The 259,563-nt window shown below is 43.7% G+C and overlaps 1 protein-coding gene, 1 long non-coding RNA gene and 1 other non-coding gene across 6 annotated transcripts; 1 reads left to right on the top strand and 2 right to left on the bottom strand.

Annotated features, from left to right (window-relative positions):
• Window positions 1-36,741: 36,741 nt before the first annotated feature.
• On the bottom strand, window positions 36,742-251,823 carry SAMD4A (sterile alpha motif domain containing 4A). Of its 4 annotated transcripts, none has more exons than XM_030319145.1 (13): window positions 251,742-251,823; window positions 249,880-250,499; window positions 125,216-125,734; window positions 90,902-91,165; window positions 79,390-79,499; window positions 77,107-77,193; window positions 69,044-69,377; window positions 66,440-66,525; window positions 61,109-61,227; window positions 56,383-56,584; window positions 54,919-55,045; window positions 46,708-46,791; window positions 36,742-41,163 (listed from the first exon to the last, which is right to left on the bottom strand). In XM_030319145.1, exons 2-13 carry the CDS (start codon window positions 250,073-250,075, stop codon window positions 41,135-41,137), a joined length of 2,157 nt encoding a protein of 718 aa, XP_030175005.1. In that variant the 5' UTR covers window positions 250,076-250,499; window positions 251,742-251,823; the 3' UTR covers window positions 36,742-41,134. The 4 variants fall into 4 exon arrangements, with proteins under 4 accessions (XP_030175005.1, XP_030175006.1, XP_030175009.1 ...); XM_030319146.2 differs by lacking the exon at window positions 251,742-251,823 and adding an exon at window positions 250,639-250,802; XM_030319149.1 differs by lacking the exon at window positions 90,902-91,165.
• LOC115516476 lies at window positions 43,116-64,046 on the top strand. The gene is made up of 3 exons (XR_003969559.1): window positions 43,116-45,009; window positions 62,942-62,945; window positions 64,036-64,046. It is a non-coding gene; the product is annotated as an uncharacterized LOC115516476 (long non-coding RNA).
• Window positions 160,178-160,285, bottom strand: LOC115517350. The gene has a single exon (XR_003969813.1). It is a non-coding gene; the product is annotated as a U6 spliceosomal RNA (small nuclear RNA).
• Window positions 251,824-259,563: the final 7,740 nt, after the last annotated feature.

Raw genomic sequence — 259,563 nt, 5'->3', positions numbered from 1 at the left:
TACCAGGGATATTTTATGAAATGCTTTCCTATTATTGTAAATTGAAAACCCTCTTTCCTCCATGGAGGCTGTTTGTACTTTTAATGGTAAAATGTGTCGCTCTAAAGTGGTGAGTGGTTTCTGTAACTATCAGAATGTGAGATCCATTAAGATTATTATTTGTAGTGTTCTTAGGTCAACATTAGATGCTTTTTTGGAAACTTTTTTAAGCAAAAATTTCAGCCAAAAAATGTGTCCACTTTACAGAAGTTTGACCACTTTAGCAATGAAAAGTGCTTCTCATGAGCTGAGTGTTTAAAGCAGAGGCTCTTAAAATTTTTTCTCCCCACTTGTCACCATTTTTGAATAGCAAATGCATTCATTTGCATACAATTCAAAAACACAGTGAAAAGTCTGTCCCCAACCACCCAGTTCCCCTCCCCCAAATGACTGGTTTTTACTACCTTCTTACTTATAATTCCAAAAATATTTAAGGTGTATGTAAGCAAGTTAATACACACAGAGAATTATTCCTATACTACATTTAATATATATTAGTTTGCTTATTTGAATCAGAATTGCCTGGGGAACTGTTAGATAATACATGTGTCTCTACCCTATGAAGACTTACTTGGTATTTGTATTTTGAAAAAAAAAAAAACTGCCCTTGGTTATTTTGGTGGGTTCCTCTGGTTGAGAACCACTAGTCTAAGATAGATCTGTTCAGAGCCATGGGACACATCAGGAAGCCACTGGGCCCAAGTCCAGGTGATTTGGACAGAAAAGCAGCTGCATGGATCCTTCTGCGAGCTGTGAGCAATCGGTTCCACCATCCACAGTTAAGGGCATCTGCAACCACTCAGCTGATAAGTCTAAAGGTAAATTGCCCCTTAAAAAGGACTGTCTCCAGATTAATATAATTAGCGCTGCAATTACCCGTGTATAAATAACTTAATTCTCTGGTCTGATTTTTCTAAATATATCTTACTTTTTCCCCCTGATTTTTTTAGTTGATCATCATAGAAAACTTAGAAAATATAGGAAGGTATAAAGAAAAGGACTAGTTACCTATAATTACACAGTCCAGGGATAACTACTCTTAACATTTATTTTAAAGTTGTAAAAATAATATATATACACTCCTGGATTATTTAGAACAAATTTGTCCAGACATCATTTCATTTCATCTGTATTTACTTCAATATGTAACACCAATGAATAAAGGGCAAGGAAGGACTTAAAACACACACGCATTACTACACCCAACAAAAATCTACAATGATTACTTAATATCATACCCATTCTGCATTGACCTTTTCTCAGATTGTCTCAAATTTCTTTTTAGTGTTCATTATTAACACTTTGATATATACTCTGCCAGTCTTTGCCTCTTCGTTATCCCCATATAACTGTCTAATTCTTTAGATACTGTAAAGTACACATAGCCTTTCCCTCTCTTGGTATCTTACAACTTTGTTTAAATGGTTATGTGACATTCCATGATGGAAATATCATCATGTATTGCTCAAATTTATAATGAAGAACTTATAGATTGTTTCCAGTTTTTTATTATTATAAATAATGCTATAGTAAACATTTCTATTTCCCAAGAATAAGGTTCTAGATATGGATTTACTAGAACAAAAAGTCACTCCCCCTTTTTCCCTCTTCCCCTCTCTTAACAAAAATGGATGACCTCACTTGAACTAGTCATGACACCTCCCAACCTCTACATATATAGTTATCCCTTTATATATAACTGTCTCCTAGTAAATAGTACACAGATTAATTTCTTCTTTTACCTAGGGGCACCTTTGCACTTCATTTATCTTGGCAGATTCATATTTTTATTTTTTTATTAAAAATTTTTTAATGTTGGGGCGCCTGGGTGGCGCAGTCGGTTAAGCGTCCGACTTCAGCCAGGTCACGATCTCGCGGTCCGTGAGTTCGAGCCCCGCGTCAGGCTCTGGGCTGATGGCTCGGAGCCTGGAGCCTGTTTCCGATTCTGTGTCTCCCTCTCTCTCTGCCCCTCCCCCGTTCATGCTCTGTCTCTCTCTGTCCCAAAAATAAATAAACGTTGAAAAAAAAAATTTAAAAAAAAATTTTTTAATGTTTATTTGTTTTTGAGAGAGGGAGATAGAATGTGAGTAGGGTGAGGGGAAGAGAGAGAGGGAGACACAGAATCTGAAGCAGTCTCTAGGCTCCAAGCTGTCAGCATAGAGCCTAATGCGGGGCCCAAACCCACGAGCCATGAGATCATGACCTGAGCCAAAGTTGGATGCCCAACTGACTGAGCCACCCAGGTGCCCCAGATTCACATTTTTAAACAGAATATTTTCTTGAGACAGTTGTAGGTCTACATGCTATTGTGAAAAACATTGCACAGAGATCCCTTATATACTTTGCAATGGTTTCCCTCAATGCTAAATTGAACAAAACTATCATACAATATCATAACCAGGATACTGACATTGATACAATTCACTAATCGTATTCAGATTTTCCCAGTTTTGCTTGTACTTGTGTGTGTGTGTGTGTGTGTGTGTGTATTTGTATTAAGTTTTAATAATGAACATTTGGTTTGGTACCCACTTCCACAGGGTCAAGATAAGTAAACAGTTCTAACAGCACAAGGGTCCATTGTATTGTTTTATTATAATCTCACATCCCACATCTTCACATTAAAAAAAAAAAAAAACTCTTGAGATCTGAGTTCTGCATTTCAGTATGCTTGTGATCTTTAGTCCTTTCTAATGACAGTATACGAAACCACAGTTCATCTTGTTAAAATAATAATAAAAACACTAGGACATTGTAAAGAAAGACCTTGGATTATGTATGGCTTTACTGAAACTAGCTAATAAATAGCTGAGAATGATTTGTGATTAGTACATCAATTGTTTGTAAATGAAAGGGTGTGTTTTGAGGTTATTGGAAAACTGTTCTCAGGAGGAAATTTAAGCGCGTGTGCGCGCGCGCGCACACAAACACACACACACACACACACACACACACACACACACACACACACACAAAGACTTTTGGTAAATATTCCAGATTGCTTCCAGACAAAGTATTACCAACATTGAGTATCATTTTACAAATGTAATATATTCCTAAGTGAACAATATTTTCATTGTTCTACCTTTGTGTTAAAGTCGTAATACATTTATTATCAAATTGGGTCTCAAAGATTATGGCCAATGTTCTCCTAGAGGATATGGGACAGACGTTTCTTTAATTTCTCTGGTTGTCCAATACTTCAAAATGTTATTTTCAGCAAAAATCAAATCACTAAACTGCCAAATGCAATAAGCATTCAGACTTCTATCTTTAACAAAGCTGGTACTAACTACTCTGCTCATGTGGTTGAGGCAATCATATTTTGTTTAATGTGGCTTTCTGTCTAAAGACAGACTGGAAGACTTTTGCTAAAATTATTTCTAAAAGGGATTTGATCTAAGTCAAAAGATACTTACCTTTTCTAAGTACAGTTGAATGAAAATAATTTTATTTTCTTTGAGAGGAGATAATCTCTGAGAGGAGGGGCCCTCTCAGTTTCTTTCTGAGAAATGATCATATTCTTTCTCCTTGTTACTGGTCAGGGTACTCCAAATCATCATGGCACGCACCATGGCCTGATGTCTCCTTTTGTTGGGTCAGAATTACTGGTCTATAGTGAATCAGTGTGGAGCTACCTTTATTATAACCCACTGTTTCTGCAAAAGTAAGAGCATTGCTGAACTTGGAATTGAGGAGATTATAAACAACACTACATGGATGAATTTGAAATTGAAGGGATATAGAGAATAGGGATGGGGGGTAGATGATATAAACAGGTGGCATTAGAAGGGACTGTACTCAGGCAAATATAACATGGGGAGGTGCTGGGGTTAGAAATGCAATCTATGATAAATCATTCCCTAATTAGCCTAGAGAAGTGAGTATACACGATGCATAGAAAATGCAATTTAATTGTAACCATGTAGTCCTGAACAATATAGATCTAGAAATCATATTGAGTATAAGCAAAAAAGATCAAATTCTGAAAGATCCTCTATATGTCATTGGAAACAAATATTTATATATATATATATATATATATATATATATATATATATATTTTTTTTTTTTTTTTTTTTTTTTTTACCCCAACAATTCTACCCCAACAATTTTGAGAATTTATCCTTTACATGTATTTGTGTATGTGTCAAAGTGTTGTTTGTGTACAAGGTTTATTCATTTCAGCATTGTTTGTAACAAGAAAGTTCTTGCTTATAAGTCAGCTCTCAACCCAAAGTATGTGAAGTGATCATTTGAGGTTTGGATTGTGATTTTTAGAGTCCTTCCACCTGGAGGTGGATTAGATTTTTGATCCCTGTCCACCTTAATGTCTTGGTCTCACACTGAAGAAAGTTCTGGGATTAGGCAGGTAACTCAGGTGGTTCTTGTTGAGAACCTTTAAAGTCGTAAGTTAACATCGCATTCTAGGAAAGTAGCTCATGGACCAGGAGTCCTGGTCTCTTTGATTTACTTTCAGTTTTAGAGGCTGGAACAGGGAAGTCTGGGGGCAGTGGTTCTTCAATAACATGTTCTGTAAGCAGATGAAGTGAGCAATGCAGACTTGTCCTCCTTACTCTTCTTACTCTTTTCCTTTAGGATTGAAAGCAAAGGGCCAAAACTCTTATGTAAAAGCCACATGAGGTATTGTGACATGGAAGGGGAGTGCAGACCTGAGTGCCTGTAATTCTGAACAGACTGTTTATTTTTTAAGCAACATCTGTGTTTCATAATCTGTTTTATAGATATGTAATTGCTCTGATAATTTGCAGTGTACTGAGTTTGGGGAAGATCATTATTGGAGACCTAGAATTTCTGACAGTATTGGGACACAGAGTTCCCCCTCTTAGCTTTTAAAAACATGGAAGAAAACAAAAATATGGATGTGAGAAACGTAACCATGGAATGCTACTTGTCTCTGTGGTGAGAAATATTTACACAGTCATAAAGTAAACACTGATTACTGAGTTAACTAAAAGTTGTAAGATAACCTCTATCTTCATTTGTGACGACACAGTTTAGATAACATCTAACTTGAACAATCAAGAAAGAGCAATTAAGCACATTTTTTAGTTAAGTTACTACAAGGAGATACAGGTGAACCATCTTTTAAGACGTTGTTTGTAAATGGGGAGGTGGGGTCGACTCTTGCTTAAATTGTAAACCTGTCGCTTTTTGACTTTTTAAAAAATCGTGTACCTGTACTTCTTTTGTTCAAAGTTGAAAATATATATCTTTAAAATATATATATACATCTTTATCTACATATATGGAGCCAAGAGAAAAAAGGTAAGTATAGGGTCTGTAACGACTATTTGAAATATCTTTGAACGTTACAGCTGAAGTAAGTTTTGGGGGAAAAAAGGATAAAGATAAAGTATGTGAATTCTTGGATGAAATAAAGAAATCATTGCTTTCATCTGAATTTTTGCATCTTTATTTCTCTGTAATTCTCAGTCCTTTTGGTACGCTAGATCAGGGATTGCAAAACTTTTTCTGCAAAGTGACTGATAGGAAATATTTTAGACTTGGCAGATCATGGTGGTTTCTGTTGCAACTGCTGAACTTTGCCATTGTAGTGTGAAAGCTGCCATAAGGCAATATGTAAATGAATAGATATGGCTGTGTTCCAATTCATTTTTTTATTTTTTATTTTTAGAGAGAAAGAGAAAGAGAGCATGTGCACGTGCAAGCCGGGGAGGGGCAGAGGGAGAGGGAGAGAGACAATCTCAAGCAAACTCCACACTCAGTGCAGAGCCCCACGCGGGGCTCCATCTTAAGACCGTGAGACCATGACCTTAGCCGAAATTCAGAGTTGGATGCTTAACCAACTGAGCCATCCAGGAGCCCTGGCTATGTTCCAATTTAACTATATTTATGGACACTGAAAACTGAATCTCATATAATTTTTATGTGTAATAAAACCTTCTTTTTTTTGTTTTAATCATTAAAAAATATAAAAATCAGGGGCTCCTAGGTGGCTCAGTCAGTTGAGTGTCTAACTTCAGCTCAGGTCATGATCTTGGGGTTCATGGGTTCGAGTCCTGTGTTAGCACAGAGCCTGGAGCCTGCTTCGGATTCTGTGTCTCTCTATATCTCTGTCCCTCCCCTACTCATGCTCTTTACTCTCTCTCAAAAATAAATAAACATTTAAAAAAGTTTTTAAATATAAAAAACATTTGTACCTCGTAGACTTTACAAAAGCAGGTGTGGGCAGGATTTGGCTAGCAGGCTAGAATTTGCAGACCCCGGCTCTAGATCTAACACATTTGTGTGGTTCTCTCCCATGAACAGCAAGGAGCTGCAACCATATGGGCTGCAAAGAGGAATTTAACCTGAAGTAGGTGAGTGTCAGTTTCCTAGCATTTACAACTATGGAAATGATCCCATAGAAGGCTTTAAAATCCTCTTGGCCTCCTTTTCTCCTCTCCCTCTTCCCTATTCTCATTTATTTTTACTGTTTAGATTATAGAAACATCCCTGTGAATGAAGCTATATTTCAGTGAGTACTTCATTGCTGGAAATTTCACTACCAGAGATAGAAATAATACAGGAAGGAGGCCATGGTATGGAAGCCTGGATTCTTTGTTCCAGGAGAGCTGGTTTGGGGCACCCTAGCTCCAGAAGCTTCTGAGGGGTTGGGTATCAAGGAGGCTTCATGGATATCAGGCCCTATCTCCGCTCATGGGTTACCAGACCAGGTGGTTCCTGGGAGCAAGGTCCTGTGTGCCCTGACAAGGCTGCCCTGGAGACAGCACCACAGCCCCCTTCCTTGTCACCTACAGTTGGTATTGATGAGGGAGACCCAGATCTTCTCATACATGACTGTTCCCTTTGGTTTAACCGTGTTGTGTATTGGAGTGCAAAGATGAGTAAGACTGCCCTGTCCTTAAGTCTAGTGAGAGATAATATGGAGAAATATGGGAAACACTTGGATAAAAAGCACTAATATATGTAGAGCCCACAATGGACAGGGGAGTAATGGAGAAAGAAGGTCAAAGAGGTGGACAGGGGCTAGGCCACAGAAGACCCTGCCTATATGCTTTGCCCAGGGCCTGATCCTGAAGCTCTGGAAAGCTAGTGGAAGGATTTTAAGCAGAGAAGTGTGGTTTGTAATCAGAGTTGGAGGACAGACAGCTTAGGGGGCCTCTGCATTAATTTAGGGGGGATAATGAAGCCCAATCTAGATCAGTGGCAGTGGAGTCTGAGAAAAGCAGACAGCAGAAGAATTTAAGAGGTAGAACCTGAACAGTTTGTTTGCAAATGACTGAAGACAATTAATGTGGGACAGTCCCCAGTTTTGGGGCTTGGGTGTCTGAGAATTACAGTAGTACTGATCACTGAGATTATAATAAGAGAAATGGGCATTTGGGGGTATTCGGGGTAGGGGAAGGGTGGGCAGTAGAGCCTTCATCATCATTGAGATCCCTGTGGGACACCCAAGTGCTGATGTCTAGAAATGAAAGTTTAAGAGTGAGGTCTGAGCGGGAGGCAGAGAGGTGAAAGTCAACTGCAGACCAGTGGCTGCTCAAGTTGTACCTGGAGCTGAGTCAGCCAAGAGAGAGCACAGTGAGGACACTGGAGAGATGTGAACTTTCCCAAAGACCATCCATAGTTAGACTCAGAGAACCATGAGAGATGGGTGTGCTCAATGTCCAGATGGGTTTTCCAGAAAGAGAGAATGTGAGGAAATCAAGGTAGATGTATGTAAAAGGTGAATGTATCTATGAGGATGTTTATCCTAGAATTGTTCATATTTAAAAGTTGAAATAACTTAAATATCCAGCAACAAGGACTAAATCATGGCATGACCATGTGATAGAATACCATGCAGCTGTTAAAATATAAAAAATTTATGTATAAAAAAACCCACTGATGACAGATACATCAAAATGAATAATAGAAAATACTATTTTAGTATTCATATATTATTTATTCAGTACTCACTTAAGTTTTCCTATTTGCCTTCTCTCTTTTCCAGATTGAACACAATAAACTTATATTACATTGGTAGGTAGGCAAACCCATCAGGGTAAGCAGGACAACACTGGAGAAGTGCCCATTGGATTCAGTATGTGGAAATCACTGCCAAAGCTGCCTGCGGAGTGAATGGGAAGAGAGGAAGTAGAAACTGCAAGTTTAGACTTAATTTTTTTTTTCTTTTTTCTGAGAGAGAGAGCATGGCATGTGAGTGAGTGGGGAAAGGGCAGAGGGAGAGAGAGAATCTTAAGCAGGCTCCATGCACCAGCATGGAACCCAACAAAGGGTTCCGTATCATGACTGTGTGATCATGACCTGACCAAAATTAAGAGTTGGCCGTTTAACTGACTGAGTCACCCAGGTGCCCCATAGATTTTTCTTTGAGGATGGCCATAAAGGGAAAGTGAGACAAAGGGAGTCATGTCTACTGTGGATGAGGAGCTGAGGGAATTATTTTCTCAGGTAGGGAGTCTTATTATTATTATTTTTTAAATTTACATCCAAGTTAGTTAGCATATGGTACAACAATAATTTCAGGGGTAGATTCCTTAGTGCCCCTTACCCATTTAGCCTATCCCCCCTTCCACAACCCCTCCAGTAACCTTCTATTTGTTCTCCATATTTTTGAGTCTCTTATGTTTTGTCCCCCTCCCTGTTTTTATATTCTTTTTGTTTCCCTTCCCTTGTGTTCATCTGTTCTGTGTCTTAAAGTCCCCATATGACTGAAGTCATATGATATTTGTCTTTCTCTGACTGACTAATTTTGCTTAGTATAACACCCTCTAGTTCCATCCACATAGTTGCAAATGACAAGATTTCATTCTTTTTGATTGCCGAGTAATATCCCATTGTATATACATATACCACATTTTCTTTATCCATTCATCCATGGATGTACATTTGGGCTCTTTCCATACTTGGCTATTGATAGTGCTGCTATAAACATTGGGGTGCATGTGCCTCTTTGAAATAGCATATCAGGTGGGGAGTCTTGATCGAACCCCCATGTTAAAGAAAAGAATCAGTCTCTCAGGAGAGGTTGCAGGCTACAGGTCTGAAGGGGATTGTTGACGGGGCAGGGAAGGAGAAGAGAAGAAGGAAGAGGGGGCTAGAGCTTATTTATTTTAGGTATGACCTGTGGGCAAGATATAGGAAAGAGGATAGAAAGAATGCAGACAAAATCAATGATGTGTGGGTGTGGAGCGGGGACCAAGGATGTGCATTCTTGAGTGAGATGGCTTCCTGTCTGAGATCTGTGTTTAAATACTGTGGTGGGGGGTGGGGTAGGGCAGGGGCAGGGGTTGGGATACATGAAACAAGATCAGTGAGTCGTTGACAAATGGTGAAGCTGGGTAATGAATAGAAGTTCACTATATGATTCTGCATACTTTTGTAAAATTGCCAAGATTAAATTCAAAAGGGCCCTATCCTTACTTGAAGATAGCAGCTGAGTCTGACCTGCATTCTCCTACCTGAGATTGTTAACCCAACTGCTTCCTACTCCAATATCCCAAACAGTAGAGGCTTCCTGCCTGCCCTGTTTCTTATCCCAGCCCCTCTGGGGATGGGGCCCTGGGCAAGTCCATGCTGGATGGCAGTTTCTGCAGCAAGGATTCAGTGGCCAGACTAGTAACCTGGAAAAAAAACACAGAATCTTGAATGCAGAACCCCCAAGTAATCCTGGGTCAATAGCATCAAAACATGCAATAAAAAGTAAGTTGGCCTGTGTATCCTCCAATCCCCCCTGGATATTGTGTGGTCCAAAGGTTCTGTGGGCCAAGGGGTCTCTGCATTTGAATTAATGGTGGAACAATAATTGGGGAGAGAATTATCACGTTGTGGTTTGCTCAGGGGTCCCATTCCCAGCCCCAGGAGCGGGGCATCACTCTGAAAGGCTTTCATCTTATCATGTGATTATGGTACCCAGAATAAAAACTTTAGGCCTTTTTTCTTAAGATGGTGCTTTTAAAATTTTTGGCATATAATGGAAGTGCAGTAAATGCTAGGTCATCATCATCATCATCGTTCCTCGAATAGAACTTTCAAATATCATGTTTTAGGAGCTGATATGTTCTCAGAGTTTATTCCCTTCAAGTCACTCATTTTGTAGATAAAGACACTAGCTCAAGTGACTTGTCCCAGGTCATACAGCTGTTAGTGGCAGGGTAGATGACAAACCTTTCTTCTTGAACATCCCATAGTGAGGATCTAAATCTGCTTGTAACCCTTTCAAAGCCTGGGCCCAAGCGGAGGGTAATGTGGTAAAAGAAATACTGTCCAGGAGCCAAAGGCAACCCCAAAGCAGCTGAAGTCCATTGCTTAGCCTTCTTCAAAACTGTCAAGAGGATTCCTTTCCATAAACCACAGAAAAAAAATGACAAAACCTCTTGCCTTCATCTACAATATCCATCATGCCTTCAGCAGCCCCAGAACAATCCCCTCCATAATTCAAACTCTTCCCCAACATTGCTCTCTCCCTCCCACTACCTGTTCCTCCAAAAGAAAGGATACTCCCTCTTTGGGAGGGGGGAGGCACAAGGGAAGTCACCTGACAATTGCAGGCTTGATTTTGGCAGGCTGGCAGAGGAGGCAAGGCTGTGGACAACCCCCATGATAATATCCTCAGAAAGGTAGCTGGGGGTGACAAGGTAGTGATGACAGGCAGGCCATGTATGCCAGAAGTGAGACCTTTTTAACACACATTCAAGGAAATACATTGAATTGAGAGTTCTGAGACAGCAAAGAAAAGATGTGGAGAGAGCAAGACTATGGGAAACAGAGAAAGGGGTCAAGTAGAAATGCCTTTTCCATGTGCCAAGTCCATCTTCTCCCCACATGGCTTAGACGCCATGGGCATCTGGGTGCCCTGGGTGATGCCTCTGTACAGCCTTCTAGATCCTCTCCCAACAGCCTTAGTGTCAGAACTGCCAGAGATGAAGCTCTTCTATCCATGCATGTGTATGTCTTGGCTTCTTGGCTATGCTTCCTTCCCAAGTAAGCTTCAGATCTGGGGAGGGTCATCTGGCATCCTGGCTTACGCTCTTTGTTGAGCTGGGGTGTTTGGTGGCCAAGGAAGGATACATATCCAGGTCATCACCTGTGGCTAATCAGGATGGGCCCTTCCCTAGAAGGAGGTGCATCTGGATCTTGTGGAGGGTTGACTATGCCATGATGGGTGCAGGAGAGCCCTGAGGTCCATGGCGAGGGGACCTGAGCCAATCATTGCAGCTCTGTCCAGACTTTCCAGAGGATCTGAATCGAGAGGGAACCACAGGCCTATATTACTCTCTTTCTGTTTATGTGAAAGAAATATTAAGGACTGAACCATATCTACCTTCCTAGGATATATGGGCTTTCAAATAAATAGAGAAATAAAAATAAGGCCAACAAATTCTGTAGATAAATGGGCAAAACACTTTTATGCAGTCTTATCATTAATTAAAATGAATCACCCTCACCCAAAGCCTGCCATGTCTCATCAAGACTAATTACAGAATTCATCACTGCCATGAGTGAGTTTTCCTTCCATCCAGCAAGATGCTCACAATCACAAGTTACTATTCCTCATAGCAGGTGGGCAAGAGCAATGACTATCTCTTTGAGTTTTCAGCCAGCAATCAATATGGCATCTTACTGAGCTCATATTGTTAAGGAGTGGCCATGGTGGAGGTGGTGGAGTTGATAACAGCTAGTGGGGAGGCCTTCTGTGCCTGAGGTGCATACAGACTAAAGAGAAGATGAGGCTAAGTCATGTGTGGCCATCAGAGAATGGAGAAGTCTATCCTAAGGGCCTGTTGTATGGACTGTTCATTTCTTCATTCATTCAACAGACACTTAATGAATTTTGGGTATGTGCCAGGCATGGTTGTAGACACCAGGAATAGAGCAGAGAAGAAAACACATCCCTTATTTTTGTGGAGGGTGCATTCTATGGGAGTGGAGACAGCACAAAGCGATAACATATGGCATGCAGTAATGATAAAATGTTGAGGCAGAGGAATGGACAGATTACTATTTAGGATAAGTGGTCCAGGAAGATCTTTTTTTTTTTAAGTGTTTATTTATTTTTGAGAGAGAGAGAAAGAGCACACGAGCAGGAAGGGGCGGGGGGGGGGGGGAGAATCCCAAGCAGGCTCTGCACTGTCAGCACAGAGCCCAACGCGGGGCTCTATTCCACGAATTGTGAGATTATGACCTGAGCTGAAACCAAGAGTTGGCCAGTTAACCGACTGAGCCACTTAGGTGCCCCCAGGAAGATCTTTCTAATTGGCTGGCAATTGAACAGAGCAGAGAGAAGGTGAGAGCCAAGAGGATACCTAGGGGGAGAGACCCTGAGGGAGCAGTGAGCACCCAGGGCCCAGGTGGGAGTGCATGAAGGAGGAAGCAGTGTGTCTGCTGGGCAGGGAGTGCAGGAGAGTGGGGGCCAGTGGGTTTGGGTCTGAAGGGCTATGTGGGTCATTTAAGTCATTGGCTTTTACTGAGCCATTGTGGGGTGTTGAGAAAGGGCAGGATCTGACTTAGGTTTTACAGGAGCAGCTAGGTTAGTCTGGTAAGAATGGAGTAGGTGGGAAAAGCTGGGTGTAGCCAGTGGCTCATGATGTCCAGGGAAGACAGCTGAGAGTGGCTTGAACCAGGGTGGTCATGGTAGGTTTTGAGAAGTGGAGGGATTATGGATGCATTTTCAAGTAGAGCTGACAAGACCTGCTGACAGATTGCATGTGGGGTGTGGGAGAAGGGAAGGAGGCAAGGATGACTCTAAGACCCAGCACAAGCAACTGGAAGAATGGAGTTACCACTGAGGCTCTAGAAAGGATACAGCCAAAGTGACGGTGACCAAAGGGCTGAGACACCAGTGGCTCATGGAAGCAAAGATAAAAATTGGAGTGTATTTATGGGTGAATATGTCTACTTGTTGTAATGAGGAAGAGGTTGCAAATTGGTAGGCCCTGGGCTGAATCTGGCTGGTGGACATGTGTGGTTTGGTTCTCACAGTTACTTAATAAGTAACTCAAGTCAATTAGTTGATATTTAGAACCAATGGGATTTTATATAAAAATATGGATTTCCTGCTTCTTTTAGAAAAGTGGAAGTTCTGGCAATCCAGGTGAGGGCTGGTTGGCCCTGGATGACATCTAGCCCCTTTGGCAGGGTGCCCCCCCCCCCATTCTCTATTATTTTATAGCTGCTTGCTACCCTCTCTCAATCCCGGTCTCCTTATTTGAAAATAGGAATAACAGTAGTACTTACCTCCTGGGGTTATTAGGAAAATTAACAGACATAACTCATGTAAAGCAACTAGAATACATGGTTATCAACTAAGTATTCAGAAACGCTTGCTTTATTGTTGTTGGTGTTATTATCTGTCTGGTCTTGCAGGGCTGTGAGTTTGCAGCTCTTGCCAGGAGGATTTCAGAAAGCTGGAGGATGATTCTAACAGGGGTTGAGAGGTGAGTGAAGCTTCCCTTAATAAATAATGGCACCAAACCAGAAAGCAGGAGGGAAGGAGGCACAGCTCCGAGACACTTAGAAAATTGTGTCCGCCTGAGCGCTATCAGCCCCACAGATCAGGGTTCATTTCTCTTCTTCCGCAGAGCTCGGCATAGTGGCCTGGATCACCCAGTGACTCATCTAATAGCCCAGTGAGTTTGCCCAGCTTGCAGCATCACAAATTACATTTGCAGCCTCCTTATCAGGCAAGCTAGGAAATTAAACCTAAACGGCTATGGTGTTGCTAAGTAATATGGCTGCATACACAGACACCCGAGGCTGAGACCATCACAGCCCCATTCAAGCATCATTTCCCACTGTGGCTAATAAGGTTTGAGACCTTCAGAGAAACTGTTATTTTTTTAAGGTCAGAAAATGAGGTTACTTGGTTATAAGCAAAAGAGAGAATTTCCCTTCTAGATGCTATGTGTGTGCATGTGTGTGCGTATGTGTGTGTGTATGAGTGTACGTGTGTTTGTATATGGGTCTCTGTTGGAAATCTATAGTCTTGTGGCTAGTGAAAGTGAGGGGCAGGAAGCCAGCTTGCCTTCCTGAACCCCTCTGCCCTGGGCCATCTTTGTCCATTTTAGGGTTTGGCTCCTCATGGACCCACCAAGTGTAAAGCTTGAGGGCATAAATCCAGGGAATGAGGCAGTAGTTCCGTGGCCCCCTTAGTTCACACGGGTAAGGATTTAGCATGTGTATCATCACCCCAGTGTGGCTCTTCTGTAACTTAGTATCTCTGCTGGGTGGTGAAGTGTGGTCAGGGGGTTGAGGCATCTGGAGCGCATGAGCCCTCTACAAGCTCCCTCTCTAAAAGGAGTCCCTCCATCTTCTCTGATCTGGGCTCCCGGGAAGGGGTGAGAGAGCGAATTCCTATTTAATTAGTATCTTCAATCACATTGTCTTCACAATGCTGCGGATTATTTTTCAAGACTCATTCAGGTTGTGTGAGCCTCACATATTTCTGGTTGGTGAGAAGGGGGTAGAGCTTATAGGCCACTGGAAGGAGATGCCTGCTGTCCAGTGGGTGTGTTTGACCTGTGCGGGTCTGAGGTAAGATCTGAGTTCCATCCTCTGGTAGCTCTTGATAATCTGATCTAGCCAGTCCTGATCCTCACTAAGCAGAAGAAGGTGGAGAATTTCTTCTGGCATTTGTTGTGTGGTATGAGACATGGCTGTGCCCAGATGGGACAAAGACTTTCAGATAAGAGATGTCTCCAAACCAAACTTTCCATATTCCCTTCTTTCCATTTTTTTGATGGGCATGGACCCATTTCCCTGGGAAAGAGCTGTGCTCTGTTAGAATGAGACTAATCTGTGGGACTACCCCAGCTGGCCATTGATCTGACTGGGACATCCCTGTCCACCTCCACGTGAGTGATATGTGACCTCACCTTTATATATCACTCAGGAAACACTTGAACAAGCAGGGGTCATATTTCAGTCCAGTCTTTGGTTTTAACAAATAGTCAGGTGTAGATAATGATATTTAATCATTAAACCACCAACATATCTCATTTTGTAGTGCTTTGCAAACCTTGTGTGGCTGTGAGCTGTGATTTGTTTTCATGTGAATGTGACATGGTGCTTGGGTCTTATTGGTTAATTTTCATATGTCTTTATTTTTGCCAAATGTTTTCACTACTAATTTGTTGCATAGTAAGTTAAATCAAGAGCTGTATGATTTGTGTCCCCTTTAACACTATTTCTATTTGAAGGCCATATTTAAACAGTGCCCCTTTCTCTGGAGGGCTGTCACTTGGTCCAGTAGATGTGTTTCTTTGGATCGTTCTTTTATGACTTGTATTGGTCCTGCTGCCAGAAAGACTTCCAGAGAGTGAGCTGGCCCCATGCTGAGTGCCTCTATAGCTCTGCTTACCTTCCTCTGGATGACCAGTGAGTTGCTAAGCACATGTGTCTGCATGGCTATGTACTTGCCCATTTCTGAGGCCTTCAACTCTATCTGAATTCTCTGAGCTGGTATACAGTCTGGATTAGGTTTTCCAGGGGAAGGGAGACCACTGCCTCCACTGGCAGGTTCCTAGCACAGGACAAGAACAACCTCAGGACATCCTGATTCTCCAAGGACCTCAGAAGGCACCACTCCCACCTAGGATAGCGGCACGTTGGTGCAGCAGCCTTGTGTTTTGGGGACAGTCCCACCTCATTCAGAATTGCTTCTATCTCCACCACTGTTGAAACATCCTGGCTAAGTCTGGGGTCCCCACTTTTTCTTCCTTTCCTTCAAAGTGAAGACTGCTCAGCACCTTAGAGATGATGATGCACCTTTAAAGTGATAGCCTTTTACAAAATTCTGATGATAGGGGTGCCTGAGTGGCTTAGTCAGTTGAGTGTCCGACTCTTGATTTCAGCTCAGGTCATGATCCTGGGGACGTGGAATCGAGCCCCATGTCAGGCTCTGCACTGAGCATGGAGACTGCTTAAGATTCTCTTTCTTAGTAGGAAACATGGTGCTTTTTGCTACATTTGGTTAAGAGTGAATGAATATGCATCTCCTGTCTATCCACAATTTCATGTGCTCCTGCTGACTGATTTATCAAGGCAGTTGGTCAGGGGTGAAATACCAAAGGCCCTCCAAGTCTCAGTTTAGCAAGGAATGTAATATTAAAAACTTTTATGAGGAATTCTTTCTAAATCCTTTGAAACCTAATTCCTAATTCCACCTTTATAGATTTTATATATTAATTTTTCTGATTTCAATAAATTGTTAGCTATCTTCAAATTTTTAATAAACTTATGTATCTTTTTTTTAAAAAGTGCTTGTGCACTCTCTAAAATAAAAAAAATTATAAAATTCTGATGGTTTATTGCAGATTCACGGTGGAAAATGCTGAAAATACAGAACAGCACATCAAAAAAATTAAAAACCACTCATAACCCATCATTAACCCACAGAATACCACTACTAACCTTCTGAAACATCTAGTTCAGGATTTTGTCTATTCACGTACATATATACACACATTTACATATGTATATAATGTATATATTTCAAAATGGGATCATAATATTTTGCTACCTGCTTTTCTCAGTAACACTGTATTGGCATTCCCATGCCATTAAAGTATTCTACATCATCATTTTGATTGCCTGTCATTTTTTATATGGACACATTCTGGTTTATTCAGCCTGTTCCCTATTATGGGATATTTAGGTTGATTCCAGTCCTTTTTTGTCGTTATAATCATTGACGTAAGGGACATCCTTGAGGTATGTCAAAGGTTAGCACATTTTTAAAAGACTTTGATATTGCCAAACTATTTTCCAGAAAGGGTATATATATTACTGACCAGCTGTGTATAGATGCCTTTTATTGCAATTTAAAACATATTTGCCAATTTAATAGGTGAAAAATGAGCTTCTCCTTGTTAATTTTAATATCGTGGAATGTGCGAGGTTAAACATTCTCCTTGCCATTAATTGGCTGGTGGGGATATTTTGTGCTCCCCTGCTTCTAGATGATGGAGTTTAAAACTGTTGTTAGTTACCACTTAGGAAGATAAAATTGGGGCATGCTGCCAGGGAGCTGAGGGTAGTTAAAGTGGTCGCTATTAGACTTCAGAGCCTAAAACCAATCTTCCTAAGTGTGATTTCAATCATCCCTGAGTGGGCCTTCTAATCTGAGGGTATCTTCTCCTCCAGGCCTCCTGTAGGTCAGAACCTGACAGAGCATGATGTGGAACACAAGAGGCATGGGGAGGCGTCTTGATATAGACAGGGTGCGTGGCTCACTAATGGATTGATATCCTATACCTCCAGTCATTCCCCTTGTTCTTCCCCTCATTCATGCAGATAATCACATATTGAATATCTTTCATTTTGCTTTATGGTGTCTATTTCCTTATATGATGGAGTAACTCGAGTGTTTGGTGTCATTGTTGTTATTTTGTGTCTGCCCAGGAGGTAGTTGAGAACCAGCTGTGTATGAATACCAGGCTTCTACTGTTTCTAGGTATGCAAACTCACAGGGCTAGGTGAGGAGAGAGGTCACAGCAGGGGACCCGGATTTGGGAGGCGCATTAAAGGCACAGGGTACACTCTGGATCAGATCTGTTATCTGTAATATGCAACATGTTGAGAGGACCAGCAATCCTGGGGTGGCATGGCTGGGCTTTGAGGACATATTGATGTGCCATGCTCCTTTCATGATACAAAAATGACTTTCATGCAATTCATTCTTGTGTGAAGGTCCAGGGTGGATCTAGAAGACAAAATCATGAGGTATTTTGCCAGTTTCAATAACCAAGTTTTTGGGGAGAAAACGAATGGCTGGGGTGGGGGGGGGGTGGTGAAAGCCTGGAAGGTGGTGAAATCTGAGGGGATGCTGGCTTCCCTCCAGCTGAAGCAGGCTCTTGTGAAGGCTGGGCTAGAATGGCCCGTCCATCATCGCAAACTGGCGGGTGTTCCCAGAAGAGCCGCTGAGGTGTGAGAGAAACTGCCTTGTTACCAGGAATGTGGGAAAGAGTGGAGGTTTTATGTATAATTTCCTTTTCTCAGAATCCAAAATAGTCATAAATAAGCCCAAAGAGGCAACAGGCAGGAGAATGAAACATGAATGCCTATCATTTCTGAGGAGCTAGAAACTGAGAAGAATTCAAATAGATCTTTCACTGTGGATTTGGACTCCGAAGTAACTTGGCCAAAGCTAAATGTAGTCAGTTTACAAAAAGGGCTCTGCAAGGTGACATAATGCCACAGAGATGAAGATTTTCACAGTGGAAAAAACAGGTTTGGCACAGGCAAGCTCTAAACTCTTTGGAGATCATAATCCTGTACTCTCCACAGATCCTTGAGAGTTAAAGGCTAAGACTGTTAGAACATCACGACAGGGTTTTACATCAGTCCTCCTTGCTGTGAAAGGACTTGGGTCTTTTGGTGTTGAATGCACAGAGGAGAGGATTTGGGAGGGCTGGTGGCACAACAGTTGGCTGCCTTGAAGAGAACTGCCTCTTGGAAGAATCTAGAGGCATTTGGTTGAACTTAGTGGTGTGCCAGCATTTATTATTAATCACACTGAAACTGATTTTTCTTTGTCTTGTATTTTCTTGCAAATCTGACTTGATCTTCATAATGTAAGATATTTTCCAGAGGTTTATTGAATTTCAATTTTTTAGTCAGGATTTGAACAACTGCTGAGGCTCATGGGAGGGGCAGTTTTATAACATACATGGAGAGGAAGAAGGAATGTGTGTTTTATAAGCCGAGGTAGCATGTGTTTAAGGGGTCAGGCATGGACCCTCAGGCCTGATAGGGGCGCTGTGGAACAATGGTGGGCAGAGTAAAAATCATAGTCATGCCACAGTATAGTAGTCCTCCTTATCTGTGGTTATGCTTCCTGTGATTTCAGGTACCCACTGGTCAACCAAGGTCTGGAAGCAGATTGTCAGAAGGTCACTAGTAGCCTAACACTACGTCACAACACCTGCGTCATTCACCTTATTTCATCTCTTCATGGAAGCATTTTATCATCTCATGTCATCACAAGAGGAGGAAGAAGGGTGAGTACAGTGCTCCTTTCGCAGTACAAAAATGGACTTTCATGCAATTCATTTCAGTCAGAAGTTCCAGGGATGGATTTGGAAGACAAAAATCATAAGATATTCTGAGAGAGGTCACATTCATGTAACTTTTATTGCAGTCTATTGTTATAATTCTATTTTGTTATTAGTTGTTGTGACTCTTCCTATGTGACTCTTACTATGCCTAACTTATAAATTAAATTTTATCATAGGTGTGTATGTACAAGAAAAAAAAACATAGTATCTATAGGGATTGGTACTATATGTGCTTCTAGTCATTCCCTGGGGGGCCTTGGAACATGTCCCCCATGGATAAGAGGGGGGACCACTATAGGTGCCATTGGACGCTTAGCTCCCACTCCACTTGGAGATGTCAAGGCCTTGTTTTCTGTCCCAGGGTCTGTGTGTAACTGGGATGGGAGACCCTTTTACTTGAGAGCTATTATCTTTGCTGCATGATTAGACTCTCCTGACCTTAGTTCTCACTTGTAAAATGAGGTAATAATAGTATCCATCTCAAGGAATTGTGTGATTAACTGAGTTAATACCTTTAAAAAAGAAAGAGCACTTAGAGCACAGAGTGAACAAGCCATGCATGTTAACTATTATGATGACGGTAGTAGTAATGACCATCCCTATTGGACATCACAGATGGAGGCAGCCTAGGGTGGTTACATGATGTCGCTGTCTCCTGGCAAGGATCCAATGAATCCCCGCTTTACACCTCCATGGCTTTGCTGAGGACATGGTGAAGAGTGTGAGGACTGTTGTTCTATCTACTTCTGGAAGGGGCTGATGGAGAAATAACCAGGCCTGTGAGTTTATACAACAGTGGGTCAAAGTGTAAAACTTGACCTTGAGAATTTCATTAATCTCTTCAATTATATTGAAGGCAGCAGAGAAGTCACTTCTCACACGGGTCCCCAAGAATTAAAAGAGTGAATGCTGTCCTCTAACTCTTGGCCTTGCCACTTATCAGCTGTGTCAACTTGGGCCAGTTACTTAACCTCTCTGAACTGCAGTTTCTTCATTTGTAAAATGGGAAGACTATAGCATTGTTGGAATTACTGAATCAGATGATATCTGTAGAGTTAATAGCAAATTAAGTTCTTGGATCCAGGTGACAGCTCAATAGAAGCCTGTTATCATGCCTATTATTATTTTTATTATAAATGCTTATAATTACAAGCTACCTTTACAGTTTTCAATTTACAACGCAGGGAACAGGTTACTTTCACAGCAGGGCTTGTCCTGTGACGATCTTCTCCATCACCTTAAAAGATGTTCACATTCATAGGAATTCCCTCACCTGGGCTGGGCCTGACCCTCAGAACTCCGTGGTTGTCTATGTGAAGATGGGCATTATCCATGGGAAGATTTCCATGCAAAAGCGTCCTGGTTGCACAAGGGTTGGGTCCAAGTCATCCTGCCTCTGCGAGTGTCTACAGCCCCAGGGAATGGGTCATGGCTCCTACTGGATGATTAGGACTTTTGAGGACTTTTGAGGTGTCCAGACTCAAACCCTACTCACCATTGACTCTTTCCACTGGGCAAATTCCTAGGAGTAGACTGGCAGGATTACATGGTGTTCGTTTAACTTTTTTTTTTTTTTTTAAGAGAGAGAGAAAGTGCACGAGCTGGGAAGAAGGGCAGAGGGAGGGAGAGAGAGAATCTCAATCCTACATGGGGCTCAATCCTATGACCCTGGGATTATAACCTGAGCCAAAATCAAAACTCAACAGACTGAGCCACCCAGGCACCCCTGTTTAATGTTAAAAAAAACTGCCAACTGTTGTCCAACATGGTTGTACCACTTTATATCCCCTCCAGTTCTAACTGTATCATCTCTCCAGCCTCATTTTCCATTCTTCCCCTTACAGCAAAGTCAGTGCTTTCCAAACTTCAAGAAAAAAATCTATCTATCTATCTATCTATCTATCTATCTATCTATTTTAACTTTAACATTTGTTTGTTTCACAGAAAGAGATAGGGGGAGAGACAGCATGAGCAGGGGAGGGGCAGAGAGAGAGGGAGACACAGAATCTGAAGCAGGCTCAAACTCATGACCTGAGCTGAAGTCAGATGCTCAACCAACTGAGCCACCCAGGCACTCCATATATATATCTTTTTTTTTTTTTTAAGAAGCAGAACTTTAAAAATAACGAAGGCCATACCTAGACACCCAGTAAATAAAGCAGAGGGAGATAGATGTTTTGGCTGAAGGGTTGGGGGAGGTGCATGGACCCTGAAGCTGTGAGGCACCTCTGCCCACCCTGGGGCTGAAGGCAACACAGAGTGAAGACCCCTTCTAGGTCACAAGCATGAGTTAAGTTCAGTTGGATTTAACTTTCAGTTGAATTCTGGGCCTGTCAGAGAAGCCATGATATTGTCCTGGCTTGGGCTGCCAACATCTCTGCTAGCCATGCTAAAAGCCTTCCGTGGGGGTCATCCAAGCTGGCGGCAGAGGGCGAGCCCTTAAGAGGAGGGCCAAACGCAGCAGGCTTGCTATGGGGATGATGTTTCTTACGGGACGGAAAAGATTTTCAGGATATGAATGCTACTTTTCCACCACCGCGGTGTGTCAGTCAAACTTACTCCGTCTGCAGGACAAATATCAGAAGCTGTGGGACTCCAGATACCAGGGACAAAGGAACAAATTGGGAACATTGTGCACAAAAAAGATTTTAATAAAGATTGAACTGGCTCCTCGAGTAGATTCTGCCACTCTTCTTATTGTGATCTTGACAGTGATGCAGGGCGGGAATGAAAAGGCTGAGCCTGAGGCGATTCATATTCCTGGCACTGATAGGTGAGTGTAGCCTAAATGGTGGCTGACAACAGAGGTGCCTTTGCAAGGGTGCTCGAGGGACACCCTCTCTTCCCGCCAAGATCTCCCCTCTCTGCCCTCACCACCCAGCCCTACCTGGCTCAGGGCTCCAATGTTGAGGCCTCAGTGTGCATGGGGAGCTTGACGAAAGCAGATACCTGGGCTCTTAACCTTCACTCAGCACCCCTTGGGTAGGGACCTGAGGAGCTGTGTTTTCACCAAGCCCTCCACATGTGTCTTCTTCCTCCACCTTTCACCTTTTATTGTGGAAATGTTGAAACATGTACAAAAGTAGTTAGAATAATATCACAACCCCCTGAGTATTTACAGCCCAGCTCCAACAGGTACCAATATGGACAATCTTGTGTCATCTCTAACCGTTCCCTTCTTTTCTTCTTGTATTAATTTTGAGTCAAATCCCAGACATCACATTATTTCATCCATAGACAGATCAGTATGTATGGCTAAGAGATCAGGGCTTTTTTTTTTTTTTAAAGACATATCCACAGTATCAAATCTCACCCAACAAATGAGCAGTAATTTCTGGGTGTTACTTATGCAAAGTCAAGTGAAAGGACCACAGTCCTAAGTGCTCTTGTCCAATTGGAAAGTCACCTTCTCAGCTAGCAGGAGCCACCCTGACACGTGCTGGTGGAGGATGTGCATTTTTTTTTTTTAATATTAGTTATCTTTAACTTTTATTTATTTATTTATTTATTTATTTATTTATTTTAACGTTTATTTATTTTTGAGACAGAGAGAGACAGAGCATGAACGGGGAAGGGTCAGAGAGAGGGAGACACAGAATCCGAAACAGGCTCCAGGCTCTGAGCTGTCAGCACAGAGCCCGACGCGGGGCTCAAACTCATGGACCACGAGATCATGACCTGAGCCGAAGTCGGCCGCTTAACCGACTGAGCCACCCAGGCGCCCCAGATGTGCATTTTTTTTTAAAGTTTATTTATTCTGAGAGAGAGAGAGAGAATGCAGGAAGGGCAGAGAGAGAGGGAATGAGAGAATTCCAAGCAGACTCTGCACTGTCAATGTGGATCCCCATGTGGGGCTCAAACTCATGAACTGTGAGGTCACAATGTGATCTGAATCCAAGAGTTAGTAGCTTAACCGACTGAACCACCCAGGTGCCCCCCGGGATGTGCCTTTTTAAAGCTGGCAGGAGCGCTACTTCTGGAAATCTACACTTACAAGAGAAAAATAGCACGAAGTCACACTGATTACTTGCACTGCAAAAGTGTCCCTGACTCTCGGGCCTAGGAATCTGCAAGTCTTGTAGTAGAAGCCTTCTATTTATTTTTCAGACAAATTCTGTATTTTATTTTATTTATTTATTTTTAATTTTTTTTAACGTTTATTTATTTTTGAGACAGGGAGAGACAGCATGAATGGGGGAGGGTCAGAGAGAGAGGGAGACACAGACACTGAAACAGGCTCCAGGCTCTGAGCTGTCAGCACAGAGCCTGATGCGGGGCTTGAACTCATGGACCGCGAGATCATGACCTGAGCCAAAGTCGGATGCTTAACCGACTGAGCCACCCAGGCACCCCCGACAAATTCTGTATTTTAAACTAAAAGCAGAAGGACAGCTGTTGAGTTTCCTAGGGATAGTCAGTCTCTGGGGCTACTAGTATGACATCACTCTGCGGGTTCTCTGAAATGACCCTAGTTTTCAAACGTCTGGTTAGGAAACCTGGGCTTGATTCCTATATGGCTCTCCAGTTTATGTGTTGTGTAGTTTTCTTATGTGCATTATAAAGATGATGGCCTTTGCCCCAGTGAGCTCACAGGGGTGTTTGCCTGACAGTAGATACCGTGCCTGGTATACGTACCTGCTGGAGTCCAGGGAGGGTGTGATGATGCTGGTCATGTGCTCTCCTACCTGGTTGTGCTCACTGCCCCTCCGCCCCCGGAGCCCACCCACAGCTTTGCAGGCCCACCTTCACTCCTGGATCTCTAGTCACAGTTTCTGTCAGGAGCTCAGCAGGAGCCAACTGCACTTCCCTGACGCCCAGAGTCCCCAAAGCTGGTGGGCGGAGCAGGCCCTGTTGGGACACCTGCCTTACTTGCTCCCCTTCAGGAGCCCTCTACACTGCATGGTGTGAATCTCCCTGGCCGACTGTCTTGTCTCTTCCTGGTAAGAGCACAATTGCCCATACATGAAGACCTCAGACGTAAGAGACTGGTTTGGCCTTGGCTAACCAGGTGTCCCTCGATTCCAGGGAGGGGCAGGGAACAAGGAAAGGGAGCTTTGCCAGTGGAGGAGGCTGCATGAGGAGACAGCGAGATGCCAGGGTCTTCTCTTGCTGTCTCTCCTCAGAGGCAAATAGTGTTCAGTCGTAAGCAACCAGGAAGATGAGTTCACCCATGTGGAACCCAGTGCAGTGAGGCCAAAGGCTCAAAGTCCCCTGATAACAGTTTATTCCTCTCAGCAGAGGCCCGGTTGTGTCTGGAGAGTGGTCAAAGGAGTAGCTGTGGACAGAAGTCGCTTCTCTGCCTGCTTTTAGATGCCTGGAGAGGCCAAGGTGTATCTCCCAAAGGGCCTAGTCTGTCCAGAAGTGACTGTTTATTGACTGGCTGGACATTCTATTCCTAGAGGCAAACAGACCCCCCCACCCCCCACGAAACCTGGTGTTTCTGAGGAGGTTCACAACAGCCTACTGGCACAGCTCAAGCAAAGGTATCTAGTATCCACCTGGTGAATCCTAGGCATGACTTTGGGGGTTGTCAAAGAGGAGGCAGGCCATGGGGGAGAAGGCCTTGGCTTTGGAACTAGTAGGTCCCAGATTCCATTTCGTGCCAGTGGAGTGGGGGGCGGGGTGTCAGTTGGTATAACCATAGCAGAGGAGAGTTTGATGATGTCACTCAAGATCACAAATGCATGTATCCTTTGACCCAGAAATTCTGCTTGAGCAAACATATGTCAAGGAGGCTCACTGCAGTGTGTTAGTAATAGCAAGAGCTTGGCAACATCTAAATGCTCATTGGTAGTGGACAAGTTAAATAACCTGTGGTTCTTCCATACCATAGACTTTTAAAAAAGAATGAGGCAGCTCTATACATTTACTGCTACAGAATGATTTTCAGAGATATTATTGAGTGAAAAAAAGGTAAAGTCCAGAATAACGTATAGTATGCTACCTTTTGTGTTTTGTAAAGAAGATTCCTTTTATATGCATAGAACATGTATGGACAAATAGCCAGAAACTGAAAACCCAGTTTATCCCTGGGGCAGTGACCTGGGAGGGGGAGCAGTAGTGGGAAGGAAATGTATTTTTTTACTATAAATGCCTTTGTAAAATCTGAGTTCTGTACTATTTGTGTATGTATGTATTTATTTATTTTTTTAACATTTATTTATTTTTGAGACAGAGAGAGACAGAGCATGAACGGGGGAGGGGCAGAGAGAGAGGGAGACACAGAATCGGAAGCAGGCTCCAGGCTCTGAGCCATCAGCCCAGAGCCCGACGCGGGGCTCGAACTCACAGACCGTGAGATTGTGACCTGAGCTGAAGTTGGACGCTTAACTGACTGAGCCACCCAGGCGCCCCTGTATGTATTTAAAATGAAGTACATTTGAATAAAATTTCTGACATTTATAGGCTGTGTGACTTTGGGCAAGTCACTTACTTCCCTAAGCCTCATGTGTAGAATCGGGTAAGATTTCTATTACAGCATTGCAATAATGATGGTAATGGAGAGGAAGTGCCTTGTGCAGGATGTGCTGGTGAAGGGGATTCAGCCAGTGGAGCTTCCGTGTTTGTTTATGATTATATTTTAAGTTGTTACCATCTGGATACCAGGGTGGGGAGAACAATCCTGGGCTGGGAGAGACGGTGGTTTGGAAAACCGTGGACACCTCAAGGGCAAGGATGGCCTCTTCATCCCCTCCATGCCTGGGCCACGCAAACTTGGGCTGTTTGGGTGGTGCTGTTGTCCCTGGCTGCCTTCTCTGAGCAAATGTATGAGTAGTTGAGAATGCTCTATCCGCTAGAGGGCGTCGGCTACTGGGTTGCTTCTCTTATCTCTGGAATTTCTTCTTGGGCTGCCAGAATGTGAGAGGAGATTTGCCAGGGAAAATGTTTAAGGTGACCTTTTCCTCCGTACAGTGACCATGAATACATTGCTTATTGGTTCTTGTTAGGCCTGGGGGATTCCTAATCACCAAAGGTGCTGTAGGAACCGGCATAACCCTGGGGATAGGTGTGTGTGTGTGTGTGTGTGTGTGTGTGTGTGTGTGCGCCTGTGTGTATGCATGGGCTTGCATGGTATACATGTGTGCACACACGTACATGAGTGTGTGTGGGTGTTCGTGTGTGTGCACGAGGCTGTGTGGTGTGTGTTTGCATGCATGAGCATGCATGGTATACATATATATGTGTGAGTGCAGGGCCCTGGGTTGTGAGTTCTGGGTCAGTTAGCCTCTGACTGAGGGGTGCTCTGCCCCGAAATGGACTGAGCTGCTCCAGGCTTCCAAGCAGTCAGGCTATAGGACCCATACCTTACATTTGGAGAATGCTTTATATTCTTAGATCCCTCCATCTACCCTGGATCACTGCTTCTCACTGGACCTGTTCATCCATCATTTCTTGCCTCCCTGTACCTTTATGAATAACCTTTCCCCCAGATAGGAGGAGGAAGGGATCACCAAGAGAATTCCATGTCCCAGGTAAATCATGCTCCAAATGCTCTTCTCTGGAGGATAATGTGCCCCAGCTTCTGCTGGTGCTGGCTGGGGCACCTAATAGACTGTGTCTGTGCCCTCTGCCTCCACCTCTCCACTCACAGCAGATCCAGAGGGGCTAGAGGACATTTTATTTCAGTAGTCTCTCGGTGACACATCATGGGAGCTCACAGCTCCTGACTCTTAGACCAAATCTCCAAGACTAAGCAACAGCTGTGGATTCCAAGGGGGATGAAGAAATGGTCTGTCCCCAGGATGCCTAGCTTTTGTAGGTGCTTCTAGGCCAGGGAGCATGCTGGGAATGGCCCCAAGTTCTGACTTTGTAGCTTATGACTCTGGCCGTTGACTAAAGAGGTGTGGACTGGATGGCACTTAGGGTTTGTAGTAATGATGACAATAATATCAGCCACTAACACTCAAGAAGATACCCTATGTGTTTGACACTGCTCTAGGTGCTTTGCAAACATCAACTCATTTAATCTTCTGAATACAGAGGATTCAATACCTCCTCAGCTATTTAATACCCCATTGGGTATTACCCCCATTTCACAGATAGGGAAACGGAGGCACAGAGATGTGATATGATTTACCTAAGGACACACAGCTGGTAAGTGGCATAGCTAGGAACTGAACTCAGGAAATCAAGCTCCAAAACTCTAGTGATTCAAAGCTGGTCTATTCAGGTTCACAGAGCTTCTTCGAGGCACCCAGATGGTGAGAAATCTCATTTTAAAGATTAAGAAAGCTCTTGGGGTGCCTGGGTGGCTCACTTGGTTAAACATCCAACTCTGGCTCAGGTCACGATTTCATGGTTTGTGAGTTCAAGCCCCGCATTGGGCTCTGTGCTGACAGCTTGGAGCCTAGAGCCTGCTTCAGATTCTGTGTCTCCTTCTCTCTCTGCTCCTCCTCCACTTGAGCTCTCTCTCTCAAATAAACATTAACAAAAAATTTTTTTTAAAACACATTAAAGGTGAAGGAAGCTAGATTCCAAAATGGATACAACGCTTGCAGTTTCATAGGCTCTTCTCCACAGTCCTAGTCAAGGAATACCCCATTCAGAATAAACCTGAAAAGCAAGGCGCCTTGAATACGTGTCTGAATTGGGGTTGGGGCGTATGTTGGGAGCCGAAGAACCTTTCCTGCCAAGGAGCCAGGGTCCCATGGGCAGTCTCTCTAAAGGTACATCTGAGAGCGTGGGAAGCTGCCGTGGCCTTCCGCACCTCCTCCAGCAGGAGAGGCCGAGCCATTCTTCCTTCCCGGGCCTCCTCCTCTGGCTGAAGGGAGGGGTTCGGTTGAAGCTTCTTCACTCCCAGCATAGCTAGTGGAGGAGGGTGGGAAGCCACTGCAGGCACTTTGGTGGCTCTACTGGCGGTTCCTTTTCATTTAATTTTATTTTTTGAGTCAGTCCCTCAAACTACCAGGTTTGCCGGCTTCCTGCTGGCTCTCCACTGAACCCAGCCTTTGAATGGGGGACCGAGTCCGAACAGCCTCAGACGTGCCCTGAAGGTGAGAACCGCTGCTCATAAAAGCACCTTTCATAGCATTAAATTCCTCTGCTTCGGAGTCTTTGAACCTGGAGTGATCCACAGGTTGCAGCCCAGCTGGAGATGTGTGATAAAAGAAATTGGCCTGCTCAGAGTCCAGTGGGAGCTGTCAGAGGAGGAGAGTTTGACAATGTGAAGCTGGGCCTGGTTCTGAGACCCCGGTAATTCCACAGCATGAGTGGACAGGAGGTCACCCATGCATTCAGGACACTGCCTAGTCCGGTGACACCACTTCAAGCTCCTCCAGACTTTGAGGGCCTGAAGAGAGGCAGTGAACCCAGATCAAATGATCAGAGTGTGTGTATGTAACGGACCCACATTCCCCGACAGTGGGGATGGATGACTGACTAGACAGGGACCCCAGAACCTGATCCATCTGGGCCCAGGGTAGGACTACACTTTCCAGATCCGTTGAAGTCAAACGTGGCCATGTGAGTTTCTTTGCCTGGTAAGGAGTGAGCTGGTGGAAGCCACGTCCTTCTTTTCCACTGCCGGGGCAAACATCAGTGCTTGGGTCGGGGGCCAGTTGTGCCAGCCTGGGTTCTAGCATGTGCTACATGGAGCAGAGGCCCCAGCTGACCTGTGATGGTAGTGCAGCCCAGCGAGAAGTCAGTCTTTGTGGTTTTAAGCCACTGAAATTTTTTGGGGATGTCTGTTAATGCAGCATAATCTAACTAATACTGACATTCATGGATAACCAGATTGATGAACTCTGACTGTGGATCACTTAGCTAGTGTGGTATGCATCCCAAGCAACAAAATTTGTTAACCTAATTAAAGTGCACATAATTTCTGAAACTGTCTTTGTGGTAGGCACTGCAAGCACCTTGCAAGTCAGTGGGGAGGGAATTTGGGAAGTGGCTCTGAGCCTGCTGGTACTCTACCACTGATTCTGCCTGGCTTAGAGACTTCCAGTAGGTAGGACACCCAAGGACTGTGATGGGTCAGGTGCTTATTTTTAGTTCTTTTTTTAATGTTGATTTATTTATTTTTGAGAGAGAGAGAGAGAGAGAGGACAAGGAGGGGAAGGAAGGAGAGAGAATTCCAGGCAGGCTCCATGCTGTCAGCACAGAGCCCAGTGTAGGGCTGGAACTCATGAACCGTGAGATCATGACCTGAGCCAAAATCAAGAGTCAGATGCTTAACAGACTGAGCCACCCAGGAGCCCCTTATTTTTAGTTCTGTAATGAGTCAATGGAAACAGCTATCTTTTACCCTTATCTATTAAAGCTGCAGAAGTGTATCATAGGCCTCTTGAGTAAAAGAGGAGATGTAGGTCCCCTTAATGTGAGGTTCTCACATTTGCTATACATTAGAATAACCTGGGAATTTGAAAGCCCCATGCCCAGGTCAGGCCCCAGACCAACCCAGTCAGAGTATCTGAGGGGAGGCCAGCATCAGCAGCTGCCAAAGCTCTCCATGTGATCAATATGCAGCCAGGCCGAAAACCACAGTCATGGGGGCCCCTCTTCTTTCACTAGGGACCATATTTTCACCAATGTCTTGAGATGGTCATTTTGCAGAATTCTATTGCCTACATATAACCTGTGTCTCAGGCTGCAACAGACGTTGGAAAGAAAAGGCCTGGAGACTCACTGCAGTCTCCTTAGTGTGAGGGCTTATAGCTCAAAGGGGGCTCCTGGAACCAAAGATGGCCAGCTATGGTCCCTCCTAGGAGGGTTTGGGGGTACACAGACCTGGATTTGAGCTCCTACCCCACCCTTCCCTGTAACAGCTCTGTGATCTGCAACAACTTGCTTGACATCTCTGAGCCTCAGTTTTCCCACCTGCAAAGTGGGGATAATCTAATGTCAGCCTTATTGGCTTAGCACAATAGTCTCTGAATAACTACTAGCTATTTATTATTTCTCCCAGGTGACTTGTCTTGAATGATGAGGCAGGTGATGTAATTTAACAAATTCTGTCTGCTGCCTTTGTCCCAGTCCATGCCTTCCCTGGTAAATGGGACCCCAACTCCCCAGCTGCCTAAGTCAGAAACTTGGGAGGCATTCCAGGCTGTTCAGTCTCTCGCTTAATCCCCACATCCAGCCCATCATTAACCATGATGCCTCTACCCCCTAAGAATCTCATAGATCTGTCCAGTTCTCCCTATTCCTACCGCCACCGCCTTTCACCCCCCACCTTGTGGGCTGTCTGCACTAATGCAGTAGCCCCTGGTGAGTCTCCCCAGCTCCCCTACTTTGATGCTGCTCTAATCCACTTCCCAAAATACAGTCAGAGATATCTTTCTAGAATGTAAATTTCCTACCAGATATTAAAGCAAATTTTAAAGTTGTCATAATTAAACCAGTGGGGATGCTGGTGCATAAATAGACAAACATATCAATGGAAAGAAAAATAGAAAGCCCAGAAATAGACCTGAATATATACAGGAAGTTTATATATTTGAAAAGCGGCATTTCAAATCAGTGGAGGAAAGATAGATTATTCAATAAATAGCATAGGCACAACTGGGTAGTCATCTTTCCATAGAAATAAAAGTGAATCCGTACCTCATACTTCATACAAGGAGTGGTTAAAAGATATAAATGTAAAAAATTAATTGGTAAAGATACTAGAGGAAAACACAGTATATCTCCAAGTGGAGAGGGCATTTTAGAATATGACTTAAAATCAGAAGCCAAGGGGCGCCTGGGTGGCGCAGTCGGTTAAGCGTCCGACTTCAGCCAGGTCACGATCTCGCGGTCCGTGAGTTCGAGCCCCGCGTCAGGCTCTGGGCTGATGGCTCGGAGCCTGGAGCCTGTTTCCGATTCTGTGTCTCCCTCTCTCTCTGCCCCTCCCCCGTTCATGCTCTGTCTCTCTCTGTCCCAAAAATAAATAAACGTTGAAAAAAAAAAAATCAGAAGCCAAAAAGGAAAAGATCAAGAGATTCAACTTAAATTAAAAAAATTCTCTATGGCAACAGTTACCATAGGCAAAATCAAAAAACAAATTGGGAAAAATATTTGTAACTCATATCACAGAACAAAGGTTATTTTCCACAATATGTGAAGAGCTTCTACAAATTAATTAGAAAAAGACCAACAACCCAATGGTGAAGTGGGCAAATATATGGAGAGTTGAAAGGGAAATGCAAATGACTATTAAGCTTATAAAAATAAGGCACCTGGGTGGCTCAGTCAGTTAAGCATCCGACTTTGGCTCAGGTCATGATCTCACGGTTCACGTGCTCGAGCCCCGCATTGGGCTCTGTGCTGACAGCTCAGAGCTTGGAGCCTGCTTTGGATTCTATGTCTCCTTCTGTCTCTGCCCCTTCCCTGCTCACACTGTCTCTATCTCTCAAAGATAAATAAACATTAAAATATATATATATATATATATGCCCAACCTCACTTGAATAAGATACATGTAAATGAAAAGGACACTGATATTAGTTTTCACTTATTAGATTGAAAATAAAAAAATTTTGATGATACAGGAATTGCTGAGAGTGTAGGGGAAAAAGCATCATCAAAAAGCTATTTCGGAAAAAGTAGCAAGATGACAATGACACCTGTGATGGATAGTTTCATTTGTCAAAGCAGAAAGGCTATAGTACCCAGTTTTTTAATCCAACATGAATTTGGGTGTTGCAGTGAAGGTATTTTGTAGATGTGGTTAATATCTACAATCAACTAACATTAAGTAAAGGAGATTCGTCTTGATGATGTAAGTGGGCCTCATCCAATCAGTTGAAGGTCTCAAGAGCAAATACTGAGGTTTCTGGCAGAAGGAGAAATTCTGCCTCAAGACTGAAGATTCAGTTCCTTTCTGAGTCTCCAGGCCACTGGTCTGCCCTACAGAATCCAGACTTGCCAGCCCTCACGATCAATTCCTTAAAATAAATCTCTCTCTCTTCTATAATCTCCTACTCCTTCTGTTCCTCTAGAGAATCCTGACTGATATAATATCCTTTAATTCAGCAACCCCGCTTTCCCACTTGTGGAACGCTTGCACACATGTGAAATGACCCATGCACCATTTATTTCACTGTAGCATTGTTTGTAACAGAAAGAGTGAAGGAACCCGAGTGTCCATCAGTAACGGGATGGTTAAGAAGTCATGTTAATCCGCAGAGTGAAGCACTGTGTATGAGGCAATGATGTAGAACGGTTTCTGAAACTGATTTAAGAGAAAAAAAAGAAAAATACCACACAATGTTGACCAGCGTGCAGGGTATGCTCTTTCGTGTGTAGAAAGGGGGGAAATATTCCAGTGTTTGTAAACAAAGTATCTTTTGGTGGGCACATAAGAAATTACCACTGAATGTCTCCAGGGCAGGGAACTAGTGGCCAGGGCATGGGACAGGAGGGAGACATTCCACCTAGGCCCTTTTGTTTCACAAAACAAAGCCTCTCATGTCTGATCATATCACTCCCCAGCAAGGGTAGCTATGTCCTTAAGGCAGAGTTACATTTTTTTTTTTTTTTAACCAGGGTTTATTAGGTTTTACGGCCCTACCTCTGCCTTCATCCCATCTCTGACCCTAACCCCTGTGGTTTCCCATTCTCTGCATTTTCCGTACCAGTCCCATATTTCCTTATTTCAGTTCCTAAACTCATATGCTGTCCCTTGGGAGAGCAAATTGGGAATGCCCCCGAGGCTCTTTCCACAAGTTCCTGGTTTTTGGTCCTTCTGTATCGTTCCCTTTCTTCCTAGGGATGGGTGGCATGGCTAGTGTTTGATGTCCCTCTGCTGTGAGCTTGGCTTCCCCAGGGAACCCAACAATGAACACAGAGCTCTGCCCACTGGCTTCCTCTGGGCTCTGGGTGGTCACGTCCCACCCAGGAGGATTACGGCAGTCCTTATTCTCTTTCTTGCCCTCTTGGGGACCCCTGGTCCATGAGATTATATCATTCAGGCTAAGAGACTGATACGGACAGGGACCCCGCCCCCCCACCCCCCAGATGGCCTGTTGAGGCATCTCAGTTTTTCTCATGTGGACACAGGGAAGAGGCCTCACTGTAATTGAACTTTACCTACCTGTTCCAGAAGGAACTAGGCACTTGTGTCTTTCAAGGCATCCTCTGTCTTCAGACATCCAGCTGGTCAGCACCCAGCCCTCAGGAAGTCCTGTTGTAGGAGGAAGACAGCAAACCTGGGGCCAGCCCCTTAAATCATTTCAGTGGGGGATGAGTTAGACATGACACTTTGGAAGCACACCTGGCTAAATGCAGTGAACTTCGGGTGAACAAGGGCTTGGATTCTGTGTCTTAGGACAGGACAGTGGAGTAGGTTAGTAGATGAAGCAATCTGGACCTCAGAGCACAGGGATGGGATAAGACATGCAGGGTGTATGCTCTCTGTCCAGGGTTTGGATGTATACATTTGGTGATGGATGGGGGAAATGATGTGTCATGTATAGATTTTATTTCTCTCATTTGCAGTTTGCTGACTTTGCACATATTCCATCTTGGATGAGTAACAGGGTCATAGGTCAATGCTGAAAGGGACTCAGTCTGGTACAAGTACAGGAAATCTATGAATAGCTTTTTCCCAGTGAACAGAGCTGGGGTGTGTATAATGGAAAGCATTATGGTTGGACTGGACAGATTCGACAGATCAGATGGACAGATCCTGATTGGACAGATTCGACTTCGGGGTTTTGTAGTTTCATCTGACTTCACTCTGGAGCTTGTTAGAATTTTATGGCATGGAAAACTGGAACTGTCTCCTAAGGATGTTGGCACAAACAGGGGCACCTAGTCCTGGGTGTGGCCCCCCACAGGAGGATTAAACGGGAACCTCTCTGCCGTCTTGGGATCCAACAGCTCTGATGGGACCATTTCACTCACCAAAGCTCTGATTTTGTTTCTCCTGGATAGGACTTAAAAAAAAAAAAAAAAAGAACTTCAAAAAACTGTGGAACACACTATTTAAAAACATGCATTCTGAGTCAAGCGTAAACACAAAGCTGTCTTTTTATAAAGTCTGAGCTTTATAAGGTTGCCAAAATGCTTCTCCGTCAGTTTTAAAAATTGAAGTAGAAACCACTTAAGAGTGAAAAATATTCCATGGAGGAAATTCTCAGACACTGACTTCCCAAGTTTACATCACAGAGAGGTCCATATCTGTGTGCAAGAGCCCCATGGGCAAAGCTGGTCAGATGGAGACGTTGGGCCAGGTTGTTACATGGGAGGATACTGTGAAAGACCATTCACTCCAGCGGAGCTCCTTAGCAACATTTGTAAGGTCGTTCTTAAGTTTGCCAAAGATCTCCAATTCCCTAGGCACCCGCATTTCCTACTTCATGTACCTGTATCCTAAATGTGTAGATAGATGCACACACACAGAGGAGCCACCCTCCATTCTCAATCCATCTGTGCCAGAAACTGAGCGTGGGAAGTGAGAAGACACATCTCAGGGATGCTCTGGAAATAGTGCTCTCTTGCTTGACCCATTTCCAGAGACTTCAGGTTCAGGCTCTCACCTCCCATAACCAGTCCCATTACCTTCTGGATTTTCCTCTTCCTTTCCTTCCAACACATCCCCTTTCTCAAATATTTTGTTTTCAGCTCTTAGAAATGACTAGGGAACAAAGTCCTTGTGTTCTTCAGCCCACTTCCAGGCTTTCCTCGGACCTGATAGGCACTTCTCTACTGTATTGTGGGCATTGTTGACCTGGGTGAGGGGAGATGTTGGCATTAGGAATTCCATCATCTCATCCTGAGGGCAATATCCCAGACTGATTTTGCAGACTGACCCTAGAGCTTAGGGAGCCAGAACAGGGCTACTTTTTATAGCAATTTGACAGAATAATTTCGTGGAGTCTAGTACGAGACAGGGCTTGTGATTAAAAAACTTTCTTATTGTATTTTACAAAAGAATTGGGCTATGTGGATTAGAAGTAAATAGCCACCACTACAACTGTAATTCACAGATGGTTTGAGACACAGTGAGCTAGGGCATGCTAGAGCTACTGTTGACAATCCAGAAGCTGAAGTGCTCAGGGAAGAGGTGGTTTTCGGTTATGGATTGTGAGGTATGGATGGAAAATAGAACTGTTTGTGGAAGACTGTGGAGGGATATCTGTCAGGTGTGCTGGAGTGATGTGCTAGCATTGCCCACTGGAAAAGGGGAAATAGATGAAGTACAAGCTGCCATAGTGTGCTTCTCTGTGGGCCAGGTGCACGCTGACCACTCCACATCTTTATAGAGAAGGGTTAGGTTCTAGTTATGGGCAAGATTTTTGCTGTCCTTAAGCCCCCCTCTCAACATCGTCTTGGGCTGATAGGGAGTCAGGGCCATGGATGAATATAGAAACTGTTCCAGGGACCAAGCCAAGGTGCTTTCATAGGAGTTTGGATTCTCCTTGTATTACCCCCTTGGCACCTTCCTCATTAGCATAGAGAGCATGAATTGATGGTGCCCATCTGTGCTCCTTCTGGAGTCCTCTCACAAGCCCATTGCAGCCTCTTCCCAGCCAGTATGCTATAGAGGTGTTACACATCCCCCTTTAATAATGGAATTAAGGCTCTTCTGCAGAGAGGACTGCTAGGGGACACCCTAAATGCTCTACCCTATGAGTAATGTCTCCAGGATTGAACATTCTGTTACTAAGTTCAATGGCAAAGAGCCACCGCTTTGCTGAGAAAAGCACTAGCCAACTCCTTTCAGGCTACCATGCTGAGCCCTGTTTCTCTTAATTTCCTACCTTTCACATTTATTCTCATTTCACACATTGCAGAAGTGAGGCTCAACTTTTCTCTTGCACATTATCCCCTTCCCTTCAGAAGAGTCTGGTCATACAGGGAGTTGTATCTCATTTGAGTTAGAATTTAACTTTAAGAGGGATTTAGCATCATTTAATATCTCAGCTTATGAGGCATTTCTACATGTTTCCAGGGAAACCTGATTTTGCATTTCGGTTGAGTAGCTTGAGCCTGGTAAAAAGAGTGTGTGGTCATTGTTACAATATCAAGCTGTGGTTGCCTCAGAAAAATCTTGGTTTGGTGGTAATAACCTCGATATCCTATTTTTTCTTTTGTCTTCTCCTTCTCTGGATTACAGGTTTAATTATATAAACTTTGAGTATCATTAGGCCAAAACACAAACGAAGCCAAAGATCAGAGAGGTTAAGTAACTTGTTGCCTATCACACAGCCCGAGATTTCAAACCCATATTAGTCTCTCCAGCCATATCCTTAACTGGCATTATTTAGAATTTATATCAAATATCATACTGGAATTAGAGGTATTAGAATGAGATTCAAGCCACGTGTAGTCAAAACCCCAAGGCTCCAAGGACGCTGCTGTTTCTTCTTGCCATGGTTTAGGGTTGCAATATGATTTCATAGGCATTGAGGATGGAGAGTAAGTTATAAGCAGTATCATTTACAAGGATAGGGTTTGGATTTAGAAACATGCCTTCAAGTCAGGTGATGCATTCATTGGCTACTCTGGGCACATATCAAGCTGCATAAATTTTTATACCTCTCTACCCTACTCTTTTGTAAAAAAAAAAAAAAAAACAACAACTCATAGTTGCAGACATAATTTGCATAGAACGGTCAGGTGGTAATAGTTTACAGGGATGTCATGTTCATTCTTCCTTGCTAGCTTATTTCTAAGATTCAGTTTGTTTTCTAATCGATCACATTGACAAAAAGGAAAAAAGACACACACACCAGTGTTACAAAACCTTGTATTAATCATTTCCCTTCACTTTCAATATAACATTGATATGAAATATAGCCATGATTCTTAGTTACATGGAGGAAATGAGTAATAAATACATTGTAGCAAGTTTAAACCACAAGGGTGTTTCACTGGTAACAACATTTGAAAACTGTACACTTGCAAAGAACAGCATCTTCAAACATTAGTATATCTGTATATCAGTAAAGCTTTACATGTAACAAACATGCTATTTCCATATATGACAAATTTAAAAAATATGCATTGCTTGGCAACATGAACTAGGCAAAAATAGTTCTTTGTTCACTAACTTTATACAGGAAAACAGGACGGAGGCATGCATGTACAATAGGGATGCCTGCACGGGGCATGCAACAAAAGAAAGCTTTTTAAAAGTCAGCTTACATTAGGCATAAATACACGAGGGTTATATATTAATAAGGGAGGAAGTCTTCTGTTTGACATTATTAACATTCCTGTTTTCTTCCTATTCCTCCCAGAGGAATACACATTCACCTTTAAGTAAAGATAAAGGAATTACAAAAAAATAAAACGCACTTTGCAAACATCTCTGATGACTTGTAAAAAAAAAAAAAAAATCAACATTAGTGTTATCACAGCCCCATGTGCAAATGATCCTTCTGCAGGTCTTCCTTGTAAGAGGCACACCCCAGTGCCTTGGTCAGGCTGTTTCCCTGCACCCAAGCTGGAGTTGCCCGCTGCAGACACCTCCAGAGGGCCGAGACTGCGGCCTGCTTTTCCTCCCCTCGCTGCCCTCCTGGTTGCATGTCTATGCATTCAGCCCAGCTCAGTCCCCCAGCCTGGGCTTTGGGTGAGATCCTGGTTCTAGCTGGGGAATGCACATCTACAAACCTTGCACCGGCAGTAGCTACAAGAGGTGCAGAAGAACACAGACCCGGAGAAGTCTCCCATTCCATAAAAGGCAGCCAGTGACACCTCAAAAGAAAACCTTGTTTCCCTCAGTGTCTCTTCAAATGAATGGGAGATGGGGGCCCAGCTGTAGTTCCAATCCTGAGTACCAAAAAGGGACCATCAATACACAGGATTTGAGAGCTCGGTGCAAACAGCCACCCTCTGCAGGCAGACCCAGCAGCATCTGTTTTGCTTGCTGGCCCTCCTTTAAAAAGTGAAACTCAAAAAGCACGTGGAAAAAGACACATATCAGCAGCAATGTTTCAATTCTTGTACACAGTTCATGTGTGTCTTCCTACTGTTTCTGGTTAAGAAACCACTATGAATAAAAAGCACCAATAAAACATCATACATGGTAACAATATCGTAGACCGCCACTGTCCCTGGGACAGTGTAGAGATGCCAAAATACATACTGCTTAAATCAGAAAAAAGGGGGGAGGGGAGGACATGTAGTGAAATAGATTTTACTCTGAGATTTTTAATGTTCACTATTAATATAAAACAGTTGCATTTGGGGGTCAATGGGTAAATACAAAAAAAGGCACTGCCGCTTTATTACTAAATATCGGACTTCACAGCCTTATGCATGCAACTGTTTGATTCTTTTATAAATAAGGTTCTTTTGCTTCAGGATTTTAAAATTGAGCTGTATACCTGCAGTCAACACAGGACTCAAAACAAGGTGGGGACAGGCTCCTAAAATTTATCAGAACACTCAACTTAAAAAAAAAAAAAACACTAATAGCAAAACACAACTAAGTAGATAAATCTATACACAGTCGATGAAAAATAAGCTTTTCTTTTTTTTAAAAAAAGAATTATGTTGTTATTAATAACAGACTTTATCATGGTTACCAGCCATAGCAAGTTAATAAGTAACATATCCAAAATAATATCTCTAATAATCAGATAACCATTGTTTCTATATTCAGTGAAGGAATAAATAGAAATCCAGATTTGCAAATACTTTAAGGTCTTCTTCCTTTTAAAGGATTCATGCTAATGTGATTGTGTTTACAATCTGTTTTCTGAACAACCCAAGTCTTTATGGATATATGTGTTTTGCAGCAGATCTGAATGCTTTCTCATTTCTCCACAAGATGTGTAATACCATTGTTTTTTCTTCTCTTTATTAACTTCCTCAGCATCCAAAAACACCTTCACAAACCCTCTGGTCTTACTTTGGCCTTCAACATTTTTGATCTATTCCTGCCTTACATGTGATCGTCCATCCCAACACATTCCCCAAGTAACACTAAGTTTGTTTAGAAAAGGGGTGTGGAGGATGAATGTTAATGGCACTTGGTTAAAAAAAAAATCAACTAAAAAATGCTGCCTCTTTCTGCACATGGATTTGCATCTTTACAATGTAGTCACCCAAGAGGAAGTCTCTTTTCTTAATGCAAAGCATGGTATCATGGGTTCAAGCCCCCTTTACTCGCTAAAGGCTGTCTACAATTAAGATGCTCCCACCTTTTTAAACCTTAAGACTTAGAAAGCAAGGCTGTGTTAGTGCACATTTTTAATCTTGAAAGGAAAAGAAAGTTGTTTAGATTGCATTAAGGCCTTTTAAATCTGTATTTACTTCATTAACCTTTCTTTCTTTTTTTAAAAAATAACCGTAAGCGAGTGCAGCGATTTTCATGGTGTGATCTCTTCAATTTCGATTCTGACTTTGCTAAAAGAAATGGCACCAGACTCACCCATTTAATAAACAGGCCTTATACCACCTCCCTGATCTCGCCTCTGGCTGAGCATTCATACCATCATTTACACAACCCAATTTTCCAGTGCAGAGCACAACTCCTCTTCGATTTCCTTTAATACTCTCCATTGTATCGAATCCCAAACGTAGTCTTTCTTGCCCTTAAGAAACAGAGCTATTACTTTGTGGTAGCATAGTTTGTTCATCTCTCACTATGTCAGGACTGGTTTTTTCTCCCTTCTGTGTGTGGCTGGGTAGATAAATCAGCCAACAACACAGCAAATCCCTGACGCACACGTGGATAGAACCACGTTTCCATCACGCAGTTGACCTTTCCTACATCTTCCTTCACTGCCCACCGGGTACGGTGGGGGCCTGGCCGCGTGGACTGCACATGTCACCGCAGGCCCTCTCTGCCACTTGCTGACTGACCGGTTATACACTGTTGCTGGGCCTTGCTCTCCTCCTGTTCCTCAGCAGTGAGCGAGCCAGGGGGTTGCAGCCCCCAGCTTCGGGTTTCTGAGCGCAACCGCAGTAGAAGCGGTGTTTTGAGCTCATCATCTGGAATTAAGGCCTTTTGCAAGGCGAAAATGTCGGTCCTTGCCATTTTTCCTCCAGGGGAACTTGAACCCACGCGTGTGTGTGTGTGTGTGTGCGCGCGCGCGCGCGCGTGCGCGCGCGCAGCGAAGCAGGGGGCGCTAGGATGAAACCTTGCTGTAGGGTGGGGAGGAAGAGGTCTCCGGGTGAGAAGCAAATCCAGCCCAGAAAGGGGCCGCAGGATTCTTTTACAATCTCTTGGTGACGCGCGAACAAACACTAACTGATCACACGGTGCGTCCCCCTCGTACCTTCCCAGTGCTTTACCCCTCGCAGCCACTTACTCTCCCGCCAACCCACCTGCACGCGCCGCCTCCCCCCTCCGCCCGCGGGGGGCGGGGGGAACGACTGACGCCTCGGCCCACGTGACGTGCATTCGCCTTCCCGGCAAGCACCGCTCCGCAGCCATTGTAAGAGACAACCCTGCTGCTATTATAAAAATAGAGGAAAAAAAATGAATCCGTATCAACAAATCCTTTACAAAAACCATAGTATGAAGAGAAGTTCTATCCAAACTCTTTACACATTATGTACCCTTTAAAATTGTTATGTAAACAATACACAAATCAAAGTTTCTCTGCAATTTTGTCGGAGGGGCTGTTCCCCCTCCGCCGCCGGTGCCGTGCGGCCCTCTCCCGCGGCTCGACTCCAAGCCGGGTCCTCGGGGGAAGCCGATCCGGGCGGCGGGGAGGGCGGGCCGCCATCTTGCTTTGGTCGCAGGCCCGCACGACTGTGTCCTGGGGCCTGACTGCGGAGGCGGCGTCGAGGCGCTCCCAGGCCCGAGGCCTCCGCCTCCCTCCCGCGGCTCTGGCGTCTCTTCCACGGCGGTGCTCTTTTTGTTCTCTTCTGCCCCTCCTTCCATCCAGGAGGCCACCTGCGCTCCCTCGCTTCCCTAGAGACCCCCTCCCCACCCCGCACACCAAGCCATCCCGTGACAGAAACAAATGACAAAATTACCACTCCCCGGTCTACTGATATGTTTACAAGGACGACCTACGCTCTCACAAAATCAAAATGGGAGAGGGACCAGGGGAAAAAAAGGCTGCAAAGGATCTCGGAGGATTCCGTGCAACCCTGAAGATGGTTGACACTGGACCCGCAGCAGTCGATTTCACGGCCAGCGCGGTCACTCTCATCTTCAGCTTCTAGATTGTGGAGGTCCGGTCAACCCCGTCTGGGAGAGAGAGAATACACGATGGGCTCAGGTGAACAAAACCGTTTCTTCACGTCCTTCCTGGTCTCCGAAGACAGGTAAGGGCCCAACTTACTCATCCGCTCACTCCCTCGTTCACACACCCCCGCACTCAACATCTGGAGAACAGCCATCTTTCCAAGAGCTGTAAAGAGCCTGGGAATCCACGTGAAGAGACCTAGTCCTCTCACATGCTAGTCGGGACAGACACGTAAAGCCACAGTGATGGAGGAGTGATGACTGCTATGATGGAGTATGTACCGGGCACAGCAGGAACGTGGAGGAAGGTGCCCCTGGAAGTCAAGGGCAGTTTCACAGAGGAAGAAAATGACTTTTGTAGGATGGTGCTGGTAGCAGAAGAGAGGAGGAGGCAGAAAAGGGAGAGGGTGAGGAGGGCGTCCAGCTCACACTTACGTGTGATGCTGGTTGTCAGATGGTAGGGGCTGAGGGCTGGATGGAGGTCTAGGATGAGGGGTGGGGGGATGGAGGAGTGGCAGGAGATGTGCCCAAGAGCTGGCAGCAGGACACGCAGGTGGGCCTGTCCAGCTTACACCCCTTTGGCAGCATCTCTGTGTCACCGAGTCCCTGTTGAAAGACTGGGCGTGAGGTGGCTATGACTCTGAGCCCTGGTCACAGCTGAGCAGACCAGGGGTATGCATCTGACCCGCAATGATCCAGCTTCTCAGCCTCAAGAATCTGATTCGGGGTACGCACCATCGTTAGAGGTTGTGGGCACGGGGAACTGAAAGATCCTGTGAAAGTGGGTGAATGCTGAGGCTACGGAGGGTAGGCCGTGTCTACATTATGGAGAGTTGGTGAAACCAGGCTATAACATGGAGGAGGTGCGTGTCAGAGACAGAGGCTAGGAGTGAAACAGACTGCAGAGGGAGCTGATGGCCGCCCAGCTCCTTTTCGGTTGTCTGCGTGCACATGGGACTATAGGAGAGTCCCCACCCCAGAATGAGGCCATAAGGGTCTTGTGTGCTATGAACAGGGGCTTGGACTTGGTAATCGGGGCATTATAAGCAGAGTAATCAGATCTGATTTTAGAATGGTTTCTCTGGCAGTTGTGTCAGATGACCTGAAAGAGGACACGGCTCGTGGCAGGAGGACCCCAGTAGTGGTCCATGCTGGGGATTGTCTGCAAGGGCTTACCCAGTGAGCAGAGAGAAGCATGGGTTAGCCACTGTAGTAGGTAGAAGCAGCTGTGTTCAGTGACCACGAAATGAAGGCCAGGGGAGGGATGCAGGAGGCCTCCCTGGTTTTACTGATACCCAAACATCAGCAGGTGTGTCCTGATCTAAACGATGTGACAAACCTGGTCTACCAGGAGCATCTAGATGCGGCAGGCAGAACTCACGTGAGAGGTGAGTGGCACAGTGTTCAGGGAGAGCTGTGGGACCTAAGTGATAGGGAGGAATGCCGAGTACACTGCACAGGCCTGGCTTCCTCTCATGGGTAGGTTCATGTACAGTTTTAAGAGACGGTACCGGGTTTCCGGGTTTGCTGGGTTTCTCCCAATGGTAACATTTTGCAAAACTATAATATTACCACCAAGGTACTGATGTTGATACAATCTACCGGTCTTACTCAGATCTTCCCAATTTTATTTGTACTTGTGTGTGTCCCTAAAGTTCTATATAGTTTTTGGAGAGATTTTAAAGAAGAAAAGCAAATGACCTTTGAGAGTGTTTATGGTATCAGGTCATCAATCCTGGAGGCCCCCACATGTTAACTTATAATCAGTAACCTTTTGCTGACTTCTGCCAAGTGTTAACCTGAGCCTCTTTTTTTTTTTATTTTTAAAAAAATGTTTCATTATTTATTTTAGAGAGAGAGAGAGAGGGGTAGAGGCAGAGAGAGGGGAGACACAGAACCTAAAGTAGGCTCCAGGGTCTGAGCTGTCAGCACAGAGCCTGACTCGGGGCTTGAACTCACAAACCGTGAGATCATGACCTGTGCCGAAGTCGGACGCTCAACCAGTGGAGCCACCAGGGCCCCTAACCTGAGCCTCTTATGGTGGTTCTGCAGTGGTAATGGGTCATGAGAAACAGTGAGTCTGTGTAAGTGTGTACATAATGTGTGGCTGTGTAGAGGTCACTCTCTTGTCTATAGAAGTGGAGTGGCACACTCTTGCCAGGGCTCACCGGTCTACTCATTAATGCCAACCCTTCATAGCTGTGTAAGTGGGGAGCTAGAAACATGAAAATCTTAATTAACCTAACCCCAACCTGCATTTTTACTGAATTCCAATCCCACGCCTCATCCTACAAGGGTGATGGCATTCATCTGCCAGGAAATGACCAACAGGTAAGTCCAGACTCACCATTGACAGTTGTGCAAGTTGTGCACTGCATAACTCTGAGCAGCACCATTCACATGTATTCATTATAGGTTTTATAGTTATTATGACAAATATCAAGTAAGTGGCAGAACAGCATCTTGAGAAAGTGGAGCCTTTTTCTAATTTGCACAAAGTCTCCATATCTGCTAGAAGTGGGGCTGTTAATAAGTCCCAAGGAGGAGTAAGGAGAGAAGGTGAGAAGGAATGGCAAGGGGATCATGTGAAAACATGAATCCTGGAGCTTCAGAGAGTGGACTGGGCATTCCTCTTTGTGGTAGGATTTACTGCAGACTTCATCCTGCTTGAAGGAGCCTTGCTTTTGTAAAGCTGTGGCTGTTCCTGCCCATAAAACCCCTCTGCAGGAGGAAGATAGCAGCCAGGCGTGAGTCTTCCTTTATATCTGAGGCCACCAATCAGGAGCAGGCCCAACAGAGCCAGATGAAAGCCTTAAATATTCACAAACCAAGATGGCAGAGGCAACTACCTCCTGAGTGCTTTGGAGGGGCCAGGGGAAGGGCAAAGCAGAGACAGACAGGGAAGGCCAAAGAGAAAGATGGCTTAGACTGGCACAGGGGGGCTGCAGTTAGTGCAGGACACTGAGAGCAGAGATGTCAGCACAAAAGGTTGGGCCCGCAAGGCCTGGGGTCCATGGACCATCCTAGTATGTGGTATCCCAGGAACTTGGACACCCTCCCTTCCTGTCCTGAGACACAGGCAGAGGAACGTCTTTTGCTTTGCTTTACTCTCTCTCATTATTTGTCCTCCTGTAAAATGACTAATTCATTGGCATTCTGTCCCCAGAAAAGTCATCTTCCCCAGCACCTGGAAGAGGTGGGCTAGCAGAGAGGTGCCGTAATAGTGGGAGGGCTCAATGCCACTGTGCCCAGTTGGGCCACCCTGAACTTAATTTGCATTCTTTGCTCGGGAAACTGCTTACGAGGCTTCCCACCAGAGAGGATTATTGAGGGAAAACATAGCAATAAAAAGGCTTAGGAGATTAACAAGATGAAAACATTAGCAAAAAAAATCAGTTCAAAGAGGTTTTCTGTAACTATAGAAGAATAGGCTAAAAAACGAAGCCTTTCCAATGAAAACCTCCCTTTAATAAAGCGCATTTGGCACTCTTGCTACTAATGATGATAACGTTAGCACTTAGCAGTTTGATAAGGGCTTCCAGCATGCCAATTATCTGAGATATATCAAGCCCTGGGGGAGAAGGTCAGTTCTCCTTGCTGACTCTCAAAGGCAGCAGGAGTTCTTCACCCGCCAGCTCCTGTTGGGTGGCGGGGAGCTTGGGCTGCCTGCAGTGGGCTGAGCTTGGCCTGAATTCTCACGGTCTGGGAGGCTTCCCTTTTTGAAAAATTGAGTTGTAATTTGCATATCACAAATTTCACCCTTTTAAAGCGTACAATTCAGAGGTTTTTCATATATTCACAGAGCTGTGCAGCCATCACCACTATCTAATTCCAGAACATTTTCATCAGGTACCCATCAAGCAGTCACTCTCCGTTCCCAGTTCCCTCCGGCCCCTGACAACCACTAATCCATACTGTCTGTCTCTATAGATTTGCCTGTTCTGGACACTTTATAAATTCCTAAATGGAATTAGATACTGTGTGGCCTTTTGTGTCTGACTTCTTTCATATAGCATAATGTTTTCAAGGTTCATCCAAATTGTAGCATGTATCAGTAGCTCATTCCTTTTTAAGGCTGTATGATATTCCACTGTCTGGCTATACAACATTTCACTCATCCATTTCCATCTGCTGATGGACCCTGGGTTTGTTTCCCATTACTCATTAGGGGCTATCAGTGAGCTGACCCAATCTCCTTGGTGAGCTGGAGAAGAGGAGCTCATGGCACCTCCCCTATAGAGGTGTCAAGGATGGACCAATGATGCTGTGAAGCTTCTAAGATAGGAGTGGCCAAGTGTTTGCAAACGGGGTTCCTGGAACCCCAGGGAGGTCACATCGGGAGCTGTGCCTTCCCACTGTCTGTTCAGTCAGCAGTGCTGGGAGGCCTTCAGCTAGCTCCCTTCTGGTACTGAGTGGAGGCTTTCTCTGGGCTATAGAGAGCCTTGCACAGCTGAGATCAGGTGGGTGCAGTCCTTGCTTTCCAATCTGTTCCATGTAGAGCATTTATTGGCCTCATATTTGGTGTCATGATAAGATTGTGTTTACAGGGACTAAAAATCCAAAAACCCCTGGTTAGGAGAACGAAGCTTGGGGAACAGCAGCTGACAGCAGCCTTTCTCCCCACCACTGCCAGATAGCACAGATTTTGGCTCTAGGTGTGCTGACCACCCATCTCCAGGGTGGGTGAGCACATCCTGACTGGAGAGGGCTATTGGGAAGGGTCACAGGAGGCCTCTCTGACTCAGAGTCTCCCGGAGGTTGGCAGGAAGGGGTGGACATCTCTCCTCTGCCTGCCAAACATCCCTAGGGCTGGCTGGGAAACCAGGCTGGAGTAAGGCAATTGGTTAGTACCAGGAGGGCACTGAAGGCCTCCTGGGGTTTTTGTGATGACGTAGGGCTTCAGCCCAAACAAATGGTGGGACAACGCAGCTGCTTCTGGAGCTCCTTATGGGGCTGCAGCCCATAGGCACACTGAACTAGATCATCACTGTCACACTGTGAAGGACATCTCAGACTGCTTGGGGCTCCAGGCATCATGGAAGCCGTTTGGAACAGGGAGACAGAAAAACAAGCAGGGAATTTTGTTTCAAAAATTCTATTTTTAGAGCAAGCTGGGATATGCTTGGACCAGACTGGGAGATCTAGTGCCGAGAAGGAAAGAATCCAATTCTGTGGCGGGGGGGATGCTGCCACTAAAAGCCATGTCTTGTGTTTCTGACTCCTCCAGCTCACAGCGTTTGGCTAGGACAGCTGCTGTGGTGGAACCTCAGTGTGCACTGGGTGGGTGGCTCCGAGCAAAGATGGATAGCTTTGGTCTCCAGGTCCCTGACCCACCTCCCAGAAAAGGAGGAGCAGGGCACTGTGGGTACTAGGTGTAGTATGGCTTGATGAGGCTCCAACAGTACTCTGAGGCCCTCCTCTCTCCCTGTCCCCTGCCTACTTCCCCTGTATCTTTCCCATTACTCCTGAGCTACTGCCAGAGTGTGGACAGCAAATGATTGGTAGTCCTCCCAGTCAGGCCATAAAATGCAGGAAGGACCCACTCACCTCCCAGGGCGTGCTCGGTCATACTGAGGCACAAGGACTCCAGCCTATTGTTGATGTCAGGTTCAGTCACAGGAAGCTGGAATTCTGCAAGGGACAAAGGGTTATGTTGGTGACAGAGACTCTGAGAACAAGGAGAAGGTATGTACAGTGCTGTGGGGCTCCCCCCGCCCCCCCCCCACCCTGGGAGGACTCCGGGGATTATCAGGGTCAGTAGAGGGGTAAGTTACACCCTGGTTTCAACCAAACTCTGAGTCTGCTAGATGCAGAGAGTCCATTGTGAACATGGGCGGCTGGAAGAAAACTGGTAACTAAAAATAGCTGGTCACAGTCAGTCTGTCCAGCCTCTGCTCAGAACCCTCCAGCAGCTTCCCATCAGAGTAACAGCCAAGCCCCTGCCATGGCCCTCAGGGCTCACATGATCTGGCCTATATTAACCTCTGCCTGTGTATGGCTCTCTCCTTCCTTCACTCCATCCCAGGCCTTCTTCTGCCCCAGGGACTTGGCACTGCTGTTCTCTCTGCCCACAATGGTGGTCCCTAGATATTTTCATGGCTGTGCTCTCCCTGCCTTCACACCTCTGGCTCTCCTACTGTCTCTTTAGAGAGGACATTATATATGAACAGAACTTTTCTGGCCCTATCCCTTTCCTCAGCTTTATTTATTTTTGTCCACAGCTATCACCAACATCTGATATATTATGTATTTGCTTGCTGCTTGCCCCCAGTTGGATTTTCACTTCACTGGAGCAGGACTTGGCTCTGCTGCTACCTGCGCCTAGACCTGGCACCTGGAACTTGGCGCATTTTTGCTTTGTTACAAGGAAATGGAAACCACAGCATGGCAAGTGCCTCTTCTGAATCCATGACCATGCCAGGTGCCCAGTTCTCAAGCGAGACTCAGAGAGGCCAAGTGACTTGGGAGGTTAGCTCGCTAACACAAGAGCCCACAAAGGTCTGATTCCAGAGCTGGTACTGTCCTGCATGCTGCAGCAACTACAGGTGCCTGTCAGTACTCTCAGCCTCTAGCCACTTAGAAGGGCTGAGATGTCTGCTGTGGGGGCTATCACTGCCCAGGACAATGCTGTGTGCATTCTAATCACAAAGCCTCCTTTATCATCTGGACCCTCCCTATCTCCCCAGGCTGCTCCAGTCCCTCATCCTCCCCACCCCTTCTCCTCCTCCTCCCCCTCCTCCTCCTCCTCCTCCTCCTCCTCCTCCTCCTGTTCTGTTGGGGCCCTCACTGTCAGTACCTCCCCCATCCCTCATCCTGGGAAGCTCCTGAGCATCTTTCACTGGCTTGCAGACTTTTTTATTTCCCATAATATACCCAGCCATGGTCTTCTGGCATACTTCATACATGTCTATTGAGTGATGAAAAAGATGGAACAAGAAATAAAAGGAAAGTCTGACAACTAAGAATTGTGAAATCCTGTGGCGGGAGTGGGGGTGGGGGCAGAAAAATCAACAATGGGATATGTTCTGGGGGTCTGGGAATTTTAACACTGCCACTGTCTTCATATGTGACCGCAGGAAACTTCTCATCATTGTGCCTTAGCTCTTCCATCTGTAAGTAGGGAAAGGATCCTGGTGGCCCAAGCTTCAGGCCAGTTCCTTGCTCCTTCGAATCTCCACCAGGGGGCACTTGGGGCTGGAGGGCAGGATTACAAGTGAGGTTAGGTTGGTGGTTTAGTGGGATAGGAAGTTGAAACCAATGGCTAGACCAAAGTATTTGTTTTCCTTGATTAGCTATACATTTAAGTTTTCTCTGCAATCTGTGTTCCCCATTACTGGCTAATTCACAGGCAGATGTCATTTCCATTGTTTAAAATTCTCAGAGTAAATTGGCAAAATGGATCAATATGAAAAGCACTAGGGAGCAGATAGGGTTCTTTCTGACACAAGTTCCAGCCAGCATCAATGGTTTTGAAAGGCAACTGTGCCAATTTATGAGCAGACAGAGGACGATCAGGCTTCCCAGGAAGCTGGGAGCCAGGGAGAATTGAAGGGTCTTTCCCACCCCACCCACTGTTGCTCTCAGAGTAGGGTCGGGGCAATTAGATAATCCAGAGGGAAGAGTATTTTAGTATTTTCATCCATTCATGTGAAAATCATATGCATGCAAAATTAGCAGCCTTCAGGGTGTGAAATCTATAAAATAGAAACACAGTTTTATATATAGCCAGTTAGCAAATATGAAAAAAAAAAACCCTCAGCAATTATAACCATCCATATGCTCATTGTAAAATTTAGTTTACTCTCTAGCACTCCCCTTTAAACAAACACTGTGGAGAGATTTGGATAAATAAAGATGCTCGACATTTGGAGAGAAGTGTTTCAGCTGCAGGATTTCTTGCCAACACGCAGCAAAATGCCATATTCTAAGCCTAGGACTGAGTGTTTCAAAAAGGGGGCTGAGAAATGCAGGGCTCTCCACTCTAGAATCTCCAAACCTTAGTGGCTGCTCTTTTAGGTTGAAAGTTGGCATGGTTCTTTTTATCTTTCAGCTCTTCCCTCTGGTGCGCTAGGGTGTCATGACCCCCCCCACCACTCTCAGAGTGGCTCTGAAAAATTCTGAGTCTCAGGAGAAGCCCATATGTTCACACTCCAGAGTTTCCTAATAGTGTGACTTTTTAATTGTGTATTTGATAAAAACAGATCTGTGGCATCTCCCCACACATACAAGACAGAGGGAGACCAGCTGGATGGATAACAGCTTCCATCTCAGGCTAGAAGCCCTCAGCCAAGTGTGGCTTGGGTGGGCAGAACTCTTAAAGCCCGAGAGAAGCATTTGGGCAGCTCCTGCCACCCAGGTACACAAGAACCAGCAGGCCATCTCTTGCTGTGGCTGCTGTTAACCCAAGGGCTCACTGCATTTAGCCTGAGCTCCCAGCTGTAATGGACAAGGCAGACGTAGTTTTATGTCTTCAGTAAGGTAAAAAGGAAAGACTGACTAAGCCTTCTCTGCTGTTGCGTGCAACAGGCCTGTTTTCTTAGCTCAGACGGTATCTCTGAGAACTAGGAATTTTTCCCCTATCAGACCATTCCAGTATTTAGTGAGGATCCCCTGTTCTAGGATGCCCAGGGTTTAGGCTGATGTGGGACTTTCTAATTGTGCCTTTCCAAAAGTCCCATAAGTACAGAGCTTAGTGCTCAGGCCCAGGGTCAAGAAGATTCTGGAAGGGGGGTGCCTGGGTGGCTCAGTCGGTTAAGCATCCGACTCCGGCTCAGGTCATGATCTCACTGTACGTGAGTTCGAGCCCCGAGTTGGGCTCTGTGCTGACGACAGCTCGGAGCCTGGAGCCTATTTCAGATTCTGTGTCTCCCTCTCTCTGACCCTCCCCTGTTCATGCTCTGTCTCTCTCTGTCTCAAAAACAAATAAACATTAAAAAAACATTAGATTCTGGAAGGGAGCAGCCACCCATTCCTAATGAAGTGCTGCTGTTGGGTCCACCTGGGGGGGTGGGGGGTGGGGATGTGGCTTTTCCTTGGCAGAAACCAGCCATCTCAGCTGAGTGTCTGCTATGTGGCACCTATGGTGCAATTCTGCAGCTCTCTCCCAGTCCCTGAGGCTGAGGTAAACAGGCCAGTGTCTTTAGTACTTTATAATAATAAATGGAGTATTCTAGGAAAAATCTCTAGAATCCCAATTTGCCAATGATAGTTAAGACCACCTGTTGAATAACTAGGAAGGCTTCAAGTGAAGTGAGAAGTGGGATTGCTGGGAGGAGAGAAATCGGGGAGGTTGATGAGGATGGGACAGAGGATGGAGAAGTGGGATCTGGACTGGATAAAGGGAATAAGGAAGAAAGGGAAACAGGGAGTATGGGAACCAAGCAGAAAGGGGAGGGCAGTAACAGAAGGAAAAGAAATCAGTGTGGGCAGGGACACTGATCATTGCAGAGACAGTCATGGCGGTCATGGCGGGTGACAGAGGAACAGGAGTAAGTCAGTCGCACACCCCTGAGTCTGCTATGGGGAATGAAGCTTTTCTCTGGTGGCCTAATTCCTAAACCTGCAGAAGTTTGTGCTGTAGAAATCCTCTGGGACCCACACGTTCACGCAAAATGATGAGAAGAATATGGTATAAGACAATATTGTACTATCTTGCCCCAGATTGGACTCTCTGAGTTTAACTTTCAGACGCAGGAGAACACAGGCCCAGCTGGGTTCTTAGCTGTGATACAACTGATTCATTTACCAACCTCCCTGTTATCTGCCAATCCTGAGCAGTACTGTTTGCCTTGGCTTACCAGAAGTCAGAGAGCAAATGTGCATCAGATACTTTAAGTGGGTCCCTGTTCTGGTCACTTCCTCTGCATGGCAGTCCCTTCCATTCCCCTAATGGACCTAGTGGGTGGATGGTAGTCTTCCTTTCCACACTCTTTCAAAAGGTAGTTCTCTGGAAGGAACCTGAAACTCCCACTGAGGAGGAAATGAATGGTAACAGCTTTGTGCACTGTGCTTCCAGGTGTGCATCATTCTGATTGTGGAAGAAATACAGTCATGAGCTGGTGCATAGGGGAGGTTTGCTATGGTGAACAGATACATCACATCATGAAATGCTGCCCTGTAAGGCCCCTTATTCATCTCCCATCTGGACAGTCGAGCACCAATGGTAGTTTGCACATGGTGTTGTGCAAGGGAAGGAAGAAATCCCCAGAATGTGGCTCTGTGAGGCTGCCTAACCTACCCTTCCCCATACTTTTCTTTTAAAGTTGGCTTCTGGTCCCTCTGCCCTTTCTTGTCAGGCCCTCCAGATGGTTAGGAGCTTTGATGGCCTAGTGTCACATGAGGGCTGTTTTGAGATCCTCTCTGACTGGATCTCAAGGGCTGGCTGAGCCTGGGTCAGCAGGAAAGATCTGCTTCCAAGGTAAGGTAATCACTCTCCAAGCAATTTTCAAACGAATTTTCCAGTTTGGAAAACACCCTGCCTTTTGGGGAAACATGATGTCACTCACCAGGCACGACACTTGTTTTGAGCTCAAACAACCCCTCTGGTGAGTTTATCAGATCCCCTCCCCCTTGCTCTGAGAGGACCAGCTTAGTGCTTCTTACTCTCACCGGAGGCCATTGAGAGGCAGCAGTCACTTAACGGCTCTCCTGGTTTGTCCTGGGAAACATCTAAAATCTGTCTGTGTGGGAGTAAATTAAAAAGCCACCCTGACATGGCCTCCTAGGGGTCCACAAATCCTGTAGATCAAGGAAAGACGACATTATCTTGCAGATTCAAGCCAGGTGACTGATCGGTTGATGCAAAAGTTGGGGGCTTGTTCTAGCCCCCAGACTTTGGAGACATTTAAAGTCTTCCACCATTTTAATGGAAGTATTTAAGTTTACAGAATTGAAACTTCCTTACAATGTATTATAGTTTCCAAGATTTACCCATATGGTTTAAAATGGATGCTCTGAAGACCTCTAATGGCCAGGAGGAAGCCACTATGCTATACTGTAAACACAGTTTTCTAAGTATTTAATTTGGGGTTGATTATACATCTCTATTCCATTTTGTGTTCACTACTACTCCTACTTGTGTAAAGATGAAAGCCACTGGCTGCTTTTCAGATTTTGACTCCTTGATATGATACTTAGAGCTTAGTCCCGCCCCCCCCTCCCCCAGCCACCAGCCCCTAGATCCCTGCCTAGTTAACAAGGATGTGCTGCTCTGGGTGGAAGGGCCCAAGAGACCCCGTCTATCTAGGACAACTTCATCTGGGTCTGGCTATGGCAGTTAGATGGGCCTGCCCTATGAAGGAGGCTGTCCCCTCAGGAAGAAGCAAGAGTTCTGGTTATGACTTCTGGTCTTGAAAACCAGTGTCTGATCTGTAAGGGGCAGGGATGACCTTGGAGACTGAAGAGGAGCATCCCTCCGCCAATGACAGTGACTTTGTGGAGCCTCTGTTCCCTTTAGCCAGGGATCCTGAGTCATGGCTGTGCCCTGCCTCACCCTTCATGACCATTCCCAGGAAGAGCCGCCCAGCGTGGGCTGAGTGTGCTAGTCAGGACTTAGGAGTGGCTCCTGCCGAGTACTCACCAGTGTATTTGCAGTCAGGAAATCTGGAGTAGCCCTGTCCCCATGCCTTGGCTATTATTAGAAATGCCGGGGTTCATCAGACCCTTGCTGGAGGTGGGTTTGTAATGCTTATGCTAGAGGCTAATTTAATCCCCCCTTTCCAAAAAAGTCCTCAAGCAGTTTCTGGAATTCTAAGTCTAGCATACAAAGAACATTATTTAGAGACTTCTGGGTTAACTACCAGGAAAACTGAAAATCCTTGTAAGTGGCTACCTCTGGGAGATGAGACTGTGGGCTGGGAGGGGGAGGGGAAAGGGGCAGTCACTTTTTCTTAAAAGCCCTCCTGTATTATTTGATTTTTTAACTATGGGAATAACAGGCTTCATGGGAAGAGCATGCAAATGATCTTAGGGTCATAGTTGCCCTGAGCATGAGCAAGCAGCTCACAACTGCTCTACAACAGCAGAGGGGAAACAAAAATGCAGGTGGGAGATCTGTATCTACAGACTCAAACAGTCTTCCTAGGGATGGCCCAACTCTTCCTGGTGGGCCTGGTCTTCCCAATTATGACAGGGAGAATGTGGGGAAAAAGAGAGGACTGAGGACTTGGAAGAGAGCCAAAGGAAGGGATAAGAGCTTTAGAATGGAGCAAGGAGGCTGCAAGTATATAGGGATTGAAGGAGAAGGAGAGTGGTCAGCTATGCTAGGGCTCCTGTGAGGCTATGAGGTGGCTGGGCTGCAGTCCCAGGACTGAGGTCAGGATGAAAGATCTCCTTGTACCCAGCATGTCTCCCAATATTGTCTAGATTCTCTTATTGGGAATGGATTACACATGATTCTGCACCAAAACAGAGACTGGGACTAAATGACCTAGGGAGAAGACCTTCGGAGTCCCTAAATTTTATCAAATATTTCTTCCCAGGAAGTTATAAGTATCAAAACAGAGAAAAGGAGCTTTAAAACAAAAGTATGCAAAGAGGAGAGGTTCTAGAAGTCAAGAAGCAACCTCAAGCAAGCATCTGGACTGTTGTCCTTTCCTGACACACCTTACCTTGTGGTGGCTTCTCACTTCCCTTCCTCCTCAGTGTCTCCCCACCTCCTCGAGCCACACGCCTGCTCAAAATCTTCCATACATTCCTCACTGAGAATGGCTGGGGCCTGAGCTCCTTGGCCTTGGATTCAGAGCCCTCATCATCAGCCGTAATCTTTCCAGTTCCCTTGGTCTACTCTCTGCTACTTCAGTCTGACTCTTTGACTTAGCCACGGCTTCTGGAACTCACTGAGATAGTACAATTGCAGTCTTGCTCTCTTCACTCCTTCTGCCTGCAACTCCACCCTCCTCTTTCCACTTCACCCCCTGTCGCCTGAAGCTCAGCTCCAGTTCCAAGAAGCTTTCTTGCCCACCCAGGCCACAGTGACATTTCCTCTCCTTAAAGTTCTATAAGACTTACTGTACAGAGCGTGTCTACTGCCTAGGGTGGGTATTTTCCTATAGGTACAACACCCGTTCCTGATTTTCCTGCCTAGAAGGTCACCTAGCTAGATATAGTAATTGCTTCCATGGCTTTATAGGACTCATGGAGTCTTAAGAGGTCACTGTCTGCATAGATAAAGTGTGCAAGCAATTGTTGTCTGTGCATAATTCTGGCTACTCTGTTTTAGGAGGCTCATGGTGAGACGTGCAGCTGACTTGAAGTGCACCAAATTGCTCTTTAACCAAGTAAAGGGAAGATGGCTGGTCCAATAAGTCATGTTTGCTAGGCGCTCCCAAACCAGGGGAAGTCTCTTCGTGCTAATGCTGTCAAGTTTTCTCTTTCTCTGTCTCACTTCCTGCACATCCCCCCACGTATACACAAAGTACACACACACTACACATGGAACCCCTCCCAACTCCCCCAAATAGCCCTCCAGTGATAACTCTGGTTTAATCAATCTAGAAATATGACTAGTATCAAAAATATCTCCGTCAGATTGCAACCGACTCTGGGGCTCCATGTGCTGGCTCCCAGCCAGCCAGCCGCTATTCATGCTGGCAAGGCACAGTTTAAAAAAGGAAAGGCTTCTATAAGCTCAAAAGAATGCGTGGTGACAGTCGAGGCTAAGCACTTTCCGGCTGGGTTCACAGGGGCATCTATTTTGGCGTCCTGGCCTCCCCTGTGTCAGGGGGAGGAGAGAGGGAGAGATCAAGTGCATGGACCTACCTGGCTGCTGGAACATCAGCATATTCTGTGGAGAAGTGTGCACAGGCAACGAGCGGGTCCTTTGGACTGAGCTGTGGGTGCGGCTTGGCATGCTGTTGCTGCCCCCAGGATTGGCAAACCAGAGGTTCTAATGAGAAATGCAAAAGGGGAACCATTAGTCCAGACAGGGGAGGGGGTGCAGAGCAGGGCTACCGGCCAGAATTCAAGAGGCAAATACCCCTGGAGAACTCTTTGCTAACTTCTGGAAAAAGGCTTGCAGGCTACCCATCTGCATATTTATAGAGAGGGGGTTTAGATTCCATTCATTTTTATCCCCCTCTCCAAGCCCCGGGCCTCTCTAAGCCCCAGCTTAATCTGGACAGCTCTCTCCCTTACTATCTCCAAAACTCTTTTTATCCCTTTTGTTGCCTTTGCTTTTCCTATCACTTTTTTCAGGGATGGGAAGAGTTCTATAAATGTTTGCAACGAAGAGCACAAACTATTTCAAGGCTCTCATTTGATTTTCCTTTTGAGATTCTTACAACTTACTACAAAGCGAGGGGGAGAAAAAAGAATCTTTCAGCTGGCAACGAGCTGGCACACTTAGCTTGCGTTTATTATCACGCGGGTGTCCTAGTGGTGACTTCCTCTTGAACTGATTTGGGGCTTCCCACAACAGTCAGATAGTGGGGCTCTCTCATACCTTGTCCTGTCCCCTGGGGCATAAATGCTGCCCATTTTGCCTGGAGCTGTTTTCCTGTTTTTAAACCAATCTGCCATCCCTAAGTTCCTCATGACAACCCAGGCCCACTTGTGTCCCTCTACTCCCAGCCCCAACCTGCAGAGCCCCACGGAGCTGGGCACACAGGTGCAATGCATTGGGTGGGGTAGGGAAACAGGACTTTGGGGTGAGGAGCTTTGGGATGGAAGTCAGCTCTATACCACATAGCAAAGACCTCTGGGCAGCCTGGCCTTGAATAGGCAGAGAATGTTCCAGCTCTCCCTCTGGTAGCCTCTCTTAGGCTCCTCTTTGGATTCCCCACCACAGCTGGGACTGTGACAAAGGAGCTATCTTCCATGAATAAAAAGGCTGAGAAAGCTCCTTAGATGCTCAGGCTCCTCTGGAACCCAGATCTGGGAGGTGTTGAGGTCTGCTGGGTCAGGTAAAGGAGCCAGGCAAATAAAAGATAGGTCTCGCAGTGCTTCCTCAAGGCCCCCATGTGCAGGGCCCACACAATAAAAGGTTAACGTGGTTATAGGGCGTCTTAAATAAATCCACATGAAGCCAGGTGCAGCCATGTTAATTGCTGTGTCTCCCAGAGAAACAGTGCAAACAGCTGGTTCCTTCCCAGCATAGGGCCACGTGTATCTCACTGCGGCCTTCCCTTGGCCTCTCCACTCACCTCGGGGGTCAGGTGGGGGTAGGTCCTGAAGCCTCAGGCCCTGAGCCTGGCTGCCCACCCTTCTTCTTGGGGCAGAACAAACCTGTCTTCCTTGTTTCATGATGGCGGGGTTGGCTGTGGTATTGCGCTGGGTGGAGCTGACAAATCCACTGGTACCCAAGAGGCCAAGGCGGGCAGAAGGGACGTTCCGGGAGGGGATCTGGTACTGGCGTGGGTTCCGTCTGCCCATACCACCGCCTACAGAGCTGGGTGTCGGGAGGGAGTTGGACTGCCCAAAGCCGCGACTGTGAGAGGGAACAGAGAAGAATGGGGAGACTGTCAGTCACCCTTAGCCCTTCCCAAACCCAGGTTGCCAGTGGGATGCCTCCTTGGAACCTGCCTACATTTTGACAGTTGTGAGGTCTATCTAGGGGCAGGGGGTGGTTCTGTGCCAGGAAAGGGCTATGATTAAAGTGACAGCTAAGAGACATCCGAGAGTGACTATCATGTGCACCATCCTGGGACTATCACGTTAATTCTTCAGTTCTCACGACAACCCTACGAAGTAGGTGCTCTATCCTCTGTTACAGCTGGAGAAATAAAACAGGAAGCTTAACAATTTTGCAGAGGTCACACAGACAGCAGGCGACAGCGCTGCAATATGTGCCTAGGAAGTTAACCACGGTGCTCTTCAGCTTTCTTCCGTGCTGGATTCCAGGGCCCTGAGCACTCACGTGCCCATCAAGAAGCCACACAGCACAAAAGCAGCCGAGCCAGGATCAGTGCTCCTTCCGTCACACCACAGTCTTTCTGATGTCTGTCTGTATGGCACACTTGGAGGGAGTAGCCAGTGAGCCCCACTAAGATGTAAGCTCCAAGAGAGAAAACATGGTGTCTGTCCTCATCAGTCCTGCATGTCCCATGCCTGAGTCAGCTTCTGGTACAGCAAGTGCACGTTGAATGAACGAATGAATCGCTGTCATCATGATGCTTCTTCTCCCTGTGGAAAAGCTGACCCCACATCTGGGGCTCTGACTCCCAGGTTGAGAGTAGGGAAGGGGAACGGAGATGATGATGTTTGCAAGTGCTCCAGACCTAGGATGCTGACAGCTCCCCACTCCACAGACCCTTCCTGCAGAAAGATCGGGAGGTTGCGTGCTTTCCCACATGGACCTACGTAGGCTGCCAGGGACCCCTGGCATTGAACTCGGATGCTGTACTCCCATTGCTCCAGTGACCTCAGCGCCCAAGAACTCATCCTCTCCAACAATGCCTCAGGTTCTGGGAGGGTACACAGCAGCCAGTAGGGTTTCAGGAACCAGCACATTCCTTCCAAGAAGAGTCAGCTTTAGTCATTCACTGGTGTTTAACTCACAGTGCTTTACCTCCAACAGCCACAAGATGGAACAGACTTGCTTTCCCAGCCACACAGGGGAGGTCTGTACCAAACCTGTGAGGAGACTCCAGGAGACAGGGCTGACGTAGTTTAACCAGTTGAAGATGATTGGGGGCAGGGGTGCTGTAAAACAGTCATTTCCTGAGAAAGGGTTGTGGGGGGTGGAGAGGGGCATCTAAGCCATGAGCACTGTTAATCTCAGAGAATGTTTTCTCTTCTTCCCAGAATGCCTAAATTTCCAAGGGGGAAAGGGGGTGCGGAAGAGAATTCCATGGGTGAGCTGGCTGCAACTGGTTTCTGGACTTGTGTCTTTCCACTTCCAGGTTTTTGTGGCCAAGGAAAGGATTCCTGATTTCTGTCAGGGGCTCATCTGTGTGTGGTAAGAAGGACGCTCATGGGTTCTACGTACCTAGCTCATCTTTTCCCACCTCCTTCTTTTTACTAGCATTAAAATTTTTTGGTTTGAAAGAAGAAATTTGGGCCAGGAGGGGATAAAAGTAATTTCACGTGATCTAGGAGACCTCTTTTGAGAAGGATAGTCTGAGATCCATGACAAGTGGAAACAAGGATCAAGTGGTTTTGTTTTTTTTTTTTTTTAACTATGAAGACTAGTCCTTTGGTTTTTAGAGTTGGAATATTGGCCACCTGGTAGATGATTCAGTATTCTAAGACTTCTCCTTATTTAGTGCAGATAGCTTTTTTGCTAATTTTCCTTTTCGGTTGGATTTTTAAAAAGCTATTTCATATGCAAAATACAGTAGTCAGTGAGTGATGCTAAAATGATTTGTGCTTCCAGGAAGGGCAAGACTATATTCTTGAGCAATGTGGGCAGAGGATTCTGCTATGGGACACTCGGTCACTGAAGACAGGAGGGCTCTAAGAACTCCTAAAGTTAGGATGCATGAGTTGGGCTGTATGCAGCAGGTAGAGCCCAGAACATTTTGGGGTCAGGATAGATGAGGGGGCAGAATTTGGATAGGCTACCTTTCTAATGTCTGTGGGGCCCTACTGTGACATACTTCGTTGGTTATTACAAAGCCAGGGTTGTTGAGGGTTGCCACTTCTGGCAACCAGAGTCAGTGCTTAGGTTACTTAAGACCACTAGGCTTAATGACATAATCATTCTCTCTGGGGAGAGAACCAAGTGACACAAGTAAGTTTTCATTCCTTATCCTTTTTTTTTTTAACATATTTTTTAAAATTTTTACTTATTTTTGAGAGAGAGAGAGTGTGAGCAGGGGAGGGTCAGAGAGAGGGAGACACAGAATCTGAAGTAGGCTCTAGGCTCTGAGTTGTCAGCACAGAGCCCAACACAGGGCTTGAACTCATGGACCGTGAAGATCATGACCTGAGCTGAAGTCAGATGCTTTAACCGACTGAGCCACCCAGACACCCCTCATTCCTTATTCTTTTACTCTGCCCACCTCTGCTTTCCTAAATCTGACCATCTGATTTCATTACATTGAAATGCGTGAAAAGACTGAGAAAATAACATTAATAAGAACAAACTGATTGGGGATTTGTGATAATTCATGCAGGGGCTGGGCTGCAGTTACCTTTGTACTATGGGAGGAACAGGTCTTCAAAGCAAATTAATAGGATAAAAAGATCTCATTAATAGCATAAAAAGGGGTAATATAAATGAGAACAAATTATTTTCTAGAGCCTTAGCAACTTCCAATTGAACATCCACAATTGATGACTGAATTTATTCTTATCAATAAAAACAGGTCCATCAAGATTCCAATATGGCAAACCTTGGGTAGCCCAAGACAAACGTTAGTTAATAACACTCTGGAGAGGTCAGGTTTAATGGGAACTCTCATATGGACCAAGGACAAAGCAGAGCAGACAGAGGCAGGGGATGACAGTCTTGAGAGAAGCAAAGAGCTTAATTCATCTTTATCCTCTAAAGTCCTTCTTCCCCTTGGAACTTGTTTCCTGAGGGCTTGGTGTTGGCAAGAGGGTCTGGAACCTCATCCTCTCGCTTGAGAGAGATGCACTGTTGCCCTTATAAGGAGAGCGAGCCTGGGAAGGGGGTAGTCCCTGAGATGGGAGGCCTGTGAGCAGGCCTTGCCTTTTACCTGGGCCCCTGACAATCTTCAGGGTGCACAGGTGGTCCAGTCCATCCCACCAGGAAGGGCAACCCCAGAGAGCTTGGAGACAGGGAGCTGCCACAAAGAGGGCTGCTCTTCCTGATTGTTTTTTCTACACATCAGCTGGAGTCTGTGAGAGCTGCTTGGCATGTGGCATGTACAATGGTTAAGAGCACTGACTCTGCAGCTGGTGCTGGCTTGCCTGGTCCAAATCCTGGATGCCACTGCCTACAGACGCCTCTGTAAATTGAAGTTAATAATAGCAACTCTACCTCATATGGTTGTTGCAAGGATTATATGTATTAATATTCCTAAAATGCTTGGATACCACTTGGCACATAGTACTAAATGTTTGTCTAATAAATAACGGTGTTATATATGCTAGAATACGATAACACTTCAATGTTTACATTAATCTTTAATGAAAGGTTTTCATAAATCCCAACTATCCTTATCTCCCTTAAATAATGTGAAATAGTGATGTTTTAAGGCACACTTATGCAAATAAATACCAAAATTTTTTAACAACACAGAGCTTCTCTATATACACGAAGAAATGAATTCAGAACTCTTTAGGTACAAGTGAAAAAATTATCTGCTCATGTTTAAAAATGTACAACAGAAAGTTGATTTTTCAGGATGTTTGTACATCAGTCTTTTGTCTCCCCCCAACTCCCTGTCATTGTTGAAGGCTTTACCCCACACCCCCCTTGATTCTTCCCCTGGATTGTCACTGTAATTCACCTTTAATATGCAGTTGGATTCTTTAATTTAAAACCAGATTAAGGTAATGGGTTCTAAAGTACAATGAGGCTTATTTTTAACTGCATCCAAGAAGCTGAAGTACTATGAAAAATCAAGAGTGGTACTGCTCCACTCTTAGATTGCAGCTCAGACCAAAATAGACCAGCACTGGGCTCTTCACCCTGCCACCAACTATAATTAGCTAGTCTGCAGCTAGAAGGAAGAAAAAATGACACTACCTTGTAAGGTGCTAATAGAACCCATTTTTGTCCTTTCAGGGCCCCCTCTTGTGGATCAACCACCAGTTGTTTTGTGGGCATTCATTAAATCATACCCGTCCCCTCTGGACTAATACCGTCATTTTGATCATGTAAACTGAGTTACAAAAGATCATGTTCAGTTCTTTTTCTGGGCATGCTTTCTCTCCATAGCCTTTTCCCAACCCCGTCTGTTTAAGGGATCTCCAATTCCCCACAGGGCATCCTTGTGGACAAGGGATGATGATGCCTGCCATAGTCCTGCCCAGGAACCCAGGCAGGCAGTGAAACACCAGGGAACCACCGTGCATTAAGAAGAACAAAATCCCAACATACTTTCTTTGCTGTCGATATCCTGATATGTCTAGAAGGGTTTTCCGAGGGAAAGACCGAAAGAGCTTCTGCACCTGCTGTTTCCATGACAACAATCTTTTTTTCTGAGTCTCTGTAAATGCCTGCAAAAACAAACAGGACTTTTTAATGGGTGGCGCAGCCTGGCATTAGAGGGAGAAACATGCAATTAATAGGGGGAACATCGGAGTCTCTGGCAGTTGCCTTTTCTTCACCTGCTCCCTACTTGATCCAAATGGCAGTCAGTTTCACTTGGGAGCCACCTGTACCAACAATTCAAGTTATTTGTCATTGGAGGTGCCTGGTAAAGTACATGCATTAAGCTTTTGACAACCCTTGTTTTTGGTTGCATTTCTGGCAGATCCATACTCACTTTCCCCTTCCTCCTGACTCTACTCTGGACTCTACAGATTAACCAAGAATGAATTGCAAAATGGACTGTTGAATACTCTGGCTTTTGCCGGCCCCCCGTGTTCATAATCAATGGAAATGCTAAACCACTTCAAAAATCAATCTGCTTGATGGTGTGTGGTCACCCTGGAGTGGTCTTCAGGGTTTCAGAAAATGGAAGAATAGTCTCTGCTATGTTATACTATACTATACTATACTATACTATACTATACTATACTATACATCAGGATAGGTGCACTGGGGGTTTTATAGGGCATGGGGCTTTGCTGAGAAATCTCTAGTTAAAGGATCCTGTGCCCTACAAAAACCCCAGTGCACCAATCCTGACCTAAATTTTGCCTAAAGTTTAGGAAAATCGGTAGATCTGATGCCTTCTCAAATCCTTTTTAGTAAAATTGGCATTGAGGGGGTGTTTTGCCTGCTTCATAACACACTGACATCTGTATTATGCCTTCTTTTGTGTATGCTGAAGTCCAGGGAAAGACTTTATAGGGGTTATGAGTCCCCAAGGCAGACACACTCAAATCTGTGTTATATTAGAATCCCTCAAGAAGACCTAGACCCCTTCCCACATACCTAGAGCCTGATATAAGAGATCTGGAGAGGAGTCCAGGTGATGTTTGCAACAAGTGCCCTGGTAATTCTGCTGCAGATGGAACACGGACATTTGGCATTCTAGATGGTTTGAGGACCCTACGTGCAATATAGAAATCCCCTGGCGGGAGACTAGAACAGTGGCCCACACCCTCTGGGAGACCCATCAGCTTTGATTGATTAGCAGTAACAATGATGGAGATAACATACCCATGTACTTTTGTCAATAAGACAGAAAATCCTTTAAGTAGCAATAAACTATTACTTAGAGTAACAGACTATATGACTACTTTCCATAAAGGAAACTGATTCCTTAAACAGAGAAAAAAAATGACAGCTTAATTTTCTCCAGATGACATTTAATCTTTAAGGACCTAAACACAGGGGAGCTATGTGAACAAAAAAGCAAAAAGATGTTAGTTATATTGTGAAAAAATTATTGACTTGCAAACCCCTTCCTGCTGGATGACCTTAGCCAGACACATTTAAGGATATCCACTAAAGGAGGTCTACCCAACCCAGAGATTCCATGCCTCATTAAAGAGGTGCAGACACTGCTTAAGGTACATGGTAGGATGGTCTCATGGTTACAAGGTAAGGACATGGTTCTACTCTGTGGTCCCTTCTCATTTGTTGGTAATGCTTGGTGAGTGTCCACCTATACATGAATGTCTGAAAACTTGAAAGGCAAGCATCGCTGCTAGACTAATAAAGGGATGGATAGATTCTCCTTTTGACTGGCTTATTCTGCCAAAGTTTGAGAACACAGGATGCAGGTGCACTGATCAAGATGACTTGGGGAGGAGAGTCCAGCCCAGTTGGTTGGAGGAAGGCTCTGGATGGATACGGACAGGGTTTGAATCCCTGCATACCCTTATGCGAGTTCCTTTACCTGAGACTCGGTTCCTTCTAAAAACCGTGGATAATAATATCTCCCTCAAAAAGACGTAAGGATTAAATGAGACAACACATGAAATGCAATTAGAATACTTAGAACATACCCGACTGTTAGTAATGGTTCAATAACTGCTGCTCATAGATACTCTAGCCAGGGTTTTTTTGGTTGTGCAAACCAGCCCTTTGGTGGTGGTGTATGAATGTTTGTCACATATGGTATTTAGCAATCACCTTTAGCCCCCAACAAATGATTTCAAGTTGTCAAAACTGTAATACCGAGCTGGTCTAGGGCCAGCCTGAAGGACAGCTGGCCTGAGTTTCCAAGTGACAAAGGAGGAAATGGCTTACTTTATAGACATGCATTCAAAGTGCTTCCAAGGACATTTCCAAGAAGGTGGAAATGTTTATATCCCACCCCCCAGCCCCAGAGAGGTCAGCTCATTCATTCAACACTGGCACCAGGCTCATTTAGTTCTGGGTTGCAGATAGAATCAAGCCCCTTAGCCATGCTGAGTGAGTGTGGTGGCCAATTCTCAGTCCTGGAGGCTGCAGCTGGGAGGCACAGAGAGGAGCTGGGTCATGGCTGGCAATGAGCGATTTCCAGAAGCTGGTGTGTGTGTGTGTGTGTGTGTGTGTGTGTGTGTGTGTCTGCAAAGTAGCACTCCATCATGGGAGCTCCACTGTCAACTGGGATGGCTGACACATGACCTCAGCCATTCCACTGGCAGCTCTGGGTTGGGCTGGTAGCAGCTTCCTCAGGGACTGGAGGGGAAGGAACCTCCATAGTACAGATTGACATAACCAGTCAGCCACTTCCAAGTCCTGTGTCACGATCAGGGCCAAACCAATGAGTCTGTATAGAAGAAGATGGCTAGGGTGTGCCCCACAGCTTTTGTGGCGGGATTAAAAAAAAGGCTCATAAAAGGGGCAAGAACTCCTCTCTGCAGAACCTCCTGGAGATGGTGAGGAGGCAAGAAGCCAGGGATTATAATGCAGCAAAGTAGTCTCAGAAATGAAATTCAGAACTTTCCTGTCCTCCCTTCTGTTACTCTAGGGAGTTGGTCCCTTTGTCCCTGGGAGGAAGGAAAGTGTCTAGGTTCGGTCAACATCCTGTCCAGTCAGGTAAGGAATAGCACATTCGGGCTGTGAAAGGGAGTCCTGTTTCGTGGAGCCCAGGTATAAACCTCAGCCAGGATGGAGACTGCGTGCTTCGACAGGGCCTCACAGGGAGGAGGTGTTCTGCCCAACAGAATAACCCAAGCCTGTGGAAAATTATTCAGACACGTTTCCTCTTTCTTGAACTAAAATAATAATAAAAGGTCTTGCACAGCATTTTCCCTTCCAAAGCAGAGTACAGTCCTCTCCATCCGGACATGAATTCAGGCGAGCAGACATAGCATAAGCCCCTTTCTGCCTGTGACTCCCACCAGCCACAGGTCCCTCTACTGCAGTCGAGGCCTCTTGCCAGCAGATGAGTCCACATGGTGCCATCTTTGCATTTAATCACTTGGGCAGGCAGGGAGAAAAAAAACTAGGCATTTTCTAAATATTCTAAGGAAATGGAAAAGAGAGCCAGGCTGCGCAAGGAGGGCATGCACAGTGGCAGGAAAGTGAGAAGCATCAGGCCACAGCTTTGGGGCTGGTGGAGACCAATTAGGAAGCTTGTGCACTGTCCAACGGAGGCAGCTGGAGGGCTCATTATTTTGTCTTGCGGGCTCAGCAGACTTGAGGCAAGATGGAAAGTAACTTGTAACTTGGTTACAAGTATCCTGAAGGTTTGGTGTGAGTGTGGGCATGGCAGAGGATGCAAGGTTCTAGTTCCTTTATATAAATTTAAATCCTCCCCTTATCAGTCCCCCCCCAAACCCACTCCAAACATACTCCCCCCCCCCCCCCAGTAAGACACAGAGCTCTCCAAATGCTGTTCTTTCTGCCTGGAGCGCTCCCACCTACTTAGATGAGTCTTTACCACCAAGACCCCAGCTTGCCTTTCAGACCTAGCTTGGGGACAGTTCCTCTGAGGAAAAGCCATTTCCAGTTCTGGATTTGGTGGCCCCGCTCCTCATCTGGGCTCCATAGGATGCCAGGACAGCCTTATCCTCATGTATGTGATGACCTGGTTTCCTTTTGTCTCCCCTGCTACCCTCATACCATAAGCTACATAGTCAGGGATGGGGTCTGGGTGCTTAATAAGGATCTGTGGAATGAATGAGTTCTAAAATTCTTCAACACGTTCTTGCCTTCTTTTCTTCCTGTTGCTTTTTGCTGGCCAAAACAAGTAGGGTGACAGGATTGCACATAGCAAAGAGTCAGTTGGGGACTGTGGAGAGGGACACAAGAATTTGCTCTGCTGAGAGAGGAAATAGCAAAAAGGAGAGTTTAGGGGACACTGTGGGTCAGTGGCTGGGAAGGAAACCCAGAAGGAGACCATAACCTGCACGTGACGGGCGGGGGGGAGTCAGACTGCAGAAGGGTGGGGGCCCAGGGAACTGGCCTTTGACAGATGGGCCTGTGTGGCAGCTGGCAGGGTGAGGGCAGTGTGAGTGGGGCAGTGGGTAAGGGGGACAGACCTCTGTGCCAGGTGTCTCCCTTCACTGGGGCCCACTGCACTTCTGGGGCTCTGGCTGCTAACCTAGCAAAGGTGAGGAGACTTGGGGGCCTTTGCCACCTTATTCTAACGTTAAAGTCCCAAAGAAAGACCTCAGTGCTAAGTTTTTCCAAAGCCTACACTGTGACTCTTGTGTCTATGACTCTTTGAGGGGGTGCTCCCAAGAAACTACTGGAGTCTTGGGTCCGAGACACAATCCCCTGTCCCCACATGGGCCTCAGGGCAGCTGCCAGCAGTGTCCAGGACCCGGTCTGCTCCATCAGGAAGATTGCACTTGCACTGAGTCTAATGGGAACACCTCCAGCCGGCCTCAGTCCTCCTTCAAAAGGACATGTGGCTCAACACAATTCCTATAAAAATCACAAATCAGACCACACACAAACACATGATTTTTTTTTTTTTTTTGCACACTCTCTCACCCTCCCTCAACTTTCCCTGAGCCAAAAGACAAAATGTTTCAACACAAAATTTTAAAAGGACTTGAAAACGCCAAAACTAGGTGGCAGGGTTGAGTGTTAACCACCTCAGGCTCGGTCACTCAGGGATTCTTCCAGAGCCAGAAGTTTCTCTCAGGCATTCACCCTTACATCAGAGCTCAGTCTAGATGAATCTCGACACCAAAGTCACATACAGGCTGTGCTTAGGTTTGAAGCCACCATAGCTGGGTTCTGCCCAGGCTATGATTAATGCCTGCCTACCCTTCAAAAACAAGTTGTTGGGAGACCCAAGTGATCACATCACAGAAACTCTGAGAACCATTTCTAAGCAATGAGAAAAACAGTTTTGTGAAATCCATTACTACTCACCTCATGAATTAGACACTTGTCTATGAGCTGTAAATAGGAACTTATATTTTCCTCATCAGGTCTGGAGACCAAGAGCTGTGTGCACACTGTGAATTAAAAAAAAAAATAGAGAAGATGAATTAGAAACATGCAAACCCATTCTAACCTCGGAGATCTGTCTCTGATTTCCTTTCAGGACCAATATTTTGAGAGGTATGTGTGCCTGTGGCTTTACGTAAGGTTCACAAAAAAGGCCAGGAGGCTCCTCATTCCACTGAAGTCAAAGGCTTGGTCACCACAGGAGCCCTCGCTTTGAGAAGCCCCTTCGCTTAATTCCAGGCATACCATTCTATATTAAGCCTTCTGCAATCCAGCCTGAGACACTCTGGGAGAAGAATGCAGCCGTGTCCTGAGCTCTATCTTTGAAAGAGTCTTCTTTGGAGAAGAGAGTTCAAAGGCATCAAAGACCATCAACGTTCTCAGAAAGCAGTCTTCATAATTTGATGAATGAACTGTGCGCCTCATTTGGAGGAATGAGTCTAGCACATCTTTTAGGACATGAGGTGTGTGGGCACACACATGGGCAGGAGCCCGCTACTCCGTCATTGGAGGGTTATTTTCTCAAAGTGGTAACACACCTTTATACACACACAAGTTCACCTACACACTCAAGAAACTGAAGCAATAAGACCGAGCAGAGTCAGTCAGCAAGGAGAGTGCACACCCCCACTGGGATTCTCATGACCCCGATATCATAGCCCATTCTAATCTCATCCTAGAGGCTGTGATGCTCTGATTTTGATGGGGGTGTTTAGAAGGCTGCGGTAGAGGTGGTTGGACAAAAGATGTCAGAAGTGAAAATGCCTTGCACTCAAGTAGACCAAGCTTGAAACCTGGGCATAATGATTCCTTTCTCTTCCTAATCCTGAATAACCAGTGTGTCACAGAATCCCACTTATATCATGTCTTTGCACATAGATTTTCAGTACAGCATTGTTTGTAATAACAAAAACTTGAAAACCACCTCAGTGTCCATTAACTGGGGTCCTGTTAAATTATACTTTTTGCATATAGCGGAACAGTATGCAACATTTAAAAAAGAATAGGGTGGTGATATCGTATGGATAGAAATACTAAAAGTATATAATGTAGGAAAAACTAGCTGCAGAAAAATGTATAAACAACACCTGTTTGTGTGTGAAAAGGATTCTCATGTGCTTGTATACGATTAGTACAAAGTTCCTGAAGGGATATTCTAAACCTGTTTATAGCAGTCACCTCTGCAGAGGAAGATGGCAGGGCTTGGGGGACAGGTTATTTTTCACTTTCCATCATTTTGTTTAGTTTTGATTTTTTATGTTGAGCATGGATTTATAATTTATTTGAAAGTAGCTAAACTGTAACAAGTAGCCATGCCAGAGAAGTTCGGGTCTCCGAGCCCACCAGGGGTTACACTCAGGTATCCACTCCCACATGTATCTTTACCCAGGGGGTCATCTGTTCTAATCCCACACTGTGAAGAGCCCCCATCGGGGGTGGGAGGTTGGGAGGTAGAGAGAGCTAGGAGGTGAGTGGGAGGAGACCAGGGACCCACCCTGGCCATCTCAGCTCAAAGGGATGATACAAGTCTCCTCTGAACCAGATTCCTATGGAGGTAAGTCTTTTTTTTTTTTTAGGATGTGGGCACATGGGAAGTTTCTCACTGCACCTCTAAGACTCAGGTGTCCATTTCTTTTGGTAAAAACTTGTTTTCTTTAAAATGATCTGGGGGCGCCTGGGTGGCTCAGTCGGTTAAGCATCCGACTTCGGCTCAGGTCATGATCTCACAGTCCGTGGGTTCGAGCCCCGCGTCGGGCTCTGTGCTGACAGCTCAGAGCCTGGAGCCTGTTTCAGATTCTGTGTCTCCCTCTTTCTCTGACCCTCCCCTGTTCATGAACGCTCTGCCTCTCTCTGTCTCAAAAATAAATAAATGTTAAAAAAATAAAAAAATAAAAAAAAATAAAATGATCTGAAATATTGGACAATAAAGAAGAAAAAATTGTTTCTTCTTCCCAAAGGAAAAGTACTGGCATTCATTGCGTTTTTAAAATAATCACACTTTCTTGTGATTACACGGGGTGTGGGACACCCCGTGTAAGCGCAAATTATTCTAGCACTGGACCTTTCAAAGATAATCACGTAGTCACTGTGCCACGCACGGGGGAGGTAGAAAGAGTGCTCCTACCCAAAGAATCACATGAGAATTCAGTCTGCCCTCCAGACAGGTACACAGCATGGCTATGGTGCCTTCAAAGAGTAGTCTGTATTAAGTAAGGGAAGGGCTGACTTCCTTCTGCCCGCAGGCCCAGAGGCCCAATGAGCACTCACTCTGCTAGGAGGGCCCAGCTTTGAGGGAGTGGAAGAGAAAAGGAGACAGGGTTAAGGAAGAGGCCTCTGGGGGTCAGAGAGATTGGAGTTCAGTTCCAAATGACCACCTTTGAGCCTCACTCTCCTCATCTGTAAATGGGCTAATGGCATCTACCCTGACAGGTTTATCCAGCACCCTGGGGAAGCTCCTCAGGAACCAGGAGCTCTGATTAGTGGTGTTGAGAGAACAATGGCGGAGGTGGGAGAATCAGGCTCTACCTTTCCCCATGACACGTGTGAACTGCCCAGGGAGATCCCCCTCCGGCAGGGGGGCGACGGCCAGCTCCCCATCACAGCTACTCAGCTGGTGTGGCTGGAGCCCACCGCTGGCCCCAGTGGAGGCGGTGGCTGCGGCACCAGTGGCTGCGGCACTGTCTTTGCAGTCAGGGGTCTGGCCCTCAGGGCCCATCAGTGAGGGCGGGTGGGGGGCCTGGGGCTCCCGGCGGCAAGCCTCGGGGGTGGTGCTTGGGGAGCTGTAGGCCTTGATGGGAGTCAGGATCATCTGGTGCAGCTCCTGGAGCGGGATGCGCAGGTTGCCCCCTTCGATGATGTCCTGGACGGCCAGAGGGAGAAGACTTTGGTTAGGGTCAGAACTGGGGGTGGCCCACCTTGACGTCTCCCTCCCCCTGCCCGGAGCTATTCCCAGGCGGGACTCACAGCTGCTGGCCCCTTCATCCCAACAGTCTTCGGAAATGCAGCCATGTTATCATTCTATTATTAGCCCGGTAGAAAACTTGGCAAAATACAGATATGCATAGTGAGGAAAATATACATCACCTGAAAATCCCACCATCTAGAGGTGATCACTAAAACGATTTTGTACATTTCCTTCCCTGGCTTCCTCAGTGAATTTCTATAAAAAGCATTTATATATTTTACATGCACACACTTTAGAAGCTGTATAATAAAGCTGGGTCATGTGGTAACTTCCTGTCCTGTGTAGGATGAAGGGACCTGCTCGTTCACACCCTCAGCCCACGACACAGGCACCACAGGGCAGTGGTTAAGAATACAGACTCTAGGAGGGTGCCTGGATGGCTCAGTCCGTTAAGTGATCTCACTCAGATCATGATCTCATGGTGTTTGGGATCGAGCCCCACCTTGGGCTCTGCCCTATCGGTGCAGAGACTGCTAGGGATTCTCTGTCTCTCTCTCTCTCTGCCCCTCCCCTGCTGGCTCTCTCCCTCTCTCTCAAAACAAGTAAAACTTCAAAGAATACAGACTCTAGGACAGATGCTGGGGTTCAAATTTTGACACTACTGTATGACCTTGGGTAAACAACTTAACCTCCCTGTGCCTATTTCTGTGTATAAAATAAAGATAACATCTGCCTCAATGGGTGGTTGTGAGGATGTTAATATCTGTAAAGCTGCAGGTCAGGGTCAGGTTCCCATGTCATGTGCTTCTTTGTTAATAGGTATGTGTCGAGTGCTGTGATGAACTGGGCACTGTCCTAGGCAAGAGGTTATGGGGGGAAGAGTCTTTGTGGTTCCCTTGGGGAGTTTACAACCCACCCTGAGATGAACATACTGCGCTAGGGTGCAGGCCAGGGTGGCTGTGAAGGGAGGCTGTCTGAGGGGGTGATGTTGGACTGGGAACCCAAATGAATGTGGGCGTGAGGACCCTGGGAAAGCGTGCCCCATGCAGAGGGCATGGTGAAGGCAGAGACTCTGAGGTGGGGGCATGCCAGGGTGTGTGAGGAATAGCAAGGAGGTGGAACAGGATGGGGAGAGGAGAGGGTGGGGAATGAGGTTTCTACTGGGGCCTGAGCATGGAGGCAAGGAAGCTGGGAGTTTTTCTAAATGAGAAGAGACATCAGGGGAAGTTTTGAGCAAGGGAGTGACATGTTGTTGAAGTTTCATTCTGGAGAGAAATATGTACAATATATGTGTATACAATACAGTTGACTCTTGAACAACATGAGTTTGAACTGTGTGTGTCCACTTACATGTGGATTTTTCCGATAAATACAGTACAGTGTTGAGAATTTACTGATGATTTTCTTAGCATTTTCTATTCTGTAGCTGACTTTATTATAGGAATACAGAATATAACATATATAGCGTACAATATATCTTCAGTAAGGCTTCCAGTCAACAGTAGGCTATTAGTAGTTCAGTTTTGGGGGAGTCAGAAGTTACACATGGATTTTCAGCTGCACAGGGGAGGAGTCAGTGCCCCATGTTGTTTAAGGATCAACTAAAATTGTACATAATATAAATGGTTTTATATGTTGTATAATAAAATTGGGGCCTTCTGCACATACAGTTTGATATACTGGTGGTTATTTATTAGGAAAAAGAGTGAGCGCTGATTCTGGTCGACATTTATCTACGTGCCAGATCCTCACAGAGGCACAGGACAGGCTCTGACGCTTGTGGCTGGGTGTCAGGGCCTGGGAATCATTTTTGGCATGGAGAGTGGTCCGGCCCTCTGCCCCAGTGCTGCCCAAGTGCTTTTGCAACAGACCTCTCCTTGGGACCCAGGAAGGACACTGACAATCAAGGCCCTGATTACTAATGAAGTATTTACTCTTCTGAGAGCACAGAATGGCAAAGACATCATTTCGAAAGCCTGAAGCATGAGTACCAGTCCATTCCTGGGTTCCTCTAAGAAAAACTGCTTGATGGTGTCCAGGAACACAAGCCCATGGAACACGATCACCTCTACACCCAGACTTTCCGATCAATCGATAGCACATTGGACTTCCTATCAATTGATTAGAAAAAGGAAACTGGAGGACGGCAGCCTTGAATAGGCACGTTTCAGTTCAGGGCAGCAAAACACCAATAGCCCAGCCCCACCATTGGCGGGAACCTGCTTTGCTCAGGAGGTTGGAAGCAGAAACTTAGCCTAGTTGGCACCCAGGATCATTGAGTAAAGTGAAATGCTAAGTAGCCATCAGAATTGTTTCAGTCCTGGCCAGGGCCACTGTCCAGCCTGTTTTAGAGGAGAGCGTCCATTTTTCTTTTAAAGAGGAGAGCTTGAGAGTCTATGGCCTTCCTTCTAAACCTGGCAGACATGGCGTGGGGAAGACTAGCTTGCTGCCTACGCCAGCAAACCTGAGGCAGGAGTCATTCCCAGTTTTCCTGCTGCCCAGACTGGACCAGTCTTTTCCAGAGTCTAGATGGGGTCACGTGACTGGTCGCTCGATTTTGGACTTGGTGATCTATCAGGGCAGGGCATATGAGGCAAGCTAGCTGACCCATGCCAGGAGAGCACCTATGGCCTTTCCTGATCCAACTCTGTGCCAACTGGGGTGGGGGGGATCCCTGCCTCTATGTCCTTCACTTCCTGCCAACTGCCTAACTGGCACCTGGGATGTGGCGGCTCCTGATCCTGTCCAGCCCCTGACTGGGGGTGGGTGGGGGAGGGGGGAAGCAGAAGGAGAGAGAAGGGATGAAGCTTCCTCACTGAGTGGGAGCTGAGTAGGCAGAGCTGGCTGGCCTATTTGGGAGATCACATGCATCCCTGCCATGCCATCCCACGTGACAGCTAACACTGAGGTGAGCAAATGCATGCTCATGACATTGTGTCAACTGCCACCAAACAACCCTCACTTGGCTCTTGTCACATGCAAAAAGGCTTCTGTAGTTACTCAGTGATGGAGGAAGGGGATTTTGATTATGCTAATAGCTGAACTCTTTGGAACAGGAAACATACACTTGCCCCAAGTTCAAATCTTACCTTACTCCACTGGAGACAACCACACCAAAAAGGAAGCCATAAACCTAATGAATAATGATGGACACTTTCTGTCAAATATAACTTATCAGGAATCATGCAGAGTTTTTTTTGTTTGTCTTCCCCCATAGACTTGAAGCCACTGTCTCAAAGAAAACACTCGGCTAACAAGTTAACAATGCCCCTTATGCCAGCCTTTGTAGGGTTACCTATCTGACTCTTCAGAAATCAATTCTAGAACTCAACACTGAGTGCCCAAGTTGAGAAGGAAGCTAGAAAATGGCCCAAGTGGGACCCAATCCAGTGTCCTCCAACTAGCTGTGGGAATTAATTCTCCATGTTGACAAAAATAGGGAACCAACCCAAGTCTCTACTGATCCTTCAGACCATAAATATACTCCTACATTATAAACACAAAGAGGCAAAATGAAGCTGTCCGTTCGCTAATGTGCCTAGCCAAGGAGCTCATGGCAGAGGGAGCTTGAGGCAGAGGCCTCCACGAAGGCCGGCCCACCAATGCCAGCAGTCAGCTCTGGTGGCACAGCTCAGGGCCCATGCACAGGACAGGAAGCTACTTGCCAACCCCTCACCTGGCTTTCTTAGGTCTTAGAGGAAGACTGGTTTGAAACCTTTCTCAGGGCACGTGGCAGCAGCAAGGGGCAAATCGTCTGGAAGACAGAACTTGGGCAGCCAGTGTCTCAACACTTACACACTGACCATGGTCCCATCCTTCCCCCAGTGTGAGCAGACCTGGACCTCTTGCACAGTAGACAGCACTCCTGCACCTACTTAAATCTACTCCCCTGCCACCTTTCATTCACCACACTCCAGCTGGGCCCAACCAGGAGCTAAGCACTGTGAAGCATCAGGGACCTAGACACAAATACAATAGAATCCTTGCCCTGAGATGCTTACAGTTTCTGGGGCCCATACAGTGTGAGCATGCAGCCAGGACAGGGAGCTGTGGGAACATTGTGTGTGTGTGTGTGTGTGTGTGTGTGTGTGTGTGTGTCCTTTCTCTGTGCCAGGTTCCCAGGGAATAGTTTAGCTTCATAGTTTGGGAATTAGTTGAAAAAGGACAGTGAATAAAAGCATGTGAAACATTTTCGTTATTAAAGATCAATGTTGAAAAGTTTGCCCCAGCAACATTCTAATCTTTCCTTTTTCTTTTCCACCAAACATCTTGAGAAGTATGTACTTCCTTACCCCGTGGCCTCAACACCCATTCACACTTCTGGGTTCCTGAGTTTCTGCTTCTATCCCTCCTTTCTCCTTGTATCCCTTCTCATCATGGCCACCAGTGACCTGCTGGCAGCCAGTTCCAGGGGGCAGTGTTCAGTCCTCACTGTAGGGGACACATCCACAGCACCTGATGGGATTTGCTCCTTCAAATGCTTCTCTGACCCCCTGGGTGGGCTCAGCCTGTCACTGTTCAGTCCCTCCATATCTTCTGGATGGTGCTTCTTGGGGTCTGTCCTCAGCTCTTCCACTTGGCACACACTTCTGGAGGAGTCAACTGCCATTATGCACAGATGACCCACAGATGAGTCTGTCAAGGCCTTGTGGACTCTAGCCTTGTTCTTCTGGCCACTAATTCGCCTTTTCTGCCTGGGTGTCCCAAAGGCACCTCAGACTCAATCTGGCCAACTGAACTCAACCCCACTTCTCCAAACCTGGCAACTCCTCCTATATCTGCTGTTCCCAAGTGGCATGGCACCAAGGCCACTGCCCGGACTTCTTTTTTTTAATTTTTTTTTTCAAAGTTTATTTTTGGGAGAGAGACAGAGCATGAACGGGGGAGGGGCAGAGAGAGAGGCAGACACAGAATCGAAACAGGCTCCAGGCTCTGAGCCATCGGCCCAGAGCCTGACGCGGGGCTCGAACTCACGGACCGCGAGATCGTGACCTGGCTGAAGTCGGACGCTTAACCGACTGCGCCACCCAGGCGCCCCCACTGCCCGGACTTCTGCTAAACGACCTCTCTTATCCCTCTCCACCCTCGCGGGCCCTGCCTTAGCTCCAGGGTGCACCAAGTCTGGCTGTAGGTTCCTAACGAGTCTTCCAGCCAGTGTCGGCCCCTCCGAGGTTTCCCTCTTCGTCACCACTGCAGAGTGCTGTGCTTCATCCCAGGAAGATTCCCCCACCTGCCTCGGTGACGACACTGATCACAAGGGATTTGAGAGCACCGGCTGTGTCTGTGTGACATGTCTGTGTCACAGTGTGCATCTCGTGCTCCCCAAAGGCAGGAGCCACATATTACTGTGTTACTCACGGGTAGCCTCCAGTGGATGGGGTAAATGTAGTCCAAGGCAGCTGCTTAGTAAGTGTTCAGGCTGAGTGGAAGGGCTCTGGACATCGAGCTTATCTGCAGCAACCACTGATTATGAACTAGCCCTGGGCGGGGCCCCAGGTTCTGTGTGAGGTAAGAATGCTGTAGGCAAACAAATGCCTGATGATAGCATTTTCAACAGCATAACCAGTTTAGGACGTGTGGGAGCACGAGAGAAAGGGCTGATGGAGTTTGCCGCTGGTGGCCTAAGTGGTAACACATTAGGGATGACTCCGTCCCTCAAAGAGCAGGAGAGCCTTGGGTCCCAGAGGAGCGAGCCAAGGGGCTGAGTCCCCAGTGGATGCTGAGGACCCCCAACCCCAGGTCATGAGCTCCTGAAGGGACAAGCACACAAGTGTCTGTACTCAGGTGTTCTGAAGCAAGCTGAACGTGCTGGTCTCCTAGACGCACAAGCTTTCCTCCTCAGGGACGTCGAAATAAACTCATTACTGCTCTTCTCTTGATCATTAGCTGCTCTCAGACTTTGTATGAAATTTGTCATCTTTTTATCAATTCCCATTCCAGGCACCTAAGTGGCTCAGTCAGTTGAGCATCTGACTCTTGATTTAGGCTCAGGTCATGATGATGTCACGGTTCATGAGTTTGAGCCCCACATCAGGCTCTGTGCTGACAGTGCAGAGCCTGCTTGGGATTCTCTCTCTCCCTGTCTCTCTCTGCCCCTCCCCTGCTTGTACTCTGTTTCTCTCTCAAAATAAATAAAAATAAACTTAAAAAAAATTCCCATTCCAGTGAACCAGGCAGAAAGTATTTTTGTGGAATCACTATTATCCTAGGTGTGAAATGGCACGGACTCATCAAAGGCCAGATAGAAAGTCTGTGGCATATCAAGGCCACCTGTGCCACCCTGTGCCCTTGTGTGTCCACACACTGATATGGCCCAAGGCTACGGGGAGTAGAGCAAACAGCAGTTCCATCTCGTCTTTCAGGTGGGTGCATTTCCTCAGTGCAGAGTTCCTGTGAGTTCCTAAAGGATGCTCTGGAGGTAAGGGGTGGGGGTTGGGTGGGGTGGGGGGGACAGTCACCCTTTCACCGTAATACTTAGCAAGTTAGTCATTATGCAGAAAGCTTTCTGTGCTTTCTAACAGATAAGGAGAAAATTGGCCTTTTGAATGGTCCCCAAAAGAGAATGGTTTCTTATATTAAAGATGGCAATAATCACTCTGTTAGACAAACCGCTTGGTAAAGGAGTTATCATAAAATTAAGAACAACAATAACCTCGGGTTCAGTTGGATAGGTCACGTGTCATTTGTGATTCACTTTAATTAGGGGCAGACCTTTCATCACAGATGGGCATATGAGTAGCCTCTATATCTATCCCATGGCTTTAAAGCCACTTTCCTTATAAAGTTATATATGCTTATTCTATACATATACTTTATATTTTATGTGATATGCATTAAATATAACTTTATATGTTGTATATAAAATTATATACACACATCTTTAAAAAAAAATTTTTTTTAAGTTTTATTTATTTAAGTGACCTCTACACCCAATGCAGGGCTCGAACTCATGACCCTGAGATGAAGACTCATATGCTCTTCTGACTGAGCCAGCCAGGCGCCCCTATTTTTATAAGTTAAAAAAAAACCTCTCACTGCATTAAAACGTTTATGTTCTTACAGAACATAGGTAGGGCATTAGCCCTACCTCCCTCAATACTTTGTTTCCTTCCAAAGTCACCCTGGACACACTAGAGGACCTCACCACTCAGGCTCCGCAGGCGGCACATCCCTACAGAACTTTCCACCCACCAGTCCCAACCACCTCCCAACAGCAATGCACAAGAATCCCAACTTGGGGCAGAGGGCAGCCCAGGAACAGGCCTGCTCTCCTCTGCACCTCAGATGAAATCATAAAGCCACCACGTCCTAAAAATATCATTACCAGGGTGATGTCCGGATACAAAGATAGGAAGAGAACTTGTTTAGGCAACAAACGAAAAGGGACAGTAGCAGCTGATAGGTGCCTATCAGCCAAATGATTTTCATTCCCTCTATTGAACCTGGGGTTTACTGGGATGGCCGGTCACAGGCTGCCTTGACCCAGGGAATAAGTACATTTCAGCAGTCGGGTTACCCAGAAGCTTGGGGAACCAGGATAGTTCACTTGAAAATCCTTTCATGTTTTTCTGCCTCTTAGGGAAACAAGGTGATACACTCTATAAAAGGTCTGCCAGTGACACTTTCGACTGAGAATCTTCCCGTGATAAAGGTGGAGATGTGCCTTCACCTGGTGATAACTTACCCTTTCCAAAGACTTCAGGAGGTTTTGTCTTTCTTTGAGCTTCTGAATACTGATGACAATTTTGTGTCTTGCACCTTTGGTAACATTCTGTAATTAAATAAAAGTTATATTTAAAGATATATTTTTAAGAACCAGTTTAAAGACTCTTGGAGGCTATTTACTGTCTTCTTGGTTCCTACATTTGCAGACCAGTAAATATCCATTTGTCTCTCTCTTCAGTACTCATTGTCATAAACCTCTCCTTACTAAATATTTTAACTACATCTGGCTACAGATTTGCCCGTGTCCTTTGGTTGTGACCTTTAGGAGAAGAGAGAGGGAGCTAGAACAGCCAATTACCCACCCAGCATGAAATGTCTTCACAGTCTTAAAGGATCATTTTAAAGTCATACACCCTCTTCATATTTTGCCATGTCAGTCCCTCAGTTTGCCTGAAGGTCTCCATCCCATACAGATCTTCATTGTTTTCTCAACCCTTTCCTAGGTTTTCCATCTCAAGAGTATGTGAAGGCTGGTGCAATTCTACCACGTGCCCTACAACCAGGGCAATTTTTGGCAGTTTTCAGGTCATCTTTGGTCTCCAGTCATCACTTCAGCTAAATGATTAGGATTCACAGTTAGGACTGTGGATTTTGTCTTAACTGTGTGCAATGCTGAGCCTACGGATTTATTTAAACCCTTGTTGACTACAGATATCACACATTTCCAAGCAGGTCCTTTCTTAAATCAGGTCTCTACTACAGACTTCTGGTGACTTCTTGCAACTAGTCATAGGATTCCTCTTAAAGAAGGAAAAGATGGGAACACCAGACGCCTCTCCTTCAGAGATATTAACACTCAAGTGAAAACTGAACTCACTCTCTAGGATAAAGTGTTAGGGGGCAGATTTGTTTACCTTGACTTTGGGTTCAAGTGAATTAAATTACTCTGAAAAATTTGTGCTGGCCTCTGGCTTGGCCCTCTCTGTCAATTATTTCTTGTTTGTTTGCTCGTTTGGTTTGTATGTTTGTTTGTTTTCTCAAGTCAATAACTGAGGACTTAGATTTTTTTTTTTTCCCCTCAACTCTGACCCAAACACAAAAAATGCTGTTAGAGGTCGCTCTCATCAATCCCTGGGATCTCAAGGAGCAATCAAGATGTAAAAAGCAGCGGGAGAAGTGTTAGGAAGTTGAAATTAGTGCCTTTCATTCTCTGAGAATGTGCAGTGACTTTGGGCTTTGTCTTGCATCTCAATACTGGTATTCAGCCAGGCCTACAGAGGTTAACTGAGGGTACTGAATATGCAATGGGAAACCAGCATGTGCTGGGAGGTATGCTTCCAGAGCAGTCCTGCCCCAAATGGTACAGTCTTCTCTTCCTGCAAGGGAAATACTGTTAGCTTATTCAGACCATTAATTCTTTTAAATCATTGCTCGAAGGAAAACTGAGGTCAATTAGAAACATGCAAATGGCATTTTAACCAAGAGAAACAAAGACATTGCTCAGATTTATTTACTCGAGCACAGCATGGTACGAAGCATGCTTAGTTTTGCGGGGGGTCTGTCGACTGGCCTAGCCTTTGGCATCCACACTTGGGGAAAGATGCCTTAGAAGGAAGGGAGAACATTGTTCTTTTATGGGCACACATAGGGAAATGAAATCTGAGACCTGGGGTAATCTCATTCTCTGTGACTATCCCATGTTATTCAAGGTAGTTAGAAGAAAAAGGATTTTGCACAACTTACTCCAATCTCAGCTGAGTCCAATCTGAACATGCTTTTAGAAAAACGTTGGGGAAGGTCTGAGGCATGACCTGGTGCTTCGACTCACTAACTACTAGAAGTTAGCTGATTTGAAAACCAGACTGGACAACAGACAACCAATCTGTCATTGTCCAAACAAACCCTAGTTGGCCAGATGGAGAGATGGGGCAAGGAAAGCAAAAGCAGGGACACAGACTCTTTGAGGCTTTGGTCAAACGTTACTTCTAGGCCACTCCACTGATTCCTCCCTGGCACCTTGAATGTAGAGCATGCACCTAGGTCATACCTTTTTCAACATACTCTTTCTCACTAAGCCTCATTTGCCTTAGAGTTACCTGCTGGTCTCCATCTCCTACTGGACCCCGAAGGCAAGAACCCAGCCTTACTCACCATGCAATGCTGGCCAGCACCTGACAGTTCCTAGAACAAGGCAAGCTACTAGGTGGGAACAGGTATGGGTCCAAACAAGGTCTATCTTGGGCTTCAACTTCAGGTTCCACCTGGGGCACCTTCTCAGAGGATGGTCCCTTGAAGCACATACCTGAGCCTCCAGCTGGCACTCAGTAAGGGCCATCATTTCCTCATAGGTCATCTGGGAGAAAAGCGCAGCGTACTTGTGCAGGCGGAGGCTTTTTAACCAGGCTGGAACATCTGTGGTGCAAGATGTGCAAGAGATGGGGAGAGAAATTGAAAGGGAACGAGAAGAGATGACAAAAGATATGGGAATAGAGAAAGGAAAGGAGGGTGATGGTCAGAGGGAAAAAAAGAAAAAAAAAACCCTTTATGTTACTACTTGTTCAATTCAATTTTGGCAGCAAATTCTGGACTTTGAAATCTTGGTCTAGCCCTGATATTCCTGCTATTGGGTTCCCTTATACTACTTTAGACTAGGGGTGGCTAACTTGGGGTCCATGGGCTTCAGGGCATATAGGAATTCCCTAAAATTATATCCCAATTTGTAAATATGTTTAGTTTTCTGGGCAGAAATCATCCATAGTTTCCATAAGATTCTCAGAGGGATTCATGACCAAAAATATGGCAAGGAACCCCTTGATTTGGAGAGAACTGACTTAGAATGTTAAAACTACACATGATGAGTCTTCATCTCAAAGAAAACTTCTTTCTAGGTTTAGTGTAGCTCTCCACATGCTGCTTCCTCTGCTTCCACAGTGATAGGTAAACCAGGCAACTGTAGGACCCACGGGTGGGGTTGCTGTCATTCTTAGCCTAATCTTTCTTCTGCCTTCCTGTGCCCCAGTGGGAATAAGGGCATCCTAGACTCCAAACTATCACGTGTGTGTGTGTGTGTGTGTGTGTGTGTGTGTGTGTCCGCTGACCACTTCTCCAAGTTATGGAATGTATCTGGATGTGTCTCTGGCCTTTTGCTTGAATATTGACGACAAATGTACCAAGACTGGAAGGACCCAGAGATTGCTTAGACCATAGGATAATAGGAATTCCAAAGCAGATCTGAAATAAGCCCAAATCTGGGATTCTCGAGTTGGGAAAATTAATAGAAATAGTATCAGAATTCATGAGAGTTATCACCTTGTTCCTAAGTACAACCAAAGCAAAGGCCTTGTGCATGCTCTTTAGCATTTCTGCGCTGATGGGATCTTTGAGAAATCTCTAGAATCAGCTTCCTCCACTCCTTGCTCATTTTACAGATGGCAAAATTAAGTCATTAAGTCAAGTTTTTGGAGTATGTGGTGAACTGGGGACTAGAACCAGGCCTCCCAATTCCTATCTTTTTCCTATGTCATATCAACTTCTTGTGAGATGAGGGCCAAACAGCCCGTCAGTGCTAGGGCTGGGTAAACAATGACTGCAAAGTACTTAGAAATGTTGACGCACTGGGTAAATGTTATTCATGTTTCCTATAAAGTGTTATCCATTACTAACCATGTTGATTACAATATACTATTTCCACGTGCTTTATTCTGAGGCACTGACAAACACTCCAGAGTAAGTGGGAACCTTCCAATTTTCAATTTTTAAGGTAGTTAACTGGGATTGATTAAAGAAACCTGGCCTCCTCTGAAATCAGGCCCTGATTTCAGGCCCCCTGGGGGAACCAAACACAGGCTTGATTTTGTGCTTGGAGGCCCTTCATTCTACAGTGACAAGCAGAGGGTCCCTCTGGGATCATCAGTAACCACAGAGACAAGGCTTCCCCAGGCACATAGTACAGACCCCTAACATCCTCCTCGACTCAAACTGTAGTTCGGTAGAGTCCAGACCCTGCCAGCTCGGACTCTGGTGCTGTCCTTCCTGCGACATCCTGGACCTGTTTTACCAGACTTTATTCTCCATCATGTCTTGTTTTGCTGAAACAATGCTAATACGTCTGCAGAGTGACCAGGCAAATAACAACAGCTCCGGCTCTTGGGCCAATAATGTGTTAACAACTTTGGCACTAGGATTCATGTTTGCTACTTGGAAAAGCCCCAACTTGTTGCTCAGAAAACTCACTGATCATGATTCAGGGAAGTCTGGGTAACCCCAAGGCACACTTGGGCAAAATCTGTTGCAGAGATTACAGAGCATCTCATGGGCCAGATTTTCACTGGGTGCCCTACAGTTGAATCATGCAAATCCACCAATGATAAAACAGAGTCCTCAGCTACTAAATCATGTTAAAAACTGGGTATTTTATATGCCAAGAGGACAATGTAGGGTTTTAAGAGTTGGGGAGAGCGGGGTGCAAGTCTGGGCTTGTCAAGACTAATACTCCACTCAATACTAGTTCCTTTCCACAAAATATCTGACAACTAGAATTTCTATTAGAGGGCTGGAAGGGCCTGCCTCACCTGTTTAGTCAAAATGCGGGTCATGGGAATTGTCTTCCTACAAAAGGTTCCTACACAACACAGTGAGTTAGGCCTTCCTGAGAAGTTACTTCTAGATAATGTTGCTGGGAAATGTAAGCTTCTCTTGGCCGTATATTCCCTTGAGGCAGGCACATGTTGACTCTTCTTGTATAGTGAGTGTCTCAGTGCCTAGCTCGGTGTTGTGTGCTTGAAGAGCTCTCCTTCCTGAAACATGAACTGATGAACAAAGAAGAAGAAATCCCAGTTCTTAAGAACATAGCCTACTAATCTTTCATCCCCTGGTTCGAGACAAGGTATCTTCTTTTGCCAGGAATTAAAACAAAACTCCATTAGGAGGGAAATAAACCAGAGAAGCAAGAGCACCCGGACCATTTCACTCCTCCCAAGCCAGGAACTCCAATGACTTGGATGCTAGATTCTGTGACGATGTTACCCAGAGGCAAAGTCGAGCTAAAAGTTCAGGTCCTTTCCTGTGTACCAGGTGCCACAGGGTTGGATGCAAAACTAAGAACCACCTCATATAACCTCAGATATTGTGGTTTTTCATTCTGCAAAGCTGTGGCTAGAGTTGAGAGACACAGACAAGCAGGGCTATTTCCTTTGGGAGCAGATACGTGATTGATGTCACGCGTGCCTCCTGGGCTCCCACCTCTGGCTGGCACATAGCCATTTAGCTTCATCTGGGCTGCTTCTGCTCGACATGCCAATGGAGATCCCAGACGACTAGAAAGTCACTCTCTTATGCAGTGTGGGAAAGATTAAGATGCTTTTGCTCTATGCCGGGTTGACTTCCTTGGCAAGTGCGAGCATCCCGATATTTGCTCAACATTTTGAACGTTTGCTGTGGGGGCCAGGCATGTCCCTGCCATCAAGGAACTTTTAATCCAAAGAGAATAGCTGACTCACACAAAACATTTATAATAGTTGCAGGACAAGTGCTAAGTCAACTCAAAGTTCTAGGCAGGCACAGAACAATGTGCATTCTGGTTTGCCCTGGGGAGTAAGGGATAGCTTCAAAGTAGCAGCAGTCCTGGAATCACTGGGCAGACCTACTGAGGAAGCCATCTGAGGAGGCAGGAACAGCATATTAGCAAGCACAGAGCTAAGAGAGCATTTGGGGCTGAGCAAGCACTTGGGTGAATGATAGTAAGTAACAAGGTGGGACAAATAGGCAGGGGTCCAATGATTGAGATCTATAATGCTGAAACAAGGACAGTAGGCCTCATGTTTGGGTGATGAGGCACTGCTGAAATCTGGGCAGCAGAGGCACTATCAGATGAGTATGTAAGAAAGGTGACGGCTGTCAGTGTAAAGCCTGGACGAGGGGATGTGGGAGTGGAGGCTGGGAGATGAACCGAAGCCCTTGCAGATGGCTTGGAAGGGCGCTGGTGAGAAGGAAAGGATATAAATGGACAGCGCTTGAAGATCAGGGAATAGGGAATGTGAGTGAGACTGGTGGTTCTTCTGACTCAAGCTTGGGAAGACAGAAAGTACAGGGGGGCAGCAGGTTTGGGGTGGCAAGGGAGAGATGGTGAGCTCTACTTCATGTCGGCCGAGTGTCACTGCCTTTGAGCCATCCAGGTGGAAAAGTCAGCTAGAAGGATCTCTGAAGCGAGGTCTGAGCCGGAGAACTTGTCAGCAGCACGTGGTGGGTGGTGGCTTGAAGCCATGGAAGTGGGTGAGGTCACTTAGGGAAAGAGCATGCAATGAGAACAGGGGTGAGCTAAGATGGAGCCCTGGGAGCATGAGGCATTTAGGGGAAGGTGTGAGAAGAGAAGCCCATGAAGAAAACCGGGAGGAGGAAGCTGAAGGGTAGCAGGTTTCTAGGAGAAAGCACTGTGTGCAGATGGTGGCCCCTGTGCACAGTGTCCGTCTTTCACAAAGCTCCTTCTAGATCTTGCTGCAGTCCATAGTGGTTTATCTTCATAAGGCCTTTTTTGGGCATAGTACTACACTCATCTTTTCCATGCTCTGTGTGTACCTGATGGCCTTTACCAATGGGATCAATTTCCAATTATGCTGAGTTCTATTTCCCCTTTTAGAGTTTGGACAAACCAGCCACAGAGAGGTCTTGTGGTGCACACAACAGCTCACACAGAGGCTGGGCTCCAAGTAGAACTTGAGCTGCTTTTTTCAAATATTTGCTGCTGGAATGGCTGCAAATACCACTCAGCAGGCCATGCAGCACCTGCCTCACAAACAAAGAGGCTCCACAAGATTGAAAGATGGAACCGGTACTGCAGAAGGGCTCAATATGGGAAGCATCATAAAGGGCAGGGAGTAAAACGTTCCTGGAAGAGAGAAACGCGAACAGCCTTGGTTTCCACAAGGGGCCTCACCTTGTGGTGGTCCTGGTACCTGCAGACAGAAGAGAAACTCCCATTCACCACAGAGAGCCAGGCTAATCTCAAACAACTCTCTCTCTTCCCGGGAAACAACTGCATCCTTGGTCTTTGAGGGAGAGGAGTGAGCCAACTGAGGGGTAAGAAGAGGCTAACTCTTCAGTGTTGAAGTGAGAGGGGAAAGATTCCTTTCAAATCCAAAGCAGAAGTCTAGGAATACCATCGATATTACTGATGCCTGTCTCTTTCTGGCCAGAGCAGAATGAACAGCTCAGTGCTGTTCTAGCCTCTGAGCGAAAGGAAGAAGGCGCCTTGGTCTATGGTTCTTGTGAACTGTGAGCACGCTCCTCAGTCCTGGGAAGTGTCCATGTTGGCCTCCAGGAGGGGTTCCATGCTGATGGGGAGCATGTGTGGGTCTCTGAAGAAACAGGTTGAGTGAAATACCCACTTAGAGGGTTTGGATACAAGTGCAGGGACTCAATTTCTCAGTTTCCGTTAGCCGTGACGTTCATAAGTGGTTTTCCACACGCAGCTTGCTTTGCGTCGTTAAATAGCGGCTAGGTTCCACGTCGCAAGCTACCCTCTATGTGCCCGCACAGTTCTTAAAGCACTGCAGCAGAAGACACACGCTTGGCAAGGAAGGGTGGTTAAAAGACTCATGACCCTTAGAATTTGGGGGAATCCAGGAAATTTGCTTTTCAAGGACAAGGAGCCTTCCGCCTACCTTAGAAGAGGGGGCACAATCTGAGCCCATTAGGACCTATCCATGCAGGCTCTATGCTGGTATTTGGGAGTGAAGAAAGTGAGGTAAATTTACTAAGTCCTGGCCTTGAAGTTAGACGAATTCAAGACAGCGTCTAGAAAGTCAACATTCAGAAAATAGTGGCTTGTTGCCATGACAGCCATGCAGAAGAGTGTCTCAGCCCCCTCCCACTCTGTCACTTACACCTTTATGACCCTCAGAAATGCTGTATTCACAATCTTGCTCATGAAGGTGTCTGTCGGGGTTCTTTGTCTTTAAGAGAATCACACTTCTCAATAATTTTTCTAATTTCATTCTAAGACAGGCAGAAGTTCAGAGGTTTACATTTCAAAAACAACTCAAAACCCCACAACTGGCTATTTCAGAATAGGCAATATATTTCCTTTGCTGTGGAGAAAAAAAGTTTACTTACGTTTCATCTAAGAAAGACTCCCTAGAAAAGGCAACCTAAGCCTATTTTTCGCAGTCCCTGGTCCCCTCCACTCTTAACTGCTGTGTTCTATCAAGGTTCCTGAAGCCACAGTTTCCTTCTTAACCTTTTTTTATGTCTATAGACAAACAATGTAACAGTTTCAGTTACCTCCATATTTTGTACTAATATAACAGCAACACATCATAAGTCAACTCAGTTAATGTTAACCCATTATGGTGAGGCTGAAGCATATATCAAGAGAAACAGACCGTAACCTCTACCCCTTTCACACTGATGACTGCAATGAGAAAGTCATGGAGCCTCTCACTCGTAGGAGCCCAAATCTATGAGCCTTACTAGCCAGAAATCTGGAAGGGAGTCTCCCACATGAGTTTCCCTACAGGTAGGCAGAATATTCAACCTGTGCAGGTGAGGAGAGGAGCCAGAGCTCAGGGAGGCTGTGCCAGGGAAGAACATGGTGCACTACAGTGTTGGCCCACGTCCACTGGAAAGTTCTGTAGGTTCTCATACTCCCCATGCTTCACAATGGCCCTCAATCTGTTTCTTCTATATGCTCTTTGCCTTAGATGATACCATGGGCTACCCAGCTGTCCCAGGCAGAAACCTGGGCATCGTCCTCAATTCCTCCTGCTCCGGAGCACCATCTGCATTTAACTAGTGCACTTTCAGTTCTGAGCTGTCTCAATTCTACCTCACGAAGACCACACAGACACATTCCTTTGAATCCATTCTTGCTGCTGCTTGCCTTGGTCCCACCTCGTTTTCCTCCTCAGTCACTAAAATATCCCCCACCTCTCAGCTGGCTTCCCAATCCAGACTCCCCTGCCCCTCATCCCCTCCTCCATGTCCCCCCAACACTTCTGCTAGGGTCTGATTTCTAATGAGCAAACGTAAGCAGGTCGCTCTGCTGCTAAATGCCTTCAACAGCTTCTATCAATGTCAGATCTTTCGCAAAGCCTAGCATCTGGTTTTCCCCTCTCCAGACTTCTTTCCCATGTGACACTTGAGCCATAGATGCATTCAGTCAACCTGTCCCATCACCATGCTTTCATGTATTCTTTTCCCTTTGCACAGAATGCCCTTCCCTTACCTTATATACTTGGCTAACTTTAATCATGCTTCAAGACTCAGCTCCAGGACTCTCCTCCTCAGGAACTTTCCTTAACTTCTCTCCACTTTGCATTAGGGACCTCCTTGGTGCCTGTCTGACCCAGCACAGGTCTCCGAAGACAAGACATTTTCACAGCCATACACCTGCATCAGGTACCTGTTTGTTGTTCATGTGACAGGACTCCCTTGAGGCAAGTACAATCTATTTCTTCTCTGTCTCCCCAGTAACTAGCCCCAAGCCTCTCTCAGCAGGTGCTTAAAAGTCAACTGACTTGATAAGGACTAAAGTAAAACCTCATAAGTCTTTCTTTTTTTCTCTTTGCTCCCGTAGAACACAGCCACATCACTCATCAACAGCGCTGGCCTTTTGAGAAGTCTTTGTGTGTTGTGTCTACACATCATTTCTGAGGACATGGTGCTAAAATGAGGGGCAGGAACGTTCCCTCCCCCAATCGACTTCTGCTCTTCTATATTTTCTCCTCCTTCCAGGAAATTATGGGAGTATCTTTTTTCTCCTCTCGGCCACCTGAAGGCTTTGCATGAGAGAAGAGGTAAGAGAGCACATTCCACTCATGTTGGCACCGAGGGGAAGGAGGACATAACTGAGTATCGACTCGGGAATCATGAATCTGGGATTCTTCCCCTGGGAAATGTTACAGTGACATTTCTGCAAACAAGGACAACTGAATTTAGAAACCACAATCAGCATATCTGATCCAAACATGTATAAGCAGTAGCCTCCACAGGCATGTTAAGGGGCGGGGGGCGGGGGGAACTCTCATATTCCTGCTGTTTCCCACTTCTGTTCATTAATTTCTACTTCAGTGGCTAATCCCATTCTTGCTTTACCCTGAGATTAGTCCGAGATCCCTACCCTGAGGGACATCCAATCTGTGCTTTGGAGCTGACTTACATGTTCAGGATGGGTATTTACTATAAAAGGAAAAAACAAAGCAAGCAGACAGATGATGTTAATCCTCTGAGAGCACAAGTTGGTCTACTTGGGAGAGAACTTCGTGACGATCCCTGACAGGGTGTGCTGACACCAAGACAAAAGAGGGAGAGATCGATGTTTGTGAAAATCTTAAAAAGAAGAATGCTGGGCCGTGAGCTTTATTTCACACTTTTGACCCAAGAGGCACATTCCTAAGGGACGGTTCGTAGCCAAACCTGGCAGGTTGTCCAGATGAAAAGGAAGGAATAGATGAACAATGTTTCAGCAAGGTATGCAGAGCTGTTGGCAAGAAAGATGAATTCATACTAAATTCAGCTCAATTATGGTGACTTTTTATCCTTTTCCCAAGGTGTAGGGGGAGGGCTGACATGCATCTTCTGGAGATTTGGAACTCCTCCAAATTCGACCGCAGATACCTTGTTGTTTCTATATACTAGGCTTTTTTAAAAATGTAGGAAAATAGCAATGCAGTGATGGCACCCCGAGGTGGACCGGAAACTAGCCTCAAAGGGCTGATAATTCTGCCAGAGGACCTGGTCCCAAGAAAGAAAGAGATGTGAATTCGAGAGGAAGAGCTGGCTCTTTTTAGAAGCTCAGCCTTAGATTTCATATTTCATTTCCCAGAAAGTATGAATTAATTTGGAAACTTAAAACGGGTGTCTGCCCTTGGACGTAGGGATCCAATGAGAACCTCTTAGGCTGGGCATGGTGAGGGCTGCTTCCTGGGTGCGTCCTGGAAGGCCACTCTGGATAGTCTCTGCTGACAGAGTTGAGCAGTGGCCTTTTCGAGAAGACCTCTCCAGGCATAGCCAGGGGGTGGCTTTTTGGATGCTTTTGGACCCTGACTCTGGATGCTTACTGTTTTGGGGTATGGACACGTCTACTGCTTGACCTATCAGCTGAACTGCGAATACACTTATCCCACAAACAGAATCCTTCATTGTTTCTCATGTCCTCATTCAAATATGTTTTGCCCTTTGCTTTGCTATGGACTTTATATTTTGAATCCCAAACCAATTCTTTGGAGCAAGCAGTTCAATAGGTCAGCAGAAGGTGGATATACATAGGAAAGAGTCCACTGTTTCATCCAGTCACCAAATAGCTTGTTTTCTGACCATATCCCTTGGGCCTATAAAGAAACTCTTGGATATAAGTGCTTATCTGCATCACTTTCTGACTGAAGAATCTCTGAGGAGACAATTCTTATCAATTCTGAAGAAAAGAATAGAAGAAGCTTATATATGGGATATTCCTTGAACTTTGATTTTGACTTTTATTCTAAAACAGCAATAAGAAATTTATTCAATTTTCCTCTCATTCATTTCTCTTTAAAAACGTGCTCGCAGGGTGTCTGGGTGGCTCAGTTGGTTAAGCATCCGTCCTCGGCTCAGGTCATGATCTCATGGTTTGTGAGTTCAGGCCTCATGTCAGGCTCTGCACAGACAGCTCAGAGCCTGGAGCCTGCCTCAGATTCTGTGTCTCCCTTTCTCTTTGCCCCCCCCCCCTTACTCATGCTCTGTCTCTATCTCTCTCTCTCATAAATAAATAAAAACATTAAAAGAATGCTCTCATTATTGTTTTCTCACCTCACCATGACAGCACACAGTGAGCATACCTTTAACTACTTTGGGAGAATGTTGAAGGTGTACATTAAAGAAGAAAGAAAGAAAGAGAAAGAAAGAGGAAAGGAAAGGGAAGAAAGAAAGAAAGAAAGAAAGAAAAAGAAAAGTAAAAGGAAGAACGAAAAAGAAAGAAAAGTAAAAGGAAGAAAGAAAAGAAAAAAGTAAAAGAAAAGAAAGAAAAAAAAAGTAAGTAAAAGAACGAAATACAAAAGAAGAAGAAAGAAAGAAAAAAGAAAGAAGAGAAAAAGAAAGAAAGAAGAAGAAAGTAAAAGGAAGAAAGAAAAAAAGAAAGCAACCCTCTTACCACAGGACCATCATTCCTCTCTAGGAGAGGTCTGTATCCTAGAGAACGGCCTTCCCACAGGACCCTCCTCGCCCTTGAACACAAAGGCCAAGGCCTCCTTCCCTCAGTTACCAATTAGAATCGCACATATGTTTTCTTCAGAAACGTGCCGCCAGACACTCCACTTCGCCTGGGAAGAAGCTAGTCCAGAACAATGGCTGACCCTGCCTCCCTTGGTCCCTCAGGTGCTCCGGTGCCCCAGTGACAGATGCCTGCAGGCTTACCTCAAAGCCTGGCTGAGCCTCACCTGCTACCCGTCACCTGGGGCTCAGCCGCTTGAGCACACAACCATGTACTGTGGACTCAGAAATGAGTTTTGGCTACATCTCCAAAATTATGGACACATTCCCTCGAAAACTGTGAAAGAGAAAGAGGACACACATCCCTCCATGCCAAAATGAGCCATTGTTTGTGCTGCCTGTTAAACACCTTTAAAGACCCACTTGTATCAGCAGAAGAAAAGCATCAGGACACATCCCACTCACTCTGGGCATTCATCACGGGGTGGGGGTGGCATGGGGAGCACACAGGCCTGCAGTTGAGGGAGAGGAACGTTTGAGGAATGCACTTCATTCCCCTAGTGGACAGGCTCCGTGTTTCAGCCTGGTACTCTCTCACAGTCGGCCCCTGGGTGGTCATGGGCGTCTTTCTGTGCCACACTGCCATGGCGGAGAGGGGACTCGGTAGACAGCCTCCTTTGTCAACAATGATCCTTCTTGAGGGGAAGGTCAGAGACACAAAACCTCAGCACCATGGATGCCAGCAAAGGGGGTGCTCCCAGACCCCCCCTCAGCACTGTACTCCCAGAAGCATGACTGGTTATTGTTTCTCCATCGAAAACAAATTAGTGTGTCCCTGATGAGCATCTTTCCCTAAGGACTTCCCAGACCTTGAACAACTTAGCGTCTAAAAATACAAAATGCACGTATCCTCTTTGAACCTATCACAGGTAATTGGGAAGTCTCTGTCTCCTGATGAGTATCGTTAAGAAAAGGACAGATTTACAGGGCAATGTACAAACATTTATTTATGCTGCACAAAAAGGCCTTTATCACCTGTATGCAAATCTGTTATCAGGCTTAAAACACTGTCAGAGATTCTCAGTGGTATTTTTTTCATGTCCCTTAAACAGATGCAGAGAAAAGAATTTAAAAGTTTCTTTGGATATCAAAGGAAAAGGGAGAGAGAAAGGAAGCACTACTATGATTCTGCATTAAGAAAGACCTAAAAAAAAAAAAAAGATCCTGTGGTTTGTTTTGTTACATTATTGACGGTTCCCTGGCCACAGCAAGGAGGTAGAAGGCTGGAGTAGCTGAGCGCCTTTACAAACAGGGCAGGCTGAGAATGTATGTGCAAACAGTAGATCCTATCAGTTAGCTGTGACTCATTAACTGCCTGCAGTCCCTGCATTTAAAAAAAAAAAAAAAAAAGAGTGTTGACCTCTCTTGCTCTGGCTCCTGCTTCCCAGGCTTCCCAGGAAGGGGAATCCCAGGAATGGTTAACCCTGAAGCTCTGCAAGGGATGGGTCCAATGCATAAGCCTGGAGAGAGGACTGGGCTCCTCTCTTGCTCACTATCTACCTCTCTTTTTACCCTTCTAACTCCAAATAAAGGGGCCAACTCTGTTCCCAGTGGTTTCTCGTTCAGTCACTCACCTTTCATACCACTACCTTCTTCTTGGAATGTGTTACGAGCAGTGTTCTGATCTTCTAAGTGTTCACTCCCACCACTTCCTGAAGAGGCTACACTGCTTTGTGGAGACAGGGGGGCATGATCGGATGGGAGGCACTGGGGTCCTCTAGCTCGTAAGTCCTCATGAGACATCCATCCATGTCCTAGAGGCTGGTTTGGCACATTCATGGGTGGGGTAAGGGACACAGATCGTTTCAAAGGGCTGTGGTGTGCCTGGCCTGAGAGAACTGGAAAAAAAAAATAAAATGAAATAGGTTATTCCCCCCCCTTTAGCCTGGGCCACAGAGAACCCACAATACCTTTTAACCCTGAGAGATGATGCTAACCTGTCTGACGACTCTATCGGTGGTCACCGCAGGCTGAATACAGGCCTGGCAGGGGCTTTCCCTTCAAGGGCTGCTGTCTGGACCTTGTGCTGGGCTGGGTTTCCCCAGGGAGGCTATACCTATAGTGCCCACACATCTGGCCTTAGGCTTTGTGGGTCAGGGTCTGGTTTTCATTCTAACTCTAGAAATCAGGATTTGTGGCAGTAGGCCTATAAATCAGGTGAGGCTTGACAGCCTGGCAAAGTGGCCATCTGCCAAGAGTAAAAAGAACATACACTGCACATTTTTTTTTTTTTTTAAACACACAAAACCCAACATTACCCGTGTCATTAGGGTGGACTCTTAGAGGGCAAGGCAGGCTGGTTACCATTTGGGATCTTTGCTGGGCTGAGCTAGAGGGGGCTAGTCCTTCCGACCAGGAACCAGGGGAAACTATCAGCTCTGGAAGGGTGCAGGCTCAGCGAGGGCCGCCGTACTAACCCGGACCTCAGGGTCCGTGTGGGACACTGGTAGCTGTGTGTGAAAGGGCTGATTCTTTCCCTCAGCTTCACAGGTTAATGCCAAACTTCATCTTGAAAACACTTCCAGGTAACAAGGCTTTCATTCAGAAGCCAGTGGGGTGCGCTCAGTGAGCTGGGGGTGGTTTTTACCAGCATGTTTAACTCGTCCACACAGCGGGCAACATCTGCGTAGCCCCCGTGTTTAATTTCTTTTCCAGAAAACTAGGAAAAAGCAACAAAACTCACATAACTAGCCGAATTAAATGGAGGTCATTCGAGGGAGGGATTTAACCAAAATCAATGCCGAGGAAGCTGACGGTACCCTTGGTTGGTTTTCCTGGGCGTGTTAAGTGACAGCTTCACAAAATAAGTCTATTCATAACATTCTCTCCAAGCACTGGTCCCTCACAGGCCCAGTTTATTTTGACTGCTGCAGCGCTAGCATGGAATTGAGCCACATGCATTTTTAAACATTTTTCAGGGAAGCCATTAAGTTCCATCTCAGGCCGTATCCCCTACAGTGAGGTATTTGCTCCCCCAAGTCCAGACAAGCGCTTCTTTGCTGGTGTTAATCTCCGTGTTTTTTAGTCAGCAGACCTGACATCCCAGTCTAAGAAGTTCTGTTCTTGGTTAAACTGCGTTTCTGGTGTGGTAGCACACCACAAAGACCTGGGCAGTAGGTTACCTTGCCCTGAACTGAAAGATAAAGACCAGAGCCAAAAGGCTGGGTGTTCCCAGAAAGTGTCTTTGGACAGTGGTGGTGTGGGAAGGTAGCTTATGGTCAGCTGGCATCAGCCGGGCCCCAAGAGCAATGAGGCTCACACCTCTGTTGTCAATGTTTCCATGTGGCTTCAGATGGCCAGAGGGCAGCTTGTGTGAAAGGGGGGCAATCAGAAGGGTCAGACACTTCTTCATGAACAAAATAGGAGGGGAACAAGAGAGCTGCTGAGTTTATCATTTGCAACCTGGGAAATTTCTACATTAGGTAGATTCTATCAAAGGCAAGGAATTATCATTGAACTTTAAAAAACGCAAAGGGAACATTGTTTAAAAAAATTTTTTTTTGACCCTGACAGGCTGAAATAGCTTGCCTTTCCACTAAGTAGACTAGGGAAGAAACTATTTAAAAGGCTCCCTGGAAAATGTATTGTTACCTGGTTGGATCAGAAGTAGCAAGAGAAAAAAAAAAAAAAAAAAAGCAGAAAGAAAAAAATAAATAAAAAGGAAGCAGCAGCAAAAATGAAGAGAGAAGCCAACAGGAAGGAAAGCCAGACATCCAGAAAATCCATTTCATGCCTGTCTAAGTATTTATATAAAATGGGGCAGACTTGTTTAGGCCTGCACCAAGTGCTGGGATGGTCCAGCTTAGACATCTTTGCTCCCTGGTACCTTGGCAACCATTTCAGAGTATCTGGTGGATGCTCCGAATGTGCCAGCCAGGTGTGCCTCAAGCGGAAATGGGGGCTCCTCTTCATAGCCAGGATTGGAGTAAGCCTGAAACCATAAAAACAGGCCTTGCCGAAGACAGACACACAGCTTTGAAGTGCTTTAGCACCTAGTCTGGTTAGAGGTGACAAGTAAATCTATAATCACGGGTAGTAACCCTGCTAAGAGAGTCCCCACCTTTGGATACTGAGAACAATATCCCACATGTTGAATAAGCAGTTGAATTCCATTGTTGGATGGAGCCAATTTGCTTCTTTCCCCCTAAACTTTTCTTAAAGCCACACTGCCTCCCCACTGATGGGCATCCTTGGGGAGGTTGTCGGTATCCTCCGTGGTTATTGAGAATGGAACAAAGTAGGTACCTAACTTAATGGGACTTAAAGGGATATATCACAGAAACCTACACCCATGTCTTCATATATGTTCCTGAGCTTGACTGATGTCACAGGGATGTGGTATAAACTTGGCCTCTGCCTCTAATAAAAAAATCAATTATACCTGAGGTGCCAGAGCCTTTTCCCAGTAACTTTCTACTAAAGGCCCCACCCTGTCTGTATCATAAAGACTCCCGCAGCTGGGCACCGAAACAGAAAGATCTTCTTAGGAGCCAACCTACTGTTTCAACCAAGCAAAATGCCTCCCACTAAGCTTCTGATTTGCAGAGAGGGCCATGCATTTAGACCCAGGCTGGATGCCACACCTAAATAAGAGCAGAGTCATGTTGGGCAAATGCCTCATTTCTCCAAGGAGAACCAAGGCCTCAGGCAATACAGGCTTGGCTTCCTGTGGGAAGGAGACAGAAGCTGGTGACAGGTGACCTGCCAACAGTGCCATATTGGGGTGAAGACAGATCTTCAGGTAGAGGTGGAGGCCTTGGCCACAGAGACAATTTTCATGTTACCTCGTGAGCTAGAGTACTTTGTTTGGCACGGACTGGCAGAGGAAATAATAAATGCCATGGGCAGAGCGCAGGTAGGCCACACCGCCATAGAATTAATGAGGTGGCCAGGGGCAGGTTATCGATGGTTGTCCCATCACTCCATTTTTTAACCGAAAGAACTCATCTGAAGTGGTGATAAATGGATGAAGAGGGAAAATGGATACTGAAATAAACAGATAAATAAATTTCCTTTTCCTATGAGTAGGGAGGGAGAGCAGTGAAAACAGTCTTCTGTGTTAGCTGTCCCAGAATGACTCTAGCTAGAAGCAGACCTTTCGAATGTTCTCGCTTGTGGACTGCTATGCAGCAGACAACGACCAATGCTCCATTCAGACTTAAGCTGCCCCCAGGTGTATTCGAACATGGCAGAATTAAGTACACCTTGAAAAAAAAGATCTCAGTATAGATTAGAAATTGGCAGTTTCCAGCAGAATTGAAGTCCTAAGTTTACATGGCATTTGTGACTTTATCATAGGTGAGGTGGGGGGCAGGATGTTTCAGAGTAGATTCATTACATTGAAAATCCTACTAAAAACTACCCAGGGGAACAAGGTTGTGCCTCTTTCTGCTCTTGAAAAACTGAAGCTAAAACTTAATACTGTGTACAGTATAGATTCAATATTGCTTATTAATTTTAGAAGGAAATATAGATTCAATATTGCTTAATTTTATTATAGGAAATGTCAAGTATGTACACATATACAGTGTGTATGCGTATGTATGTCAATAGAATACTATAATCTAGGGGATCGTTTATAAATTCAAATAAACCAAAAATTAATAATATTTATCGAATAAGTCTAGTTGAAATATGCAAAACACAGCTAAAAATAATCTTGCTACAGAACTAAAGCTGTGCGATGTGAGTACAGAGGGTCTTCTAATCTGGCAGTAAACTCTGTCATACCATTCTTGGCTAGCCAACTTCTCTGACCTCACTTAACCTCATGATTTGTTTTTCATCTCGAAACTATCTTTAATGAGATTCCTTTCAACGCCTTTTTAGAGGAAAATACGATACCTGGCTCTGGGTTCTGTTCTTTGAAGTATTTTCTTGAAAGCCTGGAAATCAGATTTCTTACCCCTTTCTTTTGACCAACTTGACTTCATCTCAATTTTTAGTTACTGAAATAAAATTCAGCAAAAGACTTTCGGGGATAGACTCTTAAGAAAATTAGGTATAACTACTTTTTGTGCTTTCTAATGTGACAAATGATAGGGTTTGTAGAAAGAGGAAGTTTTGGGATACTGGCCCAACCATCTCTTTGGTTCACTGTCAGGTTAGGCATTATACCTCACAGTCGAGGAGAGAAGAAGTGATCCCCATAAGCGAACCATCCAGATAATGGAAGCTCCACTGTAACACTGAAACTTTATCCTAACAAACTTTAATGCAGATCTTTCAAAGATACATTGCATACTTCCCTGTTCTACTTAAAACTTACACACTGAATGCAATTTATGCATTTCATGCTTTAAAAGGTATTGTTATGGGGTACCAGAGCAGCACAGTCGGTTAGGTGGCAGACTTGATTTCAATTTGGGTCAAGATCTTGTGGTTCGTGAGATCGAGCCTCATATCGGGCTCCACGCTGACAGTGCGAGGAGTCTGCTTTGGATTCTCTCCCTCCCTTTCTGTCTTCTCCCCCACTCACGCTCACTCTGTCTCAAACTAAAGAAATAAAACTTAGAAAAAAATTTTTTGAATTATTATTATGAACATAGATTCTTAACATTTCAAAGCTGGAAGCCCCCTGCAAGGTAGTTCAATAATTCCCAAGGTATGAACTGTGGACCCCTGGGTAGTGGAAATATTTTAATTTCCCTATATGCACCACACTGTTAATAGATGAAATACTGTGTTGCAAATAATTTTTATATATATGCAGAGTATTAAAATTAATAAAATATAAATTAATTTACATGCTGCTGAATTCATAGCTCTTTTTGTCATTTTTTCTCCTTTCAACAGATTCAAAGTGCAAATCTTGTTTTATGGGGACGCCAATTTTTCTTTTTATATGTTACTGACTGAGGCCAAAACTCAATAAATAATAGAGATGATTATTGTTCTCCACTTTGTTGACTGAGGTTTTCATGGGCAATACAGGTAGCCTCTGGAACCCCATGCTCAAAGTCCTCTGCACACCTTTCAGTTATACCCTTGCCTCACATTCCGTCAACCATCACTTTTCATCACTACCAATATGTTTCCACCTATTTACAGGCTTAACATTTTGTCCTAGAGTTTGGAATCTAGAGTATTGAGGTTGACTTCTTTTTGAATAAGGGTAGGAAATCCTCCCATTTTCCTAATGTCACGCCCTTTCATCAAACCCAATAGTTTGTCTTCTCAACCCGAGGTTGAGTTCCACATCCTCATCACGTCTTTATGAACACAGCCACGTAGTCGGGATTTGAAGTTCTCATCTCTTTTCTTCCTAAGCCAGTCTCTCCATTTCTAATTCGACAAGCTGCCCTTCTCACAGACACATTTGTGCTTCATTAAAATGTTCAAATTCTAGACGCTCGTGATAAAACTCAGTCCAATTGCAAGCGTGACTAAACTTTGCAAAAATAACTCATTCTGATTTAGGGATTTTAAAAAGTAAGAACGAGGAAACTAAGCATTTATGTATTATTTTAAAATATGAACTTCAAATTTCTTTCCAACATTAAAAGGTCGTAGCCAATTCCCTCCTCTGGAGGTACATGCTGCATGTATCCACATACCATGATAAAGTTGAGGGAATATGCTACTTATAAGCTGATAATGGTGTACTTTCAGAGTATCTTCTAGACCTACATCCAAAAGTAAACCTACATCCACAAGAAATTTGGAGTATCAGTAGAACCTTTGCTGAATACACCAACTCGAGGGCTCGTATCATGTAGTTCTTAAATTGTACTGTAAAAGATGGTTTGATACTTGTCAAGTTTAAAGGAGAAAAAGTTCGACCCACTGCCAGCTACAAAATCAAATCATCTCCAAGTTACTAGGGGAGTGTTTCTGTTCATCCCTTTAGTTACTTAAGGCCTGCTTATCAGGCATCTTTCAGGTGTCATCCAAGAATTTCTTCTGAGAGTACTTTCAGAGCATCTAAGGAACTGCTACAAAAGGCTTTCCATTTTCAAAGACTGGAGTTCTGTTAACACCACTTGTGTGAATGATTCCAGGCATTTGCTTAAGGAAAAAAAACAAAAGCCAACATTTTAGAGACTCAGTGGTGAAACGATATTAGACCCTGGATTCCTCTTCTTTAGTTGGTTTTGTGGTGCCACAACCAGTAATCAGAGGCCCTGTAGTGGGAATCTTTGGGGAAGAAAAGATTAATAGTACTGCAAGAATACATTTAAAAACAAAACCAAACCAGGGTACTTGATCAGTGACATCATGCAAAGAAAAAGACAACACCAGTCATATTTATGGCCAAGTACGGATTTGTGTAAAAGGTGGGGGGTGGGGGGAGGGAAGAAGGGATTAATGACTAAGGTTAAAATTAACATGCTCTGCCATCATTGCTTCAAGGGAATAGATTAAAAGCAAATCTAGAAGGTTATATGCCTCAACTCTGCATGCTTGCTCTCTGCTTCTTGTTCAAAGGTTTGGAAAAGCAGTGCTCACAACATCTGGACACCAGAAGATGATTCCCCCAAACAGCTTCAGACTCCACCTCATTCTGGGGGAAGAAAAGAGACCATGCTACAAAGCGAAGATGTGGTTGGTGGACAGGGTGTTCCCGACAAGCCCAAAGAGGAAGCCACACACTCTCTGGGAAGAGAAAACGTACACTTGCCTAAGCAACAAAACAAAACAAAGGGAGACTCTGGAAGCAGATGAAACCGCAAAGAACATCACAGAAAGGTTGACAAATACACACTGCTAAATCTCCTTTTCCCTATTAAATCTCATTTCTATACAGTATTGAAATGGAAGTATTCTGATGCAGGGAAAAGCACCTGGAGAGGTTTCTTCAATAATGTGAGTCCTTGTCACTGATGTCAGCTCTTATTACTCTACAGATAGCTCAGCCTTTGGGCAGAGCAAAGATGTATGTTTCTGCCTTCACATTATCACTTAAACATTTGGGCTTTTAAGAAGTAAATTAGGATGTTTCTGGCAGACTTTTATTGCTGCATTAATCTTTGGTACATTTCATTTGTCCTCTTTTGTCGGTTTCTATAATGGCAAAACTGGGTGTCATCCAGTAGAAAATCTATTTTAGATAACTGCTATTTGACTTTATATTGTCATTATTTATGAAATAAGTTAGACAAGAAGCCAGTATATACATTTTACAGAAATTGGTTGAATCTTACCCACAGGTTTAACTTCAAATCAAGCAGTCCTAAAAGGAAACTGCCCAGATCCTGATTCCATTCTATCAAAACCAATGACATCAATATGGAAGAATTTGACACAACTGTAGCAGATGTTTAAGCCAATTCAACGATCTGTGGGATCAAGCCAGCCACTTCTAAAGTTCCTGTATAGTGGGGTAACTTCTACTTTCCTGCATTATGTTTCTTTTCCTAGCTATATTTATACCTATATGCACTCAACCTTGAGGCTTGTCCATGGAACTTCTACCCACATAGACAGTGAAGAGATGAAATCCAGAAATGAATTTAGACAGAGATGCAGAGTTTGAATCATTTTGTTTATGACACCAAGCAGAGTAAATAATTGAGTCAAGCAAGTGGCCAGGAGTGGATTTAAGAGGGTATGTCCTTTTTCATTTTCCAGCTAATCCACAAAAATGCCCCAGTCATTGTGTTGAAGGAAGAAAGTGGAGAAACTCAGAGAGATAGATGTCCGATGACAAAACTTCCCTCCTACCCCTTTCTTAAAAGATAACTGTCAAATTGTCACTGCTGATGTGCTCACCTGAGCTCACATGCCTATCCAGGAAGTGCTGCTGAAGTTTACAAAATGCGATTGTCCATCCTGTGTTTAACAACTTCAGGGCTGCTAACTGGGCATGGGTACTGGAAAAGTAATCCTCATGTGGAAATGCAAACAGCCAGGGTTTCGTGATTGAGCAACTAAGTCCCCCCACCACCCCCCACACTGGAGCATCAGTCCCAAGGCCATGGCAGAGTCGCTGAACAAATCGTCAGGGTATCCTTTTACATCCTGACACTGCTAGCGACACTGGTCCAGAGAAGATGCAGGTCAACCCCTTGAAAGGGGCTAACAAAGGATATTTTTAAACCCTGTCTATGAACTCCTACCTTGAGCTGAACCACAGGCAAAGTCTGCCGCTGGAACCTAAAGTCTCCCAGATAAGACGGCAGGGTGGCTCTTAAATGCCATGGCACTCATTAGTCAAGTTGGATGCATAAATCCTGCCATCAGGGCCTCCACTCAGCTGACTGCATGACTGGTGCCAAGATCTCTCTGGGCGCGAGACTCTGAACTTTGCCTTGATTGAGCAAAAATATATTTTTCCCCCCCTTTTCTTTCTAGTTTGAGGATAAGGGTGATAAATACAGATGTATTTGTGGTCCCGACTAATGCTTAAACTTAGTTACTTGATAGAAGAAGAGAACCCAAGTTTCTCAGTGCTGTGGCTCGCAGGACAATGACTGATTGGGAATTGGTTCTTGTTTTTCCATAAAGCATTTCAATCTAAATGTCAAATGTAATAATACACATAAATAACCATTCAAAAAAACCCACATTTGAGCTTACATTGCTAATTAGATGTTTTTTTGGTTGTTGTTGTTAATTAAGAGAAATTGGATGGTGTAGGGTCTCCTGGCTTCTTAATTATATTTGATTGAATCAACCATGTGATTCAAGACAAGCTATTGGGGCTTCACACATCCCAATTCCCGCCTTAGTTCACCTTGGTATCTTCTTGGATTCCAAACTGTCACAACCAGCCCCCGTGGGTGTGAAACATGGTGATACTGGTACTCTGTTTGTAAATTGATTTACTGCGGTCTGTAATTACACATCACGATTTGAATTCTTGACTCGGTACTGCATTTTTCACTTAAACCATATTGTTCTTCTCTACCCAGAGAAACAGCATTTACGTAATTGCTCTCAACTCATCTACTTGGGTATTATAAATCAGTCCTGCAATAAAAGACTTCCAGAGACACTGCAGGCACAAGGTTCCTGACATAACTCAGGCCCCAGGACTGTTCTCGTTTAAGGACAAGAATCAAACAGTGTTCATTTCTTACTGGAGATGAGATGGGAAGGGCTGTCTGGAGACTTTGGATCCGAAGTCAAAGAGAAAGGGGCCAGAGAGTGACCGGGAGGGCTGGGTAGAACCCAGATGGCCAGCTCAGATCCACGGGTCGGGTCCCCCTGCTCCTTGTCTACTTCTGGGTCCCGCTTCACCTGTCACACAAACTGTATAGTGTGTGTGTGTGTTCTGCTATTACAGGTCATATACTGGTGACCCTCTGCATTCACAGATTCCACATTTGTGAATTCACCGATTTGCTAAACTTTATTTATAGGCCCCGAATTAATACATGTGGCATTGTCATGGTCATTCATGCACCGCTCGAGTGGCAAAAACTTTGAGTCTCTGGCGCACGTGTTCCCAACTGAGGCTCAACAGGCACTACTCTCTGCCCTCCTGTGTCCGCTCTTATCCTGTAAATGGGTGTCCTTTCCGAGGTCTGTTTAGTGCCATGTTTTTCTCACTTTGATGTTTTTCTTTGGTGATTTTGCTATTTAAAATGCCTCCCCCAACCCCTGGGGTGCCTGGGCGGCTCAGTTGGTTAAGGGTTCGCCTACGGCTCAGGACACGATCTCATGGTTCACGAGTTTGAGTCCAGTTCGTGAGTTTGAGCCCCCCCATCGGGCTAGCTGCTGTCAGCGCAGAGCCTGCTTCAGATCCTGTGTTCCCCCCGCCCCCGCCCTTCCCCTGCTCATGCTCGCTCACACTCTCTGTCGCTCTCTCTCTCTTTCAAAAGTATTACATTTAGAAATAAATAAATAAAGTGGCCCCTGAGTGTAGTAGTGCTAAGGTGCTGTTTGGTTCCTAAGTGCAGGAAGGCTGTGATGTGCCTTAGAGAGAAACGAGATGGAGTAGGTAAGCTTCATTCAGGTATGAGTCACAGAGCTGTTGACCTTGAGTTCCAGGTCAGTGCAGCGACAACCTGTATCACATAAGATGTCTTTAAACACACATGAAACAAAGTTATGTATTGACTAGTTGGTGAAAATGTTCTGAGACTTGCAGGAACATAACCCTGTATCTCCCCCAGGAGCAATGGTTCAGGATTTGCCTAATTCAGTGTTCACCGTGACCTTTATAGAACATAAGTATTGCAAATAATCCAAACTCACTGTGTTATATATTGATACAAACTCTTCACTCCACCTCCCATCCTGGGGCGTTTTTTGGACACATTTGCCAACATTTTTGCCTCAGGCTAGTGGTTCTTAACCTTGGCTGCACAATGGACGCTGTTGGAGCCTTTAAAAAATTCCTGATGTCCAGGCTCCATTCCAGACTGAAGTAATAGAAAGATCCTCGTATAGTAGGGTTGGAGCATTCATACTTTTTTAATGCACCTGAGTACTTTTAATGGCTAGCCAGGTGGAGAACAACTGTCTTGGGCTATCTTTTGCCTGAGTGTTCACCCCAAACTCTGTCCCACATCCTGGACATTGCAAACTTCCCCAGGGTTGGATGCCATTCTGCCTGGTTCTTCAAAGAAGTGCCCACAAGAATGGGCATCTTGTTTACCTTTTCAAGTGGCTCTGAAAGACATCATACAAATCACTGCTTCTCCTACCAAACCAGCCTTGTTTGCTTTGGATTCACAAGTAGACCTCGGCGCAGGCTCTTTCGCTCAGGATTTTATCACTCTTGCCCTGCCTTCCAAGTAAAATAAATGATATTTTGCTTCTAGAATTCCAACCTGAATGGTATGTGAGCAGAAATATCCAAAGACTCCTGAGACACATGTTTTTACTCCTGAACAATGGTACCCGCTTCTTGCTGTAGCCATTTCACTCTTGCTGAGTAGGAAGAGAGGGTCAGGGGCCAGCTTGGAGGTCCCTCTGAATGTGAATCAGCTGTAGGAAGCTCGGAGCATATTTTCTCTTAGTCTGGAAATGCCACTGGCGAGAGCATAACTGATTCACAAACTGCAAAAACTGTGCTCTAGATCCAGCAGCACTGGAATCACCTGGGCATTTGTCAGAAAGGCTGGACTCTCTGGCCTTACCACAGATCTAGAGAACCAGGATCTGTATTCGAAGATGCCAGACATGTGTGCATGTTCAAGGTTAAGAGACACTGCCTTATACCCAGCTCTGACTTGCTGGTCTGGGCACTAGCCTCTCTTGATGTTGAGGTAGGCACCAGCCATACAAAGAGCAGTCTCCTAGAGTGACAAGAATTTGGGATTTGGGTAGCAAGTCATATCATCTTTCTATGCCTTGGTTTCCTCCCAATAGTAGATTTCAAAGGCTACATCTTGAATTGTTCAAAACGTCAAATCATCTCATGCACATAAAAGGGTTTTGCAAAGTGTGAAGTGCTACAAAAATATTAGCTATTAGTTGTCAGAGTAAGAATACTTCAATGTAAACCAACACTGCCAGTGGAAAAATCAACTCAAAGTACTAGCCAATCTAATGACATTCATGGGTCATTTTAGCATATTATGTGTGGCATGAAAAATATCTCTGATTACTTGATAGTGTTTCACAGATTTACAAGAGATAAATTTCCCCCATAGCCTGTTGTACCAAAAAGAGTATCTTCCTTGCTCTTTCAGAATCCTTACTTATACGGACAAGCTTCTCTCGGCCCTAATCAGTATCTTCTTCCTTTGATTGAGACTCAACTTGGACTTTCCTGTCCTTTCATGCATTTCATTTTTATCTTCTGGAGGGTCAGGGCATATGAATCACTTTCTTTATCATTAGATTTCAGTGTCCAGAACTCCTCATGAGACCCCTTTTTCTGTCCTGACATTGGTTAAGCAACACTGGATTGCTGAAGTCCTTACCGAAGATTCTAGCTACCTCCATTTATTTTAGAATTCAAGCTGAGAACGTATTCTGTGGCTGGTAACACTGGGTTCCTGCATGTACAAAACAAGGGAATGGACTAGATGAATGAATGAATTCATCAGGTATGTGTCGAGTGCCCACCACGTTCCACGCTCTACAAAGCTGAGGTACAGCATTGAAAAGCTGTTATAGCTCAGTGGATGATCTTTCAGCCCCTCCCTGAGCCAACCTTCCACAATGTTATTAGCATTTTATGGAGTACCATTCTCATTTGGACAAGGTATTTTCCCCCACATTATTTATTTCTGCATATTTTTTAAAAGTCTGCCTTGTAATACCAATAGAAGAGCCAGCCAAGGGTGTCAGGGCAAAGGATCTGCCAGCTGCTCACCACAGTCAAGGTTCTGGAGAAGGGAAGGCACTGAATCATATCATCCTCCTCCCCCTTCCTGGCTCATCCCAACGCTCTCCTTTCTCCCACACATTTCAGGCTCTCCTGAAGGGTGACTGGATAAATGAATGCCTTGTCCTCCTCACTCTGCATCTTTCTTACCTGCCCCAGCCTGGGGATACTGTACTGTCATTTCCCCAAATGCAACCCAAAAGACCTATCCTTAAAAACTACCTTTCCTGTCCTTCATTCTCTGAAAAAGAAGTCACATGGCAGTGAGCACAGCGGCAGCACCAGCTACCATTTGCCAATTCCAGCTAAGTGTCATGTAAGGATACACACTGTTCCATTTAATCCTCATTTATGCCTTCGGAGGTAGGTTATATCAATTACTCCTCCCACCGTACCTCCCCAACACAAATTTCACAGATAGGAAGCTGAGGTGCAGAGGGTAAGGGACTTGTCAAAGATAGACAGCTAGGAAGGGCCAAGAGACAGGGTTCAAAACAAGGTTCTCTGACGTGCAAACCTGCCTTCTTAGACCACCACTACACTGCTTCTTGTGGCAGAAAGAACCCCCGGGCTTAGACTCTTAGCCCTGGAGCTGAACACTCATATCTAAAAACCCTGAGCAAATCCATTGCTCCTCAGTGTCTTAGGATCTCATCTGGAAAATAGTTATAACAATAGTAATACCTCTTCTACCTACTTCCCAGGGTTGAATCAAATGGAATCATTTGCTGCCTGCCTCATCCTTATCCATCCACATGTCCATCTACCCATCCATCCATCCATCCATCCATCCATCCAATTTGCTGAGCCTCTACCCTGTGCTCAGTATATACTGGGCACTAGGATGGATGATCGAGACCCACGAAGATGATGTGTGGAAAACTGCTTTGAAGTGACGAATGTGAGTTGTTACCTTCCTGGGAAAAGAGTTTAAGGTAACCTCCTCATTCAACAGACTCTTAGTATCTCTATGCATCGGGCATTGGACTAGCCACTGGGGCTACAGATGCCAAGGAAAGTATACTAGGAGACAGGGCTGCACAGATCAGTCTCTTCTGTGTATTAAGCCACCACCTGCTATGGTTAGAAGCACACAGCAGCCAGGAGCTGTAAGGCAGTGCTGATATTCTAAGTAACACATTGCATTAAGGTGAAGAAATGCTGAAAGAAGTAAACATTTTAGGTGATTTCAATTTCAATTAATTCATCACTGTATCTCAAGGACTAAAGAGAGTTTTTGAGGAGGTGGCAGCACACCAGGACCAAGCTGCCTCTCTGAACCCTGGCCCTTCATTTTAGACTGACAGTAGCAGGAAATATATGAAAGTCAAAAAAGCTCTTCTCTTGCTTCCACGGTAAATGTGCATGTTGTTTCCTTGGCTGTAAGTTGGCTATTCCACACAATCATTTAAAATCCATGGCTCTGAGATGCATGAAGATTCCCTATAACTGAATTAGAAATCACCTGCTCAACCACATGGAAAGCATCTCTTTTCCATTTGGGCTTTCCCCAAATGACTCACAAAGCTTATGGTTTTGGGTCCTGTGTGGGGTGGTCTGAGGGCAGAGTCAGGCAATCATCTGCATACAAGAGCCAAACCAGGATCTTTTCATTTTAAATTAAATGCTGTAGGAGCAGCAGACTTAAGGGAAACAACCTAGCTTTTTTTTTTCCCCTTCAAAGATGTAAGATAACCACAATGTTTCCCTAAATGAAAAGCTCTGCTTCAAAAATGATTCCCCCTGAAATGAACATTGACTCACCAGGTGCTTGAAGGGATGGATATGGAGCTTTTCATTCCTGAGGCAAGACCTCAGGAGAACTGGTCGAGAGCAATGCCAATGTTTTATTGAAAAGTAGATGTTGCTGTTGTTTAGGTGCCCAGTGGAGTTGGTCCTGATGGAATTTTAATGATGGTCCTACATTTCTTGGGCCCTTCCTCCAAAAATATTATTTTCAGAAGACTGGAAGGTATAATACTGAAATTTATTTCCCCTCATTTATTTACTCCCTAATTATCTCAGAATTCCAGAACTTTAGAGCAGGAAGGGAATTTAAAGACATGATTTAGGAATCATCTAACCCACACTCTCCTCCCCTCGCCATTTTATAAGTTAAAGAATCAGAGGCTTGGAGAGATATAGCAATTGACCAAGGCCACTCAACTAAGTTGATGTTGAAGCTAAGACTAGAGCCTTGATGTTTTTGGTCTCCGTCATTCATATTACATCAATGGTTATTAGTCTTCATGTCACTGTCATTGATAAAGAAGAATAGAATAATAAATCTGTGATCTAAAACAGATGATCCTCCATTTAACACCAGAGTAATACACTGCAGAACCCAACTGTTAAGAACTGTAGATCTGTACAACTGCATAAATAGTGTAACCCAAACACAGCAGGAACTAGAACATCCCAAAAATGATCATTCACTATCAGGGTTTTTCCAGAACCAAAGCTGTTGCATCTTTGCACTGGGTTGGGATTTTCCAGGTCTGGGCACTCTGTGCACCTGTCCTTCTCATATTAGCTGTCCACACTGTTTAGCCATCCACCACTCTAGACCTGCCACAGGACCCTCTCTTTTTTGCCTAACTGGTCAGCAAGATTGCCACCACTGATGTGAAATCAAGTGTTGTTTGTGGATTGGAAAAAGCAACACCTTCTTTAGTCAAAGTCTTCACCTGTGGACTTCTACCCCTATTACAATTAATCCTGCTCATCAGTTTGGATTGTGCTTATTTAATTCTGTGGTTTTAATTATGACAATACATTGTGGAGAGGTTTGCAGCTGGGATGTCTATATGTAGACCTAGAAGCCATCATTTATATACCTAATTATCTAATGAATCAACCAATTTGTCATTTGAAAAGACTGGGCATTTTCACTGGGATGTCACTGTTGTCTGACCTGGGCCTTGGAGATGGTTATTTATTATTTACTGATGCTTCATAATTAGCAGAACTGAAGAATCCGTCATTTTAAAGCCTGAAAAATACCTTCAGGGATCATTCAATCAATACTTCTGTTCTCTGCAGCCTTGTTCCCAGGTAAGACAATGGAAATTGAAGGAAGGTGATTGACAGGCTGAAGGTCACCTCATGAATTAGAAGCACTGAGCTCAACTTCCAGGAATCCTTCTACCTGGCCATGAGATCTTCTGACAGTCTCTTAGTATCCAAATACAGCCCTTGCTTTAACAGAAACAGGCAACATCCTATTGGTTATCCAGAGTTCTGGTGGGAAGATCACTATTAGGAAAAGTTCAAGCTTGAAGAGGGAGTTCCCCATTAAAGATTTTAATTTAAAAGGAGCATATTTATCCCCATTTAAAATCAATGGGTATGAGTAGCATAAAGTTTTACTTCACTGCCTAATCCTCAGAGATAGAAATAGTTATGGGTAAGATAATTATTTTTTATTGGGATGTAGGCACTATACAAAGATATCTACATTACATGTCATTCATTCATTCATACAATAAGTATGTATTAGTATAAGTAAGTATAAGTAAGTATTATTCATTCAATAAGTATTTATTCAACATCTATGCTGTGTCAGGCGGTGTTTTGGACAACAGGAATACTGCAATGAACAAGACCAGGCCCCTGACTTCTTGGGTTTTACATTCAAGTGGAGGAGATAGATCTTAAACAAGTAAGCAAATTAAAATAGACTTCTAATTTATGCAGATGTTCCTCTGTTCCTTCTGGAAACTCACTAAAATGACAGCAAATGCATAAACCCATAAGGAAAAGAATTCGGGAGAGAGGACAGAAGACAGGGGGTATCACCAGTCCACAGAAGTCATTTTGGAAGCTGGAAACAGAAGGACATGGGATAACTGACTCAGCAGACCAAAGAAAGAGGACATGTATGTCCACAGGAGAGGGGAGTATGACCACTCATGCCGCAGAAGTCCCAAGAAGTTGGGGATTCAGAGACCAGGTACTTCTGAAGGCAGGGAGGGGGCCAAAATAGGAGGTTTGGTAGAAAGTATGTCTAAGGCACAAGGAGACCCTTAGATTCTCTCCCCAATCCCATAAAACTAAGCATCTTAGCACCATTCTCCTAACAGCCCTCAGAACTCTGGCAGCCAGGCCTGAATCTTCCAGGAGGAGACAAGGATTCTAGGGGAAATGGACTGATCCATGAGAAGGAAGTACAGCTGGTATACTGCGTGAGCCCTCAACAAAAGCAGCCAGGCCACATCCCCACCCGATCTCTCTGTGGTAAAATTTACACATACAAGGTTCTGGTGCCTTCCCATTAGGTGAAAGGACTCTTGCTTGAGAGACAGGGTTCAAAACAAACAGAAAAAGAAACTCTAAGGAAGCACAATGTTGGGAGCAAAGAAAGACTCCAAAACTCAACTGTAATGTCTTCAGAGCTATTAGCAAAGATTTTGCATCCATGAAATAAGAACAGAATGCAACAGAAAAAGGAACATTCAAAGAACAAGAAAGAACTCTTGCAATTTGCAAATATGATAGAGATTAAAAATTGTATAATAGGTTTGGAAGATAAAGTTGTAGAAATCACCTAGAAAGTAGGACAAAAAATTGGAAATAGGAATGGAAAAGTTAAGGAAATTACAAGATCATTAGAGAAGAGCTAGTATGTGATTAAAAGGAGTTCCTAAAAAAGAAAAGACAGAAAATGAATGAGAGGAAAATATTTTTAAAATTTGAGAAAATTTCCTAGAACTGAAGGAGAACAAGTTTGTGGAGTAGGACTGAAATAGGAGGGTAGAAGCCTCCAGTAAGGGTATCTTCAAAACACACCAAGAGGATTTTCACAATCACTCATGGGGTGGCGATTATTCCCCTCTTTAAAAAAAATTTTTTTTAATGTTTCTATTTATTTTTGAGACATAGAGAGACAGAGCATGAGCAGGGGAGGGGCAGAGAGTGAGGGAGACACAGAATCTGAAGCAGGCTCCAGGCCCTGAGCTGTCGGCACAGAGCTCGACGCAGGGCTTGAACTCGCAGACTGCGAGATCATGACCTGAGCTGAGGTCAGACGCTTAACCAACTGAGCCACCCAGGCACCTCTATTCCCCTCTTTTTAATATAAGGAAATCAAGGCCAAGAGAGGCTAAGGCATTTCTCCAAGGTCACACAGCTAGTAATCAGTGGAAATGGGATTGAAACCCAGGTTGGTCTGACTTCAAAACATGTGCTCTGAACCACAACTTGATATTATCTGAGATCTTTCTGGACTCTGATTCTGCCACCTAGTATATTAGTGACCCTGCTAGATCTGTGCCCCCAGCACATGTTCTTGAGTTAACGAGAGTATAAGCAAGGAGGGAATGTTGAGGAGTGTGGGGTCATCTGCCCCAACTCTCCCTTCAATCCTAGAATCAAACTTCTCCAGCACTGAAGGAAGACCCCCAATGCCACTCTATGATGGGCCCAGAGATAGGATTCCCAGTGGGATTCCTCACGATCATCATAAATTGGTCTGAGGTAGAAATTCCACTAAAGTTCCAATTGGGTAGTCCTGGCATCGGGATTCTACGGATTCGTTAGGTTGAAGAGAAATTCGGGTATCAAGCAGGTTTTTCCTAGAGTTCCAACAGCTCAGCCAAGGGTCCATTCAAATCTTTGCCAATCTGGATGATTCCAAGGGGCTGAGTCTAAGCTGGTCTAAAAAAGGGAGAGGCAGAGGGGAAAGCGTTCCTCTGTACCCTTCTTCTCCAAAGTCAGGATTCTTTTTCCCTCCACCAAGTCAGGATTCTTAACGAACTATCCTTGCAAGTGCTTTGTTTCTCTCAGGCCATACCAGCTAGGGTGGCAGAGTGTCTCACAGGGTTAGTGTCTCTGGAAGTAAACCATTTACTCATTGAGATGAAGTGGAGTTGAAAACAACAACTTGCAAGCAAAAGCAATCTCCTGGGCCAAGGAATCTTAGCAGCCTTTTTGCTTGGAGTCACAACAGTTTGAGGATTCGACCACTGAGTGTATAAAGCGTCTTGCTCCTAAGCCATTGCAGGAGGAGCCAAAAATCCCAAGCCTTGGTCAAGGAGAGGAGCATATCTTTTCTCTTGGCCACTTTGTGGCTATTTTTCCAGAGTGAAGACCCAAGAAGTAAACGTGAAATCCTCTACTTGCTCTGTCCTTTTGGGAAAAGCACTTATTTCTTGTGTTGACCTTTCTAAAAAGTTTGTTCTTGCAACTGCACAAAGACGGAAGGCGGCTCCCACGCAGACGTGTGGACGTGAATGAGGAGAGGGTCACGAGCGTGACCTCGGCATCAAGCCGTCCTGGTCGAATGCTTAAAGAGCTTTTCTCTGAGCAACTGCTTCTCCAGTACCCCATAATTAGCCTGCTCTCAGAACTGCATACAGATTGAGTGGCTGGGGAAGAGGAGCAAGAGAATAACTCTAAAAGCAAATAAAAATTATGCAGCTGTCTCTAGCTAGAGAGAGAGAGATCACCAACAGAAAATTAGGGAGAGAACTGTGACCGTACAAAGCTTTCAATTCTTTTTCACAAATCTCACAGATTGAAAAGAAAGGCTTCAAGCCACACATCTACCCTCTCTGATTATTGACAATACTTATTCCTCAGCGACAGTGAGCTATGCACCTAAGACTTACCTTGAATTTAGGGTCTGCAGCTCAGATCCAGACTTAGGGACTGGCTGGCCTCAATCACGTTGTCAGCCTCATACCCAAAGTAGAGGCGCTTTGGGGAATCAAAAACCCCGACTCTGAGGCTGAGCACACAGTTTTTTGAGATTCCAGGTGAATTTGGAGCTAGTTGCCAAAAGTAAAGAAATGTACACATGTGGTCATAGTCACCCAAAGACGCCATTATTGTACTTGCGGGGAGCTCTGGCTTTTCGAATGATACTTAGGTAGAACATTCAGTTGGGATATTTAAATTATCCTGCTAAACTAGCAGAGTTAATAACAATATCACAGGCACAGAATGATTTCTTGGATAATGATGAACATGTGTGAGTAATTCCCTTTCTCACAACATAGCTCCCTGAGGCCTGATGACTACCCCCAAACTCTTCCAACTTCCCAAGCATGCTGCAGTCTTGAACATTCTCCCTTTGCACCCAGTGGATACAGACTCAGGCATTACTCTAGCCAAGCCTTCTCATCAACATCTCTCCTCAGCAAGCTATCTCTCCCATTCCTGAAAGTAGTCGGGAAGACTGCAATCTCCACATTCAGAAATGCAGCCTGAGGTGGGATTTAGGGTACCACCTGCTCTGTCCATTCAATGCCACAGAGATGGGACTTGTTAAAGCCACCTAAGGAATTCCAATTTACTAATCAGAGGACTATTATACACATTGCAAAAAAAAAAAAAAAATCACCCGATGAAATCCTTTCAATAATTTGTTATCTTACAATGCTTTATAGATTATTGACTTTGATAGAAACTCTCAGGAACTGAGGACCTTAGCCTAATTTTAAGAGCTCCTGCCAATGAAGATTAATTAGAAACCAAGATAATGCATGCCCCAAATCATAGTTCTAGTCAATGGAAAAATGGCTTGATTCAAATAAAGATCATTTCAAGCAACTTTTAAAAATATAGCCACCAAATGAAACTAGTCTATATTATATGCTCTCCCTTATGCTTCATCTTGATGCTAGCAAGATTAGCACAGTATGCTCAGTGTCTTTTTAAAAAATTATTTTAGACAGAGCGTGAGCGGGGGAAAGGGGCATAGGGAGAGAGAGAATCTCAAGCAGGTTCCATGCTCAGTGAGGAGTCCAATGCAGGGCTTGATCCCCCCACCTCTGGGATCATGACCTGAGCTGAAACCAAGAGTCGGATGCTCAACTGACTGAGCCACCCAGGCATCCCAAGTATGCTCAGTGTCTTAATCGTTGCCACTACCAACCCTCTTCTGCTGAGAAGCTGAACTTCTGGACTCCGAAAGATCATGTTGGGTGTTATCGCCATCCATGGACACCACTCAGAGGCTGCTCCTCAGGAAACTGGCACTGAGGGGTGCATGTCTATATATATATATATATATATTTTTTTTTTTTAATGTTTATTTATTTTTGAGAGAGAGAGAGCAAGCGAGCATGAGCAGGGGAGGGAGAAAGAGAGGGAGACACAGAATCCAAAGCAGGCTCCAGGCTCTGAGCTGTCAGCACAGAGTCCAATGCGGGACTAGAACCCACGAACCATGAGATCATGATCTGAGCGGAAGTTGGACGCTTAATCGACGGAGCCACCCAGGCTCCCATGCATGTCTATATTTTGACTTGGGTATAGCAAAAATTGTTGTTGTTGTTGTTGTTGTTGTTGTTGTTGTGTGTGTGTGTATGTATGTTTTAATCCAAAATGAATAGTAGCTTTTGACACAGAGCCCCAAGCCTCATGTCCCTGCTCCCTCTGTTTGACTTAATAGCACAGAAATAAGACCAGTGACACATCGAATGTTTATCAGATCTTTGAAAACAAAAGAACCTTCACATAGTCCACTTTTCCTCCAGAAGAATCTCACCAGGATGATGCCACAACCACAGAACAAGAGTGGCTCTCAGATGGCCTGTGATGCAGGCTCCAGGCAACTGAAACTGTTGATCCTCTGACGTATTTTCTTGAACTCAGAAAGGATAGCGAATCCACATTTGTAATTGTGACATGCTCTGGAGTGTTTTATCATCACCAACATCTTGACCTGTAACTGTTGCCAATTTTCTTTTCTTTCTATATGGCAGAGGTCAAGGAACTCAGGATAGTGCCCTTCCCATTAATATACTTTAATATCCTTCGAAATGATCAAATCACTCCTTATTTAGCATTATTACTACTCTAGGCTAAATCACCCTGTCTTTTCTTTTAGGAGATCTTTCTTCTCTCTCTTTCTTCACTAACATCTTCATATCTTTTTCATTTCTCTCTCTCTCTCTCTCTATATATATATATATATATATATATAAATTTTTAATAGGTGACACATGGCACTAACATGGTACTCACTTTAAAAGATAGAGTGAGAAGTGGTTCCCTGCAAGCCTGGTCTGCCAGACTTTCCAGGTCCACACTCCAGTTAGCAGTAATTGTAGGTGTTCACATTCTTTCAACAATCATGGGGACCAAAATCATATCCGATTCTCACGGAGCGTGTAACTAGTGCCGAGTATATCAGGGGACCCCTCCCCCACCGGGAGCTTCGGCAGGTGCCCCTTCTCCTACATCAGTCCAGTACATCTGCTGGCATTGCGCCCTCCTTCTCCTGCTCATTGCAAGGTAGCAGCACTGTCTACTCATCAGCTTCCGCCTTAGAAGCACAGGCTGAGAGCACTAAGAAGGCTCCTTAGGGGTCATCCAACCTCATGCCTCCATAGAGAAGTGGGAGTCCCCATGAGTGCAAGGTCACACACTGAGTTAGAAGTGGAGCGACTTTTCTAATCCACTGCTCTTTTCACCAAGGCACATTCTTTTTCTTCCAAACATTTTGAACTCTGGGGACTGGCCACACTTCCCTGGCCTCTGTCTATGTGCACAGCCTCATTATATCTCTGTTCAATCCAATTCTGTTAATTAAGGATCATTTTTATAAATTTGAATAATATCCTTACACTTATCACTAATTAAAAAAAATCATTCTTGTTAGCAATAAATCCCAAAGAGCAATGACAAATTGTTACTTCTGTACTCTTTTTTTTGTTTGTTTTGTTTTGTTTTGTTTTTTCTGGTCCATTTTAAGTCATTTGATAAGATATATCATTTGGAACAACCCTTATGGGAATACTGATTTTGTGGAAGTCTGGCTCTTTATGGAGCTGAGTCAAAGTATCTTGATTTCAGGTTAGCATATAGGAGTAGCTTTGTCATAGGGCTGCCCCAGGGAGCCTATTTCACCCTCATTTACTGCAGAGCGTGGGCTGGTGAAAGAAGTCACTCTTACTATATCAGCATTAACAACCAGTGCAGAAATAATAAGAATGAGGGCTAGTGATGGTTGAGCATCTCCTATTGGCAACTGCTTGACACACATTTCTCATTAAATCCTTGTAACAACTCTAAGAAGCTCTCAACTCAGCTTCACTTTAACTAACTTGCTGGACCAACCAGTACTCTCTTTTCCCTTTAGACTACTTCCTTGATGCCCATGGTGCACTAGCTCTTCAAGGACTGAAATTCAATTGTGCACTTCTGCACCCACCAGTGGACTTGCAGGTGTACCATTGAACATTGTCCACTGAACTTGTTCCCAGACCCATTTATGCTGGTTGTACTTACTGTAAGTGTAACATTTGAAAAGGTATAACAAATGATGACAGGGGCTCCTGGGTGGCTCAGTTAAGTGTCTGGTCACACTCAGGTCATGATCTCACAGTTTATGAGTTTGAGCCCCACATTGGGCTCTCTACTCTGAGCATGGAGCCTGCTTTGGATCCTCTGCCCCCTTCCCTCTCTGCCCCTCCTTGTTCTCTCTTTCTCTCAAAATAAATAAATAAATATACTTTAAAAAATCTTTAAAAAATTAAAAAAAAAAACGAATGATGACATATGAATTATAAAAAAGTTAATCGCACAAAAACTTTGCTACATGCTTTAGAAATAAACAGTCATTATTTTGCTTAAAAACCTAGTGTTGAGGGACCGCTGGGTGACTCAGTCAATTAAGCGTCTGCCTCTTAATTTTGGCTCAGGTCATGATCTCACGGTTCATGAGTTCCAGCCCCGTGTTGGGCTCTGTGCTGCTAGCGCAGAGCCTGCTTGGGATTCTCTCTCTCCCACTCTTTCTGCCCCTCCCCTACTGTGTCTGTCTGTCTGTCTCTCTGTCAGAATCAATCAATAAATAAACATTAAAAAAGACCTAGTGTTGAATTCAGAAAAACTATAAGCTAAATGATAAGAAGAAAAAAAATCTAGAAAGATTCTGTGCTCTGATTTTTTTTGAAAATGGCTACAAACTCTTGCTCCATTTTGAAGAAATCACAGACAATAATGCATCAAGGGTGTGAATTATGCAGGGAAGACATACAGCAGCCAGAGTCAGGACCCATATCCTCAAAGAAAGGTCCACCATGCTATACAAAAACAGCACATGAATGTACATCTTCACACTTTAATATTTATGGTCTTATTCCTTTTTTATGATTTCTTGCTTTATTTTTTTTTAAAAATTTTTTTTTCAACGTTTATTAATTTTTGGGACAGAGAGAGACAGAGCATGAATGGGGGAGGGGCAGAGAGAGAGGGAGACACAGAATCGGAAACAGGCTCCAGGCTCTGAGCGGTCAGCCCAGAGCCCGACGCGGGGCTCGAACTCCCGGACCGGGAGATCGTGACCTGGCTGAAGTCGGACGCTTAACCGACTGCGCCACCCAGGCGCCCCATGATTTCTTGCTTTAAACAGTCATGACAATCAACATATCCTGATCAAGTCAGTTAAGAGGTCCCCCACTGAAACTTATTCCCATTTCATAGATGAAGAAAGGAGCTTTAGAGGTCAAGTAACTTGTCCATCACCATGCATTTAATCATGGGTGAGCTGCAATTGAAAACCAAAGCATCTGTTCTTGATCTTGATGGAAAACTGCCTCATCATTTATTCTCCCATACTGAATATCTAACATGCCCTTGGCCTTATCATTTCCTGTGTGAGGCAGAAGACTGAAGTATAAAATAATCTGCTATGCATCTTTTAGCTCCATATGGATTTGCTGGGCTTTCCTGAAAGGGTGCATCTCAGCAAGGTTGGCTGTGAAACAAATCTCTAAATCAAACCCTATGCTCCCATTGGTTTCTCTAATTCTAGCCATGGAATTCATCTATGGAAATGGCCCAGACTTTTGGCAAAGAATGATTACTCCAGGGTACGTTAGGAGTTTCAGCCTTTCTCTAATCCACAAAAATCTTATACAGCATTTTCCAGATTTTGGAACTCACTGTCTTCCTTGCTTCTCCATCTCCATATCCTTCTCTTAATTGACTTTCTGAGATTTCCTATACTCAGATACCATACTTTATCTAATAGAATGCTGAGAATGGGGGTGGCAGGAATGATACATACAGTGTTTAAGAGAAAATATACCCCAAATTGACAGTAATCACTGCCACTAAGATTTACCCTCACTTGAAACCATGAAATTCAAGGGCTTAATTTGCTTGATATTAAAGATGTCAAAGTATATACATACATACACACACACACACAGATATATATAGGTATGGATATGTAGATATATATATGTAGATACAGATATGCTACATCATGATGTCTTTCTTTAAGGTAACCTGAGTTTGTCCCTGGAAATCTTAAAAGTGAGAAAAGAAAAAAAAATAAGTAACTGCAAGATTAAAAGGTTTTTTTTGTCCAATTGTGCACGCGTGTGTGTGTGTGTGTGTGTGTGTGTGTGTGTGGAGTAGCCGCTATTAGGCTATGACTTTAAATCTTGTGAAATAATAGAAATCATAAGAGTACAGGGCTCAAAAAGTCCTAAAGAAGCCATGTTATTCATTTCTTCCTCCTTCCTTCCCTCTTCTGGGCTAGTCCAATCTAAGTCTTTTATTCCAGCCAGAATCCATCCTATTTTTCAATTACAATAGAGAATTAGAAGACAACCGCCTTCCTCTGGCACTCATCTAGTGTTTATTAACAACGCTCACTGTCATTAGGGTCTAAAAAAATCCTCCTGGATAGGGGACGGATGGCACAGCCTCATGACCCAAGGCGCATGGCTCCTGAGGTCTTTGACTTTTCCCAAGCAGTCGGATCTCTGCTGACTCAAAATAAATGAGCAGACTTCCTGCTTACTATGGTGTTTTTTCGATTGTTCTTCCCCACGCCCCCAAAACCAAACACGAAGCGCGGTGAAGAAGAGCACAGTCCTGTAAAAACTCTGGACTCTTGGAAAGGGAGGATTAGGTAGTGGCCATATCAGGTCCTCTGAGATCTCGCTGAGCCACCTTCACACTGTAGTATCAGGAAGGCCAGGGCCACGCTTAAAAAAGTTTCCCCTGAAGGGGAAGGAAGCTGAAGCTAAAAATATCTCATGCCAGCTGTTACAAATGCGTCTCAAAGGAAGCAAAGCAACTAGAGTTACCTCTTTGAAGAGCAAATGAGGGGTTAAGGAAATAATGGAATTTTTCAGTTACATGCCAGGTTGGCTGGATTTGGGGGAGAAAGAAATTTTCCACCCAGAAAGTCTGCTGGTAAAAGACAAAATAATTCCATGAAGATCTAAAAGGAACTCCCAATGACACCAGAGGCTTAGGATGGGGGAGACCTGCCGCCTGCAAAAAAGAATCAGGGTCTGCAGGCCTTGCCCTTCCGTTTCAGTTTCCAAGAGGCCACTCACAAGACCTCTCTTCTTGTCAGGGCTACCTGAAGCTGAATGGTGTCTCTCTTTCCCTTGAATATCTGGGTTCTCTTAGTTTTTTGCAGACTGACTGGAATGAATTTGAAGTGGCTGTTGGTCTTGTAAGAAAATGTGAAGGGTTGGGGCACCTGGGTGGCTTAGTCTCTTTCTCAGTCTCTCTCTCTCTCTCTCTCTCTCTCTCTCTCTCTCTCTCTCTCTCTCTCTCTCTCTCTCGCCTCCGCAGGCTAAAACTCCTGAACTGTGAGATCATTCGCACCTGCCCGCCAATCAGTACTCGGAGAGTTTTAGCCTGCAGAGGCTCTCATGGGGGGGGGGGGGGAGGGGGGGGAAGTTAAGCATCCGACTTCGGTTCAGGTCATGATCTCATGGTTTGTGAGTTCAAGCCCTGTGTCAGGCTCTGTGCTGACAGCTCGGAGCCTGGAGCCTGCTTCAGATTCTGTTTCTCTCTCTGCTCCTCCCCTGCTTGTGCTCTCTCTCTCTCTCTCTCTCTCAAAAATAAACATTAAAAAAAATAAAAAGGAGAAAAAAAGAAAAGTGAAGGGCAGTGGGCAAAGGACTTCTTGAACCAAACAGGTATCTCTGAAGGAGCTGGCCCTGGCTAAAGGGGTCAGTTGATGAACTTGGAGGGGTTTTTCCAACTGGCAGGTCAGGGCTCTCCAAAGGAGCCACTTGCCCTGAGATCCACGACCCTTGCTCCTCATCTTTCCTGCTGGAGTAGTTTTGTTTCAGGTATTGGTTCCATGGCACCTAGTAACCATCTTTCCCATAAATGGAAGGACCATCCACATTCCCAGAAGGCCAAATAACAAGGACCAAAGAAAGCCCAAGAAATATCCAGGCACTGGATGCCTCACTGTTTTTTGTTTTCTAACTTTTAATGTTCAAGCAACTATAGATTTACAAGAAACAGCAAAAATACTAGAGAGGTCTCATGTACCCATCTCCCAGTTCCCCCGAAGGTGACATTTTATCTAACTATAGGGCAGTATCAAAATCAGAAACTCGACATTAACATGATACAATTAATGAGACTATGGTAGACCTTACTCAGATCTTAGCAGATCTGATCATACGCTGATGTTGGGGGGTAGGGGGTGGGGAGGGCGTATGAATTTGTGCACAACCCTAGGGCATTGTTCACATGAATAAATTCATATAACTGCCGCCACAATCAAGATCACAGTATGTTATTAAGAGTCTGTTAGTATTGAGACCTAGTTGGTAAAATAAGTCACACACAAAGCAAGAGCAACAACAAATGTCACTATGAGGATTATGACAGAAGGCTAAATGACCAATATTATCACCAAATACTTAGTGAATTCCCAAAGACGTCTTCTCGTTTATTTTGGAAATTCATTAACTTCGTGAACATCTGCCTAGTGAGCCCAGGAATTTATTAAGTTCCTACTGTTCAGCAAACATTTATGGCAAGGCGGGCAGACAGGCTTCAGTTCACATGCCATCTCTTATTGAATTATAGTGGCTGCCTTGAGGGGCATATTGAGGAGGATTTGGAGGCCACATCTGGCCTTAGCAAGAGACAGCCATTATCTAACAGAGACACTCTGCCACGGGAGAATGGCAGCTGAACAGATGCCAGGAAATTGCCATCTCCCAAGTTTCGGTGACTTTTTGAGCCACACAGTGTTCTTTCCAGGTGCCAGGAAAGAGGGATAAAGAAGACAACCCTTGTCCCCAAGGAATTTGTGATTGGGAAGGGGAGGCAAACTTGTCAACCAAGAATAGTGACACAGAACACTATGGACTAATATTGAAATAGATGGGTCAGTGCAAAGCCAGTGCACTTGGGGTGCAATTTGGGCAGAGTCTTACATCTGTGTGCTGTGGAGAACCCTGATTCAAGGGAGGCTGGCCCACGTAGGGACAACTTCAGAGTCAAACAAGGGTCTACTAGCTAGTAACTGAGCCAATCTCCGAGGATAGGATTAAGAGGGACTGGCATGTGTCCTCAAGTCCAGAGCCAGACTCCATAGCCCGACCGCCTGGGTTCAAACCCCAATTCATCCACTTTGTTGGTCTGTGACACTGGGCAAGTTACTTAGCCTCTCTGTGCCTCAATTTTCCTCATCTGTCAAATGGCGATAACAATAATACCCACATCGGAGAGGTTATGAGGATTAAATGAGTTGATATTTATGTAAAAGGTGTTGAACAGTACCCAGCATGTAGTAAACAATATGCAGTTGTGTGCTATTACTGTTAATTTACTTTTTGATGACCTACAGTACCGAATTTTTTTTAATGTATGGTTTTCATTATCAGAAAAATCAATTGAGACTAATAAAAGAAATGCGAAGGTTCCAAGATGTACCATGAGACTGTAGAAGCAGGCAGTTTAAGTGGAATATAATTTTTGTTACCCAAAGTTTCAGAGTTCTTGCCTCATACCAGGCTGGCTAGCAAATGTAAAGAATGTGAAGAAAAATCAAGTATTGCAATGATCTTCCTTTCATTTGTAACTACAGCACATAGTTTCATTCCAGGTCAAACTCCACCAGTGAAGACTAGAAACTGGCTAGAAAGGCAGTCCGGGGTAATGGAGGTGGCACTGACCTCCACACAAGGGGATTCTGTGGGCTCTTAAGAAATCCAGGAGATACTTTTCCCGAATGGTCTTTTCCTAATGGTGTGCTTTTTCTATAGCAGACTTCAGACAGGAAGCAAACGTAGAGATGCTAAGCCAGGTCTATGCACCTTACCCTTGGAATTGCTTATAATGGCCAAAAGAAAGTTGACTAAGATTTGTGCACAGTCTGTGACAGCCAATACCTTGGTCCTTTCTGGTCCCATGGGCTCATGATGAAGAATCTGTACATTCCTGCTTTCAGTAACCAGACCCTGAGTAGCCTTACGAGGAGAGTGAGGTACTGAAAATTACATTCTTCCCTCTCTTCCGAAACACCTTGATGCTACCCTAAGTGTTTAATCAACTTCTCTGCTGTCCCAAACCATTTGTCTCTTTATTATGGAAGAGAAGGTCCAAAAGTCCTGTGTGATCTCACTTAATTTAACATCTGCAATTAATAAAAAGGTACTCTTTAGTCTGCTTAAATGGATGGAAATTGGTTGATTGTTGTTATATTAGGGTGTAGTTTTTGCCTCCCACTCTTAGCCTCATCTTAATCCCTTCTAAAACTCTGCATGGCACCATCATCTGTTTTTAATGCCCTCTAAACATCATTTTTCTCCATCTCAATGTTCTAGCACCTTCTCAAAGTCAACACACATCCAAGATTGGAGCCTGTAGCTAGTTTCTTTCCCTACCCTGCCTTTTATCTCTTTGGAATCACTAACATAACTTTCTTCAGCCCCCAAATGCCTACCATCTGGAAAGTACCCCCCCCCAATTTACCTCTAATATACCTTCTTGATAAATCCAGGGGTTAATTCTTGGTCCTCACCTTAGTAGACACGTCAGTAGAATTTTACTCACTTGATCACTTTTTCCCCTTGAAACATGTTCTTCATTCGCCTTGTAAGACATACACACACCTGAGTTTTTCCTTACTTCAATGGTTTCTCCTGCATTTCATCTGCTTTGTCCTCGGCTTCCCCAGCCTTCATGTTGAAGTGCCCAGGCTCAGTCCTTGGTCCTCTTCTCTACTGACATCTCTGGTTTGGTAATCTTACTCAGTTTCATAGCTCTAAATGCTACTCATGTGCTGATAACTCCCAAATGTCTATCTTCGGATTGGTCCTCTCTCCCAAACTACATACTCATACATCCAAATGCCTACTAGACACCTCCGACTGTCGAATGGACACACAGATTCATCATAGATGACACAACTCCAAATCTTACCTTCAAACTTAATAAATAGAAATGTTCTCCATCCTTCCAGTTGCAGAAGCAAAAACTTTCGAGTCATTCTTGAATCCTCTCCCTTACACTCCTCATTTATTTTGTCAGGAAATGCCACTTACTGTACTTCCAAAATAGATCTAGATTCTGACCACTTTTCCCCCTTCTTCTTCAGCCACCCGAGGCAAAGTCAGCACCCTCCTGCCTGGATTACTGCAATAGCCTCTTAACTGGTCATTGTGTTTCTGTCCTTGCCCTTGTATAGTTTATTCTTAATACAGGAGCCAAAGGGATCCCTTTAAAATGTAAGGTCACGTCCCTCGTCTGCCAAAAACCCTCCAATGGCTTCCTGGTTTACTGAGAGCAAAAGTCAAAGTCCTTGCAATGCCCTGCAATGCCCCATAGGATCTGTCTTTCCCTGTTACCTCTGCAAGCTCCACCACTGTCTATGTCACTCTTTCAGCCACTGGTCTTCTTGCTTTTCCCCAGCAAGCTGGGAAAAGATCTTGGGATTTTTGCTCAAGCTTCTTCTCTGGCTGGACTGTTCTTCCCCCAGACTCTCACTTGGCTAACCCCCTTACCTCCTTCAAGTGTTTGTTCACACATCACCTTCTCGATGAGGTCTACCCTGACCACCCTATTTATTACTATAATCACCTCACCATCTAGGCTTGATCCTACTGACCCTACTCTGTTTCTTATTTCCATGCCACTTATCAATCTCTAACACATTATATAATTTCCTCATATACTATAATAGTGTAGACGCAACTCCACAAGGGAGAGCATCTTTGGTCTGCTGACGCACCGAGTGCCTCGAGTAGATTAAGCATATAGTAGGTACTCAATAAACACTTCCTAAGTGAATGAATGAAAAAATAAATGAATCTGTAATGTATGTCCAAAGTCAATACTGAATCCTAATTCTAATAATTATACCTAGGAACGTTTCTAGCATCCATTTCTTCTGCTCCATGCCTGTTCCTATCCCCATGGTACCTTTGAAACTCACTGATGTTGTAGTCATCCCTTGTCATTCATCTGGCGTGCACATAGCAGACCAGGCCCCCTTACAGCATTGCTCGTATCACTGTCATACAGATGGTGTTATGGCTGGCCTCTTTAGAGCTCTCAGATCCCCTCCCTGTCTACTTTTATTGCTTTCTTTCACGAGCTATTTTTCCTTCGTGAACCTTTCCTTCTTCTTCACTGTCTTCCAACCCTGCGTGCTCACTATAACTTCCACCCTTTTGCTCACAATGAATGTCCCTACCCTTGGTCGCCCCACTCCTGCCATCTCCATCATAGCTTACTTGCCCCATTTCTTGCAAAAGCTTTCTTGACCCTGCAGTTCACAAGAATCTTTCCATTTCAAACATTCACAGTGCTTACAGTACAGACCCCCCATTCAGTTGACACAATCCTGTATCGCCCTATGGCAGCTGTTATTTTTTTTAACTGCGTTTTTATGTAATACATGGGTTTTTATGCAAAATTTTTGCAGATTAGTCTGGCTAAAAGAAGATATTTCATTTTTAATTGTGAGACTGATTGATATACCTTCTCTCTCTTGTTATATTATAGGTTCCCTGAAAGTGAATCACTTTCCTTAAGCTTCTTTATATTTTCCACGGACTCAAACACAGTACTCGGTACCCAGAAAGTGGATAGTGTTTTCAGTGCAGTTGAACGATGCAGAATCCACACAGGGAGGAGGCCACAAATGCTAAGGCACTTTGCTGGAGCATAATGACCAAGGGAACCAAACGTTAGTGGAACAAATCAAGATTAAAACCCAAAAACTGTGTAAGGAGGTTGTCTTCTAGTTAGTTTCTTTTCATTAGCTGTCCTTGATGTGGCTGATAATTTGAAAATGCGAAGCACTAAATGATTTCAGTTCTCTTACTATGATTTATAAATTATGTTGCTTTGTGTAGATATCTTTTTCCATTTTGAAAGAAAGAAGACATGTAGCTCTTTAGTGCAATAGAAGAGATCCTGGAGCCTTCAGTCCAATCCATTTTCTACTGCGGTGAAATGGTCAAAAGCCACAGCATACTCAAGGACGCCTAGTCTACTCTGCATGGCCCTGGGCTCTGGAAAGGTGCTTCATCAGATGACAACCAGAAGGTGCAAATGCAGGCACAGACTCTGGGGTCAGTGTTAGCACTTTGCTCCTCACTGTCTTTCCCATTCTCACTGATTCACTTAGCAGACCCTGTTGCCAGCTCTGACCAGCGCTGGGCATCTACATGCGTAATCTAAAGTACCTTCACCACAGTCCTTCAAAGATGGGTATCATAAATGTTCATTGTACAAGTGAGGACCTTGCTCAGAGAGGTTAAGTAACTTGGCCAAGCTGTAGTTAGCAAACTGTAGATCTGAGATTTGGACTTAGCAGGGCATTGACACCAAGGTTCCTGTCCTTTCCGTTTTGTCAAACTGCCTCCCAGGTGCTCAGGAGATATTTAATAGAGGCACGAGTGAATGCATGACCCAAAAGTTGGCAGTTTTGACAAACACAATTTAACCACCATTGACGATGCAGAAGACTGAAGCAATGACATTCATGTTTTGTTAAAGAGATATTGAAATACCAGTGTTGACATGGCCTAAGTGTTTGCATGAAACTTGCTGGAAGACAGATCTAAGATTTCTTTGCCAATGCTCTGAAACAGGGCTCCAACCCCTTTCTTCTTCCTGACATATGTAATCTAGTTATCTCGTTAAACCTTCAAGTCTTTCTCTGCTCAAGTACTACACAGGGACCCAGAGATCTGGGAGGCCATGACAGTCATTTCTGCATCACCACCACTCTGTAGGCTGGAGAGCCACAGTAAAAAAGGAAAGTACCCATTGACTACAATCTGATAACCATCTTGAATGTACACATCTTGTCAAGACACAGCCCTGAATGTGCAAATCAGTAGAGACACAAATATGATGACCCAAGAATAACTTGAAGACAAGTGACATAAAATTCAACCCCTTAAAATATAAAAGACCAAGTTCTGAGAGGGCAGGCAGCTTGGAGCTCACATCTCTCCCACCTATCAAAGAGTTTTGTAACAATTACTAGATTCTGTCCCTGACCCAGGAAACTTGGGCCAAAAAGCTCTGTCATCCAGCCTACATGTGTCTGCTTTAACAGTCCCAGCCATCACTCTTTGTCACACACAAGCTAGTGAAACTGTTCCCCGGATTACTAGTCTGTGAAACAGACTGTCCTCAGAACCTCTTACATAATAAATTAATGATGCAATAATCACTTAATTCCCCAAATGTACTAGTTATCAATATCTCAGTGTAAAAATAGAGAAAGAAGGAATTAAAAATCTCATTTTGTAGCATTATGAATGCAGTATCTTAAGTATTTCCTCGGTTATTCCACTAAGGTCCTGTTTCAATTAACGTAGTTATAATTCGACACTCCTATGTATTTGAGAAAGCCATTTAAAAGGGCCCATTAGCAAAAAGATCCAAGTGGAGGTAGAGGCCAAGAAGCTGTCACCGCTAATTCTTAATACTCTCAGATCTTTTAATTGGGGGTTCCTGCATGTTGACAGGCACGTAAGGTCTAACCACAAAAGCTTTCCACTGAGAAAGTTATCTCACTGCAGACACTGTATTCACGAACACACGCAAGTAGCATGGATGATTTCTGTTCAATGACAGGCCCCCCTCCCATACTGTCACTTTACAGAAGCACAAATGGCACGTCTGTCACTTTGCTCAGCCTAAGTGGGGAGCCATACAGAGGATTCCCAGCCTTAGTCCCAGCTGCGAGCAGGGTACTTTGCCTTAGTGGTCAAAAGAGCAGAAAGCTGTCCTCTGCTCTCCCCTTCTGCAGAACGGTCCCTGACCCGCCTCTCCTAGGTGAGGCGGAGTGAGAAAAGGCCACAGCACAGAGCAGCATTCTCAAGTTAGCAAACCTACTTCCCTGGTCAGGAGGAAAAGTGCCCCCAACAACTGGGGCTAAAACCCAGAAAGTGCAAGGGAGGGAACATTCCAGGGTGAAATGAAGAAAAGGAAAAAAAAAAAAAAAAGGAAGAAAGAAAGAAAACAGAAAAAAAAGAGAAAATGCACAAACCCCATGAGGGCATCTGGTTAACCATGGGTTAGAATCAGGTTTAGAGAATCACTCATAACTCAGTGTTTTGGCAAATCCAAAAACTCCAGGGCGAAAGGCATGCGGGTAAAAGGCATTTCTACTCGTGGAAACGGGAAGTTTCCTTCTTTCACCACTTACTCTTCTCTCAAACGTATTTATTTTTCAGTCTGTTTATAACCCAAATTTGGACCATCACTCATTTCTACCTGCCCAGCATTTTTATCTTTCCAGAGTCAAAAGAGCAACAGGTATGGGATGCAAAGATCCCCTTCCCACAGCCGATTCCCATCGGCCCGTCTCTCCCAGGGTCATGGGGTGCTCAGAGCAGACATTCGCAGTGGGACATGCCACACACAGCAAGTCACCAAAGCACACTGCTTTACGGGCTTCCTGGGAACTTACTTGTACTTGTGCTGGTTCCAATCGTATTGATCGTGGTGGGGACAGATGAAGAGGAGTAGAGGGGCACATGGCCATTCTCACACCCCAGGCTTTTGTCCTGCCAGTTGGAGGCGTTGATGCAAATCCCCGAATCCCGAGAGTTCTGCCACCCATTGAGCTTGTCATCGGAGTTCTGTCTTTGGTGATAGTAGTGAGTCTGCCCATAATCCACAGAGTCTGAGCGGCTTCGGTTCTGGCCGCCGAAGCTGGTCGACGTGCGGTCCTCCAAGTGGTTCAGCCACATGGCTAAAGCACTGCGGTCTTCCAACGAAGTGGCCGGATGTATCAAAGCATAGGACAGCAGCTGCCTGCTCTCCTCGATGTGCTGGTTGTGTTCAATAGAGTGTGCCAGGATTTTGGGCAGCAGTTTCATATACTCAACTTTTGCATCGAGGTTTCCTGGCTTCAGCAAAGGCAGGTGAGTTAACAGGAGGGAAATCACTTTATCCTTGGATTCCTGTTGCCATTGGTTAATGATTCCTGAAAAGGAAAATATACAGGGCAAATAAGCAAATACACCCACAATGGCATGAAACACCGCACTGTAGAGAGAATTCCTATGGGTTAGAGTCTCAATCTATGTACCCTGGCTGAATGTTTCTCAAAATGGCCCACTCATCAGATTGGATGACTGACTCCGGGATGTCGGGGGGCACTGACATCAATGAAACACAGAACAAATGTTCTTAGAGGTTCGGGTGCTCAATCTAATTCCTATTCAGGTCTCCAAAGAGGCTACAACTACTTTGGTACAACCAAATAGAACTTACAGCCCTGCACTCTTTCTTAGAAAAGTCTAGACACACCTTCACATAGGGGGATAAGGAATAAGAAAATCTCCACAGAAAAGCAAGTGTTGTCAAACGTTCATTGGATCCCTTGGAGGTAAGGCTGCTTTCCCTATCCCAGACATCTGTGGAAAAGTAGTTTACACCCTGGCAAAGGCATCTGTGTGAAGTAAAACTTCCTAGATGGAGAAATCTGTCAGAAAAAGAAAGAACTCCCCTCATCTCAGTGCAGGATGCACTTTCTCATGAGAAGCTACTTCAGAAAACAATTGTGATCTCAAACCCAGGATGGGACTTAGCTCCAGTACCACCTCCGATCACACGTGATAAGCAAGCTATTTTTCTTCATGTATAGAAAATCTGGTTAGTTGTCTTTATGGTAAAATATATATAACATAGTATCTACTATTTTCACCATTTTCAAGCATGCAGTGGTGTGGCTTTAAGGACATTCACAATGTTGTGCAGCCATCACCACCATCCATTTCCAGATCTTTTTCACCTTTTCAAATTGAAACTCTGTACTCACTGAATCATCCCTCCATATTTCTCCCCTCCCCCAGCTCCTGGCAACCACCACTGTATTTTCTGTCTGTCTATTTGACTACTCTAGTTACCTCTTGTAAGTGAAATCATACAGTATTTGTCCTTTTGTGACTGGTTATTTCACTTGGTATCATGTCTTCAATGTTCATTCGTGAGAAGATCCATTTTTAACACACTCTCAAGGATCCCTTCTTGTTGCCTTCTACTCAAAACACACACTTGTTGCCTTTAGGTAAACATGGATAAACAATGTACTTTGCCTTGACTGGCCTTTGAGAAGTAGCTTGTTCTGGAAACTGCTAGTTATCCTGAAGATCTCAGGCCACAAGAAAGAAAGCTCCCTTCCTGAAAAGACACTCCTGACAGCTGAACACATTGCCTCTTGCCTACAAATTACCCTACAATAGGCCAGGGCAGGGCAGTCCTACTGGCTTTCAAGAGGAATCTGCAGAGTTGAAAGGGAGTATCTGGAATTTAGCAGAAGGACTTCACAATTCCAGTAAGACAGAAACATAACAGAGCAAGCTCAAGAATCAATGTTGACCAGAAGCCACAAATGCATCAGTCAAGTACTATAAAGCCCCTCGAGATCAAAGGTGTATTCAAAGAAAAGTATCAGGCAAGGAAGACATGATATATAACGAATGAATATAAGCTCCAGAACCTGGCAAACCTGGGCATGAATCCCAGATCTGCCACTTAATTTGCAGTGGGACCTTGTTAAGTTACTTCACCTACCTGAGCCTCAACTTCCTCATCAGTTAAGACTGTTACCAACAGCATCTGTCCCTCCTTGTGTGGTAATGCATTAAAAGGACCATCAAGTACTTGATGGTGGACATAATTTCTTCTACTTGTCTCTGCAGTACTCAGGCCCACATTAGAGCCATGTTGGTTGGTTTTGGATACCGAGTTTTAAAAGTAATGTATAGAGTCTAAGGATTACCCAGGGAAGATCATTAAAAAATATCAGAGTTGGAAGAGGTAGAAAGTCAAAAGCTGAAAGAAAATGGGGCTACTGGGCTTACAGGTGAACGATATGAAGAGACGCTCAACTCTTTTCAAGTGGGGATTTCATAAGAAGATGAAGAGCCAACTATTTGAAGTAGAAGTCTTCAAATCGAAGCGGCAGAGATTAAGATTGGATGTGGAGAAGAAATGAAGTGCCACAATGACAAAAGACCCAGAGGAGTCACCAAGGAAAGCCTTATAATCTATGTGCTGGAGGCCTGAAGAATAGAGATAGATGCCTAAGGAAGCACTGACGGATAGGAACGTAATGTGAGCTACACACGGTATTTAGAACTTCCTAATATTAAAAGAAAAGTGAAAAGAGGGAGGGGAAATTAATTGTAATGATGTATTTTCTTTAATCCAATGTATCAAAATACTATTTCAACTTGTAATCAACTATAAATTATTGAGGAAACATTCTACATGCCTGTCTTTGCATTAAGTCTTCGAAACGCAGGGTGTATATTACCACCGATATCACATCTCAACTTGGACTACCCACAGCTGAAGTGCTCAGAAGCCATGTATGGCTGGAGGCTACAGAACGGGCTAGCCACAGAGCTGGAGACATTCAGATGGGGAAGGCGGATGGCAGGAGGGCACAAGTGACCTCAGCACGTCCCTCCCAGCTCCAACTCTATATTTAGCTACCTGTCACCTGACAAAAGACAACCCTGGTGCATTCCGTTAGGTATGGCTTCCCTTTTAAAGTAGCTTTGGGAGACGGAGGAAGCACCAGCTCTAACTTCCCATCAATACATTTTCAGCAAACACCCAGCATGTTTTTAATTACAAGTATGCTTCGGATAAAGATAAAATCTATTCATTAAGCCCAAGGAGCTCAAGAGGCACTGGCAAGAAGCAAAAGGTCCTGAGAGGAAGATCAATCTGTCTGACATCAATCAGATGATCAGATGTAGCTAGTATACACCCTGGAAAACGTAGACTTAGAAATACAATGTAGGAACAACTCTTAATACAAGTTCACGAGGCTGAGGAACTCCCTAGGTTTCTGCGAGGTCACTTCCCTGTTTGGGTATTCTATCCTTCTGCAAAAGGTCAGCCTTAAAAAAAAAAAAAAAGGAACAAAAACAAAACATAAATAGGACTCAGAGTGCAAACTAAACATGTTATCTCCATGTAAGCACTCTGGGTCAGGGGTAACCTGGGAGCCAGAGGAGGAACAAGCGCAGCAAAGAGGAAAGGAAAACAAGAGACCTCTGGCCCTGGTCCCTCCCAGGCCTGAAACGGTTCTTTCTGCATTCTCGGTTCAGGGCTTGGATGCTGTGGGACTGTGGTGTAGCCAGGAAGACCACCCTGACTTTTGCGTACTGCCACTGGGAACATGGACCCAAGATAGCCCCCTGAGGGCAGTCTTCCGAGGTGTACTACTGGATCAAACTATTCTGCAGCAACTACAGACACCACGCTGACAGCTGATGGTATTGAATGGTCTCTATGTGCCAGGCACTCTTCCAACCGCTGTGCGTGTAATTACTCATTTAAATCTCACAAGAAACTTATGAGGTAGGTCCTATTACAGTCTAATTTTACAGATGAGGATACAGAGGCACAGAGAGGTCAAGCAATTTGCCACAGGTCCCCCGCTAGTGAGGTGGCAGAATGGGGGTATACAAATGAGCATAAAGATACATAATGATTATCATGCTAGAAGAGTTTGGCCATAAGTTCAATACATTAATATTTATAATATAGACAAAATGTGTAACATATTATCCACATTATAAATATTATATCATATATGATATATAATTACATATAAAAGGTGTATATGTGTATTATATTTACAAAGACAATAATATGAATGTATCTATCAGTAGAGTACATGCCAGCTATGGAAGGGCAGGAAAAAAAGGAGTTGCAGAGACAACGTAGGTGATACTTACTGTGGGTTTTAAAGTATGTCCACATCTTCTTTGACATTCCTGTCTAAAAGATGGAGCCTAATGAATTCATTTCTCCTTCAGGGCAGGCTAGACTTAGTGAGTCATTTCTAGCAAATTGAGTGTAGCGGAAAAGACAGTGTGTGAGTTCATGGATTAGGTTATAAAAGGCACTGACGGCTTTTGCCTTGCTTTCTTTTGGGTTACTCACTCTGGGGGAAGTTAGCTACCATGCTATGACGATACTCAAAGAACCCAGTAGGGAGAGGGGTCTTGAAAGTGAGGAACTGAGGCTTCCTGCCAACAGCTAGCACTAACTTGCTAGCCATGTGAGGGAACCATCTTGGAAGCAGAACCCCCGGCCCCTTAAGCCTTCAGATGACTGCACTCCGGACCACATTTGGGAGACCCTGAGCCAGAACCTCTCATATTCCTGATCCATAGGAATTGCATGTGATAACGTGTTTATTTTTCCTTATCTGCTAAGTTTTGGGTAATGTGTTATGTGATCAAAAAAAAAATACAATACACCTCTTCAAAACTGGAATACACCTCTGGAAAAATTAAGTGTTAGCATTGGCTTTGAGCAGTTCAGCCCTTCAGGCAAAATCATTCCCATTCTGAGATCAACTCATGAAGCTAACCTGTTGCCACTCAACAGTCACCTCAGCCTCCCTCATCCTGATTATCCACTCGCCAAACAACTTTTGGACTATGATTTCACTCCGGGTATCTTCATTCCTGGGTGAGAATGAATTGACCATACAGACTTGGATCGTCTCTTGCAAGATTCTGTGATGATAGCTTTTCAGGGCGAGTTAAATGGTTTCTGATCATGATTTGGCTTCCTGTGGAGGCCTTCCTGTGCTGAGTATATGGACTTGGAGTACATCTGGTCCCTCTGATGATGGCTCCTCATGGCAAGCTAATAAGCCAGCATTGCAAGGTCTACTACTTTCTAGTTAGTACTGAGTCAGTCTCTCAGGGTAAGCATCCCCAGGACACTGATCAGAGAATAAGCATCTCCACCTTCAAACAGAAGCCTGGTCCTACATGTGGGGACTTGGTACATGAGAGCTAGGTCCTGGCCAGCTGCCCTGCCCATTGGTCTTCTTTGTGGCATTCACACCACCTTCCAGAGAGCAAGGAGCTTTTACTGAGATGTGTAGTCAACAGATTTTCCTTACTGGGGAAGACTTAGAAATCCTGAAACTTTCAATGAGTCAATCACTTCTGTGATGCAGTTTCTGTTATCATACACCCCAATACCACTGTATTTAGTAGACACTCTGGAATACAGAGGTCCAAGAACAGCAAGATTCAATGGTGCCAACTCACCTCTACTACTTTCTCTGAATATTTTCTCTAGATAAGGAGCAAAGATGTTATTTGCTGGATGTTTTACGTGGGTAAAAGTTGATGATTTATAATTTACAAGCCAGTGACATAGGAGTAGTAAAAAAATCCTGAAAGAGCTATAATAAAAGACCATGAGGATTAGGAAACTGTCCCAATGATTCTTAGAGTGACAAAGATTGTGCTTAAATACCAAGTTTGGTATTATTACTACACAATAGTATGTCAATGTTTAAGGGTTCCAGTTGTTAGTAAATTACCCTTAAATTGCTATTTTATTATACCCTTGTTTTCGGTTTAATAACATTTACTATAAAAGGGTTTCTCACAAGTATATTTAGGCAATTTGTTCATGCGAGAAATGGCTGGAAATTAAGTGCACACACACAAGAAGTACTGTTTAAATAAATGCAATAAAAGGCAGGAATTCTAGTGGATCTTAAATGGTCAAATTCTCCTTGGAAGGATTTCTATTACACGTCATGTACTAAAGCTTTCTAAATGTAGTGCAACTCTGCACAACTTGGGGACAGATGGCCAGTGGTAATAACAGACACTATGCATTTGGTAGGAATGTGAGCTAACAGGGCACCTAAAAAGTCAGGGGGAAAAATGGCAAATCCCAACATGGCAACGGTGGGATTCTTGTGCTGGCACCTGCACTTGTCTATCGTCTCCTAAGGTGCCTACTTGAGCTAGAAATGACTGGACAAACATCCCCATAATTTGGTGGAGCCATATAAAACATTTGGATTAGACTAGCTGTTATGGGGGACTGGGACAGCATGCAGTTACTGAGCCCCTATAGCTGCAAGTGGTGCTTTGAGAGCAGATATAAAGGACTGGATAGATAGAAACTTTCTCCGTTTTCAAGGAGGGTGACTGCCAGCTTCCAAGGTGGCTCCCATGGATCCTTGCCTCTCAGTATTCACACCCTTGTGTATTATCCTCCCACACTGAATCCAAACAGGTCTGTGTGACCAATAGAGTGTGGTAAGGTGTTCTGAGATTAGGTCATAGAAGGCATTGTAGCTTCCACCTCCTCTCTTGGCTCCCTCACTCTGCAGGAAGGTAGCCACATCAATTATGAAGACACTCAGGCAGCCCTGGGGGAGGCTTGTGTGGGGAGGAAATCGGACCTCCTGCTAACAGCCAGCACCAACTTGCCAGCCATGTGAGTGAGCTACCTTGGAAGTGGATTCTCCAGTTCTAGTCAATATCTTGACTGCAACCATGCAAGAGACCTTAAGCCAGAACTACCCAGCAAGGTTGTCCCAAATTTCTGACCCTCAGAAAACTGTGAGGGGAAGATGATGTGAAGCTCTTAAGTTTTGGGGTGATTTGTTACACAGCAATAGTTGATGAATATAGCTTACTAGTTAACTAATTAGAGCTTCATGTTATTTGGTAAAAAAACAAAAAATCACTCAAAAATGCTACTGCCCCAGGGCTCCTGGGTGGCTCAGTTGGTTAAGCCACAATACTATTGTGATTTAAGCACAATCTTCAGCTCAGGTCATAATCTCACAGTTTGTGAGTTCGAGCCCCACATCGGGCTCTGTGCTGACAGCTGGGAGCCTGGAGCCTGCTTCGAATTCTGTCTCCCGTTCTCTCTGATCCTCCCCCACTCATGCTCTGTCTCTCTCTCTCCTTCAAAAATAAATAAAAACATTAAAAAAAATTTTTTTAATGCTACTGCCCCTTGAATTCACTAGAAAAGAAAGGAATCTATGTAGTAGACTGCATAGCCCATTATAACCATTAGAGCTTTCTCTGGGACCATGAGGGTCATTAGCTGTTGGTCATTCACTGACCATCCTCAAAGGGTACCTGTGACTTGAACAGACACCTACAATACCCACTTACCACTCCCAAGTGATCTGGTCATTCTTCAAGGGGGATTTTCTATCTTGGTCACTCTTTTTCTTGGGCACTGGCATGACTAGGTGCTCCATGAGGTCTCCTTTGCTCCTGAAGGACCCAGACCAGTAGTCAACTAGTCCTGAGATCTTGGCCAAGAGCTCAAGTTAGGGCTGGGATTCACATTCAGGTTTCTGACCTCCTCCTGGCCATGGCTAACTTTTGTAGGTCTAAGGCTGCCCATTCCCAGCGGGCACATAAAACTGGCCAGCTCCCCTGACCACTTGCCTCAGTTTTGACCTCATGTCTGTACAGACGACTCCCACATTTGTATCTCTGGCCCAGGTCTCATCTTGGATGCACATTCAGTTGCATCTTCTACACATCCACTGGGATGATCTCAAAGTTACTCGGTCCAAAACTGAGTTCCCCCTCTTGCTGTCACTAGATCTGCTCCTTCGGTCCTCTGTTCTATCTCAGCAATGGCTCGTCTATCTTTCCAGTAGCTTGGGTTGAAACTTTCGAGCATCATGGACTGACTACTCCTCTTATATCCCATGTTTAATCTGTTAGCAACTCTGTGTGCTGAATCTTTAAAACATACCCAGATTCTAACCACCTCTCACCACGCTTCTGCATTCCATCCACCTCCTGCCCCACAAACAACATAACGAACAGAATCATCTTTTTATACCGGAAGATAGGTCATGTCACTTCTCTGATCAAAGATTCCAATGGTTTCTCATCTCTGAGCAAAAGCCATATAATAACGTATTAGGTCCTCTATGATGGAACCTCATTCCCACTACTAGTCCCTCGTTCTTTTCAGTCCATTTGGATTCCTCGTTGTTTCTTTCACGTGCCAGATATGTGCTACCCCTCAACCTTTGCATTTGCTGTTTCTTCTGCCTGGAATGCTTTTTCCCCTACCCAGATCCACATCCAGCCCCTCTCAGTTATGTCTTTGCTTAAATGTTACCTTCTGAGTGAGAACTTCTCTGTCCACAGTATTTTAAATTGCCCATATTACTCCCTCACCTTACACTTCCTTACCCACCGTGCCTTGCTTTATTTTTCTCCACAGCATTTACCATGTGACCTGTTGTGTATCACACCTATTTTCTGTACTTCTCCACTAGACAATAGCTCTATGTGGGTAGTAATGTTGTGCCCATTTTCCCATGCATTGTCATTTCTTTATCAAGCGCATTTTTAAATGGCTACATAAAGTTGTTCCCAGGCATTTTGTTTGAGAGTGGTTTGTTAGACTTTGGGATTTCTTACTCAAATCTTAGGCATTTCCTAGAAATTTCTTTTAAATGAAGAATCGGTGACCTGCAAACTATTGTAGGTGTCACGGGTCACCCCGAAACAGTTCAGTCACCTCTTTCTAGTTGGACTGTGCAGAATTCTGATTACTTTTAGCTTTAGTGTCAAATAAAAACAGGAACGTGTAAAAGAGGAAAATAAAATGACTAACTTAATTTTCAAAATCTTTACTACATTCCCCTCTCAGTATTGTTAGGATGGAAAATTTCCCCACGTGCTGGAAAACAAAAGCATAATGGGTGATTTTCTTGATTGTAACTGACACCAATTAAAGTAATCTTCATGATAAAGATTCATTAGGCTGAGGCAGCAGAATTAGATGTATTTAATATGACTCTCTTGCAAACATCTGTTGAAGAAAGAAAGAAAACCAATGCCAATAGGGCTGTGTTAAAACTATTGTAACATCCAAATTTTTTGGCCGTAAGTAATTATGTTCTAATAAAACCTCACAGGAATGGGTCTCCTAAGAGTCATATAAATTAGAGATGAAGAAAATGTTACCTTACTCTTGACAAATGCAAGACAAATCCTTACAAACCACATTCAGCTAGTTTTTTTTATACCAAAAACCTCTCAGAGGAGAGGCCATAAATGTTCCCAAAGCAGGAAGTTTTCCCACTCACTAAACTTCAGTGCCATTCTCGCACTCCCAGACCACCACTGACAAAACCCCACACACCACAGAATGACTCTCCAACAGTATTTCAGAATAATGAATTGGCAATCATCATGCTGACCTTGCAAAGGAGGAAAACATGCTTTGTCCGAGAACACTCAGATTCGGGCCTTATTCCATGAGCAGCTCTACAAATGAGAACTTTGAAAGAAGCACACTGTTGCCCAGGTAGCCTACCTGCCATCGTATTTATTAGTGAAGAACTCCAGGCTAAAATCTTTGGCAATGGCCAGATGGAGTCCATAAGGAGTGTCCTGAGAGAAATATACACAGGTCAAATCTCAAAGGAATAGTTCATGCTTGATCCAACAGACCAAACTGAACAACAGCCACTTCCCACAGTAGGTTTACAAACCTCACAAAGTCTGGGAAGGGCCGATTCACCTGTGACAACAGGGGGCCATTCTGTGTCTTTAAATGAGTCTGGGCTGTTAAGTCTCACACTTTCTAAAATAATGTGGAAGTTGCTCAGCAACTTACAGGCAAAATTTCCCATCCTGAGAGATGGGAATCCAAAGTGTAAGTGCGAATGTAAGAGCCCTGTGATGTGTGTAAATACTGTCACCAAGGAACAGCACATATACATCCCCAAAATAGACGTGCCAGAAAAGTTGACTGTAAAATTCATGTATCACTCATTTAGGTATGAAATCTGAAATACATGTAAAAGTTATTCTAGGGGAAGAGAGAATGGACAATTCTGTGGAGGGAGGATAGTCAAATCCATGGTCACAAATTAACTGTTACTGTATTTGAAAAGAAGGGCCTAATCAACTGTGTAAGGATTGAGTTGGGTAAGCAACCCTCAAACGTTTCCAATCCTGCTTGCTTTTCCTCATTAGGTATAGCCCTGTAGAGGGAGTGAGAGGCACACCTCTCCTTCTGGTTCTCTTGAGCTATTAGCCAACTCCAGGAATTTATGCAAAGGTAAGCAGAAAAGGCAGTTTATTTTCTTTCACCTGTTCTTTGTGCATCAAACTCATTTTCAGGTAAGTAGGTCTGTCGATGTGCTCAGAATAAGGTTGTTTTGGTTTTCTTGAGAAGGGGAGCTACTTTTTAATTCCTAAAGTCCTCTGTTAAGAAGGAAGAAAGGCAGGAAGGACAATAGAAAAGGATGAAGTTCTGTAATCAGAAATGAGAATGGCCAAGGCCGTTTCTGTCCTTTTGGGCTATTCCCTCCTTCTGGGCATCCCACCTTGAAATTAAAGAGACCCAGAGGTCAGTGGCTGGACCGGAATCAGGAGCACTAACCAGATGAGGACGCTTTGCTTTAGCAGACTTTGTGGGAAAGTTGCAGGAGGAGACAAGAGCTCACAGCCCACAGTTTTATAGACTATAGACAAAGCTTCTTGTGCATCCTTTCTGAGCCTCAAACATACCGTCTAGAATTCTAAACCAAAAGAGGACCCAAAAACAGCAAGAGGACTTATATAACACTGGTCCAGTGCTGGGAGTGACAGCAGTGGCCCATTTTGTTTTTTAAAAAAAACTTTTTTTAATGTTTATTTATTTTTGACTGAGAGAGAGAGAGAGAGAGAGAGAGAGAGAAGGAAAGAGCATGAGCGGGGGAGGGGCAGAGAGAGAGGAAAACACAGAATCCGAAGCAGGCTGTAGGCTCTGAGCTGTCAGCACAGGGCCCAACGCTGGGCTCGAACTCACAGACTGCGAGATCATGACCTGAGCCGAAGTCGGACATTCAACCAACTGAGCCACCCAGGCACGCTCCATTTTGTTTTAATCTAGCTTTACACCACCACCTTTAAGGGGAGATGTATTTATTAAGCTGTTGGGTCCTTATCTTTAGTCCCTATCAATGTTGATGGCCCAGTGTTAGGGTCTGTCCACCTTAATGGGGTGTGTGGGGTCAGAGATAGCCATGGGAAAAGTTTTGTACCCCACAGAAATGTCCGCAATACAAAAAAATTGGAGAGAATCAGACCACAGAGGTAGAAAAAATACTTTAAGAAGGCCTCCATTTATAGAACCAACCAGCAACTCTGTAAGGAATAGAACCCATTTTCTAAAATAACCCCCAGAACCTCCAGCAGACCTCCAATCAGCATCCAACACATTATTTACTGGAAAAAACACAAAAAGCTTAATCGATTATCACTACACCAATGGAGACAACTTGTGGCAGTTCAAATCTTAAAAGATTTATCATCAAATATTTTCTGCTGTAGATATGCCCTGCATACATCCAAACCCTTCCCCTCGTGCTCCCCATTCTCATCCATGACGTGGCTTAAGAATCTGCCTCCTCCCTGTTGATCTGCTCTAGCCCTCACTGCCTCTCTACCACACAGACCAGCTCAATGATGTACATGCTGTGTGACTCTCTCCTGAATGAAGACTGCTGGCTCCCTGAGGGCTGGGACAGTGCCTCCCATTTATGTGTCTCTTAATGCTTGTCTAGGTCAGTGCTTGATCACGCAGGCTTGCTGGACCACAGTGGACAAAAGATACATGTGCTTTTCCCATCCAAGTACTAACTAGGCCCGACCCTGCTTAGCTTCCAAGATCAGAAGAGATCGGGCACGTTCAGGGTGGTATGGCCGAAGACACATGTGCTTTTCTATCATAACCGCTGACACAGCAGATCTGTTCCTGCCCAGCTTTGTCTGTCTCTGGTTAGGGTGGTAAGTGTCAACAGCAGAAACCTTCGGACTAGGGCAGAATAGTGAGGGGACACTGGGCTCTAGCAGAAGGGGAGCTCTAGCCTCCCTTCGGAGGTGGATGCCGCTCGTGTCTTCACATTAGCTCCTCCCGAGGTCCTCCTGAGGTTCAGTCAGCTCTCAAAGAGCCATCTCCCACTAACCTACACACACACACACACACACACACACACACACACACACGTGGAAGCCGAGTTGTCTGGAGACTCAGACCCCAAGACATAGGTTACAAGTACCTAAGATATGCTCAGTTGTCTTGGGTGTCCTTTCTGAGGTATTCACTTCCAAAAACTGTAGGAGCATCAGGTGCTCTAAGTGACTTGAGGAAAAGAAAGATAAGAAAGCATAGCGACTGAGAGCATAGATTCTAGCTGTGTTGTCTGGGCTTGAATCTTGAATTCCGACCATCCATTTGGTTAGCAGTGTGACCTTGGGCAATTCACTTAACCGCTCTACACACTTCAGTTTCCTCATTTGGAAAATGGGATACCTCATAGGACTGTTAAGATGTTTGAATTATTTAATCTGTGTAAAGCAAGGGACCACTGTCTGGCCCATAGTGAATGCTATAAAATTGTTAATGATGGTCACCATCATAGAAGGGACCAGGGCAATGCTCCATGGGATCCTCTCCTGCAGGCTGGGGAAGGGGAGGAGGAGAGGCTAGGAGAGCCAAAAAGGCCTAAGACACAGGTTCTTAGAGTATCGTACCACCCCCAGTCCCCCCCACCCCAGGCCTCTCCACACACACCTGGGAACCTGTTAGAAATGCAAAATCTGGATCCCCATTATAGATCTACTAAATCAGAAACTGTTTAAAAACCCCTTCAGGTGATTTGAATCCAGGCTTAAGTTTGAGAACCACTGGTCAAAGGAACTAAGAGAAAAATCAAGGCCTCCAATTTCTAGCGTTGGCATGGTCAGCAGGTTAAGGCTGATGTGAAACCACAGGAGAAGGGCTAAGAGGAATCAACTCAATCGGTGGCAGGGACCTATTTTTAAGAGGAAGTTGTTGGAGTTTTAAGAAAGTTATCAACAAATAAGCAAGCAAAACGTCATAATATTTCTAGGAGAGGGATGATCTCTCAAGTGTTGCGGTTACAGCAACCTAGCTAGTAAAAAGGAGTGACGGCACCCTCAGAGGCTCAACAGAGAGGCCTCGATCCAGTCCACTTGGGTTTCAGAATGCTGTTAGAACCATTAACAAAGTCTGACCAGGCCTGGGGGTGGCTCATGATAAAATGTAGGTGAGAATTTCCGTTCTAAAGTATCTTGACCGTAGAACCACACCGTCGCAAACCACTCCCGCATCGCCCCCACCCCGGAGTTCTGCGCTGCTCTGAGAAGGATGGAGGTGGGTGTGCAGTTGGCCCAGAAGAGCCTAGACCACGCAGTCAGACCATTACCTCTAGACGGTTGCTCCGGAGAGCCGTCAGGTAAAGAAGTATCAACTCACGGGTCCGATGATGAACCACGAGACACGCAGCAACAGGAGCAAAATTCTCTTGATTAGAGGACCGTTAAGATTTTGCTGAGTTTGGGGGAGAGAGCACAGACGCTGTATAGGTTATATGGAGCTGAACACATTATAGTTGAACCAGATGGTAGATGAAAAGCTGAGTTGATGGAATTATCACATAAGGGATTGCTCCATCTCCTCCCTCCCCACTTTGTCCTCCTCCTTTTCTCCCCTCCTCTGGTGTCCACTGGGCACAGCTCATCATTATTGAGTGTCCAGCTGGGTATTGTGATGTCAGAGGCATCGCCCACAGTGGACGATGCTGGAGGAGAGACTAGAGTCCCAGCCATGTTTGGGGACACATGGCCTGACTGGAGCTCCTGTGATACCATGTGGCACCCGCTCCCTCCATTTACTGCTAACATCTCACACCTCATACATCTCTGGAATCCTTTATCCTCCCCTCCCAAAACCAATATTGTGCTTCAGGGAAACTGAGGCACAGAGAAGCTCACACAAGGTCATGCAGCAACACTCTGGTATGCCCATGAACAGTGCCAGAGTTTCCTGACCACTCATCCACACCAGTCCAGGGGCCCCGGCTGCCTTTTATAGAAAGTTTCCACACACCTTCTATTCCTAACCTTGATCACAAGCATCGCCGGTCCACATGCTTTGGAAGCACCAGCAGACTCTCTGTGTCACAGACTTAGTAACGCGCCCCATTTAGGACCATGAGCACAACTTGTTTGCACTGGACGCGGAGTTCTAGATATTCTTCTTGGGCTGCATTTTTGTTTTTATTTCAAACACAGCCAACTAATCAGGGCTTTCTACATCAAAAAAAGCCAATTTTGATTCTCCACAAAAAATCAGCAGCTTACCACACACACCTTTCCAGGTCATCCCTGAGATGCCAAGGGCATCAAGGGTCTGCGATTTGGGGTAGGAAGAACACTTTGTTCCCAGCTGCCCATGGTGGGGAGCAGTACCCATCTTTTTTGGTTTTTATTTTGCAGGCTGATATTAATAGTAACAGGACATGAAAGATAACCTAATAAATAGAGGTTATATATATATTTACATGGATATATATCAGAATGTCTTGACCTTGAGATCAAAAAAGGGGTAGGGCCTTTGGAAGAGAATAATGCAAGCCCCTCAGAAGAAGATCTGAAGGTGAAGGTGCAGAGCAGATAAATAACCTTTAGCACATGGCTTGCTCCACTAATCACTGAACAGATTCCAGTACCTAAATAAAGCCCCAGAAAACCTACACATGGCAAGAACTGACTCACTAATAAAACAACTGATGGGCCAACATAGGGAGTGCTCACCGCTGGTAAGGTGACTTGGTTTCTCAACACGAAAGAAGTACATTTCAACTGTGTAGTAAATAAAATAAAAGTTCATTGTAAAAGAGCCCCGACTGTCCCCCATGTGATCCGCCTTTGCTGCCTCCTCATGTGACTGGCCTCCCAATTTAGAGCGTAACCAACTCCCAGTGACCTGTAATAACACCATTCCCAAATTAGAGCTCTCAATTTGACTTGGCCCCGGTCCCTCCCTCAAAGCAAAATAAAGCATCCGTTTTCTTTTTTTCACATTCATAATACTCTTCTTTTTGAGTTGCCAACTCAAACCCTGCTCCAGTCAGATTGAGCCCTTCCTCTAGTTTTTTTTTTTTTCTGGTTAGCCAAAGAGCCCGATGGAAAAACACCAAGAGACAAAAACAAAAACAAAATCAGACAAAAAATTCCAAGTAAGTGACATTCAGCTGGAAAAGCTATGATTCACATGCAAATAAAAAATCTCCCTGAATTCACTGTTATATGACGCAAGCCTCTGGCTTCGACATAAAAAGGGCAGAATGAAATCACCCACAATTAAACTCACTCTGGAATACTGGAATTCTCTGGCTAGGCCTCCCCAACTAATGATAAGAAAACCCCCAACTGTGACAGAATGAAGCTAATTGTGTTGGATCCCAGGGCATCCCCACCTCAGCTGACACTCATTCCTGAACATTCCCCAACCCAGCATTCTCCACCTTCCCTCATCCCCTGACCTGGACTCAGCATAGCCTACAGGGAGATGGGGCTCAGACGGGTCTCCCAGGGGAAGCCCTCCTTTCTGGGCAGACCGAGGGGATTGTGCTGAGAACTGTGGACCTCACCTCCCACCCCCAACCATCACACTTCCCCTTTTTCTCCTCAGGGGAAGGTTGGTCAGATACCACTTTTTTTTCCAGATGGTTCCCTTAGGATGTGCACTCCATATGCCTGAGAATCACAGAATTCTGGAGATTGGAAGGGCCCTCAAAGATTCCCTTTCCTTTACTATTTGTGGGGGGTCCCACCCCATGATTCTTCTGTGATGCTCACCAAGGCTGAGCTCCTTCCTAGCCATGGGGAACCCACTTTTACCATCAAAGGGGCTAGGATTATTAAAGCCATAATTGGCCTCTCTGCAACTTCTTCCCATTCAACAAAGGTCAATTTTTCTGAAACCCACAAAGAAGAAATCTAGATACTTGTACACCCATTCATAGCAGCCTTATTCACAATAACCAAAAGCAACCCAAATGTCTACCAACAGATGAACGGATAAACAAAGTCTGGTATATACATACAATGGAATACTATTCAGCCTTTAATTTTTTTTTTTTTTTTTTTTTTTTAAATTTTTTTTTTTTTTCAACGTTTATTTATTTCTGGGACAGAGAGAGACAGAGCATGAACGGGGGAGGGGCAGAGAGAGAGGGAGACACAGAATCGGAAACAGGCTCCAGGCTCTGAGCCATCAGCCCAGAGCCCGACGCGGGGCTCGAACTCACGGACCGCGAGATCGTGACCTGGCTGAAGTCGGACGCCTAACCGACTGCGCCACCCAGGCGCCCCTGGAATACTATTCAGCCTTTAAAAGGAGCGAAATTCTGATACATGCTGCAACATGGATAAAAACTGAAAACATTAAGTGAAATAAAGGAAGTCAGGCACTAAAGAACAAATAGCATATGATTCCTTTTATAGGAGTACCTAGAGTAGGCAAATTCAGAGAGACAGAAAGCAGAATCGTGGTCACCTGGGGCTGAGGGGAGGGGGGGTAGCTATTGTTTAATGTGTGAAGAGTTTCTGTTTGGGATGATGAAAAGGTTTTGGAAATGCAGAGCGGTGAAAGTAGCACCGCATGGGGCATATAATTAGTATAACAGGACTGTACACTTAAAAATGATCAAACGGGGGCACCTGGGTGGCTCGGTCGGTTGGGCGTCCGACTTCGGCTTAGGTCATGATCTCACGGTTCGTGGGTTCGAGCCCCGCATCGGGCTCTGTGCTGACAGCTCAGAGCCTGGAGCCTGCTTCAGATTCTGTGTCTCCCTCTCTCTCTGACCCTCCCGCGTTCATGCTCTGTCTCTCTCTGTCTCAAAAATAAATAAACATTAAAAAAAAATTTAAAAAAATGATCAAACGGCAAATGTTATGTACATTTTATTGCAATTAAAATTTAAAAAAATCTATTCCCCCTTTCACAGGATAGCTATCTCCCTAAATTTTCTTTTTCAACCTCAAAATCCCCAGTTCCTTCTAATAATCTTTAGATAATATGATGTCTATGAGCAAAGTCTAGACCCTTACAGCTTCCTGGCCACACTCCTCTGGGTTTACTCGGTATCTCTCTGAAAACCTGGCATCCAGAACTGAACAGCAGACTGTGGAAGCCCCTTCCTGCCCAGGGTCTCCCTCTGAGGTACCCCGCTTAACCCTCAAATGAAAGCTTCACAGGGTGAGCCTCCTGACGGCCTATTTTGGCTAGCTGGGCAAAAAGGGCCAGGTTCAAAAACCTTCCATATACCACCCCCAGCCCCTACTGCCTTCCCAGGCCCAGATCCACCTCCCAGACAGCTGTGGGCAGCTGCAGCTGAGAACTGAAACCATCCGAGGCAGCTAGAGGGGGGCGTGGAGTGGGGCTGAGTCTCAGCTGAGCACACTCCGGCCTTTCCACAGATTTCCCTCGTTTCCCGTAGGTGTTTGGCAAATGGAGACAGGGTGGGCCCGGGAGGCTTCTCTCCAGGCACTCGGGGATGTCTCTTAGCAGCCACCCACCACCAGGCTGTAGCCACCATCATGGTGTTCAACCATGCGGGCCGAACCAGTCTCGCTGGGCTCGGTACACTGGCCCCTCTGGGTTCTTCTGGAAAAGCTTTGAAAGTTTGAGGTGGGAAAGCTCCCTTTTGCATTTTAAAGTATGTTGAAACTGAGCAGCCTGGGTGTTGGTCTGATTCCACAAGTGAGTAATCCATTTCCTGAAAGTAAACTGCTCACCCTTTGGAAGTGGACCAGCGATTTGGGGGTGCCGTCTGAAGTGTCGCTAACTGGGTAAATATTTACAGACACAAGCCATGGAGCTTTTCTAGGAATGTCAGTTAATTTGCTAAATTAATGACCCTTAAGGTGGAACCCTTAAAAAAAGGTTAATTCATCTCTAACGGGTGAATAATTTATGCCTGGGACAAGGTATTGGTGGGGATGAGGGTGGGGGTGGGGTGGGGTATGCTTGTCTGACTGGTTAGAATAACCACATATAAATTAAAACCAGGCCTGACTTAAAATCTCTATCTTCTGACTTTTTTTTGACTCCTGATTTTCTATTAATATCTGAGCCAATGATGGGTTGACTTTGGAAAACTCTTTTCTTTGCCAGTATTTTGCCTGGAGTTTGAAATGACAAGATTTTAAACAATTCCTTTTTGGTAAGTCTACTGGCCTCGGGGATTCCATACAGAAGATCTAAATGCATCCACCACTCACTAAAAGACTGTGCTCACCTGGCCGTACCTGAAGATTTGCTTCCCCAAGTCTCCTGTGTGGGCAATTTTACACTTCAATCAGCTGGCTTGAAAGAGCCTTTTGCCTTGAATAATAAAAAGGTGATTTCTTTTTGGCTCAAACGATCACTTAAACAATCCTTTCAAAAACACTCCCAGGCCAACTTCTCATCCGCCTCCATAAGACAGGCAATCTGTAAGAAGTAATCTAAATTTTCTTTAAAAGTATGTAGCTAGATGAATGTTTTTGGAGCTCTTTTGGGAAGAAGATGAGTTTGTGTGTGTGGTGGGCTCCGAGGTATGAATAAATCAGTCTGAGAAGCAATTCTCAATCGCAGAATCATGGAAGTTTCTGAATCTGACAGACAAGAGGTCATTCTGGATTCCCAGCCTCATGCTCAGCCTCCCTCCAGCACTCTTCTGTCTCCAAACAAGCCCGTTTGTTGGAATCGCATGTGACTGATGGGCTCAGGCATCACCACTACCCACGTGGGTCTTCCCAAGCAGAAATGGGGGTTTCCCTGACTCCCTCTGAGCCCTGGCATGGTCCTGTGCCTCACACTCTGTCCTGTCTTACAAGTACTTGTGCCTGGGTTTTAGACCAATCCTCTAAGACTTCCTGGAATCAGATGCCATCCACCTACCACTCCATCCCCCCCCCCCCAATCAGGGGTACCCAGAAAGGAAATGACTATGTGGGGTCATAGAGCCCGGGTGCCCCAGTTAGTTGAGCATCTGACTTCGGCTCAGGCCATCATCTTGCAGTCCGTGGGTTCAAGCCGCATGTCGGGCTCTGTGCTGACAGCTCAGAGCCTGGAGCCTGCTTCAGAGTCTGTGTCTCCCTCTCTCTCTGCCCCTCCCTCGCTCTCTCTCAAAAATAAACATTAAAAAACAAAAAGAAAGAAATGACTATGTGACTCTGAGAGAGGACAGCTGTCCCTCAGTGTCCTGGAGCCTAAGCCCATGAGGGCCAGAGCATCAGTGCACACTTCCGTCCCTCGAGAGCCAGGCAGGGTGCTGGCTGGGTATACAGTTTCCCCAAGAGGGCCCACCTCTGACAGCAGCATATGGAAGAAAATAATGTGCCAGCTGTGGAGAACCTGGGGTTGGTTATCCAGGTAGCCAGCAATGCTGAAAACAAGGGTTTTCCCTTGTTCGTTCATTTCCTTCCTTCCCAGCAGGCCCACATATGAGGTAGCAGAGTGCTTCACACAAGTCAGTGAATGCCTGAAGAACAAGGCTGGCCTATATTGTTAGTAGAGTGGGATTTCGGTCTTAGTCTATTTCCTTTTATGCTTTCATCTGGCACATGTTCATTCTCCATTGCATTATCTTTTTTATTTATCTTTTTAAGAAGGCAGCCACAAGCCAGCCTACGGGCCCATCTTAGGAACTCGATTACGTGCTGAGAAACTCCATCTTAAATACTTGCAGGAACGAAAGTAAATGCTTCAAATATAACTATGATTAGTAAGTATTAATGTCAACAGGGTTACCAGGAATCGGGGAATGTCAGACTCACGAGCCGAGCCTTCAATGGGATGTGTGCTGGTTAAGTCAGGGACCCGGATATGGTGTATGTGTCACTGGCAACTGTTGCCAGCAGCACTCAACAGCCCCCTAGAAACCACCTTATTATAGGGTGCAGCCTGACCAGCTCACCTGTGTTCTTGGTTCTTCTTACAAATGAATCGAAACCTAGATGGACATTAGGAAAATAACAATAGTTTAAGAGCAAATCCCAGCATGTCTCCAGAGCAACAGAGAATCAAATTCTGAAAGCAAATAAGATGTTGCTTTATTCTTCTGTCTCTGGCTCTGCTGGCCGGGTGTGAGTGAATTGGGTGTGTCGGGTGAGGGGAGAAGAGTCTCCGGAACATACCATTATGATTATCTAACAATAACAACACTCTCGCTGGCAATGTCAACTGAAAAGATTAAAAGCGCGAGGTTTCTCCTACTCTACATGGCAACCAGCTTCTGAAAAAAAAAAAAAAAAGTAAAAATATGAACTGCTTTGTTAGGTCTCAGTGATGCTGGCTACTTTAAGGATTTTTCAGCCCTTAGCATTATAAACTGAAGAATGCGCTGTTTCGAAACAGAGACTTCTGGATCTTATTTTAACTAAAGTTACTTTTCAATTTTTAGAAAAGGATAGTTAACAAATGTGGCTAAATTTAAGTAACTTTAGTTAGTTTTCCCTTAAAACAACCATGTCATAAAGTAATCAGCCACTAAAAAGGCCTCAATACCCACATTACAACCCTACACATTATCTCTGTTCACAGTCCAGAGACATACACAATCCAAGTCTCGGTCGCAGTCCTGAAAATGACACCACATTGGCAAGATGCAACTCTACAGCAGATGCACTAAAAAAAGTGAGTGGCAGCTACTAAGGCCCAATTTGCCATGCATTGTCTTATTAATTTTTATTTTCTGAGAAGTAACTTTTTTTCCAAACAGTAAATGTGGCGGTTGTATTAAGACCAACACGGTTACTGTTCATTCCAATAGTTCTTGTCCTACAACCACATGAAGCCTAAGAAAAGACGGCCGTGGGGGGCGCCTGAGTGGCTCAGTCAGTTAAGCTGACTTGGGCTCAGGTCATGATCTCACAGTTCTTGAGTTCCAGCCCCGCGTCAGGCTCTGCGCTGACAGCTCAGAGCCTGGAGCCTGCTTCGGACCCTGTGTCTCCCTCTCTCTCTGCCCCTCCCCTGCTTGCGTGCACTCTCACTCTCCCAAAAACAAACATTAAAAAATTTTTTTTTTTAAAAAAAGATTGTTGTGTGAAGAAAGACACAGTGACCTCAGACACGTGTGTGAGATCTCCCAACAGATACACACAGCAATCAATGGTGGTAGAGTACTGGCATTTGCCATCTATGATCAGAGGATAAGGAGTGTCGCCCCAGTGGGACTTTGAACACACATGTTCCGTTTTCTCTGGACACACATGCACCTGTCCTCCCATCACCACCACCATTTTGCCTCCAAGTCCTCCAGGTCATCATCCCCTCCTGTCTTCTCCAGCCAAATCTTGAAGGCTGTCACACAGAAGTACTTCCCTTCGCACATTCTGAAAGCTTGGTCTGGTAAGGACAAGCAATGGAAGAGTTACTGTGTAGAATCAAGCAAGGCAAAAACGGTCTCTCAAGTGCAGACAGGGCCTCAGGGACATAGCACTAGGTTGGAAGTCTGGAATAGAATCTCCTGTACCTCAGTTTCCTCATAAGAAAAAAAATAAATTATAATACCTTCCATCACCAGCCACTTCCAAAGAATGACAAGGAAAACAATGGCTTGTGCATCTAAAGACTCAGCGCTACTGTAATGCTAAGGAAGTCACTTTGAATGTCCTTGTCTAAAGATCTTTACTCCTATAGGCTACAACCCCCACTCATGCCCACGCCTTGGGGGCATCCTCTGAAATCCAGTCTTTGCCTAGAATCTTGTATCATCTGGAAAGGGAAGAGAGTTGAAACATTCTTGGTTGCAGATTGGTATTTTTAGCACTTTTTGAAAAGATTAGACTGTTTTTCATATAACTCGTTTCTCATAATATTAGCACTTGTGTTTTAAGAGCACGGAGCAGGGAGCTATTGTTAGAGAAGACAGGATCAGAATAAAGTAGCTGAGTTATCAGCTATATTGCTCATTCTTTTCTTTTGCTGAAAATATCTCCTCAATGTCTACTTTCCAATTAGCAGCTCCAAAATATTCCTGATCCAAAGGACTGTAGATACATAAGAATCACCAAAAACCAACTTTAGATATTTGACCTTCTATCCCAGTCTCCAAAAGTGATGGGAAACTGGCTCATCTGTGTTTCCACAAAGGCCTACCGGTCGGTCAGACATAAAATTCAAACTCAAGTCAATAAAAAATAAGCACTTGAAATATCTTCCTTATTTCCCCCACTTCTTCCTGCTATCCATTTCTTGGCTATTTTACTACTTTTCAGTCTTACATAGCACAAAGAAAAGGAGAATGTTACTTGAAAGAAGTTTGGGGACAAGGTTGGGTCAAGCAGAGGGTAAATTAAAAGGTTGGGATTATTCAGGGTTTCAATTTTCTATGCTCTCTCAGTAGACCACGTGCGCGCATGTGTGTGTGTGGTGTCTATATATATACATGCACGCATACGACACACACACGCGCGCACACACACACACACACACACACACATATACCCACAATTATAGACTGGTAGGTCGACAGAGAGACAGAATGAATGGGCGAGAATTGGCTGCAGGTCATTGGAGACTTTTTAAAAAGCATTCAGATGCTAGTATAAACCCCAGGAGACTAATTCAGCAGACAAAAATGCCCTTTTAACCAAATAGTTCCAACGTATGAGAGAATTTCCTCCTTTCACCAAAGCCAAATATTTTACTGTGCATTAAAAGACTAATTAAAACAATATTGTGGTATTCCAGCATGCGTGGGTTATGAAGAGAAACCTTCACTTCATGAGCAAACACTGAATCTCTGGTGAGGGTTAGGCAGGAGTTGTGGAGACTTGCTCTGTTTCATTAATATTCACATATCTACTTAGTAAGAACTGTAGCTTGGAACTATGATTTCCATTACAAAGCCCCTGAAATGCCAGGAATGAGTCATGGCATTGTGCCTGGGCACTGCACTGATTTTCTCCATTAACCAGGCGTACATACTGACAACTTCCAGGAGAAAAGCTGAATGAGTCAGTTTCAGGAATAAACTGCATTAGAATACTATGTGCGAGGAGGAGTTAGGGTAATAGGAATTGGGTGGGTTTTTTTTTTTTTTTGGTGTGTTATTGTTTTGTTCTCCTTAAATAGAAACATTCATAAAATTCATTTCTCCAAAGAGCAAAAAGCATAGATCCATCAACACCATGACCAGATTGGTGGCTCAACCACCGCACAGTGTGGTAACACTGCTAGCTAGGATCAATCACAGCTTTTCAAGGACAATGCCACAGCCACTTGAACACATGGGGCGCTACCTTTGGACCACTTCCAAGCATCTTCTCTTATCCTGACTGTCTCTTCTTCAGGTGTCTTCCCCTAGCTGACTTCCATAGTGAAATGGGAGTCACAAGGAGACAACGACAAAGGAGGGAAAGGCGTGGCTAGAATTCAGGCAGAGCAAGTGTGTGTTTCACATGCAGCTGCAACAACCCTAACTGTCCAAATGGATCGCTGGCTTCGGCAGGGAGTGGAATGCATTACGCAGGGCTCTACACTGAGAATGTGGGGACTCCCACATTCTGTCATGTTCCCTTGTGCCATTCTAGTTATGGAAATCGGACTCCAAATCTCTTTAGCCCTCTTCTTCCTTGAGAGTCGTTCCCATATTCAAGAGAGGAAGGCCTAGAACGCTGTCATCTATTAAAAAATATCTGAGTATATTTTGGGAAGTCTGGTAAGGGGGAAATACTGAAAGCATCATTGGCTAACATCTCTTCTGATTTTATCTGAAGTTTGAAACCTGGATCATGAAATGACTTGAAAACGGAAGAATCACGATACATGGAGAAATCTGAATATGCCACAGGCACTTGCAAAGCCACACTGTGAAGTTAATTAGGGAGGGTGATTACGAGGAGCTGGCACACCTCTTTCCAGCATGAGCCTGCTGCGCTTCTCATTGGCTCCCCTGTTCAGGATTATACTCAGTTGTTCTACATTTTTCCTAGGACTGAGCCACAGGCTTGCCTTTTCTTTTTTTGGATTTGGCCTCCAATGTTTAGGCACGAGTCAGCACACACAGATGAATAGATGAACTGAGCTAATTTAAGGGAGCCCTCCCATGGAAGGATTCTCTTTTAGCCCTCTATATTTAGTTAAGGTTTGTGCCTGTGCAAGATACTTACTAAAGGACTCAATTTTCTAAACCTTGCAAGCGAGGAATCTCTGCCATGAGATCTGCCTCCTAACAGGCTACTTGCTTGTTCACTGGGGTTCTAATGTCCTCATAGAAGCATTCAAACAGGCCAATTAAGGTGACCTCATTTAGATCATAGGGTGACTAGCCTCACTTTCATACATGCAGCAAGCATACACCGTGTTGGGATCTGGATTGGTGAATATCCCTATCAGACAAAACTTGCTAAAACTTAATTTGATATGACAACTCCATTGAATTGCTACAGAAGCATTCATTTGACTAAATCACAGAGTTCCTAAATTTTACGTTTAGTAACAAACTAAGGATCTGGAGCTTTCCACCGCAAAAGCATGGATTCTCGTGCTCTTACACTGTTGCTTAGTCAGACCTAACACGTGGCTAAGGAATAAGTTTAACGTCTAGCCCTCAAGCAAAAAAAAATTCAGAAGATTCTGTGGCTTCCTGGCTATAAAATGAACTGCTTTCCATGGTAATGGATGCTCTGCCTTCTTTTAAAATTCTCCCCATCCTGCTGATTTGAGTGTCATTTGGGGCATGGCTACTATCAACGTGAAGGGATATATATACTGCACTGTCACGGCGACAAAAGTGTCAATGAATTTCCTCCTCGTGTTTTTGACATTTAAAGACTTCTGCAGAAAGGTAGACTCCATCTGTGTCCTCCTGCTGGCAGAGACTAAACACCTGTATGGTAGAAACCAAGCCAGGATCCGTTCAGTGTCAAGATGGGCCTTTGGAGAACAGAATCAATTACCCACCGCCTTCTTTTGTTTCTCAAATCCTTGGGCGTGCTGAAGAGGTCAAGTTTTAAACAAGCTGCTGTTGCGTTCTTACTTTTTTAGACAACCTCACGCAGAAATGTGTATCTAAAAGCAACATAAAGGAGCAGCAAAACTCCTGCCCTTCTCTCCCTAAAAATGGAATAAATTTACTTGGCAGCATCTTTGCTTCCACTGAATATATTTACTTCTTAAATGAGACAAACCTCTTGCCAGGCTTCTCGCCCACAATGCAGGGACATAGGCCTCCTTTGCATAACCTCTTCTTCCCATGGAGAAGAATGAGAATGCCATGCTTTAATCTTTTGGCATTTCTCGTTGGATGCAAGCGGGATCCTAAAAGGGAGTTAGGTCCCAGGAAGGAGAAGTGAATGAATTTTCTTCATTCCCTTCCCCCTTTAATTATGTGTGTCCCAGCATGGTTTTTTTTTTTTTTTTTTTTTACGACTCATAGAGTAGGCTTCATGCTCAGATAGAGGCAGCAGACGCTTCAGAGAGCAGGGAAGAGTGGCCTCCAGAGTTATGGCTCAGAAAAAGAAACCAATCCAGATCCATGGGCTGAGGTTTGAAGTTTAAGACTAATGGCCGTGACTGTTTACACAGACAGAAGACAGTTATTTAAGGGTGAAATATGATCTACCTTTAGCTCAGCCAAAATGATGATCCAAGAGAAGCGTAACGCTATGTCTTCTTAGACTCCGCTGCCGAGGGGTCCTGCAGAGCGGCGGGGCTGTGGGGCTCCCTCCCAGGGGCTGCAGCACCCCTGACCCTCACCTCGGAACCCAAGGCCCAGGGTCCCATGGCAGACCCCCTACCCCCAATGATGCCTGGGCATCCTGACAGCAGGTGGGGATTCAGTGGACTTCCAGAATGTTCCTTCTAAGCAGACTGAGGGGGTAAATGAAACCAGTCCAAACCTCAAGTGCTAAAAGCAGCAGGCAGCCTGCTTTGCTGACACTGTCACAAAACCCCTGGTCTAGAACAAGGCAGCCATTATTTCTTCACTGATCCCGAGAGAGCTTCTACTGCCTGTATTGTTTTCTAACTTTGGAAGCACCAAATAAGGACGACTTTTGGTTCAAGGTAGGAGCCACGACTGTTTATATGACCTCACTCTTTCTTACATAATATATTAAACAGGCCCCTTAGGCCTAAGTTTAAAAGCCAAATTCTGCCTCTGGACAAGCATGTGCAGTTCCCATTGAAGTTGGTGTGGCTTGGCTATCAGACAGCTGGGGGCAAACTCCACTCTTCAGCAGGGATATGACGGATAACTAATAATTTCCAAGACTGCAATATAATGCTCTAATAAAGAGACACTGGAGGAGGATGAAAACAAAAATGCCTTTAAAGTCTAAATCAACAGATACCTCCCATCATTTATGAATGTGCTCATCTATCTCCCTAGCTCACAAGGAACCCTTGAGAGAGGGCCCAGGCACCTCTCTGGAGATCATTCAAGATCTCTTTGGGTGAGCCTCTACTGCAGGAGAAATGCGGCCTGGACCAGGTCATGCTTCCAAGTGTTGACACGGTGGTAACTCGTTCCCAGTCACTTGTGTGGGGAGATGCATGGTGGGTTCCAGGGCAACAGATCACGTTAGAGTTGCACTTTATCATTTCCCCGTTCCCATGCTACACACAGACGTTTTATGGTACATACATAGATTTACCGTATACTACTTTGTTCCACAATGAATTTTAAATGACTTCCATGTGGTCTTAGGAACTGCCCTACGTCCCCATAACACTTAAAAGCAATAAATTAAGTTAAAGACTTAAAAACAAGATTACTCTCTCATAATAACTTGGATGATTATTTTTAAAATTGAAGACAGCCTTGTCATAGCTAAAGTCGAAAGTAAATCAAACCTAAGGCATTCTGACCCTCCAATTTTTCATTTAAAGACACATCCCAAGATAAGAGGGCATCCTCTCAGTGGCTCTGTGAACCCTGTGCAGCCCTTTCTGAAATCCTACAGAAACCTGCCATCGGTGCACAGAGGGGGAGGCAGAAGGCAACACCCTCCGCATCCTGACAAAGTGTGACATGTGTCGATCACGGAAAACAAAGACTCCTGAGGTCAGCTTTACTCATCCCCACCTCCCCACCACCCCAGCACAGACAGCAACATGACTGCATGCAACCCAAGGCTCAAAAGAAACAAAACAGCACACAAAAACAAAAACAAAACAGCTGACGATCCCCTAAAGAAAAAAATCTGTAATGTAAAAAGGAAGCAGTGGACGGGGTAACGGTATGACATTTCCTGTCCCCTCCCCCCATGCCAGGACACCTCCCCTCCCTCTGCTCCACGGTTTCGCTTCCTGCTGGGGCTCGGCTGCACATCTTCCCTGGCGTATCAATTCAGGCCGATGTGTTGAGCCCTGTTAATCCAACTTTCGACTTCATGCCCACTGGCATCTGGTTCACTGCCAGGTTCGCTGCAACTGAAATGTAGAGACGTACCCTGAGACAGGTTCAGATTCTGGCTTCACACACACTGACCATGGAACTCTAGAGGACGGATTGCATTTCACGTTTTCAGTAAAGTCCAAGGTTCCTAGCCTGCCACTCAAGAGCATCCATAATCTCATCTCAAGCTGCTGCTCCCCCTTTCTCACCTTCTCCAACCCTATACCTCAGGGCAGACTCTGCCTTGTCTCACGTTTCTCCTCCATCTAGAAAGGCCATTTTGCCCACTTTCGTTTGAAGGGTAAATCCATACCTATTCTAAGCACCTTACACGTCTCACTGAATCCTTACAACAACCCTGAAAGGTAGATACTATTATACTCATTTTAAAAATGAGGAAGCAGAGAGACAGAGATGTGACCAAGCCTGCTCAAGTAGCCCAAACGAGGAAGTAGCAAGGCCAAGGTTTGAACCCAATGGTCCAACCCCCAAATTTATGTTCTTCGTGATGCTAGGCTGCCTTGTTCATAAAACCTCTCTCCTCCCAAACTCCACAGCCCTTTAGTTGTGTCTCTCTTATGGTCTTACCTCTTTTCTGGGACATGATGAACCTTTCAAGGACAAAATCCATGTGTGATTAAACTCTGGCCTCTATGGCTCACCTCCGAGCCCTGCACATGTGCAGTGGGTACCTGTCAATATTCGTGGGCAGAAGGAAGTAAACAAGGAAGGAAAAAGGTACCCACTCAGCAAGGGATCCCTGCTGGAGTGAGGAAAAACGTCATTCTTTATTCTCACCCCTATGTGGTTGCAGTTTTTATATTTACTTTTAGGGTTTTTGGAGCGATTTTAGCTGCTGTGGTAAGGAAAGCAGGTAGCCTGGAAGGATAAAGCTGTGTCCTGTGTGCATGAGAAGCAACAGAACTCAAGTTCCCCTTGGTTCTTGCCATATACAAGAGCTACTTGCAGAGGCAGTGGCAATGACAGTGAGGACAACAGCAGAAATAATAACAAAAACTACTATCAATGATTGCAGGGATGCCTGGGTGGCTCAGTCTGTTAAGTGTCCAACTTTGGCTCAGGTCATGATCTCATGGCTCCTGAGCTCAAGCCCCGCCTTGGGCTCTGAGCTGACAGCTCAGAGCCTGGAGCCTGCTTCAGATTCTGTGTCTCCCTCTCTCTCTGCCCCTCCCCACCCCCTTCATGCTCTGTCTGTCTGTCTCTCTCAAAAATGAATAAACATTACAAGAAAAGAAATGGTTGCATGCCAGTGCCAGGCACTTTACATCAGCGTTTGCAATCCTTTCAATAATCCTGCAGGCCAGGCCTTCTCACCCTCATTTCACTGATGGGAACCAAGATTCAGAAAAGCTAACTCATCTGGTCAAGGTCACAAGCTGGTGAAACACAACACAGAAGCGTGAACCCAGATCTGCTTCATTCAGGGTCGGTCTGGGCTCTGTCCACTGTAACAGCAATGCCTTCGGTCTCCCGGGAGCTAAGAAAAGCAAGTCACCTGGTCCATTCATTCTTTGCTTCCTGGACTCTCTCTTTGGTTTAGGCTTTCAGGTGAAAAACTACCTCGCACACACAGTCCTTCCAAGAAACCAGATGAACTGTAACCCACGTTCACGCTGCTCAGAGTTCTTAATTACTAGGAACATACAGGCCCGCAGTCATTAAAACATACCATGAGATACACAAGAGGGTGGTGCAGATGCGGGAGGGGGACAAGGGATGGGGCCAGACAGATTTGCTTGGAGTCAAAGAGGCAGAGAGTGAACTCAATGTTCTGCTTAGAAGAAAGATAAATCATTTTTCATTAACCTATAAAGTTGTCTTAGTTGGGCCACAACAAACACCTGATGCGTTCACATTGCCACAAAAGCATTTTAGTGGTCTCGGGTGTAAACAATGGTTTTGCACAGGAAGAGCAATGCCTTTCACCCTGGAGGGGTGGGGAGGAGGGAGGAGGAGGAAGAAGGGAATCCCTCAAAATGAAGCACACACTTAAACATGATTCAGCTGTGATTCATCAAAGCTGGAGTAGGTATTCCGTTCACTCTAGGATTCTGGGTGCAAAGTGTTCTCTCCATGCTGACAAAGTCATCCTTCCATGCTCCTGAATGATAGGTCACTTCCACTGACGTGCTCTAAAGTTCACAATACATTTAAGATAGATTTTTCTGTGTGTAAGGGAGAGGGGCACTATCGTGAGCAGAAATGCTAATAGCTACTGGGAGCCTGGTTAAAAACCAACCACATTAAGAGTCAGGCTTCTAAGGATAAAAGCCCCCATTCAATATTCTTTATCAGCTTGATTCAGCCACACTTGACACATTTGCTACTCATTCCTAGTCATGGTGATTTCAAGTCTGTGACTGTTTCCTTGAAGGGAGCGTTCCATGGAAAGCACGTGTGCTGAAGGGAGCATCTGGGGAGAAAGTGGCAACCTCCCCCCTTGATAAGGGACTCTGGGTCGGGATCATGTGAGCTATTTAACAGTCCCTTGGCTAAGCCTCCTCTAGCAACTAGAATATGAGGCAGGCAGTCTGGGTGCACTGTGTTCAGGGAGTTTCACAGCAATCAATTTCTAACAGATCCAGGCAGTAGCAACAAACTCTGTAGCCCAGCCACTGCTCTGACTTATCAGTGGTGCTTCTTCTCAGTGGAAAGAAGACAAATATGGCAGGCTAATCTAAATGTCCTCTGCTCTGTTGTCTTGAGCACTGATATGAGGCTCATCCTTCTTTCTGTCTTTCCCTGTCTGTCTGTCCTTCATGACCCTGTAGCAGAACAGGGCAGAAGAAGAGCTCACACTCAGGAGCCAGACTCCTTGGGTTCAGGTCCTCACTCTGTCACTTACCAGCTGTGGCCTTGGGCAAGTTACTTAGCCTCTCTTGCCTCAGTCTCCTCACCTGTAAAATGTGGTGGAGAATAACGACCTATTTCACAGGGATTTCAAGGGAGTAGACTGGAAAGGGGATTAAGTTAAAACAAAAGTGCCATGTAAGGGTTAGTGTCTTTTTTCCCTTCCTATCTTCCTTCCTTTGCTTTCTTTCAATAACTACTTATTGAATATCCCCTAGACACAAGACGCTACCCTGGATGCCACATAAACTTTGAATATAGACAGGGTGGAGTCCTTGTCCTCCAAGGAAGGACAGAAGGTAAAAAGCTATGGTAGAAAAAGACCACCAGTCTGGGATTTAGGGAAACGGGGCTAAGGCCCCAGCACTGCCACTAACTTCTTTGTGGCGCCCTCACCTGTAAGCACAAGATCCTTCAAGAGATCTTGACAACAGAAAGCAACAGTACCCAGCCAGGCCCCACACACCTTGCCACCTGAGTGATGATACAGTAAGAACCACAACGCAGAGGGGAGAGAAATGATCTCCGGTCGGGCCAGTCATGGAAGGCATCATGGGCTCTGAATGTATGCTTAGCCCTTAAGGAAGGTTGGAGGTTGGGAGATGGAGATGAGGGGACGAGGGATAATGTGCAGACATTCAAATGTATCTGGGAACTAGCAAACAGCACATTTTGGTGGCAGCTGAGAACTGGTTTGGGGAAAGCAGGAGGGAAAACAGACGAGCTCAGCTTTTGGAGGGCTGGTGTGCAACACAATGGGCAGGTTAGGAGGAGGAGAAAATGTCAGAATGGCAGTCTGAGGAGACACGTGTGGTGCTGGCCTGCAGGATGGACCAGGTGGAGAGCAAACAGTTGGAAGACAACTGCACAAGGCAGGCATGAAGACTCAGAGGTGGGGGAGGGGTCTCTGGGCTCCGGAGGCAGGCCCCCCACGGGACAGCTGCCCAGTCTGGGGTATGCTCGTCACCTCTTACTCACAGTTCTCTCATGTTCACAAGACGATGACACAGCAAAGTGTAAGCACAGTGCCTGCCCATGGTAAGAACTTAGTAAACATTCTCGAGAAAGCAAAGTAATGGTGTGTGAGAACAGGTGTGAATGAAGCATTACTGTTCACCTGGAAGTCAGTTATTAGTGAAACACACAGCAGGTGACAGCAAAGACAGGGGCCTCTGGAGACTTTGCCCAGGTGAGCAGGAAGAATACAACAGAGAGAGAGCTGGTAATCCAGTAGAATGTCAGGATGTGGGAGAAGGGCGTGTGCCTCTCCTTGACACTAGTCAGAATGATGTGGGGTAACTGGACACTGTAACTGCTGTGTAGACTAGGGAGAAAATAAAGCCAATGCCTTCCCTGGACCTGGATCCCTGGCTTATAGTCCCTGAGGAAGACAAGAGAGTTACACCTCCTCTCAGACTCAGCCCAAAGCCACCAATGGTGCCAATCGTAGATACCACTGCATCCCATTAAAAGACAGCGTTATTGTTTTCACTGTCAAGGTGAGGAAATTGGGCTGAGGTCACTTGGTGAGTTGGTAACAGCTGAACCCAGAGCCTAGGACTTTGTCATGGACTTGAAAGCTTGTTCCCTTCCCAGCTGTCTCTCAGGGCTGTTTTTGCCCCAATCAGCCTTCACAAACAGATCTAAAACCGCAGTGCAAAATACAAGAGCGTGAAATTGGAAATAAAATAGGTGCTTCTGCATCTATTTAAATCCCATTTATTTTTAATAACTACTGAGGTTAGGCTTTGCATGAAAGGTGAGTAGTTGGTTTAAATCTTGATTTATGTCTTGGTTGACTAGTAAAATATTGTCATTCTGCTCAAGTGAAAAAAAGGCCCATCGAAAACGTCACACTTACTTAGCTTTTCTTAAAACTAAGTGCACATCTCCTGGGCATTTTCTTCTATGGTCTTAAGCATCTGCGATTTGTCAGATTTTGTTTGCTGGTATATTCCCTTCCTCCAACATGTGGGGGCACATATGTATCTCTAGGTCTATGATAACCAAAGGGCACCCTATCACCTGATCACCCTATCAGTCACACATGAAAAAATTCTCATCTTAAATGGGGATCATTTGTCCTCTTAGTTAAGTCTCTCTGACCATGTTTGTAAATGGAAGGCATCTGGCTCAGAATGAGGGCGAATACAATGCAATAAAAAATAACAGTAATACAAATTGGTTAGCAGGAGAGTCTTCAGTATGAGCAAAAACAACTATGGCAATAAACCTACCCTAACGTGGAAGTGAATGAGAATATCAGGCCGTTGATCAAGAAGTTCACACAGGCATTGTTCTAATTAAATCCACAAAGCATTGCTGATTCTAGTACTTTCCATGGACCCCTCCTTCCATTGATCTTGGGGGTCCCCTCTTTACCTCCATAGACTAGAACAATGCTTCTGGGGTTTTCCCCACAATCATCTGCTTCTTCTCATACCTCATTCCACAGCTTGGGTGATCACTGTCAGTCTTGCTTGGTCATGAGGGACGAGACCCTCGTCAGACTTAATCTAAGAACCAAAAAACTCTGGGGCGTCTGGGTGGCTCAGTCAGTTGGGTGTCCGGCTCCTGGTTTCAGCTTGGGTCACAATCTCATGGTTCGTGGGTTTGAGCCCTGTGATGGGCTCTGCACTGGCGATACGGCTTGGGATTCTATTTCTCTCCCTCTCTCTGCCCCTCCCCTGCTTGCATGCTCTCTCTCTCTCTTAAAATAATAAACTAAAAAAAATTAAAAAAAAAAAAAGTCTCTCTTTTACCTGAACAACAGTGGAAAAAATCTGTCTCTTAAACTCACTCCCTGAGCTTGAGAGTCCATACCCTGCCCAGTTGTGTCTCGTTACCAGGAAAGAAACCCACTAGCTCAAAGTCAGAACAACAAGATTTCTTATTGAGACCAGAAAGGGGGTTGAGACATCCCCTTTCTTCCAAAGGCCTGAAATATCAGGCGAGTTCTTCTTTCAATCTGTTCAGATTTTAGTCAGCACATTTTGGTGATTCTAGACCCAGACAATCCTCGGAAATCAGAGTTCATTACGTAGGGTCAGAGAGATCGAGATGGATGATGGTCAACCAGGAATTAATGAGGATTGCGGACATCCAACCAATTTCACCTGGAGATCTCTGTGGCCATCCATCTTTTCCACCATCTGCTCCAAATTTGGACCTATGCCCTGAGAGGCAAAAGACAAATACATCCATCTTAAAAGTCCACCCAGGTGAAATGCCATTAAATTGCATTATTGCCCAGAACTGCAGAGAGAAACATTTCCTTTCTAGTTAATCTGGCAGCCATCAGTTGTTCCCCACTAACTTGAGAGAAGCATCTGGTTTATGTGCTAGAATAAAATACCCTCACAATCTATCAAAATTAACCCCCTAAGAGCTATTACTGAAATGAAGGACGGTCTCTTATGTGTTGGAGGTAGGTAGATTCATGCTTTCCCACGGAGTTCATGTTCTGGCACACTTATCTTTGGGATCTGCGTTCCCTGGGTGAATAGGAACCCAATAATCATACCTGTTTTATGATTTTAAGCATTCCACGTTAGCATAAAATTAAAGCACATTCATACAGCTGCTGTTGCTAAAGACAACAACCACCTCATGGTAAAATATTATTCTTCCTGAGGGCTCTCAGATACCTCTGTTAGCATGTCCAGTATCTACAGGCATTCTTACGTTTTTCCTGCAGTTGTTTGTACTCTGATATAGGGTCTAGACAGAGCACAGAGACAGTGGAAGGTCTTTCCAAAATGTTTTAGACCAAAGAGGATAGAAAATAACCTTAAATCACATTGGATTTTAGGACACCTAAGATAAGATTTCTTTCATTATATCCTGATCTCACTTCATGAGAAATAGGTATATTCCTCAACTATCTAATTAATTCACATATTAATAAACCTCATGATCTCATTATTTAAAGGAATTCTCTCTCTCCGTGTGTGTGTGTGTGTGTGTGTGTGTGTGTGTGTGTGTGTGTGTGTGCTGGGTTCACATAAATAAATACTTCAAATCTTTTTAAGCCAAAGATGGTCTTTCTTGAAAACAAGTACTTTGAAAAATACTGTTGTTCGACTCCAAATGGTTTCTCCATTAGAAGAATGTAGACTTCTTCTTTGTTAGGGAGACTACATTGGTTAGGGAGAGAGGAGAGGGACGTAGAGAGAAAAAGAGAGGAGGAGAGAGAAAGAGGGTGGGAGAAAGTTAGTGAGTGCGGTCAGAGAGCTTGTGTAAACAGTATTGCCTACAGTGTCCCCCTGTTACAAGGGCCCTTGATGAACATGCTAAGGGAGATGTCCCTTAGCTGCTTTCACCCAAGCCTGGCTCAGTTCTCTTGTAATCTGCATAGGAGAAGCATCTTGACATGCTTAGTGGATGGGTGTATTTTACACAGCAAACCACAGCCACAAGAGAAATTCTCCAATTCAACATGACTGGGTTGATAGTCTAAAAAACTGGTTAAAGCATGGAATCATAAAAATGATACTCTCATTATATGTATGTATATATTCATTGATATTTATTATATATTCACAGATATTTATGTGTCATCCTTGCACAGTAGACATGCTGATCTTCTCTGCATCATTCCAATTTTAGTACATGTGCTGCCAAAGTGAGCACTATATTCACAGATATATAAATGAGTGTGCACTCATTCACGGATTCGGTACAGGAGCAATGCCTTGTCTTTGAAGATGGGTCCACTGTCTGGAATTTCCCAATTTCCTGTATAAACCAGAAATCTGTTATGATTTTCAGGTTCCAGTTTCTTTAAAGAAGATACAAAATCCAAAGACAGCTGAAAAGCAATCTGACTGCAGAGTCCGCCTAGATTTTTATGACTTTCCCCACAATCTTTTAGTGTTATCTTGTTTATACTTAAGTTGTCCACAATTTCTGTTCATCACTGACAAGTCTTTCCAAGACAACGGTGTAGCTTCATAGGAACACCTCTCCTTTTCACACTCATATATCATGTGTTTACATAATATTTAGTTACATGTCTTAAATGGAAAAAGTACAACTGGTGTAAACAGGTTTGGGAACAAACAGCTTGCAGTTGGCTTCTGACTGCACTGATCGGGGAAGTGGGAGGGTCCATGGATAGCAGCTGCCTCACAGGGCACCCAGGCATCTGCTACGCTTGCCGGGGGAGGAGGGCACACGCTTGCCAGGGGAGGAGGGTACATGCTTGACTGGAGATGGACCCAGGGAGCTTCTCTGAATCTCAGTTGAGGCTCAACCAAAGAAACAGCTAATGATCTATTCACATGCGGGAGGGGAAGAAACCAATCAGGTTGGCCCTAGGGAGGAACTGTAGGTTAGTCTCTAACCTGATGCCTTTCTAAGGCGCTCAAGGGTAATTTTGTCTGCTCAATTTTTATCTTATAGACTATTGGATAAACTCCCTCATAAGATGCAGTAACACTGCTGTAAACAGAACAGAAAGAAAAAGTAGTGGTGCTTTTGACCAAACAGAGAAAAACTGAAAGGCGGAATATATATTATAGAAGTATATATAAGTATGTATTATATAAGCACCTATACTTTAAAACATATATATGTAAATATAGTTTATATTTTTATTATATTCATACATAACATATACAAATATTTTTATTATTTTATATTTATATGTAAAGTATATGTATTTAAATATATATTTATATATAAAGTATAAATATATGTAAAATATATATTATATATAAAGTACATATTTTATATATTTTTATATATTTTAAAGTATATATATACTTCTATATTATATATACTATATATTCTGCCTTTCAGTTATATGCATATGTATGTGTATATGTCTATAAGAGTATATATACATATCTATGGTGTGCGTGTGTGTACTTATCTGATGGTGCTTCATGAGATATGGAGGTTCACACTGTATCTGAAGATAATTTGATGAAAATCTTTAATCCCTAAAACTCCACCTAGACTGAAAAATTGGCTTAGTTGCCTTGATTCATTACTTCGGACCCCAGTCTATCATTTTACTCATCATCACTCATAAACAGGTTTTGGATGAAAAGTATCTGAAGCTGAATCCAGCCCCCGGGGCAAGGAGTGAGAGCCCACAATCATCCTTACTGGCCAATTCCACTCTGTGGCCACTTTGCAACACTAGCAGCTGTGAGGGGTGGCATATTTAAAGGGCCTTTATTTAGCTCTTGCATTTTATTTATTTATGATTTATTATTTACATCCTGCTTCCTTCCACGAAGGATTTGGGACAGCTTAGCGCTTCAGTTTAGCCCATTCCTAATCAGTTCAGTCACTTCTCCTTCATCCTGCTCTGTCCAACTTCAATAGAGTTGTTTCCCCAGTGTGGCCAATTAACTCGGACCCCTGTGGTCTGGGCCTTCCACTGAGCAACAAAGGCGGTGCTTTTGCAGAGTCTGTGACCTTTGGATTCCTGCCCCAGCAGCACAGGAAATTCTGGCAGCCCTTCCCAGGGCATCCCTTTTGGTGTCAAGACCTCCTGGGGGTGGCATGGGGTGTGGAGACCCACGAGTCCATCAGCAGCTCCACAGCCTGTGCAGAGGGAGCTGAAGAGTAGCCTCAAGGACTCTCCCTGGGGACTGTGTGGGACGCCAATAAGTGTCCCAGCCAGTAGGGGTCTCCATCAATATGTTCAATAACCACACACCCTTTTGGTGAGAACACGAGAAAGAGCAAGCCTCAATCTCAGCTACTACGGATCTCCACCCATCCACCTCCACCTCCAACCCTGTCAAGTCTCTGACTAAATGGAGCAAAGGATCCACAGGCGTCCTTCAATCTGCCATGATCTTGCTGGGCCGAATAGATTACCTAACTTAACTATGCTTGCTTTCTCCATCTACATCTTAGTGATGAAAACACTGGTCACAGGCATACTTAAAGAACCCCAGGGTGAGAACTGCCACGTGTGGCTGCAGAAAAGCCCCTGAATGTCCTTGTGCCTGAGAGTCGCTCCTATTTGACCATCTTTTCAGGGCCCCAGTCCCTTGCTCTTGCTTTTCTTTGTAAGAATGGCAGCCGCTGATCTCAATGCCTATTACTTTCCCCCGACAGTGAATAAAGCACTGCATTCAATCATCTATTCTTGTTAGCTAGCCTGCACTCCTGGTAATTCTGCTCCCTGAGAGGATAAATAGCATTAGGCACCTAGTACACAGTTGTCCATGTAAGTTGTCCATGTTTTGTCCTCAGACAAAACAGAGATGCCTCAGACCATCTGAACATATTTTTCCATTAGTGAGGACAGAGTTGCATGCATCACACATACTCTCCCGCCAACCTTTTCCCAACCAATAGCAGACACGTGGAAACAGCTGGCAGAGGCTCTGGGTGCGACCCTTGGCCATGGAATAGTATGAAGCTAACTTGCATGCACAGGGAATGAATCCACGACAGATTCACTAACCACAGGACTGAGGTTAATGAAGAGATAGATGATCCAAATGCTGGCCTTGATTGGAATGGAAGCAATGTTCACAGAATAGAAAACACTGGGCTAGATTCCCCAACGGTCTACCTCAGTGGTCTGCTCTTATGTGCTAATCGGTGCTGTGTCCTAACCACCTGACTAACCAGTTACAGACTTGGGAGTATGATAGACACCAAGGGCGGGGCTTTGAACTTTGCAGTAATAAAATGACAACAAAGAAATCTATAGACTGTACATTGCCTATCTGAAGTAGAGGTATGTAAAATTTTTATTCTATATTGTTTTAATCTCATAAGGCAAGTAAATGTAGATCCTTGTCCTTGGTATAAAAATGCATATAGACTGAAAGATAAGATTTGAATCACACGTCTCTATCTATAAAGCACTTCCAAATGCTACCCTTGTGTGGTATCATTATTACAACCTTGCTTGATAGATAAGGAAACTGAGGCTCAGAAAAAAGTGAGGGGCTCTTGGGCGGCTCAATCAGTTAAGCGTCTGACTTGGGCTCAGGTCATGATCTCATGGTTCATGAGTTCGAGCCCCACGTCAGGTGTCATGCTGACAGTGTGGAGCCTGCTTGGGATTCTCTCTCCCCCTCTCTCTCTCTCTCCCCTTCTCTCTCTGCCCCTCCCCCACTCAGGCTTTCACTCTCAGAATAAATAAATAAACTTAAAAAAATTTATATATAAAAAAAGAAAAAAGTGATTAGCCTGAAGTCTAGAATCCTGGTGTTTGACTCAAAGTTGGCTGTACCTCCTGTTTTCTTCATGTTCCTACCACTCATGAGACATGAGCTTGCTGATCAAGTCCAAGAGGGAAAAGACCCCTTCAGAGGACTAAAAGGAGATACAAATATTGTGTCATTAGTTGGCTTACCTGGGCTTTCAATGTCTGCCCACACAAATGCATATTTTAATAGGCAAACAACTCTGTGGCGAAAAGGATCGGACATGTATGCTTGGATTTCAAGTTTGATATAAGCCGTTCAAAGTCACAGGTGAAAAACTGTGCAAGGATCTCACTTTATAAAATGGCTTACTTTATAAATGTGGTTCAAGAGGGGTGCTACTAAAAGATATCATGAAGGGTGCCTGAGTGGCTCAGTTGGTTAAGCATCCGACTTCAATTCAGGTCATCATATCACAGTTCATGAGTTCGAGTCCTGTATCGGGCTCTGCACTGACAGCTTGGAGCCTGGAGCCTGCTTTGGATTCTGTTTCTCTCTCTCTTTCTCTCTCTGCCCCTCCCCCACTGTGCTTTCTCTCTCAAAAATAAATAAACATTAAAAGAACAGAAAAAAAAGACATCACGAGATTCTACATTTTTTTAAAACTCTTAAGTTGATGTTATATCCAGTCATTCCACCCAGAGCACACTGAAAGTCTAAGTTAGCCGAACTGGAGAGTGAGTCGTGATGACTGGCACATCCACCACCAGCGGATCAAGGTGTCTCCTCGCTTTGCTGAGCTGCAGTCCTCCTGGACAGTGCTGCTCCAGTCCTGGAGACTTACAGCCCCCTGGGCTCCTGCTCCCACAACCTCCCGAGGAACACTCCTCAGCAGTAGAAGGAACTTTCTCCTGTTCTTTGCAAACAGAAGACACCTGTGGCAAAACTTGTGCAGGGGTGAATGTCCCTAGAGAGATGTGGATGACAGTGTGACAACGGCCTGGCCTTATGTCCCCAGCCTATCACTTTCCAGAACAAGTTGACCAGTTTCTCAGAGGACTCTTTGTTCCCTCCATTAATTATGGAGAAAATAAAAATAATATCTACATCCCATGTTCCTATGAGGACAAAAGGAAGTAAGGTAATTCGAGAACAACACAGCACCGTGCAAAGAAGAGCTTAGATAGCGGTGAAGCCTGGAAAATGAGATTAGCTAAGACCCTGCGACCGGGGGAGGCAGACTGACAAGGGACTTCTAGAGTAGGCCTGGCTCACTTCCCCACTTCCTCTTCCCAGCCCCAGGCACACCCCCCAGTGATGACACTAGGCCACCTCAACTCTGTCCCAGGGTGTTGTTATACAGGGAGCTGAGGCCGTCTCAAGCATAGTTCCAGGTGGAGATGCAGCACAGGTAAGTTTCCAAAGGAACTTTCCAGAGTCCAGAGGCAGCCGGTACTCTGACAGTTGGGTTCTGTGACTGTGTGTGTGTGTGTGTGTGTGTGTGTGTGTGTGTGTTCGTTTTCAGGTGCTCTATCCATCTTTCTTACCCTAAAGCACCAAGTAGAGCATCCCCTGGAAATGTTTGCTGAAGAATGAGAACAGGGATAAGGATTCATCAGTTGATTATTCACAGTCCAGATAAAGGAAGGCTCATAAAACAACCAGACATCACCACCAAAAAAATCCCCCCATACACACAAACTTTTGTGTGATTAAGAATGATAAGAATGGATCCTGATAAGAATGGGTACCACCAGGGAAGTTGGCAGGTCTCTCATGAATTGTGAGACTGAGTTCCTAACTATGACACATCTCAAAAGCATCACAGGCCTATGGAGATACTGATCCCCTCAACCCTCGAGCAGCTGAGCACAGCCCAGGTACCTGGGTGACTCCAGTGTGCTGAATAAATGTTAGCATTCTCCATGTTCTTGGTCACATAAGGGACCCCAAAACAGACACAGAAATGTGGACCTGCAATCCTAAACATCTCCTGTTTATAACCCAGAGAGGCAAAGATAAATTGGATGCTTGGTTCCTCAGGTTCATTTATCTCCTTGTCTGATTCATCACTTGTGACATCAGGTCCTCACAAGCACCCCGTGAGTGAGGCATCCACTATTTACAGGTGCATGAACCAGGCCTCAAAGAAGCCAGGTGGCTTGCCCAGTGTCATCCTTTTCTAAGCACCAGCCTGGCCCCTATTCTGCTCATCCTCTACCTCCTCCACAGCACATAAAATGTACCCAGCCAGGGCATACTCCTAATTCCTCAGTCTGACTTCTCTTCTAATGAATGTAATCTTCAAAAATGTGAGAGTGGAAACAAAAGTGAAAAGTAAGGACATTGCAATGGGAAGAGGGTAGAGCCACAAATGGCACAGAGAGGTCAGGCTGTAGGCAATGGCTGGATGGAAGAGACTCTTGTTGGTGGGTAGGTTGACTGCAGTAGGGCCAGATGGCTACCTACCCAGAGCAGAATGTCAAACAAGCTTTCAGGGCTGTCAGGATGAAGGCTACCTGGAGACGGGACTTGGCAGTCATTTGCCCAAAGAAGGAGGCTGAATCTCCGGCTGGCTGAGGCCTTGCCGGAGAATCTGGATCACAAGGGGCTTACTGAGCCTCCGTGAGGAGGTCTGGGAGTTCTGTGGCCCTAGGTAAACATTTATGATTAATTGGAGAGCTAAATAATTACACCTTCCCTTCAAGCTCCTCTCACATCGAATCATGTGATTCAATTAAAGAATATTCTTGACCTCAAGGTCCTGGAACCTGGACCTCAAGGTCCTGGAACTTTAGGTTCCTAACATTGAACTGACCTGTTAAAGGCATCTTCACTCTGTAGGTCCTCAGCTCCTGGGATGAGTAGGATCTCCCCACCATGCAATCTTTAGACTATCCAGATGTACAGAATTGCAAAGTAGAACCCAAAGAGGACATTCTCGCTTCCAAGAGATAGGTGGAAAGGAGGTTGGCTCTGCACTGGCTCATTTCAACAGTCCTCACAGGAAGTTTCCTAAAACTGTCACTTACTCTGCAAGGCTGACTGTCCTACTGGTGCAGCTGGCCCGTAGGAAGGAGCTGGTGGTCATCTGATGTGACTGTACCACCGCAGAGGACAGACAGGTGTCTATGCCTTAGCAGAGAACCCAGCACAACTTTGACAGTAAGGCTGCAATGCTCTCAGCAAAAAAAAAACCTTGACTACAAAGCTAGAAATAGCGCTTCCAGCCGACCTCCGCTCTTCCCCTCCATAAACCTAGCATCTCTCTGACCTTGACTGGCAGCAAACAAGCAAGACAAACAGCCCATCACATAGTTAGTTCTAGCTGCCTTGGAAAGCAAGAAAGGAATCGGGAGAAAACCTGCACTTTAAGGGATGGGAATGTAACAGAGCAGTGGGGAAACTTCTTTCTACAAGAACGGCATGGTAGTGTTACTTATGGAGGCAAAATTTTAGCTAATTATCAGTTTCAGTTTCTTATTACACCACAGATAGATGGTGGGTGGACCAGTCTGTTTCAGTGGCCAATGTATCTGGAATATTTTACAGTAAAATATTTTAATGGCCATTATTAACTATAATGTATCACTGTGAGTTTAGTGAAGAAACTGAAAAATGATCATACTACAGGTATGATTAGACACATGTATAGATTAAACAGAATGCACACATTCCTATAAAAGGCATCCTGAGTACCAGTCAATGTGGCATTGACTTCCACTGGAAAATAGATGTTAAGTTTCTCCAGGGAATGGAGAAATGGTAAAAAAAAAAAAAAAAAAAAAAAAAAAAAAAAAAAAAAAAAAAAAAAAATCAGGTTATCTGTCACCTTGCCCTGTGGGCTTGGCAAACAGGAAAAAGCACATAAAAAGGTAGTCCTAGAATCAGCTTTACTATAATTCTTGCTACTTATTTTAGAAGATATCTGTGCAAGTATTTCAGCACCTCTCTGTATCTCAGCAGAGAGGTTCATGCTGAGTTAGGGAGGTCCTCTCCCTTGCCAAATAAGGCAAGTCCAAACTCAAGGGGGAAAGGCCAGGAAGGGATGACCTAGGGAAGACACCCTGAGAGGGGTCCACCACACCAAGAACAGAAGCTTCTCCAAACAAGTATCCTGGGGAGAAAAGCCATTGACAGCTTCAAAGTATCTCTCCATATGTCAACAGAGAATAGCCAACCAAAAATGTCATCAATGAAAAACCATCTAGACACAGTGATGTGACATGGAAATCTACTGAATTGATGAAGGGTAAAAACAGAAACTAAAGAGGCGCCTGGGTAGCTCAGTCAGTTAAACGACTGACTCTTGATTTTGGATCAGGTGATCATCTCGTGATTCATGAGATCAAGCCCTGCATCAGGCTCTGTGCTGACAGTGTGGCGCCTGCTTGGGATTCTCTCTCTTCCTCTCTCTCTGGCCCTCCCTCCCTTTCTCTCTCAAAATAAATAAAATAAAACTTTAAAAATAAAAGAAAATTTTAATTACTTAAAAAAAACACAGAAACTAAAGATTATTGGAGAGCTGAATTCTATAGGAAGGGAAGTTAAGGGTAAGAATCTAACTCTTTAAGGGCACCTGGGTGGCTCAGTCATTAAGCATTGGACTTCATGACCTCATGATTTGTGAGTTCAAGTCCCACATCGGGTGAGCTTGAGCCCTGCTTCCAGTAAAAAAAACCATGAGTCCCACACTCTGGGTGAGCCCCACTTCTCTCCTTCTCTCTCCCTCTCTGCCCCTCATGGGATTCTCTCTCTCTCTCTGCCCCTCACTCACTTGCACCCTCTCTCTCTCTCTTTCTCTCTCTCTCAAACAAAAAAAGTCTAACCCTTTAGAATCTAAAATCTTGCAATCTAATTTTTATTCATTTTTCCATGTCCCACCATAAAACTAGCTTCCTCAACAATATAAAAATAATAAATATTTGCTGATCATTTATTATTTGCCAAACACTCGAAGCACATTACATGTATCAACTCCTTTCCTTATCAAAACAAACCTATGTGGCAAATTCAATTATTATTACCTTCATTTTACAGAAGACAACATTAAAGCACAAAGAGGTCAAATGAATTGCCTAAGGTCACACACCTGGTAGGTGTGTGGATTCTCACGTGGCCATTTTGGCTCCAGAACCTCTGCTCTTAACCATTATGCTTTACTGTCTCTCAATGAAAAGGAATGTCCAAAGGAAAGAGAGAAAACAATGCCAGTGAAATAAAATGGGTTCTACCTGAATCAGCTTGCTGGAATAAATTCAGTGAATAAACAAGGACAGTGTATGCCGTGATTGCCTCCACCCCAGCACTCACCCCTCCCCTCCCCCACTGTGGGGAGGCCATGGGACTTGGGCAGACCCATCTATTGATGCGGTCCCTGAAAAAGCATATTGTCTATCTGCAAAATAATGAACTGGCATTTCTGTTTATGGATTAGCCTCCTGTGAACTTAGGAAGTGCAAGTCTTTCCCAACCTTCCATGAGGCAACTGATGAAATCACACTAAAGATCTATAAAGCAGAAGATCAGACCCTAGTCCACAATGAAAGCGAGCCAAACAAGAGCGGTGTCCCTTGAAATCCAACCTGAAATAGTCATCTAGGGTAATTCACTTCTCTAAGAGAGAATAAAAGTGCTCATTTACTGAGCACTTACTATGTTTGTGTCAGACACTGATGGGTTGTTCTCTGTGCCATGTTCTTCACGCATCCTTCTATATTCTCCCTGGAGACAGCGGCAGGGGCTTACCAGCCCCAGAAGGAAGGCTGTGGAGTCCACGTATCACACACCAACACTGCTTCTGGGACAAAACTTATGCTGGCCTGTGGCTAAATAAGAAAAATCTGGACAATACAATAGGAGTTTTCCCGGAAGCTATATGGGTATGGTATAGAGGACGGTCCCTTATTCTGAGATTATATTCTTCCTACTTCTGGTATTAAAATATCTTTTCTTTCAGGAAAGGACTATAACATTACATGGCAATTTTGCTATTGCTTTTTTTTTTTTAACATCCTTACTTCTCAGGATAGAAGCTAACAACCCTATGTTGAGCCTCCTCAATTAAAAACATTGTTAGATCATAAAATTCCAAAGCGTAGGGTCACTGGCCCAGGGGACTGATAGCCTGGATTTTGTCCAACCTCAACCACAGGGGGAATTCAGAAAACAAGAGACAATCCCAGTGGCTGAAATGTACCCTGTGCTGCCAGTGGCTTCCTTGCTAAGCCCCTATCTGACCTCTAGTTACTCCCTTGGTCCCCAGTGGCTGCTACCAGTAGGAATTCCCTATCCTTCCTGGCCAAGTTGACATGCTGGGCAGAGTTCAGGACACAGCTTTAAATGTGGTTTCCTGATTAACAGAGAGACTCCAGTTAGGCAGGAAGGAGTTCAAGCTCAAATATTATATGTCATAGTCATCTACCGGTTCTTAGGAATGAATACATCAACAGAAATGACCTGGAGCAAAATACCATTCCTGAGAAAATCCCTAACAACTCAGTGAGAGACTCCTGTTACTGCACTGCATCTTTTGTGTCTTCTTTTGACAAGAAAAGTGTCACGTTAAAGACTCAGTTCCTCTAAAATACATTTACACAGAAAATATTTGAGAAGGCTGATGGTGATGGAGAGAAACGAGTGCTAAAAGGAACCAGGCACCACACCTATATGACTTTCTGGCTAAGAAAGTAGGAGAACCCCCAAAGCAGGAGATGGGGTCGCTGACTTGACTGTGCCATTAAATTCCCTTTGAATCTTAGGAGAAATCATTCTCTGGCCTTATCCTTCTCACTTGCAAAATAACATGTCTGGTTGCTCTAAATCCTAACATTCTCTAGTTCTAGTCATTGTCTGGAGGAGAGAGCAAGGTACCTTCATGTCAAGAAGGACACTGAGAAATAATACCGAAAGGAAACATGGAGTGCTCCTCAGGGGTCTCAAGGTCCTGATTAGACACTGATGAAAGATGAGCTGGTAGAACAGACCCCACGGGCATCTCTAGGGAGGGGTCTCCCCAGAGTGAGCTTCCGGCCAGAGCAAGGAAATGAAGAAGTGGGCCTACAGTGCAGGCAAGAGAAGGTAAGGAAAAGAGCAGGAAGAAAACAGGAGGGGAAGAAACAGAGAAAAGGCAAGGTCCAATAGAAGTGCAATCCTCTGAGTAGAGAAAAGAGGGAAAGTGCCAAAGAGCAGAGAAAGAAGGGGAAGAAAGAGTCAGACCTCTACCTGTCATTTTTTTAAGTTTATTTATTTATTTTGAGAGACAGAGAGAGAGAATGAGAGTGAGAGCCAAGCAGGGGAGGGGCAGGGAGAGAGGGAGAGAGAATCCCAAGCAGGATCCACACTGTCAGCATAAAGCCCAACGTGGACTCGATCCCACAAACTGTGAGATCCTGACCTGAACCAAAACCAAGAGTCATACACTTAACCGATGGAGCTACCCAGGCACCCCTACCTCTCATTTTGGATAGTAATATAATTTCATAGCTCCTTCACCATCTGCTTCCCAAAAATGTCACCAGAGGTAAGGTCCCATGGCATCCTGCCAAATTAAATAGAGAAAAGCCTCACTCTTCTAGAGAGCAATACCGTACCATTTTCCCTAATACAGCAAACACAGAGGCAGCCCATCTGTATGCAGATATGACAGAAAAACAAAACAAAACCAAACAAAACTCCACAAAAGGTCCATAACCTTTAAAAAAGAAAAAAAAAGGATTCTGGGCTAACCTATCCAGAAATAGAACATTTTGATTACAAAATAAAAACTAGGTCAATAAGATAATGGACATGACTTAAATGAAAATCACAGTATTTGTAATGGGCTAAAAATGGTATCAATATTACTGCAGAGAAGGAATATAATTAAATGTATTTTTAAACAGCAGCTCCCCGCCCCAGCCCTCCAAACCCCAGCCCCGCCACCAGTATCCCTCCACCTCATCGGAGAGGAATGTGCTGGCGTGCCACAAGTTGGTCTGAAGAATGCAGAGTTTCCGTACTACTTTAGAAGATCCCAAATGACACTGGTTAGCTACATTCTTTCACTTTTAGATCACTGTTATTCATTTATAAAGCAAAGAAATGGAAAGGTTAGGGATCTGACCATTTCATTCTTTTATGGTTTCTACTATATGGCCAGGAAACATGCAAATGGAAATGAAACTGCCACCGTTCTCTCTGGTCGACTGAAACACGGAGAGTTCCAGGCCATCACATGATGTGGATATAGATCCTAAGAGGTTTAGCACGGGCCAGAAATTAAGATAAAGGGTAGCTGTGCAAATTTCTGGTTTTCTTTCTTCAACCTGTGGTGTGACCTTGTGGATAAACTCTAACTCTTGAGTGTAATTTATCTTCCAAGCCCTCACAAGGGGAAGGGAAGCAAAGAGGAGCATGATGAATTAGCCACAAGGAATAATGTTCTGGATGGTGACTGCAATTACTACGGTGGGCAAGCAAGGGCTGCGGTGGCAATGGCATTTCCTCGGATGTCTGTGTAAAAGCCACAGCCTACGACTCTGTTTATGAGGAAATATCAGTGGCCCTTCCACACTCCGGATGCCGTCAGGGGTCAAAGAAAGATGACGCAGGCTTTCTCGATGATGAAAATATTACCACTGCAAAATATAAACGTACACACACAGAGACATGCACAGAGTATTTCTTACTAAAGGAGATTGATTCGATATTTATACCGTGGAACTCTCAGAATAAGATATCTGCATGACTACATATCATAATCACCATTCAGAAGAGATTATTTTCAAAATCTCTTTGTGGGTAGTGCATGTCTACTAATAAGTTTTTTTAAAGAATTAACTCTTTAATATGTTTAAGTTCCAACACACTAACCATTAGTATCAAGGTACTCATTCATCCTTAGAAAGAACAAAGTTACTTCCCATGGAGAAAATCTGCTGAATAACAGCTGAACTTGTCAAGCAAAAGAGAAGTGGAGAACTTAGTCACTTCGTGTTACGACTCACGTAATGCTGAACTCCCTAAGTGCAATTACGTGTTTGTAAAATATCATTAAGTTAGTGCCCACTTCACCCTCTCTTTACTTTGAGCATCATAATAAAAGATATTTCAATAAGCAGCAAGTGGACAAACAGCCTAACCATGAGTCCTTTCTGTAAGTGACTTCGGGCGTTCCAAACCCCTGATATTCTGAGTCAAGTGAAATAAGTCACTATAATAGGCCTTGAGGAATTCTAAACCAAGAGAAAGGCCAAAAAGTTAAGGATCATCTGAGCTCATCCTATCACTCTCAGGGTTGTTCTTATTTATAGTTCCCTCCTATCACCAGGGCCTCTAAACCGTGAAACAAAAATAGTGAAGCAAATGTGTGGCGAGGGTCACTGCAGACTAGGCAAAATTTCTGCGAATACCCACAAAGCGTGGTGCTCGGTTTTCTGTAGAAAAGTGCTCAGTCAACTCAGTCAATGTCGTTTTTAACTCTGACCTTCCATGACCTCAGTTTGGAGATCCTGATAGGGATGAAAGAAAAGAACTAAAAGGTCAAGCAAGTGAAAAGCACTGAAAGAATGCTCAGTACAAGCATATGATACGGGGCACGCCTCTGTCCTGGGAGTCTGGTGGGGGAAAAATGGGATTATTTATGGGGGAAGGGAAACCAGATGGCAAAGTAAGCTCTTGACAGAGAGGATAAAAGCTTATGTTCGGGAAAGCTTAGGAGGAGGAAAGGGCAACGGAGTAACTTGTACTGTCACAGGGTGAACTTGGTCGAGCAGTGACTTTGGCGGATTCGGGCTTCTAGCAGGGAGGAACCAGCTGGGGGCTGGGGAAACGGGTGTTTTTGGAGAAAGAGAAACAGCTGCCTGAGCACGAGTGTCGGAAGGAAGTCCTCTTCCCTACTGCCAACCCACGAGACGTAAGTGTAATCCAGTCGCAGGAGCTACTCTAAGGAGACAAAGGGGGACAAGATCGAGTCCCTGCCAATTAGTGCCCCAAGACCTCTGACAATGGGGCCATTCCAACAAATGCTCCAAGGGAAGAAGCACTAGATCGGGACCCATGGAAGGAGTTCTAATCTTATCTATTTAAGCAGCTATTAATTATTGGTTCAGGAACAGGATGGACTGGTGAATCAGTACGTGATGTAAAGATTTATCTATAAACAATATATAAACCCTCTATCCCAAGTCTTTTATCTGATAAAAGTTGTGAGTCTGATGGACTTAATTGACTTGCATTCACTTCTCCGTCAACTTTGTCAGGTGAGAATCAGCAAACTACAAAAGAGTTCTCTCTGAAATAATCATTCCCTAAGTAAGGGTCCTCCATAACCCTTCCACTGCCCTGTGGGTGCATTATAAGTCAGTAACTATAAGAGAAAATCCTGCTTTTTTTTTTTTAATAGCAAACATTCTAATGGTTAAAAGCCTGTACAGACTAGAAACAAGAAGAAACTAGAATACTGAATATTTCAACACTGGCCATTTTGATGGGAAAAAATGTGAAGTACACATTTCCATGTAAATGGAAATCCTACATTTATAAAAGCAGGCAAGATGATTATGCGTGACAAATACTTATAGGCAAATGAGAAAAACTACAAAAAAGTTGCCTCTTCTAAAATAAACTACTCTTTTTTCAGCATACAATTCTCCTAAATTCTGACATTTATGCCTGCTTGAAAAAACAATTTAAGTCAACACTTCCCACTCTGTTATTCAACCCTGAGGCATAAAAATTTGATTAAATAGCCTAAAAATGCTTCCATGCACAAGGAGCAGGCAAAAACTGACTTATACATAACAAAGTCATGCTGTAGCTTGACTTCTACCCATGTGCTCTGTTGGAACCCTCCTAAACCTTGAGCTCTCCATCTTCCACTCTTGCTTTCCCTACCTTCTCCCTTCTTTGAGAACATACCAAAGCCTCCCAGTGTGGGCCTTTCTCTCAGCGATCACCCTCACACTACACTAGTCTCTTCAAAAAACACCTTTTCGGTTTCAACAACACCATAACCAGAATGGCATGCTCCTCCCCTGGGTCAGCACCTCCATTCCAAAACAGGATCCTGTAACTTCCCATTTCCTAAAACCTCCGTCCCACTCTTGAATACTCTTATCACTCAGCTTCTCTTTCTCTTCTGGCTCCTTCCTTCCCCCTAAAGACATTAGCAAACCATAACTCATCAAATCATGAGACAACTGCAGAATCACATGTTCAACAGCCCACTTGAAACCCCACTAGGATGTCTAATAGGCATCTCTAGCTCAATACGTCTCAAACTGAATTTTTGATTTTGTCTGCAAACCCGGTACTTCTTCAGGGTTTCCCATCGCCACAAATGACAAATACTTTTGCTAAGGGCAAAAGCTTGGAATCATCCCTGATTCCTCTCTCTCTCTCTCTCACACCACACATCTCATCCAACAACAAATTCTGATGACTCTGCTTTGAAAATATATCTCTGGAATCCAACCACTTGTCTCCATATCCACCACTGCTATGCTGGTCCAAGCCATCAGCATCCCTCACCTGGAATATTGGAGTACCCCAATTGAGCTCCCGGCTTCCACTCCTTCTCTGTACCCCATTTGGAGTGGTCATTTACAAAGTCCAGGGAAACTCATTGTCCTTCTCAAACTTTCCAAGGCTTCCCGTCAGAATATAGTCCAAAGTTTTGGCTCCTGTAGTCCTGTAACCTACAAGTCTACCTTTCCAACTTCATTTCCAACCACACTTTGCCTTGCTCATCCGACTCCGCTCATACTGACTTTCCTGCCATTTTTTAAATTGTATAACTCTGAATATTATCTGTGCATGGATTGAATATTATCTCTATGCAAATGTTAAATCTATTTATCCACCTACACCTGCTTCTCTGATCCAGCCTCAGGATCCACTCTCTGTCTATAAGGCATCTCAAGCTAGATGTTCCTATGCCAACACAAATTAGACACTGCAAAAAGGAGCTGTTTTCCTATCACCAGGCTGGAAACCTTGAAGCAGCTGCCAACCTCCACTGTACTTCCACCCACAATCAGCCAGGTGCCAAATCCTGCCATATCCCCTACCACTGATGCCTCACTTTTGCCCCCTTTCTTCTACCTCCCTTTATTCGGAGTCTTGCATCTGTCCTGGTCATCTCAGGTCTGAAATCCTATGCCTCCACTTGTCTCTTAGCTTCCTCATATTGCTGTACAGGTGTCCATCCAGAGGGCTGGCAAGGGTTTCTTTCTACACCCAAGTTCAAGTGCATCCATGTCAGCCTCCATTCCTGCCTCCCACTACTTAATCCTTCTGTTGTCTTTGACTGTCCCTATACTGTGCAGTATGATAGCCACTAGCCACACATGGCTATTTACACTGCAATTAACTAAAATTGAATACAACTAAAAATTCAGTTCCTCAGCTGCACTGGCCACATATCAAGTGCTCATTGGCCACATGTGGCTAGTGGGAACCCTGCTGTTCATTTCCATCATCACAGAAAGTTCTACTGGGCAGCGCTGGAACCTATCCCCTCTGGAATATTTACTCAACTCCCAAACAAACTGTTCTGGGAGAATAAATCCCATAACCAACAAGCCCTTTCAGCCTAGTTTTACCGAGACATCATGTTTCAGCATTAGGGAGCTCCTGAAACATTCTTCCCTGAGAGCCACCCTAACTTTAAGGGAAGGATACATTCCATGCTCTTGTCCCTAATACACATACACATGGCTTTCCCTTCATAAAACTTTCCTGTGCAGAGGAAATATTTATATATTACTATTCAATTTGTATTTTTTTCAGTGCTTGATTAGCTCTTATGCCTTCACTATCTGCTAAATAAGGTTGACTATTTTAGGCTTAATGCTCTTGCGGGCAAAGCCAATATTTAATGATGCTGAGCACAGACGGCTCTTCCAAAAGCATGTTTTAATAAGGGTGACTGCACAGTGGGAAAGCACCTGGGCCTTGGAATTACCTTGCTTCTGAGCTCCTGTCCTGCCACTTACTAGCCAGGGATCTTGGGAAAGTTATTTAACCCTTCATTCTCGGTGTAAGCACCTGTAAAGTGGAGAAAATGGTAACTGTCTTCCTCATTGATTTGTTGTGATAATTAAATGGGATCAGACCCATAAATCTCTCAGCCATGGTTGATATATGATCATCACTCATTAGTGTCAGCTGACAGTATCAATTATTTTAGCTAGTTGTGAACAAAAATAAATTTAAATAATCTTGAGGAGTTTAAAAGCAAGACGAAGAACAAATCTCGAATGCAAACTGCTCATCTTACAGAGTCAAATGAATGTCTTCAGATACAGTGATGGATATTACTTAAATATCAAATCGTGGAAAATATGTATCAAAGTCACATAAATTTGAACATTTCTATTCTGCTTCTTGTATAAAAGCTGCCTAGAGTTTCCAGTTCTTTGGAAAATTTATTTCAGGAACCATGGAACCTTGCTTGGCAAGTTGAACAACTTTCCATTAGTTAAATGCAAGAAGGATGATTTCATTTTAAAAGTGAAATGTGGAAAGTGGTTAAATGGGCAGGCTATAACCAATCATACTAGGCTTTTAGAAAATCTGAAAAACAAAACAATAATAGAGAGAAAAAAGGCTTATAATTCAAAGCACATGTGGACATCATTTTGTATTGATTGCTTAAAAGTTCATGCCAGTGAACGAATCAAACGACAATACATATTCCACACATTTGGACCTGAGATAGCTCTTCCTGCCTTCAGTAGCTGAAATTCAGAGGTGGCTGTGTGTACTTACTAGCTAAAGCCAGTATATTAATTCTGCCAAACCTGTCATCCATTCTTCTCTGCTATGGCTTTTGAAGGTACGGAGCCTGTGGTTCTCAAAGTGTGCACCTTGGACCAACAGTAGCAGCATCACCTGGGAACTTGCAAATTCTTGAGCCGCACCCTGGACCTACTGTATTAGAAAAAACTCTAGGCCGGGGGGCACTCGCATGTCATGTGTGTTTGAAGAAGAAGCGCTCCGGGTCTTTCTAGCACCAGCCCCTGGGAAGCACACCTGGGCGGCACCTGGGCGCTCTACTGGGGGCAGCTCTGGCAGAGAAGCCAGTAGGCTTTTTCCTGGACAGACAGTATTGAAAGTATCTTCAACTGGCTGTCATTTGTTTTGACACATGATACGGGTTCAGCCTCCCTCTCTAAGGTATGATTCCCTCATGTGAAAGTAAATGGAATAATTAATAACAATCATTAATAATCATTAATAATGCCAAGCAGAACCCAGGAGGGGAAGACTCCCATGGCTCTAAGGCTCTAAACATCCACAACATGAGGAAGCTAACCCTGACACCACACATTTTGTCTCTCACGGAGAATGGAGTCAAAATTACACGGCCCCAAATTATACAGTTTTATAAGAGTTACAGACCACAACAAGAAGCAGAGCAACAATACAAAGAATGGAGTACTGCGACCAACTTCTCCTAATATTTATTTGTAAATTCATTTTGGGAAACAAAAGACTCCCATAATTATACAAGAAAATCCCACCAGCTATATGAAAAACAAACAGAAAGAAAAGATACAAGATGCCCTCTTCAGAGGTTTTGCAAAACATAACACTTCCTAACAGTCTAAACTCATTTAGAGGAAAATGGAGAAATACGCTTGACCTCAAATTTTCATCATATGAAAGTACTTTTAAGCAAGAATTGCCTTCAATGACTTTTGTTGTCATTTTTTAAGAAGATCTAAGGCAAACTGGAAGCTTATTTTAATACTTTGATGATTCCATAATGTTGACAGTTATATTTTCACAATTCAAATGTGTTCTCCAGCACAGCGCCTTATTCATTTTTCAGTGGGAGGGAATAAAATTTAATATGCATTAATTTAAAGTCTTGTGCTTTTTTAAAAACGGGTTTTGTTTGAAGCTTCTTTTACAAGTGGCTTTACTCGCGTATTGTTTTTGCAATTAAGAGAGTTTAAAGAAATTAGCAGATTCTTTCATAAATTCCTATCACAGATGTGCTGCATAGTTGTATATGTATTGCCAATTTCTAAAAGGAGAAAACTTAACCGTAGTTATGTATGGGCAGTGGGATTGTGGGTGGGGGTGAGGCAGACACAGAAGACTTTTACTTTTTCACTTTAAATCCTTGAGCCCTATTCAAACTTACTTTTGTATATATTTTATGTAATTCTTTTAACTGCACTAGGTAGAAATAAAATGAGCGAACTTAAAAGTAATAAATCCATATTACTGGACCATTAACCTTTGGTATCCATTTCATCGCCTGTCACCTGATAGCAGCTTCCGCTACCTTTTCCTACGCTGGGGTGTGCTCACACCAGATGACAGCAGGCGCTCATCTGGGACAACTCAGTCAAACTGCAGATGAAAAAACGGAGGCCCAGAGAAGTTGAAGTTTGCCCACATCATCAAATTTACTGATACTGGGGCAAGACTCACCCTCAGTTCTTGAGCTTCTTGGTTTATGCTTTTTTTTTTTTTTTTGTAATCATGTCATGTTTCCTGTCACATGTTTTACACACCACTCATGTGTTAATCTAAGATCTGAATCATAATCATGAAGGTACTACAGTGTTACACAGACATGACTCCGCTAGAACTGAAGTCGAGCACTGTAACTGAACCCTGCACCTAGGTCCACGCGGAGGACCGGGATGGGCAGGGTTTAAGATCGGGAACTCAGCAGTTTTCTGCCTGAATTTGACTCCTCCACTTAATAACTGTGAGACTAATTGCAGGTAACCTCTTTATGCCTTATTTTTCTCATCTGTAATGTTGCAATTAAAAAGAGTATCTATCAACTTAATAGAACCGTGAGGTTTAAATGAAATAATTTATGTCAAGTTCACAGCCAAATGCCTGGTACCTAATAAGGGCTCAATAAAACTTAGCCAACATCAGTTAAAATTTAAATTAATAGGGGCACCTGTTAGTAAAGCATCCAACTTGGGCTCAGGTCATGATCTCACGGTCCGTGAGCTCAAGCCCTGCGTCGGGCTCTGTGCTGACAGCTTAGAGCCTGGAGCCTGCTTCAGATTCTGTGTCTCCCTCTCTCTCTGCCCCTCCCTGGCTCACACTCTGTCTCTCCAAAAGTGAATAAACATTTAAAAAATATATTTTAATAAAAAATTTAAATTAATAAATCAGGCACAATTTAGAACCTTCCACACAAACTCTGGCCATTTTTGTAATCTATTACAAACATGGTACCCACCCCAAAATTTGATTGCAAATGCTCATCTTTGCAATGATCTGCATTTACCCCAAGTTTGTAATCTAAGAAAAAGACACACCTCCCAGCTCCATTCTCCCCAGCAGTAAGAGCTGAGTAGCTTGGATTTAACGAATGTGTATGAACATACTGCGGAATGGTGAAGTCTCCTACATGAGAGCTCTACTTTGTGTTTAGCATATCCTGAATTGTGGCTGGGAGTCATGGTTTGTTCTCAAATCTCCTGATCACCCAGTGACTTTGATGGTTTCTCCAGCTAGCTGCCAAATGAGAATTTGTTCTAAAAGGTCCCTCCTGGGCTTGCCCACCTTTCCGGCCCAGTGTGAAGCCCGGGGCCTGCCCCTCCATTAAAGTCCCCTCTTTTCTCCTTTCCACTGGTGGAGAGGCCTCTATTCTCTAAGCCAAAAGTGGGGCAGAGAAAAAAACAACAACTTGTGAGTAATTTCTTTTCATATCTCGAGAAGGTAGTTTTCCCACTATTCTCTTTAGCAAAAAAGTCAGTCAAATTCCCTGTGTCCTCTTTAACAAAAACATTCTTTGAAGGCACAACAGAATAAGCAATAACTAACAATTTAAACATACCTGGAATACTTTGCCACACATATTTCTCCTAACACCACAAAACTCCAAAGAGCATACCAACCCCTGCCTACTGGCTTCAATGGAAATTAAACTATCTAAATCCATTGTCAAGGCATTTGGAAGGCATTAAAAATGCTTGCTGGAAACAATAACAACAACCTACTGAGAGCTCATGCTGTAAACCTCTGGGCCCAGGGGACTTCCTAGCTCGAGGCTGGTGCATCCATACAAGAAAGAGCAGGCATTTGCTGAGGTCTGGTTTGGTGACAAACTCAAAAGAACAGCTTTGAATTTTGAAACCAACCAATCAAGGGTGTGAGGCATGCACTCACTGGGACCAACAACTGAGTTAAGGAGGTTCACAGTCCATTCATTTGCATGGAGTTACACCAACAATGAGCTTACTCTGTGACTCTCACAATTGGGGCACAGAATTCCGAAGGATGTATTCCTTGTTCCTCTTTCCTAATAATTATTTTTCAAAATCAGATCTGTTGAAGAGGAGCAGAAGGAAAGTGAGCAGAGAAGCGGATGGAGTTTTTTTTTTTTAATTGAGATATCACAGGCATATAACATTTTACTCGTTTTAGGTGTACAACATAGTGATTTCATGTTTGTACATACTGTGGAATGATTACCACAATAAGTTTAGTTAACATCCATCACCACACGTCGTTACAAATTTTTTTCTTGTTCTGAGAATTTTTTTTTTTTGTTTCTTTTTAAGTTTATTTTGAGAGAGACAGAGATAGCATGAGCAGGGGAGGGGTCAGAGACAGAGGGAGAGAGAGTGAATCCCAAGCAGGCTCCACACTGCCAGTGCAGAGCCTGACTTGGGACTCGACCTCACAAACCATGAGATCATGACCTGAACCGAAATCAAGAGTCAGATGCTTAACCGACTGAGCCACCAAGGCGCCCCTCTTGTTTTCAGAACTTTTAAGATCCATTCCGTTAGTATCTTTCTAATACATAATATATGATACCTAATATATAGGGTTGTTAACTAAGTCTCCATGCAGTACATTTCATTCCCATTAATCAATAAGATTTATTGATCTTATAACTGTTTGTCCCTTTTGACCACCTTCACACATTTCACATACTATACCCACCCCCTGCCTCTAGTAACCACAAATCTGATCTCTTTTTCTATGAGTTTGGTTGTGGTTTGTTTTTAGATTCTACACATAATTGAGACCATACATTATTTATCTTCCTCTGTCTGACTTATTTCACTTAGCCTAATGCCCTCAAGGTCCTCCCACGATGTTGTCACAAATGGCAAGATTTCCTTCTTTTTTATGGCTGAATAGTATTCTACTATATATCACATTTTACTTAAGGGATGGGGCTCTTGCAGCAGGGTTCTAACTCCCTTGCTCTTGCCTGTTGCTGCAATGACTTTTACCAAGTCCCTTGCTGATCCAATGCTTTATTCTCACTGAACATCTGCCCTCCCATACACATAACTAGAGGAACTAAAGATTCAGTTGAATCAGTAAATCACATTGAGGCGTTTGAAGAGAGGAAGTTATTTTCCTGTACAGTCCAGGACTTTCCGACAACATGTTGGTCTCACTGCTGGGCTCTCCATCATTCAGAGGCTCTGGTGGGCCAGTGACACTGCTTGATGCATGTCCTTATATTTATTGATGCTCACAGACTTATGATACCATGTTCAGAAATACAGGATTTGTAGGTTTGGTTAAAGTAGACTTGCTTTCCCTTGACTCAGAAAGCTTTTCTCTTCATCTGACTCTCTGACCCTCCCCTTTCTTCTCCCTCCTCCCCCACCTCCCAACCAGGAATGAGGAAGTTGGATCATCCATTCCACAGGATCTTTCATCCCTGTTATTTCAGTGACTAACACAGTACCAGGCACATAGCTTGTACTGAGTGAATGTCTGCTGACTGAACAAAGATTTGCCTGGATTTGGGGCCAGATTCAGGGCTGGATGGACTGAAAAAGGATCCTTGAGGCGCCTGGGTGACTCAGTCGGTTAAGTGTCCATCTTTGGCTCAGGTCATGACCTCACGGTCTGTGAGTTCGAGCCCCGCGTTGGGCTCTGCTGACAGCTTGGGGCCTGGAGCCTGTTTCGGATTCTGTGTCTCCCTCTTTCTCTCTCCTCCCCCGCTCATGCTCTCTCTCTTCTCAAAAACAAATAAACATTAAAAAAAAAAAGGATCCTTCTACAGATGGCCAATGCCAGACCAATTTGAAGGCAGCAGTTATGTCAGGTTTTCAACACCAGCCCTTGTTTTGGTGTCACTTCTATCCACTTCCAAGTCCCCAGGAATACCTGGTGCCCTGCTTGTTGAGGGGAATTCACTTGTGTTGCATTCTCTTAGCACTACTCTTCCAGCCTAGACAAAGTGCTGTCCATATTATCATAACTTTAGTCCTCTGCCCTCAATGAGATGTCAGGAAAGAAACCCTTAGTAAATAAGTTCAAGCCATAGTACTGGGAGGAGAAGAGGTAAATGCATTTTATTTCTTTAATAATGTTTATTTATTTATTTTTGAGAGAGAGAAAGAGATGGGGTGGGGGAGGGGCAGAGAGAGAGGGAGACAGAGAATCCTAAGCAGGCTCCACACTGCCAGCACAGAGCCCAAAGCGGGACTCGAACCCACAAACTGTGATTGTCACCTGAGCCTAAATCAAAGTCGGACTCTCAGCCAACTGAGCCACCCAGGTGCCCCAGTAAGTGCATTTAGAGAGAGACTTGGAGCTACTATCTACCTCCCAGGAACTTAAAATATAATGACTTCTTGATAAAAACCCAGATAGATAATTAAATGTCATTGCTTCTCCATACACACAAGGCATCTCCACATAGAAACTACACTGGACTTGGAGTCAGAAGGGGTTTGAGGTGTGGACCTGACTCCTGTTGGCTGGTTATTTTCAGCAAAACATGGACTCTCTCAGATCTGAAATGTTATCATATGCAAAATGGAGAGCATAATGTCCCCCTCTCAGAGTGCTGTTGCACAGATCAAATGCAGTGCCATTTATAATACTGCTCTGTCAAATGTAATGTGGAAAATTAATAAGCATAGCGCAACTGCAGAAAAGAAGGAACAAGAAACTATTCCTTGAAAATCCAGAATATAACACAGAAGGGAAAACTGGGACCATATGAAATGCGTTTCAGAGGAGACTTGGGTTGTGATTTGCAGGGCCCAACGCATAATCATAAAATCAAAATTACAAGTGCTCCCCGCTTGTAGACCCAGTGTATTCCTACAGACATTGGTGACGAAGGAGATGATGCCTTTACTGAGTGATGATCATACACCTGGCACTATTCTGAGCACTTTATATGTTTTATCTTGTTCAACCCGACAAGAACTCAACGATGAGGTAGGGAAAACTATTACTCCTATTTTATAGATGGGGAAACGAACTAAGGCCCAGAGAGTTTAATTCATTATTAAGTCCAATTCTCTCCCAGCACATAGTTTTCTTTTCAACAGACTGCTGAGAGAAGATAAAAGCATCAGGAAGTGAAAGCTAGGCTTTTATTCAGCGGGACTGAAAGGGTGAAGCAAAGAGAGGAGAAGGTCAAGAGCAGGGATGGGATGAAGTTGTAGACCCTGAGAAGAAACCCGCAGGAATCCTGGGGGGAAAGACCAAAAGGACATCCTTCATAATGGAAGGCAAAATGTAGTCTGAGTGTAAGGCAAAGGCCAGTAGGAAGCAAGGAGAATGTAATTGTTGGGAAATCAACAGAGATCACACCCTGGTGCACCAGACACACTAATCAGCGATGTTCTCCTTTGACCCTGCTGCTGTGACAAGTGAGGGCAGGGGCGAGAGCATACAGATGAAACTGCTGCCACCCCAAAAGCCTCCGAGCATTCAGCGCCACTCCTGTGAGCAATGACAGGAGGAACAGTGAACGCTAGCTGTCACCACCAGACTGCTAATGAAAGCCATAAAGTCTGCAAACAAAACTGCCAACTTATTCGCAATTAAACGACCACCCAGAATAAGAATCAATTCGGAAAAGGAGACCCTTCCACTGGGAACAGCTTTCCTCAGTGGTGAGTCCCCCAACAGGCTTGCCTTAAGAGACCATCAACCAAAATGAGATACAAACGTCCTGACGCTGTCTTTGTCATTCTGTATTTTTCTTCTTCTAAATCAATAAATAATTAATTGAATCTGTGTCAACCGGAATTCTTACATCCCAAACACAGACAAGAGATTCCACAGATCGTTACGGTCATGAAAAAGAATTTACAAAACCAGAGTAAACCATGGAAATCCACGGCACAAAAACTGCCAGGTACTATTATAAGAGAGAGGTAAGGAAGGTGGCAAGAGAGATGGAAAGATAACATTTCTGAGGAAACAGTAAATGCAGTGGTCACAATGTTTTGTTTGACTGGGGGAAGACCCATACAAGTCACTCTGTTCCTTGACCTGCTTGGGGTAAGCAGGTTTTGCATATGATGATTTAAAGGCACACAGAAAACGAAATATGCAGATTATTTTTTTTACCAAACACAAGCATTTTGCTTTAATTAGCCAATGCATGCCGACTTTTTTGGCCAAACATATCCTGTTAAAAATGAACAGAATTGCAAGGATTTGGCATTTTAAAAGGGAGTCGTTTGTCAATAGCAGAACACTAGACCTCCTTATAACCTCATCAGTGACCCAGTTGCATTAGAACTAGAACTGGTAGCAAGTAAGTGTGTGTGTGTGTGTGTGTGTGTGTGTGTGTGTGTGTTAACACCAATTTGACATTTAAAACATCTAATCAAGGTAGACTGATTCTTTCCAAACACCCAAGGAAATGGAAGCAGTGTGATATAAACTGACTTGTTTGTAATCCCAAAGCAAAGGAGAAAGAACCAAAAAACCCCAGGGTTGAACACAGGAAGCAGGTCTGCACAGAAATGCTGAGGCATTCGGAGCATGCGGAGCCCTTCTTAAGGGAGGGAAGGGAACCCCCAACTCATCCTATCAGGCCATGTTGGCTGCCACTGCTTCATGTGGCCCCACTGGCAAGGCTGGCTACCCCCTACCTCCTCTACATCCTCTCATCCCCGACCCAGATGCCTCATGTGCAACAGAAGGTCGGGTTAGATAAAGGCAAGATGTTGTAGGCAAGGGCGCAGCACACACACGAGAAGCAAAGATGCTGAGATATTTCACCGAGGCTCAACCACCCTGTTTCTTTTCTCACAGCTTCAAGACTGCAGTGCAAGCTGGAAGGGACCAGAATGGCAACAGTGAAAATAACAGCGGCCATAGCTCCGTGTCCCCAAGCATCGGGCAACCGTCTCACAGGTTACTGCCCCCATAACAGAGATGAAGAAACAGAAGCTTAGTGAGATTCAAGTAGTTTGCTGGGGCCAATAAGTACCAAGTGGCATGGCCCACGGATCTGCTAAGCCATGTCCCCTCCCTTCTAGCATGCCAACCCTACTCTGGCATCTAGACAGACAAATAGGATTCGGAGCACTACGGTTAATAAACCTAAACTTAGTCAGATCTTCAACAATAATAAATGCCAATAGGCAAAATCAACCCTGTTTAATTCAAGGAGGAACGTTTTTTCAACAACAGTGCTGAAAATAGAACTGGCCACATGTCTACTCTCCTAGAACATGGAATAGACACTGGACCCAGGTAATAAGACTAACTTTTCAATTTCTAGCCTGGCTAGAAATTATTATGAATAGTTTCCATGATAATAGAAGTTAATTTTGAGATTCTATTATAACTCAGGATATAATCTGTCCTGAAACAATACAATAAGTGACTGGCTTAATCTCCTTAAAAAACCTCTCGTTGCGCAAAGAATAGTAACAGGAACGGTTTTACTAACAGAGGAATCTGCTTTTAAACCACGGACTTATAGATGAATATGCTTTTAAATCAAGGAACTTAACAGCCTCTTTGATAATTTATTATAACTTCTCTTTTTCTTTTACATTTATTCTGGTTAAACAGAGGATATCTATAATGCTAAACGTTTATGAAGTCAATCACTAAATATTTGCCCTCCGAAGGCAAATATTCTAGAATTCTACTGCCTTGGTTCAAGGTAAAATATTAATGTGTACAGAGACTTGTATAGGATTAACGGAGCCAATTCAGCATGACAAATGGGGTGAATTCCATGCACGACACTATGGGAAACATCAGGTTAGTATGCTCCTAAGACCAGCTGCTCCATGCTGTGGCTGCCTCGTACAGTCACCCATGAATCACAAGGATTCACAGTTGCCCTAAGCCTGTGGCATTCACCAAGTGGCTTGCTTGAGCAAAGACAAGACTTCTTCTGCTCCTGGAGAGTGAAGACTCCATATGTTGTGCCATAATCTCCTTGGAGCAAAAATAGCCTCGGGGATTTATATCGTTTCCAGGAAGAAAGGATGTATGGATGGTGACCATTTGGCAAAAAGCTACTGAGGTTGGGACTGGGTGGAATAACGGACCTATTTTGACATCTAAGCCCTTCCTCAAATATAAAAGCAATGTGTTAGCAGAGAGGCTATGGAGTCTGGGCATTGTTTGCTGCTGTATGAGGAATTCTTAATAAAAATTTCAAGAATTCAGGAGATCCTGAGTGGCACATGAGACAAAAGGGAAAGAAATGTCATCTGAGGAGGATCCTAAACGGCCACTTTAGAACCAACTGAACATGACCTCACTGATGGTTCCTGGTTATCCTCTTTGGCTAGTTTCTGCACTTCTCCCAGCTTCTTAATGCTAACATGATTCAATTCTTAGTCCCTGTCTCTCCTCTATCTACCCTCACTCCCTTGCAGATCTCATGTAGTTTCATGCCATGTAGATGGTCTTTAGAGCAAACAGCTCCCACGTCTATATATCCCTACCCTTGATCACTCTCTTGAATTCTAGAGTTGTATATCCAACTGCTTATTCAACACTGGACTTGGAAGTATAACAAACATCTCAAATTCAACATGTCCCAAATTGAAAGCATGTTACATACATTGAGTCATTTATTTATAACCACATATAGGAGGATGGTGGGATTATTCTCATTTTATAAAGGACAGTGAAGCACAGAGAGGTAAGATTATTGTCCAAGGTCACACTTCTAGTGAGTGACACAGCCAAGAGGACTTGAGTCCTCTCTCTCCGTCTTCCTCCTCCCTCTACCTCTGCTCTCACGCCTCAGTCCTTTGTATCCAATCCATCAGCAAAGCCTGCAGGCTCCACTTTCTCCATCTCTACTACCCAGGGCACCTAAGCTCCATGCTCTCTCTCCCATCTGTCACTGCAATAGCTCCTAACTAATCTCCCTGTCTCCCTCCACTTGCCCCCAACTGTCCACTCTCTGCCTCACAACCTGAGTGATCTTATAAAACCAACCTTTAGACCCTCTCATAGCTTCCATTCCACTTAGAACACACTCCTAAGTAGAGTTGATATGAACTCTGTCTTCCTGTCCAGCTCACAACTGGGCACCGTCCTCCTCATCCACCAGCCTTCAGCCACAATAGTCTGCTTTCCGGTCCTTGAACATACCAGGGCTGCTACTTCTTCCTTACAGCTTAGTCCAAGCTTTTGTGACCCCAAATCTTACACGGCTGGCTGGCTCATCATCTGAGATATATTCTCAATGTCTCATCCATTGAGTGGCCTTCCTTAACTACCCAATCTACAGTAACTCCTGCCTCCACCCCACATATCCATCCTTGTACACCGTAGTTAGGATTCTTTAGACAGCCAGTTGGCAATATCCATCAAAACCTAAATGCACATACCTAGCCATTTGACCCAGCAATTCTACTTCTAAGAATTCATTCTAAATATAAACTTGTACATGTGTGAAGTGATATATACTCCAGGATTATTTGCTGCTGTGTTGCTTCGAATAGCAAAATGATGACAACACCCTAAATGTTCATCAATAAGAGCTCCTTAGATAAATTATTATACATAGTAACAGATAAAATAAATGCACTAGGTACCTAACAACCTTATAAGCTAAGAAGTATTATAAGCCTGCTTTGGGGGCGCCTGGGTGGCTCAGTCAGTTAAGCAACTGACTTCAGCTCAGATCATGAGCTCACGGTTCGTGGGTTCAAGCCCCACATCGGGCTCTGTGCTGACAGCTCAGAGCCTGCAGCCTGCTTCGGATTCTGTGTCTCCCTCTCTCTCTACCCCTCTCCCACTCGTGCTCTGTCTCTCAAAAATAAAATGTCAAATATTTTTTTAAAGTCCACTTTGTGAGGAGAAAACTAAGGAGAGCTTAGGTAACTAACCCGAGATGTCAGCTAGTAAGTGGTAACGTGGGGATTCAAACCCCAGGTTCTTAGTCTTTATACTATAATGCTTCCCAGCACACAGTCTCATGGTGAAATACTATGCAGCCATTAAAAGGAATAAGGCATTAGAAACATACTGATAGGTCTGATCTTTAAGACATGTTATTAAGTGAAAAAGGTACAGAACTGTGGGTAGAGTTTTAACCTCCTGGATATTCTTCCTCCTTTTAAATAATACAAATATCTATGTTTGCATACATCTATACAAAGATACATATGAAACACTGGAAAAATATGTAAGAAACAGTGGTTACTCTAAACAGGGAAACTAGGTGGCTAGAGGCAGGGGTGGGGGAAAACTTACATTCACTGCATAGTCTTCCGTGCCTTTCAATTTTTGTTGTGTATGCACAAACATATACACACTGTCTACTCAAAGAACTCAATAATTAACAAACAGATTGCTGAAATGTTTCCAAAAGAAAAAAAAATAGCATACCCAAGTCACTCTGTATCATGTATTTTCTTTACATATCTACTATTAAATGGTTTTTTTTTTAATGTGTGTTTATCTTATGACTTCACTCGAGTCATTATCTAAGATTATTTTGTTTTTTCTTTGGGGGGGGGTAGTGCATAGTTACTATACTGGGTATATAAGCTTACTAGACCCCATTAGAATATAAGCTCCATGCGAGAAAATGGGTCAGAAAATGCTGATAATGAGCAAGAAATGGTGAGGTCATGAAAGAAAAGGAAAATAATTCAAGTCTTAAAAACCAGGAATGATTTAGTAAAGCTATATGGAAATCTACAAAGCTTCAGTCTTGGGTAAGTAATTTGGGGTTATAAAAATTATTGTTTATTCAGTCCAGGGAAAACTCCCTCTTTGAGGCTGCATAATACTAAAGAGAACATCTGCCCTGGAAACACCTTCCATGAACCCTTCAGACATGCCTTGTCTAGTCATATCTTCAGATACAAAGGAGTGAGCTCAGTAACAGACCCGAACCACAAACCTACCAGAAAATGATGATGCTGAGAATGTTCTTCATTTTCAAACTAATTAGCAAGACAGAGAAAGACAGCATCATTTATTAGTGCTATGTGATGGCTAACTTTATGTGTCAACTTGACTGGACCATGGGGTACCCAGATATTTGGCCCAACATTATTCTGGGTGTGTCTGTGAGGGTGTTTCTGGATGAGATTACATTTAAATTGATAGAATGAGGGGCGCCTGAGTGGCTCAGTCAGTTGAGTGTCCAACTTCAGCTCAGGTCATGATCTCACAGTTTGTGAGTTTGAGACCTGCGTCAGGCTCTGTGCTGACAGCTCAGAGCCTGGAGCCTGCTTCAGATTCTGTGTGGGTGTGTGTGTGTGTGTGTGTGTGTGTGTGTGTGTGTGTCTCCTCCTCCCCCACTCATGCTCGTTGCTCTCTCTCTCACTCTCTCTCTCAAAAATAAACATTAAAAAAATTAAATAAATAAATTGATAGACTGAGCAGAGCTCGTTGCTCTCCCGGATGTGGGTGAGCCTCATCCAATCAGTTGAAGGCCTAACTAGGAGAAAAGGCTGACCCTCCCCTAAGAAAGGAAGAATTCCTCCTACCTGATTGCTTCAAGATGAACCATCAGCTTTTTCCAGCATTTGGACTCAAATCGAAACACAGGCTCTTCTGGTTCTCAGGCCTTTGGGCTCAGACAGGAACTAAATCACTGGCTCCCCCAGGTGTCAAGCCTGCTGACTCACCCTGCAGATCTTGGGGCTTGTCAAGGTCTACATCATGTGAACCAATTCCTCATAATAAGTATAATACATATACTGTATTATATACAGGTTTCTCTGGAGAACTCTGGCTAATACATGCTCCTTCCTCTGTTAGGAAACTTGTCAGAGTGAAATAGGTCTTGCTTGGTACCACCTATCACTAGAAGCCTGAGATGGGAATACAGTGTTTTGGCACCTGTGTCCCCCTCCCCATGAGAATGCATGAATGTATTCTCAGCTAGTGACAAGAGAACTGACAGATTAAAAGCTGAAGACTTATACACATATACCTGATAAGGGATTTTTATTCCAGAATATATAAAGAACTATTACACCTCAACAACAAAAACCCAAACGACCTGATTATAAAGATGGGCAAAGGACCTGAATAGACATGCCTTCAAAGAAGACATATAAGTAGCTAATAAGCACATGAAAAGATGCTTGACATCACTAATCATTAGGGAAATGCAAATCAAACCACAATGAGATATCTCATATCCATTAAGATGGCTACTATAAAAAAAAATAGCAAGTGTTGGCGAGGATGTAGAGATATTGGAATCCTTGTAGACCGCTGGTGGGAATGTAAAATGGTGCAGCTGCTGTGGAGAACAGTATGGCAAGTCCTCAAAAAATTAAAAATAGGATTACCATATGATCTAGCAATTCCACTTCTGGGTATATAGCCAAAAGAATTGAAATCAGGATCTCAAAGAGATATTTGTACACCCATGTTTATAGCAGCATTATTGAAAACAGCCAAAGGGTGTAAGCCACCCAAGTGTCCATCAACAAATGAATGGATAACCAAATGCAGAACAGACATACAATGGAATATTATTCACCCTCAAAAAGGAAGAAAATTCTGACACATGCTGCAACATGGTTGAACCTTGAGGATATGCTAAGTGAAATAAACCTGTCACAAAAGGACAAATAATGTATGATTCCACTTCTATGAGGTACTGAGAGCAAATTCATAGAGACAGACAGTAAAAGGGTAGTTGCTCAGGACTAGAGGGAGAGAGGAATGGGGAATTCCTTTTTTTTTTTTAATGTTTATTTTTGAGAGAGAGAGAGAGAGAGAGAGGGCTCTGAGATGTTAGCACAGAGCCTGAAATGGGGCTCAAACCCATGAACCATGAGATTATGTTTTGAGCTGAAGGCCACCGCTTAACTGAATGAGCCACCCAGGTGCCCCGAAATTTTTTTTAATGTTTATTTTGAGAGAGAGACAGACAAAAAGAGACAGAGAGAACATGAGGGGCAGAGAGAGAGAGAGAGAGAGGGAGAGAGAGAGAATCTCAAGCAGGCTCCATGCTGTCAGTGCAGAGCCCGATGCAGATCTGGATTGCAGGAACCAAGAGATCATGACCTGAGCCGAAATCAAGAGTTGGAACCTTACCCGACTGAGCCACCCAGGTGCCCCAGGAATTCTTGTTTAATGGCCATGGGGTTTGAGTTTTATAAGATGGAAAGAGTTCTGCAGATGGCTGATGGTGATGGCTGCACAACATATAAATGTATTTAATACCACTGAACCGTGCACTTAGAAATGGTGAAGATGGTAAATTCTATGCTATATGTATTTTACGATTAAATAAGCTACAGACTTAGAGACCTCCAACATACACAAGTAAACTTAAAAAAAAAAAAGTTATAGCAAAATGCATATATAAAAACCAATATAGGGACACCTGGGTGGCTCAGTCAGTTAAGCATCCGACCTTGGCTCAGGTCATGGTCTCACGTTTCATGAGTTCAAGCTCCGCGTCAGCTTCTGTGTCGACAGCTCAGAGCCTGGAGCCTGCTTCGGATTCTGTGTCTCCCTCTCTCTCTCTACCCCTCCCCTGCTCACCCTCTGTCTCTCTCAAAAATAAATAAACATTAAAAACTAATATAAATATATATGCATAAAGGAGACAAAATAATCATTAGCTGTTACCAGTAATGTGGGAAGGGGAATGTTCATGTACCACTCTGTTTGTCTCTGTCTCCACCAAATCTGGTACAATAAGCATATATTTGTATTAGCTTCCTAGGACGGCTGTAATAAACTGAGTAGCTTAGCTTCAACAACAGAAATTTATTCTCTCCCAGTTCTGGAGGCTAGAAGCTCGAAATCAAGGTGCCAGCAGGGCCACGCTCCCTCTGAGTCTCTGGGTAGAATTCTTCCTTGCTTCTTCCTGGTTTCTGGTGGTGGCAGTCACTCCCTGCTTGGTGTCCCTGGGCTCACAGCCGCATCACTCCAACCTCTGCCTCTGTTGTCACATGATTCTCCCTGTGTGTCTGTGCCTTCACTTGGTATTTTCCTCTTCTCGTAAGGACACCAGTCATTGGATCAGGGCCCACCTAATGACCTCATCTTAGCTCAACTACATCTGCAAAGACCCTATGTCTAAATAAGGTCACATTCACAGTCACTGGGAGGTAGGACCTCAACATTTTTGAGGGGACACGATTCAACCTACAACAATATTTCTGTTTTAAAAAATACAGTTAAGTTTCCTTGAGAACTCTACTTATGAGACCTCAAAAGGATAAGAAAAGATCCTTTGGAGGCAGAATTAGGAGAATTAAGACCCTGGATTCAGGTTCACACTACCAAGGTTCGAATTCCAGTCTGCCATTTATAAACCACATAACTTTGGGTAAGTTCATGAACTTCTCCCTGCCTCAGTTTCCTTGTGTTTAAAATAACAGCACTGAGCTCCAAAGGTTGTTAGCAGGGTGTGTTACAAAGTGCTTTATTAGCATGTAGTAAGTGCCCAGTCGGCGTGAGCGACTGTCGTGACTATCACCATCTCCAGGATCCCTAAGACCCATCCCAGACAGCATTTTTGGGGACAGTGTAGCTTTATGTTTGCAGCACCTACTCAGTGCCTCTCTCTGTGGTTCCTTGCCCAGTCTCATGCTTGACTTTCAGAGGACCTGCAATTTCATTCCATCCAGGGTTACACTGCAGCACTAAATATTCTTCATCCGGCCGTCATCCAACTACCTTACTGGGTGCAATCCATCCACAGAGTGGCAGTCAAGCTCTCAATGGCTGACGGGGTCTCTGAGCAGTGGCACCTACGCCATCAGGGCAAAACGCCCATCACTTCACCTGCAGCCTGCAGAGGGGCGTAGAGCCGTCCTCGGCCTCAGACCTCCTACTTTATGCGATCAGTGCCCTAAATTTGGATTTTGATCTTGGCCTCACTTGCTGCTAAATCTGTATCCAGTTAATCTTACAGGGTTGTGGGGGAGGAGTCATGTTGCCGTGGCAACCCAACAACTCCAGGGCAGAAGGAGAGAAGAAATGAAATTTCAGGACGGAGACCACCAAAGGATTCAGAAACTCTTATTTCTGCCTTTGTTTCACAGAAACGAATCTTGATATGCTAAAATAAACAGACCTCTCTTCTCTTTATTTTTTTTTTTACGAGTTTCCAGCCATTGACAAAAATAAAAAGCCTGCTTATACAAGTATTCTATTCACATGTCATTTCCTAACAGGATAGAAACTAAAACTCACACTTCATTCAGCAAGTCAGGAAGTCAGCTGATTTCCTTTAAAGCTCACTCTCTGCATGAAACGAGCAATTGTCCAGTCTGGATTTTATACATAATCTTACTTTTTGACCTGCAGTTTACAAATAAACGAACAGAGGGACACAAATAGAACCCGGGCCCTCTCATCTCCTGGTGGTTTAGAGGAGCCACAGAACAGCAGAGAAAGATGAAAGAAACTGCCTTGGTGACCCACAGACCTCATCTTCCACAGTGGCTTCTGCCCCACTCAAACTCAGCAGAGCGGACGCCTTAGATTTTCATGTCTTTGTTTTCCCGACTGCATGCTGGGGGAGCTTCTAAGGATAGTAAACTATCTAAAAGATAAATCATAGTCCAATAAACCAGGGGTTACGACTGTGTATCAGATAGGCAGCACTAAATAATCTGAAATGGACCAAAGAAAGTTCTAGTAGACTAGCCCAGGCTAGGATCAGCCAGGCGGCAGCAAAAGAAATTAACAGGCTTCATCTTTGAAAAACTACCCTGGGTTAAAGTTAGAACTGACATCTTAGGGCAGCACTTGAACTCTTCTTTAGAGGAAACAAAAAAGTCAGAAGAATCCCTTAATCGGATTCTTTTTTTGCTTTCAATCCTTTTTACCTCTTTTTCTAAGATAGTTTTTTTCCCAAACCTTGGTTAGGACACAGTTAAGTACTAGAGTAGCATTTGTTAACTAGAGGGTCAGGGAGTGGGGAAGTAAAAAGGTGGGGAGTTAGCTGGGTTATGATTACATAAATTTTCTGAATTAAAAAAATTTTTTTTAAATGTTTATTTATTTATTTTGAGAGAGAGAGAACGCACGTGAGCAGGGGAAGGGCAGAGAGAGGGAGACACAGAATCCGAAGCAGGCTCCAGGCTCTGAGCTGTCAACCCAGAGCTCGACATGGGGCTTGAACCCACAACCATGAGATCATGACCTGAGCCAAAGTTGGACGCTTAACCAACTGAGCCACCCAGACGCCCCTAGATTTTGTGAATTTTTAAGGGAACAGCAATTCCTTAATTATATAAGGAGATCATATAGATAAACAGACCAGAGAAGTAAAATGTGATCAGAAAAAACTTTGGAGCAGGAGTCAGAAGATTCAACTCCTTGGCTTGCCTCTACTACTTAACCAGCCACATAATCACAGGCAAGTCACGTAAACTCTCCAAACCCTGGCACTTTCAACTATAAAATGGGTATGTTAATACCTTCCCGGACCTCAACTATTGCAAAGATCAAATGAAGTTATATATATGAAAGTCTGAGACAAAATATTAAGTACTGCATGGTAAATGTATTGCTATTTCTATTAGAATCTGGATCGCTGGATGTAGGGAATGATTATTCTCTTGCTTCGTATATCCTTCAGTCTCCAAGGGCTTCCTCATATCTGGCTGGGAAAAACGAGTGCAACTGAAAACAAAAATGCTAACCAAATATGCATCTAGGTTTTTAGACCAATTTCCCCAAAGCAGGTTTAAGGGAGAGCTGTTGGAAGCGGGAAATCAAAGCAGCAGGCAGTCAACCAGCCATCAGCCTGCATTCACAAGGTGGGGAACACCCGGAGGCAAAGCGGCCCTTCATCCTAAATGGTCCCTCCAAAATGAGATCACTGACTGTTGTGCACGAGAGAAGAAGTTTTAGTTCATAAAATTCTGGCTGGTAGCATGCCATGTCAATTAGTTTCTTACTCTATGTTCATAGCATTACCACCAAATTAGAACTAATTACCCTCTCAATTGACAATTTAGAGGCCATTAAAATATAGATTAGCATGAAAGAAATATAGTATCCTGTGGGAAGTGAAATTCTGATGGAAAGCATATATATTCTAACATCTAACATTTAGTGTGGTAATGACCCTGTATCAGGTGCTAAACTAGGGTGTTAATTAAAGTAGATGTACTACCTTTCCTGACCTCCGGACACCTAGGGTCTAAAAGGACAAGGTCACTCAGACACACACATGCTCATCTACACACCTCACTGTACAGTTGCCATCCAGTCTGACGCACAGTCAATTCCAAATCTTGGTCAGGTGCAAAACACAGACTTTGCTGAGCATGCTTCCGAAACAACTAGAGTTTTTAAGCAGAAGTCGCAGAGATACCGAATTGGAGTAGGATAATTGAGAGGTACAGTGTCTGGAGGGACAAGGCAGGGAAGAAAGTGGAGAGAACAAGGCAAGGGAGCCCTCTAGTCATGAGCTGAACGTTGCCCAATGAACAAAGCTGCATGCAGGAATTCGGAATATTTAATTTAAAAAAATTATTTTATTACAAAGTCCTATTCCTTAGGTACTTCCTGAGTACTCAGCGTTTCAAACAGGCAAACCACTGTTCGGGGCCCTTTCTCCAAGAAGACCTGCAAATATGGAAACAAAGAGGTGTGAGGTATTTAAGGTCTCCTTGTATAAACATCACCTGGGGGATCGGAAGAGTAACAGTTTACAAACCCCACCTGGGTTTACAAACAAATCAAAACAGCTTTTCCAGGTTCTGGAAGGAAACATATTCTTGCTATCTTCACGGCTGAACTTTGGGGCTGCTAATTTCCAGAATGGCAATGTTTACGTTCTGTTCCCTACAACCTCACACCTAGTGTAGGGAAGCCTAGTGACAGTGTCGGGAGGCAGCAACGTGGGAGTAATTACTCAGCAAGTTGGAGTGCTTGCAAACTGGACGCACACAGCAGCAGGGAAGCCCATTACTCCAATTGCCGAAATTATGCCTTACCATAGTCAAGTTTACGGAAATATTTATAGAATTAGCAAAACACTATCATTGGCAGTTTCTTTGGGTTGCCTAATCTCCTGAAAGCCTTTTTGGGGCAAGCAGGGAGAGCGTTCAGGGAAGGAGGAACAAGGGAAGCCATCCACCAAAAAATACTAAGTGTTCAAAAGAAATAATTGGGCTTTTTGCTGTAGTAATGTCACATTTAGAGAAAGTATGGGAAACCAAGCCCAGGCCATAATTCATCCTAAAGAACAAACAGACTGCCTATTGCTGTCAAATCCAGATATGTGTTCTCAAGACTTCTAATAACCTATAAAATCCTTACATTTGAAAAGCACCCTGAGAGGGTGTATTGATTTTCCTGATATAAATATATATATATATATATATATATATATACATTTCAATCACTATATATCTTTGCTGTATTCTTCATGTTTTAGTAATTTATGGTCCTGTTCCCCCACCAAAAAAAAAAAAAACAAAAACAAAAACCCTTTTTCCCGGTCGCCCATTATATTACAAAATAATCGTGGTGCTCGTCAACTGAATTTAGTAATTGAGGATAACTGTACAGTCACATGAATAAAACTATTTGCTTTCTTGGCAATTCTGTTAGTTCTCAGAATCTATTAAAAGTCACAAGTGACTCAGAGGGAAGACTGCATTTACTTTCTAGGTCTCAACTGTAGGCGTTTTACCAAACCTCAGTGAGCACATCATTTGGGCTCAGTTAAATTGGTTGTTTCTGAAATTTCCTGCTAGCATTGAAATAGATGTCAAAGCAGGTGGTCTCCAAAAGGTCTTAGATCAGTAATTCTTGGGCTCCCTGGCTCAGTGAGGGTTTGTATAATAAGAGTCAATGAAAGTGGTTCCAGAAGAGAAATACCGAGTCATTCCGTAATGTTTGATGTCTTTTTTCCTCCCCACATCGCACACTGACATGTAAGTTATCGTGTGATTGGAGAGAACACAATAGACATTAAATAGGAGTAGATGAAATCAAACCAGTCTCCCCTGATACCATCCATTACACTGTCCCTTCACACTAAGGTCTTATGAAAATGGAAACATCCTGCTTATTTTCTCCCTAGTTGTTAAGTTAGAGGAGAAGGGCCCTGAGCAGCCAGAGTCCATTTCCTTCCAAAGTTTCAGGGAGAGTGGAGAGAATGAGAACATTCCAGGTCAAGAGATTCTAAAGGCAGTTATGCAGGAATAACCAGAACCCCCCAATGTGCTATCCCCAACTATGTCCAGTACATTTCCACATTGATATTTACCCTTACCTCAAATTCCTCAAATAAAGCTTATCCTCATTCTGCCCAAAACCTGTTTTCAAAACCTATTCTAGACACCATCCGGTGGGTTCCAGCAGCTTCTGGATCAACTCATTCAGCCACAGAATTAAACCACTCCATTTCCAGGTGACATTGGGACCCCGGGCTATATAAAGTACTTCTCAGACTTGTATATACAAACTTGGGGCTCTTGTTGCAATGCAGTCTCCAATTCAGCGGTGCCGGGTGGGGCCTGAGACTCTGCATTTGTAACACGCTTCCAGGTGACGCAATTGCTGGAACACAGAACACACTCTGAGGAGCAGAAATCCGAGGACCCAGGCCGCAGGACAGACCCAGGAGATCACAGTCTCAGGCGCTGAGACCAGGAATCAGTAATACTGTAAGCTCCGGATGATCCCACGGGCGGCCAAGGTTGAGACCCTCTAACCTAGATGCTTTTCCAGGGGGCCACCAGCCTTTCTTCAGCTGGAATCACTACACTTGGCACTCAGGAACAAGTCAACAAAACCCTATCTGGAGGCCTGGGCTACTTCCATTTTTTGAAATTCTTCAGTGCCAAGGCAAACTGTGGCATTTCTTAAGTGTTTACATTTGTCAAGCCAATGCCTTTAACACAAAGTACAGCTTTATGGATATGCTCATTTGAAGATAACATCACAAGTGTTCATGTGAGGCTCATCATAATCCTACATCCTGCCTCCCTGGATAGGCCCTGAGCAGTACCTCCATTAGTTGCCTGGTTATTTGAGAAAGCTGTTCTCTGAGAACTAGATAATGAGAGTGCATAATGGAAGAGAGACATTATAACTATCGCTTTCTCAGTACAACAAAATTGATATAACAACAAATCCTAAATGATTAATTTCTAATTTAAACAAAAACAACGCAACATTACCATAAAGAAAAATGCTTCTTCTCCCTCATTTACAAGCCACATCCTACTGTCTCAAGCACACAACTATATCCGTTCAAGAAAATTCATTTATTTGAGTCAATACCACAAAGATTATGCATAGGTAACACATTTTTTTTAACATTTATTCACTTTTGAGGAAGAGAGAGCACAAGCAAGGGAGGGGCAGAGAAAGAGGGAGACAGAATCCAGAGCAGGCTCAAGGCTCTGAGCTGTCAGCATAGAACCAGACGTGGGGCTTGAAGTCATGAATTGTGAGATCACGACCTGAGTCGAGGTCAGATGCTTAACTGACTGAGCCACCCAGGAACCCCTACACATTTTTATACTAAAAAAATAAAATAAAATCAATAAAATACTTTCCTTCCTCCAGAGGAAAATTCTTACATGAAATATTCATTATTTTATTGCTAAATTTCACATATTGTGAGCAACACAAAGGAACCCAAATGAATGAAAATAATTAAAAAAATTTTTTTTAATGTTTATTTATTTTTGAGAGAGGGATTGACTGAGCGGGAGCAGAGGAGAGGCACAGAGAGAGAGAGAGAGAGAGAGAGATACAGAATCTGAAGCAGGCTCCAGGCTCTGAGCTCAGCACAGAGCCCGATGTGGGGTTCAAACTCACAAATCACGAGATCATGACCTGAGCCCCAAAGTTGGAGGCTTAACCGACTGAGTCACCTGGGTGCCCCCCAAAAAGTGTTTTTAAAGATTCATTGCTTCTCCCCAAAAAACTGTTCCCTCCTACTTCGTTGGCATATCAAAAATGAGTCTAGTTCTAATTGAACACTTTCAAAATCAGATTTTCCTTTTTTTTTCTTAGATGATACATTACCGAGCATCGATATCCTGCACATTTTAGGGGGTAGATTTGCTTTCTTTGGATACGGGAGACTGGAAAGACAGGACAGAGGCCAGGAATGCCTATGTGTACTGCAAAAAGGCATTCTGAAAACAAACACAGAACAGTCTTCAGGCATTTTTAACCATGTGGGTCTTGCTTCATGACAGCCTTCTTGGGCTCTCTGTGGTGAGTGCCAGTAAGAGAAGGCTATTCTATGATTGTGCTGTTTGAGTTCAAGAGTTGCTATTTTAAAAATTCAAACAGGAAATCTGGGAGTTGCACCAGACCTTCTCCTAGAGGTCACGCCTTCAAAACAACTCTCAGATGTCAGCTCTTCCTTTTCTCCTTCTGTCACCTGATCTGGTAGGAAACTTCAGTTGCATGTAAGGAAAAAGGAGTAGAACAATTTTTTTTTTTCTAGGTTCCATATTAAAATGATACCTAAGTTCGCTGGGGGAACACCAGAGCTTTAGCAAGTATTTCTTAGGACTTCTTTCCTACCTGGTTTAATTCCAGTTTCAAGAAAAAGAGCTCAGACCTAATAACAGTCAAAACCACCCCAGGGTGAGAAGCTGTTACATAGCGAGAGAAGCTGTTTCTAAATTGGCAGTAGGACCCGCACCATATAAATCTGCGCCTTTTACCACCAGTTGCCTCCTGTTGGGATCCTCTAGGTAGACCAGAGCCATGTGAAGTAGTGGCCTATTCATCTGGCATTTTAGGGGGAGCTTAGTAGCACCGAATTGGGGATCAAATTGACTTAGTTTTAATGATAATGGCAATGGTAATGACGATGATGATGCTAGCTGAGACTTACACATTGCTTATTTTTGTTTCAGGCACTGTTCTGCTGTTTCCATTGGCTAATTCTTTTAATGTTCAGAACAAACTTCTGGGATGGGAAGCAATGTAATGTCCCTTTGCAGATGAGTTTTGGGTCTACAGCTGCTACCTGTGAGACCTAAGGCAAGTTCGTTACACTCCCAAACCCTTCGTTTCAACATCTGAAAACTCAGAATTAGAATAATGCCAGCCTCATGAGATGATGTATGGAAGGCTCTCTACACAGGCTGGCCACAAATGTAGTGGTCACCCAATGACAGCTGTCAGTAGTAGAAGAGACAGCCGTTGGGGTCTTATGGCTAAGCATCTATCACCTCACATCACAGCTCAGGCTGCATTAGGGAGGTGCTGGCAGTGTTAGTGTGACTAAATTTAAGGTCATCCAGATGACAAGTTCTCCTGAGATCAATGAAGACAGAGAAACATCTCCCAAGTCCAAAGGAAGACATTATTTTGAAAAATTTTGTTATTTACTTGCCTGCCTTTTAGTCTTCCAGCTAAAACAAAAATGTTATCCCTAGCCACAGGCATGATCCCCTTTCTGATTTCTGAATGTGTTCTATATTAAATTTGTCCTAGTCATTTTTCTAAGTATATGCTACATAGGGAAAGAACACCTGTTACGTAAAACACAGAGTGCTAAGATGCATCTTATAGACACAGAGAGAAAAAGAAAATGTAAATGAGAAGCCAGGAACTCAAGATTACCCCTCCTGCCCCAAGTGATTAAAGAACTGTAAATACAATTTAGGATACCGTGGGAAGAAAGTTATCATTTTCAGTCTTGATAACAACTATATCTGAATACCAGAAATTGACCTTGGCTAATTAACATTTGACTTGAAATAATTATCTATTAATTATATCAATGAGTAGATTATCACTCCTAGCAAATTTCCCACTTATAATTCAATTCTACTTTAAATCATTGTTAAGAACAAATTTGATGGCAGTTGTATTCGTGTTGGCAATGATTCCACAAATCTACTCTCAAAACATATTTAAGTGATATATTGGTCAATAAAGGGGCTCTTTCTTATCTTTCTAATGAAAACTATGTATTTTTTATTCAAGACATGACTTTTTTTTTTTTTTAATTTTTTTTTTTCAACGTTTTTTTTTTAAATTTATTTTTGGGACAGAGAGAGACAGAGTATGAACGGGGGAGGGGCAGAGAGAGAGGGAGACACAGAATCGGAAACAGGCTCCAGGCTCCGAGCCATCAGCCCAGAGCCTGACGCGGGGCTCGAACTCACGGACCGCGAGATCGTGACCTGGCTGAAGTCGGACGCTTAACCGACTGCGCCACCCAGGCGCCCCTCAAGACATGACTTTTTTATATGATGCTGCCCCTACTATATAGTTAGCCTTAGGAAAAAGTATATTGCTTTATAAAGATTCAATAAATAGTGAAGTAAAACATTTGTCTTTTCTGCCCAAGACATCTTTGAGGAAGTAATTCTCCAAAGGACAAGTGTTATCTTAAAAATAAAACAAACAGGGGCGCCTGGGTGGCGCAGTCGGTTAAGCGTCCGACTTCAGCCAGGTCACGATCTCGCGCTCCGTGAGTTCGAGCCCCGCGTCAGGCTCTGGGCTGATGGCTCAGAGCCTGGAGCCTGTTTCCGATTCTGTGTCTCCCTCTCTCTCTGCCCCTCCCCCGTTCATGCTCTGTCTCTCTCTGTCCCAAAAATAAATAAACGTTGAAAAAAAAAAAATTAAAAAAAAAAAAGAAATTGTCAAACTCTTTACATCTGAGGGGTTTTAAAAAAAAAAATAAAAAAAAATAAAACAAACAAAACAGAAGGGAGAACAAAGACAAGGAAAGCATCTTATCAGTGCTTGGCCCACTTCTCCTGAGTACCAGGCAAGATTAGCGGTCCTGAGGAAAGTACTCCTTAGTAACCGTAGCTGGCTTTCTCCAAACTGGAGAAAGATCTACACCCAGAAGGATCTATTAAATCAAACCAAATATTTAAAAATGTATTTTAAAACATATTTATCTATTCTAACCTAGACTTAAATTCTCTGTTCATTTTCAAGTTTGAAGAGAGTTCAGTTTGATTAATGCTTGAGTGAGGGTAGTTTGGCTAAACCTGTGATTTCTTGGGGCTCCTGGGTGGCTCAGTCGGTCGTTCAACTCTTGATTTCAGTTCAGGTCACAAGCCCCACATCAGGCTCTGCACTGTCAGCATAGAGCCTGCTTGGGATTCTCTCTCCCCCCTCTCTCTATTCCCAGCCCCCCCCCCCAGTATATTTGCACTCTCTCTCTCTCTCTTTTGAAATAAATAATTAAACCTGTGATTTGTCAATGTCAAAAGCCTTATTTGGTATTTCCTTTGTGATCAGTCCTCAGTAGATACTGTTTAAAATATCAAAACTGGGGGCACCTGACTGAGCCTGGGTGGCTCAGTTGCTTAGGCAACTGACTTCAGCTCAGGTCATGATCTCACAGATCGTGAGTTCGAGCCCCGCGTCAGGCTCTGTGCTGACAGAGCCTGGAGCCTACTTCAGATTCTGTGTCTCCCCCTTTCTCTACCCCTCCCCTGCTCACACTCTGTCTCTCTGTCTCTCAATAATAAATAAACGTTAAAAATAAATTAAAAAAATATATATATCAAAACTGTAAGGGTGCCTGGGTGGTTCAGTCAGTTAAGCATTCGACTTCAGCTCAGGTCATGATCTCAAGGCTTCATGAGTTCGAGCCCCATGTCAGGGTCTGTGCTGACAGCTCAGAGCCTGGGGCCTGCTTTGGAGTCTGTGTCTTCCTCTTTCTGCCCCTCCCCTGCTCACATGCTCTTTCTCTCTTTCTGAAAAATAAACATTAAAAAAACATTTTTTTAATAAAAAATAAAATAAGATCTTAAAACTGCAAATGTAGTACCTCTTGGTTTTAAAGCAGTAGTGTGTCGGCCTCTGCATTAGCAACTGGTTCTTGGGGAGTAGAGAGGAAGACTTACAGTGTGCCAATTTCCTTGGTGTAAGGACTCCCAACATGGCTGATTTCAGACTATCAAGGTTGACATCTTTGAAAGTCTAATTGGAAAGAGCTGTGTACTGTCAGCTCGTGGGCGCTGGTGTGAACTGGCTCCAGCACATTACTGCAAATAAAGCACATCAGCAACACCACATAGCTCAAGGCCAATTTTAATCTGAGTTACACCAGAAGCCACCTCATCTAAGTTGAAAGTATTTGATTTTTTATTCTTACAACGTTTGTCACCAAAAGACTGATAATATTTGGGCACAATCAATTGTAAAATAAACCCCTTGGAAAAACCAAAAACAAAAAACAACAAACCAGGCTAGCGAGTGGAATGGCTCCTTAAAGAACAAATCCTCTCCTACTAATCTCCAAAAACGCAGGACCAGGCCTAAAAGGCATCATCCATCTTGATGTCAGGAAGGCTCTGAGTCTTTCCCATACAATATAATCCTCAATAAACTTGAGAAAACATAGTTTTTATTGTGGTCAAAACAGGTACCCAACTTTCAAGAAACTTACAAGCTAGGCACAGTGATGAGTTGCAGAGAAAAGAATTTTCCTGGGAATACCTATTGAATGGTTTAAAGTTGTCATCAGTAGGGTCTGACTATTAATTCTGTAGAATGATGTGCAAATAGTGGTAGTCAGAACTCTGATGGAAAAAGGGGTTGGATGACTCCTTGAAATTAATCGTGGAACCTAATGACTCATCAGAATGATGGCATCAGTTCATGGAATACCAGACATTTGTTCATTTTCTCAACTTCACAGAAGACAAAAATGTGAACCCACTAGGGAAATGGCTAAACTAAAATATCTTACACTACTTTCCTCTGAATTGTCAGGTTCCTCCTCACATAATTTGAAAAACCAACTTGAACCCATGTCTTTGAATGAAGAAAATGATTTATTGCTTTCAATGAAAGCACTGACATAGTAGTTCATGTTTGCATGTTCTTGTAATATAACGTATTGATCATTTACATATTTGAATGCACAGTTGTATTTATTTTCTGTTAAAAGAGCCTACTGTGGGGGCACCTGGGTGGCTCAGTAGGTTAAGCTTCTGACTCTTGATTTTAGCCCAGGTCGTGATCTCACGGTTCGTGAGTTCGAGCCCTGCATCAGACTCTGCACTGAGCATGGAGCCTGCTTGGGATTCTCTGTCTCTCTCTGTCTCTGCCCCTCTCCTGCTCATCTGTGTGTGTGAGCGCATGCACTCTGCTCTCTCTCTCTCAAAATAAATACATAAACTTAAAAAAATGAAAACAACAACAACAAAGAAATGGCCTATTGTGTTTGGGAAGCCATAATATTTTCATGTACAGTTGGGAAAGAAATACCATATACATCCCACAGAATATATTATCTCAAAAAAAATAGATATTCTTTTGTCTTCCCCCCTTTATTGTCAAAGAATTACAAAGAATAATACCATAACTAAACAACTCCACATTTATTAAATATTTAATTTCAGTACCTTTAAAAATCCTTTGGTTTATAAATATATATTTGCAATTCATCAGAATCTTGAATAAATTGTTTGACACATAAATGAACCAAGGACAAATTTTACTCAAGTGTAAATCAACTGGAAACAAATTCCAGTTCTGGCTTCAATGTTCACTAGTTCACACTCAAAACTCTCCTTTTGCAACTAAAGAACATTATTTCTCTCTGTGGCTACCTTACAAAAAGAAATTTCACATACTTTTGAAAAGTCAGCGTTCTTGAAACTGTGCATTGTTATGTTGGGAAAAAATAAACAACTGTAAGATTGGCGACAAGATAGGCATTACAAGGCCCTGAATTTGTCAAAGCAAAATAATTACATCAATTTAGCAAAAATAAATAAGTCAGTAATGGTACGTTTAATTCTATAAAACCTTAGCTTAACCAAAGGAATTCACAATAGTCAAGTCTTCATCTTATTAAATTCTGGAATGAGCCAATATGGGGCCTCAGGCAGGAGGGAGCCTTCCCACGCTCAGATCCTGTGCTTTAAGGGCTATTGACACAACCACCAAGACATGCACAGCTTCATACAATGACACGAAACCCTGACAGAATAGGCTTCTAATGGAATAAGAAAAGAAAATAGGAGTAATATATTAGTATGTGGATCTTTCTGTCCATGAAAGGCTCAAGAAGTTCTAAAGAATCAAGAAGAAAAAAAAAGCACCGTCACACAATTCAAGGGAGACTTACGGAAAGATTTTTGCCCCCAGAATATAAGAAAGTGTGGAGCAACTGAATAGTTTTAAAGCCAACAACAAAGACAGATATTAAGTGTGCATGAGCAAAGGGAACAAGGCAATTTATAATCTCTCCTATGGGAAGGTTTATATTTTCATTCTCTGTATATGATATGCTTAAATCGAGGCAGCTATCTGCCTTTAGTTATTTTCTCTAGAAATAGTGTGTAGTTTTATACAGAGTCACATGGGACATACCACAAATTGTACAGCCACTTATAAATACAAGTAAAATTTATTTAAAAGATGATGAGTACAGGGGTGCCTGGGTAGCTCAGGTGGTTGAGCATGTGACTCTTGATTTCAGCTCAGGTTATGATCTCATGGTTCATGAGATGGAGCCCTACGTCAGGTTCCATGCTCAGAGTGGAACCTGCTTGGAATTCTCTCTCTCCCTCTCTCTCTCTCTCTGCCCCTCCCCCATTCATTCATTCTCTCTCTCTCTCTCAAAATAAATATTTTAAAAAGATGATGAGTACAATTAAATTTTACTTTTTTTAATAAGAAATTTCTTTTTTTTTGTTGAAGTTTATTTATTTAGAGACAGAGACAGCACAAGTGGAGGAGGCACAGAGAGAGGGGGAGAGAGAGAATACCAAGCAGGCTCTGTGCTGCCATAACAGAGCACGATGTGGAGTGAACCCAAGAAGCCTGGAAATCATGACCTGAGCCGAAACCAAGTCAGACACTTAACCGACTGAGCCACCCAGGCACCGTATAAGAAATTTCTGACAAGAGGGGTGCCTGGATGGCTCAGTCGGTTAAGCGTCTGACTTCGGCTCAGGTCATGATCTCACGGTTGGTGAGTTTGAGCCCTGCATCAGCTCTGTGCTGACAGCTCAGAGCCTGGAGTCTGCTCCCGATTCTGTGTGTGTCTCTTTCTCTGCTCCTCCCCAGCCTGCACTCTGTCTCTCAGAAATAAATAAATGTTAAAAAAATTAAAAAAAAAAAAAAGAAATTTCTGACAAGCGAATTTTTTTTCCCATTCACTTCTATTATACAATTAAATATGCCTTCTGAGGGCACAAGGGAGGCTCCCTCTATGTAATAAAATAATGGAATAAAGCTATTTATTTTGGAGTAAATACTATTTAAAATAGTATACTTTAAAACAATCACTTTCACATAAAATATTCCTACTACTTAGTAATACCATATTATGATTTTAAATAAGCCACAAAATAAAAATGATAAACATTGCAATAGAAAATAGTACCCAACTATAGAATGCCTTGTGTTCCCAAAGCTCATTTACATACAGGTTGTATGGAACCTGAAACATGTTTTTCATGAAACAATGCCGTAAGAGGGGATTAAGAATTTAGGTCAACCCACAAATATCTCCTTAGCCCACAATATTCCTCAAACGTAGTGCTTACAATATCCAGTCCTGAAGAACCACTTGAGACCATATTTCTATGTGAAATAATTCAGAGTTTCAACCTGAGGAGTCAAATACATCTCCTATGTTCCGAACATGTATTTCTCAAGGACCATGAGACTGGTCCATGTAAACCTTGGCAGAAGTTTTGTGTTATTAGGACAAGGAGTAGAGCTAAGTGTCATCATTTAATCACATAATCTCAGGTATTTACTCAACTGCAAAATGGAAGTAATGACACCTGTCTTAGCTACTTCGAGCTTTGTTGTATCATTAAATGAGATACAATACAAGTAAATTACATTATAAACCATAAAGGTGGCTCCTACCTCTTTAGGCCAGTAAGTTTTTATTTGACAGATGACCCAGAAACACTGGGGAGGTTGGGTGACTTATCCAAAGTCACAGGGTGAACTTGTGAAGAGCCAAGAGAAGCCAGGGCTTGTGACTTCTCCATCTCCCTATGCACTAGACATGCACTCTCTAATATACTCTTTCAACAGTTAATCTTTATGAAACACACACCAGGCAGTGTACAAAGAAAGGTGATGGTAATAATGGTACGTTTTGAGATGACTGAGCTGAATTCAAGAGAACCAGGTCCCAACCCTGATCTCAACTCTGACTCTAGGACTTTGTTAAATGATCACATAGCCACTTTCCATTTCATAAAGTCTCTCTCCCCCTTTTTTAAGTTTATTTACTTCTTTTGAGAGAGATTGCACGGGTGTGCACATGAGTGAGGGAAGGGCAGAGAGAGGGAGAGAAAGAATTCCAAGCAGGCTGCCAATCAGTGCAGAGCCTGACACGGGACTTGATCCCACGAATTGTGAGATCATGACCTGAACTTAAATCAAGACTCCGATGCTTAACCAACTTATAAGTTCTATCTCTTTAACTGGAAGAAATAATGTGGCTTTTCCAGTCTTCCTCCTAAAAGGCTAATACTTGGGCTTTTATTTTAACAGATAAATAACTGAGAATCGATGAAATTTCGTGGTAAAGCTGTCTCCCTCAGGCAAAAAGGGCAAAACTGCTAGCCGTTATTAAAGTATTATTGGCAACCTGGAACATTTTATGAAAAGAGAATAGTTACTAAATGTTTCCCACATATTTATATAAGGTTTACATCGGGTTTTACATTTATTAGGTTCCAATTGATGTGTAAGGAGAAGAAAGAAAAGGGAAATATACCGACTGCTGGCACAGAAGACAGGAGAGGTCCAGACCAAGTACTTTTCAAAAGTCATTTTCATTATCAGTCTCTGATTTGTTTTTAAGTTTATTTATTTATTCTGAGAAGGAGAGAAAGAGAAAGTACAAGTGGGGAAGGGCAGAGAGAGAAAGGGAGACAGAGAATCCCCAAGCAGGCTCCACGCTGTCAGTGCAGGGCCCAATGTGGGGCTCCAACTCACGAACCATGAGATCGTGAGCCAAGCAGAAACAAAGAGTCAGGCACTTAGCTGACTGAGAAACCCAGGCTCCCCTCAATCTCTGATTTTATAGTATACGTTTATGTACCATACATTTGTGTCATTAAACAAATTTTTGCATTATCCAAACAAATGCTTACTTTAAAGCTATGGTTCTCAATGCTTTTAGTCTTAAAATCCATTTCCACTATTAAGAATTATTGAGAACCCCAAGGAACTTTTGTCTATGTGGATTATATCTATCCAGATTAATGATATTACAAAGTAAAACAAAGAATATTTGTTAATTTATTTAAAAATAATAAACCCATTATATGTTCACATAAATAACATATTTTATGAAAAATAACTATTTTCCAGAAAAAAAACTAGTAAGAAGAGCCAGTTTTTACATATTTGCAAATCGTTTTATTTTTTCTTAAATTTTTTTTAATGTTTATTTATTTTTGAGAGAGAGAGAGAGAGAGAGACAGAATGCAAGTGGGAGAGGGGCAGAGGGAGAGGGAGACACAGAATCTGAAGCAGATTCCAAGCTCTGAGCTGTGAGCACAGAGACCAATGCAGGGCTCGAACCCACAAACTGTGAGATCATGACCTGAGCTGAAGTTGGACACTTAACTGACTGAACCACCCATATGCAAATCTCTTTTAATGATTGTCTTATTTGAAGTCAGCTAGATTTTCATATCTCCCTCTGCAGTCAATCTTTTGTGATATACTCTTTCATTTAAAGTATATGAAGAAAATATAGCCTCACAGAAATGTAGTTGGAAAAGGGAAGGAGTATGTTAACTTTTTTGGATTCTTCTTTGATATACACTAAAACTCAACAACTGGTTGTTTCCTAACAGTTACTTGTGGCATGGAATTTGAATCTTTATTGATGAACTTGTATTCTGTACAGTCATGAGATAATGTGAGCAAAAGAAAAGGCAAACAATATCATATTGTGAAAATAGTTTTGAACTCACAGCTCCTCTGAAAGGGCCTTAGGGACTTTTGGGTTCCCCAGGCCACACTTGGAGAACCTCCACTTTAAAGACACAAATTGCTCTGATATATAATTGGTAGAGTTCAAAGGAGATATTATGTGAAACTTCAGGAACTTTGTAAAATAGGTTACAAAGAAATGGAAGAAAGATCAAGTGCCAACAAATCATTCATCCCATGGTCCACCTTCATTAGGATATGGGAACTGGAATTAAGCACTGTGAGAAAGAAACACAGAGAAATGGTGCCAGCTGGAGCCTGCAATAATAGTTACGCCATAATGGTCCAAATATCTCAGAGAGCATGACATTTCAACAATATGTTTAGGTACATTGTAAACACATTCTTACTGCACCAGCCCTAGTCCTTTAAACCAGCTTAGCATGGGGCGACTGGGTGGCCCACTGGGTTGAGCGTCTGACTTTTGATCTTGGCTCAGGTCATGATCTCACAGTTCATGAGTTCAAGTCCCATGCTGGGCTTTGTGCTGATAGTGTGGAGACTGCTTAGGATTCTCTGTCTCCCTCGCTCTCTCTGCCCCTCCCCCACTCTCACTCTCTCAAAAATAAATAAGTAAACATTCTAATTAATTAATTAATTAATAAGCCAGCCTAGCATGCACACACCATGAACTACCAACAGAGGCAAATCAGGAATAATACCAGTTCTGGTCACGGCAATGCCCACTACCTACCTGCTTCACTTCATCCCAACCTGCTCCCACCTCCTTCTGATTTCTGCGCAGCTCCTGACCCAATGTGTATCCTGTTCTTGTTGTCAAATGTATGTGCTTTCCTTGGCTTTTCCTCTTTATGAGGTTTGTGGTTTTTTCCACTACTGACTGCCTCAGGTGGCCCCCTGCTCCACACTCTGCCTCTTGCTCAAGTCTCCTGACTTGACTCCTGGTAGATGAGGGTGGGTGCAGCAACCTTGAATGGGCTGTTCTAGAAAACTGATGTTTTTCAGTCTTCTTATACAGATTTTTCTTTTTGTCTGTTTCTTAGCATAGCACGACAGAGAACATGGAAATAAGTCATCCTCATGCTATTAGCACATTTAGGAAACAGGCTTCTACAATAATTAAACTAATGAAGATGACCCTAGACTGAAGAAACAGCAATTAGAGTTGACTGACTAGGCATTAGGGGAAATGAAGACATTCACATCCAAAGAAAGATCAGATTTTAAATAAGAGGTAAAATTAATAATAGCCCAAACTCTATCAAGCAGGAGAAAAAAGCTTCCGATGACTCAAAGAAGCTTACAGACATGCAGATTAGTTCATCATATTCATGTGAATACAAAAATGATGGTATCCTATCACAAAAAATACGGACAATGAGGGACAGAATAAAAGAAATGAAATAATTAGAAAAAACTGGCTAACTATATATATGCAATCTAAACCAAAATGGAAAGGATTTTCTTTGAACAACATTTTTTTGCTAGGTAAATTTTCAGTTATTCTTTTCCAAAGATAAACAACCAACTTTTAAAGTAATAATTCCAATCCTGTGCTACTCAGAGATACAATATGGAAATGAACAGAAACTCCACTCCAATGGTGCAAGGTATCCACTACCAACCCAGCTCACCTCAGCGAAGGGGTCTGAATGCTGGAGGTCAATCAAAGGAAGGCCCGATCTGAGGGTTTCTATCCACAGATTAAGTAGATCTGTCTACACTAATCAGTGGCTATGACGACAATTATTGCTGGTTTATTTCCCATCAAATGCATTGTGTTACCAGAACTTATATATTGGGTTCTCTTTGTAACCTCACAGGCAACCAGAGGACAAAACCAGAAGGGAAAAAGCTATTCTCTAGGCCATGACTTCTATGTAAAGGATGACTAAGCAGTGTGCTGGGACCTGAGGCTACCTAGGACATTTTGCCCACCCTGGAAGGCAACTTGTGTTCTCAGCATTGCTCATCTGCCAAGTGGAACGGAAACCCTGAAGACCACTCATGGGGCAAACAAGAAATATGCTCATTATTGTTGATTCTGTTACTATTAGTAAATGAGGCTTTATGGGTGAAAAGGAAGTGAGCTATGACATTATTAACATTCACTCTTCTTCAATGATCCTTCTTTGAATCTTTTTAGTTTTCTTCTCCTTTAAGACCCATATGCCCAGCCAAGATTCAAAGGCTCCCTTTTACGAATTCGAGTACTATATTTCTATATATAATCACAATTAGTATGACCTTTAATGCATAAATTAAATGTGTTATAAATTCTAATTATCATCGAGCTGGTTTTTAATCATCTTTATTAGGTGAAACCTTAGAAAAAATGTAAAGCCATCATGAACCCTAACAGCTTCCTATTTTAATTCTACAAATTTGGGCATATCTGCTGCTCAGGGGCAGGGGAGACAAACTCTCTCCTTTTCCATCTGACTACAAGTGCTTTTCATAGCTTATTTTTTCCACACTCACCCCCCAAAAATGCCCTGGAGCTGAGCTGTTGTAAAATTGCATCAGAGTCAAACAATTATATCACTGACTATCAACTATTTCACAGGAGAGTTGAACTGTCTGATTTCTTAAAAAATCAGAATGGATTTTTATAGTATTAAGGGTTTATCAACAGTGACTGTGTGTTCCACGCAACTTGGCTTAAAAAAAAACCACAGAAGTTTCAGCAATTAACTTTATCACGCACACACACGCGCACACACACACACACACACACACACACACACACAAAACCATTTAGCTGTAAGCAATATCCAGCTGTAGAGGCACAAAGATGAGAGAAATGTGCTAAGAAATAAATACTTTTCGGACGCCGAGTAGAGAGAATAGTAAGAGCTAGTGTTCGCCCACTACAGTACCAGGCCGAGCTAGCTGGTAAACTCTCCGGTAAAGAAAACGCTTTTCTGGGATGACTATAATGGGTACTCTGTGAGCTCTGGGGCCTGGACTTGCTTTTCTATAGATGACTTTGTTCCTCCTTTACATTGTGAAGTTCAGTTTATGTTCTTGTAGAAATACATTCTTGTCATTTCCAACGTAGATGCCGAAACAGCCGCACTTCAGTTTCGTCCTGGCTCGCTTGGAAGAGAAAATGCTACGAAAACTCTTGTTTCCTTGTGAAGCTTTTATTACCTATTCGGAACAAAATGGAAGTGACCTAGTTCTGGAAGGGACAGGTCAAGTTCACAGTTAAAAACAAAAACCAGGTTGCAGAAAGATCAAAGGACAAAGGGGATTCACCCGCTAGCTTAAAGTTAGGAACCCAGCATAGAGTCAAGTCACCAGAGAAGCTCCAGCTTAATAACAACAGTTGCCAATAAAAGAAGACGCTCAAGATCATAATGGGCTCCCATTTTTCAGAGCAAGGAATTTTCCTTACTGGGAAAAGAAAACCAATGGCAAGTTTAATTTGATTTCCAAGATTGAATCATGCCTTAGATCCTAGCAAGTTTAAACACTCCAGCAAAGTTTCTGAATGATTTTGCTAACTTTTGCTGTCAATCTAACACGTGAAGACTTAGCTGACTTTACTTTCTTTGACAGTCAAGAAGAGTCCATTCTGAATAATCATGTGGCACAGAAGTGCAGTATGGCCAAGAGGAACCTGTAATGATGTACTACTAGTCAACTACTGCTATTTCTTTCAAACCTGTGTCCTGTTAAATTCACCTTCCTCTCCACAGGCATAAATGAGCCCTCCATAAAAGCATTCAGATGCCAAAAAGGACGTCATTCCTCAGAGGCGAACGAACCATCAGAGTTAGACACAGCCTACCTTTGGTGGCCATATTGCAACAACTTTAGTTTCCTGTTGGCTGCTGTAACAAATTCCCATAAACTCAGTGGCTTAAAACAACACACATTTACTATCTTATAGTTCTGGAGGCCATAGGTCCAAAATGGGGGTCTCTAGGCTAAAATCAAGGTGTCAGCAGGGCTGTGTTCCTTCTGAAGGCTTTAGGGGAGAATCCCATTCCTTGCCTTTCATAGCTTCTACAAGCTGCCTGCCTTCCTTGTGGAATATCCGCTGACCAGGCTATTCCCCTGTCCTCAACACTCCACCTCTGCCTCCAGCAGGCAAGAATGAATGATTACACAACCCAGAGAGGAATTTCCCTCTAAAGTAGACTCAGGTCCTTTCTCTTTGGGGACAGAACCAAAGACGGTCTTGGCAAATATGTGAAGATGTGTTGACCACCCATACACCTTCTGCAGCCATTTCCACAAGCCTTAGATCGTCTTCAGCCACTAAAGGAAAGAACTGAATAAAGGAGGGGGTATAAAAACGTGGCGCCAGGCACCACATAGCATGCTGAATTAGGAACCATCAGGGTCACTAAATCTCTCTGGACTTTGAAAACTAAACCTTTAAAACAGACATTATGAGAAGACATTTCACAGAAAACCTCCAAGAAACGTGCTGAACGAATGCTGACAGTGTAGTGCTGATTTCTAGAGCACAGAGACCAAACAGGGCCTGTGTCCTTCATCTTTCCGAGGTTACTGTGCCTGCCTCAGAGGCAGCCTCACACCCAGCATGACAGTGCAGGCGGCACGCTCCCTCCCCAGGCTCAGCTCTGCCTCCCACGAGGGGACGTGTTAGAAGCAGGCACATGCCACAGATTAAGCAGCACCAAGCAACATTTTGCAAACAGCTTGTAAACATGGACTTCATACGAATCTGTGATGGCCAATCAGGATGGCAAGGTGCTCCCTAATCTTGAACTCTGTTAGAAACCACATGAAGTAAGCCTGTGGCAGGAAGCAGTGTTGCAAAAGAGTGCATGAACACACACACACACACACACTCAGAATTAAGGCAGATAAAGATCAGATCTCTTCCTTATACTGGAAAATACATGCTTCATATCTCCTAAAAGGTGGGGATGATCTTTAAACTTTTTTACAACTTCATCACCCTGCTAGTCCTTAGAACAGTTCTAAGGTAAAAATGGGCTAATAAATACCTACTGACATGAGTTCATTACTGTTTCATTCTAAGTTAAGGATAACTTGCTTTTTCTAACTAACAAGAATGTTGTTAAGACAGATTTCTTTTAAAGAAAGAAATGTACATGTAAAGTTACAGTGGAAATGTGTTAATTCTGTACAATAGTTTTTTAAAGTTATATATACCTATGTATCTGCTTAATGCCCAATCTATTTTAAGAAAATATAGTTTATTCACAAATATGTTTAAGGAAACATTAATTATAATAATGAATACCAACAATGGAGCAATATGGAAATTATGATGGTCATTAAAATTATATTTATAAAGATATTATAATGCTAATACTCATATCATATTATCATTTTAAGTATAAAAAGATGTGAAATTATTTATAAAGTATGATAATGATCACAGTAATATTAAAGCAGTGCAGAAGAAAACCGAGCTAAGGGGCACCCTGGGTGGTTCGGTCAGTTAAGCGTTCAACTCCTATTTTGGCTCAGATCATGGTCTCACAAGTTGTGAGATCAAGCCCCACGTGGGGCTCTATGTCTGTTTGAGATTCTCTCTTCCTCTCTCTCTGCCCCTCCCTCTCTTCTCTCAAATAAATAAAAGCAAAATATTAACAGAAATTATGTTTGGATAGTTGGATAAAGTTTTTTCTTGTTTTATTTCTATATATTTTCTAACTGCTCTATAACAAACATAATAAGAAACAAGTTATTTTCTAAAATACTAAAATATCTGAGTACTCGCAGACTCAGAGAAATGCTCAACACTGATTCTTTCACTTTCTGCAAATTAGCTAAACTTTGTTAAACATGTACTATATGACATGCCCTGGACCAAGTACTACACAGTTATTACTTCTTAATCCTGAACACCATCCTAAGAGGAAGGCCTGACAGATGAGAACTGAGGCACACAGGGGTTAAGTTAGCTTGCCCAAGGTCACAGAGCTAGTAAGTGGCTGAGTGCGCCGTGAACCCAAAATGGTCTGCCCCAACATTCATCCTCTTACCCAGTATGCAATGCTCTCTTTATGAGACTCTAAGAGAGACAGTGACTTCTGCAACCCTGGCAGGCCTCAGTTTCCCCATTTATGATAGTACCTAATCAATACAGTTGCTATGAGACACTTAACACAATGCCTGGCACACAGGAAGCACACACTCAATGTTAGCTTTGGTCATTTCTAAAAAAGAACCATTGCCTTTGGCCATGAGCCCAGACCTCCAGCAGGATGGGCATTCCACAAGGCCTCCTGAGAATTGTCATATTAGGCATCTGCATCACTGTGAGGTCTCCCTGCCCATTTTTAAATGATGCAATTTAATAACTATTCAATGTCCTTCACACCCTCTTTTCCAAAACTCTGATTTTTACCAAAGCACATAGTTATTAAATATATGCATCCAACCTTGGTTCTTTGGAACTCTAGGTGACAACAAAAAATCTATTCAGAAATGACAGGGTAGAACTTTAATGTCCCTGTCTTTAATGCATCTAGAAAATAATGGCACATTTGGTGGGCTTAACGTTGATGATTTAAAGATAGTTTCCCAGGGCACCTGGGTGGCTCAGTTGGTTAAGGGTCTGACTCTTGATTTTGGCTCAGGTCATGATCTCACGGTTTTGTGAGTTCGAGCCCCACATCTGGCTCTGCACTGACTGCATGGAGCCTGCTTGGGATTCTCCCTCTCTTCTTTGCCCTTCCCCCCACCTCTCTCTGTCTCTCTCACTCTCTCTCTCTATCAAAACAAAGAAACTTCAAAAAATTATTAAAAAAAAAAACAAATAAAATAGATAAAGATAGTTTCTACTGGGGCACGTGGGTGGCTCAGTCGGTTGAGCATCTGGCTCTTGATTTCAGCTCAGGTCATGATCTCACGGTTATTGGATGGAGCCCCGTGTCAGGCTCCTCACTGAGTGTGGAGCCTGCTTGGGATTCTCTCTCTCCCTCTCCCTCTGCCCCCTCCTTGCTTGTGTTCTCTCTCTCTCTCTCTCTCTCTCTCTCTCTCTCTCTCAAAATAAATAAGTAAACATTAAAAAAATAGTTTGAAGACAGTTTCCACTACCTATGCTTTCTCCAGGGCCTGGATGGATTTTCAGCTTCCAGGAACCTTGCTTTCTCTACAGCAGGAACTCAAGCTGATGGATACTCCTCCTGTGTGCAGAATGCCACCACTGCTATAACTGCCACATGAACAGGAAAATTAAAATCATGAATGATGCTATTATTTTTAAGCAGGATAATTAGGTTGTTAAAGATCAGTTTCTAAGAGGCAGAATTTAACTGTGTTCAAGTCCAGTATCAGACAGAATGGAAACATGAAAAACATTTGGGCATGAGGTGAAACGGCCTCTCTTGCTTGGTATTCACTGACACCAGTGCTCACAAATAAAACACTGCAGGCACATGAAAGCAGTCTAGAAAAGCACATTAGCAGAGACGACTTCAAAGACACTGGTAACCTTCTATTTCTTCGTCTGGGTGGTAGGCACAGGGGCGTTCATCATATTAATCTTTAACGGTACCTAAATGTGATATACTCTTTTGTACGTGTGATAGATTTCATAATTTAAAAAAAGATCAGAGTGCAATGGGCATTCAAACTTTAAAGTGAATATTAGACAGAATATAAATTTAAGGCAGGGAACCCTTTTTCTCTCCATTTCGGATTTATAAACAACGTTTGAGAGTTCATAAAATTTCAGACTACAAAAGATTAAAGACCATCTAATCTAATGGGTTTCCAACTATGTCCCAGAAAAAAAATTAAAAATAAGTCGATCTTGCATGGACACACCATCAACTCCTTATTCAGAGCTGGCAGTTTTCTTAGCACTGAAGCTCATTTTGTATATCAGAAAAATGCCCTAAGTCTCTCTGTATCTGACATCACCCCTGGTACTTCCTTTCTTTCTTGATTCAAGAGCCTCTTTCTCATCACCTGAATTGCTTCAATAAAGATACAGATTTAATTTGTGTCTTCATTAAATTCAGAGAGAAACGTACAATGTGACTTACAGAGACCTATTCCATTTAAAAGGCAATATGAAAATCCACCATTTTTACTGAAACGGTTACTGAGAGGGAAGAAATCAGCACCTTAAAACACCAGCCAAGCAAGGAGCAAACAGCTAATCATGCCTTAAACAATTATGGTCAGCAAGGGCAAGCCAAGGGAATGAAGCATTCAAATAAGATAATAGTGTGTGAGGGCAGAGGATATATGGGAAATCTTTGTACCTTCCACTCAATTTTCCTGTAAAGCTTCAATTGCTCTAAAAAAATTGTCTTAATAAAAAAGAAAATAAATTTCAAAAAAACCCAAAAACATTCTTTAAAATAAACTAATGGAGATAGAAAAGTTCCCCTTTTTTAGAAAATGTTTTCTAGGACGTGAAATGTACCAGATTGGAAAAGAGCCGTATGTGCCCCGGGGAATAACTGATCCACACACATGAGTCCTTGAAGGATCTAACTTACTCACAGAACAGTCCTGAAAATGGGACTCACTTGCTCAGTCATACAGTTGGCTATAGGCCAAAGACCTGTATAACCATTTAAAAAAATCAATTTCACAGGCTAACGGGCATGATGGGAGCCAGAGTTATGCACGCTGGACTCCAGACGGAGCTGGGCACCACAAGCTTTGTAAACACTAGCACTGATCAGTGTCTGCTAGCTGGAAGCAAGAGATAGCTATTGTTCAATCATCAGAGTACATTTCTGTCATAGTTAAAAACTCATATTCATACAACTGCCTAAATTATACCTATTCTACACTGTTTTCACGTTTAACTATCTTTGAGCCAATGAAAAGTGAGATATAAATAAGACAATGACGTTTTAAAGCAGTCACGGCACTACAACTCATTTTATTTACTTTTAAATAAATCGCTAGATTTCTCTATCAGCTTGGTCTGGGATACCACTGGGAATGCCACTGGGATACCACTGGGAACCACAATGGTCGTGACAGGTGCTACAAATTAAAGGAAGTCTTAGGCACTGAATGAGATGAGCCAGTCTGGTCTCTCCTTCCCACAGCCGCAGCCATGTTCTTGCTTGTCACAAGGCCCACCCAGTCCCTCATCCAGGATGAGGACACTGGAGAGGGCACCTGATTAAAGGGAACAACCCTATAAGTAGCCAGGGACACCTACACCAGTATTCCTCAAATCCTACTGTGCAAACGAATCACCAGCAGGTCTTGTTAAAATGCCAATTTGGATTTGGGGCGGGGCGTGAGGTTCCACATTTCTACAAGATTGCAGGTGATGTCCATGCTGCCGATCCCCAGTCTGCACTCGAAGTAAAAAGGACCTAGACATTTAGCCTGACAAACACAATGAAGTAAAAGAGAAAGCAAGAAAGTAGCCATCTTGAGTCCCCAAAATATCCCAATTCTTGCAACCCTGAGGTTGGGAAGGTTCTTGACCAAGGAAGTCGCACATCACTCCTCTGAGAACATACGTATATATTTGTTTTGCACTAAGCCCGTTTCCTTAAGCTAGCTCACGATGGTTTCTGTTCCATGAAAGCGGAAGAGACTTGACTAGAACAGACACAAAGGGAAGTATCTTCACCCTTGAAAGCCACTGTCTGTGCCATTCTGTTTTGTTTTGTTTTAAAAATGGCAGTATTCTAGCAATAGGCAAATAAATACATTACTTGGAGTTTAAAATAAAGCAGCAGCACATCGACGTGCTCTTTGAACAATGATTTTTCACTTTATTCTAAAGGAATGGTCCAGACCTGGGAAGACATTCCAAGTAAAGAAGACACTAATTCCATGGTGACCTAAGCTATGACCAGCTGTCCCACACACCCTTCTAAATCACAGGCCCTCCCTGGGCCCAGCTAAGACTCAGTGAGAGAAGACAGGAAGTCTGTGATACTACCTGGATCTCAGGATTCTGCTGTCTCTCTTTTGCTTTCTCCTTTGTTTCTATATAGGTTTTGCTCGATATTCTCTCCGCCATTATTGCCAGATGCCTTTGGAGTTTTCTTTTTTACCCAATGACCTAGAACCATCATCTTATCCTAAAGTCTTTAAGTCACTCTAGCCAAACGGTAGCTTTACAACTCCAGTGCCCAAACATTAGTTTTTATGGATAGTGACATTAGAGAGTCTGAAAGGTCAGACTCTATTATCCAACTCATCAGCCTTGGTTCCTGCCTAAAACAGCAACTCTAAACCCATATATGGGTTTCAACTGAAAAGTGCTTTATAATTCTAACACTGAAGACTGCAGGGGAGACCTTGGCCATGAAGTCCCCTATTTAACCTCAACAAAATCCACTAACCAAACACTGTAACCACTATGCTGTATCTAAGACAAGCGATAACTCTTTGATTCACGTGAAAATCAAAATATTTGTTCAGTGGGCCTTATAACTTCAAACTGTAAAAATGTTGCCAGGTTTCTGTTGAGGATCATATTCCTCTTTTGCTCATATTCTGGTTTTTCATCCCCATCCAAATATGAGTGAATCAAAAAGGATAAAGGAGAAGTTCAGAGGGAAGCTGGAGACTAATACCAAACATAAATCAATAGTGTGACTGTGACAACAATACAAGTGATACCATTTTATTTATAATCTGAACTCTACCTACTTCCATAAAGGATTTAAAATGGCTTAAAATAAACACATGTACAGGATAACTGAAATAAAGAAAAGAAGAGCTAATCCACATGGAAGAAAGAGGAGATAACTACCAGGAAGTAGAGATGAGAGCTATTGTAACGAAGCACTAATTTTGGCTCTGAGCTTAGGAAAACAAAGCTAAAAAGGAAACATGATAGGTTATGAATTCTCAATTTCGTAAACATGGAAGCAGATGGATTTGTCGGAAGGAACGTCCATTTTCTACTGCTGAGCTCAAAGAGGAATTTACGGCATAGTCCCTCCATAAAGTAAGTTAGAAAGAAGGAATGGTGATTTCGGCTGAAGCCAAGTGGCCATTTCTTCCTTTGTCTGTTGCTAGAAGCCAAAGCCCAGATACTGAAATGCAGCTCAGTAAAGGCATATCTGTGCATGGCTGGTTAACATAGTGTATCTGTGCGTGGCTGGGCGAACACAGTCTAAGCAAGCTGTTGACTGGTGCTAATATGATAAAAAGGAAGCTCTTCGAGAATCTACAGCAACTGATGACTAACCTGCTCTGCAAATGGTCTTCCTCAAGGAAGGATTCAGGTTGCTGGTGAGCATTTCAAGTGCATCATACACATACTATCAGCTGATGTTCTGTTAGGGAAATGAAAGGTCTTGACTTGAATTCTTACCAGGAAAGGGGCTCTCACCTTCCATAATGGCTCCTACAGGCAAGACCCTTATTATTTTCCAGTAGCAAGCTTTCAATAACCTGTACATGCTAAATACTTACTTGAGAGATACCAATCCAGAGTTCTGAACAACAGAAAGAAACAATTTTAGTCTAGAAATTTAAGGGCAGGGGTTATCTGATGGCTAACTCAGTCACAAAAACACTGCAGCATGGTTCCAGCAGAATAACAAATTCTGAGAGAAAATATATCCTGTTGACAACTCTCCGGATTCTAAGCAGCTAGGTCAATGGAAGTACTGGGTGAACTTCATAATAAAGATCTTATAGGAACAAATATAAAAAAGAAAAACAAAAGCAATAACCACCACAACAAAACCCTGGAAAACATCTTCCAAAGATCTTAATTTCAGGTGAGGGGTATTTAATGCCGAATCATTATTTCATAACTAGCCACCTCATAAGCCCAGACTGTCTGGGTTTATGACAGTGGTATAGACACAGGAGGGGCCTGGCTTCCCTTTGGTCTGGCAGAAACCAGGCATCTAACTTGCTTAAAAACAGAAAAGGGACATTTAGCTATAATTTAAAAAGGAGAAATACCAAAGCACAGCTTCGCTTCCTGGATTTTAAAATTGAAATGTGATCTGCCCAAAGGTTATTATTACTCACTGCAGTTGGGCATTAGGAAATGATGTGGTACGAGGTTGGGAGCAGAATTAAAAGTAGGATTAATGACCTGGGAATATGCAGGACTATGTGCCTCTTCTCTCCAAGTTCCAAGACTACAAGCCCATAAATTCTCATGAAATTTTTCTTTCAGATAGAGAAATCCAATGTTTCAAGAAGAAAAAGAGGCACACAGTTTCAGGAGGAAGTCCATCCAACTAATTTATCTATAATATGAGGAATAACCAGAAGGAACTATATATCAGAAAAAACTTAGGAACAGTACCACTATTGTTACTAATGATATCAAGAAATGTGTATATTGCTTTGAAGTTTATGAAACATATTTTCATCAATGGTGTTATTTAGCTCTCACAATAACACTCTGAGTCAATTATGGTATTTTCCCCACTGGGTAGATGAGAAGATTAAGACAAGTCAACTAACCAGTCCAAGATCAATATACACAGGGAAACAGCTGGGCCAGAATTAAAACTCAGCTCTTCTAATTTTAATTTTTTATCATAGAGATTAGAGCCCATTTCTCTTGATACAGTCTAAGCAATATAGTATTTTTTTTAATCTTCTCACAGTGCAGAGAAAAAAATTTTACCATGCAAAATAGCTGGTCTCTATCTTATCTACAGGGTTTTGTTTTTTAAAGTTTTTACTTTATTTTTGAGACAGAGAGAGACAGAGCACGAGCAGGGGAGGCAGAGAGAGAGGGAGACACAGAATCTGAAGCAGGCTCCAGGCTCTGAGCTGTCAGCACAGAGCCCGACACGGGGCTTGAACTCACGGACCGTGAGATCATGACCTGAGCTGAAGTCGGACACTTAACCGACTGAGCCACTCAGGTGCCCCAATTTTTTTTTTTAGTAATCTCTATACCCAGTGTGGGGCTGAACTCACAACCCTGAGATCAAGAGTCATATGCTCTGCCTACTGAGCCACTAGGGGCTTAAAAAAACTCCAAAACTTAAGTGCTGAAATGATTTACAATATATAGTACTAGTAGGTAAAAATGTAGTCTGTTTCTGTCATAAACATCTAACAGACTGCCTTTATGTTGGGTTTTAAGTCCTTATTTGAGTACTTACTGGCTATTATTCCAGATATATATGGCAATTTGACAATAAGAATTAAAGGTCTTAAAAACACATATACTATTTGGGAACGTCTATCAAAAATTGAAATGTGCATTACCCCGGCAATTCTTCTAGGAACTTATGTGAAAGAAATCAGGATAAGTGCATCAAACTGTAAAGAATGGGATGTTGCTAACAATATTGTTTGTATCAGTAGATTACAGGTCATCTGCTTCTTCTCTTTCTCTCTCTCTCTCCTTTTCTTTATTTCTCATTTCAGTCTTTTTCCCTAGCATGCTTTTGGACTGAAATAAGAAATAAGCTGGAACATATTCCATTCGACAATCTTTGTTCTATGAAAAAGAATTAAAAGTTTAAAGGTAAACACAGAGACTGACCTAAAAAATCAAACTGAACTTCATGCATCTATGCAAAACTTTCTTCCTAGGGAGTCCAACAAACACTCAGACTGTGTCTCCAGGGACAAGATTAATCAATCTCCCTGTCTCTTTATTCCCTTTGTAGAGAAGTACATCTTCCAAGACAGAGCTCACTGTCTTTCTAGATTAAGTGTGATTTATCTATCTATCTATCCTTCCTTCTCTAAAGTGCTTTGTTACGGCCAGGGGTCACAGACTCAAATGTCTACAGGGATCAGGCAGAAGCCATGTGGGCTTAAGACCACAATAGGGAGTGATGGGGATTGAGGCAAAATGAAGAGTTCCTACCTGTCTAAAGGGGCAGTTGCTACTATGCTTAGCAGATAGTTCCCATGTAGGAATGCATGTTTGGTGCTGCTAAATTTTCCACTTGTCAAAAGATGTATGAAACTCAAATTTTGATGTGACTCTCCCAAAGGCAATATAGTTTGTTGTTTGTTGGCTTTCTAAAGAAAATGCTGTGTGAACCAAACAAAACACTTCTGCATGGGGCTCCCCTTCAAAACATCTGATCTAGAGGTCAGTCTGAAAACAAAAAAATCCTAACAAATGAGGCACACCAGTTAACTCTGCAAATGAACACATGAATGCCATGGACAGGGAAGGCCACTTTTCATAACTTGAAGATTTTCCCCACTGGCTAGATAGTCTCCATTTGCCCCACTTTTCACCTTGTTCTATGCTCCAGGAGTGTACTCTCCTCTGAGTACATCTCTTGGCTCCCTGCTCCCTGGGGTCCATTTGGGTCACCCAATGGGATGGTCAGCAGGAAACTAAATGGAGGGAAGAGAAAGGTGGGCTACTTATCGTCCTGGTTCCTGCCCTCTTGGACTGCTTTGGCAGTGACTATGATCTTTCCCCGATGACCACAGCTCCTGTCAGTGGCCCTATACTACAGCTTGGAGGGTAATGACTTTCTGTTGTTGTTAACTCTAGGATGCTTGTGGATCTCCCTGACCCCTGCCTAAAGCTGTGTTAGTGGTCACTTTATTGCCTCCATTTCCCTTTCAAGGAAGACATGTCTTACCTGTCAGGACCTGACCGATCCATCTTCTCAGGTCACATACCGTGGTCTACTTATAATATCCAACAGATGAGATCACGATCCCTCTCTTCCAGACCTGTGAGTCGAATTCCATACAGGAAAGAGATCTGCTAGAAAGGCAACCTTGACTCTATTTTTTTCTAGGTTGAAAAGATATTATTTCTTGAACTTTACACAAACTCTGGTTTCTAAATCATAGTTCTGAATTACTAAAATCCTTAGATTAGCAGTCCCACTCTCAAACTATTAACTTGGAAAGCAAAAAACAGTATCCTCCCAAAAAAATACAATTTGGAAATTATACAGGCTCATGGGGCAAAGATCTTTTCCTTCTATCTTCTTAAAATGCCCACATATGACGATTAACAATTTTCAAATAAGATTGAATGAGATATGCCACTAAGATATGTTATAGTGAAGTTTTTATTCCCATTTAATCCCATTAAATACTTTCAGGTGTTCTGCTTAATCCAATTACCTAAATACCCAAGTATCATTCACTTAAAGTCTCTATTAAGAAGGACATCACACTGTCCCTCTATTCCTCTTAATATGTTCATTGACTCCTTGTATTGTAGTTAGGAACGTAAAGATTTTGGTCCACACAGGTTTTTAGTTCACTTAATCATTTATTCAATATATGCTCTATCTCTTGATCGACTGATATTTAGCACCAACTATGTATTCATGTGGACTCTGAAGTCACGAACATATGAGGACCCTGACCTCAAGGAATTCAACATCTATGTTATTGTGTATTTACAGCACAATGAGTAACGCTCTAGTGGAGATGTGTTCAAATGTGAGAAGAACTTCAGGGAAAGATCTGCTGAGTCAGTGTGTAAGGCTAACAAGGCTTGACATCAGAAGTGACCTTAGGGTTGGACATAAAGGATGAGAGAGATGTTGTCAGATAGAAGAGAGGAAGGCATTGCAGATGGATGGAAAAGATGTGCAAAACACCAAAGAGTGAAAGGGGCCAGTTTCACAGGTTGGTATTTCTAATACTGAACATAGTTCATAGCACAGAGTAGGTTTTTTTAACGAATGCACAAAGTGGGATTTCACATGCAAAGATTCTACTGTCTTCATTACTGGGCTCTTACTCCTTCCTTTTCTTAAGCTTCTTCTTCTGCTATAGTTTTCCATACATAACCCGTTCTGTCCTGTTATTTCTACTTCCATTTTACCTCTAACCTCTATGTGACCTGTAGACTTCAAAATTCCTGATTACACTAGCATTTTAAAAAGCACCATTTTTGTTCTGTGTATTATGCAGATAATATATGTTAATATGGGCCTAGAGAAATCAAAATGATACAGCACCGCTAACAGTGGTCATCCAGTGGGAAGGGGCATGGGTTATGGGAGACTTGCACTTTCTTTCACTTTTCTATACATCTCTGTTATAATCTCTGAAAACCTTCTCTCTCTCTCTCTCTCTTTTTTTTTTACAGCGACCATATTTTACTCTGTATTAGAAGAAACGAAGACATTTTCTTAGAGTATGTAGGCACATGACTCATCTTCGTGTATATGACCTGGTGTAGAAATTTCAGCAGATGCTACAGAAGAAATCCCATCAGAACCAGGACCATCTAATTCTCCACTTGCTCATCCTACCAGGGCCTACAATGGGTCAGATCTAAGGGAAGTACCTCTTTAAAAGGGACTCTTTGGGGCGCCTGGGTGGCTTAGTCGGTTAAGTGTCCAATTCTTGGTTTCAGCTCAGGTATGATCTCATGGTTTGTGAGTTCAAACCCCATGCCAGGCTCTGTGCTGATAGTGTGGAGCCTGCTTAGGACTCTCTCTCTCTCTCTGCCCCTCCCCTTCGCATACTCTCTCTCAAAATAAATAAACTTTAAAAAAAAATAGAAAAAATAATACAATGCACTCTCCATTTAAAGATGCTGTGTTTTTAAAATATCAAATATACTTGTTAAAATACACTTCTATCAGCTGGAGAAATACACTTGTAAATATTGGTTCAGGTGCACTTTAGACAGTCACCATTTCATCCTTTAAGAGGGGACAATTTTTCAATCAAAATTAAGCAAAATTAAGCATTAAATTTTGTTTAATGTTTATATTTGAGAGAGATAGAGAGTGGGGGGTGGGGGAGGGGAGACAGAGAGAGAGGGAGACAGAATTCAAAGCAGGTTCCAGGCTCTGAGCTGTCAGCACAAAGCCTGATGCGGGGCTGGAACTCACGGGCTGTGAGATCATGACCTGAGCCAAAGTCAGACGCTTAACCAACTGAGCCACCACCCAGGTGCCCCACAAAAATGAGCGTTTAAAAAATACATATCCACTGGGTAAAGATTATATTTTACCAGATACTGTTTCTCCTGAAACCATTTTCTCTTTTCTTCTTGTGCTTGCCTCTTAAGGTATCTAGAAAGTAAGTGCCATCCTCTCTTACATTGCCAATTGGGGAGGGGGGTGTCTCTAAAAGAAGAATAAAGGAACAAGACTTGTTATTGTAATTCATTTGAGACCTGTTCTGGCTCATGCAAAAAATACCTGATGGATGGAGAAAAGAAAAATGATAGTGAAGCCAGCCACACATATGAAATACAATAAAAATCTTAGAATACAAAACTAATAATAATCAGAATTACTTAATCATGAAGAAATTAGTTTCTCCAGACAGCAAGAGTAATAATCATGACTAGAAGTGCAAAAATAGAAGCATCTATAATTATAGGAAACTGGAAATCATCGAAATTTCCAATAACAGAGAAATGGTTAAATAAATTATGTATCATCCAAACAATGAAACGGGATGCATCCATTATAAACGACATATTCAGAATGGCATACTATTGATAATTACTGAAGCTGAATGTTGGGTAATTAAGCATTTATCATATTTTCTACTTTTTCTATGCCTAAATTTTCCATAAAACGTGTTTCAGAGAAATGTTTTCTAAAACCATTTAGTGACATAGGAGAATGCTCATGATACAACATTAAGCTCAATGGGTAGGGAGAGCAAAATACAAACTATAGAAAGTACATAATTCTAATTTTGTAAAAAACATACATGTACACAGAGAAGACAGCCTAGAAGGAAATGCTCTAAAATAATAGCAATGAGAGGCTCTGGATAGCAGATCAATAATTATTTTCATCTTTTATTTTTCCATGGTTAAAAATGCCTTAACAGTGAATGTGTTTTACTTCTGTAACCAGCAAAATGACGGAAGAATTCGTACTTGGGAAAGGAAAGAAAACAAGAGAGCATAGCTAAGGAGAATGAGCTGCCTACACCTGATGCGTTCTCAGACACCGCATGGGATCAAAAGACCAAATCAAGTTGACCATGTGGAAGGAGCTTATAAGCTATTTGAGGAGATAACTTCACCATAAAAAGACATGTCATGCTACCAGGCTGTAGACATGTGTTGAATGAGGAGCTCTTACAAGTGCTACAGTAGTTGAAAAAAAAAAAAGAAATCACAGAGCTGTAGTGGTTCAGGAATGATGACCTCATAAGGCAGCCTGAAATGGGGCTCTGATGGATGAGTGGGATTTTTGGAGGGGGGGAGACAGAAGGAACTTGGAGGAGGAGGGATAGTTTGAGTTTAAGGCATACATGAGGGAAAAAGAAAATCACAGCAATCACTTTGGCTGAAACAGGGTTCATGCAGAATAGTGAGAAATGTGGCTGCCAAATTAGGTTAGAGTGAAGGATTTCAACCTCATCAGATTCCAGGCCCCTTTTATAATCTTGTAATGAAAATCACAGGTAATCTCGCCTAATCTACATATAATTCTAGGAAATCAATGTTATGGCCTAGAAATGATATAAAAAGAAATAAAAGAAAAATAATTTATAATGGTGTAACATACATTATAATACGTACACTTTTAGGCATGAGGTCTCTAAAAGACGTAATGAAGTGGTCAGATCCTTGCCTCTATACTACAATCACTATGCAAAGCTACACATGCACTTATATGCCAACTACAAACCACAAGTGATGGTGCCAACGTGGGAAGCAATACTTGGGAAAGTCTCAAAGAAAACAGAATACGCACTGCCATCTACTTAAACTGTGCAAAAAAGATCTTTTTCATCCAAAGTTGGTTGTAGGCTCTGATAATTATCAACAGGGCTTTTCACGTCTCTGTTGCCCGGTGGACATTTGAATGTCGAGGGGGATGTGGGGCAATTCTCCGGGGTGGGCAATTGCCCTATGCTTTGCGGGATTTCTAGCATCACTGGCCTCGTCCATTAAATGCCAGTAGCAAACTATCCTGTAATGCTGTGAAAACAGCAGCATCCCACAAATTTCTAAAGTACCCCCTAGAAGCCACAACCACCCTTGCTGAGAACCACTGGGATAGAATCAGCATTTCTTGCTGGTGGTACCACTGGCATTCTGGGCAGGACAACTTCTCCATGGGCATGGCTGTCTCCTCCATTGTAGGATGTTGGGTATCTTACCCACAGGTGCTAAAATCCAGTCGTGGCAATAACCAAAAAACAGTCCCTCATCCATCCTCTCTGGGGTGCAACCCCTCTGCCTTTAAGAGATGCTAATTGAGATCTCAGAAGATTTGAATGACAAGCTATTCAACTGAGTGAAAGAGATACATCTAAGATGCACTTGTCAAAGAAATTAAGTTCAGAATCATATGAACAGAAAATGAAAACGATAATAAAAAGTATCTGTAAGCCCTTATTAACATTTGACTATCTCTCAACGCCTAAGGTAGCCTTTGGCTACTTTTGGAAGGAGTTAGCTACTGCAAAACATGTTACCTGGGAGTCTAGGAAACACAACATCCAAGAGTTGACCACATTTGGGTTTTCATGCCATTCAAGTGGGAAGGTCAACTTGGAGTGAGGCATGAAAAGAATGTAATGTTACTCCTTTGAGAGACTCAGCACAACGGACAGAGCGGCCCCAACACAACTTAGAGAGGAGGGGGGAGGACCCAAAGACCCTTATGAGGAAGAAAAGGGAAGATAAGCCTGCCTTATCAGTGTCTATCCACCTTTTACAACCCAGGCCCTTTTAAAATAGACATTTTCAAGAACTCTCTGTCTCCTTAACCTGCTTTACTTTTCTTCATAGCACATATCACCACCCACAGTGCCAACCACACCACAGGTAAGGAAATATTCAGTGAAATAATTTATCCAACAAATATTTATTGCATGCCTGCAATATGTGATGTTCTCTTTCTGATGCTGGGGGAAAGCAGTCAACAAAATGAACAACACCCTTCTTTCATGGACTTTACATTCTAGTGTGGGGTTCAGATGACAAACATATATAATGTAATACATTGTACACTGATGAACATCATGCATAAAATAAATTAGGGTAAGGGGTTTAGAGAGCGTGGTCAAAAAGGCTTCTCTGAGGAGAATATGAGGACCTGAAGTACATGAAGTGATCCGTGCAGACATCTAGGAAAAGAGCAACCAAAGGGAATTCCTGTCTTACTTGAAAACTAATGTTAAGATATGTTATGATTAAGGGGCACCTGGGTGGCTCAGCTGGTTAAGCATCTGACTCTTGATTTGGGCTCAGGTCATGATCTCAAAGTTCGTGGGACTGAGCTCCAGTTGTGCTCTGTTCTGACAGCACTGAGCCTGCTTGGGATTCTCTCTCCCTCTCTCTCTGCCCCTCCCCCACTCACACTCATGCTCTCTCAAAATAAACAAATTTTAAAAAAGAAAAACATATATCATAGCTAAAATATCAAAGGAATGTACTGTGCTTTCAAATCAAGGAAGAGGCTATGCCTTGTATACAGCTGTATGTTCAACTTTTTTTTCAATGTTTACTTACTTTTGAGAGAGAGACAGAGACAGAGAGACAGAGCATGAGTGGGGGAGGGGCAGAGAGAGAGGGAGACACAGAATCTGAAGCAGGCTCCAGGCTCCCAGCAGTCAGCAGAGAGCCCGACATGGGGCTTAAAGTCATGAACCTCGAGACCATGACCTGAGTTGATGTCTGACACTTAACCGACTGAGCCACCCAGGCACCCCAGAACAAACTCTAAAATGAGAACTTTCTAGGATAAAAGTACTAATTCGAGCTCTTCAACATACTGTTCAAAAAGACAATGCAAATACAGAAATGTCTTGATTCTTAATATATAAGCTGTATACGTTTTAATAACTTAAAACCTTCCGGAGAGGATTAAAGTAAAACCGAGCAGTTACCTCTTCTTTCCTTCTGGAAAAGTAAATGACACCACAAAGAGGGAGACAAACTTTGCATAGAAATATCACTTGCTCTCAAAAGTCGTTTTCCTACCAATAGACTGCATCAAAATTTAACACACCTCAACATGGTCACATTATAAAAAATGTTAAGAAAAAAACCCATATATATAATAAAGAGTGCTCATAAATTAGAAAGTAAAAACAAATGTGCTAATGGAAAAGGGACACAGAGAATAAAAACCACAACTGTACCATAAATATAGGAAAAAGTATCATCAAAGAAAGGCACCTGAAAATAATAAGAGCCTATCAAAAAGATGTGTTTTGGGGACACCTGGGTGGCTCAGTCAGGTGAACATTCAACTTCAGCTCAGGTCATGATCTCGTGGTTCATGAGTTTGAGCCCTGCATCTGGTTCTGTACTGATAGCTCAGGGTCTGGAGCCTTCTTCGGAGTCTGTGTCTCCCTCTCTCTCTGCCCCCCGCCCATGCTCTGCCTCTCTCTCTCTCAAATAAATAAACATTAAAAAAAATTTTTAAAGATGTCTTTTGTTTGTTTTTAATAATAGCTATAGTAGAAAACGTACAGCAAGTCAATACTTAAATGTTCACGGGAACATTCACTGGGTGAAACTTTCAGAAGGACAACATGGCTAACACACTGTATGCAAAATTTTAAGAATGTGTGACCCAGAAACTGCATTTACAGGCATAGATTCAAAGTAATAACCACGCTGTAAAGGATGGTTATCACAGCATTGCAAACAACTGGAAAAAACCTAAATGACCATGTAAGGCACAACCATACCATGAAATGCTATACAGTCACTAAAAACATTGCTGTAAAACAATTCATGGCAACGCAGTAATAAACAAATGACATATTCAGTTTAAAAAGGCAGTTTAAATATATTTTTTCACAGAACAGCATATAAACACATATATACTACTACAATATGTTCATATGGCCCTTATTCTGTGTATGTGTGTAAACAAATTTATTCATGTATTTGTGGTAGGAAAGAACACTATAAATTCAATAAAAGGAGAAACAGAATCATAGGTGCTATTTATGTGATTTTCTCCCTTTTTCAATTTTTCTATCATAGAAATGCAATTCTTCTAAGAATGCTGTCTTTTTAAAAACCCATCTACCCAATTTGCTAGGACCTGATTTGCACAATTTGATAAATCTTTTCAGACACAGAAGAAAATATACTTAATAAAATAGACTTCTCAGTAATAGCTTTTGTGTCAAATTCCATCTCATCCATTTAATGCTTCTAATTCTTTATATTATAATTTGATCTAGTATAAACTTAGCTTGGAACATTTATTTTAATCAGAAAACATGTTAACAATTGTGTTGCCAAGCAATTGGGTAAAGGGCAGTAACTGAAAGATCTTCTATTTCAAGTAATTAAATCATATTGAAAGTTAAATAATAACCCAAATATAATTATCTAGTTCATTCCATCAAACAAATTTTACTTTGAGCGCCTACTAGGTGCTAAGCACTGTACTGATCATTCATGTGACAGAGCCTTCTTCAGTGCTTTGGAACCTAGATAAAAGAAAATTCAAGTCTAGAGGGTTAATCTGAACAGTTGCCCTTAAGCCTAAAGCCCAGTAGAACAGTTCCTCTGGTAAAAATTCCTCTGCTGCATAAAGACCCTGGATGTTTTATCCCTCAGCTGCTATGTCTTATTGTAGGCTTTCCAACTCCCGCACATGTAAGACACCCCACCCTAAACCCAAACCTCAACACTGAAACATAATTTGCCAAAAATGAAGTCAGTCTAGCACTTAATCACAATTCCAATGGTAAAATAATGCAGTGCTTTATTTGAATCGCATTTCAGTGAAAGCAGGCCAACTGAAGCCACCTGTTACTTGCATAGACCCCTCTTTTAGCAGCTCAACAACAAAATACTATAAATATTCATTCTTTATGAAATTGCTTAAAGGTCACTTTGAAGGGGAAGGTTATCAATGGGACAGCTGGCAATAAAGTAGCTGTATTTAAAGACTCCACACCTGCATTTTAGAAGGCACTGGTAATTGAGAACATTGTAATGCACTATTACTACATCAGTGGGGAAAATTAATGGAAAATATTACGAAGTATAGAATTCCTAAGACCATTATATTCGATAATTTAACTGTGAACAGCATAATCATTTAAATGCTATAAAATACCATTTGTCTGAACAGTGTGCACATCTTTTCAAAAAGTTCACTGAATAATATCAGTGTTACAAATAACCTCCTTAACCTGCTGCAGCAACAGCCTAGATTTCCAACAGCTGTCAAAATAGATTCCAGTATCCATTCTACTCAAGTGTGTTAGGAGAAGATCTTAAAACTGTCAGGAGTGTCAGGATGTGGGTAACTTAGTATAAAATGTAACCCAGCTGACTCCACCAACTATAGAGAAATGGAGAAAGCTCCAAGCAGCTCAAAGAGAAAAAGATCAATCAAAGAGAGAAGGACATGGAGATCATGTCCAAGAACAGGTAAAGTTCCAGCTCCATGCTCAGACACAAGGGGTTTTATCTAATAGGAGCTATAGAACAGAATTCTGAAAAGACACATCACTCATTCCCCATAACAGAGGAACACGTCCCAGGTGTCACTCACTCTGCTGTTACTAGGGACACTTGCTGGTTCAGGGCAGAGTTGCCAGATATGGCATATAAAAATACAGGACCTCGGGATGCCTGGGTGGCTCAGTCGGTTGAGCATCCGACTTCGGCTCAGGTCGTGATCTCACAGTCCGTGAGTTCAAGCCCCGCATCAGGCTCTGTGCTGACAGCTCAGAGCCTGGAGCCTGCCTCAGATTCTGTGTCTCCCTCTCTCTCTGCCCCTCCCCCACTCACGCTCTGTCTCCGTGTCTCCGTTTCTCCAAAATGAATAAACATTAAAAAAGAATTAAAAAAAAAAATACAGGACCTCCAGTCAACTTTGAGTTGCAGATTCACCACAGTTTTTTAGCACTGTAAGTGATATAAGTATGCCCCCATTATTCAATTCAAAGTTAACTAGACATCCTGTATTTTATCTGGCAGCTTAAACAAAGGTGATAAAACACAGGCCCTTCCCTCCTGGAGCCAATGTTCTAGTGCAGGATATTGATATAAATAGGTAAACATTTTTGGGGCGCCTGGGTGGCTCAGTGCATTGAGCATCCGACTTTGGCTCAGGACATGATCTCATGGTTCCTGAGTCCAAGCCCTGCGTCGGGCTCTGTGCTATCAGCTCAGAGCCTGGAGCCTGCTTCGGATTCTGTGTCTCCCTCTCTCTCTGCCCCTCCCCAGCTTGTGCTCTGTCTGTCTCTCTCTCTCTCAAAATAAAGAAACACACACAAAAAAAATTTTTTTAAAGATAAACATTTTGAACTTTTTATTTTTGAAAATGTACCCTCACGTACATTTCACCAAGATTCACTAATTCTTAACCTTTGTCACCTTATATATAACCGTTTGAGAGTAAGTTGCAGACATCATGTTCCTTTATCCCAAAAGACTTCAGTATGCATCTCCTAAAAATAAGGACATTTTCCAATGTGACCAAGGTTTAATTATATTAAGGAAATTTAAAAATTATATAATATTATCCCCTATAATGGATATAGTCCACATTTAAGTTTCACCAATTGTCCCACTATCATTTATGGCAATGTTTTTCCCCCCCCAATCTGGGCTCCAATCCAGAACCCCTTGTTGCACTTAGATCTAAGACACCTCTCTGTAGTTTCCTTTACTCTGGAACAGTTCCTCAGCTAACATGAGAATTGCAATCCAGCATGCTGAGTGTTGAGCTGGAGGTGTGTAGAGAGGGTGTGGGAGCACCAGGGATCCTGGGGCACCTCCTTCTCTGCCTTCACACACCCATATCCGCTCTATCCAAGGGCCGAACAACAGCTGATGAACACTGCCGTTTTAACTCTTGAGGAGCTCAACAAAATACCCAAGCATTTCCTTTTTTAACTCTGGGAGTCTTGCCATCTCTCTCCATGAGAAGTGGGAGAGTCTTAAAGAAAACCAGCAACAGCGATTCACATCCACATTCTTTCTGCCTAAAATACCATGCATGCATCATAGACGGACCACAATTATTTCTACATAACCCACCCACAGCATAATAGCAGAATCACACAAGAGGTTCAAGTTTGACCTTACAGCTCACAATTTCAATATTTTAACTATGCTCAGATCATCGGCAAGTACCACAATAATCTGGAAAATTTGCTAACGCAGCTCATTCTGCCACAGAAAGGAAATGTGAGAATAGGGAGGTTTTGTTAAAAACAAACGACAAGAAACCATTCTTCTTTTCCAACTAACACTTGTTCAGCGACAGGTAAAGGCGGAAGCAATATTAAAGAATAAAAAGCAAAGCATAATTATTTTCTTGTTTAGCTGAGGTATACAAAAATATGCAAAGATTTCCTACTAAATGGTTTTAAGTTGGACAGTAACTTTTATGAATAATAATTAATAAAAAAATGGGACACTTGGGTGGCTCAGTCAGTTAGGCGTCCGACTTCGGCTCAGGTCGTTATCTCACGGTTCATGGGTTCAAGCTCCGTGTCAGATTCCATGCTGACAGCCTAGAGCCTGGAACCTTCCTCAGATTCTGTGTCTACCTCTCTCTCTACCCCTCCCTTGCTCACACGCTGTGTGTCTCTCTCTCAAAAATAAATAAACAAAAAATCTTAAAATCTTATAAGCTAAGAAGTATTATAAGCCTGCTTTGGGGGCACCTGGGTGGTTCAGTCAATTAAGCATCCGACTTCAGCTCAGGTCATGATCTCACGGTTCGTGAGTTCAAGCCCCGCATCAGGCTCTGTGCTGACAGCTCAGAGCCTGGAGCCTGCTTCGGATTCTGTGTCTCCCTCTCTCTCTCTCTCTCTCTCTGCTCCTCTCCCACTCGGTCTCTGTCTCTCTCTCAAAAATAAACATTAAAAAAATTTTTAAAATATTAGTAATAAAACTAAAAAAAAAACGCACCCTAAATCTTAATCATCACAAATCTGTAAAGGTTCCAGAAGTGCCAGTTTCTGCACAGAATCAGTGACTCCATGAACACTCATACTGTAATATCTACAGGCAGCAGGATGGTGGTGACAACACAGCATCTTGGGTAGCTTTCCCCGAAAGACATTCTTTAGCACTGACATCTAAGTCCTTCATACCCGAAGAGAGAGCACCCAACGATCTCATCAGTTAAAAGGATGAAAGTGGACACAAATGGAACTTTGACAAGTTACAGTCAGGCCAGGCTGTGGGGACTGTGGGCCATACGGCTCCAAGTCCTGACTGAATCATCAGATACAGGCCTTTTTCCAGACCCAGAGGTGGCCAGTGTTCCATCAAGAGGATCCTGTGCTTAATTTCATCTCTTGCTAATTGGCAAAACCTCTGAAAAAAAAAAAAAAAGCCATGCTTATCTTTTCTTAGACCTTTTAAACACTGACATTCCTGAATTTTTTACCCCACTGTTTCAGTTAGTCCTTTGAGAATAATGTTACCCTGCATTGTATAACACGATGTGGTTTACAAAGTACTATATGCATATATAATCCCATTTCATCCTGGTAATATCCCTGTGACTTTCAGAGGGGTAACTCCATTCACAGATGAGAAAACTGAGACTCAGAGTTTGAATAATTTTTATAAGGTGACACACTTCTCTTATGAACTTTGTTTTATGTTTATTTTTGAGAGAGAGAGAGAGTGAGCAGGGGAGGGGCAGAGAGAGAGGGAGACACAGAATCTGAAGTAAGGTCCAGGCTCTGAGCTATCAGCACAGATCCTGATGCGGGGCTCAAACTCATGAGCTGTGAGATCACGACCTGAGCCGAAGTCGGAGGCTCACATGACTGAGCCACCCCGGGGCCCCTAAGGTGACACACTTCTAAGTAAGGATAGCAAGACCCCAACCCAGGGCTTCTGTAAGGGATTGAAACATCACAGCATCTATTTCTCTCATCTTCTCTGGCCCTTTATCACATACCTCTTTTTTTTTTTTTTTTTAATTTTTTTTTCAACGTTTTTTATTTATTTTTGGGACAGAGAGAGACAGAGCATGAACGGGGGAGGGGCAGAGAGAGAGGGAGACACAGAATCGGAAACAGGCTCCAGGCTCTGAGCCATCAGCCCAGAGCCCGACGCGGGGCTCGAACTCACGGACCGCGAGATCGTGACCTGGCTGAAGTCGGACGCGTAACCGACTGCGCCACCCAGGCGCCCCATCACATACCTCTTGATAACAGCACTAGGATTATCATCTTGTCCTATTTTATTTATTAAATCTTTTTGCAGTTAGGTTTTTCTTACAACCAAGTTGTAAACCCTTTGTGGACTAATGGACTATGAGTTAAATTTTTTGTACTCATTCATCCATTCTTCCAATAAAGACATACCAAGACCACCTATGTGCCATGCACATTATTAGGTGCTAGAGGAGGAAAGTGACTAAGCCAAAGGCTAATCTGGAAGGTGGATGATGACAAGACCCCATGACTTATGCTGTAAAGAAAGTACCTGCAGGGTGCCAGCGACCCCTAAGGGGTCGACAGACACCCTCAGGAGGAGTCGTGCTTGGTCAACTACATCACCATGTGAAGGAACTGCTTAACCAACCAGTGAACGATATCCCCTCATAGGCATGGGGGCAGCCATAAGCAACACCTAGTTCTCTGCTGGGATTTCGAATGATTCCAGAGTGGCCCAGGCAGAGTCCCCATAAAGCAAGAGGACATTATGGAACTGTGATCATACTAAAACAAAGCCAAACCTTTCTATGCCATAACTCTCTGGAGTTTCAAAATATGAATGCCAATCATCTTCCAATAAAAACGAATCTGTGCTTTGTGGTGACTAAAGAAACAGCAAAGAGAGGGGGCTAGAAGTGACTTTGAGGAGACCAACCTGTTCTTTGACCTCAGGTAAATAGAGCATCAAATAGGGGCGCCTGGGTGGCTCAGTCGGTTAAGTGTCCAACTCTTGATTTCGGCTCAGGTCATGATCTTGCAGTTCTTGGAGCCACATCAGGCTCCACACTGACAGTGTGGAGCCTGCTTAGGATTCTCTTTCTCTCCCTCTCTCTGCCCCTCCTGTGCTCTCTAAATAAATAAATAAAGCATCAAATAGTAGTCAAATGTGGTGACTGTGGCAGCCGTGGGCAAGTGGCACAATACCAAGGTCTGGGTCATACACAGATGGCCAGAAAGTGACTGACTGTAACACCAGACCTTCCCCATCAGCAGGTACCCTCAGCTGACCTTGGTCATCCCAAATCTTCAACAGAGGGGCTGGCACAGATAAAGTCTCTCCCAACTCCTGAATTGTATGCTGTTTAGACAATGAAATAAGCAGGATTCACTTTTACACCAACTAAAACATAGGTTTTCCTAAAGTAATCTTCAGAAATTTTCCACCATTTACAAACAATGGGAGAGCTTGTTTTAATTTAACAGCACTCAAGTTGGTGCTTTGCCCAATTCCAGATCCTAAGGAGATCCTGACCCAGCTCATCAATTGCTAGTTTGTCAACGTCAAGGATGCCATGAGCTATTAGATAACACATTCCTCATTCTTTCCTCTCGGCAGCTTGCAGAGCCTGTTGCCTTCCCCAAGTCCTGCCCGTTCATGCACAGGCGGCAGAAGTCTCTGTTCCAGGAGTCTTCCTTACAGGAAGGGAAATGTCTGAATCAATGCTTTTCACTAATTAAAAAAAAAAAAAAAAAAAAGCCAATGGGAACAAGAAGGCAAGCCACATCAAGGTACATAGGATTAAAATGGACAAGCTGAAAAGAATTCTTCCAAGATTAGATTGATAAAATGTTAGAGTGAAACATATTAAAATTATCACTAAATATCCTTAAGCACTTTTCATTTAAAAGCCAACGTTTTTATTTACCTAAGAACTGGACGAGACCTGCAGCATTCAGGTGGTGGTGAGGGTTCAACATGGGTTTTTGGATCAGAAATACCTGGGGTTCCTGGGTGGCTCAGGCAGTTAAGCATCTGACTCCTGGTTTTGGTTCATGTCAAGATCTCACTGTTTCTTGAGTTCAAGCCCGGAGTAGGGCTCTGCACTGGCAGTACAGAGCCTCCTTGGGATTCTCTCTCTCCCTCTCTCTATGCCACTCCCCCAGTCACACTGTTTCTGTCCCTCTCAAAATAAATAAACTTAAAAAAAAAAAAAAGAACACCTCAGACACCTTTGTACATTTCCAATTGCTTTTGACCGAAGCTTCCTTATCTGTAACACAGAGATAATATCTACTTTGTGGATTTACGTAATTTTGAAACCAGTTAATTGGCACTTACTCCGTGCTAAACTCTGGATAATAAGCACATTATCTAATTACTGCGATATACTGTATTTAATTTTCACAACCATTAGTTCTGCTTCTCTGTATTATTTGTCTATTCAATAACTGGAGATAGCAGTTGTGTGTATGTGTAGCTATCTGCATAGTGTCTGACACATAGAAAGTGCTTTTTAAAAAAAAGAAAGAAAAGGTAGCTATTACTGTACAAAGAATATGTCATATGGTCACTTTTAGAACCACGCAGAGAAAACAGAGATTTGGAGATAGAGACTGCAATTACGAGTTACCTTTGCTAATAAATGACTGACATATTCAGGGCTTGTGCGATCAAAAACAAAAACAAAAACAAGATCCAATTCAGTTCATTACAACTTTTCTCGAACAGGGTAGCCTTACTCATCATGGTGATCTAGCCCCACCCCACTGCCTACTTCAAAAAGGAACAGAAAATCACTCCATGTATTTCTTATATAAAAAGCCACAAATCTGTGGCACAAACAGGTCAAGAAGTATAGAAGAAATACACTGGAAATAATTTGAAGAAGATTTTTATTTGGGGGTGCCTGGGTGGCTCTGTCTGTTGAGCATCCGTTTCTTGATTTCAGCTCAGGACATGATCCCAGGGTTGTGGGATCAAGCCCCACCTCTCTCTCTCTTATTCTGCCCCTCTCCCCTGCTTATGCTCTCTCTCTGTCTGAAAGAAAGAAAGAAAGAAGAGAAAGAAAGAAAGAAAGAAAGAAAGAAAGAAAGAAAGACCACCCTTACTCATAGTTATTCATTCACTCATATTGTATCTCTCTCTTTTTCTCCTCTGGTCCCAGCAGCTTTGTTTTCTTACCTTTATTCCTGACTCACATAAGCCATTGACTCTTAAGGTTAGAAGGCACTTTGGAGGTCATCCAAGAGGTCACAGTCTCTTTTTTTAAAGAAACCCACTGAGTCCCTACAGTGGAGAAGCACGCAGAATAGTTTGGAAGTCAGATCGCCTATTTCCTCCCTAACCAATGGAATGACAGTCCCTATCTCATTTCATAGAGTTGTCAGGAGGAATAAATGAGATAATGTATACAAAGATTTCAGTAATGTGCCTGGCACAGAGCAGGCGCTCAATACATAGGAGCCAGTCTTATCTAGAAGCATTATTTCATGCCCTGCACTATTTTGAATGCTCACCCACCTCTGGGGGAAGCCAAGCCACAGCCTCCTACAGCAGCGTGTGCCATTGTCTGGGAGCTCTCATCATTACAGAGTTTTGTTTACTTTAAGCTAAAGGATCTTCAGCTTCGATATATACTACCCTCCACATGGATACGGAATTAAAGCCCTCAACCGGATGCCAGATTTTCAAGAAGCCAATGATAGTCGTCGCGTTCTCTGCCCAACTGTTTCTCCAGCCTCAGTGTTCGCCTGGTTCCTCAAGGGCCCCACCATGCTCTTTCCTCTGGCCACATCCTGACCTGTCCATCTCCCTCCAAGTGTGTATCAGAACCACTCCCCCAACTCAAGGGACAGTCTGGCCAGCAGAGAAGACCTGCTTCTGAAGGCAATATTATTATATACTATAGTATGCATATAATGTATTATTAAAGGTTTAGTGGCTTTGGGGGCAACCACATCGTGTCATTATTCATTCTGAACTCTAAGTCTACTAAAAGCCAGAAGTCCTTTCCCTGCACACTGCTACTGAACTGTGCCTCTTCCGACTGAGGTCTAGGGAAGACAAGTGTAGGGGCTATGCTTACTGTGATGTAATAGCCATCTTGTTATATTCAAATATTTTGGATCATGAATCTGTCATCGAGCCCCCAGCTATCCCTCTAGGTTCATCCATGGATTTGACAGCTATACCTTCTCAGCCTGGCTTATACTGTAGTCCTTGTTGTGGCCACCGGCCTCAGACAGCAACCTGCTTTGGTTCTACCACTCCTCCCTAGCTTTCTGCCTTGGGGCTTCTCTGACAGCACATCGTGGGATGCTGAAAAAGGCTCAGCCCTCACACTGGTAGCGCAGGGACTCGATACCCTGGGGCAGCCCTTAACCAAGGGGAAAGGGGAGCCAGGGATAAATGCCACCTTGTCTATCCTTTCTGAGGTAGTCAGTATGGCTCCTCAGGGGGTCCCCACGGGACTGAGCCCAAGTTGTCCACGGCAGTGCCTAGCTAGATAACAGCATCTTGTATTACCTTTCCGTTCTTCCATTTCTCTCCGCAGTCCCCTTTCCTGTCCCTGGGATGCGTGCCCCAAATAAACTACCTGCACACCAGCCCTTGCCTAGGGCTCTGCTTTCTTGGGGACCCCTGGCTGAGTCACATGTCAACACGAGTAATGATGCATAACATGTAGCTCCGAGTCACGACACCCAAGTCCTCCCTTAAGGCTGACAGTGGCCGGAGCCAGGCCTGCCTGTCAAGTCACAGGAGCCACTCTAAGGCCACATAACTACACTCTGACCAGGCTTCCATGTCTCCATTTTATTCGGCAGGAAACAAGGGGATTTGTCAAAGGCTGTGCTAAAATTCAGATATGGGATGGCTACCAGAATTCTTGTGATCTGCCCAGAATACAGAGTTCTCTTGTATGCTATCTCTCTTCCTTTCCCATTCCCCCATCAAAAAGGAAATTACTTTAGTTTTGCAGGACCCATTCTTCCCATTCTTAGGAAAGCCAGACCACTTCCTACCTCCTCATCCAAACGCTGGCAAATCAAGTTTCAAATCCTCTTCTGGTATCTGGCACAAGATTAGTGTTAACTTCACAGGTCCCTGCACAGAACCTACTTCCTCCCTCCTTTTTTCTTTTACAAACCGAGACAATGTTATTTACTGAGGTTTCAATGATTCCCCTGTTCCTTTGTGGCTCTTCAGAAATTCAAAAGTGGTTCAGCATCGCCATTTCAGTCACACATTTCAATCACGTATCTGGTGCACATCCTCACACAGCTAGAAATGTACACGATGTTCTACATGTATTTATGCTGCACACAAGCACTTGAATTCTACAGACAGATCAGGCCGAGCTGCCTCAGAAATTCCAATGGTTGTGCTGTATGGGAGTGCACTGGGGAAGTAGGAAGAGATCTCTCCCATCCGGTTTCTGGAATTAACATTTCTGCTCTTTCCAGCTCAACTTTACAGCCCATAGCATCAGCAAAAAATGAATCTCTCCTGGAGCCTCATTTTCCATGGGACACTGATGATTAGAATGCCTAGAAATTCCAGCAGGGGCACCTCTAAAAAGCTCGGGGAAATGCTACAAACAGGGACCAACTCTGCCTTCTTCAAACTCAGCCTCATTTCGGGTCTGGGAGAGACAGTTTGAATGTCTCTGAGCCAGGGGAAGAAATCATAGTGCTTGCACACAGATAGATGATTTTCAAACTGCTCTCCTTGGAGTTAGGTTCGGAGTGGGAAGCGGTAAGCGTAGCCACTTCCCATAAGCTTTTGTGTAAGTTTTCATTTGCAAACAAAAATCTTCTGATACACATCCATAAAACTTGAAAGCCAAGGCATCAATGACCTCAACATTACCTCCCACCTCTAATAAGTCTGTGATCTTTCTACTCAAAGAGTGCTCCGTGGCAGCAGCAGCTTAACCCAGGGGCTTATTAGAAATACCGACCTCCTGGGGCGCCTGGGTGGCTCAGTCAGTTGAGCATCTGACTTTGGCTCAGGTCATGATCTCGCAGTTCGTGAGTTCAAGCCCCGTGTCGAGCTCTGTGCTGACAGCTCAGAGCCTGGAGCCTGCTTTGGATTCTGTGTCTCCTCCTCTCTCTGCCCCTTCCCCACTCATGCTCTGTCTCTCTCTGTCTCTCAAAAATGAATAAACGTTAAAAAAATTTTTTTGAAAAAAAAAAGAAATACCAACCTCCTCAATCAGAGTTTTCAGCTTAACAAGATCCCCAAGTGATCTGTGAGCACATAATATTTTGAGAACTAGTGTAAGTCACTTTTGTCTCTTCCTATATGTGTTCAAAATGCTTCTGCTGAACACTAGTTCTGATCAAAGTAACATATAAGAGTATCCTCCTGGGAGGAGCCACGAGAACTAAGTCTTATGATGTTATGGATAATTTTAAGGATACAAATATTAGGTGAGTAGATGTTTCATGTCCCTACATTTAGATGTTAGAAATCACGGAAGTGTTTGGATTACTCCTTCCGTTCAAGAAATCACGCCTGATGAACAAAAGGCATCATGTTCCACTATCTCTAACGCACTCATACTCACCCTTCAAAGGCCCAGGAAGCCTGCCCCTTCCATGGCTCATGCATGGAATCCCCCTACGTGTGTGGTTTCCTTAATAAAACTCACATCGGAGATACTAAAAAGGCAAGAATTGGGTGAGCCTTAAAGCACGTTTCAAATGACACAGTCAAGTTAACTTCTTCCACTCATAATTTTTGGACTACCCGACCTATCCTGTTCCCTCCCTTTCATTCAACTCCAGGTTTTTTCTCTCATGGGAGCCACAGCATGTAGTAACTCTTTCTGGTCTAACCATTATATTTGTTTTACCTCCACAACTCCAGCGTAAGCTCCTTGAGAAGAATCATTACACCTACCTCACATTTTGACATGCACCCAGCAATCTGCTGGGGTATCTGGTGAATTAACATGTGTTGAGGACCTTGGTCACACAGTTCCTTACCTAATACTCCTTCCCAGATGCCATTTAATGGTATTGTTTATTGTGTAAAAGAAACCACTGAATCATTTGATTTTTTTTTTCCTAGTAAACCAAGACAAGGAAAACTGTATTAACATGTTGATATGTGGAGTGGGAACAAAACCCTACAACTAGCCTATGAGTCCCATGGAGTGACCTGCTCCTGCACAAAAGCAGGCCAGTTCATCCCAAACTCCACAATGGCTTTTGGAGTAGTAGCTTCCCTAGCCTTGACTAGCTAAACCCAGGGGGAAGGCTCCCATTCTGAAAGATGTGCTCTCTTTGGGAGAGTCCTGCCTCAGGCGGCTCCCACAGAAGCAAAAAAATAGCTCAGAGGAGACATCGGATTCTGCATTCTGCATCGTAATCTACGTGACCCAGTGGAAGTCAGTAAGGCCTTGGAAGGAATGATTAGGAGGGACGGAAAGGAAGGAACTGGCCAAAAACTCAAAGCAATAATTCTATTTCAAACAGAAAAAAAAGCACCACACCTTTCCTAGCAGATGAGTTATACAAGGCCCTTCGCTCATAGACGAAAACCTCCAAATTTCTCCCCAGGTCAAGGAAGAGAGGAATTTCGTCTTCTCTGGCATTGTCAGTTCTCTTTAGAATCGCACCTGTGCAGGGCACACTGGGAAGTCTCTGGCTACTTCTCAAGCCCTTTTGACACTCATTTCACCCAGCTTTGTTTATTTCAACATAAACAAACCAACTGGACTGCTGTTAAGGTTGTCTGCCTCTTACTTGCTTTGAGGGGACCTGTTTATAACACATACTCAGTCTCTGAAGCCCTACAGCACCCAAGCTAAACAAGCAAATCCAAGTTATTCACAACAGAGCGTATAAATGTATGTGACCTGCCGTCGGTTTGTCCAGAAAATTACAGAAAATTACAACACCCTAAGTGAAAAGTGCTTCAGATATAAAGTCCTTATACATTTCTCTCAACAAAATGACTTCTGCTTTTCACATTCACCAACTGAAGGGAAAAAGTGTTGACAAGTTATGTAGGAAAACTGGGCCAGGGTTGAATTTTTTTAGGACCCAACATGATAGAGAATAAAATTAAGCTGACATGCAGAAGACAGAGTGATGTAGACTCCTATCTTTTCAGGGGGCCAATCATCTCCAATCTCTTCTTTTTTCTTTTAATTTTAGAGAGGAGAGAGAGTGCAAGCGGGGGAGGGGAGCAGAGAGAGGGAGAGGGAGAGAGAGACAGACAGAGAGAGAGAGAGAGAGAGAGAGAGAGAGAGAGAGAGAGAGAAAACCTTAAGGAGGCTTCACGCTCAGTGTGGAGCCCGACGGGGGCTCGATCCCACAACCCTGGGACCGTGATCTGAGCCGAAATCAAGAGTTGGCCGCTCAACCGACTGACCCTCCCAGGTGCCCCTCCAATCTCTTCTTGATAATCCTTTAAATAAAAAGAGTTCCTGTCATTTACAAAAACATTATTTATATAAATTCCACATTCATTTAGAGGCAACTCCACATTAAACAGAGGCAAATTTAAACATGGTGGATATAATAGGTCCTCACTGGATTATTAACAAGTAACTTCTGGACAATAACAAGGCTTTATTAGCTCCATTTTACAGATGAGAAAACTGAGGCCCAGGAATCAACTGACCAGCGCACTGTGACTGATTTCAAAATCCATACTGCAAGAATCCTTTACAACATATGCCCTCCCATGCATATAAATAAATGGCCACCTGGACAAACCTTCCTTTCTTCTCCATATTAGTCGTTTCTTCTCCCCCACAGATCAATGCTGAGGTCAACAAAGCCGCCCTGAGATAATGATGTCACCAGGTGACCAAAATGGAAACCAAACCAAACTTTACCTCACTTCTCCCATTTTTGCCTTTTAGAGGATCATGCATATACTAGAAAGCACTTTCCCAAAAGTGTACAAATACACACACACAGCCCTTCCATCTTTTAGCTCATTTCCTAAAAGCCTTCTTGGGTTTTCAATCATCTCTGCACGATTAGGTCCAAACACCTTAGCTGGCAAAATCCTACACACCCACAACTTCTGTTTTAATTTCTGCCTTACTTAGAAGTCGGGATTCTACACTCTTCTAGCCACTCAACTCACTATTTTCTGCACAGGCCCTCTCATAAGGCAACATTTTTATCAAAGCTATCCCTTCTGCCTGAAAAATGCCTTCATGCGTATTCTCTACAATCCTTTGTACATACTGAACCAACTCCTAATCACCCTTCAAAACTCAACTCAAACATATCTCCTCTTCAGTGAAGTCTTCTCTGACTCCCCAGGCAATTAACTGCTAGGTTTACAATGTTCCCAGAAGCCCTCCCTCCACTCCTTTTATTCCCATATCACTGCTTCAGCACCTATGATACCGTGTTAGTCATTTACTCAACACCAGGTATCTATGGACCAGGCACTGGAATATAGTATGTTACCTTTGTATTCCCACTGCATAACACAGGGGCAGGAAAGTAGCAGGCAGTCAGAAAATGAATGTTGAATGAGTAAGTGAAAGGCAGAACTACAAACAAGATCTTCTGCAGCAACATCAGGAAAAATCTCAATTCTTCTGTTTTCCTTTTACTCCGTTTATGATCTAAAGGAGCAACTCAGGGTATGATACACCTACTCTATAGAAACCAAACACTATAAAAATCGCAGAATCAACACCTTCACCCTCTAATGAGAGAAAACATGCCCACAAGTCCTTTTCCAATCTCCACAGTTAGTTTTGTCTCAAGCACCACCATTTCAGATCATCTTTTCTGTTGTATTTAATTATATGGAAAGCAACAATCTTTTTATCATTTACTTACTACAAACATACGCAACTGCCCCACAAAGTATGCACTGTTTTGTGAGTTAGTAAGTTTTTATGGATTCACTTGCACACCTCCATTTATTACACTGTTTCCACTGCAAAACATATTTCAAGTCCAAACGACAAAAGTCATGAATAAATAATGTCACACAACCTATTTTTCTTTAGGAAACTGCACGTAAAGAGAGTAGGTTCCATTTTGCCATTTTTATGTATCAAAGGACCTGTTAGCCCCAGAAACAGTCATCTACAAACTGGGACTGGCCAGAGGTCTCAAGGTTAATCTGGACTGGAGGGCAATAATCTACAACTTGAGGGTTCTGGAAACCAGTCTCTACCTGGGAAGCTGACCATGAGCAGATCCCACTGACTAAATCTAGCGTGAAACACACACACACACACACACACACACACACACACACACACACAGTCTCAGGGAATGACTCAACCATTTTTTGTTTGTTTGTTTTGGATTTCAGATGACCATGAACCTGAGGCAAAGGATAAACCGTGAACCACTAAATTCTCAATAAATGCTAAATTTAAGAGAAGAAAAAGTTAGTATCAAAATACATCCCACGGATCTCAAACAAACCACATTTAATGTGAAAAATTATCTCTATTTAAAGTCAGTCCTGGAGAAAATAGAGCCAAGTTCATACTATGACTAATTACATTTTTTATTACACTGAGATCACGCCCCAGATATGAATTTGGTTCCCATTCACCAAGGTTTAAACTCTCAACACCAGAAAAAATATGTGCTTTTTAATTGATGATTACAAAGAAAAGTAAGTGATACATGATGATTTTGGTATAGGAAACCTCAGCCAGCCAATGAATGAGTCATTCCACACAGCCTAGTTTTCTGAATGGGTAAGAGCTTTACCAACCAAAACAGCCTTGGAGGTTAATTATCTTGACTGTCAATATTTTCAAAGTTTATGGCATATTTTCCTCTCTTCTCAAAGAGTGTATTCAAAAATGTATCCTTTTTGGTAGTTCACTCTCATTCATGGTAAATAGTAATTATTTACTTATTACAGAATAATGCCTGCAGAATCAATTGAGGGTTCCTACCCTAACATTCCCAAACCTTCAGGGCTTCTACTTCCAATTCTTGTGTCTAAAGTTATAATATTTCTCTCTTTCCTGGTTGTCAAGCTGTCAAGGGTCACCTCATTCTAAATGTGCTACCCCTAATACGCCATGGATCCTTTCTCACATTAAAAAAAAAATTGTTAGGGTTGTTATCTAAAATAAGAATAAGTATGTTCTGAGAAAGGGTCTGAAGTATTCTCCCATACTTGATGCCCTCTATTCTGGTTGCTAAGTGGACATTTTTGCCCCACTGGTTCTTGGCTAGGTTCCAGATATGTGAGAGAGCCATATTCCAGGCTTGGATATATGCTATGACCAATCTTGATTCTCTGTATGATCCCCATACTGCAGAAGTAAATTGAACCATCACACGACCTCACTAATGAATTTCTGTCCTGGCCACAGGACAAGTGCAAAGGTTTCAAAGAAAGCAAAATTTCTGGGTTGTAACATTAATTCAGAAACTGGAAAATGGTCCCTATCTTACATAATGGCTCTAGATGTTGTATACCTATGGCACTTAGCAGCAGGAACAGGTAGGTTTCCACAAATAAGTATAGCAAAATAAAATTTTTGAGGAAAAAGATTGCCAAATGACTTTTAAAAACACAGAAGTTCTTTTTTTTTTTTTTTTGGTCTATTAAATGACGAGACTTTTAAAGTAAGTGATTTCTTTCTACACCACACATTTAATGGCTTCACTTACTGAACTGCTACTATGTGGGGAAAAGTCTCCTTTAACCCAAAGGGCAAGAATGTTGCTCTAACATTTGAGTCACCTGAAGATTCATTATTTTAAACAGTCCCTTCAAGCACTGAAGTCAAGCATTCCACACAAATTACTGTTCTTAAATCCCCTGCAGTCTATAACACACGAAAGTTTACATAACCTTGTTTGTCAAACCAGAGAAAACAATATCAAGCAGGTGAACCAGACTACCCTGCCACATCAAGGACAGAAGTCAAGAGAGCAGATCATCAGTCTTCCTAGTTATGCTCCCACACCCTTAGGAAGGAGCCTGGCCCTTCAGCTATTTATAGATGTGTAACTGAACAGAAGGGGCCCTGCCCCTGCCACCCTTGTAACAGGGGGTGTTGTTTGGGCTCTTGCTGAATCCCACTGGGGCCTGTGTGATCTGTCTCAGTGCGGCCTTCCACACCTGGAGGCACAGGGACCTCTGGGTGCAGCCCTGTCTGGTCAGGAAAAGGGCTGTGAGGATTTCCCGGCTCACTTCCAGCCTCTGATTCTATATATGGAAACAACCCATCCAAGGGTTTTCAGCCTCATGAGCACCACACCAGGGAGGAGGAGTAAGGAGGAGGCCAGCTCTCCTCTTACTGCCCTGACCGCACACTCACTTTAGTGTCTCCCAGGCCCTGCTGCCCTCAACTGGACCTCGTCATCAAATGGCAGCCCAGACCTCTGCTGAGTCTCGCAGGCTGGAGGCTTTAACACGGAACAGCTGGAAGAGGACCCTGCATTCTTTTCTCTGTGTAAACACTGGGGGCTCTGTTCACCCTCCTGCTGCAGCAGGAACTAAAGAATTTCCCCTATCCAAAATTACAACGGACCTTGCCCCTACCCCCCATCCTCACCCACCTCCCCACCCCAGGATATAATTTCAGTCTGTCACCACCCATGCTAGCAAATAGAAAACTGCTGAACCTTTCCAGTACATTCATTTTCTATACTAGTGGAGAGGTCTGTAAATATGAAACGATTCTGTTATATTCAGTAAAGTTTTCCAACAAAAATATGAAGGAGCCTGATTCATGCCTGCTCTCTACCGAAACCCTTTCTGTAAGACCGTTTCTACAAGATCCACATCGACTCGACGAGGTCGTGATAAAGAAGTATAACCTCATAGTATACAAACTGCGAATGTAGCGTCACCTGCATATTAGTCTGAAGACAGAGCTCTGAAACTGGAATATCCATGGGGAAAAATGAGTAATAAAATTGAATTTTCATGTATCCTTCATACAGCCTAATCAAAGCTTGGCTCTCTGAAGGGCAGCCCGGGTTTCTTCATGTGTTGCTGAAATCCAGAGAGCCACGTTGCCCAAAAGAAGAAGAAGGAAAAAAAAAAAAAAAAAAAAGCCCAGAAAATCCAGACTCTACGTGACCTGACTTACTTATTTCCCAGGAAACTGCATGAGAGAAAAATCAATCATTCATGCTACCGTGGCTACCACACGGAATGGGCTGAAGGAGTTGACAGTGGGCAAAAAACCAAAGCGGCCAGCGGAGGTAAGTGGGCGCAGGGACTGGGGGTGGGGGGGGGCAGAGAGGGGTAACATGCCAAGGGCCCCGGCCCGCGCCCTCGGTGTACCCGCTGGGAGGCGGCCGGGGGCGGGGCCCAGGCCCGAGGCTGGGAAGCAGGAGGGGATGGGGGAAGGAGAAAGGGGGGAACAGGAGGGACAGCGGCGGCCGCGCACTTACCGGGGCTGTTGGCCTCGCCTTCGAGGACGTGCAGCTCGGCGCAGTCGGCCAGCGAGTGCTCCAGGCAGAGCTGGAGGAAACGGGCCTGGGTCTGGCTCACGCGCTTAAGCAGAGACAGCAGCGCAACAGTCTGCTCGCACTCGTTCCAGCCCTTAAACCAGCCCGCCAGCACCCCGACCTGGTCGCGAAACATCATGGTTAGGGGGCGGCCCTCGGTCTACGAAGCCCCCTCGGCGCCCCAGCCCGCCCCGCCCGCCCCAAAGTTTGGCGGAGCCGCAGCCCCGCGGCCGCCGGAGACGCGTTCCCGTTCCAAGGTGGCTCCGGTGCCCGGACGCTGCAGGTACTGCCTCGGCTCCTGCCTCTCTCGTCTGGTTTCAGTTATGTTCCGGTGGTTCTGGCTGATTTCCCCAGAGATGATGACAGACAGTAGCACGGAAATGTTTCTTTTTAAAAAAATAACGATTAAAAAAAAATTCCCCACAAGGCACACAAACTGAAAGAATGCTCTTTTCCCCCCCTTTCGCAGCTCCGGGATGGTGATTTCCGGCGTCCCGGGGTCTCTTCCCCGCTGGGCGGCAGCTCGGACCCTTCACACCCGCATTCCCGAGCGGCGATCACCACTGGAAGGAGAGAAAGGCTGCAGTGAGACCTCGGCCAGCGAGGGAGCGCGCCCGGGAAACGAGCGCATCAGAGGGGGCGGGGGGGGGGGCGCCCCGCTGGGGGTTTGGTCCCCCCAAATTCCGGCCGCCCCCTCCGCACCCGAATGCGGGAGATGAGCTATTCCCGTTCCGGGAATGGCCAGAAGCCTCCTTCCCAGGTGCGGGAGTAGACCCCACAGCTTCCTGTTGCTGCCTCTGCGAACGGCTGGTGCTCCCTACACACGCCACCCGGGGTGGCCTCGAGGGCTGAGCCTGCAAACGCCAGCACCAGCAACAGATCTTCCTCGCGCGGAAAACTTGCAATGCGGCTGCGAAGGGGCGCGGGGGTGGGGGTGGGGGCTAATGCAAAACAGAGGCGGAGGCAGCGGCAGCCCGAGTTCCTTCCTCCTCCTCCTCCCCCTCCTCCTCCTCCTCCCACTCCTCCTCCTCCACCTCCTCCTTCTCTACCTCCCCCTCCTCCCACTCCTCCTCCTCCACCTCCCGGAGAAGCAGCCGAGCGGCTGCAGCTCCATCTACAGCAACAGCCAGCATCTCCGCCGCCAGGCGCCCCTCTGGATTTAGGCCGTGAGCAGCCGCGGCAGCAGCTCGAGACAAAAATAAACTCCCCACCCAAAGCTCCGTGCCCAGCGGGCGGAGGCGCAGCCCGAGCCCCGGCTCCCCCGCGCCGCGCCTCTCCAGCCCACCCGGGAGGTCTCCGAGGGCCTGCTTTGCCCTGAGCGATCAGATGTGTGCGTGCGTGTGCGTTTGTGTGTACGCGCGTGTGTGCTTTAGGCATTCTGCCCCGGCTGCCACCGCCTACGGGCGGGTCCGGCCAGCCCAGCGCCTCGCCCCCGCTTCCCAGGCCGAAGGCGGAACGGCTCCAGGCGAGCGCCGAGCGCGGAGACAGCCGGAGTCCGCAACACTGCTTCCCCCCGGCGGGCAGGGCGGCTCCGCCGAGACTGCGGCTCAGCGCCGCCCGCACACGCCCCCCAACGACCGCAAAGAAGAAAGTTCAGCTTCGGGGGCTCCCCCAGTCCTATCCCTGTCCGGTGGCGGCTGGCGGCGGAGAGAAGAGCCCAGCGGCCAACCCTCGAGGGGCCGCTCGCTGCCGGCACCCCGCTTCCCGCCTCCCAGAACTTCTCGAGTAGAGGGGGAAGTCTCTTGGGAGGAGAACCCAGTGACCGGCGGGTCCCCTGCCGCGGTCGGAAGGGTGGGGGCGCTCACCTCGGCGCGGCTCATCCCGGCGGCTCGGGGCCCCGTGCGCGGGTCGGGGGCCGAGGCGGCTCTCAGCGAGGGTCTGGGCGCCCGGAGCGCGGGCTGCGGGCCATGCCGTCGGGGCGGGCGGCGCTCAGAGAGTGCGGTGCTGCGAGTCCGGGCCGCCGCCGCCGCCGCTGCTGCCGCCGCCAGTGTCGGCTCGCGGAGGACTGAGCCGCCGAGCCGGAGCTCCCCACATGCTACTGATTAACATACACCATTACATCATGGGCTTGGCAGGGAGCGCCCGAGAGGGGGGAGAGGAACCCGGGCGGCGGCGGCGGCACGCGGGGGGAGTCGGGGGGAGGATCCCCGGACCCCGCGGGCGACGGGGTGGGGGGGCGGATTCCTACGTGGGGACCAGAAAAGGGGAGGGGAGCGGAGAGGGAGGAGCCGGATGGCGCGGAGGGGTCGGGTTGGAAGAACCGCCCGGCGGAGGGAAGAAGTTTGGGGAAGGGGAGGGGTCCGAGTGAATTCCTCCCCGGCCGCCTGAGAGTTCTGGAGGGGTCGGGGCCCTCGAGTCGCCCGAGCGCTGGCAGTAGACGACTCGGAGGGCGCTTGAGAGGGGGCGGTGCTGCCACCGGCTGCTCGTCCTTGGGAATGTGGTTCGCCGACTCGAGTGACCCCTGAGTCCTCCTGGGGCCCGGGGGTGGCAGATCTGTTTGCCCGGCGGGCGGTGGAGACGTGGGGTCCCTGCCGCGGGGGGCGTGGACGGGTTCCGGGGGTCTCCGAGGCCCAGGGGCGGTGCACTGAGCTGGGCGTGCCTGGGTGCCGGCCTCCTTCCTTGTGGCCCTTGTCCAAGGGGCCCGAGAAGTGCCTGGCCTAATCACCCCTCACCTGGCTCTGGCTTTGGCTGCCCTTTGCTCTCGTCGGCGGCCTCGCGGGCCACCCGGCCCCCCTCTTGGGCCTCTCTCTCCCCTCGGGAAGCCACCCGACCTCTGGGACCAGCCTGGGAGCTCTGAGTACTCTCGTGTGGAGTGGGAGACGAGCGCCGCCCTGGGCGGCAGGAAGGCGAGCGAGGCCACCTGTCAGCGCGTCGGAGTCTCTAGGCTGGGCGGTTGACCTGGACCTGGGCAGTGCGCGAGGCCGAGGCCGTGTCTGGGTCAGTGTTCCACCGGCGCGGAAGAGAATAGCGGGGTGCGGCGGCCAGTGGAGCAGCCTAAGGTGGGCTGGAAAAGCGCCGCCGGGTATGGTCTCCAAAGCAGAGGGTTAGTAGTAGGGGTTAAAAATCCCCTAAAACCTAAAAATCGCAGTACCTTCTTTTATCAGGTGAATATTCACGGGTGGACTTGATGGCCAAATCCGGGCTATCTCCGTGTTTTCACTGAAACACTGAGCCCTTGAACACTTTCTCCAGCAACTTGAAGCTTTGTTTATAAGAGTACTTCTGAGAAACCAGTGAAATACGTGCTTCAGACCCAGCCTTCCCTACTCTCGTGAACACAGTATTTTTGAAGATAAAGTATTTGAGATATTATTCCACTAATTCACACTTCCGTTTTTCAACTACAGCATATGATATGCCCCTGGAATTTCAATCTTTCCTTCCTTCCTCAAACCTAGTTCCTGCACCGTGTACTCCGTGTCAGACACGTGACAGTACCTAACCCTCTGTTGGGGGTATTGAAAGGTCTTGTGGGGCTGCAGAAGTTTAGATGTTTTCGTTAAAATAGGATATGTGAATAATTGTTTAAGATCACTATTAACCAGCCAGGAAAGGTATCTGCATAATTTAATGACTATCTTCCCTAAAATCGAGAATCCTAGGGTCAATGTTTTATTTTTGTTTTGCGTTATTATTATAGAGGCAGAAAATCTTGTCATATCATTTTCTCCAAGACATTACTGTCAATTAGCTAGTCCTTAGTAATAACTTCTATCGGGAAGTGGGAAGGAGAGTTCCAGCACAGTCTACCCTGGTATATACTTTGCTATCAATGGCAGCCAAAGCAGAAGTTCTCCATCTGGAGCCTTTGAAAGCCCTCAAGAATGATATATTTTTTTTTAAGTGGAAGAAACATCAGTTTCATTAACTTATTTATTGTCACCTGCAGATTACTAAAGGAATAGTAAAACTAAAAAAAACCAAAGCCAACAAACCTTGAGGCAATCTTCAAAAATTCTAATGCTGAAGAAAGAAAATACTACCACCTACTGGAAAAATGTAGTTCTTACAGCAGCCTTTAACCGAGGAAAAGATCTTGATTTAGTTAATTTTTGAGCTACTTTTGAGAAATACAAAGATGAGCAGGAATGAGTTACCAGTCCCCCTTGTTTTTGTGGGATGACAATACTCGTGATTTCCCATGCCTCTGGGCCTTTTCTCTGATAAGACAGAGAATATAGATAAAACCCAGTGAGGCTGCTTCATTATTCCTCAGAGTGAAGTCAAGACTCTGAAGGAAGGAAAGGAATACTATCAGCTAAATATATGTTTGTGTATTAAATGTGGAATTTTCCTATATGAACCTGTACCCAATTTTTATGGATAATTAAGAAGTAGCTAACAAGTACTAAGGGTTCACACCCCCTTGGAAAAGCAATGAAAATATGAGATAGAGGACATTGTTGTTATGTCTGTGTTCACTATTTTTTATTTAGTCATTTGAAAAATACCTATTGTTCACCTACTTAATGCCAGGCAGTGGGTTAGGCAGTGAGTACACAGAGCACAGGTACTGAGTCCATCATGGTGTACCAAACAAAAGATAGATCAGAATATCAAATGAATTCACATTCTTTTAACATTCTTTTGTTTTTCTCCTCCCTAGACTCTGCAAAGGAAAGAAATTAGTGTTTGCTCGGTGAGTAATACTTTTTATCAAATAACTCAAATGTTCAAATGTTTCAAAGATGACTAAGTCCAGCTAAATCAGTGCTATGTTTATAAGTCACTGCTTAAGAACATGTTTAGGTATTGTTTATATCAATAAGCTATCTCCAGGAGCCCATGTCTATGGATTTTAAATTCATAGTTCTAGGAGTAATAACATAAAACAAGAAAAAGTGTGTTAGTTATGGAGACATTAGAACAAGTTATCTTTAATTATTTGCTTTATTAATTAGCAAAAGTGTTAGCAGTATTAAAATCTGGGGGTGCCTGGGTGACTCGGTTGAGCATCAGACTTTGGCTCAAGTCATGATCTTGTGGTTCATGAGTTCAGGCCCCAGGATGGGCTCTGTGCTGACAGCTCAGAACCTGGAGCCTGCTTCGGATTCTGTGTCTCCCTCTCTATCTACCCCTCCCTGCTCACACTGTCTCTGTCTGTCTCAAAAATAAACATTAAAAAAAATTGTTTTTGACGAAGTATTAAAATCTCCACCAAAGGGTGAATGACAATGAATATTTTTCATTAATTCAATCATTTAATAAATCTGTATTGAGCATTTATTCTGTGTCAGGTTTAAGATAGATGTTTAAGATACAATGTTTGAGATACATGGTGTTTTCTATCTAACATTTTCTATCAAACATGGTGTTTTCTATCTAACATTACAGATGGTGTTTTCTATCTAATATATATATATATATAATCTTACATATAAGTTATATGTATAATTTTTATTTAATATGTAAGTATATTTATACATAAAATTTAATAATAAAATAGTGATAAATAATTATAAAATAAATAATAAAAATGATGAAAGAAATAAAACTTCATATATCCATTTTATATTAAAATATAGATTTTATTGCATATATGCATAGAAAAAGGTGTTGAAAAGATTTCCACCATGATGGTAACTACTGGTGATTTCCCTGGATGATGGAATTACTGAGGATTATTATCTTGTTTCTCTATATTGTCTAATTTTTCCACCATACATACAAAAGTTAAAACAAAACACTGCATAAGCTCAAAACGACTGACTAAAATTAAATGTAGAAAGTATTCTGAAAAAATTACACTGTAAAACTTAGTTCTTCAACTCCTAATAATTGTTTAGGAGTCTGTTTGCTTCCTCCAGGGTCTTGTCCTAGCCTCATTACTGTGCCTCATGGCCTCAACATTCTTGTCTTTCCAGCCCTTGGTTCAGACACTTCCTGTGGTTTCTGAATCAACATTGAATACATTCCAAGCTCTTTGGCCTGAAATACAAAGACTCCAGCATTTGGCCACTATCTGCTGCTCTGGACTTTTCTCCAGAATTTCATTCACTAATTCATTCAACAAGAAGTATTTATCTAATATAAATCACTGTGCAGGGCAAATAGAGGATACAAAAGTCGAAGAGAGGGCATGGTCTCTTTAATCTCTAGTGGAGAACATAAAGTGTGGGGGTGTGCGCGCGCACACACGCACACACACACATTTCACTGAAAGGTACAATACACAGTAGGTCTAGGGGAAGATTGCACACAGTGTTGAACAATACCAGAGGAGGCAGAAATTCTGCCAGAAATTTCAGAAACACAGTAGGCATCTGGTGCCTTATGTGTTGGTGCTCATTGGATAGTTTCAACAGAGATGGGCAAAATTTTGGGAATCTATCCTACTGCAACTATAGCATTATTACTGTAAGGTATACAAAAATATACAAGAATGTTAATACAAGAATGTTAATTTCAGCATTATTTATATAGCAAAACACTAGACTGCAGAGTAATGTGTGAATAAATTATCAAACCTCCATACTGTAAGTCTTATACAACTGTTTTTAAAAATGAGTTACAGTTGGAAAAAATGCATCAGAAATATGATAGATTGATGGATAAAGGGATTATAGGTAAAGTAATATGTGATAAACATGAAAAAATGTTAATTATAGAATCTAGAGTGTATAGGTATTAAGCATTCAATTCTTCCAATTTTTTTGTATACTCGTGTATAATAAATTGTTGGGGATAAAAATGATGAGTCAAATTTCTATGTATTGGCCTAGAAATAAGCATTTTTTAAGTCGTAGAATAATGTTTATGCTATGATTCTGTTTTTGTGGTTAAGAGACCCAGTTCTAAAGCAAGAGTCCTGAGTCTTGGAACACAACCCTATCAACTGACTAACCATTTGACCTTTTACTAGTCACTTCCCACTCTGTGCCTTAATTTCATTGGTAACAAATCTACCTAATTATTGTTATGAGTAAATAAGTTAATACATTTAAATTTCTTGAAACAGTGCAGGCATATAGTGTTTGATAATATTATTAAATATGATTGTTTGAGAGGAGAAAGGTTATGTGGGATGGCAGAGAGCAAACAAACTTTTGTGTCTCTCTGTAAATATGCTATAAATACAAATACACATATATTTGTATGAGAATGTTTATTTGTATGTTTGGTACAACCCCACGAGGGAACAATCAGACAAATCCAGAAAGAGGGATATTCTCAAAGACAACTGGTCTGGAAAAAATGGTGGAAGGGCTGTCCTAGATTAAAAGAGACAGAAGGCATATAACAACCATATGCAATGTGTTATCCCTGATTGCCTCCAGGCTTGAAAAATTAGCTATTAAAGACATTGGGGGACAATTGGAGATACTGATATTGGTATTAGGCGATTATTATTAGTTATTAGTTTTGTTAGATGTGACCATCGTATTGTGGTCATGAAAGAGAATAGTTGTTTTTTTGTTTGTTTGTTTTTAAAGGATATTCATGCTGAGGTGTTTGGGTGAAGGGTCAAGATGTCTGCAGCTTAGTTTGAAATTGTTTAGCAAAAAGGTACATGGTTAAAATGTATGTGGCAAGTGTTGAACCAGGCGGTGAGTATAATGGGTGCACACTGAACTATCTTTCCGCATTTTCTGTGTGTTTGAAATTTTTCTTAATTAAAAAATTGAAAAATAAAGTTAAGTATTAAGGTTTTAAAAACACAGAGATGGGGTTTGTGAACACCATTTGCAAAGGCAAGGAGATGTGCAAGTTCATAGTAAATGCTGTCAATGCTTTGGCGTTAAGAACAAAGGTATGAGTTGTAATAGTATTAAACTTGACTGCTGTGTTTCTCAAAGTGCGAGTCCATGAACCTTACACATCAGAATCACCTGGGAGTTTATTTTAAAAGGCAGATCTCTGAGTTCCTCTGTAGGTGTAGTGAATCAGGGGGCGCCTGGGTGGCTCGGTTGGTTGAGCATCTGACTCAGGTCATGATCCCAGGGTCGTGGGATTGAGACCCATGTGGGGCTCTGTGCTGAGCATGGATGGAGCCTTATTGAGATTCTCTGTTTCCCTCCCTGCCCCCCAAAAAGATGGAGTGAATCAGAATCTTAAATCTTAAAGTTTCCATGTGAGTCTCAATTAGAGTGTTTACTAAACTTCCCCTGTCACAAGATGAACGTTGGCTGTTTAGTACCATACAGATTCCCAGGCCCCTTGCCTGATAATTCTGATTCTTTTGGGCGGGGACTTGAGAATTTGTATATTTAGAAAATGTTCTAGGTCATTTTGTGATTGGATCAGTTTGGAAAACGCTGAGTTAGAAAACTCTGAAGAACCTCAAAGTAGAGTTTCCTAAGCACGCTTGGTAAGAATCACCTGGGCTGCTAGTAGAAGGCACTCATATTTGCAGCCCTCACCAAAACCTTCTAAATTAGAATCTTCTGGGAGTGGGCCTGGAAGTCCATGTTTCTATCAAGAGCCCCTGGTGATTCTTTTTTTTTAATATATAAATATTTTATTTTATTATTTTTTTTATTTTAGAGAGAGAGCATGCCCGCAAGTGGGGGAGAAGGGCAGAGGCTGGTGTCATGAACTGAACTGAAATCAAGAGTCAGATGCTCAACTGACTGAGCCATCCAGGTGCCCTGGTGATTCTTAAGATCAGACAAGTGGGGGAGCATCAGTGCACAGGTGTACAAAGCCATCCGAAGGGACGGCCTGTTGAAGCGGTGGGAGCAGCAACAGAAGCATTGAGAGGTCCCGAGCGAGCTCTCACTAGATGAAAGATAGCACTTTTCTCTTCTTGGTGTGTCATTCGGGTCCATCTCTAAGTGTCCTAGTCCCCACATTCCAGTCCCAAGAATCTGGATAGAGGATGTCTTCCCACATGGAGCAGCTACAGATGAAAAGGTGCTGGTGGGGAATGTGTGGATTTTTGGAAGGTAGAGTTGTCATGCAAATTACTACTCGGCCATGCCAGATATATGCCAAAATCTCACAAGCTTGCTGAATATATGTCAACCCCTGATAGACGAATTCTTTTTTCTTAGCCTGCAAAAGGAAACGCCTGATGAATTCGTACGGTAAGGACGTCCCTTTGAATGATCCTAAGGAAATACCCAGACATCTCACTTCAAGCAGTTTTATACTCTACTTTCCTGTGAAATTGTGCAACGTATGTCGACAAAGAGGAATATCTGTCACTGAAATAAGGTTGTCATAAGGGTAGAGTGGACTCTGAGCCAGACACCCTCGAACTATGCCCCGCCTGATTTCACCGGCTGCCCCTTCTTACCTCATTTCATGCTGCATCCCCACCCCCTGCCTACACTCAGTTCCTCAAATGTGCCAAGCTCATTCTCTTCTGGAGGACTTTGCACTTACTATTCCTGGAGAATTATGTCTTTCTGGCTCCTCATCCAGCACTTCAAAAGGCTGACTCCTCCCTCAGGTCTTAGCTCAAATGTCACCTTCTTAGAGAGGCCTTTTTAGAGCCCACTATCTAAAGCAGAGGCCCTTTCCTTACCGAAGCAGGTACCACAACGTAACTTGTATTGCTTGTTCCTGATCTCTCTCCACTCACTAGATTTCCAGCTCCACAAGTGCAGGGACCCGTTCTGCCTTATTTATCCTCAGGACCTTCAGTACTTTCTAGGACCTGTCACACAGAAGTGCACAGTAACT

This window comes from Lynx canadensis, chromosome B3, assembly GCF_007474595.2.
Source record: "Lynx canadensis isolate LIC74 chromosome B3, mLynCan4.pri.v2, whole genome shotgun sequence".
NCBI classification, from domain to species: Eukaryota; Metazoa; Chordata; class Mammalia; order Carnivora; family Felidae; genus Lynx; species Lynx canadensis.
The sequence above is the reverse complement of the archived record's forward strand: the minus strand, read 5'-3'. Positions and strand labels throughout refer to the sequence as shown.

Coding starts and splice junctions, on each gene's coding strand:
- SAMD4A (XM_030319145.1), bottom strand. CDS start 250,075: ATGATGTTTCGCGACCAGGTCGGGGTGCTGGCGGGCTGGTTTAAGGGC. Junction 125,735..249,879: donor AGGCGAGGCCAACAGCCCCG/GTAAGTGCGCGG, acceptor TTTCCTTTTCAG/GAATCATTAACCAATGGCAA. Junction 41,164..46,707: donor GACCGAGCACGCCCTGGGAG/GTGAGTGGGTCC, acceptor TCTCTCTCCCAG/ACGGGGTTGACCGGACCTCC.